General features: G+C 43.7%; 1 protein-coding gene across 8 annotated transcripts; it reads right to left on the minus strand.

Annotated features, from left to right (window-relative positions):
• Nucleotides 1–23,124: 23,124 nt before the first annotated feature.
• CSNK1G1 (casein kinase 1 gamma 1) lies at nt 23,125–195,193 on the minus strand. Of its 8 annotated transcripts, none has more exons than XM_073618971.1 (14): nt 194,728–195,193; nt 109,036–109,439; nt 89,775–89,815; nt 79,098–79,167; nt 78,831–78,982; nt 77,615–77,849; nt 60,096–60,181; nt 53,880–53,964; nt 51,338–51,486; nt 49,605–49,712; nt 42,553–42,663; nt 40,403–40,509; nt 37,321–37,344; nt 23,125–25,307 (listed from the first exon to the last, which is right to left on the minus strand). In XM_073618971.1, the coding sequence occupies exons 2-14, from the start codon at nt 109,214–109,216 to the stop codon at nt 25,250–25,252; spliced, it is 1,407 nt and encodes a 468-aa protein (XP_073475072.1). In that variant the 5' UTR covers nt 109,217–109,439; nt 194,728–195,193; the 3' UTR covers nt 23,125–25,249. The 8 variants fall into 8 exon arrangements, with proteins under 8 accessions (XP_073475072.1, XP_073475070.1, XP_073475071.1 ...); XM_073618969.1 differs by having other exon boundaries at nt 89,775–89,810; nt 109,031–109,439; nt 194,728–195,177; XM_073618970.1 differs by having other exon boundaries at nt 51,338–51,483; nt 89,775–89,810; nt 109,031–109,439; nt 194,728–195,176.
• Nucleotides 195,194–288,358: the final 93,165 nt, after the last annotated feature.

Raw genomic sequence — 288,358 nt, forward strand, 5'->3', positions numbered from 1 at the left:
GAATACGGGAGATTGTTGTCACATGTACCACACAGCCAGTACTTGCCAGATATTCCTGCAGCTCCTTTATTGTTGCTGTAGGCCTCTTGGCAGCCTCCCTGACCAGTTTTCTTCTCGTCTTTTCATCAATTTTGGAGAGACGTCCAGTTCTGGGTAATGTCACTGTTGTGCCATATTTTCTCCACTTGATGATGACTGTCTTCACTGTGTTCCATGGTATATCTAATGCCTTGGAAATTCTTTTGTACCCTTCTCCTGACTGATACATTTTAACAATCCCTCTGATGCTTTGGAAGCTCTCTGTGGACCATGGCTTTTGCTGTAGGATGCAACTAACAAAATGTCAGGAAAGACAGCTGAACTTTATTTGGGGTTATTCAGAGGCACTTTAAATGATGGCAGGTGTGTACTGACTCCTATTAAACATGAGTTTGAATGTGCTTGCTTAATTCTAAACACAACTTCATTCCCAGTTAAAAGAGGGTGTGCACACTTATGTAACCACATTATTTTCGTTTTTTTAATTTTTACCCTCTTCCCCCCCCCCCCCCCCAAAAAAAAAAAAAGATTTCAGTTTGTTTTTCAATTGAGTTGAACAGGTTATAGCTCACATTAAAAGGTGGAAAAAGTTCTGAAATTATTTGTCTAATTTTTTTTTAGACTACAGAAACCTGACATTTTAACAGGAGCGTGTAGACTTTTTATATCCACTGTACAAATATATCCCAATATCAGTGAAACATATTTCAAGCTGCATACAGCTGTTTCAGGCTTGTTAGTAATCATCAGTGCAGTGTATGGAAGCCATGACTTTCATGGAGTAGGTCTTGGAACCCAACCAGACCTTCAAAATGCGCCACGACTTAGTGACATCATTCGGGTCGTCGATGCGTTCCAGTCTTCGCTTTAAACTCTTACCTCTTACCATCCAGCCCGCCAGAACAGCCTCTGCAAGTGGCGAACTGCTACAGTGCGGGTTTATGAAGCCCCTATACCTGCTGACATCCCTCAGATTTCTCTTTCCTATGACATGCTTGTTTTTAACTAATTTCATGTGAGTTTTCTAGTTTAAGCTCTTATTAAATTATCTTACAGTCTACACTCAGAGACGCCTGTGTTTTCCTCTTCTCTAGACAGTCTCATTATGTATCTTGCGCACTGAATATATTGATACAGTGGGATTGATTTATTAAAACTGGAAAGCGCAAAATCAGGTGGAGATGTGCATAGAAACCAAACAGCTTCCAGGTTTTTTTTTTTTTTTTTTCCCAAACCTTAATAGAACAAGCTGAAGGTAGAAGCTAATTGGCTACCGTGCACAGCCAGACCAGATGTTGCACTCTGCCATTTTAGTAAATCAACCCCATTGTGTTTTAGCCATGTGTAGTGCGAGTGTAATACTTGCACACTGTATGTTTTTAAATGATTCTGTTGGGAACATCTGGCGGTTTTCTTTTTTCTGCCTGTAACCCCTCTGCATGTTAATCTAGATTTCCATACATTTAGAGACAGGAAAAAAAAAAAACAACAACACTGGCAGCATGTTCAGGAGCAGCAATGTCTAGACATGTTTACAAGGGTCAAGCGTTTTGTTTGATGCCAGGAGGAAAGGTGTCTAGGAAAAACAGGCAAAGGCCCTGTGTGCACAATAGCTTCTTGATACACAAGAAGCTCACCTCCATCCTTAGAGATATCCATGCTAAAATTCTTAAAGTGGAACTTTAGTCAGAAAATTAAAGGATAAGTGCACCTTTGGGAACATGTAACATGTTCCCAGTGCTGCCACTCTCCCCGTGGCAGCAGTACAGGTAGAAGGTTCCTGTACGAGCTGTCACTTTTTAAATCAGCGTGGCCATGTGGGCTCTGCCCACACAGCGAATTATTCACTTCACACAGCTGTGTGTATGTGAATGAACTAGTCCAGACATACTATGTGCACCACTCAGGCAAGAAATTAGTTGCTCGCCCCTGCTCACCACTGTCAATTTGCAGATAAAGTAAAAGAGGTGACTACACACAACAGAATTGAAGCCTTTAAAATTCTTTAATTTGTCACCGTGCCAGACAAAAGATAGGAACACTATTAACGCGTTTCACACAGACAATTCATGCTTAATTAAAACCATGCCAATGAACTACAAGCCCGACATCCTTTGCGGTTGTCAGCTTGTAGTTCTCAATGAACTACCACAGCGCTGTGGAGTGCCTTGATAGTTCATTGATTTCTTCCTGTCAGTGTATCTGCCTGCCCATACAGAATGTATGGGTAATACTGACAGATTTGAATGAGACCTGCATGGCACCAGTGAGCTGCTGATCGCTGGTGCAATGCTTTACAGGTTTCAAAAGAAAAAAAATAAATGCACATTTATTTTGCTGGCAAAAAAAAACTTGCATTTATTATTTTTTTCTAAAAGGTGAACTTATCCTTCAAGTCCCGATAGATCACTTCAGGCTGGCCCCTTTTGCAGGTATAGCTATATAAACACGTTTACAAATAATTGCCTATACTGTTTAACCACTTGCCTACTGGGCACTTTCATCCCCTTCCTGCCTAGGCTTGCCCACTTTTAAGTACTCTCACATTCTGAATGACAATTGTACAGTCATGCAGCACTGTACCCAGATGTTTAGCATTGTTTTCACACAAATAAAGCTTTCTTTTGGTGGTATTGAATCACCACTGGGTTTTTTTTATTTTTTTGCTAAACAAAAAAAACCAACATTTTTGAAAAAAAACCCCCAAAATTTTTCAGTTTGTTAAAAAATTTTGCAAACAGGTAATTTTTCCTTCACGGATGTGTGCTGATGAGTCAGCACTGATAGGCGACACCGATTGGCAGCACGGATAAACAAAACACTGATAATCAGTGCCAATGTCCCCCTTTAACACAAGCCGTTATTGGCTTGAGTTTAAATCTGTGACCAGCCGTCATTGGACACAGCTGATCACGTGGTAAAGGATTACAGGGGACGTGCAGGTAGTGCGATCACATGAAGACGTCAATAGCCGCCCTCCCTGCAAAGTAAGCCCATCATTTGGCTATAGCTCAGGCAGGAAGGGGTTAAAATTCAGTAATGCACTGTCTCACTTTGCTCATCTGATCTTTATTTTCAGCACTGTACCTAAAATCAGAGCCACTAGAGGCAGATCAGCTCACAGTTTTAAGATTTACTGTTGCTGAAGGGGGAAGAAAGCAACAGGAAGGACACAAACTTTCTAGAGGGAACACAGATTAGGGAGGAATAAAAGAAAAGCAGAAGAGGCGACAGGACAAACTCTGCTGCCAGGGAGACACAAAAGAATTAAACTTACAAGAAATGTGACTTATTTTATTGCCCTGATTCTCTCTCCTTTCACCCTCGTGGGCAGCCTGTAAACTTCAGCATTGTAAAGCTTCTGTCAGTGTTTCTCTCTATCTGATCTATCAGAACCAAGACATACAATGAAGGCTGGAAACACACACATTTTAATTAAAGAAAGTAACATATAGTTTTTGAGACCAAGGAGATGGGGAGAGTTTCCAATAAAAGGAAATGACTGCTCTGGGCTTCAACAAAATGGCAGCCTCAAGCAAAAAAGAAACATGAGCAATGCTGGGGCACATATTAATTTTGGTAGCATAGTTATTACTGTGAGGTGCTTTGGTAAAGAAAATTATTATCAGTTATGGTTAAAGTTCCGCTTTAAGGTCTGGAATGGTTGAACTATAACAGTCACTCAAATTCTGTACCTCCTCTCTGGTCCGTGTGGGTACTGCGGTTTGGCCGAACCTTACAGGAACCTTCTTCACCCCTACCCTTCCAATCTTCTGTCCCCTCTTTAGATGCTTCTGTTTTTCTGTTCCTTTCTTCTATCACTTTGCTAGACTCTCAATAATTATGTCCTAAGTCACCCTATTCCTCCCTCTCAAACAGGGGCAATTATTCTTTCTTGTCCATTGCTCAATACATCTTTTACGTATTATCAATAGATCAGTTGGAATTATGCCTTTGTGTTCTTGCCAGGCTATTTCTGGGTGCCAGGTTTTCAGCCTCTTGCATGGCCAGCAGGGGATGACATCATGCGTATGGGAGTCAGACGCTCCAGCAAAGCCGGGGGGGGGGGGGGTTTGGGGGTGTAACAACGAGCAGCAACGTGTACATTCATGAATAGAATGTCAGCTGGGAAAGGGGTCTTATTGCAGAAGAGACATAGCATGTTTCATCTGCAGTAAAGAGCTGCCTGGTTGCAATTAGAAACAGTTTAATGGTTTATTTCTCCTTTAAGTGCTTGTTCACACTACCCACATTGCAGTAAAACACCATGCACATTGACTTTAAATGGCAACCATCGAACTCTTCCAGAATGCACTTGCTATACAAACAATGCAGTACAACCTTAGGCCTCTTTCACACGAGGGATCCGTATGTCCGTTTTTCATCCTTCCGTTTTCGGATGAAAAACGGACATACATTCATCCCTATGGAGCGTCGGCTGTCAGCGGTGACATGTCCGCTGACATCCGACCCGCTCCGATCCGAAAAGTGTAACGGAGGAAAAACCTACTTTTCCCTCCGTTTTCGGATCGGATCGGATGACGACGGACACTACGGACCGTCATCATCCGATCCCCCCATAGGGGAGAGCGGCGCTCTGACAGGTCCGTCGCTGCACAGCGTGCAGCGATGCACCTGTCATCTTCCTGCTCAGCGGGGATCGGCGGAGTGATCCCCGCTGAACAAGCGGATGTTCACGGGGCGGATCATCACTGATCTGCCCCGTGTGAAAGAGGCCTTAACGTGAAACTGCACACAAAATGTGACATTTTGCTATGTTATAGCATACTTTAAAAAATGTTAATTGTGCCTAAACAGTATCCTGAAAAAAACATGAGTTATTACCCAATAACTCCTTTGCTAGAAATCCTCTAGGATGGTAACATGGGAGGCTCCACCTACACAAAACACAAACACAGATTCAAAGTTCCCATGCAGATCCAGCCCCTCCCTATTACAAAGGTATACAAACAGGCCTGCACAGCAAAAAGAAGTATATTAGGGAGGAAACACTACCTTCTTGGTTTCCCAAGTCATCCATCAGGATGGTCTCAAAAAAGACCATTAACGCATGTATAACACTAATGAGTGTTCAAATCACCTTAGTGAAACGCCTCAAAAACCCTGTGAGATTTTTTTTTTTTTTTAAATAGATGACTAAAAAGATCACTTCTGATGCTGTCACCACCACACCCTAAATGCACTGCAAATGCCATAGGGGCATTTACAGCTTGCTTGTGGCGAGTTTCAATAGCCACAGCTTGCTTGTGGCGAGTTGCCAAGCTTCAATGCTTGAACTCTCCAGGCAGCGTTATTTCTGCCACAAGGCAATGCTAACACTGCAGTGTGTAAACCTCCACCCGCTCCCTATTTTAGCTTTGATAGGCAGATGGGAAGTGGCAAAAACACAACCAACTGCCTATTTTCACCTATGTGAAAAGAACCCTTATTGCATTAGTGCAGACAGATGGAAGAACCACCTCCTGTAAATGATGGAGGAGGAATGAAGATGGAGGAAGCTTATGAAAGGATCATGGGGGTCCGTCTTCAAAATTGCACAAAATTGTCTCGAGATAAGGTTAAGAAAGGTTCTTGTACAGAGAACTCCTGTAGCTCACATGCCTAATTGGCATGATGACTACCATAAAAGCTAATTTTAAAACTTTAATGATCTGTCCATTAGGGGTTCAAAAGGTGGCTCCATGGGAGTGGAGAAAACTAAAATGTCCCAGGGTAGAATACATATATCTTAGACAGTGCTGTGAAGAATCATGTGCCAAGTGGGTGAGACAATAGGGACTGCTCCAGCTCTACTTACAATCCAGCTGCATAGACCCACTAGCGATACAGATAGAAAACTTTATCAGCCCCGTTCTGTAAAAAAAAATTCAAGATTGCTGGTATTGTATGCCAATCTACTATGATCAATGATGCTCTGCACTAGTATAAGTTTTTAGACAGATGACACTAGTAACTCCTTTCCTACTTTGAGCAGGGTGTTGGCTACATAGCAAGCTACATTCAGACTCCATGATGCCATATCTATGTAACTTGGTGTGTAGGACATAGTCCTGGAGTTGGTGGTCTTTTTAGATAGGTATGAAATACAGGGGTTTCTCCAATAGCAGCTTGAGTATGGAAATCATGCTCTTTTCAGCCAATACATTGCTAATAACCACTTGAAGACCAGGTCTTTTCTGGCACTTTTTGTTTACAAGATTAACCACTTAAGGACTGAGCCTCTTTTTGAGATGTGGTGTTTACAAGTTGAAAAAAATTATACATTTTTTTTTTCTAACACCCTAGAGAATAAAATGGAGGTAGTTGCAATACTTTCTGTCACACCATATTTGCGCAGCGGTCTTACAAGCGCACTTTTTTTTAATTAAAAAATAAGACAGCAGTAAAGTTAACCCAATTTTTTTAATTGTGAAAGATAATGTTACGCCGAGTAAATTGATACCCAACATGTCACGCTTCAAAATTGCACCCGCTCGTGGAATGGCCACAAACTTTTACCCTTAATCTCCATAGGCGACTTTTAAAAAATTCTACAGGTTGCATGTTTTAAGTTACAGAAGAGGTCTAGGGCTAGAATTCTTGCTCTCGTTCTACCGATTGCGGCGATACCTCACATGTGTGGTTTGAACACCGTTTTCATATGCTGGCGCTACTTACCCATGCGTTTACTTCTACAGACGAGCTCGGCGGGACGGGGCGAGTTTCAAAAAAAAAAAAAAAAAAAAAATAATATGTTCTTATTTATTTTACCTTTTATTTTTACACTGTTTGACACTTTTTTTTTTTAACTTTTATTCCTATTACAAGGAATGTAAACATCCCTTGTAATAAAAAAAAAAAAAAAGCATGACAGGACCCCTTAATTATGAGATCTGGGGTCAAAAAGACCTCAGATCTCATATTTACACTTAAATGCAATAAAAAAAAATTGTTATTTAAAAGTTTTTTTTTAAAAATGGCCCATTAAGAGCTGTGGGCGGAAGTGACATTTTGACATCGCTTCCGCCCTGCATTGTTATGGAGACGGGTGGGGGCCCATCTTCCCCTCACTTGTCTCCATACCCAGCCAGGGTGAAGATCCGATCGCCTCCGCCGCTGCCGACAGATCCGGTAAGCAGCGAAGGGCACCGGAGCGCGGCAGGAGGGGGGGGGCCTCTCTCCCGCCGCCGATAAAAGTGTTCTTGCTGTGAATCCGCCGCTGAGACCACTCTTATCAGAAACCGGACCGGCGGGGTTATGGCAGCTAGCTGCTGCCATAACAACGATATCCCCTGTCAAAGTAAGGACGTACATCGGCGTGCGGCGGTCCGAAAGTGGTTAAGTAATTTTCTAGCCTAAAAATGCAATTTTTTATGTCACACTGTATTTGCATAGCAGTTTTTCAAACACAATTTTGTTGGCAAAAAATACACTTGAAGAACCACTTTATCCATATGGAGTACCCAATAGGGACTACGACAGGATAATGCTGCCAGCTCCGAAACCCTGCGGGCCGAGGTAATAGCCACCAAGAATGCCACCTTCTGGGACAACGTAGGCAAAGGAATCTCTCGAATATTCCTGAATGGAGGTTTCTGGCGAACCGATAGTACAAAGTTTAAATCCCATGGCGGCAAGAGACCGTACAGGTGGAGCCACGTGCCAAACTCCTTGAATGAAGGTACGAACTAAAAAGAGTGAGTGGCTAGGGGTCGCTGAAAGAAGACTGCTAAGGCAGACACCTGGCCCTTGATGGTACTCAAGGCCAACTTCTGCTCAACACCCCGTTGAAGAAAAGCTAAGATCTGAGCCACAGAAAAGGGTTGAGGATAAACGCCAATCAACTCACACCAAGAAACGTACGCTTTCCACGTACGATGGTATATCTTACTAGAAGTAAGGATCACTGATCCCGACAGACCTCTACCTCTCAGTACCTGGCTTTCAGTGGCTAGGCCATTAAAAACAGTTAGTGTAAAGCAGGATGGAAGCTCACCTCTCGGTACAACTGGTCCTTTTTTAGAGGTAGCTTCCAAGGGTCGTTTACGGCCACCAGAATGACCAGAAGACTTTCGCCCTCGGTCCTTCGCAGGCACCACAGAAGAGGAAGATGTTGGTCCCGCAGTGACACTAGGACGACTGCAGCGTCTACCAGAGGAACCCGTGAGATTGCCATGAGCCTCAGTTACTTCCTGCTGAACTGAACCTGCTGAAGGGGCTGACGTTTGAGAAGAAAAACTACTAACCTGGTCAGCATTCACTCCAGAGTCAGACCCAGGTAAACCAATTTCCTGGACGGGGCTAATGGGGACCTTGGGTAGTTCGGATGTCACCTTAACCTTTACAGGAATTATACCCGCACAAGGACACACAGGGCCCCCCCAAAGTGGACAAACTCTGTCCCCCTTCTTTGGTACCCCCAAAAGGTTCAATTCATGGACCCCTTCATGCTCACGAAGTAGGTCCATGAAAACGGGAAACCAGCAACGATGCCCCCCCCCCACCCCAGCAATGGGTGAGGGCAGACCTTCATGTTGAAGGAGTCTTGTCAGTGGATCCAGAGAAGCTTGCTCTAGGCTCACCAGACCAAGATTGTTTGGAACTTCCCAGGGAAGACTTGAGAGATCAGTTTCCCTTGTCTGCAGTGGGAGCCCAAAATAAATTTCTTGTGGGCTGAGAAGAAAGGCCCCTGTCCGCGACGAGGCTCCCCCCCCCCCCGTGACCCCCTTAACGAGGTCATCCAGGGTAGCCCCAAACAGGTAGTCAAAGGCAGATCAATGGAGAGCTTTCTTAGAGGCTTGGTCTGCCAACCAATTCTTAAGCCACAGCACACATCTAATCACCACTGCTGAAACAGAATGCTCTGACAGCACAGGAGCTGTATCCAAGGCTGCATCACACATACTGCAGCCCATGGACCAACTGGTCCCCTAAATCAACATAAGCAGCGGGAACCTTCTCACTACCCAGACCCTGGCGCACAAGCTTGGCCCATTCAGTTAAGGTCTGCGACACCAGGGCCGGGGCAAAGACTGGACGCATTGCCAAACCAGCCATAGTAAACATGCTGCATACCACAGCCTCTGCTTTCCTGTCAGCTGGGTCCTTAAAGGACGGGGATTCCTCTACTGGGATCATGGTTGCTTTATTCAACCTGGAAAAAGGAGGGTCCACCACTGGTGGGGTAGTCCACTTTAAAAGTGATTCCTAAAAAGGGGTAGCATACTGAAAAATGTTTGGGGGACCACAAAGGGTGACTTTGGGTGTTTCCATTCCTTATTAGGTAAACCTATTAAAAGAAGGCGGATAAAGAAACACCTTTGGTGTTTCTTAGGTGAGGTGACTTATGCGTACCAAAAGACAGCCACATCCGTGGCCCTGTCAGCCGCATCCTCCAGCTTTAGAGTCTCCCGAACCACAGTAATAAGTGCGTCCACCAGTGCTTTTTCACTCGCTGCCAAGACCAGAGGACTCATCCTCACTATCAGATGCATCAGGACGCGAGATATAAAAACCCCCTGGAAGGGCCACATCAGGCTCAGAATTAGATGAGACAGACAGAGCAGGGGAAGGCAAGGGACGCTTCCTCCTGGGTCTTTGCCCACACGCTACTTCCACCAGGGATACGAATGACTCAAGGACCGTCGTCAGCGCAACGATGGGAAGCTGGGGTTCCGGGGACCTGCCACCTCCATGAGGGGGATCAGTGGTGAGATGTGACCCTGAGGCTCCATAGGAAAGAAGACTCTGTAGTACAAAGGAACTTAGGCACCACTAAGGGACCCCCCAATGCCAAGGGTACTTACCAGCAGAGAGGGAGATACACAAAGACCCCCAAAGACTCACCCTACCAGCGGAGGAGCGCCGCAATTCAGACTGCACACTACCTCATACTGCACACACAGCAAGGCATGCGCCTAGGGGTCTCCGCTGCACTGGAACCCCCCCCATACCGCCAGGGCAGGAGACACCACCCAGAAGAGGAATGGCGGGGGAGACCCACAGGGGTCCCTGCTGCCTGCCTTGGGACTCCCACCAATCCATGGGGGGGAGGGGGAAGACCAGCTTAACCAAGGGACTTTAGGATGGGAGGAGGGATCCTGCAAGCAGGTCCAACCATCCCTGGAGGGTACCCGCGTGCACTCCAAACCGCACAAAAGGAGGAGAGGAGGGACTGTACTTACTGATCCATGGTGCGGGTGACCCTCCAGACAGAACTCCTCGTCACCAAAGTGGGGGGCTGTCGGCCAAGGGATCGATGAGACTCTGACCAGAGCCCGTTCGTGTGCAACCCTGCGAGACGTTTAACTCGCGGGCCAGCCTCTGTCCATTGAGGCCATGTCGTGGCCGACCTAGCGCATAGCTGCGATCTGCACGCGTGCGCTGGCTGGACTGGGGAGACCACTGGATCTAGATTATCCAGCCAGTCACCCAGCCCAGCCCAGCAGTTGATTGTAGATCTTCCAGAAGAAAATGCATGGAAGAAAAGACAAAGCAAAATTTGCTAGGACCAAAAAATCCCAGCAAGGAGCTAGGTCCTTACTCCTAACTAGACAGAAATAAACTGAATACCTAGAGCAGGGAGGGGGTTATATACTGACTGAGAACAGCCCATGGGCATAGCCAGGTGTTTTTTGTTCTGCCTAGTCCTACTCCTGCGGAGGTGATATAACCCAATGGTCAATGTGTCCGTCGATGAATGAAAGAGAAATAAAATCTCCCATGGCTTCCTTCATTGCCTCCGTTTGCTGTTCTTTACAAGGCAAATTTACAGCAAAATTTTTTTTATGTAAGATTTGCCTTCAACTCCAGTTTGAGTTTGTAGCCCAACTCGATTACCTGTAGAAAAAAAAAGATGTTTGTACATTTATCTGCCTCCTGGGGAAAGAACCTCTTTAACTTCCCCTCATTCATGGGATCTGCATCACTGGGTGTTAAATTGTATACTACATAAGAAACTTCTGGATGTATTCCACAGAATTAACAAGGGTTCCTACACCATTAGAATGGGGGCAGGAAGCTGGCATTTGTAGCATTAATGACATTAAGCAGATAGACCTGTTTAAGGTCCACCTGCAAACCCCACGCCAGTTTCTATTTCAGAGTAAAATAGAAACTAGCACAAGATCTGCTTCAAATGAGGGTATTGAGGAATTTATTAAAAAGTATGATTTCAAAATGGAAAATGCAGGAGATTCTGGCCAGGTTGGATCTGGTGTACAGGATGTGAGCTGTCAGACAGCTCATATAGCACTCTGCTATGACTTCCATCCTCGCTCCTGCACTTGGGGAGGGGAGAGCAGAAACAGACCGAGAAGCAATTGCTTCAAATTGAGAAAGGGGCTTGTGTACCTTTTATTAATTTGGATCTGCATCTGCTTTTTCCTAAGCTTGCATCATTCTGTTAATTATCCATTATCTCCAGCCCAAGATTCCTGGTGACATATTTGCAATGCCAGGCTAGAAGGTAACGTTGCTGGCTCCTGAGCTTTTCTCAGATGTGTCTTTAAAACTGACCCATATCTACAAAAGATAGGTCAGTCCTCTTGGAAAGAGTTGCATGAAACATTGGGCATTTAATTTTAAATCTGCTTCCTCACTCAGAGAAAGTTGCTTTTTAAAAGCCTGTACATAGAGAGGGAGGGAATTTTGACTTGCCTGTAAATTCCGTATCTTGGAGAACAAGACAGGATATGTAGTCATAGACCATGTGTAATGTGTCACTACCTACTGGTGATTAAACACTGAAAAAAGCTTTGCAGGAAACAGCCCTAAGGCACATTCACATATAAGCCCCCCCGCTCCATGGGATTCCAGTTTTGTCATGAGCAATAAGGACAGAGGGGAGAGGAGTGAGACCTGTGTTCAATACTACACATTTTACAATAAACTTCCTTAATCTTAAAAGGAGGAACTTCTGGCTGGCCTGTTAAAAAAAAAAAATACAAATACTGTAGCTGCTGACTTTTAATAAAGAGATACTTACCAGTCCATGAGTCATATTGTCTCTACAAGAGCAGATCCTTCGCTGAGCTTTGAATCCCTAGCATCGCCATCGTGGCTATGGGAGCCAGCTGTGACTTCCTGAGGTCTCAAAGCCAGCTCCTCATTGCACATGTGCAAAATCACGAGACTGGTCCTGCAGCCTCCTGGCATGTAGGCTGCAGGCCAAGCTGACAGAACTCTCACTTAGGCAAGAATGGCAGAAGTGAAGGTACCAATCATGGAAATAAAAAAACACCAATTTTGCTAGAGGAGGTCGGAGGTCTCTCTTGTAAGTGAAGGTTCACTTTAATTTTACAGGACAGGACTTGTAATCAGACCACGGCATTCTAAGCAATTAACTGAGGGGTAGACAACAGCTTGAAGCACCTTGCGACCAAAGCACACATCCGTAGAGGCCGGAAGATCAAGTTGGTAAAACTTAGAAGGTATAAAGGAGGGAGGGTAGTGACCTTGCAAATCTGTCAAAGGATGCTTGATGCTGAAAAGCCCAAGAAACTCTGATCGATCTGGCAGAGAGGATGCCAACAGGGAGGAATAAACCATTTCCTTGACAGCACAAGCCCTGGAAAAGATCTGTTAAAGCCACTTAGCAATAATGAAAGCGCAAGCAGGATTTCCTTTTTTGGGACCTTCGGGTAAAACAAAGAGGGACTTTGGGTCTATCTAGATGCAACATGCCTCAAAAAAACCTAACTGCTTTGACTACATCCAGACAGTGGAGTGAAGTCTCCTTGGTGTGCTTTGGGGGCAGGACAGAGGAGAGGGAGGATAATAATGTTCTAATTGAGAAGGGAAAGACCACATGGGGTAATAGGAGTGTCTGGGGTTTGGGTCCACCTTGTCTCAGTGCAAGGGAAAGAGTTTTTACAAAAAAAAAAAAAAAACCCAACTCTAAGACACACTTGACAAAAGTAATGGCCATCTTACTGGTGAGATCCCCCAAAGGAATATCCTAAAATAGGTTTAAAGGGATGTAATTGAAGACCTAAAAGATTCAGGTCCCAGGGAGACACAGGAGGCCGGGGGATTAACATGAGCAAATCCCTCTTCCCAAGAAAGTTTAAAGCCAAAGGTTTCTGTAATAGAATGGATTTTGCAGAAACCTGTCCCTTTATAGTACTAACAGCTTGATGCTGGTCCAGGCCAGACTGGAGGAAGGCTAGGATGAGAGGGATAAAATATTCCTTCACCTTCCAGCTGCAATAATAGTTTAAATGAGAAGAAGTTTCTTACCTCGATTAAAATGGGGATTACAGTCAGAAATGCCTCTGTCTGTCTTTTAGGACCTGGGTTTCAACAACCATACCAGTAAAGCCAGAGACTGAGAAGCAAGATATAAAAAAAAGGCCATGTAATAGGAGGTCTGGGCTGTTTGCAAGAAGCCAAGGCTTATTCACCAGGGAGTCTGTACCAGGTTCTCCTGGGCCAAATTGTGGCAGAGGATCACCAAAATCTATTATTCCACTATCTTGCAAAGTAGTTGAGGAATACATACAAGGTGTGTCTAAAAAGTCTGCTGAATGGTCCAATATCTCAATGGCAGAATGGGCCAGGTGTGCGCACATGGCTAGCCAGAGACATGTTGAGAAAAGCCACCTAGTGTGGAGTACACATGACCATCAGGGTAAACCCACTGCAGGCAGCCAAACTTAGTCAGTGTGAGAGATAGGGTCACACTGCAATAGAGCAATGAATGAACATCAAGTTCTGTTACAAATTGGGGAAAACTGCAACGGACACACATGAAACATTGATGCAAGCGTACGGGGACAGAAGCGGTGTGAAGAAAAAGGGGTTTACGGCTGGTTCAAATGCTTTCAGGATGAGAAGGAAACGACTGATGAGCCACGTTTGGGATCGTCCACGAAGGTCTGTTCCCAGTTTGTGCCGCACAGACAGAAAGCAAAACGGATGTAAACCTCTGGAGTTGGCACAGGACTGGACAGTGGATGTTGCTGCATAATAAAACACGCCTGCTCACTGTGCAATTCAAGTGCGCAAATTTTTGGCTCAGTGCAGCATACTTTCTCGATCATCCACCATCCTACCCTGATCTGGCACCTGTGGACATCTGTTTCCCCGCCTGAAGAGCGCCATGAAAGGTGCATATATTGCAGATGCGGTGTCAATTCATGAATGTGCGACAGCAGTTCTGCAATTGATTCCTAAAATACCTTTGCTGACAGCTTCCAGAAGCTTTATGAACGTTGCCAAAAGTGTGTTGTAAAAGATGGCAATTATTTTGAAGGCCAATTAAAAGGTAGTTTGTTTTCTGATACCTTTCAAAGTTTTTCAACACACCTCGTACAGCAGTCTACACATAGACCAAGGAATCACCAGGGCATCCACCACGAGAGCCAGGGGATTCCTGGACCTGGTGACAAACCTATCTAGATTTTTTTTTTTTGCCTGGAGGCCACGATATCTACACCTTACGATCACCCATTTCTAACAGAGAATCACGAAGATCTGCAGATGAAAGAGCTCACTCCTGAGTCTAGGAGGGAATCAGGCTTGCTTATTTTTTCAGGGCTGCCTGATATCTGGTACCCACTTAAGGGTTTATGTATGCCACAGCTAATGCATTTGTCTGTCTGCATCTTGAATGAATGATCTGAATCTGAGAGCCGTAATTTTGACTCTTAGATGAAGTTGATGGGGAGCATTGACTAATGTGGGGAACAGGTTCCCTATACAGTCTGGAAATTGTACACCCTGACCTGCCAGTCAGACCTGCATCAGTTATCACCTTCAAGGGAGAGGATAGGAATAATTTCCCAGATTCGAATGCGAAGTTGGAAAACCACCATGCCAGGGAGACATTTGTCTGGTTAGATGGCTGTAGTGGGCGATCCAGAAAAAGGATCGGCTTGGGCCACATTGTGAGAATGTTGTTCTGTAAGGGTCTCATTGGTATCAGTGGGAGGAATAGCACCCCATCATTGGTATCAGTGGAAGGAATAGTGTCCCAAAATTGGTGTCAGTAGGAGAAATAGTGTCCCATCATTTCCATCAGTGGGAGGGATAGTGACGCATTGTTGGTGCTATTGGGTGAAATAGATCCCCATCATTGGGGTCAATTTAAGGAATAGTGCCCCATCGTTGGTGCTACTGGGAGAAATAGCGTCCTGTTGCTGATGTCAGCAGCAGGCATTATGCCCCACTGTGGGTGTCAATGGGAGGAAAAATGCCCCAAGAGCCAGATAAAGGCAAACAAAGGGCTGCATCCAGCCCCCAGGCCACAGTTTGAAGACCAGTGCTATAGGACATCAACACAAGGGTCCTCAAAGACAAGATCACGTTCTCCATTTATTTGCCCAGTCCAATTAGTGAGCGTTTGACAAAGGGACCTAGCTGAAACAACCGGTTGTAATGCAGGACCAGCAAGAACAAAAGGTTGCCTTCAGTAGGGTTTCTAAGAGTCTATCAACAGAATCATTGAAGGAAGGAACATCCTCAACAAAAATAGTGAGATGTTTGTTGAGAAAAATATAACAGGATCCACTACCAGGACAGACCAATTTTTCATACATTTCTTTTCCATAGAACAGAACGTCGGAAACGGTTTTAGAGGAAGGCATACCTTTTCAGGATCTGATCAATCCTCATGCAAAGCACATTGAATTAGCACATGCAAGGGGAAAATCATTTTAGCCTTTGCTAGCCGTTTTGTCCCATTAGAGCTTGTTGAGGTTGAGATTCTGGTTCTGCTCAGCAAAGGCTAGTACATGCTGCATAAATAAGCACGTCCACAGCAGAAAGCATATATTGTGACAATTTAGCTTGTGTCTCATAACAGGTCTGCAGTATCCTCCTTTTGTGGGCACCTCACCTTCCTCAAGATCATCTTCAAATTTAGAAGGTTTAGGCTCATACTCTCGAATAGAATCAGAAGAGAAATTTTGAGTCCTGGAGATCAAAGTTTTTTTATTGAGAAGGGCAGAGTTTTCCGAAGAAATCAAACATAGTCGCAGGGAATTCAAACAAAAGGGATGCATCGCTCAGGACAGTGGAGCCTTCGTATAAAGCTGGATATTGCAATCCAGTTGCCAAGCTGTGGTGTCCTCCCATCCACCAAGACATTAGTCAACAGAAAAAAAACGGCTGGCAACTCCATAAACCTCAGATATTTTTTTTTTTTTGCCATACCAGAGAGTACAAAGACAGTAGCATTGTACTCACTGCTATGGCAAAATAAAAATATCTGAGGTTTATGGAGTTGCCAGCAGTTTTTTTAATGTTGACTATATAGTCGCAGGGAAATCTGTCTTAGTCAGATAGGTCATCTATTGGGGACCTGAGAAGGAGATTTTTTTTTTTCTCTGGTTTTCCTCCTTTAAAACCTAGGTGCATCTTATGGAGCGAAAAATACAGTAACATGATTCATGAAATTTGAGCTGGGCACATATCTGTAGTGTTTTTTTTTTTTTTTTTTTTTAATCTCTCTTTAAAGCACCAAGTCCCATAGCTTTGCCCTGCTCTGTTTGTTATCAGCCTGATAACTTTTGACAAGCTCTCCCAGAAGAGAGATAGAAGTGTGTGTCGAGGAGGTTGCTATAAATAGATTAGCAGACTGCTAAACTACAGATGAATAAGGAAGTGAAAAATCCAACAGGACATGTACTTTCTAAACAGTATATAAAGCTGAAGACAGCAGATATACATGTAAAACTTACGTAGGGAGATGTGTTTTATCTCTGTGTATCATCTGAAGCTGTTCACTTCACTGGGTATATGTGAGGGCTGACATCCACTTAGTATAGACTTTGACCAAGCAGGATAACACTCAGTAAAACCCTACATATAAAAACAGGACCTGGTCATAATACAGGGAAACCCTGTCTGAAGCTCGGTTCACACCTATGCAGTTTGCCTGTTGTAGTTTCTGCAGTTTTTTTTTTGCACACGTAAATTTCATTTTGCAGTTTTTAATGCTTTTTTTGGCCAATTTGTTGAGCAGATTAAAAAACACAAATCGCAGTAAAATCACAGCAAAAACCACACTACATGCTTTTCTGCAGATCATCATTAAAGTATATTTATCCCCCAAAAAATTAAAATAAATAAAAGCACTGATTTGTGTTTAAAAAAAGTCCCTGACCCTTTCTAAAAACACAGTGGCTGAAAAGCATAGATGGGAACGTGTCCCATAAGAAGCCATGTTAAATGAACTGTAGTGAGTTTATGCAAAAAGCACCAAAAAAAATGAATAGGTGTAAACTAGGACTTACCCTATCCACATTGCAGGTTCCTGGAGGGAACCAAACAACAGCCATGATGGTAGGCATACGCCTAAAGGAGTCTTCAGGGTCTGGGTGCCAAAAGGAATGGACTATACCCTGTAGCCAACTACACGTGTTGCACCGGGTACAAATATAAGCGCTGAACACAGGTTTCAGTGCCCAATGCAAACATTACAGATCAGGCCCCACAGCCGAAAGGTCTAGGTACACTTCTTAAGATGTACATAAAGAATAACTAATCCAAAAATTGCTAGTGAGCTCCGAGGCAATAAGTAGTTGGATCTTAATAGCAGTTCCAGCTGTTGTGAAGGAGAAAACAATGGAGGTGGAGTTATGAGTGTGCAATATGGGGGGGGGGCTGAGGGTGTTCTCAGAAAAACCTTTTGCCAGCGTCAAATCACCTCAAGGACCCAGCCTATAAGCCATGGTTTATGACTAAAAGTTCTGTGTAATGCACAGTTAGGATACACATTTTCTGATTCATTTCACTCTTTAATAGGTTCTTAATGGATTGATGTCCTGAAAAAGACCTGAAGCTTGGTATATTCCAACCCTCTGTAAAGGCCAAACATGTACTGTTTGAGCAGTAGCTACCTCCTGGATCTGTGCAGCGACATGTATGGCCTTCAAAAGCTCCTAAGTTGAACATACATTAAAAGAGAAATCCACCTTTTAGAACAGGTTACACCGATATTTAGGATGTAACATATTACAAATCCACTGGTCCCTGCACACTCCCAAATCTCCTATCCTTGCTCTCTGTTACAATCTGAAAAGAACACGACTGTACAGTGTACACCAAGACAGCTAACACACAGGGTCTGGAAGAGCCCTGCATTGCACCCACAATCTGCTGGACATGGATGCAATGCTTTCCAGCAGGGTGGATTTGATTTAAATTATTGGTAAAAAGGCTTGATTTAAATCATAATTTTTAAAGAGCAATTGTCATCTCTGTCCCGCAGCAGCTCCTCTGACCCAATGTTGATTTACCGACAGTCCCATTCAATTTAATGGGACGGCTGGTGATACAGCAGTACACAAAAGGTGAGGGACATGACGGCAGCAGGTGAGTGGATGCCCGCTAACATGTGCTGCTGTGTTGGATCTGAAATGACAGGTGCTCTTTAAATTTAAGGACTTATTCATGCTGGTAGTTACAATCTTTAATGTTTGCAAACAAAATGAAGGTTTCCAATTTAGAATAATAAGCGGTCAGGTTAGTAAAACAGCAAGATCAGAACCGATTCAATCATAGTGTTTGTAGTTTACATAGATTTGCAAAACAATGGGATAAAGGAATATTCCTGAACTTTGTTTTATCTCATGGTTACTGTGAAATTGTGTGAATACATCAATGCAGTGCATGTTATCTTATCTTGCAGAACTCGGATTCATTGAATGAGTTTACCAAAAAATGTAAAAATTGCAGCATATACAGCCTCGTGCTACATAACCAAGCTTAATTTCATGCTAAATAAACTAAATAATTAATGTATCTTAACCACTTACGAACCGCCCGCCGAGAGATCACTTATCGGTGGCGGGAGAGGGCACTCCCTCTGCGATCTGGTGCCCTCTGCCGCTTACCGGAGCCGTCGGCAGCGGCGATCGCTTCCTGTCAGTAGCTGGGTATGGAGACGAGTGAGGGGAAGATGGCCACCCGTCTCCATACAACTGCTGGGCGGAAGCAACGTCAAAAAAAGACACTTCTGCCCACAGCTCTTAAAGGGCCATTTTTTTAAAATGATTTTTTTAAATGACAATTTTTTTTTTTTTTTTATTGCATTTTAGTCTAAATATGAGATCTGAGGTCTTTTTGACCCCAGATCTCATATTTAAGAGGTCCTGTCATGCTTTTTTCTATTACAAGGGATGTTAACATTCCTTGTAATAGGAATAAAAGTGAAATTTTTTTTTAAACAGTGTAAAAAAAAAAAAATAATAAAAAAAAAAATTTAAACACGCCCCGTCCCGACGAGCTTGCATGCAGAACCGAACGCATACTTGAGTAGAGCCCGCATATGAAAACGGTGTTCAAACCACACTTGTGAGGTATCCCCGTGATCGGTAATAATTCTAGTCCTAGACCTCCTCTAACTTAAAACATGCAACCTGTAGAATTTTTTAAACGTCACCTATGGAGATTAAGGGTAAAAGTTTGTCGCCATTCCACGAGTGGGCGCAATTTTGAAGAGTGACATGTTGGGTATCAATTTACTCGGCGTAATATTATCTTTCACAATATAAAAAAAATTGGGCTAACTTTACTGTTGTCTTATTTAATTAAAAAAGGTGTATTTTTTCCAAAAAAAAGTGCGCTTGTAAGACTGCTGCGCAAATACGGTGTGACAGAAAGTATTGCAACTACCGCCATTTTATTCTCTAGGGTGTTAGAAAAAAAATTTATAATGTTTGGGGGTTCTAAGTGATTTTCTAGCAAAAAAACCTGTTTTTAACTTGTAAACAAATCTCAGAAAGAGGCTCGGTCCTTAAGTGGTTGAATAGCCTGTTTTCCAGGCTTCCAATAAAAATTATTAATACACATTTTTTTTTTATCTGAAAAAAAAAAAAAAATGGTGAACATCCTTTAAGATGGTTTGATGTCAGCATCAAGGCTGGGTTCACACATACGTGATTCCAGACATGTGATTCGCACAGCACTACTGTGCACATCACATACAATGTCTGTGCGATGCAAATACAGCCAGTTTGTATGGCTGAAATCGCTTTGCATTCACACCAAAATGGTGCAAGACCCTTTTTTTTGGTTCACACTGGAATCAGATCGCATGGGTGTTTACACCCATGCGATCCCATTCAATATAGAAAACACGAGAGTCGCACTGTAAAATCAACAAAAAATTAGTAAAATAGGTGAATCACATACAATAGTGAAACATGAGAATCATATATAATGAATAAGGCTAAATCGCATATACAAAATAAGCTGGATATTGTGAAATAGTCTTGTGAAAAGCTGTATATTACTAATGTAATGCTAGTGAATAGTCTCTGTGAATGGTGGCACCTAATAATAACCACCCATGCTGAAAACGGAACAACAAAGTCCACAAAAGACGATAGAGAGGAGACATTGCTGGAGCTGGCAGTAGAGGAGATTTTAGCAGACCAGTATTGATGTCGAGTACGAGTTACAGCTGTTCTTGCTTGCTATGCTCCTCTGTGGTGGGGGATCATGGCCTTCTGGTAAGGAGATACCCCTTCTTTCTTTCAGTGGTGGATCACTATTTTTCACAGAGTGGATCAAGATCGTCTTTTGTGGACTTTGTTATTCCGTTTTCAGCACGGGTGGTTATTATTAGGTGCCACCATTCGCAGAGACTATTCACTAGCATTACATTAGTAATATACAGCTTTTCAGAAGACTATTTCACAATATCCAGCTTATTTTGTATATGCGATTTAGCCTTATTCATTATATATGATTCTCATGTTTCACTATTGTATGTGATTCACATATTTCACAAATTTTTTGTTGATTTTACAGCACGACTCTCGTGTTTTCTATATTTTAATGATTTATGGGTGTCATATAATTAAGAGTTGCTGCTTTTCACTTATATTATTTGTTTGGGTTTATCCCCCAATTTCAAATTGATATATGATTATTTATTTCACATGACTTAGCGTGTTTTTTTTTCCCCAATTTTCTATCCCATTCAACAGTTCGCCACTGCGTTCTGTTAGGCGATTTGGGGGTGTCATTAACTTTCTATTGACACCTGCAGCGGTCCGCAGAAGAAGTCTGAACTGCCTGCGAGTGAGATGCGATGCGGGAACCCGCACAGGGACCGCACTGATTCCCACATCGCATGTGTGTGAACCCAGCCTGACAGTGGGTTCTTTAACTTTGTTTCAGAGTGATTAGAGTAGGGTTTATCTATCCCTTCCCATTCTGAATCAGAATTAGGAGGTGACTAGAGACTGATTTACCACTCCCATAACTTAATGACTTTCAAATACAGCTGCAGCTCTTTGGTCTTTGAAGGCAGTTTTAAGTACTCCAATACAGATTTGCAAAAGTGAAAAGGCATCTTGGTCCCAAGACTCCCCACACGTTCATGGATGCATTTCTGCAATAATATTTTTTTTTTCAAATAACTGGATAACTTAACAGAACAAACTACACATTTTCTCTTACACGGTAGGTTCAGGCTTTTCTGGTGCTTTGACCTGAAAGATACAAATTGTGGTAACAGGCTATAGCACTTACAGGTTGTCTAAAGTGTACAGCTTCTGCCACCATGAGGGATACACAATCAGTGCAATAAAAAAAAAAAAGTCCCAGGCTAAGCATACAGCCCTGGCATTCTCATACAACAGCAAATAAGGGTGCATGCAGTAAAGAAAACCAGCATCTTACCACCGAGGGACTGAGGTCAGGCTCTACAGAAACAGTTCACTTGACTGGGTCCTCCAACATGCCAATTGTCCTGGAAGGGAACTAGCACAGAACAGAAGTGCTTTAATAGGAGTTTCCCTGTCTGCAGCTGATTGGTTAATTGAAGCAATGGGATGCAGGTGTACCCTCATTGCCAAAGTCCACCTGCTACCTTCCAGGTACACCTTAGTCCTTCCTTTGCCATGTAAGGGCAAATACTGGCTCTCTCTCCACACAACACTGTTTGTGTTATAGACCAGAAGGACAGTGCCTTGCATCACTTCTGATTGGCAAGCTTCAGAAACCTGCTACAACATACCTTGCAGGCACCAGTAATGAACAAGAGGAAAAGAGGGAACAAAAATTGACATCAGCACCTGCCTTTAATCAAAAAGCACTTGCTCAGCAGAGAATACCTCCGGCATATCTACCCCCATATAGAACAGGTAAGAAATTCACAGAACACTTAAGTAAGGGCTGGACATGGGGTTGGAGACATAAGAAGGGTTGTAGCCCAGGGTGACCAAAACCAAAGAACCAACCTAGATCCTCCGACGCCTACAGGCTGTAGGATCCAACATGTTGACTAGCTGATGTAGAGGGAGAGGGATCCCCAAGCAGCTCCTTTAAATCCAAGGGGACAAAAAAAAAAAAAAAAAAAAAGGGGCCGCACAAGTGTGTCTGCAGGTGATACGGGAAAGAAAGGAACTGGAGTTGCAGGGGAGTCTTTAACCTGTCTGTGCTTGTGGTTCAGGTAGGTGAGTGGAGACTACAAGGTGACCGCCCTAGAGGAGGACTTAGAAATATACCTGTTGTCTGGAACGGTTTATAAAAAATAGCAGTGCACTTCCTGGTGTGAGTGTGCCTACAGTCTCAGAGCTGTATATCTGCAGTGTGAGATCTAAGGTGATCTGAAGCAAGATCTGGTGATGTCACTGTGCTGCTTACCATTTTCCCCTGATGGAGGCTCTGAGATGAGGAAACAAAACGCTGCCTCTAGTCATGATAGCCACCTCCACACAAAGACAAAGTGCAGAACAAGGCATGAAGTCAAGTAATGGGGCAAGATCAGCTGCAGTAACATAACCAACACTGCTGACTACTGTAGTCAGTACTGGGACTAGTCCTTTGCTCTGTCTTCCTTCTTTTAGGCCAGTGGTTCTCAACTCCTGTCCTCAGGACCCACTAAGAGGCCAGGTTTGCAAGATAACTGAAACACATCACAGGTGATATAATTTGCTGCTCAGTGATTGCAGTATTCTAGTCTGCATCTTCCCAAGGTAATATCTGGCCTGTTAGTGGGCCCTGAAGACAGGAGTTGAGAACCACTGTTTTAGGCAGAGCTTCCGGAACCTAACACTTTTAGGCACAAAAAGTATAAAATATGTGCTAAAGTCTAAAAAGCCATTGCAAATAGGTTCATTCACAATGTGTGTTGAATTGCATTTTATTATCAATTTGCTCTTCCATGTGGCAACAGGTTTATTCAGTGTGGCTTCCAATGTTTCTTTCTGCAGCACTGTTATACAGAACCCCCACAAAGTTTTGCTGAAGAATGAAATCACTTACCCATTCATACATTTACAGTAACCTTATATAGCTCTACCTGAAACATTACACAGACAAACATTTATTAAAGTTCTTAAAAGAAACACAAAACTGGTTTAAAAAAAATCCCCTTATAGCTACAGTGCAATGCAATACTCTAAATTAAATATACCTTTAAAACAAAATACAAAAAAGTGATCTTTGTACATTGCAGATACGTGGGAATTTTCCTGAGGGGGTGATCCATCCATGTAGAAGAGTAGGAAATAGAGGAGGAATTACATGAGTCCTAGGTTTACCTCCAAAAAAGCAAGTGAAGCATCTTATGAGGCATATCCATGTGGCAATTGATTTTCAGTGTCTGGAAGTTCAAATTGAAGAGTAAAACAAAAAGGCACTGGGAGCAGTAGGGAAACCTCTTCATTACACCACTTTTGGGTATCCCAGTCTCATCAGTGCATCAGGAGTTTTCACATCTGGCAATCAAAGGCTCACAAATGATCAGAAAAGCTGCAGTACAGACTATATGATGCTATATCATCAGTATTCCCTCATCATATGGAGAAAGAAAAGATAAGCCATCGTGGCTGGTTCTAAGTACATGGTTAGAAATGTGATGGAGAAATTAGACTGGTTGATCTCTAAATGAGATCAAAGTCATTCATAGAATTATGGCAAGTTAAAATTAGGAGTGGTTGGCTGATGGCCATCTCATTATATTAGCCATATTAGTGCATTTTTATGTATGCCCATTTTTTTATTTTATGACACAAAGGAAAACAGACATCTGAATGAGCAAAACAAAAAAACTGGAGAAAAAACAAAAAAAAACAAAAGACAAAAAAACAAAATTACATTAAAAAAACCCACACAATTGAACCAGCTCTGACAGCGTACAATGATTAAATATATAAAAGATAATGAATTCACAGTTTCTGCAGCCAAACTCAGTGTATGCTATAAAACGGGTACAACTGTTACCCTCCACAGTATTTGGAAAACAAATCAAAGTACTGTTTTGTAGGAAAAGTACTGTCTGCCAATACCAAGCTAAATTAAACAGATGCGAGGATTTAGATGGTTTCTATGAAAAGTAAAACATTGCAAGATGATCTACAGTAAGAATTCAAGCATAGAGAGGTATTCCCATATTCATTAATCCATTTATCGATTTCTTTTCACCTGAAAGCAGCAACACTAAATACTCATCCTCAGTTTATCAGCTATGATCTGCTGTTTACATAAAGCTAAGCAGGGAGACAAGGCTTCATCATCCTAAAACCTGAGCCCAAGCCTCGCTCTGAGGTGAACGTGCAGCAGAGCAAGAGAATGTACATGTCTTATAAAAAGGTATATTTAGTTTAAAGCCAGTAGTGCAACACAGACTCTGTGAGGCATTTACCCATGCAGGAAGCGGCCTGTCTACTGTGGAATGCTTTCAATTGTCTATACTTTATTTCTAAGAGGGAAAAAAAAAAAATATAGAAAAAGTATTTAAAAAACAAAAAAAAACAAAAAAACGCCTTTAGTCTGTTTGGGGTGGGGTGTTCTTAAAATATAAAGTAGTCAAGTTTCTGTTCCCTCCAGTCCTAAGTAACAAGGTGGGGGGTAAAAGAGGGAGCTGAGATGCAACCCCCAACCATGGCTATAAAGGAGGAGGAAGGAACTTTGCTGAATTCAAGCAATAAGGGAGTGCAGTAACTGATGCATTTAATACAAATGAACATAACGGGATGGTCCCTGGCAGTCCCTAATTTGAGCCTCGGACATGCCCCTTCTTTTAGGGTTCTCAGCTCTATGGGATCAGCATTATTGCACCTTGTCTCAGGAACCATTTGTGGGGCGGCCTTCCATTATAGCCGATGACATTCGTCTTTTCCGGTGTTTGTTTTCCCTCAAGTTTTACACCAAGTAGAAACTACATCCTTCCCCAATGCCCTGAAGTCACTGACACAGCGACACTGTAGATGCCGTTCTCACAATTTCCTCCCCAAAGGATTATGGGATTTCACTTGTGGTGTCTCTGCGAGTGGTTCTTTCTTTTCCTTTTAAAGAAACAGCAGCACCTATTAAGAAAAGAGACAGTATCTGTCAGTGACTGAAATAGGTCTTAAATAAACCTTCATACAAATTTTAAATGAGCTACAGTTACTAATTTGAAACAGCCTCCATCCACAACAATGAAAGTGGAAAATCTATTTGTGCTCCCATGATGCAGACTGGTGGGACAGACTTTATTTAAACACCCTGAAATTCAGCTGTACCAACAGCACTGTCAAGAAGATCTGATTCCACTACCATTTGGAAAGATGCTTGGTTTGTTTATTTCAGGTAGTTATACAGCGCCGTCAATTTACGGAGCACTTTACATATACATTGTAAAAAAAATAAAAAACTTGAAAGTTAACGGAAAGACATATCATTTTGAAGATTAGCAGCATTTTGAAAAGTCGAGCTGCTCCAAGTTGTGGTAGGCTAGGATGTTCAACTGTAGGGGGGTTGAAACAGGGAGATTCCCACAAATCAGCAGCACAAGGAGTGCGTTTCTGTCTAAAATGTAAAAAAAAAAACAATGCAGCACAGGTATTTCAGCTATGCAGAGGACTAATTATTTTTACAAAAGAATCAACAGGTATTTAACAGAAACAACATTATAAACAGAAACCACTTTCCTGCCAAAGGGGAAGATAATTTGTGGGTTTATAGGACAACCTTACTATACCACAAGACAACACAAGTTGGAACCAAATGCATCATGGAGGTTAAAGACACTGGAAAAATGAGGGGCAAGAAAAAGATCAGCATGTTGCATGCAGACAATACATGGCGAGAAAGTGAAAAAGTGCACAACAAATTAGGTAGACATAGTAGAATTTTGGTGAAAGCATATAACCTCAGGAGATGTGGTGTTCAACCATTAAGGAACAATTCTGACATAAGATTAAAGTCTAGTCTACCTCAGACTTTGAGCACACAGCGTAAATAACCTAGACAAGTCTACTCTGTGGGGGTTATTTACTAATGCTCGAGCGTGCAAAATCTGATGCATCTCTGCAGAGAAACCAATCAGCTTCCAGGTTTTATTGCCAAAGCTTAATTGAACACGCTGAAGTTAGAAGCTGATTGGCTACCATGCACAGCTGCACCAGATTCTAAACGTACCAGTTTTAGTAAATCATCCCCAATATGTAATTTATATACTTGGCGTTTCCTGGCACAAAGATTCAATTTAGAGTTGCAGATCAATGACCTGAGTTGAAAGGCATCATTCACTCCATGTAAAATGGATTGAGAACTGCCTGATTATTTCATTGACTGTCTATAAAGCTATATGGTGGCAGCCTTAGAAGAACAATGCAAGCATAAGATGCATACCCTTCCCTCTAATTTTTCTCCTGAAAAACGACAAGCGCATTTAAATATGAACTTCAGATGTAAAGTGGATTTCGACAACCAGTTCTTGGCGCTGCGAGTTCTCAGTTTGGAACTGGTAGCTTTTAGAAAGTATACTTCAGATGCCTAATGAGGTAAATATAGTCTCTGAGGCAGTATGTTTGGTTAGTGTTAAAGTTAGGGTTTAAGGGGTATTCTAATGTTAAGTGAAAAGGTAACACGTAATATTAGACACCCATAGGGTAATTGTAAATGAAAAAGTTAAGATTTAGGTTAAGATTAAGCTGGACTAAAATGTCAAGCAGTGCTGTCAGCCCTACCAGAGTTCTCCCCTGCTTGATCACAGAACATCCCCTATCACTTATCTTTGTGTGCAAAGCAATGCAGCTGCCATAACTCTGAAGAGCCTACACACACCATGTGTAGAGAAAGTAGTCTTGGGAGATGTAATTCTAGGACATGTGCCTACATCAATAGTAATGAATCAAGGGCACCCTGCTGACCTTTCCTGCTAGCACCAGCTTTTAGAAGCCCGATTACTACATTAATAGCAATTTCTTGCTACAGGAATAAGGTGAGAGAGAAAATGTTGGGATATACTCTAGAGGGGGAAAGGGGAGGATGGTGGATAAGTCTAGGCCTTGCCTATACAAATCCTTTAGGTATTCAGATCACAGTCACATTAAGGATAAGGACAACACCATAAACCCAATGCAATGTAACACCAAAGTTGGAAATTTGACAAGTCTCTTTCCCTTCGAAACAATGGATATGTATTAGAGACCTAGAAAGAGGGCTATAGTGTGCAGCGGCTTTCAGCCAGAATAATTTGCACACTAAGCTCTCACAAGTTTGGGTGTAACCTGTACACCAAATGCTACAGCATACAGATGTTAGCAAGATTACTACTCATACCTTTTTTCAGTTCACCATTTATGCTTTCATTTTCATAAAATGTCCGACACAAGGGAAAACTCTGGAGTGCTGTAAGGTCAAATAGGTCCTGGGAAATGCTATATAGCAGTGATGGCGAACCTTGGCACCCCAGATGTTTTGAAACTACATTTCCCATGATGCTCATTGCACTCTGCAGTTTAGTTGAGCATCATGGGAAAGTTCGTTACAAAATATCTGGGATGCCAAGGTTTGCCATCACTGCTATATAGAATAGGGCAGGGCATGAGGAGGGGGATTTCCAGGCATGCTAGAAGGAGACCAGATAGGATTTTTGTCTTACCCGTAAAACCCTTTACTTATATTAAAGCTCCCATGATAAAGTATTCTGGCATCATGGATTATGCAGCTGCCTTCAGGAGACTGAACACTGGCAAACAAAGCTGTAAAAAGGCACCCCTGTAACTCTCCTACCAAGTATTTGGGAGCTGGTTGCAGTAAGGTGTTTAGCTTAAAGCGTCGGTTAACCCCCCCCCCCTCCCAAAAATAATTGATCTTGTTTCTTGAAAGCATTTTTTACCGCACAGTACTTGTGCGGTGTCATTTGGCCCCCTATAACACCTGGTTGAACTTGCAAGTTTCTCCCCTCCCCTATGTAAACTGACTACTGTGTATCATAGCTGCTGAGCCTGACACCATGGTCAGTTTATGTGCCTCTGTCATCGGCAGCCTGCCATCTGCAGGTCTCTTCTCTGCCTGTGTCCTCCTCCCCCCTCTTCCTGTTATCTTTGTGTGTGAGCCGCTCCTCCCCTTCTATCACTGTTCCGAGCAGTGCACACATTACTGCTCCCAATCACTGCCAGCCCCTATGCTAGGATTATATGTATATACTATACTATGGCATTTTTCTAAAATTCTTCTTAATACCGTTTTTTCTTATCCCTGATCAGTCTTGTGACTGCCTGGCACTGTCTTTCTCCACTGTATGCATTACAGAGGGAGGTCATGTGACCACCTGGCAGACGTCAGCGCTCAGCCCCTCCCTCTGGAATACATACAGCGGAGAAAGACAGCGCCGGGCGGTCACATGATCGCTAATCGGGAATAAGAAAAACTGTATTTAGAAAAGAAGAATTTTAGAAAATGGCATATATTATATACACATTATATAATCCTAGCAGAGGGGCTGGCAGGGGCTGTGTGCACTGCCTTAACCACTTTAATGCAGGAGAGGCATTAAAGTGAAACTTTAGTCAGAAAATGAAGTCCCGATAGATCATCTCTGACTGGCCTCTTGGTAAAGATATGCATGTAAAACATTAAAAATAACTGCTTACTCTGTTTAAAATACAGTACTGCACTGTCTCACCCCGCTCTGCACATGCTCAGTCTCTCTATTTTCAGCACTGCCTAAAAATCTGAGTCATTGATCAATTGATAGCCTAAAGATATACTGTTGCTGAAGGGTGAAGAAAGCAAGAAAAATTACACAGACTGTGCTGAGGGAACACAAATTAGGGAGGGAGAAAAGAAAAGCAGGAGAGGCGACAGGACAAACTCTGCTGCCAGGGAGACACAAAGGCGTTAAACGTATAAGGATAGTGTCTCATCTTCCCAACATTCTCTTTCTTCCTTCCTCCCTTGGCAACCTGTGAACTTCAGCATGCCAAGACATACAATCAAGGCTGGAAATGTACATATTTTAATTAAAAAGAAAGTGACATCGTTTGAGACCAAGGAGGAGGAGAGTTCTCAATAAAATCTGACTGCTCTCAGCTTCAACAAAATGGCAGCTTTCAGCAGAAGAAACAGGAGCAATGCTGTAGTCAGTTTAAAACGCACTAATTTTGGTAGGAAAATTATGTAGAACACATGTTCTTTTGTTAAAGAACATTAATTGTTATCAAACTGTTATGGGCAACGTTCTGCTTTAGGGTTTAAAAACAAGCAATCAATAATTGGAGTGGGTTATAAGAAACAGAATGGAGGGACTCCCAAGAAAATGATTTTACTGTATGAACTATTGTGGAACCAAGGGACATCAAAAGGCAGTCCAACTGAGAAACAACAAAGGAACAGATAGTGCCTTACAGGGCTGCAAGAACCATAGGACCAAAGCCAGCATTTACGGAGGCCTGGGTAAAACGTAACAAACATGTGAACCAAAAGACTAAGTGGCAAACCTGAGAAACAAACCTGATGCTAAAAGGCTCAGGAAGCACTAACGGGTCTAATACATGCACCTTGACCAGAAAAAGAAGGAACTTGGAGGTCACCATCATAAATAGATTAGTTGTCAAATCCACCTAGCAATAGTGGAACATAAATGCGGCTGACCCCTGCGGGGTTCTTCAGGAACTTAGAAATAGTGGGTCGGACTATTGAAAAAAGGCTGTAGCTGACCAATAAAATTGTACGTGTACACTTTTAAATTGATCTTGAGATGTTTTATAAGGGTGCACCTTTTGTTGTAGCTGCTGGGAGGTTTTTTGAGATATACTAACCAGTTTATTTAGGTGCAGCTTTTTCTATTTTATAATCAAATGCGAATAGGGCATAGCACAACTAAAACAATAGAGGAAATGATCCTTGTGATGATTAGGTGCAGGATATGAAGATGGCAAGACAATGTTCTGTTCAAGGTAGAAACCACCGTGGGAAGGAAAGAGGCTCTAAGCCTCAAGACAACCTAGTTTCTGTGCAGAAGAAAGGGTTTTTTAGAGGTAAATAAGAATAGCTATTAAAGGTAGACAGGGAATATGAAATGCTTCTAAGGGGGATCTCTGAAAGATCAACATGACTAGGCTGAGATCCCACAGAGCTGCAGGGGAATGTAAAGGAAGAACAATGTAAGCAACAACCTGTATGAAGGCCTTCACTTAGAAGTGACAGGAAAGTGGTCTCTGAAAAAGAACGACTAAGAGTTGACCCTTGATAATCAAAGTCAAATGCTGACCCAGACCAGACTGGGGAAGAGACAGGATTTATCACACAGTATACTTCCTGAGATTTAAGTTCCTTTTCTTACACCAAGCAAAGTACACCTTCCAAGTGCGATGATAGACCTTGCGAGAAGTCTTTACAGCTTTTAATATTGTAGCGAAGATCGAATCTGATAGATCCCTGTTAAGACCTGGGCTTCAACAGCAAAGCCATTAAAGCCAGGGACTGAAAAGCAGCATAATATAGTGCCTTGAAAAAGTATTCATACCCCTTGACATTTTCCAAAATTTTGTCATGTTACAACCAAAACCGTAAATTTATTTTATTGGCATTTTATGTGATAGATCAACACAAAGTGGCACATAATTGTGAAGTGGAAGGAACACAATAAATGTTTAACAATTTTTTTTACAAAAAATAAATATGTGAAAAGCGTGGCATGCATTAGTATTCAGCCTGGAGTAAATACTTTGTAGAAGCACCTTTCACTGCAATTACAGCTGCAACTCTTTTTGGGTATGTCTCTACCAGCTTTGCACATCTAGAGAGTGAAATTGCCCATTCTTCTTTGAAAAATAGCTCAAGCTCTGTCAGATTGGAGGGGAAGCGTCTGAACAGCAATTTTCAAGTCTTGCCACAAATTCTCAATTGGATTTAGGTCTGGACTTTGACTGGGCCATTCTGACACATGAATATGCTTTGATCTGAACCAGGGGTAGGCAACCTGGGGCACTCCAGCTGTTGTGGAACTACATTTCCCATGAGACATTGCAAGGCTGGCAGTTACAATTACTCCCAGAGGCATGATGGGACTTGTAGTTTTGCAACAGCTGGAGGGCCCTAGGTTGCCTACCCCTGATCTAAACCATTCTATTGTAGCTCTGGCTGTATGTTTAGGGTTGTTGTACAGCTGGAAAGCGAACCTCCGCCCCAGTCTCAAGTCTTTTGCAGACTAACCGGTTTTCTTCTAAGTGTGCCCTGTATTTGGCTCCATCCATTTTCCCATCAACTCTGACCAGTTTCCCTGTCCCTGCTGAACAAAAGCATCCCCAAAAATGATGCTGCCACCAACATGTTTCACGGTGGGGAGGGTGTGTTCAGGGTGATGCGCAGTATTCTTTTTCCACCACACATAGCATTTTGCTTTTAGGCCAAAAATATCAATATTGGTCTCATCTGACCAGAGTACCTTCTTCCACCTGTTGGCGGTGTCCCCCACATGTCTTCTCGCAAACTGAAAATGCGACTTCCATAAAGGCCAGATTTGTGGAGTGCATGAATAGTTGTCCCATGGACAGATTGTCCCAGAGTTACCTCCAGCTCCTCCAGAGTTACCATGGGCCTCTTGGCTGCTTCTCTGATTAATGCTCTCCTTGCTTGGCCTATCAGGTGGACGACCATGTCTGGGTAGGTTTGCAGTTGTGCCATACTCTTTCCATTTTTAGATGGATTGAACAGTGCTCTGTGAGATGTTCAAAGCTTGGGATATTTTTTATAACCTAACCCTGCTTTAAACGTCACAGCTTTATTCCTGGCCAGTCTGGTGTAATCCTTGGCCTTCATGATGCTCTTTGTCCACTAAGGTTCTCTAACAAACCTCAGAGGGCTTCACAGAACAGCTGTATTTATACCAATATTAAATTGCACAGATTGACTATTAATTAGGTGACTTCTGAAGGTAATTGGTACCACTAGATTTTTAGTTAAGGGTATCAGAGTTAAAGGGGACTGAATGCAAATGCACGCCACACTTTTCAGATATTTGTAAAAAATATTTTGAAAACCATAATTTTCCTTCCACTATACAATTATGTGCCACTGTGTTGGTCTATCACATAAAATCCCAATAAAATACATTTATGTTTTTGGTTGTAGCAAGACGAAAATGGAAATTTTCAAGGTGAATGAATACTTTTTCACACTGTAGATCTGACTCTGGGACACAAGATCTCGACGATCCAGGAACATATACCATGTCTGAGATCCATGTACTCCTGGGCCAATTCATCTGCTGGAGTTTTTGCTTTCTTTTTCTGGAACAAAAGGGTACTCTTCAGGCAAACAACCTGGCTCAGGATTGAACACACAAGTGCTCCAAAGAAATAAATATAAAACTATATTAAACTATATAAACTAAAAACTATATTAAACTATGAGCCTGGGACAAGAATTCATTTTGTGACCTATTGTGCAAGGTTTCTTCAAGGATGCCATTTGCTGGGACCCAACTGAAGAAGCTGTGTCCCATAACTTGACATGAAGCCCTGGTGTCAAAGATTTGGTCATAATGGTTGTGGTTTTAGCCTAGCTCTAGAGGATCTCCCCCTTTTACCCCTCAACATCTTCCTGTTACTTTATCCTTTTTCCCAATCTGTAATTAGAATGTATCAATTTGTAAACAACCCCAACCCTTGTTTTAAAATCTAGCATTTTCATTAGAATCAGGGAACCTTTAAAAACAGCACATTCTACATAGCCTTAGCATAACAGGTTGAGTTAGCCACAGGGTGCTGTACAGGTCTGTGTGCTTAAGTGGGTGCCTAGGGCAGCATTACAGGCTGGCCACACATCTTCCTCCTTGTGGGGTCCAGGTACGGTCCCAGGGCAAAGCTGAGGAGTAGCCAATCTGGAATCTGCAAAAGTGAGCTGAAGAAACATTGTTAGAATAGCCAATAAGAAAACTATGCAAAAAGGGAAAAAGGTTTGCCCTTACAAGGCACGGAGAAGACATTGGTTCTTCTAAGGACACTAGCAAAAAACAGAGTGGGTGTAGATTCTACAGGGCTGTCCTTACAACCTTGTTTGCCAGTGTCCAGTCTCCTGAAAGCAGCTGCATAACCCATGGCTATATAATACTTCATAGTGGGCCTGTAATATATGATTAAAGTGGTATTAAACCTAAAACAAATAATGTAATATATTACAACTTACTAATCCTTAGATGCAGTGGCTGCATTAGTTTTCTTTTTAAGGCTTTTTTCCCTTTGTTTTGACTTGGTGATCTTGCCAGTAACGCACCCCCTGTATCAACGTGCCTCCCACACTGGATGAAGGGGCACAGCATGCCGCAGCACTGTTCATCTGACGGGAGTGTTGGTGTATTTAAATATGCTAGTACATCACATCTAACAAATTGAAGCCAAACTCTACCTCATATTGCAGTTACAACTTTTTTTTTGTTTTTTTACTTTTGTGATAAGGTTTTACATAAAAAAAGCAGAATATTGTAAACACCCTTTGACAGTGGTAAATAGTTTGTCTCAACACTCTTAACTGATAAATTTGCAGGAAAGCTTGTTTTGAAAAACAGATTTACTAGCTCGATCACACCAGTAGAAAAATAAAGGAAAGAAAGACTAAAAAAGAAAACTAATGCAGCCATCACATCCAAGAACTGGTAAGCTGCAATATAATAAAAGGTTTGCCTTTATGTTTATTACCACTCTGAATAAAATTATAATGCAACACATAAGCTGCTTTTATAGGTTCTGACTTTCCCACAGGTTTGCTGACAGACTTCGAACGTCTGCTAATTTGCATATTAGTAGCCATTAAAAATGCTGATTTTATAGGTCTGAACAGCTGTTGACTTATAAATCACTAGTGTCCTGAATTTTTTTTTTTTTTTTTTTTTTAATCTAGGGTACAGAACCCCTGCTGCATCTGAATGTCACTGCATATAAATTGCATTTAACTAGTGGGTGCAGTGCTGTCAACTACATAGTGTATTACATGCTTTATGTCAGAAGGTCAGGGTATTTCTCATTCCACAGCAACACAGAATATACAGGGCTTAGGAACACACAGTAGTGTTCCTAAGTCCTCATTAGGTCTCATGCACACAGGTGTTAAAACACACGTCCAGTTGCGTTTGAAGCCAATTTCTAAATGCATCTGGAAGATCATTTTTTTTTTTTTTTTTTATAGCTCAATGGACACCTGAACGTTCAGCAGTCGACATTTAGCAAGTGCTTATATAAATGGAGATATGCATGTCCTGGGGCCGGTTAGTCTGGCTTTATGCAGTTAAACGTTGCCTAAAAGCAGCTAAATGTGTGTATATGCATTTTGAGGTCATTTCTAAATGCACCTGGAAGCATTAAAGGATGAAAGCACACCTTGAATTTCAGCAGCATCTACATGCATTCAGTCTAGCATCATTTACATAAAGAAATAGGTGCATCCCAGGACCATTGGCCTGGTTTTATTCAGATAAACATGTGTAAAGAAATGTACATATAAAACATTCTGAGAACTAAAAAGTGTGTTTATACTTCCCAGATCGATTTCACCTGCCTTTTAAAAACAAATCACAGGCAGACCGTGTTAATGGGGAAGAATAAAAGAAAGAAAAAAACTGCGCTAAGGTATGCACCTGGATGACGTAATTCTATTACGAAATGCGTAGGGGATGACGCGCTGACGTCACCTCCAGTCATTGCTCTTACTTCCAGCAGGACGGGTCTGTCCGAGTGTGTTCGGCCGACACAACGGACTTTTGGCTGGTTTTTGAAGCAACTTCTGTAAGTGTGTTTTTTTCTTATCGAATAAACTTAGAAGGTTTTACACGATCTGAGTTTTCCAATTTTGTGTTACATGCTATGCATTCCATCTGAGCCGATCTGTTTATTGTGACGATCCGAGGTTCCAGCGGCAGACCAGCACGGGGGATATACTCTTAATTACAGCTGACATGCCTCTCATGATACTCTGTAATGGGGATCACGTCTGTCTGGTAAGGAGTAACCCCTTCTATACCGGTGGTGGATCACATTTTTACGCTACACAGTAGCTGAAGACCGTCTCATGCGGACTTTACTGCTTGTTCTTCCGTTTTGCATGGGTAGATGATATCTGCTATTAGTGATTATAGAGACTTTACTGTTTGATTTTGTTTATCACCTATATCCAGTCTGGTCATTATAGATCACCTAATTAGTGACCACAGAGACTTTATATTATTTATTTTACATTTAATTTTCACTATTTGATTCTGTGTATCACACAAATCCAGTCTGGTCATTATAGATCACATAATTTGTGTTGTGATTATTAATTTATTTAGTTTTTATATCCATGTTTATTTATTAGCGCGATTCATGTGTTTTTATACGTGTTAATGGGGAGTCATTGCATTAACTTTGGAACATATAAATGTACACTGCAACAAGGCAGTGTTTAAGAGAAAAAAAAAAGTGTAAAAGCTATTGTCAGAAACCACAATCAAATTTAATTAAAAAAATTGGACTAATAAGAAATTGCAGGTCATCTGCTCACAATCATCCAGAATCAGTCCCTGCAGAAATTACTTTTACCTCCACCAGACCATAAACAATAGATTCAAGTGCAAGTTCACCTATACAAAAAAAAAAAAAAAAAAAAAAAAAAAACACAGTAGGGTGAATTTGAAATACTCCTGGCTTTCTTTGCTATCCTTGCAGCACTGACAGGACAAGCAAGACAGATTCCGATTGGTCAGCACAGTCACGTGAATGGCGCTGACCAATTAGAATGTCAGTCAGTACACGCTGGTAAATACGGAAAGGACATTAGGCCGCATGGATTTCAAACCCCCAGACTGGTGAAGCATTGTTCTGGTGCCTGACAGAGCAGGATCACAGTACTACAGTACAGCGGGGGCCAGGGGGGATGGGGAGGGGGTCAAGTGTAAGGTCACCTTACAGATTTTCTGTAAAAGGTGAACTTACACATTAAAGAATTAGTGCACCTTCATAAAAAAATAAATGCCTGTTTTTGCAGGAGCCTGCATTGCACGCACGATCAGATGCCAAGCTCTTGCAGACACTGCCTACATCTTTCTGCCCTTATCTGTGTATAGGCTCTCTGTTCTGTCATACTTTGAATGCCAATTACTCAGTCATGCAACACTCTACCCAAATAAAATATTTATCATTTTTTGAGACAAATAGAGCTTTCCGTTGATGACATTTAATCACCAATAGGGTTGGGGCTTTTTTTACATATAAATAAAAAAAAAAAATGAAAGACAAACAAAATGCATATTTTTCTCAGTTTCTGTTATAAAGTTTTGCAAATAATCTTTCTTCATAAATTTAGGCCAAAATGTATTCTGCTACATTTCCTTGGTAAAGAATAACCCAAATCAGTGTATATTATTTACTGTGTGTGAAAGTTAGAGTCTATAATCTATGGGATATAGATTTGAAAATTGATCAATCCTGATGTACTGATAGCCTCATTTCTTGAGGCCCTAAAATGCCAGGCCAAATGGGGCCCTCAAAATACAATATCTGCAGTGGGAAACTCATTTATCCGTGCTGTATAGGGTGGATGGAGAAATCTGTCCAGCTCAGAGGCTGAACAAGAAACAAAATTATCAGTGTATGCCTAGCTTAAGACTAATAATGTAAATAACAGAATGCATTGTAAAGCATCCTACCAGACCCAAGAACCATCCCAAACTGCCGCTTGAGGTTTTTATATTATTTTAAGAACTCTATTCTAAGAATTCTACTTTGACATATGATAATAGTATTCATAACTGATTTCTACAACCAATACTATTCATTAAAGCAACAATATATTGAATCCCGGCATGTCAAGTCCATAGACTTGTAAATGCCTTTTAAGCCAATACAAGTACATTTGGTTGGGATTGTTTTTATATACCAAATATGCAGAGATCATTGAAAATCTGCTTTTGTAACACCATCAATCTACAAACAGCTTCCAGGTTTCGTTTTACTAATTATTGCTTAGCTGACTTTATAAGACATCGAACAATTACATAAACTTAACTAAAAGGGTATTTTCCCTAATTAGAAGGGGGACCTCTCCCTGGTATGCATTCCGCAGAGAGAGACTCACCACAAGTTGAGCATTTTCACGCAGCTACAGAATGTTAAAAGACAGAGAGAGAAAGAGAGAAGAATTAATACACCCAAGAGACACTAGGGAGAGGATGGGGGTGCAGCCATGCAGACAACATGCCTTGCAGGTCACAGGAAAGGAGAGTACAATAAGGTCAGGAGAGGTTGCGACTGTCCAGACACTTAAAAAAACAAAAAAAAAAAAACAACTCATTTCACAGACAGAAGGAAAATTATCTTCAATATTTTATTTTTTTTTCCAAATAAAAAGGGACTGCTATATAAACCAAATTCATTCATACATACATCCTCAAGTCTAAGTATGGCAGATTGTTGGGAATGCTTTCCTGGGACCTGAATCATTGTTTATTATGTGGTATTTCAAGGCCTTTTACAATGTGGGCTCATATTAGTGTAACAGTAAAAGGAAATATAGCATCCATAAGTGAGGCCAGGCAAATAAAACAAGGTCCCCAATGTTTCCCTCAGCAAACGCCAATCACTGCCCCTATTCTGCTGCAATATCATACTGGTAAGCACAATGCAGGGCTCTCTGAGTGGAAACAGGCAGTGGTGAGTGGACGCAGTTGACTGATCTAGTGCTCATTGAGCTCTGTTCTTGTTTTAGCTCTAAAATATTAAGTTGGCAGGGCTGGCAAGAATAAGCTAGCTAGAACTAAACCTACTGTTATGCTTGCTTTTAACCCATGAAGACGGGTCAAGTGTCCAATTAAATATTGTCTATAGCCTAACATTTACATATTAGGTCTTGGACCTGATGTTCCTCAATACCCTTAAATGTATAAAGTGGTTGTAAACCCTTACATATACCCAAGGTAGTGACTGGCCGCAGGTGATGGAGATTAGATAAGTTGTACATATTTATATGCAGCACTTTTTCTACAGCTGGTCAAAATGAAGAATGTATAAAATTTGTCTGAGCTTTCAGAAAGCAGGGGTCAGAGAGCTGACGTTACACTCACAGTGAGAAGAGCTGAGAGCTGATTGGAGGGAAGGGTGTACACAATCCCTCTTCACACAGCGCACAGGAACAGAAACAGAACAGACCGGACCACAGGCTCCTGTTGCCCTTTTACATCTTGGTACCAGGCAGACTTGTCAGAAATGACTCCTGCTGATAGCAGAAGAATGAGGCAACAGAGAGAAATCACACTTATGCCTAGTACACATTACTCATTTTCAACCATTCAACCAAGAGGGCTGAATGGGAAAAAAGAAAAAAGAAAAAAAAAAAAAAAAAAAAAAGTGAAGAGCTTGGGAGGAGCCAAATATCCAATGTTAAAACACAATAGCTCAGTGGGGGGGGGAGAAATCACTGTACTGGCAGATTCAACTACTACATATGACATGACACATCAAGTCTATAAATGTATGGATGAATGGTAAATTGGTCAACAAACCAATGATCCCATATAAGACATGATGTATGAGTGTAACATGGAACAAGCAGTATAAAATGTGAATAAACTTTTTGAGATGATCCTTTGTTGTCTAGTACCATGTGTTCATACTTTGACCTAACATGTAAGTAGGGGGATGGATATACTCCTTCCTCTCAATGCCTTTTGCTCTGTTTCTTTTGTCTATCTTCCCCATTAATGGGGTTCTACATGAGATCACAATGGGTTTTTTTTTTTGTTTTTTTTTTTTTTTACAGATAAGTCATATCCATCTGCTCCTGATGAGGTGGTACAATCCCCAAAATGTGTCAAGTCTATTATGATGCACATATTTCCTCATACACGATGTGGTTTACTCTATGTCTATTCTTGCCTTGTATAATTTTTCACATGGAGCGATTCATGACATTTTATACTGTTTTTTTTCCATGTTTTTACACTCCTACATCAATGTTCTACATTGGGTCATTGGTTTGTTGACCAATTTACCATTCATACATACAGGTATATATTTGATGTGTCACGTCATATAGACTGGTTAAATAAACTTGTTTTTTGACCGAACATTGTTTTCCTTTCATGTGCCTCATGCAAAGTCGCAAACTCCTCAGTGCAATTGATAGAGATGGAGGCACCTACACCCAGGGATATATTTTGTTAAAATTTCATGTCAGAGGTTTACAACCACTTTAATTTTACTAACATGAGACACATGCTGTCTTCTGCTAAATTTTCTGTAGGTACAAGCTTTTTGTTGTTATCCCAAAGATCAATGGCAGCAGACATTCAAAAAGTTTTTCCATAAAACTGTCACAGTTTGAAGAGCTCAGCCTTATAACTCTGAAGCCAATACCAGATACAATCTAGAAGAGTAATTACAAATATTCTCAGCAGATCCTTGATTCTGTGGGAACACAGAAGCGCCCCAACCATAGTAATTAGCTTGAAAGAAGCAGAACATTATTGCATTGTCTATGTAGGAGACCAGTAATCTGTCAATTTCCTATCACTAATATAAGTACTATTGCATTGGCACTAGCTACAGCATAGGAGAGACATGCTATGTCCCTATCCTAGGTAGGATGTATCCAGAGTTCAATAACAGGGGAAAAAAAAAAAAAAAAAAGTCCATTGGTGCCAAGAGTGGACTTTTCTTTAACTGCGCCTTTGCCAAATGATACAGAATAAATACAACCAAAAGCAGCACATCAATTTATAGGTTTTTAAAATTTTGAAGTTAAAACAGGATAGATATACTGGAAAGAGTTAAACCTCTTCCATCCTCCACACACACCAGGGACTAATAGTGTTGGCATTATAATACAACCTGGTCAGTGTATGAAGTATAAAATCTGTACAGGCCTGAAAATACCACCCAACTATAAAGATGGCAAGCTTTGTTTTACAAGGGATGACATGATTCAGTATGGCAAGGACAGCTGTGTAATCTGCATCCTTTAGAAAATTGAGCGACCGCATGCAAAAGCGGCTGCAATAAGGATGTGGCTGTATACATTAGGAGTGATTAAAAAAAAAAAAAAAAATAGTAAGAGCACATGGTGCCAAACAGAAAGGAAGATGAGGCACGTAGGTAAAGGTACCAATGGAGACACGTGCAAGCGTAGCAGACTATGTAGTAATAAACTAGATGGCACATACTTAGCTTCCTCCACAACCTCCACCTCGGCCTGCGCTGTGATCGGTGCGTTGGAGTGACCTCCTGTTTGGTCATCAGCATTCAGCTGCCCATTTGTTGAACTCATAACCTGTGTCACAAATTAACAGAACAAAAGTGCAGGTGACTCAGATAGTTAAAGTAAGTGGCCATGCATATAATTTTGCATCCTAAAGCTCTTATTACTAGCAGCATATACACTATAGGCCCTTTACAGTAAGGTTTACAATCTTGCAGAAATAAATCATCTCAATGCAATAAATAAGATACAGGACTACTTACAGTGAACCTAGAGGTGTGCTGATGCAGGCCAAACCTATAGGTTCACATTAATAGTGGCCCCTTAAGCAGCACATACCCCTCTTCTGGTTGTCTGCTGGAATGAAAGAAATGCTCAATACTTCTGGGTGTTTGAAAGCAAGTGAATTAGCACTATCACATGGAGAGAGTCCTCAAGTCCCGCGTGAGCTGCAACAACTTGGAGCTTACAGAGGGCTTTAGCGCTCCACTCCAAGTTATAAGAGGAGCATAGGTAGGTAGTGAAGGTAGGTAATTGCACCTGGAGTGGCCGACATAGTGAACCTGTTGATCATCCCAGCACGGGCAAAGCACAGGTTCACTTTAAGTTCAGACTGGCGCACACACACGTAAAAATTCATATTTAGTAAAGATTCGATTTTTGTGCTTGCGTTTATTAAACCTTTAAATATTTCAGGAATCTTAAACTATTTGATTAAATTAGCTTCATCTCAATAAGTAAACTTGGTACATGGTAGAGCGATTTCAGCTGCATCCAGCTAATACTACATTAATTTACTATCCTGAAAACAGTGTTTAGTAAAATAGTCCATCTTAATATTACCTAAAATTTATTAACTTTCATTTTCCCCTCCAGCAACAAGTATTAAAGCATATGTAAACCCACACCTTTTAAAACAACCCATTCAGTTAAAAATAGAAATGAAAGGCAAAAACATGTGTATAGATAAAAAAAAAAAAAAAAAAAAAAAAAACACAAAAAACAAACACACACAATAAAACCCTCCCACGCCACACACACTTTTTTGTTATAAGTAATCCCTCTGTTCTCAGCTGCATAAGAATCTCAAAGCTAAGGGAGAACTGGCAGTACACTGGTCTTCCCAGTGAAGAGCTGTGCAGGGGGGGGGGGGGGGCGCATGTCAAGACAAGTCTAATCATTGGAGGAGAGCAGGCTGAGTTTTCAGCACAGCTAGAAAACTGAGCTCTCATGTCTAGTATGGTCAGTTTTTAGTAGGAAAACAGATGGACTGGCATGAACACATTGAATTCCACACAAAGGAATCAATACAAAGAGAACAGGATAATTTCTTATACAAGTACATGGTACAGCAGGAGCATATGAGGAATATTAAATGTTGGGTTTACATATGCTTTAAAACCTATTCTGACATATTTTTGCCAACATACAGCATTTCTGTTGCCCTAGCTTTGAGCAACAGAACTGCTCACCTGATCTTCAAACATTGATCAAATCTATTGATCCCAGGGCAACAAAAATAATAAATTGGAATGTTAGCTTAAACCTAACTACTGTTAAAACGGTCTCCTTCACCCTCCTAAACACATGCTTACTAACCTGTGTAAGAAAGAATAGTAGAACATAAAAATACTATTTTCAGCTCACTCCAGTCCAGTCATGTGACCACCGGTGTCAGCCCACTGTGGGAGGACAGAGCGCTCGGACAATGGCAAGTAAAGCCTAGAGCATTGACATCACCCATATAGCACAATGACACATCCGTTGTCATTGCTAGCCCATCTCCTCAGAAGCCATGCAGGATCACATGACTGGATCGGAATAATATATATATTTATATATATATTTTTATAAATGTCTAACACAGGTTAGTTAGCACAGGTGTTAAGAAGGGGGGGGTCGGACAGTTTTAAGAGTGGTTAAGGTTAAGCTGGAGTTCCACTTCAAATTCAGTCAGGTAAATGGAATTGGTTAAAGACAGCAGAAAGATTTAAAAGTAAAATTGATTGCGTATAACTGAAACGAGGACATATGCAAAACAGATTACAAGAATTAAATGCAGTGTAACAGGTTATCATCAAGTAGCTGAAAAAGAAACCCAACATGCTCTAATACCTGCACGGATCCCCCAAGCCGGTCTGATGCCAGATGAGGTGCCAGGTAAGCGGGATGAGCCTGTCGACTGGCTTGTAACTCCCAAGCTCCTCGGCGGTCTGGGGCGCCCGTCTGCGCAGAGGCGTTAGGAAGCATGCGATTGCAAGGTGTAGAGGACAGGGGTGTTTGGGGAGAAGGAGGTCAGCCAGGCCAAAGCAATGGAAACAGATTACTGTGTTAGTGAAGGTGAGTAGAAAGCCAAGCTATGACTGCGTGCTGCAAGCAGAACAAAATACTCAAGGCCCTCTTTTTGCTGGAAAAAAAGCAGGGTGTACATTGTGCTTTTACTCCAGAAAGAGAGGGCTAATAAAGCAGTGCAAGCAAGTTATAACACACTAAAGAAAAGAACCCTTCATATTATGCATTCATTTCACAATTCTCCAAAGCATCAGTCCAAATGGAATACTACTTTGTTATAAATATAAGTGAAAAGCAAAAAAACCCGGCAAAAACTTTAAGTGTGGAGTCCATTCAGGGGAAGGTAATCTTTGCATTAGAATTGCCTCACTTTTTTTTTGTCTTAAACATGTAAAAAAACCAAAAAAAACACATGTTCACACAACCTAGAGATAGATTTGAGTCTGAGGTTGTAATCTTAAAAACATAGCTAAAAAGGCAAAACTTTTTTTTGAGCTTTGAATAGAGCGGATGTCCTAACACCAGACAAGTTTAAATGGCCATCTATGCTACCTGTTCGGCTAAGTATGTGCGTTTTGCTGTGTATTTTCAATTATGCAGAAACGCACTACAGTGCATTTACCATGGTTTCCTAAGCGTCATATACACATCTGATTTTTTTAACCAGTGCATTTTTTGGAAAGGGTCAGGAACTTTTTTTTTTGCCCACAGGTTACATTTTTGGTTCAATAGATTTAAATCAGAAATGCACCAGAAATGCATCAAAAACACACTGCTTGCATTTATGCATTTCCACTGCATTTTTGTAGGTTTCTCCAGCATAACAAACACCTCCCAAAAACACAAAATGCATCAAAAAAGCATTAAAATCACACCAATAATGCGTGTGAAAAAAAAATGCAAATTTCCCCAGGATGACATAACCGCAACCGGCATAGGTGTGAACCTAGCCTTAGGGAAATTCACCATCTTTTTATATTGCCCAGTTTACCATTTTCAACAAGCGTTGGGAAAAAAAAAAAAAAAAAAAAAAAAAATTCAATTTTGGGTTGTCACCATAAAAGGATAGGGAGGTTATCTTCTGATCGGGACACTCGCTCTAGCGATTCTGGTTCACAACCGGGAATTCCCTCACTTCCGGTTTGACATCCAACATTCTGTTTTGGCTATGGGACAGGAAGTACCGTAAAGGAAAATCTCCCCAATAGGACATGGATGTCAAAGAAAAAAAAAAAAAAAAAAGTCAAGTGTTCTAACCACCCTTTGTTGAAAGAAAAACTAGTTAAAAAAAACAAAACAAAAAAAAAAAAAAACCACACGACTCAACTATGGGCTGCCTTGGTCCTGGCAGAAAGGAGGAGGTGGTGCAGGGTGTACAAATGTCTCATTGGTCACACAATTTAAGGTCACCGCCTACTAACAAGCTGAATATTAGTTACCATAGTCATGACAAATGGTACAAGAATCTGCAATATTAATGGTACAAAAGCCCAACCCCACATATTCTCCTGGCATGATCATTCCTTTGTTGACAGCGGGTATCTTACAGTGCAGCAGTTTTCCTTTGTCTCGCAAAATTCTGAAAAATGCACCACATTTTAAAGTAAAAAAAAAATCTTACAAAGAGTATTACAAGTGCTTGTTACCACACACAGATTTTATAAGGCGTTACATTTTTTTCTCCCTTGCACATAAAAGTTAACCTCTGAAAATGGGCTGTATTCATGTAGTGGCTGAGTCAGAGAGACAAATCTGTCAGTTATGGTCAGCATAAGGAGGATTAACATGAGCAGGTATCTTACCACTTTATTACACGGTTATGCCGCGTACACACGAGTGGACTTGCCAACGGGCTAAACTCCGTTGGCATTTCCGACGGAAAGATTTAGAACATGTTCTATATCCGAGTCTGTCAGAAATGCTGGCAGAAAAAGTCCGATGGGGCATACACACGGTCAGAATGTCCGACCAAAAGCTCCCATCTGACTTTTTCTGTGGGGAAGTCCAGCCGCGTGTACGCGGCATTAGACAAACCTTAACTGCCTACACGCTTCCCGTAAGAAAACAGAAACGAACACCCCTAAACACTATGCAGCTTTACAAATCGTTTTATTCAGACCATTGAACAATTGGGGCAATTTAAAATTTTAGAGCTGTCATTGTAACACGAGTAGATGGAAAAACTCCCAAGGAGGATTTCCTCTCCCTTCCTGTTCCAGTGTTAATTTTGACATCAAAATTTCGATTTTTAGTCATAGTCTTGACTAAAATGCCATTTTAGTTTTAGTCATATTTTAGTAATTTGAATTTTAGTCGACTAAAATATCCAGTACATTTCAGTCGACTAAAATCGAATGAGTTTAAATTGTAATGCATTATTTTAACCACTTGCCGACCGGCTCCTGTACATATACGTCGGCACTTTAAAGATGGATTTCTTGGTAACGGCAGCATCCGCAGCCACAACCGAGGTATCCATCTCTTCAGGAGTCGGTCGTGTTTACGATAATAGTGGTCTCTGCGGCGGATTCACAGCGAGATCACCGTTATCGTCGGCGTGAGAGGTGCCGCCCTCCGCCGCTTACCGGAGGCATCGGCAGCAGCGGAGGCAATCAGGACCTGTCCGTGGCCGGGTATGGAGACGAGTGAGGGGAAGAAGGCCCCCACCCTTCTCCATACCATAGCAGGGTGGAAGCGACATTATAACGTCACTTCTGCCCATACGTCTTAAAAGGGCCATTTTTTTCAAAGTCAATTTTTCAAATGACAAAATGGGATAATGGACAAAATGGGCTAATGGAAAGAAACACAAAACACAGAACACAGTAGAGGGCCAGGAATTCTACACATCCAGGAATGGGTCTCATGTGAAGATTCTGTGGAGACTGTACCTTTGAACAGAACAAGGTGAGGACTGACTTCTTACCAGGGAGGCAAGTATTAAGAGGCCAAACTGGCAGGCAACATTTTTTTATTTTTACTATTTTTGGGGCATTTTTTTTTTTTTTTTTTTACTGTTTAGACTAGGTCCAGTTCACATCATAGAAATGCAGTTCCAGATTCTTTTCTGCGTGCACGTTATTGATGCAGTCCAGTTCAATTTTTCCCCCCTTTTCTTAAACTTAAGGACATGTGTGTTCCAGTGCGTTTTTGATGCTTTTTGCAACGTTTCAGTACAGTCGAAATGCAGCATATTCTACTTTTTTTTTTCTGGAACGCACTGGAACTGCAAGCACTGGTGTGAACTATGCCATTAAAGACCATATAACCTACTTTCCATGCGTTTTTGATGCAGAAAAAAATGCACAGGACTGCATGTGGTGTGAACTGGTCCTTAAAGTGGTTGTAAACCCTTTTAAAAAAAATCCCAAAAAAACCTGCAAGACAAAGGCATAATGAGCTAGTATGCAGAGCATACTAGCTCATTATGAATTACTTACCTGCGATCAAAGACCCTGCATGGTCCTCATTGACCGCTCCGGCGTCCGTTATCTCCCAGGGGGGGTTACTTCCGGGTATCGCAACTCTGGTGCTGTGATTGGCCGGAGCCGCGATGAGGTCACTCCCACGCATGCGCGCAGGAGCCTAAACCATGCAAAGCATAGTGTCTCCATTGCAGTCTCCATCCTGGACACCAGCGGCGCTTGACCACCAGCTTGAGACAGAGGGCTATCACATAACCCCCCCCCCCTAAATATTTTAATACTAGTATCTATACTGGCTATATGCTCCTATGACGTTTTTAGCAACATCCGCAAGTTATTATATTTGACAGTTGTTGTTCAACTTTTTCAAGTGCAATAAACCAACTTTTTACTTAGCCAATGGTTTAAAAGTATTTATGACTTTTACCCATAGAGCCCTGCTCTGTTGTCTTTCATTACACCATGCACATTAGAAAAATCAACATGAAAGCGGAGTTCCACCCAAAAATAGAACTTACATTTTGAGGGAAGGTGACCCCCTAACATGCCACATTTGGCATGTCATTTTTTTGGGGGGGTTCCAGCTCCCACTTCCTCCTGGGGCACAGCAGCGCCGGAAGTTCACCTCTCCGCAATCATCTGGGACACGTCACAGGTCCCAGATGATTGTCCGGCCAATCACAACGCTCACGCATGCGCAGTGCATGCCTGGCTGTGAAGCCACAGCTGGGCGCCCACAGTGACGACCATGCCGGCGCCGCAGAGAGGAGGGGGAGACGAGCGGGGCTTCGTTCCCCCCGCATGGCTGGACCCTGGGACAGGTAAGTGTCCAATTATTAAAAGTTCAGCAGCTGCAGTATTTGTAGCTGCTGACTTTTATTTATTTTTTTAAGCAGAACTCCGCTTGAAGTCTGAAGTCCTAATACGCATATTTGTTCAAAACGTGATAATATGAACTGGTATTTTGGAAGGAGGAGTCACCAGTCAGAGGCCCAAAGTGAACTTAGTACAGGTTGTCAAAAAATGTTTAACCTAAAAAGAAAACATTTGCCTTATTGGATCAGTACAATATGTAAACTGGTGAGACAGAAGATGAAAGCATGGTGTGAAATTTACAGCAACAGAATGACTATGGTATCATGTTTAGGGCAAATGTCAACAGCTATGCAGTGTTCTGCTTGCAGCATTTTGGTTCTATTTTTAAACAAGTATCTTCCACAGGGAAGAAGGATAAAACCATGTTAAAATGCAAAATCACATAGCAAAAAAAAAAAAAAACACATCACTTTGTGAATGAGTCATTCACATGAGATCTTACAGTATCTCACTAAAGTGAGTACACACCTCACATTTTTGTAAACATTTTATTATATCTTTTCATGTGACAACACTGAAGAAATGACACTTTGCTTCAATGTAAAGTAGTGAGTGTACAGCTTGTATAACAGTGTAAATTTGCCGTCCCCTCAAAATAACACAACACACAGCCATTAATGTTTAAACCACTGGCAACAAAAGTGAGCACACTCCTGAGTGAAAATGTCCAAATTGGGCCCAATTAGCCATTTTCCCTCCCCGGTGTCAAGTGACTCAGTGTTACAAGGTCTCAGGTGTTAATGAGGAGCAGGTGTGTTAATTTTGGCATGATCGCTCTCACTCCATCATACTGGTCACTGGCAGTTCAACATGGCACCTCATGGCAAACTCCTCTGAGGATCTGAAAAAAAAAAGAATTGTTGCTCTACATAAAGATGGCCTAGGCTATAAGAATATTGACCAAGACCCTGAAACTGAACTGCAGCACAGTGGCCAAGACCATACAGCGGTTTAACAGGACACTCAGTTTAACAGTTTCACTCAGAACAGGCCTCACCATGGTCGACCAAAAAAGTTGAGTGCATGTGTTTAGCGCCATATTCAGAGGTTGTCTTTGGGAAATAGACATACAAGTGCTGCCAGCATTGCTGCAGAGGTTGAAGGGGTTGTGGGTCAGCCTGTCAGTGGTCAGACCATACGCCGCACATTGCATGAAATTCATCTGCATGTCTGTCATCCCAGAAGGAAGCCTCTTCTAAAGATTCTGCTCAAGAAAGCCCACAAACAGTTTGCTGAAGACAAGCAGACTAAGGACATGGATTACTGGAATCATGTTCTGTGGTCTGATGAGACCAAGAAACTTATTTGGTTCAGATGTTGTTAAGCATGTGTGGCGACAACCAGGTGAGGAGTACAAAGACAAGTGTGTCTTACCTACAGTCAAGCATGGTAGTGGGAGAGTTATGGTCTGGGGCTACATGAGTACTGCCGGCACTGGGGAGCTACAGTTCACTGAGGAATAACAACATGTACTGTGACATACTGAAGCAAACCGACCGCAAACACACCTCCAAGACGACCACTGCCTTGCTAAAGAAGCTGAGGGTAAAGGTGATGGACGGCCAAGCATATCTCCAGACCTAAACCCTATTGAGCATCCTCAAAACAGGAGGTGGAGGAGCACAAGGTCTCTAACATCCACCAGCTCCGTGATGCCCTGGAGGAGTGGAAGAGGACTCCAGGGTCAACCTGTGAAGCTCTGGTGAACTCCATGCCTAAGAGGGTTAAGGTAGTGCTGGAAAATAAATGGTGGCCACACAAAATATTGACACTTTGGGCCCAATTTGGACATTTTCACTGGACAGCAAATTTACACTGTTATACATTGTAATTACATTGTAGTAAGGTGCAATTTCTTCAGTGCTGTCACATGAAAAGATGAAAAGAATTAAAAAAATATTGACAAAAATGTGGAGGGGTGTACAGTACTCACTTTTGTGAGATACTGTATTTGCAGATATGTACTCTGTACAATTCAATGGCAGGCACCGCCGCATGTAACCACTTAACTAAATGATTAAATGGAAACCTCAACCCTGGCACAGCCAGTGTATCCCCAAGGGTTGGCATTTCTGGGGTGTATTGGCCACACGCCAACTGACCACAGGTCATCGCCCAGTCTGTGTGCAGCCATAGCAGAGACTGTTGCTGCGTCCAGAGGAGATGTTCAGCTGCCTCTGAACGTTGCAATCTGCACACAAAACCCCATGTGAATGTAGCCTAACTAATCAAGCTTTGTTAAATTAAACCTCAAAGAAAAACATTACATTCAGTTAAAGAAAAAAAAAAAAAAAAAAACGCAGGATGTATTGCCTTTGGACTAAACCCAGTACAATATTACCTCTGGACTGATTCTTTGGTGCTTATGAAATAATTTAAAGGATATCACTGAACAATAAATACTTTCTCAAATTTTTAGAATACAGCTTCAATATTATTTGCTACTCCAGAACAATTATCTAAGACAGTTTTAATTTGGTAATTTATAAAAGCAGCAGCACGTTGAACCAGCTCTAAGTAGGATGTATAAATTACACAAACTTAATCTAGCGCTTTGACAGAAAAGAAACTGACCTGGTTTCTGAGTGGTTGAGTTTGTGATGGCCGCTCCCGGTGGACATGACTGTCCCTGGTTATCGCAGAAGTTCCAGAATCAACATGGACGGATCCCACAGGGGTAGGCTGAAAGAAGAAAAAAAAAAAGGAAGGCTTCTACTGTGATTACATGAAGCAGTCTGTGTGGGCAGACATTTGCAAAGACATAAGAAGCTAATCAGCAAAAACTACAGTTAGATTACATACATGTTAAAGTACATCAGGAACTAAATGCTAGGATTAAGTATTTACAGCCAGGAAGCTGCCATCATAGCCCATTTTTGATTGGCATTTGCCATGGGGCTGCACACGTAATCAGTTAGGACACCAGCCATTTGATGGATCAAAAGCTCAGTTGAGAGAAAAAGCAAATGCGACAGTTATTCACAACATGCCTTGAATAACAGCTGCCCAAAACGGTTACAAAGAGGAGGTCCAGCTCCCCCACACCAAAAAATTAAGACTCAGCAGCTACAAATACGTTAGCTGCTGACTTAATATTAGAAAGCTTATCTGTCCAGGGATCCCGCCGAATTTACGATTGGCTCTTGGGTGCTGCCGCCGCCATACGGGAAACCGACAGTGAAGACTTTTGGCTTTACAGCCGGTTTCCTACTGTGCATGTGCGAAGTGCGCTGTGATTTCTAACTGGCCCAGCAGTGGAGGAAGGCTGAACTTCCTGCGGCAAGGTCTCCTGGAAGTTGGGACAGGTTTAACCACTTCAATACAGGGCACTCCCCCCCCCCCCCCGGCCAATTTTCAGCGCTGACGCACTTTGAATGACAATTGCACGGTCATGCGACACTACCCATATGAAATCTTTATCTTTTTTCCCCCCCACAAATAGAGCTTTCTTTTGGTGGTATTTTTTGAACACCACTGGCTTTTTTATTATTTGCGATACAAAAAAAAAAAAAAAAACGAAAATTTTGAGATAAAAAAAATAAATAAAAAAAAAATAAAAAAAAACACGTTTCTTTGTTATAAAATTTTGTAGATAAAGTACGTTTTCTCCATCACTGAAGGGCACTGATGAGGAGGCACCAATGTGCTGCATTGATGGGCACTGATAGGTGGCACTGATGAGCGGCAATTATAGATGGCACTGATTGGCATTACTGACGGGCACTGATTGGCATATGTGGGTACAGGTGGGCACTGATTGGCATTACTGGTGGGGCACTGATGGGTCTGCACTGATAATCAATGCACTGATTATCAGTGCAGACCCCCAGTCAGGAGAGCCGCTGATCGGCTCGCATCTATCGCGCCTTGTCAGCGCGAATGGAGGAAAGCCGATAAACGGTACTTCATGGTTACCAAGTGATCAGCTGTGATTGGACACAGCTGATCACGTGGTAAAGGGCCTACGTCATAGGCTCTCTACCTAGATTGGAGTGCGCACGAGCAGCTTATCCTGCTGGACTTCATATGAAGCCCAGTCAGGATAACTGATCCCCACTGTGGCCATCATTCTCCTATAGGCCGGGTGGGATGTGGTTAAAAACAGGTACCCGCTCCCCCTCCCCCCAAAAGGTGCCAAATGTGGCACCAGGAGGGGGGGGGAGAAGAGAAGCAAACAAACAGAGCTTCCCCTTTTTGGTACAGCTCTGCTTTAGATCAATGGGTTTCGTTCGGTTCAGCTCTGGGACACAAACACACAAACACATTTTGTACAAATTAAACATTTGAGTTTTTAAAAAGCTACTCACAATTGGCCTGCCAACCCAATCATATACATAGTCAAAAGTGTATCCTTTTCGTTCAAAGAGTTCAGAGAACAGCGTTCTGAGATAGTCATAGTCCGGCTTCTCAAAGAAATCCAAACGCCTTACATATCTCAGGTAAGTTGCCATTTCTTCTGGAAAAAACAAATGCAAATGAAAGATGTTTCATTACAGTTTCTATATCACATACAATAGGCATCACACTCGCTATATGATATTCTTGATAAACTGGTCACATACTGTTATCTGATTACAATCTTCTACAGATCAACAAATGAATCTGTAATTGAAGGGGTTGTCTAATTGGAAATAAAATGAATGGATGGTATTAGGTAGCCATGTCTAAAGACTAGTACAATCTGTTCGTTTTTTTTTTTTTTTTTTTTTCGTTCAACTCAGCGGGTTGAACAATGAAAAAAAAAAAAAAAAAAAAAAGAACTGAAGAGCTTGGCAGGGTGGATTTGATTTAAATCAAGTCTGGATTTAAATCACTAGTAAAAAGAGTCGATTTTAATCATAATTTTTAAAGAGCAACTGTCATCTGTCCTGCAGCGGCTCCTCCTCTGACCCCCTGTTGACTCACCGACAGTCCCATTCACTTTAACGGGACGACTGGTGACGCGGCAGTGGCACAACAAGGTGAGGGCGTTGGCGGCAGCAGGTGAGTGGATGCCCGCTAAAAGGCACTGCCATGGTGTGTCTGAAATGACAGGTGCTCTTCAAATGTAAGGACTTATTCTTTCTGGTAGTTAGAATTTTTAATAGTTGCAAACAAAATGAAGGTTTCCTATATAGAATAATGTTTGTAAAACAGCGATATCAAAACCAATTCAATCATACAGTTTGTACGGTACATAGATTTGCAAAACAAAGGGATAAAGGAAGCTTCCTGAATTTTTTTTTTATGTCATGGTTACAGCGAAATTGTGTGAATGCATCAATGCAGTGCAAGTTATCTCAGCTTGGATTCATTGAATGAGTTAACCAAAAATGTAAATATTGCAGAATATACAGCCTTATGCTACATAACCAAGTGCCATTTCAGAATAAAAAACTAAATTCTTGAAGCATCTTAAATAGATATTTATCCAAAGGCATTTTATTAAAATAAAATTTGACCAAAAATAAAATCTGATTTAAATTTAAAAAAATTTAGATTTTTAGTGTATCAAAGTGATGGGTAAGTGAAAAGTTATCACTTAACCAACACTTTGATACACTATGAAGATTGGCAATCTGTGGTCTGGGGGCGTTGTGTGTGCGCCTTGCCCCGATACGGCTCTAGATTACCTCAGCTCCCAGGACAGACAACACTTCTGGCCCTGGTCCCACATTCATTATACACCATCGCATTTCATTCTATGCAAGAACCCAAGACTGGCAAAGTTTGCCTTTTCCTGTTGTGTTCAGTGCCATACTAGATTAGATGTTATTCTTTATATTCTAGCATCTGCCCCTGAGGAGTATTTATCACAAAACACATCAGGCATTTAGGATGCAGTTATATGCCTGTTAATAGGAATTAATCCAGACCTACCATCCACAATTAATCATGCCTACATAATCAATATAAATTTTATATAATATTGCTATGTGCCGTGCAGATGACATATGTAAATATATATATATATGAATGCATTTACCAAACTATTTTTAGACATTATAATGTGCTTCTAAACCAAAATGTGTATATATCTATGTATCCTTGATGTCCATGCCATGAGTGCATATGCATATATAGGTTTAATATTCTTTTTACTTGTTTTGTACTATTATGTATTACTACATCTATTTATGCCAACAAACATGTCGACTCACTGTCGCACCTCCACAAGTCAATAGCCTCATTTAAAGTCCCAAATGTCCTTCTTTATTTACCTGAACTAGGGATGGAGCATCTATTATATGCTTCATTTAAAGCCCCAACCCCCCCCCCCCCCCCCCATCATTTATGAACAATTAAACAAACTGTTCATGATTTTCACAGACTCAAGAACAAAAGTAAATTTACCAAGCAGGGCAGTGAAACTAAAATGTCAGGATAAAAGTTAAAGAATAGGAGCCCTACATCAAGTTTTTAAGCAAAAGTTTAAGCTCAACGGTAGTGTACCTTTAAATATACTTACTAGCGCTGTTTTTGCCACTGTGTGGTCCATATATTCCATGAATTCCTGATGTGCTCTGTATACTACACAAGGAATTCCTAAGGAATTGCTATATTTGAATATTAAAAGCAAACTTGAAATAGCTAACCAACTTATCTTTCAATATTCATAAAGTTTCTGCAGACTTCAGACAGATTGGAATCCATTCTTCAGCTTGGCCGAGGTTAATGGGGTGAATTACATGACAAATTCCATAGCCAACAGATCTGGAATTCTGCTAGAACTGGGCTGATTTAACAACTCAGCAAAATGGTGTGTGAAGCCAAGCTCTCTACAATTATTAAAACCTAACCTAGGAGACAACATTAGTAAACCACGTAGGTTGCACTATTAAAAGTTTTACACGGAAGAACGGTCCTTACCTGGGAAATTCTCACAAAGAACTTCTACAGGAGTGTTGCGTTTTGTATCTCCAATCTTCTGATAGCGTTCCTTAAGGGTATCCGCCTGTATAGTTGACAATACATGGGATAACATGACAGAATTCCATTTATAAGGAACTAAAAGCAACATGAAAGCCACACAACAATATTGTTATTGAGCTTAATTATTCTTATATTATATAAAAGGAAAACGCTGAAGAATGTAACCATGTAAAGGGCAAGAACAAGGCTTACAAGACTAGCTATCTTCCGGCCTAGTAAAAGAACACATTACTACACAATTACTTTACCTGTTTACCTCTATTTTTTTCAAACTACCATATCACGGGGCAGCGGTGTGGTGTAGTGGTTAGCACTTTCGCAGCAAAAGGGTCACTGGTTCAAATCCCAACCACGACACTGCCTGCCTGGAGTTTGCATGTTCTCCCTGTGCCTGCGTAGGTTTCCTCCGGGTACTCCGGTTTTCTCCTACACACCAAAGACATGCTGGTAGGTTTATTGGCTCCTGTCTAAATTGGCCCTAGTATGTATGAATATGAGTTAGGGACCTCAGATTGTAAGCTCCTTGAGGGTAGGGACTTATGTGATTGTACAATGTATATGAAAAAAAGGGTTGTGCAAATTGACGGCGCTATACAAGTATCGGAAATTAGGGCTGTCCAGATACCACTTTAAGACTGAGTACAAGTACCGATACTTTTTTCCAAGTACTCGCCGATACCGATACTTTTTTTTAATGTCATGTGACAGTGGCACATGTGTCAGTAGTTTGTTTTTACAACTTTATTTTTTACAATTATTTTTTTTAAATAATTTTTTACAATTTATTTTGTTATGTGTTTTTTACAATGCGTTCTTTTTATAAAGAGGGGGGGGGGGGGAGTGGACAGTGTTTTACATTTTATTATTTTTTACAATTAATTTCTTTTTATCATTTATTGCAATTCTTTTTTTTTATTATTAGCCCTGTTGGGGGGCTTTGGTAAGATATCAGGGGTCTTAATAGAGCCCTGACATCTCCCCTTTGAGACAGGGAAAGGGACTGAGGACACATGTTTCCCAGTCCCCTTCTCAGCAGCCTCAGCTGCACTGAAAATGAATGGAGAGGAGACAGAGGCTCCTCTCCATTCATAAACGGAGACATCGTAATCACAGGTTACGATGTTTCAGTTATGTGAATAGACAGAGTTGGTTATCGCTGACTGTTGATTCGCAAAAGGAAGGAGCCAGGTTTACTGGCTCCCATCTCCGCTCTCCATCCTGAGAGATCGAGGACAACCGAGGGGGGCACGGAGGACAACCGAGGGGGGCACGGAGGACAACCGAGGGGGGCACGGAGGACAACCGAGGGGGGCACGGAGGACAACCGAGGGGGGCACGGAGGACAACCGAGGGGGGCACGGAGGACAACCGAGGGGGGCACGGAGGACAACCGAGGGGGGCACGGAGGACAACCGAGGGGGGCACGGAGGACAACCGAGGGGGACACGGAGGACAACCGAGGGGGACACGGAGGACAACCGAGGGGGACACGGAGGACAACCGAGGGGGACACGGAGGACAACCGAGGGGGACACGGAGGACAACCGAGGGGGACACGGAGGACAACCGAGGGGGACACGGAGGACAACCGAGGGGGACACGGAGGACAACCGAGGGGGACAGAAAGGAGGAGGGGGACAGAAAGGAGGAGGGGGACAGAAAGGAGGAGGGGGACAGAAAGGAGGAGGGGGACAGAAAGGAGGAGAAGGGAGGGGGACAGCAGCAGAACAGAGAGGAACTGAAGGAGGATACAGGGACAGTCAGCGGTGATCGGTGCAGCTTTGGGGGCAGTTACAAGCACTGATCACCGCTGTGTAGGATTTCACTATAGCAGCTGGAAGGGGGAAGGGGGGGGGGGGGGGGGAGAGTGGAGAAACGGCTGTCAGGCTTTATTGAAATTTATAGAGGGTGATCGGTGCTTGTAACTCCCCCTCCGCACCGATCACCCTGACTGTCCAGGTATCGGGTGAAGCATCGGAGCATTTGCCCGAATACTCGGGCAAATGCTCGGTACCGATGCTAGTATCGGGACAACCCTACCGGAAATGAACAAAAAAAAAAAAAATGACAATAAATCTAACAATACCTTTCTACAGTCTGCTCTCTAGCCCTGCTTACGAGCATAAGGTTATAGAACCATCATTTAACAAGATATCAATATAAATGGACATATAACTAAACAACCATAGACTGGACAATAAATGCAAGCTATGCAACAGATTTGAGCTCTGTGGTGATAAGGTCCTGCAGGCAGAAAGCAACAAGAGGCAATATTTTGAAAAATAAATGTGAAACTGATTTCTCCGTTATCTATGGAGAAAGACAACCATATGATCACAGTACAAGTGTCACACGCATCTGAAACCCAAGTCAGGAAGAACACTGGGGTTGACTTACTAAAACTAAAGAGTGCAAAATATGGTGCAGCTCTGCACAGAAACCAATCAGCTTTCAGGCTGGGTTCACACTGGTACAACAGACACTCCGACATTGGGAGCGCATGACCTGTATAAAATCAACGGTTCCCTATGAGAGCAGTCTTAACTGGTCCGACTTGAGGATGATGATGGATAATGAAGAAGTCTCCCCCCTCCAAGACCATACAAGACCCTTTGGTCTGCTATGGATTTTAAGGGGAAACCCAGAGGCGGCTCTCTAATTAGGCGAAATAGGCGGTGGCCTAAGGCCTCGCAGTCATAGGGGCCTCGCACAGCTGGCTAGTTTACCTAGTTAGAGAGCCGCCTCGTTCAGCAGCAGAGATCTCCGTCTTGAGTCCCCTCGCTCTGCTACAGGGAGATATAACAGGCTGTGGGTGAGATGTGTGTGATCGCAGCTCACATACATCTCCGGATCACAGACAGGGAGAGCCGCTCAGTGAGCCTGTTCTGACAGATCTCCCCCCTCCCCCTGCTGCCCGCACAGCCAGACAGAAGAGGAGAGAGAGAGCTTCTGCTCCTCCTCCTCCCGCCCTCTCCTCCTGTGTCTGCCCCGCCCACTCTCCTTGGCAGTGTTCTCTGTTCTGCCTCAGAGAAGGGGATGTGTGGGCGGGAAGATTCAAGCTGGAGCCCAGGAAAAGGACAAGGGGAGTCTGATCCATCCATCCATCCATCCAGTCCCTCCTGCCTCCCAGTGAGTACACTGATGTAGGGGATGCTCTTCCTTCCCTTCTTTCCCCATCCCCCTCTCTTTCTTTCTTTCTTTCCTTCTTTCTTTCTTTCCCCATCCCCCCCTCTTTCTTTCTTTCCTTCTTTCTTTCCCCATCCCCCCCTCTTTCTTTCCTTCTTTCTTTCCCCATCCCCCTCTCTTTCTTTCTTTCCTTCTTTCTTTCCCCATCCCCCTCTCTTTCTTTCTTTCCTTCTTTCTTTCCCCATCCCCCTCTCTTTCTTTCCTTCTTTCTTTCCCCATCCCCCTCTCTTTCTTTCTTTCCTTCTTTCTTTCCCCATCCCCCTCTCTTTCTTTCTTTCCTTCTTTCTTTCCCCATCCCCCTCTCTTTCTTTCTTTCCTTCTTTCTTTCCCCATCCCCCTCTTTCTTTCTTTCCTTCTTTCTTTCCCCATCCCCCTCTCTTTCTTTCTTTCCTTCTTTCTTTCCCCATCCCCCTCTCTTTCTTTCTTTCCTTCTTTCTTTCCCCATCCCCCTCTCTTTCTTTCCTTCTTTCTTTCCCCATCCCCCTCTCTTTCTTTCTTTCCTTCTTTCTTTCCCCATCCCCCTCTCTTTCTTTCTTTCCTTCTTTCTTTCCTTCTTTCTTTCCCCATCCCCCTCTCTTTCTTTCCTTCTTTCTTTCCCCATCCCCCTCTTTCTTTCTTTCCCCATCCCCCTCTCTTTCTTTCTTTCCTTCTTTCTTTCCCCATCCCCCTCTCTTTCTTTCTTTCCTTCCTTCCTTCTTTCTTTCTCCATCCCCCTTTATTTCTCTCTTTGTGACAGCCTACCAGAATAGGTAGGATCCGTGAGAGCAGCTTCCCTGTGCAGCTCTGCTTGAGGAAAATATATCTTTATTATGCCCACTTACCTACCCCCTGTACTTTCCACTCCCCTATACTGTACACTCCTAATACAGTTCATAATACAGTGGGGCCTCATGTCTAAGTTTTGCCTAAGGCCTCACAAAGTCTAGAGCCGCCTCTGGGGAAACCACACACCAAGAAACGGTGTGGGGTCCCCCCCAAAATCCATGCAAGACCCTTATCCAAGCACGCAGCCCGGCAGGTCAAGAAAGGGGGTGAGGACGCCCCCCCTTCCCAAAGCCCCTAGTCCCCATGTTGATGGGGACAAGGGCCTCTTCCCCACAACCCTGGCCGGTGGTTGTCGGGGTCTACAGAGGGCTTATCAGAATCTGGAAGCCGCTGTTTAAAAAGGGGGCCCCGGATCCTGGCCCCCCACCCTATGTGAACAAGTATGGGGTAACATTGTACCCCTATTCATTCACCTAAAAAAATAAATAAATAATAAATAAAAAAAGTGTCAAAAATAAAAACAGCACACAGGCTTTTGACAAATTTATTAAAGCAGCTCCAGCTTCTGCTCCACTGACATATTCTTCCCGTTGCCAGTTCTCTCTGCTGATGTCTTCTCCCTCTTTGGGTTCTCTCAATGCTCTTTCCCACTGTAATGCTAGGGCCGCCATGTGCCATTACTTTTATAGTCATGGAGCGTGGCCATCGGGTGACATCATCCGAAGGCCTCGTCCTCTTGTAATGTCACCATCTGGGGCATGATGGGGAAGAAACATTACAAGAGGGGGGGGCGTTGGATGATGTCAGTGGATGGCCACACCCCATGGCTATATAAGTAATGGCACATGGCAGCCCTAGCATTACAGCGGGAGAGAGCGTTGAAAGAACCAAGAGAGGGAGAAGACGTTAGTAGAGAGAGGAGAACCGGCAGAGGGAGAAGACTTCAACAGAGACGAGAACATCAGAAGGAGACGAGTCGCCAGAGCTGCCTTATTAAATTAAATTACTTTGTCAAAAACCTGTGTGCAGTTTTATATATATTTATTTATTAATTAGGTGAATGGGTAGGGGGTACGATGTACCCCCTACTCATTCACATAGGGTGGGGGGCCAGGATCTGGGGATCTCCTTGTTAAAGGGGCTTCCAGATTGCGATAAGGCCCCCCCCAGCCGCAGACCCAGACAAACACCGGCCAGGGATGTTGGGAAGAGGCCCTAGCCGCAGACCCCGACAACCACCGGTTAGGGATGTTGGGAAGAGGCCCTGGCCGCAGACCCTGACAACTACCGGCCAGGGATGTTGGGAAGAGGCCCTGGCCCCCATCATCATGGGGACAATGTGCTTTGGGGTGGGGAGCGCACCCACCCACCTATGTTGAGGGAATGTGGCCTGCTATGGATCAGTAAAAGGGGGGGCGCTCCCTTGTCCCCACCCCCTTTCCTGACCTGCCGGGCTGCGTGCTCCGATAGGGGTCTAGCATTGATTTTGGGGGGTTCCCCAAGCCTTTTGGCATGGGGGTTCCCCTTAAAATCTAGACCAGACTGAAGGGTCTGGTATGGTCTTGGAGGGGTGATCCTTTTTTTTTTATTTAATTTGGCGGGGAGTTTCCCCTAATGATTTATACTAGGCACAAAGGGTCTGGTATTGTCAGGATCAAAGTCGTATCCACAGTCGTATGACCGTCATGTCCTACCACTGTGAACCTTATAGTCAAAGCTTAAATGAACAAACTGAAATTAGAAGCTTTTTGACGACCATGAACAGCTGTACCAAACTTTGCACTCTCCAGCTTTAGTAAATCAGCCCCAATGTGTCAGATACCACTGAGACACAGCTTTCACACAAACAAAAACTCCTCTTCTGGGGTTCCCTGCCAGTGATTTTAGTTTCTCTTCTGAAAGTGCCCCTATAGCAAGCTGCTTTCTATGGGAGCACATCTGCAGGCTCACTCCCACACAGGAGGCTCGTTTCCGCACCCTCCTCACAGGATTTGACAGCAGGAGCAGCCAATTGGTCCGGCGAGGGGATGAACACAGACTGGCACAGCGCTGGATCGAGAAAGATGGAGAAAAGAAAAGATGGAGTTACCATCTTTCACCTAGTGAAAGATGGTAACTTTGTTTTCCACAAATAGAGACTGTACAATCTACAACTGTAGATCTAGGAAGTATTCTCAAACTGGAGGGAAAAAAAATGCTTACCTTAAGGCCTTGCCATGGAAGGCTCCCTCGCAAAAAATACATGAACATGTGTCCCAAGGCTTCCAAGTCATCTCTCCGACTTTGCTCTTAAAGAAAAGAAAAAGGAAAAAAAAAAAAAAGGCAGCCAAGCCCTTTAAGCAATCATATGAAATCGTGATTATATCAGCATATCATTTTAGCATACTTTAATTTGGTGGAATGCTTAAAATATGAATAGTTTTTTTTTTTAACACACAAATATATACTTACCTGCTCTGTGCAGTGGTTTTGCACAGAGCAGCCCGATCCTCTTTTCAGGTCCCCCACCGGTGCTCCTTACTCCTCCCCCTGGACCAGTGCCCCTAATAGCAAGCTAACTGCTATGGGGGCACCAGTGTGTGCTCGCTCCCAAAGTATTCAGAAGAGACAGAGCCACGGCTCAGCCCCAACCCCCCCGTGCTCTTCTCACTGGCTGTGAATGAATGCAGTGGAAGCCAATGGCTCCCACAGTTGTGTCTCAGCCAAGGAGAGGATAGAATGACCCGGGACAGCCGAGGCTTCTATGCACATTGCTGGATCAAGAGGGGGCTAAGGTGAGTATAAGCAGCAATAGCCCCTACAACTAAATACAATATACAATAAAGAATGAAAACTGCTTCATTTAAAGCACAAAACAGTCACAAAAACACTGAACATGAACGTTCCAATTCAAGTAACTCACAAAAAAAACCACTAAAAGAAAAGTTAAAGCTAAACTCTAGGGAGGAGAGAAAAAAAAATAAAAAAAATTAAAAAAAAAAATCACACGTGCATAAGTATTCACAGCCTTTTCTATGATACTCAAAATTAGGCTCAGCTGCCTCCCGTTTCCACTTATCATCCTTGAGATGATTCTACAACTTGACTGGAGTTCACCTGTGGTAAATTCAGTTGAATGGACAGGATTTGGAAAGGCAGACACTTGTCTATATAAGGTCCCACAGTTTACAGTGCATGTCAGAGCATAAACTAAGCCATGAAGTCCAAGGAATGGTCTGTAGACCTCCGAGACAGGATTGTATTGAGGCACAGATCTGGGGAAGCGTACAAAAACATAGCTGCAGCATTGAAAGTCCCAATAAGCACAGTGGCCTCCATTTGTAAATGAAAGTAGTTTGGAACCACCAGGACTCTTCCTAGAGTGGGCCACCTGGCCAAACTGAGCGACTGGGGGAGAAGGGTTTTAGCAAGTGAGGTGACCAAGAAACGCTCCAGCATTTCTCCGTGGAGAGGGGAGCCTTCCAGAAGAACCACTATCTATGCAGCACTCGGGTCTGTATTGTAGAGAGGCCAGACGGAAGCCACTCCTCCGTAAAAGGCACATGACAGTCTACCTGGAGTTTGCCAAAAGGCACCTGAATGACTCTCAGACCATGAGAAACAAAATTCTCAGAGCTGATACAACAAAGATTGAACTCTTTGGCCTGAATGACAAGCATCATGTCTTGTGAAAACTAGGTACCACCCACCTTGGCAAATACTAGCCCTACAGTGAAGCATGGTAGTGGCATCATGCTGTGGGGATTTTTTTCATCAGCAGGAACTAGGACACTAGTCAGGATTGAGGGAAAGATGAATGAAGCAATGTACAGACATCCTTGATGAAAACCTGCTTCAGAGCGTTCAGGACATCATACTGGGGTGAAGGTTTAGCTTCCAACAGGACAATGACCCTAAGCACACAGCCAAGATAACAAAGGAGTAGCTACGGGACAAATCTGTGAATGTCCTGGAGTGGGCCAGCCAGAGCCCAGATTTTAACCCGATTGGCTATGCACCAATGCTCTCCATCCAACCTGATGAAGCTTAAGAGGTCCTGCAAAGAAGGATGGGAGAAACTGCCCAAAAATAGGTGTGCCAAGATTGTATCATCATACTCAAAAAGACTTAAGGCTGCAATTCATGTCAAAGGTGCTCCAACAAAGTATTGAGCAAAGGCTGTGATTACTTATATACACGTTTTTTTATTTTTAATACATTTGCAAAGATTGCAAACTTCTTTCACATTGTCTTAATGAGGTATGGTTTGTAGACTTGAGTAAAATAATGAATTTAATCCATTTGGGAATAAGGCTGTAACATAAAATGTGGAAAAAGTGAAGCACTGTGAATACTTCCTAGATGCACTGTATACACACACACACACACACACACACCTGCAATGCAAGGGTAAAATGCAGGTTTTTGTCTTTGGTATAAGAAAAAAAAAAAAAAAAAAAAAAAAAAAAACGCACAAGTCCTTTGCTCCCTCTGCAGCCGGTGATTACCTCTTCTCTCCAATGTTCTGGGTCCAATGCTAGTTCTCAGCATAATAGCTTACAATGCAAGACCACTGGTCCAGCATTGTAGCCTATAACATCAGAACTGTGACTGCTGGATAGAGCACCTTAAAGAAATGGTTTTGGGTGACTGGTCACTTGGAAGGAAGCTTGCAGGAGCGAGGAATGAGGCAAGTAAAAATCTTTCCTGGTTCCCTGTGCAAAAATGAGCATTTATACACCTACAGATTGAGTTGAGCCCCACTGTATTTTTTTTCTTTTCCCTGGAGTTCAGCTTTAAAAATGTACAGAAGCTTCAGCTATATATATCTTCAGCTCTATTAGGAAAATTCAGTAATGCCTTACCATGCATTCTAACAATGTCCTGCTACTAAATGTTCCCAACCAGTACAGTAAGCATCTTATGCCATCACAGAGGTTGTTTTTTTTTAGTGTAAATACACACACACGCAAAATACTTAACATATGGATGTGGTTAGGTTACAACTAGAAATTCATCACATTTTACAAATTCCCCTTTAACATTTTCTCTACGAGAATACTAAAAAGGAAAAAAAATAAAAAATAAATAAAAAGTGAAAAACCCTTTTAAAAGAGCCATTAGCAAAGTTTAACTGGGTCTAAAAAAAAAAAAAAAAAAGTCTACAAGCATTTAACATAGAAAATGTGGATGCAAGACTAAAGCAGGTTACAATAACGATATAACATTTTACACCGTAGTTGCCATAGAAATCATACGATTATACTCTTTGTTATAGAGATTGTCAAAGCAGCAAGCAACAGGAGGATAATAAGACGTTTAATGATACCAACTCTGGAACTGACAGCCAATCACACCTCCATACAGCAAACTATAGCATTTAAATGCATATTCTTGCTGTGGGTTACCAAAGACATACATTATGTATCACAAGCTTAGTACAAGGCATGACATAAAATAAAAGGACTCATCCAAGACTATAGGATTAGTAGCTTCTGCCACATTCAGCTTAGTCATTACAGGATCATTATTCTGTGAAGGTGAAGCAAACACCTCTGCATAATAGACTTTTTAAACCTTTTTTCCCCCAAATAGAGATTAGTTCAAGACAGCCCTACCAACAGACTACTTTTCACGTGCATGAAGTGGTGAACTTCGTTGTCATCAGTTATTGCTAACTGATGTTCCTGCCGGAGGCATGCTGCTGGCCATGCTTTATGCCAAGTTTCACCAATTTCATTTGTCTTTTAAAAACATAAAAACCTACCACCAATACATTTTGATCATTACATGGCAATAAAAAAATAAATAAATAAAAAACACGTTTTAGCAAATCGCATGTGTCAACCGGGAGATCTGCTGATCCTGCCAGTGAAAATCACCCTTATGCAGATTCTGGCGATGGGGTGACAATGCTGCCATACTGCTCCTGAATGCACAGCAGCGTAGTCACCCTGATGTAGCTTGTGCCTCTTAGCACCATAGTGAGATGAGAAAACCTTGTGGGGGAAATGGGTAACAGAATAAGTACTGCTCCACAAGCCAGTAGCTTGTAAATCAGCAGAAAGACAGAACTGCCTCTGCTGCTAAAACCTCCCCATTAACAGTTGGATCTGCAAAAAAAAAAAAGGGGGGGGGGTGCATGGCACACACATGCACACTATTTTCTTTTTTTTTATAATTTATGGAGCTCATGCATCAAATAGTAACTTGGATTATGGTACCTGTTTAGACTGTAATAAAGTAGCCTTTAGATGGACTTTATGCCTCCTCAGCAAAATAAACAGGAAAAACCTGCATCTAGAAATCCTCACAATCACATATTATAAACTGCTTCAAGTAAACCCCAAAACTGAGATTTGAACTTTTCCATCAACTGTCTACAGCAGTAGTCTCCAAACTGCAGCCCTGGGGCTGGATGTGGCCCTTTGAGTGCCTTCATCTGGTCCTTTGAGACATAATTCCTTCCGCTGACACCGCCAATGGGGCACAATTCCTTCCATTGACACCAACTATTTCTCCCTCTAATACAAAAGATGAGGCATAGTCTACTCCCACTGGACACTAGTCCAGCTCCCCTAAAGTCTCAAGATAGTAAACTGCTCCCTTTCCTTAGAAAGTTTGGAGATCCCTGGACTACAGCATTATCCCAGATATTTGGAAATAATAATGAAGTTATTCTTGCCCCGGTGACCATTGTGAGACCCAAAATTTTACAGTTACTGGAACAGGAGGCAAGGGAAAACCAAGAGAACCAAAAGGGAATTTCCCCGAAACTTTTGAGAGATTTCTTATCACATATGTGTGCCTCAAAATTTCCCCAAAGGAATAAAAGGCACCTGAGAATTTTAAACCACTTTCTACTTAAACTTTCTCCAATAAAAAAAAATTGGATAATTGCTAAAGCTAACATCAGCTTCAGACTCATCCAAAAGGTTTCTGGAGAGAAGGAAAAAAAATTAAATTAAGTCTTATAGCCACAATGTGTAAAGATCAATTTAAGCCAGTGGGTTAACAACCACTTAACTACTGGGCCATAGCCGAATGACAGCTACAGCACGGCTCGCTAACTCTGGGAGGGCGTACATTAACGGGACACGCACAGGGGAGTATCCATCACGCGGATCGCGGTAAATTGCTGCTGACAGTGGCCATTTACCACGTAATCGCTCCATCAAATGACGGAGCGAGCACTTATAAACAAACCGGCTTCATGTCCGGTTCCTCTCTCCCCTCTCTGTACCGATCGGTACAGTGTGAGCGGAGGGGAGAGATCGGGTGCAGCAGCGCTGTGGGCTGGATGTGTAGTAGAAAAAAAAATGACATGTTCAAAAGACACATTATGCCTCATAGATTATACGTTGGGGTGTTATCTTTCCAAAATGAGGTCATTTTTGGGGCGTTTCCATTGTCCTGGTGCTGCAGGGCGTTCAAAAGTGTAAGAGGTAGTCAAGAAATTGTATGTGTAATTTATGCTCCTAGAATGCTTAATGGAGCTCCCTCAATGTTGGGCCAGGCTGTGTAAAAGTCTCACACACGTGGTATCGCCGTACTCAGGAGGAGTAGCAGAATGTGGATTGGGGTGTAATTTGTGACATGCATATGTTGTGCGTGAGAAATAACCTGCTAATATGAAAATTTTGTGGGAAAAAAAAAAATCTTGATTTTCCAAAGAATTGTGGGAAAAAAATTACAACTTCAAATAAACTCGCCAAGCCTCTTACTAAATACCTTGGAATGTCTACTTTCCAAAAAGGGGTCATTTGATATTTGTACTTTCTTGGCTTGTTAGGGTCTCAAGAACTGAGATGAGAGGCAGTCAGTACTTCAGGTGTGATCAATTTTCAGAGATTGGCACCATAGCTTGTGGAGTCTATAACTTTCACAAAGACCAAATAATATACACAGATTTGGGTTATTTTTACCAAAGATATGTAGCAGTATAAATTTTGGCCAAAATTTACCACCAAAAGAAAGCTCTATTTGTGTAAAAAAAAAAAAAAAAAAAGACACAAATTTCATAAGGGTACAGTGTTGCATAACTGAGTAATTGTCATTCAAAATGTGAGAGCACCAAAAGCTGAAAATTGGTCTGGTTAGGAAGGTGGTTTAAGTGCCCAGTGGGTAAGTGGTTAACTTATTCTGTGTCCCTAATAAAAACACACACACCCCCCCTCCAAAAAAAAAAATTAAAACTGCAAAATATGTTCTTAAATAAAAAATTCCTAGCTTTGTTCTGAAAAGCTTAAAGGCCATGTTCACCTTTTCATGAAGAATTTCACTTTTCATAATAATTTATCGGCATATAACACGCACCGGCATATAACACGCACGCCGAGTTTAGGAGGAAATTTTAAGGAAAAAAAAAAAAAAAACTTACATTCAAATGCCCATAAATGCAGCCTTATCAGTGTCCATCTGCATGCTTGTCCAGATACATAGGATGAAACAAAAAATTCTTTACCACCGCTCCAGGCTATTCAGGCTCAAGTCTCCTGTCCTCCACTGTGTGAAAAGGTGAGAGCTCCAGGTGCTGGCAATTGCTGATGCAATTGTATGCGTGCAGGAAAAGATCCTGACAGCCGCACTCAGGAATACAAATGGAATCTTCTTTATTCAAAAATGTGGCATAAAATTAGTACATGACACAGCTGAAGCAGTACAGGTTTAGCCGCCAATGCGTTTCACGCTCTCACAGAGCTCTTACTCAGTACTGAGCGACTTGTCAGTGACACTGCAGTTTGAAAATGGCGGCGCCGGCGCCGAGATACACAGAGCCGGCTCCTTGACTCTTCTCAGCTCCTCTCGTAGTCCCGCCCAGACTGGGCCTGACTGAGCGGAGCAGAGCGCCGCCCATATACATACATAGCCGAGTGTACTCGGCTAAGTTCGGCTAGCTCCGCTCACAGTCACGCCCAGTCCCTGTGTTATGTCAATTATAGGGCAGGACTGGGCGTGACTGTGAGCGGAGCTAGCCGAGTACACTCGGCTATCTATGTATATCGGCGGCCGGCTCGCTCCGATCACAAAAAGGGGGGGGGAAATCGGCGTATAACACACACCCATGATTTTCCCCTGATTTTAAGGGGAAAAACGTGCGTGTTATACGCCAATAAATATGGTATTTATTTTCTGCCCAAGCCATGCCAATGTGCTTATCTCTCACTTATTTACTCTAAGTCAGCCTCCAGTTTGCACCCCTCTAAATCAAAAATGTTAAAAAACGCAATCGGAGACCTGACTTCCTGTAACATGTGACAGGCAAGGACCTGTCTAATTTGATCAGTGGCAGCCCGTCCATTAGGGGCACACGGACGCCACTCACCCATCCATGCCTCCGGCCCCCAAATCTACATGCAGGGTGTTGGACAGATAGATCCAAAGAGAATCCCCCCCCCCCCCCCCCCCCCAAGCATGATTAGAGCCTAAGGCTTTTATAGGCTTCAAAAAAAAAAAAAAAATGGATGGGCTCAGGGTGCAGAACTCTGCACCCTGAGCCCACCCAGTTGTGCGACATTGGCCATTGTCACACTGATTCTCCTCCCAGCCAATCAGCTGGTTGCTGGTGTTCCCCACCTAAATGTCCGTCTACTGCGCCGAGCCGCCCCCCCCAAATTATTGAGCACCAGCCACCACTGCATTTGATACAAATGATATGGGTTGTTCAGGCAGGTCCTCCTACTCCATAGCTTTCGTAAAGCTAAAGGAAATTGTACAGAGATTATACAATGAGACTGCATAGCGTATGGGCAGCTTTAAAGAAATATGTGGGAGGGAGTGGATAGAGACAGACATTTAGCTGTCATTGTTCTTGTGTAAACACAAAAATTTCACTTGCAGGCCCCATTCACCTCTAGGGTTGTGGGAGTTCACTTTTACGGTGCGTTTTTTCCCAGTGACATGCATAGGGCAGCCCACGGATTTCATAAGGCTGCCTTACACATGGTCAAGTAGCTCATTGGGCATTTTTGTGTGTTGCGCTTTGCCTGTTCATCACACGTTTTTCCATGTTTGTTGCATTTTTTCAAGCGAAAAGCAAGCGTTTTCTTGTGCATTTGGGGTGCAGTTAATTATTGGCACTGAAAGCGTGAATAGTTAATTTCAAGTGTAAAAAAGTGGCCATACACTAAACAATCTGATATTTTTTTGCATTAGCTCATTTAGATTTATCAAAAAGAAAAAAAGAAAGTCACACCTATCTATCCAATCACGCTAGATCCAATCAGGCAGGCCCTTGCACTACATAGTTGAGGGTAGATCTAAAGAAGATTGTACAAACTGTATAATGTACAGCGAGTTTTACAGACTTCCAGAGACACACTTCTCATGTTTTCAATACTACGGCTCATGACACGCTGCCAAATGAACAGGCTGTGTAAAGCCCATTACATGCAGGCTGAATGTCGGGTGGCATCAGCCAATTCATAAGAAACTAGCCGACATTCAGCCTGTGTGTACTGCTGCTGGTCTGACAGAAGCTGGCTAGCATCTGACGAAGGAGCATGACCAAGAAACTTCTGCCGATTGGCTCCCGATCAGTGCTCAGCCATTGGCTGACTGGAGTGTTCTGGTGGGGGGTTAGGGGTGGGGGTGGCGCCCCACGGTCAGAACACAATAGAACAGCAGGGGAAGGGGAAAATTGCTTTACTATCTTTGGATTGTTAGTACAGTGGCTCGGACTGGAGCCATCAGATTTTTTTTCCATTCAGCCCACTGGGTTGAATGAAAAAAGCTAGCAGTGTATTAAGCTTAACCACTAGCCTACCGCCCACCGTCATATGATGGCGGGACGGTAAGCCTCTTGTTCTGGGCGGACGTCATATGATGTGAGCCCGTTTAAACAGGGCATGCGTGCGATCGTGAGCGCGCAGCCCTGTACTGTCGGTGGCGGCGTGTCACTGAGACACCGCTCGTCACCGACAGGGGTGAACAGCCATTGGGCATGGCTGTTTACCTCGTGATCGGCCATGATGAAGTCACGGCCAATCGCTAATGGTACATCCCCGCATTGCACGGCACATGCGCGCGATCGTTTGTTCCCGGGAACACTGCTCTTCACCGACGATAGTACACAGCCATTGGCCAGGGCTGTGTACCATGTGATCGGCTGTGATCCATTCACAGCCGATCACTAACTGTAAACAAAGAGCTGTCACTAGCTGTTACTAGCCCTTCTCTCCTCACACACCGTTTCCAGTGTGAGGAGAGAAGAGCCAGGAGCAGTGAGTTACAGATCTATGTATTGTAGTGTCTGCACCAACACCACACCTGTCCCATCGCCCCCCCCAATTGTCATCTGTCACCCAACAGTCACCCCATAAAAAGTGCACCTGTCACATAGAGACTGCCATCAGTGACCTGCGCTGTCACCCGTCACCCACCAGTGACCGTGCCCTGTCACCCATCAGTGACCATCAGCAGTGCACCCGTCGCCCATCAGTGACCGTCGCCTGTCAACAATCTGTGACTATCACCTGTCACCGTCCGTGGCCTGTCACCCATCAGTGACCGTGCCCTCTCACCCGTCACCCATCAGTGACCGTGCCCTGTCACCCATCAGTGACCGTGCCCTGTCACCCATCAGTGACCGTGCCCTGTCACCCATCAGTGACCGTGCCCTGTCACCCGTCACCCATCAGTGACCGTGCCCTGTCACCCATCAGTGACCGTCGCCTGTCAATTATCTGTGACCATCGCCCATCACACCATCAACTCTCAGTGAACGTCACCTTCCACCCATCACACAGCCCATCAGTGACCGTCACCTGTCACCCGTCGCACAGCTACCCGCCACACAGTCATGTCCAAAAGAGGATATACTAGTGAGGAGGCGTTCCAGATCCTCTCTGACTGATGAGAGCACCGGGGAATTCTCATCAGAGTCCAATTCTGATTCCGAATCAAATTCGGCATTTGAACCGATCAAGAGTAGCAATGATTCGGATGAAGAATGGGTCCTTCCTAAAAGGGCACGACACTCTGGAAACCAGGAAGCCGCCAGCAACCAGGATTATATTCCCAGGCATAGTACCAGCTCTGCCGCCAGAAATAGGCCCCAGGAAGAAAGTACCAGTGCTGCCGCCAGCAATAGGCCCCAGGAACAAAGGCCCAGTACCAGTGCTGCCACCAGAGATAGGCCCCGCGCACAAATGCCCAGTACCAGTGCTGCCACATAACACCTGAGTACCAGCACAGGAAATTCAACTCCCCCAACTACTGGAGTGTCACGTCCCCCAAGAGCCAGGGCCACTACATACATGCCAGATGGTCTTGCCAACCCAACATGGCTGCCTTCCAACTCGGGATCACCAAATATTCCCCCTTTCACAGCACAGCCAGGTGTGCAGGCCAACACCCAAAATTTTACAGAGATCAATTTTTTTCACCTGTTTTTGCCCGACACTTTGCTGCAGTTCATTGTGGACCAGACAAATTTGTATGCCCAGCAGTATATTGCCAGCAACCCCCAATCATCTTATGCCCGTCCGTTTGAGTGGAGAGATTTGAATTTGGAGGAGGAGTTCAAATTGTTTTTGGGCCTCACCCTAAATATGGGGCTTACAAAAAAAAATGAAGGACATACCTATTGGTCCACCCACCCCATCCACCATATGCCCATGTATTCTGCCGCAATGTCCAGGTCCCGATATGAGAGGATTATGAGATTCTTTCATTTTAACGACAACACCCAGTGCCCTCCCCGCAATCATCCAAATTCCGATAAGCTATACAAGATTCGCCCACTGATAAATTTATTTTCCCAACTATTTGCAGAACTCTATGTCCCCGAGAAGAATATGTGTGGATGAGTCCCTGGTACAATTTTCAGGCCGGCTAGGAATAAAACAATATATTCCCAGCAAAAAGGCCAAACATGGAGTCAAATTTTACAAGCTGTGTGAGAGAGCCACGGGATATCTATATGCGTTCCGCATATGAGGGAAGAGATTCCCAGCTCCAGCCCCCTGAGTGCCCGGCCTACATGGGCACAACTGGAAAAATCGTATGGGACCTGGCTTACCCACTTCTGAAAAAACACTATCATATATACCTGGACAACATTTATACCAGCCTGCCCCTTTTCAGACACCTATATATCGAAAAAACCCTGGCCTGCGGGACCTCAAGAAAAAATAGGAAGGGCTTCCCACAATCCATAGTGAACAAAAAGCTGCAAAGGGGGGAAAGAGCAACACTGAGATGTAATGAAGTGCTGGCCTTGAGGTGGAAGGATAACAGGAACGTGCACATGATGTCCACCATTCATGATGACACTACAGTTGTAATTCAGCGAAGAAGAGGTCCCATTGAAAAACCGACATGTGTCCAAGACTATAATCTCTACATAGGGGGGGTGGATTTCAATGACCAAATGATTCAGCCCTATTTGTCAATAAGTAGGTCCCGATTCTGGTACAAGAAGGTAGCAATTTATCTAATCCATTTGGCCATTTACAATTCCTACATAATCTACACAAAATCCACAGAAAGCCCCGCCCCTTCTTAAAATTCATAGAAGTAGTAGTCACGTCCCTCATCTATCAACAAAGACCCCTCCCAGAAGGACTTCGTTCTGATGCTGTTAGCCGACTTCATGAACGCCACTTCCCGTACAACATTCCACCATCGGAAGCAGGCCGAAGACGGCAAAAAAGATGGCGCGTGTGCAGCAGAAGAGGTTTTCGAAAAGATACGAGCTTCCATTGTCCCCAGTGTCCCTCCCAACCTGGCCTTTGCATTGGTGAAGGCTTCGAACTGTATCATACATCCCTAAGTTATTAGCCCATATTTTCCCCATTTTCGCTGATCATTTTCCATGCTTCCCCAAATAACCATGCCACTGCCTTCAATGTGAACTGACCCTGGCCTGCTTTTTGACTATGCCTCTGCCTACCGTTTGGACTGCTTCCACATGAACTGACCCTGGCCTGTTTTGACTATGCCTCTGCCCACCGTTTGGACTGCTTGCTCGTGAACTGACCCTGGCCTGTTTTGTGACTATGCTTCTGCCTACCGCTTGGACTGCTTGCACATTAACTGACCCTGGCCTGTTTTATGGACTATGCTTTTGTCTACCGCTTGGACTGATCTGTTGCCCTGCTACTATAGTACACAGGGGTCTTACATATGTGAGGGGCTCCAGAATAGTTTTTCCGGATGGAGATAACAATTTTTTTTGTTTTCTCCCGGTTTTGTAATTTCCGGATTAGGGTCTTGGGTACAGAGGCTTCATAGATATTTGGGTGGGTCGAAGCCTCTACCCCTGTGCACAGGTCTTACCCAATTGCGGCCCTCAGCCTTCTGCTGACTTACTGCCATCATGGCTTTGCCTGCCGCATGAACAGACCACACCTCTGCCTGCTACCTGGACTATGCAAATAATTCACTGTAGCAAGAGGCAGTATGTTTATGAAGGGCTGGAGAGCGGTACAATAATGAGTGTCTGCAGGTAACAGTGTACCAGGACCAATATTATGGCTGTGCTAGCTGTCTCTGCCTGGACAATTCCTATGGACTGTGCTGTGCCGACTATAGACAATATTCCTGCCTGCTGCCTGGATAGTTAATATTGCTGTCGCTAAGCACATCCCTGACTGCTGCCTGGACCAGTGCTCTCTTCTGTGGACACTACTAAAAGCACAGGTAATACTTTTTTTTTATCCTTTCCGCAATAGAATTTATTTTGGATTGTAATTCTTGGTATGTACATGCTATGTGTTAGAAATATGAAGGGCCTTCAAAAATGATAGGTTGCCAGGAAATTATCTATGTAATGTATGCTCCTAGAACGCCTGATGGTGCTACTTGGATGTTGGGCCTCTGTATGCAGCCAAGCTGTGTAAAAGTCTCACACATGTGGTATCCCCATACTCAGGAGGAGTAGCAGAATGTATTTCGGGGTGTCATTTTTGCTATGTGTTGGAAATATCTTATAAATGGACAACTTTGTGTAAAAAAAAAAAAAAAATGCGTTTTTATTTTTCCACATTTTCCAAAAACTTCTGGAAAAAAAATAACCGTTCAAAAGACTCATTATGCCTCATAGATTATACATTGGGGTGTTTGCTTTCCAAAATGGGGTCATTTTGTGGGAAATTCCTTTGTCCTGGTGCTCCAGGGCCTTCAAAAGTGTAATAGGTGGTTGAGACATGAGATGTGCAATTTACGCTCGTAGATCGCCTGATGGTGCGACTTCAATGTTGGGCCTTTGTATGTGGCCAGGCTGTGTAAACGTCCCACACATGCGGTATCCCCATGGGGGTATTTGTACTTTTCTGACTTGTTAGTACCTCAAGAAATGAGATTCACCTGATGTACTGAAGGCCTGATCAGATGTTTTCAATTTTCAGTGATTGGCACCATAGTTTGTAGACTCTAACTTTCACAAAGACCAAATAATATACACTAATTTGGGTTATTTTTACCAAAGATATATAGCAGTATAAATTTTGGACAAAATTTATGAAGAAAAATTACTAATTTGCTAAATTTTATGACAAAAACAAAGAAAAAGACAATTTTTCACAAAATTTACGGTCTTTTTTTTATTTATAGCACAAAAAATAAAAAACCCATTAGTGATTAAATACCAAATTTCATTTGGGTACAGTGTTGCATGACTGAGTAATGGTCATTCAAAGTGTGAGAGCACCGAAAGCTGAAAATTGGTCTGGGCAGGAAGGGGGTTTAAGTGCCCTGTATTGAGGTGGTTAAAGTGGAGGTAAACCCATCGACTTTAGAGAAAAAAAAAAAAAAGTGAACTTAGCCTGTGACATTTTCATATTTGAGGAAGATAACCACTAGAGGGAGCATTTACCAACACAGACATCATAATCTGTAACAAACACCTTACATTTTTAGAGTGGCTGCCTTTAAGGATGTGCAAAGTACAGTTCATTTGTTCTTATATGAAGAACATACACGCCACAAACTACAACGAGCCCACCCTGAAGAAGCTTACAATCTAATGTGTATGCAACAAATGAAAACTATAAACACTAGGAACAAGGTTGGATGAACAGAGAGCAGGAATGTAAACCATGTAAATACAAATTCTATTAACTTAGATAGTAAGGTCTAATGAGCAGAGCTCCGATTCCTATTGTATTAAATTGACTGTACTGTCTGCCCTTATGATGTAAAGCACTGTTGGCACTATATAGAAAAAAAAAAAAAAAAAAGGATAAAAGTCCTTAGAATATAAACTCAAGATCAAAGTGCCACAAAGTTACAGTATTAACCATCAAGTCTGGTGATGGATTTCACTACACACTTATATATGCTCTTGCGTGAGCAAAAATATCTGCAAGATCACAACAGAAAAACAATCCTTCCCTTTTTGAGTTCAGTCTTTTACCGATCTGGTCTAGTGGTAGTGAACGGTACTCTAATCACAGATTTGTAGAAGTGGTAAAAAGGGATTTCTGGTACATTAGAAGGTTTCAAATCACCTGTCATCACTTCCTAAATTAACCTACCAGACACTATATTTACAGCTCCTTTACACACGAGATGCACAATAAATTCTCCGTTATTAGGCCCCTTTCACATGGGACGAATCTGGTTTTTCTGAGCAGCCGGATGATAGGTCTGTGTCCACACCACTTATGCAGAGCAGACACGGACACAGCCCACTCTAGCTGGTGTAAATGGACCAGCTGTCCATTTACACCAGACTACCCTCCAGTCTGACCAGTCGGGGAACGGATTCTCTTAGTTTTTTTTTTTTTCCGGAGCAGATCGGAGGAAGCCAGGTGCAAACAGACACAAGTTCTTTTACAGCTGACTGCCCAGAGAGGAGAATGGGGGATCAGATCGGGTCCACCTGTCAATATTTCAGATTGGGCCCATTTCAAACAAGAGGTCCAAAGAAGAGCTAAAAACTTACCTTTACTTCAATGGTCCCCATCCCTCACCACATCTTCTCCTGGGGTAACTGACCATCTTCATTCGCCACCACAGGACATCACTCCTGTGCATGCAATGCAATCTGAGCTTCCTATGTACAGTTCCATTTACATGCTGGAGAAGACATCAGGCAGGTGTATTTTGTGAGAGTGTCTCTTCTGCAATAACGAGCTTGTCTGTTGGCGGTTTGCAACTGTGAAATGTCAGTTTCGCTTCAAGTGTACAGGCTGGCCATTTGTTTTGACAAGAAGTGTGTGTGTGTGTGTGTGTGTGTGTGTGTGTGTGTGTGTGTGTGTGTGGGGGGGGGGGTATGATGTATGGTTTTAGTGCATTGCATTTAGATTTTACTGACAGTACACAGTTACGTTTCATTAAAGTCTCCACAGTATAGAGTGTTGTACTTGGTGACCTCCAGTGCCATTCGATGTGCTGCGGAAAAAAAACACACCATGTCTGCAGTTTTCCACACCTAACATTTCATACCAGCATTGTGCTGTGAGTGGGGTACATAGAAAACCAAGGTTTTGGGTGTGCTTTTGCGTTGATCAAGAGCAGAAAAGAGCCAGACACAACAGTGTAAAAAGCCCCTTAAGGTGTTTAAAATGTTGTATTATAAAAAACTAGGGGTCAGTCTTGTTCAGGGTGCAGATTGTTATTAAAGCAGAAGCTCTTTGATATTTGCCAACAATTAACGGGGTGCTTATGATACCAGCGACTGAAAGTTCTACATAAACTGGCACAGAAAGGTTTGATTGCTGTGTGTACGCACGCATTTTTTATTTTTTTATTTTTTTAGGTATAAGCTCAATGTTTGTGACGTTATGTAATAAGTTAAAACAAACTGATTTCAACTTATTGCATAACACGATAAACATTGAGCTTCTAGTATTCATGTTTGAATGCTTTTTAGTGCATATGGCAGTATTGAACTTAATTATTCTTGTGTATTCATGGGTGTATTTTAAATGATAGAGACAGAATATCAACCAAAAATCCAGAAAAAAAAAAACCTAAAACAAAAGCTATAAATTAGGTTGCAGTTCAGTGTGTAAAATAAGCATTTGATCCAAGAAAACCATGACTTAGTACTTGGTGGAGAAACTCTTGTTGGCAAGCACAGAGGCAAGACTTTCTTGTAGTTGGTGACCAGGTTTGCATACATCTCAGGAGGGATTTTGGTTCACTCTTCTGTACAGATCATCTCTAAATATTTAAGGTTTCTTGGCTGTCTTAGGAACTCGAAGTTTCAGCTCCCTTCATAAATTGTCTATTGGATTAAGGTCTGGAGACTGACTAGGCCACTTCATGACCTTAATGTGCTTCTTCTTGAGCCACTCCTTTGTGCCTTAACGGTATGTGTTGGGTCATGGTCATGCTGGAAGAACCATCTTCAGTGTTCAGGCTGAGGGAAGAAGGTTCTCATCCAAGTTTTTACATTATATGGCCCATCCATTGGCCCCTCAATGCGGCAAAGTTGGTCTGTACCTTTAGCAGAGAAACAGCCCCAAAGCCCCTCTGTGCTTGACTTAGTGATGGTGTTCTTAGGGGCACAGTCAGCATTTTTCTTCCTCCAAACACGGTGAGTCGAGTTAATGCCAAAGAGCTCAATTTTGGTCTCATCTGACCATAACACTTTCTCCCAATCCTTCTCTAAATCATTTAGATGTTCATTGGCATAACTGTACATGTGCCTTCTTGAGGAGGGGGACTCGCCATGCCAATCAACTTAGGTACAATAAGCCGGTCAGATTTTACATGGGATTCTTGCTAGCGGCTATTATAGCCGCTAACAATTATAGTGTTCTCCTGGTGGTGACGACACAGTTTGACTTTGTAAGTCTTTGTGTTTAATAACCCTGGTTTAAGAGAATCCAAAGAACTCAACCAGTCTCTGTAATTTTGCAAGCTTAAAAGAATACAAAACATACACAGCTTTAAAAATACAAAAGTGCTCTCTACAATTAGGATACTATACCCTGTAGTACTTGCTTAAAAAAAAAAAAAAAAAAAAAAAGCAATAATTTTTTTAAAAATCTATTTTTTTCCTTATCCACCCAAACTTTCTCTATTTGTGGGTGGCACTGTAGCTGGGCAGTAGCAAAGCACAGCTGCCACCCCTTGTGCGGTTCATGTAATCAGCTCCTGTGCTCTAAGCTGTGAACTGCTAGACAAAATAACTCTAATATTCTGCATAGCTCCATCCTGTTCTTTTGCCAGGAAGAGCCAGCCATTGGGTTTTTACCATCAGCATCATAGATGGGAGCACCATATTTGTTTAGAGCCCCATGCCTGCACAGTGTACTTTCTCTACTGTCACTGTGGTCAAGTTCAGCAATTGCTGGGGCTTTCTGGCTGCATAGTCATTTTCTTTACAAAAGGTGAAAAACAAGAGACCAAGTACAACAGCCAGGAAACTATCACTTTCAGGGGAGAAAGTCAGCAGTGGCAGATTTACAGTTTCTCTTATTAGAAAATGTAAAACGTTTCCCTGATATTTCCGGTCTCACAGGTATAAACTAATGAAGTATTTCACAAAAACACAAACACATTAAAAACCAAAGAGAGGCATGCTATTACTTCAGACTAACCATAAAGTAATTCGCTACAATATTTTAGTAACTGTTATTATAGTGATGAATGCAAATATAAATAGTAATTCACCGAGTATCCAAGCAAATAGGTATAAAAGAATTTATTCAAAAAAGGAAGAAAAAAAAAAAAAAAAATTATAATTTTGGAAGCTTTACCTCAAAAAAGTCACTCCACAGATACAAGGACTGACAACTAATTTGCGTGCAATTAAATCAATTCATATAGAAGAAAAAGAAACCAACCTTTTCCCAGGTGGGTGTTTATGGACATATATCTGGCTGTTCCAGTCAGGCTCTTGTGTTCCCGATAAGGTATGTGCTTTTTGGTTTCTGGGTCTATGTACTCCTTAGCCAGTCCAAAGTCAATGATGTGGATAATATGCTCCTTCTTATTCCCTTGACGACCAATAAGAAAGTTCTCTGGTTTTACATCTCTGTAAATGAGGTTCTTGGAGTGAACATATTCCATTCTGGTTATCTAGATATAGAGAAATACTGTCAAAAGGGATCCCTTTTATAGTCTGTAAAACCCTTCAGTGCTAGAGGACAACTACAAATTTCAGGTGATTGTGACCACATGTAAACTAAAAAGAGTGAACCTGAAAGTTCATTGTTTTTAGAAAGACAAGACAACAAAATAATTCTCCTACATTGAGCAACCTCAGGTACAGTGCTCTCTAATGACATACATGTGAATTATTACCGGAAAAGATACTATGACAGATGGTGCCAACTTAAGACAAGTACACGGTCCGTGTGTATAGCAGCTGAGCATGCTGGGAAACCAGCAGCCGACTGGCTCCCAATCAGTGCTCTCAGCCAATGGTCAAGAGCACTGGCCGGAGTCTTCTGTTTTGGGGGGGGGGGGGGGGGGTGTTGTCCCCCTGTCAGATCTCAACAGCTCAGTGGGAGAGATCGCTGTAGTAACATTGGATTATTAGTACATCGGCTCCAACCAAAGCTGCCAGTTTTTCTTTTTTTTTCGCGCTTACCATGCTTTAAAGCAGCCCATACAGGGAACTAATTTCTTTCCTGCAACCACGGACTGCCTGAATCTCTCAACTGAGCCACTGTATAAATCAGAATGTGTGTGTGTGTGTGTGTGTGTGTGTGTGTGTGTGTGTGTGTGTGTGTGTGTGTGTGTGTGTGTGGGGGGGGGGGGGGGGGGGGGGGGGGGGGGGCAGTGGAAGCCATCCCCGCCGGGACAGTGGCATTACTACTAGCTATAATTGCATACAAAATCCAGCAGACTGGACCGATCAACTTAATACATTCAGCCTGCCCATACATGGCCCAAATCTCAGCTAGTTCCTGGTCTTACAAATGACAATGGGAGATCACAATTGTGTTTGGAAAAAAAAAACAAACAAAATATTCAGATAAAAACCATTTTAGCCGAGTAAAGGGGAGGGACGAAAAAAAAAAAAAATATATATATATATATATATATATATCTTACCAGCTGAATGGCTATCATTAGCACAGTCTTTAAAGTGAATGTCCGATCACAAAGGTCAAACAAGTCCTCCAAACTTGGACCTAGGAGCTCGAGTACCATGGCATTGTACTTTCCACATGGGCCAAAGTAGAAGACCTGAGGAAGGCCATCCGCTGTAATGACACAATATAGTAAGCACTGTAATAACAGGACATCAGAATCTCAATCTGCTATATATCTGCCAGCCTAACTTCACAAGCTTAGAAATATGCACATTTAATCTTATACCTGAACTTCCAAGTTGCTTGTAAAATCTATATTCCAGATGAAGTTGGGGTGCACGAGATTTGATTGGTTCCTGAAAAAAAAAAAAAAAAAAAAAATTATATTACTAGACTTTCAACTTTTATTTTAAATGGTCGGGGGGGGGGGAAAACACACACAGAAACCACACACTGATTTAGGATTTTCTTTTAATAATTCTGCAAATAAATTATACCTGTACAGCCCTAAAAGAAACCGACAATTTGTCATTTCCATGTAATTTTCATTTATTCCAAGGTTTAAGAGATTTAATATTTCCTAGATGGTAGCAAATAAGGTACCGATCTTTTGTTTCATGATGAAAGGTAAAAAAAAAAGTATTTTGGAGTCCCTTACTGTTCAAGTAATTTTTTGCTGAATGATACGCTAATGCTCCAACATCTAGCTGTTAATAAAGCTGGCCTTCCACCATACGAATTTCATACGGTTCCTTGTGAACTGGGCAAAATTCAGTCAGTGGGTGGCCCTGTCACCACCCATATCTAGTAGTCCAGCTTAATGCAAGCTTGCTAGCACCATCATAACTGCAAACCGTACGGAAGCACACAAGGCATAAGAGTAAAAAATTAATCTGTAGGAAATGGGGGCTACTATTAGAGATCACTTCAAGGAGACATCAGGGGATCTGACCCCTGCAACTCTAAGCCTGGGTTTATATAATGTGTGGCCGCGGTTCTCAGCATGGGGTCTGGTACTTTCCCAGTTTACCGGTTCAGGTGCAAATCCAAATGACTGAATTTGCACCTGAACTGGACAGTGTTAATTTTGTCGACTAAAACACTTTAGTCGACTAAATAAATACTATTTTAGTCGACTAAAACAATTGAGAGGACTAAAATACAACTAAGACGGCATTTTAGTAGAGCTGGGCGATTTTCGAAAAAAAAAAAAAAAAAAAAAATATTCGAATCGAGTTTTTTTTTTTGGACACCGCACCGGTCCTGAGGAGCTGCAGGCAGGAGTTTTTAGGCGAGGCCCCGGCTTCGGCCCAGTCCGCGGCGTCATGTTGTCATGCCAGTGTGACGCTGGATGGGATCCTGGCCGCTGGGCTCACCCTGCAGTTCCCCTTAAGTGACCTTTTCTCAGCAGTCCCACACTGCACTCCATTTTTGGTTCATATCCCATTAGGATCTACATGGGTAAATACATAGCAAGCTCTTGATTTATTCTTAAATTCCTCCATAACAAGCATTACTAATATTTCTTTACTGCTACTGATTTCAGGAATCTCATCTCCTCTTCCCTATTCTTACTATATGGACACCCTATTTTTTCATTCTGTTCACCTTGTTGATATGCTCCACAATATACTTCTATACTGTGGTGATGGGTCTACTCTATATGACATTTCTTTTTATTTATACCAATATGGTAACAAGCTACTTACTTTATTGTATACAATACAGAAATCCCATCCACAGTTACATTAAGCTTTTTCCATACACACTTTTTGGGGGACTGCGTGTGTGCTCCTGATCCATGCTTGGGTCCTTTCCTCAGCTCCCGTGCTGGACATAATTATCTGGTTGACCTCCAGCAGGTGGTATCGCATGGCCTAGTATCAGTTCTTAGGTGAGTACTTTCAGTTATGGCCGTTTATTTGTTCATCATCTTTAATCCCTCTACCCCTCCAGTCTTTGGTTATATCAAACTATAATGGAATTTTTTTTATCCCTTTTTTAGTATATGGATGTACTTGCTCCTGATGAGTGGAGAGAAGTCCACGAAACGTTGAGCTTATTTTGATGCATCCATCTCATATTTATGATTCTAGATGGTTTTTATTGCTCTACCACCCTGATATAATGTTATGCCTACTCCATTTGGGGGGACTGTGATGTATAATATTTACTTTCTGTGTCATGTTGACTATTCTCAATATGTATGTTGATACTTTGTATTTTATATGCCAATGTGCTATTATGCGTTTATATGGGCTGATCCATGCCCTATCTTTGGTCTAATAAAGAATACAATTTTTTACATATGTATATGGTTTTGTCTGGCTCTACCCCACGCACCTCATCTAAAGTCCCCCCCTCCCCCCTCTTTTTTGCAAAAGCAACCAGGGATGGAGGCGCAATATTCCCCGTTGCGTCTCATTTAAAGTCCCAAATATTCACTTTTTTTAGTCCGCGGCGTCCGGCCTCGCGGACAAGGGCGAAGCCGCAGCCTCGCCTAAAAACTCCTGCCCGCAGCTCCTCAGGCCCAGCGCGGTCCTGAGGAGCCGCGCCGGTCCTGAAGGTTTACCTTCCAACAAGACAATGACCCTAAGCACACAGGTAAAATAACGAAGGAGTAGCTTCACAACTCCTCCGTGACTGTTTTTATTTTTTAAAATTTTTTTCACCAGGACTGGAGCTGACACTGCGCCGGTCCTGGTGAATTAAAAAAAAAAAAAAAAAAAATTGGACTTGCTGAAATTTTGAATCGATTTGACCTCTCAACTCGAGTCAAATCGATTTTTTTTTCCCAGCCCTACATTTCAGTCAAAAGACTTAGGCCTCTTTCACATGGGAGGGATCCATTATGATCTGCCCCATGAACATCCGCTTGCTCAGCGGGGATCGCACCGCCGATCCCCGCTGAGCAGGCAGATGACAGGTCTGTCTCTGCACACGGTGCAGCGACGGACCTGTCAGAGCGCCGCTTTCCCCTATGGGAGATCGGATGATGACGGACCGCAGAGTCCGTCGTCACCCGATCCGATCACGGAGGGACAAGTAGGTTTTTCCTCCGTTACACTTTTTCGGATCGGAGCGGGTCGGATGTCAGCGGACAAGTCACCACTGACATCCGACGCTCCATAGAGGTCTATGGAGGGTCCGTTCAGGTCCGCCTAAAAAACTGACAGGCGGACCTGAATGGAACGTTCGTGTGAAAGAGGCCTAAAACTACTGTAAATTGAAATTTGACTTCAAAATTAACACTGGTCTGTAGTGCATGTTCATACCTCAATACCTTAAATATGAGATTTTTCACTCCAGCAGTATATAATGAGTTTGGAAATTGTAGAGAAATGTTAACTAATGCATTACAATTTACAGTGGGGACGGAAAGTATTCAGACCCCCTTAAATTTTTCATTCTTTGTTATATTGCAGCCATTAGCTAAAATCATTTAAGTTCATTTTTTTTCCTCATTAATGTACACACCGCACCCCATATTGACAGAAAACACAGAATTGTTGACATTTTTGCAGATTAACCACTTGAGCCCCGGACCATTATGCTGCCTAAGGACCAGAGGTCTTTTTCCAATTTGGCACTGCGTCGCTTTAACTGTTAATTGCGCGGTCATGCAATGCTGTACCCAAACGAAATTTGCGTCCTTTTCTTCCCACAAATAGAGCTTTCTTTTGATGGTATTTGATCACCTCTGCAGTTTTTATTTTTTGCGCTATAAACGGAAAAAGACCGAAAATTTTGAAAAAAAATGATATTTTCTACTTTTTGTTATAAAAAAAATCCAATAAACTAAATTTTAGTCATACATTTAGGCCAAAATGTATTCGGCCACACGTCTTTGGTAAAAAAAAAAAATGTCAATAAGCATATATTTATTGGTTTGCGCAAAAGTTATAGCGTCTACAAACTAGGGTACATTTTCTGTAATTTACACAGCTTTTAGTTTATGACTGCCTATGTCATTTCTTGAGGTGCTAAAATGGCAGGGCAGTACAAAACCCCCCCAAATGACCCCATTTTGGAAAGTAGACACCCCAAGGAAATTGCTGAGAGGCATGTTGAACTCATTGAATATTTATTTTTTTTGTCCCAAGTGATTGAATAATGACAAAAAAAAAAAAAAAAAAAATATTTACAAAAAGTTGTCACTAAATGATATATTGCTCACACAGGCCATGGGCCTATGTGGAATTGGACCCCAAAATACATTCAGCTGCTTCTCCTGAGTACGGGGATACCACATGTGTGAGACTTTTTGGGAGCTTAGCCGCGTACGGGGCCCCGAAAACCAAGCACCGCCTTCAGGATTTCTAAGGGTGTAAATTTTTGATTTCACTCTTCACTGCCTATCACAGTTTCGGAGGCCATGGAATGCCCAGGTGGCACAAAACCCCCCCAAATGACCCCATTTTGGAAAGTAGACACCCCAAGCTATTTGCTGAGAGGCATGGTGAGTATTTTGCAGCTCTCATTTGTTTTTGAAAATGAAGAAAGACAAGAAAAAACATTTTTTTTTTTCTTTTTTCAATTTTCAAAACTTTGTGACAAAAAGTGAGGTCTGCAAAATACTCACTATACCTCTCAGCAAATAGCTTTGGGTGTCTACTTTCCAAAATGGGGTCATTTGGGGGGGTTTTGTGCCACCTGGGCTTTCCATGGCCTCCGAAACTGTGATAGGCAGTGAAGAGTGAAATCAAAAATTCACGCCCTTAGAAAGCCTGAAGGCGGTGCTTGGTTTTCGGGGTCCCGTACGCGGCTAGGCTCCCAAAAAGTCTCACACATGTGGTATCCCCGTACTCAGGAGAAGCAGCAGAATGTATTTTGGGGTGTAATTTCATATTCCCATGGCATGTTTGAGCAATATATCATTTAGTGACAACTTTGTGCAAAAAAAAAAAAAAAAAAAAAAAAAAATTTGTCTCTTTCCCGCAACTTGTGTCGCAATATAAAATATACCATGGACTCGACATGCCTCTCAGCAAGTAGCTTGGGGTGTCTACTTTCCAAAATGGGGTAATTTGGGGGGGTTTTGAACTGTCCTGGCATTTTATGCACAACATTTAGAAGCTTATGTCACACATCACCAACTCTTCTAACCACTTGAAGACAAAGCCCTTTCTGACACTCATTGTTTACATGAAAAAGTTATTTTTTTTTGCAAAAAAATTACTTTGAACCCCCAAACATTATATATTTTTTTAAAGCAAATGCCCTACAGATTAAAATGGTGGGTGTTTCATTTTTTTTTTCACACAGTATTTGCGCAGCGATTTTTCAAACGCATTTTTTGGGGAAAAAAACACACTTTTTTAAATTTTAATGCACTAAAACACACTATATTGCCCAAATGTTTGATAAAATAAAAAAGATGATCTTAGGCTGAGTACATGGATACCAAACATGACATGCTTTAAAATTGCGCACAAACGTGCAGTAGCAACAAAATAAATACATTTTTAAAAGCCTTTAAAAGCCTTTACAGGTTACCACTTTAGATTTACAGAGGAGGTCTACTGCAAAAATTACTGCCCTCGATCTGACCTTTGCGGCGATACCTCACATGCATGGTGCAATTGCTGTTTACGTTTGACGACAGACCGCCGCTTGCGTTCGCCTTAGCGCGAGAGCAGGGGGCGACAGGGGTGCTTTTTTTTTTTTCTTTATTATTTTTTTGCTTTTTTTTATTTAAAATCTTATTTTTAAACTGTTCCTTTCATTTTTTTTTTTTTAATCATTTTTATTGTTATCTCGGGGAATGTAAATATCCCCTATGATAGCAATAGGTAGTGACAGGTACTCTTTTTTTGAAAAAATTGGGGTCTATTAGACCCTAGATCTCTCCTCTGCCCTCAAAGCATCTGATGACACCAAGATCGGTGTGATAAAATGCTTCCCCAATTTCCCAATGGCGCTATTTACATCCGGCGAAATCCAAGTCATAAAATGCTCGTAGCTTCCGGTTTCTTAGGCCATAGAGATGTTTGGAGCCACTCTGGTCTCTGATCAGCTCTATGGTCAGCTGGCTGAATCACCGGCTGCATTCTCAGGTTCCCTGTTGAGACAGGAGAGCCAGAGAAAAACACGGAAGACGGTGGGGGGGGGCATTCCCTCCCACGGCTTGTAAAAGCAGTCTAGAGGCTAATTAGCCACTAAGTTTGCTTTTACATGAAAGCCGACCGCTGGCTGAAAAGAATGATACCAAGATGATACCTAAACCTGCAGGCATCATTCTGGTATAACCATTCAAAGTCGTGAATGGCGTACCTGAAGACAAAAAAATGGTTAACAATAAAGCACAGTAAACAGTAATGTATAAAAAAATTGCATACCTGAAAAGCAAACATGATAAAACATAATAAAAATAAAACATTGCAGAATAGAATACAGTAAAAAAGAGCAGAACAAGAGAGAGAGAGAATAGAGAGAGAGAGAACAATAAAATGACAACTATTTTTTTTTATTTTATATATATTTTTTTTTTTTTTTTTTTTTTTACACTTTTTTTGTAACTAACTTTTATAACGGCAACCGGTTCCAGGTTCGGGTCTCTCAAAATGCGATGGCATCTTGGGAGACCCTGTGAAAGTGTGCCTAGTCTGTGCAATGCTGTACCCTACGCTAATACTCAACTAATGAATGGTAGCGTTCAAAACATTCACCAATGCAAAGACCAGGATTGTCAGGACAGGAGGGACAATAATAGAGGGTGTCACGCCTATATTCGCGCTTGCTGCAGACACGACATCTTTTTTGGGGGTTCGTTGGGTAGGGGTACTCGGGAGGACATAAAGAAAATGCCTCTCATGCAGCCGACTGCATTTGGTTGGGGATGTGAATGGGGGAAGTACGGACGCTGCAGAAGCGGTGGGTTCCCAATTAGGATTGGCGAATGCAGTAGGAAGGGCACTATGGGCACGACGGTCCTGTGTTTGTCTTCTTGGTGGCAGCGGGACACTACTTGTGCTTGCCACCTCACCAGCTTGAACTGCACTTATGGGACTCGCCACGTCACCAAGTGTTACTGCAGTGCTGGTTTGACTACGACCAGGGTGTACTAGGCCGCTGGCGCTTGCCAGTTCAATAAAAAGCTACCAAAAAAACTGTTAGCGATCGCAGGGATCAGGCCTGACTCTGCGAATGCTGCAGTTATGCGTTAAGTGTTTTGTAAGTGACAGTGATCGATCGATACTGCACTTGGGTGGGCTGGGCCGGGCGGAGGGGCAAAATGCAGGTGCTAGCAGGTATCTGGGCTGATCCCACTAACACTGCGTTTTTGGGAACCCTAAACTGCTGGGGACGCTAGTATAGATCTGATCGGATCAGATATTGATCCGATCAGATACTATACCACTAAGGGAGCTGTACGGTGCGTGCGTGCGTGTTAGCGCTACTGGCGCTAACCTGACGCTGCCTGGGGCTGGTGCTTGCCAGTTCACCAAAATGCTACCAAAAAAACTGTTAGCGATCGCAGGGATCAGGCCTGACTCTGCGAACGCTGCAGTTATGCGTTTAGTGTTTTGTAAGTGACAGTGATCGATCGATACTGCACTTGGGCTGGGCCGGGCGGAGGGGCAAAACGCAGGTGCTAGCAGGTATCTGGGCTGATCCCGCTAACACTGTGTTTTTGGGAACCCTAAACTGCTGGGGACGCTAGTATAGATCTGATCGGATCAGATATTGATCCGATCAGATACTATACCACTAAGGGTGGCGTATGCTGCGTGCGTGGGTGTTAGCGGTACTGGCGCTAATCTGACGCTGCCTGGGGCGACGCATATCACCGCCGGGCGATCAGGCGGCTAAACCTTTATTCGGTAATAAACGGCGGGTGCCCTGACACTATAAAAAATAAACAAACTAACCAGCGTCACCCGTAACAGTTATACGGTGATCAGTGGTGAAAGGGTTAACTAGGGGGCCATCAAGGGGTTAAAACATTTATTCGGTAGTATATGGGGGTCCCTGTCGCTATAAAACGCTGCCGGCGAACCTAAATATTTAGGTCCCTAACTAGCGTCACCAGCGACACTAATACAGCGATCAGAAAAATGATCGCTTAGCGACACTGGTGACAGGGGGTGATCAAGGGGTTAAAACTTTATTAGGGGGGGTTATCCTAGACCTACAGGGGGGTAATACTAACTGTCCCAACACTGTAACTGTCACAAACTGACACCAATGCAGTAATCAGAAAAAAAAAAAAAAGAAGAAAAAAAAAAAAACTGCTAGTGTCAGTTTGTGACGGGGGGGGGGGGGGGGGGGGGGGGGGGGGAGGATCGGGGTGGTTTGTGTGCCTGGCATGTTCTACTGTGTGTGTGTAGTGTTGTGCACTCACATACCTGTCTTCTCTCCTCGGGCCGGTACGGAAATTACCGAGCCGAGGAGAGATGACATAATTTCCTTTGCTGCTGTTTAGCATACAGCAGCAAAGGAATGATGTGATTGGCCGGCGGCGATCGCGAGGGGGGGGGCCACGAACGGATGGCCTCCCCCTCATCTCCGATCGCCGTGGGACAAAAGACGACCGCCTCGGGCACCGGGGGGGGGGTCCGATCGGACCCCCCACCCGCGGAAGGCAAATCACGTATATGTACGCGATTTTGCCTGTCCGTGCCACCTTGCCGACGTAAATCGGCGTGAGGCGGTCGTCAAGTGGTTAAAAAAGAAAAAGTGAAATATCCCATGGTCCTAAGTATTCAGACCCTTTGCTGTGACTCTCATATTTAACTCAGGTGCTGTCCATTTCTTCTGATCATCCTTGAGATGGTTCTACACCTTCATTTTAGTACAGCTGTGTTTGATTATACTGATTGGACTTGATTAGGAAAGCCACACACACACCTGTCTATACAAGACCTTACAGTTTACAGTGCATGTCAGAGCAAATGAGAATCATGAGGTCAAAGGAACTGCCTGAAGAGCTCAGAGACAGAATTGTGGCAAGGCACAGATCTGGCCAAGGTTACAAAAAAATTTCTGCAGCACTTAAGGTTCCTAAGAGCACTGTGGCCTCCATAATCCTTAAATGGAAGACGTTTGTGACGACCAGAACCCTTCCTACAGCTGGCTGAATTGAGCTATCGGGGGAGAAGAGCATTGGTGAGAGAGATGCAGTCAGGAGATGGGAGAAAGTTGTAGAAAGTCGACCATCACTGTAGCCCTCCACCAGTTGGGGCTTTACGGCAGAGTGGCCCGACGGAAGCCTCTCCTCAGTGCAAGACACATGAAAGCCCACATGGAGTTTGCTTAAAAAAAAAAAAACAAAAAAAAACAAAAAACAAACACCTGAAGGACTCCAAGATGGTGACAAATATGATTCTCTGGTCTGATGAGACCAAGATCTTTTTGGCCTTAATTCTAAGCGGTATGTGTGGAGAAAACCAGGCACTGCTCATCGCTTGTCCAAAACAGACCCAACAGTGAAGCATGGTGGTGGCAGCATCATGCTGTGGGGGTGTTTTTAAAGCTGCAGGGACAGGATGACTGGTTGTAATCGAGGGGAAGATGAATGCAGCCAAGTACAGGGATATCCTGGACGAAAACCTTCTCCAGAGTGCTCAGGACCTCAGACTGGGCCGAAGGCTTACCTTCCAACAAGACAATGACCCTAAGCACACAGCTAAAATAAAGAAGGAGTGGCTTCACAACAACTCTGTGACTGTTCTTGAATGGCCCAGCCAGAGACCTGACTTAAACCCAATTGAGCATCTCTGGAGAGACCTAAAAATGCCTGTCCACCAACGTTTACTATCCAACCTGACAGAACTGGAGAGGATCTGCAAGGAGAAATGGCAGAGGATCCCCAAATCCAGGTGTGAAAAACTTGTTGCATCTTTCCCCAAAAGACTCATGGCTGTATTAGATCAAAAGGGAGCTTCTACTAAATACTGAGCAAATGGTCTGAATACTTAGGACCATATGATATTTCAGTTTCTTTTTTAATAAATCTGCAAAAATGTCAACAATTCTGTGTTTTTCTGTCAATATGGGGTGCTGTGTGTACATTAATAAGGAAAAAAAAATGAACTTAAATGATTTTAGCAAATGGCTGCAATATAACAAACAGTGAAAAATTTAAGGGTGTCTGAATACTTTTCGTCCCCATTGTAATTACACCCATTCGATTTTAGATGACTAAAATGAGTTTGTCGACCAAAATGTACTGGAGATTTAGTCGACTAAAACAAAACTGCAGAAAACTAAAATGGGACAAACTAAAATGCCATTTTAGTCTCAAGACTAAAACTAAATTGAACTTTGCTGCCAAAATTAACACTGGAACCGGACCTAAAACACGCACAGGACCCTTTTGGAATGCGCCCGCCCCAGACCTGTGTGAACGGGCTCCTTTGCAAGCCGGGCACACTCATGTCATGCAAATTGGATGCAGGGAAACTCATCCAGTTCACACATATGTGAACCCGGCTTAAAGCGTCATGCTCAAAGTGAAACTAGCACAGAACAGAAGCACTTTTTCAGAGCTGCCCATAAACACAATCTATGCTAGAGACACTTTGGTGCCATTCACAATGGTGGACTCTTTTCAGGGTATTCACTGCAGGATGCCAAGCAGCGTCAGCAATAGCAGGATAGAGGGTTTTCCTTCCCACATCACAAGAAATTAAAATTTTCCTGGAAACATTTTCAAGTATACAATTTGTGTCACAAGCTTAACACCTGCCTAATACACATTTCCGCGTTACATTTTGGAACCTAGCACTATTTTTTTGTACATATACAGAAATTATGTATAAAATAAACCTAAAGACAAATAAACAAATGTTGTACTCCATTTCTCTATTTCCAAGGAACCTAGGAACTCTGACATCTTGAACCCGGAAATGAGCTAGTTTATACACAAAGCAGGAAAGGGAAGCCAGCAAAAGTTGGTCAGGAAGCCATAGACAAAAACGGTAATCCTGTAAGAAACCCAACATGGTTGATAGATACTCACCAGTTTAATAGCCACATATTCATTGGTGTAAAGATTCTTACCTGTAGCAGGGATGAAAAAATAAAAAATAAAAAATTAAATCCTGCAAAAAAGGTTACAACTAATATAGATCTACGCAAAGGCAGCACCTACAACAATTAAAACAGTTCCTTAGACATTTAACCACTTACAGGCAATTACCTAAAATTTGCAGTGCACAGAATTCAGCATGCTGCTGAAGAGGCAATTGCTAATGGGAGATTTAACTAAGATAATAATTTGCCCTAATTTACACAGGTGAAAAAAAAGTGTTTATCTGTACCAAAAAAAATATATTTCATATTTATATATTTTTACACATGAGTAACATTTAAAAAATTTAGAACATATTTGTGACAAACCCAACCAGGGGCAGGGGCTTTTGGAGGAGGCTGCCTACTGACTATGCGCCCTGGCTTTTGAGGGGGCTTTATTCTTGGGAGGTGTGCGCCTGGGGGACCCTTTGAATGGTCTTGCTTCGGATGCGGGATTGTCTCCCCGAAACACAGACTCTGAGAATCTAGGCCCGGAATACAGATTTGGGTCCTTTGCACCCAAACCAGCTCAAAGCAACCTGAAACTGGGGTCACCTGCTATAGTCTGTTTATTAAGGTAGTATGCGTTTGTTAAATAGGTCTCTCTCATTGTGTGCCTCCTAGGTGTGCATTCCCATTGTTAATTGAGTACTGTTTCTATCGGTCTGCTCATCTCTTGGAGATATAATTAATATTGTGACCACTTTACCTGGTTATCGAATCATTGCAGGATGTTATGCGTTTATGCTTATGATAATGTATAATGTACTTTGTGTATCCAGGGTTGTGAGCTGGGTGCCAAACAGTCTGTGCATCTAAGTTTGTTTAAGTGACTAGTTGTCAATTAGTTCATGTTAATTAACAGATTAGCGACCACCCACCATAGATATATTGCGGCAGGGTGGACGATATCCACCTGATCAAGTACCTTGTATGTGATCTGACACTTCCGGGTCTGGGGCATGCCGCCGGAGACCCACCCCTGCTGCGATTGTACACAGCAGGAGCCAATCAGCAGGTCCGGTGGACGCAAGGTGGATTTGATTCAAGTCACTAGTAAAAAGGCTTGATTTTAAATAATTTTTAAAGAGCAACTGTCATCTGTCCTGCAGCGGCTCCTCCTATGACCCGCTGTCAACTCAGTGTCAGTCCCTTTAATGGGACAGCTGGTGATGCGGCAGTGATACAAGGTGAGGGACGTGGCGGCAGCAGGTGAGCGGATGGCGCTGTCATGATGGATCTGAAATGACAGGTGCGCTTTAAACGTAAGGACTCATTCTTGCTGGTAGTTAGAATCTAATATTTGATTTAAACAAAATTAAGGTTTCCTATTTAGAATAAGCTATCAGGTTAGTAAAACAGCAATATCAGAACCGATTCAATCATACAATTTGTAATGTACATAGATTTGCAAAACAATGGGATAAAGGAATGTTCCTGAACTTTGTTTTATCTCATGGTTACTGTGATATTGTATGTATGCATCAATGCAGTGCATGTTATCTCATTCCACTCAGTGAGTTTACCAAACATGTAAATATTGCAGAATATACAGACTCATGCTACATATAACTAAGATCCATTTCATGCTATATAAACTAAATTAATGCATCTTGAATAGAAAACTATCTTTAGATAGATTTTTATTCCAAAAGCATTTTATTTAAAAAAAATTTCAAAAAAATTTGAAAAAAAAAAAAAAAAAAAAAAAAAAAAAGGGGGATATAAGAAAAAAAATCAAACAAAATCATCAATTTTTATGCATCCTGGGTGGACGCAATGTCCGCCGGGACCGACTGATCGTTCAAGAGAAAAGCAGAACGGCAGTCTGTCTACGTAAACAAGGCAGATCACCGTTCTGAAAGACGGAAATGTGCTGATCCTGTGTTCCTGCTAAGAGGCAAAACACGGATCTATACATTCCGCAAGTCAAAGCGCCACCCACACAGTTACTAATCACTCCCAGGAACACATTTAACCCTTTGATCGCCTCTGTTAACCCCTTCCCTGCCAGTGTCATTAGCACAGTAACAGTGTATATTTTGTAGCACTGACCACTGTATTGGTTTCACTGGTCCCCAAATAGTGTCAGGTGTGCGATTTATCCGCCGCAATATCGCAATCCCGCTATAAGTCGCTGATTGCCACCATTACCAATATAAAAAATAATAACATCATAGTTTGCAGATGCTGTAACTTGTGTGCGCAAACCAATCAATATACACTTTAGGATTTTTTTTTATTACCAAAAACATGAAGCAGAATACATATTGGCTTAAATTGATGAAGAATTTGATTTACTTTTTTTTATTGGGAATGTTTTATAGCAGTAAGTAAAAAATATTGTTTAACCACTTCAGCCCCGGAAGGATTTACCCCCTTCCTGACCAGAGCACTTTTTACAATTCGGCACTGCGTCGCTTTAACTGCTAATTGCGCGGTCATGCAATGCTCTACCCAAACGAAATTTGCGTCCTTTTCTTCCCACAAATAGAGCTTTCTTTTGATGGTATTTGATCACCTCTGCCGTTTTTATTTTTTGCGCTATCAACGGAAAAAGACTGAAAATTTTGAAAAAAAATGATATTTTCTACTTTTTGTTATAAAAAAAATCCAATAAACTAAATTTTAGTCATACATTTAGGCCAAAATGTATTCGGCCACATGTCTTTGGTAAAAAAAATGTCAATAAGCGTATATTTATTGGTTTGCGCAAAAGTTATAGCGTCTACAAACTAGGGTACATTTTCTGGAATTTACACAGCTTTTAGTTTATGACTGCCTATGTCATTTCTTGAGGTGCTAAAATGGCAGGGCAGTACAAACCCCCCCCAAATGACCCCATTTTGGAAAGTAGACACCCCAAGGAAATTGCTGAGAGGCATGTTGAGCCCATTGAATATTTATTTTTTTTGTCCCAAGTGATTGAATAATGACAAAAAAAAAAATTTACAAAAAGTTGTCACTAAATGATATATTGCTCACATAGGCCATGGGCTATGTGGAATTGCACCCCAAAATACATTCAGCTGCTTCTCCTGAGTATGGGGATACCACATGTGTGGCACTTTTTGGGAGCCTAGCCGCGTACGGGGCCCCGAAAACCAATCACCGCCTTCAGGATTTCTAAGGGCATACATTTTTGATTTCACTCCTCACTACCTATCACAGTTTTGAAGGCCATAAAATGCCAAGATGGCACAACCCCCCCCCAAATGACCCCATTTTGGAAAGTAGACACCCCAAGCTATTTGCTGAGAGGTATGGTGAGTATTTTGCAGCTCTCATTTGTTTTTGAAAATGAAGAAAGACCAGAAAAAAAAATTTTTTTTTTCTTTTTTCAATTTTCAAAACCTTGTGACAAAAAAGTGAGGTCTGCAAAATACTCACTATACCTCTCAGCAAATAGCTTGGGGTGTCTACTTTCCAAAATTGGGTCATTTGGGGGGGGGGTTTGTGCCACCTGGGCATTCCATGGCCTCCGAGACTGTGATAGGCAGTGAAGAGTGAAATCAAAAATTTACGGCCTTAGAAAGCCTGAAGGCGGTTCTTGGTTTTCGGGGTCCCGTACGCGGCTAGGCTCCCAAAAAGTCTCACACATGTGGTATCCCCGTACTCAGGAGAAGCAACAGAATTTATTTTGGGGTGTAATTTCACAAATCCCCATGGCATGTTTGAGCAATATAACATTTAGTGACAACTTTGTGCAAAAAAAAAAAAAAAAAATTTGTCTCTTTCCCGCAACTTGTGTCGCAATATAAAATATTCCATGGACTCGACATGCCTCTCAGCAAATAGCTTGGGGTGTCTACTTTCCAAAATGGGGTCATTTGGGGGGGTTTGAACTGTCCTGGCATTTTATGCACAACATTTAGAAGCTTACGTCACACATCACCCACTCTTCTAACCACTTGAAGACAAAGCCCTTTCTGACACTTTTTGATTACATGAAAAAATTATTTTTTTTTGCAAGAAAATTACTTTGAACCCCCAAACATTATATATTATTTTAAAGCAAATGCCCTACAGATTAAAATGGTGGGCGTTTCATTTTTTTTTTTTTCACACAGTAATTGCGCAGCGATTTTTCAAACGCATTTTTTGTGGAAAAAACACACTTTTTTAAATTTTAATGCACTAAAACACACTATATTGCCCAAATGTTTGATGAAATAAAAAAGATGATCTTAGGCCGAGTACATGGATACCAAACATGACATGCTTTAAAATTGCGCACAAACGTGCAGTGGCAACAAAATTAATACATTTTTAAAAGCCTTTAAAAGCCTTTACAGGTTACCACTTTAGATTTACAGAGGAGGTCTACTGCTAAAATTACTGCCCTCGATCTGACCTTCGCGGTGATACCTCACATGCATGGTGCAATTGCTGTTTACATTTGACGCCAGACCGACGCTTGCGTTCGCCTTAGCGCGAGAGCAGGGGGGACAGGGGTGCTTTTTTTTTTTTTTTTTTTTTTTTATTATTTTTTTGCTTTTTTATCTTATTTTTAAACTGTTCCTTTCATATTTTTTTTTAAATCATTTTTATTGTTATCTCAGGGAATGTAAATATCCCCTATGATAGCAATAGGTAGTGACAGGTACTCTTTTTTGAAAAAATTGGGGTCTATTAGACCCTAGATTTCTCCTCTGCCCTCAAAGCATCTGACCACACCAAGATCGGTGTGATAAAATGCTTTCCCAATTTCCCAACGGCGCTGTTTACATCCGGCGAAATCTAAGTCCTAAAATGCTCGTAGCTTCCGGTTTCTTAGGCCATAGAGATGTTTGGAGCCACTCTGGTCTCTGATCAGCTCTATGGTCAGCTGGCTGAATCACCGGCTGCATTCTCAGGTTCCCTGTTGAGACAGGAGAGCCAGAGAAAAACACGGAAGACGGTGGGGGGGCATTCCCTCCCACTGCTTGTAAAAGCAGTCTAGAGGCTAATTAGCCGCTAGGATTGCTTTTACATGAAAGCCGACCGCTGGCTGAAAAGAATGATACCAAGATGATACCTAAACCTGCAGGCATCATTCTGGTATAACCACTCAAAGTCGTGAATGGCGTACCTGAAGACAAAAAAATGGTTAACAATAAAGCACAGTAAACGGTAAAGTATAAAAAATTGCATACCTGAAAAGCAAACATGATAAAACATAATAACAATAAAACATTGCAGAATAGAATACAGTAAAAAAGAGCAGAACACCAGAGAGAGAATAGAGAGAGAGAACAATAAAACGACAACTATTTTTTTTTATTTTTGCTTGTGTTTTTTTTTTTTGTAACTGTAACTTTTATAACTGTAACCGGTTCCAGGTTCGGGTCTCTCAAAATGCGATGGCATCTTGGGAGACCCTGTGAAAGTGTGTCCTAGTCTGTGCAATGCTGTACCCTACGCTAATACTCAACTAGTGAATGGTAGCGTTCAAAACATTCACCAATGCAAAGACCAGGATTATCAGGACAGGAGGGACAATAATAGCGGGTGTCACGTCTATATCCGCGCTTGCTGCAGACACATCTTTTTTGGGGGGGTTCGTTGGGTAGGGGTACTCGGGAGGACATATAAATGCCTCTCATGCAGCCGACTGCATTTGGTTGGGGATGTGAATGGGGGAAATACGGGCGCTGCAGAAGTGGTGGGTTCCCAATTAGGATTGGCGAATGCAGCAGGAAGGGCATTATGGGCACGACGGGCCTGTGTTTGTCTTTTTGATGGCAGCGCGACACTACTTGTGCTTGCCACCTCACCAGCTTGAACTGCACTTATGGGACTCGCCACGTCACCAAGTGTTACTGCAGTGCTGGTATGACTACGACCGGGGTGTACTAGGCCGCTGGCGCTTGCCAGTTCACCTAAACGCTACAAAAATAAGTGACAGTGATCGATCGATACTGCACTTGGGTGGGCTGGGCTGGGCCGGGCGGAGGGGCAAAACGCAGGTGCTAGCAGGTATCTGGGCTGATCCCACTAACACTGCGTTTTTGGGAACCCTAAACTGCTGGGGACGCTAGTATAGATCTGATCGGATCAGATATTGATCCGATCAGATACTATACCACTAAGGGAGGTGTACGGTGCGTGCGTGGGTGTTAGTGGTACTGGCGCTAATCTGACGCTGCTTGGGGCTGGTGCTTGCCAGTTCACCAAAATGCTACCAAAAAAACTGTTAGCGATCGCAGGGATCAGGCCTGACTCTGCGAACGCTGCAGTTATGCGTTTAGTGTTTTGTAAGTGTCAGTGATCGATCGATACTGCACTTGGGTGGGCTGGGCAGGGCCGGGCGGAGGGGCAAAACGCAGGTGCTAGCAGGTATCTGGGCTGATCCCGCTAACACTGCGTTTTTGGGAACCCTAAACTGCTGGGGACGCTAGTATAGATCTGATCGGATCAGATATTGATGCGTTCAGATACTATACCACTAAGGGAGGCGTATGCTGCGTGCGTGGGTGTTCGCGGTACTGGCGCTAATCTGACGCTGCCTGGGGCGACGCATATCACCGCCGGGCGATCAGGGGGCTAAACCTTTATTCGGTAATAAACGGCGGGTGCCCTGACACTAAAAAAAAATAAACAAACTAACCAGCGTCACCCGTAACAGTTATACGGTGATCAGTGGTGAAAGGGTTAACTAGGGGGCAATCAAGGGGTTAAAACATTTATTAGGTAGTATATGGGGGTCCCTGTCGCTATAAAACGCTGACAGCGAACCTAAATATTTACGTTCCTAACTAGCGTCACCAGCGACACTAATACAGCGATCAGAAAAATTATCGCTTAGCGACACTGGTGACAGGGGGTGATCAAGGGGTTAAAACTTTATTAGGGGGGGTTAGGGGGGTACCCTAGACCTACAGGGGGCTAATACTCACTGTCCTACCACTGCTAACTGTCGCAAATTGACACTATGCAGTAATCAGGAAAAAAACAAAACAAAACAAAAAAACCTGCTTGGTGTCAGTTTGTGACGGGGGGGAGGGGTGATTGGGGAGGATCGGGGGGCGATCGGGGGGGGATCGGGGGTGTTTAGTGTGCCTGGCATGTTCTACTGTGTTGTGTGTGTGTGTTGGTGCACTTACATGTCTTCTCTCCTCGGTGCTGGAACGGAAACTGGCCAGCCGAGGACAGATGACATCACATCCTCTGCCTCTGTGTACTATACAGAGGCAGGGGATGTTTCTCATTGTCTGGGAGCGATCGCGAGGGGGGGGCCACGATCGGATGGCCTCCCCCTCGTCTCTCAACTCTCCCAGCCAAACGCCGACCCCTGATGGCACCGGGGGGGGGTCCGATCGGACCCCCCGCCCGCGGGAAGGCAATCACGTACCAGGTACGTGATTTTGCCTGCCCGTGCCGCTCTGCTCACGTATATATGCGTGAGGCGGTCGGCAAGTGGTTAAAAATTGTCAGTCTTAGTTTATAGCGCAAAAAATAAAAGAATGCAGAGGTGATCAATTACCACCAAAAGAAAGCTCAGTTTGCGGGGAAAAAAACAGCATTTTACCTTGCACATGATTGGATGATAAAATCAGCAGAGCTTCCCCTAATTTCAGATCTACTCCTCAGATTTACAGCGATTGTACTTCCAAGTGCACTTGTAGTGCAAAGTGGATTTGATTTTAGTAAATAACCCCTATATCCAAATAAAATTTTGTGTTTTTTTTTTTTTTTTTTTTTTTTTTAATTTGCAAAAAGACAAAAATCACATGTACAAGTATTCACAGACTTTACTCAATACTTTGTTGAAGCACCTTTGGCACCAAAATTACAGCCTCAAGTCTTTTTAAGAGTAATGCTACAAAGCTTGGCACATCTGTTTTTGGGCAGTTTCTCCCATTCTTGTTTGCAGGACCTCTCCAGCTCCATCAGATTGGATGGGGAGCGTAGGTGCACAGCCATTTTCAGATCTCTCCAGAGATGATCGATCGAGTTCATATCTGGGATCTGGCTAGGGCACAAGAACATTCACAGTACGAGTTGTCCCGTAGCCACTCCTTTGTTATCTTGGCTGTGTGCTTAGGGCAGTAGTCCTGTTGAAAGAAGAACCTTCGCCCCAGAGCGCTCTGAAGCAGGTTTTCATCAAGGATGTTTCTGTACATTGCTGCATTGAACGTTCCCTTGACCCTGCCTGGTCTCCCAGTTCCTGCCGCTGAAAAACATCCACCCAGCATGATGCTGCCACCACCATGCTTCACTATAGGGATCACTGTAGGGATGGTATTTGCCAGGTGATGAGCGGTGCCTGGTTTTGATCAGATAGGACGCTTGCCATTCAGGCCAAAGAATTTAATCTTTGTTTCTCATGGTCCGAGAGTCCTTCAGGTGCCTTTTGGCACACTCCAGTTGGGCTGTCATGTCTTACTGAGGAGTGGCTGCCATCTGGCCACTCTACCATACAGGCCTAATTGGTGGAGTGCTGCAGAGATGGTTGTTCTTCCAGGAGGTTTCTCCCCTCTCCACAGAGAAATATTGGAGCTCTGTCAGTGTGACCATTGGGTTCTTGGTCACCTCCCTGACTAAGGCCCTTCTCCTCCGATGGCCCAGTTTGGCCAGGCGGCCCACTCTAGGAAGAGTCCTGGTGGTTCCAAACTTCTTCCATTTATGGATGTGCTCATTGGGACCTTCAATACTGCAGAAATGTTTCTGTACCCATCCCCAGATCTGTGCCTCAATACAATCCTGTCTGAGGTCTACCTGTGGGACCTTATATTGACAGGTGTGTGCCTTTCCAAATCACGTCCAATCAACTTAATTCTCTACGGGTGGACTCCAATCAAGTTGTAGAAACATTGAGGATGATTAATGGAAACAGGATGCATCTGAGCTCAATTTCGAGTTTCGTGGCAAAGGCTGCAAGTACTTATGTACATGTGATTTTTTATTTTTAAAAAATTTGCAAAGATTTCAAACCAACTTCTTTCACATTGGCATTATGGCGTATTGTTTGTAAAATTTTTAGGAAAATAAGTCACTAAATCCATTTTGGAATAAGGCTGTAACATAACAAAATGTGGAAAAAGTGAAGCGCTGTGAATACTTTCCAGATGAACTGTATTCCGAGTGAATTTACAATAAAGAGTTCTACTTCTAGTTTGCACCATAGCTAGTGTTGTCTAGTATCTTGAGTGCAATAGTCGGCTTTATCATCTAGTTCCTGGGTGCAGACTGGAGGAAGCTGTATCTTGACGGAGGCACCCAAGTAGGGTGCTGGACGGTTCTGTCACAATATATCTCTCACACACACACACACACAGACACACTAGAAATGCACGATTAATCGTAATTAGTCCTCCCTGCAGTCATGGCCATCCCCATCACAGACCTCCCTGCAGTCATGCTGCCCCCCCCCCCATATCAGTCCTCCCTGCAGTCATGCACCCCCTCCAATCACAGTCCTCCCTGCAGTTACATACCTCCCTTTCCCCCTCCCATCAGTCCTTCCTGCACAGTGCCCATTTTAATCTCTGGTTCTCCTGTAGCTTATGTCTATTCTCTCACGCTTCAGCAGGAGGTTAGCCCTGTCGCGGACTGCGTTATAGTTAGCAGCCTGTGCGTCCTGTGTGTATTCAATCATTTCTCCCGAGCGACCACCAATGTCAGTCTATTAGCAAGGCAGGGAGCAGGACGGCTGCAGATCATGACAGAGAGCGAGAGACTTCATAACAACAAGCGGGTAATCGCCCACTTGTTGATATAAGTTTGGCAGCTCTCGGTCTGCAGCCGTCCCACCCCCGCCTTGCCAATATGCTGACATCAGCGGCTGCTCAGCAGAAATTACAGCATACACACAGGTTGCTAACTATACCACAGTCCGTGACAGGGCTCACCTCCTGCTTTGATGGCCACCCGCTTGACAACAGGCCACGGAACAGTACCGGTCCGCAGATTGACCACCCCTGCTTTAGATCAAAGGAATGAATTTCGGTCTGTAAATGAGGGAAGTTTAACCACTTAAAGACTAAGCCTTTTTCAGACACTTGTTGGTTTCAAGATAAAAAAATATATATTTTTTGCTAGAAAATTACTTAGAACCAAACATTAGATTTTTAGCAGAGACCCTAGAGAATAAAATGGTTGTTGCAATATTTTATGTCACACTGTATTTGAGCAGCGGTCTTTCAAATGCAATTTTTTGGAAAGAAATACACTTTAATGAATTAAAAAATTTAAAAAAAATAGTAAAGTTAATCCAATTGTTTTGTATAATGTGAAAGATGTTACGCTGCAAGAATCGTAAAATTATAAGCAAAAACAAAAAAAAAAAAAAAAAATTGTGATTCTCATTTTGGCCAGAATCGTGCAGCTCTGGCACACAGTAGATCACATCTGCCCAGTACATGCCTATTTCTTCATACCTTCATCAGCCCTGTCTGAGTTCTCCTGCTAGAGAACACCCCCCCCTCTTTTCAGGTCCATAACAAAGGTGTTCTGTAGACCAGGAGAACACTCATGCAGGATTGACAATACTGCTTAGGATTTTATTGCAGCAGCATTTCCAGCTCACTACAGGAAGAAGAGCTTGAGGACGCATCCTAACTTGGGAACTACAGAAGCATTAGAACACATATTGTACGTCCCAACTATGGAAGCCTAAACAGTAACTTTGGGATAGAAAGAAAAAAAAAAAAAAAAAAAAAAAAAAAAAAAAAAGAAAGAAATCAGCTAAATAAGTAATTTTAAAGGCTGTTATTAAAAAAAACAAAAACAAAAAACAAACACAACTTGTTATACTTGCCTGCTTTGTGCAATAGTATTGCACAGGGCTGCACCAATCCTCTTCTGCTGGGGGCCCCCCGGTGGCACTTCTGGCCCCTCCTCCCCGCTGAGTTCCCCCCATAGCAAGCCATTTGCTATGGGGGCACTCATGCGTGCTTACTTCAGAGTCGGCTCTGTGTCAATAAGATAAGGCTCAGCCCCACCCTTACTCCTCACTGACTGATTGACAGCAGAATAACAAGGCTCCCACAGCTGTGTTTAAGCCAACGAGGAGAGACTGAGAGCCTCTGCTCTTGCGCACATCGCTGGATCAAAATCTAGCTATGTACTGTAGATGGGGGTTTGATGCAGATCCACACATGGCAACCACCCGCACAGAAAAATGCACTGGATGCGTGCAGCTGAAAAAGCGATACAGCAACTTGTCACTCTTATGTCCCCCTTCACTGTAACAGGCACTGAAAAATAGTTGGGAAGCAGTAATGCCCTTGGTCATGTGACTAGGCTCAGGCCCTGCGATTGGCTGCTAGACCAGAGAACTGTCACAAGGGAGCTGGTCAAATTTATTAAGTTCATTAGCATTTTGTTTTGGGGTGTTTTTTTTTTATTGAGAAGGTAGGTGCTCATTGTCTGTACCTTTAATTTTCTTTGTCAATTGTGATTGGAGTGTACCTTTAACTGCTTGCTGCCCAGCATGCAAACATCAACATCCTGGGTAGCAAGTGGTTATATCAGGATCATGACTCCAAGTAAAAGGCACACCCTGTGCTCACACGCAAACATGGGTCCAGCACACATGTAACAGATTGCGCCACATATGAGCCATCTAGCACCATAGCTCATGTTTAAGTTTAAGGCCTCTGGTAAACGAACATTCAGAGGCAGTTGGATGCTTTTTTTCAACTGCCCCTGAACTCATCCAATGTTATCTTATGTGTACATGTACAGAGGTTTGTTTAATGTCGTTTTTAGGCAGTTGCGTTTATAGGCTTTTCTTTGAATGCAAAAAAATTAGTTCAGACGCCGACGTTTCTGACGCCAAAGGTGGTTAAACGCGGTAACTCGCGTTTAGCCTCATTTCGTTTACAGGCATTTTTCATTTTTGGCTAATTTTGAAAAAAAAATAAATAAAAAAAATTCAAACTAATCTAAACGCAAATGCGGCATGTGAACGCGGCAAAACAGACATTTTAAATGTGGGTACCTCATTCCGTGTACATTAAGCCTAACTGATAACCTTTTAAAGGATGAAAGGGTCGCCTTTGGACAATTTCAGGTAAAGTAGTTTGTCATTTCACAGACTTGTGCAATTTTAAATCTTAAAATGTTTATTTACTACAGACATACAGTGCCTTGAAAAAAAGTATTCCTTACCTCTTGAAGTTTTCCACATTTTGTCATGTTACAACCAAAAACGTAAATGTATTTTATTGGGATTTTATGTGACAGACCAACACAAAGTGGCACATAATTGTGAAGTGGAAGAAAAATGATAAATGGTTTTCAACATTTTTTACAAATAAATATGAAATGTGTGGCATGCATTTGTATTCAGCCCCCCGAGTCAGTACTTTGTAGAACAACCTTTCGCTGCAATTACAGCTGCAAGTCTTTTTTGGGTATGTCTCTACCAGCTTTGCACATCTAGAGAGTGAAATTTTTGCCTATTCTTTGCAAAATAGCTCAATCTCTGTCAGAATGGATGGAGAGCGTCCGTGAACAGCAATTTTCAAGTCTTGCCACAGATTCTCAATTGGATTTAGGTCTGGACTTTGACTGGGCAATTCTAAACACATGAATATGCTTTGATCTAAACTATTCCATTGTAGCTTTGGATGTACATTATCTCACAAACGTGAGTACACCCCTCACATTTTTGTAAATGTATTATCTTTTCATGTAACAACACTGAAGAAATTACACTTTGCTACAATGTAAAGTAGTGAATGTACAGCTTGTATAACAGTGTAAATTTGCTGTCCCTTCAAAATAACAGTGAAAACGTCACAGTGAAAATGTCCAAATTGGGCCCCAAGTGTCAATATTGTGTGGCCACCATTATTTTCCAGCACTGCCTTAAGCCTCTTGGACAAAAAGAGTTCACCAGAGCTTCACAGGTTGCCACTGGAGTCCTCTTCCACTCCTCCATGATGGCATCACAGAGCTGGTGGATGTTAGAGAACTTGCGCTCCTCCACCTTCCGTTTGAGGATGCCTCACAGATGCTCAATAGGGTTTAGGTCTGGAGACATGCTTGGCCAGTCCATCACCTTGACCCCAGCTTCTTTAGCAAGGCAGTGGTCATCTTGGAGGCGTGTTTGGGTCGGTATGTTGGAATACTGCCTGCGGCCCAGTCTCAGAGGGGAGATCATGTTCTGCTTCAGCATATCACAGTACATGTTGGCATTCATGGTTCTCAATGAGCTGTAGCTCCCCAGTGCCGGACAGAACTCATGCAGCCCCAAAACCATGACACTGCCACCACCATGCTTGACTGTAGGCAAGACACTGGTCTTTGTACTTCTCACCTGGTTGTCGCCACGCACGATTGACACCATCTGAACCAAATAAGTTCATCTTGGTCTCAAACTACAGGACATGGTTCCAGTAATCCATGTCCTTAGCCTGCAAACAGTTTGCTAAAGACAGACTTTCTGGTGCATCATCTTTAGAAGAGGCTTTCTTCTGGGACAACAGCCATGCAGACGAATTTGATGCAGTGTGTGGCGTATGGTCTGAGCACTGACAGGCTGACCCCCAACCCCTTCAACCTCTGCAGCAATGCTGGCAGCACTCAAACGTATTTCCCAAAGACAACCCCTGGATATGACTCTAAGCATGTGCACACAACTTCCTTGGTCGACCATAGCGAGGCCTGTTCTGAGTGGAACCTGTCCTGTTAAATCGCTGTATGGTCTTAGCCATCGTGCTGCAGCTCAGTTTCAGGGTCTAGGCAATCTTCTTATAGCCTACGCCATCTTTATGTAGAGCAACAATTTTTTATCAGATCCTCAGAGAGTTCTTTGCCATGAGGTGCCATGTTGAACTTCCAGCGACCAGTGTGAGGGCACCAAATTTAACACACCTGCTCCCCATTCACACCTGAGACCTTGTAACACTAACGAGTCACATGACACCGGAGAGGGAAAATAGCAAATTGGCCCAATATGCACATTTTCACTTAGGGACATACTCACTTTTGTTGCCAGCGGTTTAGACATTAATGTGTAATAGTTTGTTGCGTTATTTTGAGGGGACAGCACATTTACACTGTTATACACTCACTACTTTACATTGAAGCAAAGTGTCATTCCTTCAGTGTTGTCACATGAAAAGATATATAAAAAAAAAAAAATTTACAAAAATGTGAGGGGTGTATTCACTTTTGTGAGATACCGTATGTTTAGATTCGTTGTCCTACTGGAAGGTGAACCTCTGCTCCCGTCTCAAGTCTTTTGCAGACTAACAGGTTCTTCTAAGATTGCACTGTATTTGTCTCCATCCATCTTCCCATTAACTCTGACCAGCTTCCCTGTGCCTGCTGAAGAAAAGCATCCCCACAACATGATGCTGCCACCACGTTTTACGGTGGGGATGGTGTGTTCAGGATGATGTGCAGTTTTCTACCACACATAGCGTTTTGCTTTTAGGCCAAAAAGTTCAATTTGGTCTCATCTGACCAGAACACCTTCTTCTACATGTTTGCTGTGTCCCCCACATGGCTTCTTGCAACCTGGACTTCTTATGGCTCTTTTCAACAATGGCTTTCTTCTTGGCACTCTTCAATAAAGGCCAGATTTGTGGTGTGCACGACTAATAGTTGTCCTATGGACAGATTCTCCCACCTGAGCTGTGGATCTCTGCAGCTTCTCCAGAGTTACCATGGGCCTCTTGGCTGCTTCTCTGATTAATGCTCTCCTTGCCTGGCCTGTCAGTTTAGGTGGACGGCCATGTCTTTGTAGGTTTGCAGTTGTGCCATACTCTTTCCATTTTCAGATGATGGATCGAATAGTGCTCCGTGAGCTGTTCAAAGCTTGGGATATTTTTATAACCTAACCCTGCTTTTAAACCACTCCACAACTTTATTTTCCTGACTTGTCTGGTGTGTTCCTTGGGCTTCAGGATGTGGTTTGTTGACAAATGTTCTCCAACAAACCTGAGGACGTCACAGAACAGCTGTATTTATACTGAGATTAAAATTACACACAGGTGGATTATTTACTAATTAGGCGACAATGGACGGCAATTGGTTCCACTAGATTTTAGTTAGAGGTATCAGAATAAAAGGGGGCTAAATACAAATGCATGCCACACTTTCGATATAATTTATAGAAATAATTTGAAAGCCATTTATCATTTTCCTTAAACTTCCCAATTATGTGCCACTGTGTTGGTCTATCACATAAAATCCCAATAAAATACATTTAAGTCTTTGGCTGTAACATGACAAAATGTGAAAAATTGCAAGGGGTATGAATATTTTTTCAAGGCACTGTACAGACACTATATTACCAAAAGCATTGGGACGCCTACCTTTACATGCACATGAAGTTTAATGGCATCCCAGTCTTAGTTCATAGGGTTCAACATTGAGTTGGCCCACACGTTGAAGCTAGAACGGCTTCAACTCTTCTGGGAAGGCTGTGCACAATATTTAGGAGTGTGTCTATGGGAATGTTTGACCATACTTCCAGAAGCGCATTTGTGAGGTCAGGCACTGATGTGGATGAGAAGGCCTGGCTTGCAGTCTCTGCTCTAAATCATCCCAAAGGTGTTCTATCGGGTTGGAGGTCAGTCAAGTTCCTTCACCCAAAACTTGCTCACCAATGTCTTTATGGACCCAGTTTGTGTACTGGTGCGCAGTCATGTTGGAACAGGAAGGGGCCATCCCCAAACTGCTCCCACAAAGTTGGGAGCATGAAATTGTCCAAAACGTCTAAGTATGCTGACACCTTAAGTGCCCCCTTCACTGGAACGAAGGGGCCAAGCCAAACCCCGGAAAAACAACTTCACACCATAATCCCCCTTCCACCAAATGATTTGGACCAGTGCACAAAGCAAAGTACATAAAGACATGGATGAGGGAGTTTGGAGTAGAGGAACTTAACTGGCCTGCACAGAGTCCTGACCTCAACCCAATAAAAATTGCAACAGCCACCATTTTATTCTCCAGGACCATTGCTTTTATAAAAAATATAATGTTCGTGGCTAACAAAACACTGCAGATTTTAACGTGAACAAAAAAAAAAAAAAAAAAAAAAGGCCCCAGTGGACAAGCATTTAAAGCTGCTCAATTTTGACTGGATACCTTTGACGCTGCCTCTGGATATAAATGCATGGGTTGATGTTCTAACTAGCAAGATTGCTGTAAACAGAATCTGCTGATAATCAGCCAATTTGTGAAGAGCAAACTTCTGCACTGCATAACAGTGATCAAGCTGGAATCCTGCTCTACCATCAGCAAGGATAATGTGTTGAAATCTGGGCTTGTTCCTTAAGCGCTAGAATAAATATTTGATGGCTGTCAACATCCAAATTCAATACTAGTCCTGGGTGACTAACCTGTTCAGCACTACACTAACTCAGAATGATGAAGGTAGCCTAACATTACAACATTAAAAAAAAAAAAAAAAAAAAAAACTGTTTAGGGCAAAAATAATAATTTTGCAAAACAATTTAATGCTGCCCTTTGCATAGTTGTACAGAAAAACATAGGGAGATGGTGTGATAGAAGCTCCAGATTTATTAAATGTACAGCAATTGCATTTAGGTCTGAAGAGAGGGATCTATTTTGAAAAATCTGTTTGTGTCTCATCTCTGGTAAGCAGCCTCACCGGAATGATTTTTAGCCAATTCATGCAGTAAGCTTGCAAAGTGTCTGTAAAGGGTTTTTCCCTTGCTTATTGCTCCTTTAGCTACGAGCATGTTATACTGGGTATGCCCTGAAAGGAAAAAGCACATCACTATATGTTCATTTATTAGGTGTAATCACTCATGCGCACTGTGTCAAGAAGGGCGGCTTCACACCTGGTGCTTGTATGTGGAGTGGCCTACGCAGGACAGTTTCTGCATATGCATTACTGTACTGCAGATGTTTGGGGCATGCAGTTGTACTTAATGTGCATGAGAGCTAAATACACAGAAAGCATTACTTACATGGGTCAAAATTACTATGGAACATTTACTGCATGCTTCGTAAACTTTTTCCTAGTTACTAGGATTTGCAGAAGCTGATCAGCGTTGGTCACTTTTTAATCACATGGATCCCAAAAAATTGGATAACAGCTTAATATTTAGGAAATATGAATGAGAGAAGTGGGTTTCGTTTTTGCTGTAAGAATAAATGTCACTGTGAACAGATATATATTGTACAGCTGCTGTGAAAAGTGGAGAAAGAACAGAATATGCCAGTGCAAAGTCCCACTGTTGCAGGCTTCTAAGCTTTTGGGAGATTGCCCTAGGTGTATACGAATGTACGTATTTTTTTAATCACATTTGCAGCCTTTCAAAATCCAGATAACCTGTTATTCAGAGGCAGAAGTAAAAATAAATAAAATTTAGAGCGACTGTAAAGACTCACCCTGTAAAACCGTCCAGTTTAAAAGAAAAAGGCAAAAAAATTGTGTGTGTAATATATATATATATATATATATATATATATATATATATATATATATATATATATATATATATATATATATATATATACACACACATACATACACATACATACACACACACACACACACACACTACCTTGCAAAAGTATTCACCCCCTTGGCATTTTTCGTGTTTTGTTGCCTCACAGCCTGGAATGGATTGTTTGAGGATTTGGTTTCATCTAAATTTACAGAACATGCCCACAACTTTGAAGATTTTTTTTTTTTTTTATTGTGAAGCAAACAAATAGGACAAAATAACAGAAAAGGTCAATGTGCATAACTATTCAACCCCCCTAAGGTCAATACTTTGCAGAGCCACCTTTTGCGGCTATCACACCACTGGGATTTTTGCCCATTTCACCTTGCAAAACTACTCCAGCTCCTTCAAGTTGGATGGTTTGTGCTTGTGATCAGCCATCTTTAAGTCTGACCACAGATTTTCTATTGGATTGAGGTCTGGGCTTTGACTAGGCCATTCCAACACATTTACAGGTTTCCCCTTAAACCACTCAAGTGTTGCTTTATAGCAGTGTGTTTGGGGTCATTGTGGTGCTGGAAGGTGAACCTTCCGTCCTAGCCTCAAATCACACACAGTTGTACAGGTTTTGCTCAAGACTATCCCTGTATTTAGAACCATCCATCTTTCCCTCAACTCTGACCAGTTTCCCAGTCCCGACTGCTGAAAAACATCCCCACAGCATGATGCTGCCACCACCATGCTTCACTGTGGGGATTGTGTTCTTTGGGTGATGTGATGGGTTTGCGCCAGACATAGCGTTTTCTTCGATGGCCAAAAAGTTAAATTTTAGTCTCATCAGACCAGAGCACCTTCCTCCATACATTTTGGGAGTCTCCCACATGCCTTTTGCAAACTCAAAACGTGCCATTTTGGTTTTTGGCTTTCTTCTGGCCACTTTGCCATACAGCCCAACTCTATGGAGCATACAGCTTATTGTAGTCTTATGTACAGACTCTCCAGTCTCTGCTGTGGAACTCTGCAGCTCCTCCAGGGTTACCTTAGATCTCTGTGCTGCCTCTCTGATTAATGCCCTCCTTGCCCGGTCCATGAGTTTTGGTGTGTGGCCATCTCTTGGCAGGTTTGCTGTTGTGCCATGTACTTTACATTTGGTTATAATAGATTTGATGGTGCTCCTGGGGATCAAAGATTTTTTTTTTTTTTTTTTTTTTTTTTTTTTTTTTATAACCTAACCCTGACTTGTACTTCTCAACAACATTGTCCCTTACTTGTTTAGAGTGTCCCTTGGTCTTCATGGCAGTGTTTGGTTAGTGGTGCCTCTTGCTTAGGTTTTGCAGCCTCTGGGGCCCTTTCAAAAAGGTGTGTATATGTAATGACAGATCATGTGACATTTAGATTGCACAAAGGTGGACATCATTTCACTAATTGTGTGACTTCTGAAGGTAATTGGTTGCACCAGAGCTTTTTATGGGCTTCAGGAGGTGAATACAGATGCACATAACAATTATCAGTTTTTTTATTTATGAAAAATAGTTTTACGTATATATTTTTCTAACTTTACTTCACCAATGTAAACTGTTGTGTTCTCATCCATCACATATAATTCAGATTTAAAAAAAAAACAAGGGGATGAATACTTTTGCAAGGCAATATATGTGAACTCTCTTGCCTAATGTGGTCAGTTTTTAATAGGAGGACAGAGGGTCTCTGCCAGGAACACCAGGGATTTCACACAAAGGAAGTTGGAAAAAAAAATAAAGGAGGACAGCATACTTTTCATACAGGTACATGGTATAGCAAGCACAGATCAGGAATTTCAAATGCTGGGGTAAAATACTTTAACCTTACCTAACCGTAGCTCCCCAAAGTTTCCACAGCCAATCTTCTTTCCCACCCTAAAGTTGGGTCCCACCATAAGGACCCCTGAGGAGGTGGTCGAGCTGGATGGCCGGGAGCTATGGCCGGTCCGCACTGGCAAAGCTTTGGCTGCTCGTGGCCTGTCATCCTTCTCCCTGTTGCTATGGTCCATGTTCCTATACCATAAGAGCCAGGCCTAGGGATCCCAGCAGATGCTAAGGGATTCCCAATCAACAAACCCACAAATACAAGGGGGCCTTAATAATATCCAGCCGAGTATCCTCAGGGGCCAAAACGACGGATCACATCACCGCACAGTGCTGACAAGGTACCATTTCACCACCAATTGGCAAGTCCATGATAAAGTTTTCCCATGGTATCCTACAGAAAGGTTCCTAAAGCAGAGAAAGAAAGGAAAAAAAAAAAAAAAAGGTCAGGAGAGTTAAATTCACAAAAACACCACCACAGCAGAGAATGGTAGGTGAGAAGTGGAACATAAGTTACATTCTGTACAAGTGGCTTGTAGAAAAGCAATGGGGCAATTTAGTTAAGTAGAGCAGTGTTTCTCAACTCCAGTCCTCAAGGCACCCCAACAGGTCATGTTTTCAGGCTCTCCATTAATTTGCACAGGTGATTTTATCAGTTTCACTGCCTTAGTAATTACCACAACTGTTTCATCTGAGGGATATCCTGAAAACATGACCTGTTGGGGCGCCTTGAGGACTGGAGTTGAGAAACACTGAAGTAGAGGCTGTTCCCTTTGCCAAGTTAAGGTGGTTCTAAAGGACACCCCTAATACTAACAAGTCCATCTCGATCCAGCAATGTTGAATAAGAGACTCAACTGTCCGGGGCTTTCCCTTATCATTGGCTGAGACAGCAGTGGGTGCCATTGACTCCAGCTGCTGTTAAAGCGAGTGAGCCAATCAGGAGAGAGAGGGGCAGGTCGGACCACGGCTCCATGTCTGAATGGATACACAGAGCAGCAGCTTGGCAAGCTGCTTGCCATGGGGGCAGGAGGGAGGGGCCAGAAGAACCAGCGAGGGACCCAAGAAGAGGAAGATCTGGGCTGCTTTGTGTAAAACCACTGCACAGAGCAGGCAAGTATGAAATTTTTTTTTGCTTAAAATAACAAAGACTTTAGTATGACTAAGGTTAGTGTATAAGGGGACGCTGTGTTCACATTTGGAGCCACACCCTAATTTTTTTTTTTTTTTTTCTTTACCATTCCTTCTTTATACCTACCCAGGCCCCCAAAGTGGGTCCAATCCCAGAGTGGATTTTTTCATTTTAAAATTTCTCTCAAATAGAAATGGGTATTCATAGCTTCACTTTATTTACCAACAGCTTTGGGATTGATTCACTAAGGCTGCAGACACTTCAGCGTTTTGAATCGTGGGCAGATTTGCCTGTGATTTCAAAGCGCTGATGTGTGAATGACAAATCACAGGACTCGCATTTGAGATGCCATTCATTTGAATGATCCCTCAAACCGCAGTGCAGGCATGCCGCGATTGTCAGCCGATAAATCGCGATGCAATCATGGCAATACGCATCGCGGGAAGCAGGTTAACCCAGAAAAGTTCAGGCACTACTTTTGGGAGACAGGCTTCACGCGATATGTCGCCGCGACTGCCGCGCAATTAATCATGCGACAATCGCGTCAGACCAGCACCACTAATTGAGGCCTCATTAAAATGAATAGCATCTCAAATGGGAGTCCCGCAATTTGCCATCAGCGCTTTCAAATCGCAGGCAGATTCGGGGCAAATCTTCCCATGAGTCAAAACAAGCAGAAACTTTTAAAATTCATTAGCAATGTGTTTAATGCAAAACAACTGACTTCATAGGAAAACGGGTTTAAGAAAAAAAAAAAAAAAAAAAAATTACTGTTTATGCTTAAACTCTACATAAAATTTGAATATATCCATCTCATCAGTACTCAATGCCTCATCACACCACGATTGTTTTATAAAGGCATCAGCATTCAAAAAGGATCAAGGACACATTTTTCAAACATAATGGCAAAAAAAAAAAAAAAAAAAAAAAAAGGGATGGGGGGAAAAGGAAGATGTTGTTACCGTAGTTACCCCAGTTAATCAAGAGACCATTGACTGAAGACAGAAGATGAAAGTATAACATTTTATCACAACAATGGAGAGGATCACTTGCAAGGTAAGTCTTCCATAATGTGCCAATATGAAATGCATGCCAGCACATTATGGCAAACAGTTCCTCGGGGCTCAACATTTTTAATATTGCTTTGATGGTTTACGTCTGCTTTAAGCACTAGTAATAAATTCTGCCTTCCTTGTGCTGGCATTCCTATGCCTTATGCATTATTTAAATAAATGTCAGATGTTATACAGTAGCCTGGAGCCAGTTAAACAACTTTAGAGACTAGGTTAGGCTGTCTTTATAAAACGTCAAGTGTAGACAAACAATGAGATCTATAAAGTAGTCATACATTACTTTGGTTAAAAGTGGAGTTACATAGTTCATTTTCAAAGTGAGAAGCGGCAAAAAAAAAAAAAAAAAAAAAAAAAAAAAAGTATATATAGTGGTCCTTTATTACCAGAAACCCCAACATCACCCACTTCAATAAAGGTACTAACACTTTGTTCCGGGTACTCTCACTGCCGTGCTAACTACACTCACATGGCATTCAAACACTGAAGACGGTCTGTACAATCAGATTTACCTAAACTATGTATTGAAAGATGTTAATTCACATTTGTCAATGAGAGTTATGGTGAAGGACAGTCAGTCATTCAGCACCCAATTAGATCTTAAGTGACACTAAACTCTTGTTTGAAAATAAATAAATAATTTAAAAAGTAGTGTGTATTCTTAAAGAGAGTCCCGCGAAAAAAAAAAAAAAATGTTAAAAGTCAGCAGCTACAAATACTGCAGCTGCTGACTTTTAAAATAAGAACACTTACCTGTCTCAGGGTCCAGCGATGTCGGCACCCGAGACCGAATCGTCCCTTGGGTGCTGCCGCCGCCATTCTCTGTAAGGGAATCAGGAAGTGAAGCACTGCGACTTCACTTCCCGGTTCCCTACTGCACATGCGCGAGTCGCGCTGCGCTTCCTAACTGGTCCCCGCTATCTCCTGGGACCCGTGTGTGTCCCAGCAGACAGTGCGGGGGGACAGGAAGAGGCATAGACTCCCGTGGGAGTCTATGCCGGAAGTGGGTGCAAATATCTGTCTTAGACAGGTATCTGCACCCCCCTCCCCCCTGAAAGGTGCCAAATGTGACACCGGAAGGGGGGGTAGGTTCAGAAAAGCGGAGGTTCAATTTTTGTGTGAACCTCCGCTTTAACGCAAAAAGTGCATTCTAATGCTTTCAGCCTCCTCCAAATTCCTTACCCATTTATTTTTACTCTAAAGTTCAAATTCCTTATTTTTGCTGCTGTAATCCGACTACCTGTTAGGGGAGCATTTATTCTCTATGGTCTCACTGTATGTAGAAAAAAAGCCTCCCTCTCTTGCTCACTCCCAGGAAGGTCTAAAAACTCTGGACTTTGGAGGAGAACCCGATCGGACCTCCCATTCTACTTTATGAAGCAGCAGACGTAAATTGACTTGTGTCGGTTTACACCCCCCTACATCCAATCCGATCCTGCAACAAAAGGGGAAGGGAATTAGTTTCCCTTTCATCTACTAAACTGGATCAGTTGGGTGTCAAAGAGGAATTCCAGGCTATTACCAAGCAAGCTTAAATGTGCTCCCACCTTCTAAATCCTATACAAACAACTCTGTGGAAGGAAGATGCTTATACTTACCCATCCTCAGGGCGCTCCAGTCCGGTCAACTTTAGGGCACCCATTGTCGGCTGTCCCTCCCCTGAAGATGCTGCTGGGAGCCGATCACGTGACTGGACTGGAGCACCCTGAGAATAGGCAAGTATAAGCATCTTCCTTCTACATGGTAGTTAGTATAGGGATGAAGAAGAGGGGTGGAAACAGTTTTAAGTTTTATAGCCTGGAATTATAATTTAAAATTGAAATATATTTTACACATATACCATATTTATCGGCGTATAACACGCACTTTTTTCCCCTTAAAATCAGGGGAAAGTCGTGGGTGCGTGTTATACGCCGATCCCCGCTATCGCTATGTGAATGTCGGCGATCGCTTCAAATATGGCGCCGTGGACTTCGGAAGGACTCGGCGGTGCTGAACGAGCGCCGCCGAAATCACAGAGCCGAGATACACATAGTCGGGTGTATTCGGCTCTTTCCGGCGCCGCTCACTGTCACGCCCAGTCCCGCCATTGGACCCGTGTTATGTCCATCATAGGGCGGGACTGGGCGGGACTGTGAGCGGCGCCGGAAAGAGCCGAGAACCCTCGGCTATGTGTATCTCGGCGGCGTTCGTTCACTTCCGCCGGCGCCGAGTCTCTCCGAACTCCGCGGCGCCATATTTAAAACTACTTCTATGTGTATGGCTGCGGCGGCAGCGGCAGGAGGCATGGACACTAGGCTGCACTGTGGACAAGGCTGCACTGTGGACAAGGCTGCACTGTGGACAAGGCTGCACTGTGGACAAGGCTGCACTGTGGACAAGGCTGCACTGTGGACAAGGCTGCACTGTGGACAAGGCTGCACTGTGGACAAGGCTGCACTGTGGACAAGGCTGCACTGTGGACAAGGCTGCACTGGGGGCAAAGCTGCACTGACAAGGCTGCACTGGGGGCAAAGCTGCACTGACAAGGCTGCACTGGGGGCAAAGCTGCACTGACAAGGCTGCACTGGGGGCAAAGCTGCACTGACAAGGCTGCACTGGGGCAAAGCTGCACTGACAAGGCTGCACTGACACTGAAAAGGCTGCAGATGAACACTGATGAGGCTGCATTGATGGGCATTTTAATGTAAGTTTCTTTTCCTTAAACTTCCCTCCTAAAAGTTTTTTTCCTTAAAATTCTCTCCTAAACTTGGGGTGCGTGTTATACGCCGGCGCGTGTTATACGCCGATAAATACGGTAATTAAAAAAAGAAAAAAAAAAAAAAAAAAAAAGAAAAAAACACGCACACAGAAAAAGACTGTATGTTCACTTTAGAATACACTATTCTACAGCGAATAGCTGAAATCACTTAGTAACATAATACCATCTCCGTGCTTTTAAGTGTCTCATCAGAAATACCAAGTCCCAAGTGTTGCAAATGAGCGAAAACCAATTTCATTTGTAGCTGGTCTCCAAGACCTATATTCACTAAATAGTGGTGGACACTGGATTGTTACAGCAAAGAACTATGCAGTTAGCATTTGACATCTAAAAGGGATTAATGGCCATACATTTAAAAAAATCAAAAAAAGTCAGAAAATGTTGTGTATTTGTCATTGACTACCGGGCTAAAAAAAAAAAAAATAAATAAAATAGACTAGCTTAATAGGAATACCAATTTGTCTATTCCAAACCTGTAGCCTGTGACCGTGAACTTAAACACAGGAAGACGGGGTTCACTTTACAAGTCATTTCATCCCCAGAGGATGTGAGAAGCAGCTGCACAATGTTTGGAACGCACACAGACAACCAGCCAAGTGTTTCAGCATTATTTCAGACCTAAAAACAACTTCCACTTAGATATTTATTTATAAAATTTACAACCAGTTGTTGTTTCAAATATTTTCTTCCATCCTGTGTTAAAATGAAACTGGCATTTTTTTTTATGGATTTCTCTACACGTGACCGTGCTCAACTTCAAGAGCACTATTCTGTTCTATTGTTGCTGTTCAAATCTCTAGGCTTGGTTGGCTGAAAGCGCCTGGGCATCAGCGGTAAAGTGCCGCTATTTTTAGCAGCATTTTAGCGGCGCTATTCGGCCGCTAGCGGGGTTTGGCAGCACTGCCCATTGATTTCAAGCACTGCAAAGAAGCTGCTTGCAGGACTTTTTGTAACGCCCTGCCAGCGCAGCGCCCCAGTATGAAAGTACTCAAGCTTTCACACTGGGATTGCAGCTGAGGCTTATTTCAGGCACTATTTTTAGCACTAAAGCACCTGAAAAACACCTGCAGTGTAAAAGGGGTCTTAAAGCTGTGTTATGTTTTTGGCCCCAATAAACTTTAAAGCGGAGCTCCACCCAAAAGGGGAAGCCCCGCTTGTCTGCCTCCTCCGCTGTCACATTTGGTGGGGGAGGGGGTGACGGGTACCTGGTTTTGACAGGTACCTGCTCCGACTTCCAGCTGAGTTTGCCGCAGCAAAGTGAGCCAGAAGTTCGGCCCCATACTGCTTCCCCCTGCAGCCAGCTCATTCACAGAGTGCAGCACGATTCACACATGCACAGTAGGAAACTGTAGGAAGCTGCAAGGCTTCACTGCTGGTTTCCCTTAGCCGAAATGGCAGCGTCAGCACCCGAGAGCCAATTAAAGAATCGGCAAAGGTGAGGACACCAGTAGATGCCTGGACAGGTAAGTGCCCTAATAGTAAAAGTCAGCAGCTACAGTGTTTGTAGCTGCTGACTTAAATTTTTGGAGGGGGAGAGATCTCTGCTTTAAAGATGAATTCCAGATATGGATATATTATCCATAGTTAAGCCTCATGTACACTGATGCTCCTAAATGTAAGTTTAGGAGCTTTTGATGTTTTTTGCCAAAGCCCATGAACCCAACTAAAAAAAAAAAAAAAAAAAAAAAAAAAAGACTGTGTCCATGTACAGAGTTAGAGTTAAACATCCCTCCCCTGAACACAGAAGAATTGTGTTCAGTAGAGTAACGTTTTGGGTAAAAAAGAACAAACGCGGCAAAAAAGTAACGTGCCTAAACGCTTGCCGCATTTAAAGCTTAGGTGTTTAGTCATTTCAATAGCAAGTACTCTGGCCAATGAAATAACCTCCACTGTACATACTGTAACCTGGATGATGTCCTGGAAGCAGGAAATCACTGAAAAAGACATTTCTAATCCAGGGATCTCTACTTGCTTGTGAGTCCTGTGCAGAGCAGCTGCCTTGTTGCATTCTCAGAGGCTGGCTGCTTGGGAGGGGCCACCATTCAAAGAATGCTTTGCATTTTCTGATCAATGCAAAGAATTCTCCGATTGGATGAGGTGGAAAGTGCAAAGTCACATCCAATCAGAAACATTTCTTTTATAACTATCTGTGTGTATTATTTTTTTGCAAAAAGGTGAAAACAAGTTTGGTAAAAACCAATACTTAGGCTGGCCAGACATACAATTTTCTCACTCAATTTCCCCTAGATTTACCTTCAGCTATATAGTGCAAGCGTCTGCCTGATTGCATACAATTTGAAAATGTTTAGGGTTGACCTCATATTACATAAAATGAGAAAAAAAAAGTATTTGATCCCGGGCTGAATTTGTACGTTTGTTCATTTCTTTGTCACTGTGCAGTCTAGAATGATAAATGGTGGGTTTATTTTAACAGTGAGAGACAGAACACAAAAAAAAAAAAAAAAAAGAAGATTTGTCATACTTACCTGTAAAATCCTTTTCTTTGAGTACATCATGGGACACAGAGTTAGGCTAATATTCATTACCTGCTGGTTATACTTCATCGCCAGGTAAATGGACACTGGTAGACCAAAGGTCTTTAGACAGTAAGCGAGACCCTAAATAACCCCACCCATACAGGAAGTTACTTCAGTTTTGTAGCAAGCAACTGAAGCACAGGGGAAGCAAGCAAGTTGCCCCCTGCATAAAGGTTCGGATCAGTGAATGGGAGGCTAAAGGCCTTTGGAAGAACACCGATAGGGCCAAAACTTGACCTCCAATTGTACTCAAAGCCAATTTGATTTCCACAGCTGACCGTAGAAGAGAGAATTCTTCCAATCACGTATTTCCGAGGATGCCATTTTTTGGCTTCACACCAAGCAATATAAAAATTTTTCCAGACCTTACGATAGATCTTCTTAGTGAGCTTTTCTAGCATTCACTAGGGTAGACACCACTGGTCCCGAGATACCACTGTCCTTTAACAACCTGGCTTCAATAGCCATGCCGTCAAATTTAGAGACTGTAAATTGGGGTGGAATATAGGACCTTGAGACAGTAGATCGGGGCAGCGTGGAAGCATCCATGGCCGTCTGTTGTCGAGTCTCACAATCTCTGGGAACCAGGGCCTTCTGGGCCAGGCTGGTGCCACCAGAATGACTGGAACTCCCTCTCTCCGAATCTTGCACAAAAAACGTGGAGGGAAAGGGATTGGAGGGAAAGCGTAAACCAGGGAGTACTGGCTCTATGGAACTATCAGAGCATCTGCTCTGATTGCCAGAGGATCTCTTGTTTGGGACAAAAACTGCTGTAGCTTGTTGTTGAACCAAGAGGCCAGTAGGTCGATCTCTGGCCACCCCCAACGTTGGCAAATTTCCTGGAACACCCCTGGGTTTAGGGACCATTCCTCCGTGCAGATCTGCTGGCAGCTGAGATAATCTGCCTTCCAGTTCTCTACTCCTAGGATATGGACTGCCGATAGAAATCGGCACATGTCCCTCTGCCCAGGCTAGTATGCGGTTCACCTCCTTCAGAGCTGAACGACTGGTACGGCCTTCGTAGTTTATATAGGCCACTGCAGTGGCATTGTCAGACTGAACCCTGATAGGGTAGTCCTGAAGCTCCACTGTCCAGGACCGTAGGGCCAGTCTTACTGCCCGTAATTCCAGGATGCTGATGGGCAGGGTCCGTTCTGTCCTTGACCAATTCCCCTGAGCTGTGAGCCCTTCTAGGGTCGCTCCCCAGCCTGAGAGACTGGCATCTGTAGTCAGTACTCTCCAAGTTACCGTTACCGGGAGAAAGGATTTTCCCTTTCGCTGGTTCTGACCCTGCAACCGCCAGTTTAGACTTAAGCGTGCCCGAGGAGATAAGCAAATTGGATAATCCAGGGCTTGTCCACTCCTGTTCCAAGCCAACAAGATGTCTTGTTGTAGAGGCCTGAAATGGAACTGGGCATAGAGCTCGAAGGAGGATACCATCCTCCCTAGGAGACTCATACAGTGCCTGAGGGTTGTCTAGTGCCCCTTATCTGACGCACCTGATTCTTAAGGGCACAGACCCCTGTGGGTGGCAAGAATACTTTTGCTTGGACCGTATCTAGGATCAGACGTAAATACTTAAGGCTGCTTTCACTCCAGTGTGCAAGCCTGAGTGCTTTTCACACTGGAGTGGGGCGCTGGCAGGATACCAAAAAAAGTCCTGCAAGCCACATCTTTGCAGCGGTGTATACACTGCTCCTAAAGCACCCCCGCCCATTTAAATCAATGGGCAGCGTCGCCGAACCGCCGGCAAAGCAGCGCATTGTGAGTGGTTTTAACCCGTTTTCGGCCTCTAGTGGGAGTTAAGACTTTTTGGCATCCTGCCAGCTCCCCACTCCAGTGTGAAAGCACTCAGGCTTTCACACTGGAGTGAGAGGAAAGGCTCTTAACAGGCGCCGAAAACCTCCGCAAAAGCTACGGTAAAGCGCCACTAAAAATAGTGGCGCTTTTCTGCCGACGCCCCAGTGTGAAAGTGGCCTTAGATTTTGAGCTGGTCTCAAGGTTGACTTTTCAGTATGATCCAGCCTAAGCTTTCCAAATACCGCACTGTGCAGGTTATGCTCTGTTCTAGAGCCTGTAGTGAGTGATCTCTGAGCAGGTGGTCATCCAGATACCCGAGCAGGAGGATCCCTTGGGCCCTTAAAAGACCCAGTATTGGTGCTAGGACCGTTGTGAGCTGCAGCAAGCCCAAAGGGTAGAGCCACAAACTGAAAAGGACGTTCCTCTACTGCAAATCACAGGAACCTCCGATGAGGCTGAAAGATAGTGAAGTGTAAATATGCGTCCTTTATATCGGTGGGGGCTAGAAAGTCTCCCATCTGGAATGAGGCTACTACTGAGCGGACAGACTCCATCCGAAAGGACTGGATCAGTAGATACTGGTTCAGGGATCTTTGGTCCAAAATGGGCCTGTGTCCCCCTTTGGTGTTTGAACCATAAACAGGTTTGAGCAAAAGCCCGTGCCTTTTTCGGATACAGGAACCTCTACAATCACTCCTTGATACACTAAATGATGTAGTGCCTGAAACAACAAGTCTCTTTTTGGAGGATGGGAGGGAACGCTGGTCTTTAAAACCTCTGGAGGGGAAACCCCCCGCAACTCCAGCTTGTAACAGCGGGATATAGTTGAGGTGACCCACTCGTCGTGAATTATTGTTCTCCAAATGTCCGCAAAGTGCAGCAGCCTTCCCCTCCAACGATAGAGTGGGGGGCATCTCCTCAAAAGGAGGGCTTGGTGCTGGGTTTAGAAGAATTTTGGACCCAGGGCTTTTTCTGGCCCTGGAGCTTGCCCCTGGCTCTAACGCCCTGTTGGCGTCGGAACGGCCTTGGCGCTGAGACATTTGAGGAAGAAGTCCCTAAAGTTTTAAAAGAGGGACGCCTGGTGCTTTTCTTCACAGGAAGTACAGAACTCTTCCCTCCGGAAATATTTTGGATATATTTGTCCAAATGATCACCAAATAAACATGCCAATAACTTCTTACAAGGAAGCTCGGCTGACCAGTTCTTAAGCCACAAAAGTCTGCGCATATCTACAGACAAGAGAGCCAAATGAGAAACCTGTTATATTGAATCCTTTAAAGGCGTCAACAGCAAAACACAGCGCTCGAGGAATATCTGCCTTATTTTCAGGCAAATCATCCTCCTGGTTAAGCCTGTCAGGCCGTCTGATGTGATCCTTTACGGACTGGCAGATAACAATTGCTTCAACAGCTGGCTAAAAAGCTGAACTGGCCAAAGAAAAGGAAGCTTTTAAAGAGGTTGTAAACCCTTACAATCCACTTTTTGCTACAGGTAAGCCTTATTATAAACCTACACGGTTTAGGAGATATCCCCTGTATCTGAATGTGCCGACCTCATTGGGCATGCGCAATGTCATCGCAGCTCCGGAAAATCAAAGCGCCGGAGCCGCGATACCCGGAAGTAACTCCGGGGAGAAATATCGCCGGCCGGTGCCGCAGTGGGGGTTCGATCTCAGGTGAGAATTACGTAATGAGATAGTATACTATGCATATTAGCTCATTATGCCTTTGTCTTACAGGTCTTTTCTTCTTCATGTGGGTTTACAACCACTTTAATAACGATTCCAGTTTCTTGTCAACAGGGTCCTTCAGGCCCTGTGCATTATCCAGTGGACAAGTTAAGTTCTTGTTTAAGGAAGAGACTGCTGCATCTATGGCTGACATGCTCCACTTCCTAGTGAACTTTTCATCCATGGGATATAAAAGGGAGAACCTCTTAGGAGGAACAAAAATCCTGTCAGGGTGTTCCCAATCAGCATACACCGCTTGTTTCAACAGAGGGTGTAAGGGGAAAGCCTGTGTGGCCTGAAGAGGCCTCAGGGATCCCAAAAAGAGGACCAGGGGGGCTCAGTAACCTCTGCAAGAGGCAACTTAAAAGGCAGAACAAACCATTTTGGTAAGAGTCAGGATCAAAAGCCTCTGATTGAGAGGCAGATACGAACTGGATATCTTCTTGTCCAGATTGCTTAGAAGCAGACTCATCTGCCAGGCCATCCACTGAATCCTGAGCTTTTAGCTCTTCCCCCATCCTCAACCCATTCCTGCTCCAGACTAGGAGGCTCCAGGGATGGGGGTCTATCACGCTTCTTGCCGCCCTGCGGGATGGAGGCAATCATGCCAGCAATCCTGTGCTCTAACCCAGCTAGGGCTGAGGACAGTTCATCCTTAGTGATAAAGGGTGAAGCAGCAGCATTGACTGTAGGTACAATCCCAGATAGGCGCAGTGGCTCAGATTGCCGGAAGCCTCTGGTCCTTCAGGGGAACACCACTAGGGATACGACTAGGTTCATCAGGAACTAATGATGACATAGGTGTGCCCTTCGCTGTAGTGTTAGCCCCACTCCTCTTTTTTGAAGACATTTACTAGCCACAAAAAGAGCACCTGGGTATAGTATTAAAACACCTCAGAAGAGAGACCCTTTAATAGGGCTCACCAAGTCCCTATGCAACAATCCTGCTAAGCACCTTTAGCCCGCCAAACACCTGGTGACTCACGTGGCCCGGGTAAGGAGAAAATGAACCTGCAAACGCCTGGTTCAGAGCCCGCTCTGTGTCCCACAGCTGCTTTCTGGAAGCACCGCATGCTTGGCATACACAGCTTAAATAAGCTGGCTGTGCACCGGAACGTTCCATGGCTGTACTCGCGTCTAACATGAATCTTTGTGTACCCAGAAAAAGGCTATGGTGCCTGTGCGGTAAAGTAGGGTGCGCCATGGCCGCCAAACAAACTGCTTAGCTCAGCGGCGCTCTAGCGAATGCACGTGCGTCATGGCGAACCACGGTGCTCCATCATACAGGTAAAAAAACAGCCAGACAAGAGAAAAAAAAAAAAAAAGGTACACTTTGCAAACACCCACAGCTAGCCCAAAACTCCCCCGTATGGTCACCGCACACAGGTGTCCAGCCTCTAGCTAGCTTGACTGATTGTAACAATCACTGGGACACCCCACAATAAATAAGGGGGTTCACTTACCCATCCAGGTGCAGGGCAGCTAACTAAGAGCCCAAACTTCACCCATCACGGTGGGTTCCTGTCACTTAAGGACCTTCAAGGACTGGGTAACCTTTTCATGTTTAGGGTCCACTCCCTTGGACCTGTACAGCACTCTGCAGGAATGCCTTAGCGCTGTAGTGTCCAGGATTCCACTTTGCAGGGTCCAGCGCCCGCAGGCAAAACCTCACAGGATCGTGGGTCTTCTTTGCGAGGCTCGGGTATCATTTATCTAAGCATATAAAACCTGTGTCAAATGGATCCGATCGGTCAATCCCTTAATTCATTTAAGAACCGTTTGTGGGACTTGTGACCTGGAGCTCAGAGAGCTCAAACAAACAACCATGCCATCCACCTTGCAGACACTGGAAAAAAACTGAAGTAACTTCCTGTATGGGAGGGGTTATACAGGGGATCACTTCCTGTCTAAAGACCTTTGGTCTACCAGTGTCCATTTACCTGCAAATGAACTATAACCCAGCAGGTAATGAATATTAGCAGAACTGTGTCCCATGATGTATGAAAAAGAAAATATCCATAAAAACGCATTTCAAAAAAAGTTATAAAATTGATTTGCATTTTAAATGAGTGAAATAAGTATATGACTCCTTCGCAAAACATGACTAGAACTTGGTGGTAAAACCCGTGTTGGCAATCACTGAGGTCAGACATTTCTTGTAGTTGGCCACCAGGTTTGCACACATCTCAGGAGGGATTTTGTCCCACTCCCCTTTGTCATTAAGGTTTTGAGGCTGACGTTTGGCACCTCGAACCTTCAGCTCCCTCTACATATTTTCTATGGGATTAAGGGCTGGAGACTGGCTAGGCCACTCCAGGACCTTAACCACTTCAGCCCCGGAAGGATTTACCCCCTTCCTGACCAGTGTTTTTTTTGCGATTCGGCACTGCATCGCTTTAACTGACAAGTGCGCGGTCGTGCGACGTGGCTCCCAAACCAAATTGACATCCTTTTTTCCCCACAAATAGAGCTTTCTTTTGGTGGCATTTGATCACCTCTGCGATTTTTATTTTTTGCGCTATAAACATAAGAGCGACAATTTTGAAAAAAACCCCGCATTTTTTACATTTTGCAATAATAAATATCCCTCAAAAATATATAAAAAAAAAGTTTCCTCAGTTTAGGCCGAAATATTCTTCTACATATTTTTGGTAAAAAAAAAAAAAAAAAAATCACAATAAGCTTTTGATTGGTTTGCGCAAAAGTTATAGCGTTTATAAAATAGGGGATAGTTTTATGGCATTTTTATTAATTTTTTTTTTTTACTTGTAATGACGGCGATCAGCGATTTTTATTGTGACTGCGACATTATGGCGGACATGTCGGACATTTTTTACACATTTTTGGGACCATTGTCATTTATAAAGCAATCAGTGCTATAATAATGTACTGATTCCTGTGTAAATGACACTGGCAGTGAAGGGGTTAACCACTAGGGGGCGGGGAGGGGGTTAAGTCAGTACTAGGGATGTGTTCTAACTGTAGGGGGGATGGGCTGTGTGTGACACGTCACTGATCTCTGCTCCCGGTGACAGGGAGCAGAGTTCAGCGACACTGTCACTAGGCAGAACGAGGAGATGCTGTTTAAATTAGCATCTCCGCGTTCGTCCTCTCCGTGAGGCGATCGCGGGTATCCCCGCGGCGATCGAGTCTGCGGGACCCGCGACCCGACTCACGGAGCTCGCGCATGCACGGCGGCAAATTCAAAGTAACGTACGGGTACGTTACTTTGCGCAGCCATACCATTCTGCCGACATATCTACAGGAGGCGGTCGGTAAGTGGTTAATGTGCTTCTTCTTGAGCCACTCTTTTGTTGCCTTGTCCTTGTGTTTTGGGTCATTGTCATGCTGGAATACACATTCATGACCAATTTCCAATGCCCTGGCTGAGGGAAGGAGGTTCTCACCCAAGATTTAAAAAAAAAAGTACATGGCACCATTCATTGTCCCTTTGATGCGGTGAAGCTGCATTGTCCCCTTAGCAAAAAAAAACACCCAAAAGCATAATCTTACCACCCCCATGTATGATGGTGGGGATGGTGTTCTTGGAATGATAGGCAGCATTCCTCCTCCTCCAAACATGGCGATTTGATGCCAAAGAGCTTGAGTTTTGTTCACACCTGACCACAACACAGTTCTCCTCTGAATCATTCAGATGTTCAGTAGCAAACTTCAGATGGGCCTGTACATGTGCTTTCTTGAGCAGGGGGACCTTGCAGGCACTGCAGGATTTCAGTCTTTCATGGCATAGTGCATTACCAGTTTTCTTGGCGACCATGGTCCCAGCTGCCTTGAGATCATTGACAAGATTCTCTCGTGTAATTCTGGGCTGATTGCTAACCATTCTCATGATCATTCAAACGCCACAAGGTGAGATCTTGCATAGAGCCCAAGACTGAGGAAGATTGACAGTTATTTTGTTACTTCCATTTGCGAATAATCCCACCAACTGTTGTCACCCTCTCACCAAGCTGCTTGTAGCCCATTCCAGCCTTGTGTATGTCTACTGTAATCTTGTCCCTGACATCCTTGGACAGCAGCTTTTTGGTCTTGGCCATGGTGGAGAGATTGGAATCTGATTGATTGCTTCTATGGACAGGCGTCATTTATACAGGCAACAAGCTGAGATTAGGAGCACTCTTAGGCCCCTGTCACACAAAGTCAGTTTTTGGACGAACTCTGCTTGCTCAGCGGGGATCACTCCATTGACCCCCATGGAGCCTGACGGATGACAGGTCTGTTTCTGCTCACTGTGCTATGGGGGAATCGGATAAAAAACAGATGCGTCTGTCCGTTTTCATCCGACAGACGGATGCAAAATAAGGTTTCCATCAGTTTGAATTTAGCGGACCGGAGTGGATGTCAGTGGACATGTCACCGCCGACATCTGTCACTCAACAGAACTGTATGTAGCGTCCGTTCAGGTCCATCTAAAAAACTGACGGACGCCGTATAGGGCCATAAAGGGAGTGCTCCTAATCTCAGCTTGTTACCTGTATAGAAGACACCTGGGGGGCCCAGAAATCTTTTGATAGGGGATCAAAGACTTATTTCACTCATTAAAATGCAAATTTAGAACTTTTTTTAAATTAGTTTTGCTAGATATTATTGTTATTCTGTCACTCACTGTTAAAATAAACCTACCATTAAAATTATAGACTGATCATTTGTCAGTGGGCAAAACGTACAAAATCAGCAGGGGGTCAAATACTCCCACTGTAGTTTTTGGTGAATCTAAAAAAGGAAGAAAATTGTATAATAAGTATGACTAGCCAACAAGACTTGTATCAATTGGCACCAAAAAAAAAAAAATAGCTGAAAAAGGTAAGCTGTAACAACCTGTTAGCTCAGAAAATAAATTTTAGACACAAGTGAAAACTGACACACAAACCGCATCCACGCTACAAACTATCGCTCGCCTTAAAGGCATACGATTACTGCCTGACCTGGTCCAAAAAATATGAGGCACGATTACAAAATGGTGGAAAAAATAAAAAACAAGCAAAAGCCATCTGAACCATTTTTTTCCCCCCTTTTGAACATTGGTGCCATTAGTATTAGAATTTTCAAAGCTATGTCTATACAAAAAAAGTATAGCATTAATATAAAGGGGAAGAAAAAAAAAGTGAGCGAGACTGAAATGTAGAGGAATTCTTCCAGAAGCTGTTAAATAATAGACCTAAATTATAGTGGGTACCCCCCTTTTCTGTAAGCCTTTAACTGTAGATTTTAGTAAGTGTACTGTAGAGGCCTTTGCCGCCTTGGTAAACAGGCTGCTGTACACAGCAAACAGATTTGTGTTGATTCTGCTGTTTAGAGGAGAAAGGTGTGTGAGCATTCAGCTTTCACTTTCATAAGCTTTCTGCAATCAAGCCGGAATCTCTTTATCCCTCCCATTCATGTTGCTATAAATATCCACTGCATCTTACCCCTGCAGGCTGCTCACTGATTCCACAGATCAAAGCAATTATTAACCTGGGTGGTGGTTTCCCAGATCTGTTTCCTTGATGGCTGTCCCAGCCCTGCAACCTAGCAGCCGCCATCATTCAATGATCAGACTTCAAAAACAAACCCACACACTTTCACGGTACCTCTTTTTTTTGCAGCCATATAAGGATTTATTCTGAAATTACCAAAGGCTGCGAGAAAAACATAAACAAGTACATTTAAAAAAAAAAACCCTTCATTTAAAATGCAGATCTAAAGTAACAAGATGCAATAAAATGACACGTTGCTTTAAAAAGCCCAGGTTAGCTATGGAAGATATTGTCAATAACAGAAAAAGATAATAAACCAACCACACTTGACACATTATCTCTGAAATAGGCACATACTAATGTCATTGAATTTTGACTTGTTTTAGAATGGACTTCAGGATTTTACAAGTAGATGTTGAAAGCTCCATCAGGGTGGATTTGATTTAAATGCCAATAAAAAGGCTGGATTTAAATCCAAATTTTTAAAGAGCAACTGTCATCTGTCCCGCAGCGGCTCTTCCTGACCCGCTGTCGAATCACCGACAGTCCCATTCACTTTACTGAAACAGCTGGTGATGCGGCAGTGACACAAGGTGAGGGACATGGGGACAGCAGGTGAGTGGATGCCCGCTAACAGGCACTGCCATGATGGATCTGAAATGACAGGTGCTCTTTAACTGTAAGGACTTCTTGCTGGTAGTTAGAATCTTTAATATTAATACAGTGCATGTTCTCAGCTTGCAGAGCTTGGATTCATCAAATGAGTTTACCAAAAATGAAAATAAGATATTGCAGAATATACAGCCCCATACTACATAACTAAGCTCCATTTCATGCAGAATAAAACTAAATTATTAATGTATCTTAAACAAACAACAACTATCTTTAGATTTTTACGCTAAAAAGGTATTTTATTAAAATAAAATTTGATGTAAAAAAAAAAAACAAAAACAAAAACAAAAAAATCAAGGGTTAAATAAAAAAGACTCAGTTTTTATCCGCCCTGACTTCAATACAAGCAACAGATACACTCATGCTCATCAGCAAGCCACAGAGGAAGCATGGCCACTGGGAGACATGGCCGATAAACTGTTTTTTCTGTCTCCTTCTGCAAACACTGGCTGGGCATTTTACCAATGGGACGTCTTTCATACACATGAAACCTGTATTTCTTCATTTTGATTTTCAAGCTACATATTGACTTTGAGCAGTTCGGGTAAGGTCCATGTCTCTTCCTTATATCTATCTAACATGATTAGTGCTCCATAATTAGATATTAAATTTACTACTTTGTAATTTCTCTGCATATCCAATATATGCCAATTTTTTCAGTCATCATGTTTTTGTATTAACAAAAATCAACATTAGCATTCATTCCAATCTTTTTGTTGTCTATAGCATTTAAAACGTCACACCGGAATAGCCTGAGGAAGCTCTGCTGAGCGAAACATGTTGAATAATAGTGTCTGTTATTATGCCTTTGTATAGAACTGATTTTTGATATGGATGAAATACTGTTCTCATGTTTATCTTTGTAATAAAATTCATTTTTTTATATATTGAACAAGTGAGCCTTTTAGTCTCCTTACCCAACACCTTAAAAGTCCTGAGGTTTGTGACCTTTCCCCCCTTCTTTTGAATCTCTATGCCATGACATACATTATAAAAGTATGCAAGCTGTAGTGGACTTCAATCCTACAATGGACTGGGCATAGGACACCATGCCTAGCCGTACCACCCACCAATTAACACTAGTCTGGGTTCTAATATTCTAACACTTACCATTCTGGGAATAGATTGCCCATTCACACTAGTCCATTACGTTCCTGTGCATTTCATTAACATTAGTTGTTCTGCACATTAAAGCGGTATTAAACCCAAAAGCAAAACGTATTGCAGCTTACCAATTCTTAGATGTGATGGCTGCATTAGTTTATCTTTAGGCTTCCTTTCCTTTATTTTCACCTGGTGATCTGACCAGTAAGTCTGTTTTCTAGCAGAAAACACTCCCCTGCAGCTGGATGTAAAGAAAGGGGTGTTTACAATGATCGGATTTTATTAATTCATGTAAAAGCTTTATCCCAAAAGAAAAGAAAAAAAAAAACAGTTTCCACTGTTTGTGTAGCTGCAGTGCAAGCTGGAGTTTGGCGTCAATTTGTTAGATCATCTAAATCCGCTAGTACTTCTAACACACACCCCCCCCAAACTGACAATGCTGCTGTCCAAATGTGCCCCCTGTGCTCCATTCAGTGAGGGCACTCTAAAACAGGAGGTGTGTTAGTGGTCTTATCACCAGGTGAGAACAGAAGGGAAACCTTCAATCACCTTTGGGTCCAGTCATCGGCATCCTGACTAAGCGAAACCGGCTGTCTAAGTAAACTCATGCAGTTTAAAATAGAAATAAAAAGGCAAAAAAAAAAAAAAAAGTGCGTGCGTGTGTGTGTGTAAAATAAACACCCACTATACACTTTTCTCCTTTAGAGCCCTTTCACACTGCCAGCGTGGAGGCGTCGGCGCTTAGCCATTGTTTTGCGTTGCATTTCAGGCGCTAGTGGGGTGCTTTTAAACTCGGGCTGCCCATTGATTTCAATGGGCAGGGGCGCTTTAGGAGCGGCGTATACACCGCTCCTAAAGCGTCTCAAAGAAGCTGCTTGCAGGACTTTGACGTCCTGCCAGCGCAGCGCCCCAGTATGAAAGCACCCGGGCATATGCAAACTGGGTAGGGTGATACCGATACTAGTATCGGCACCGATACCGAGCATTTGCTCAAGTACTTGTACTCGGGCAAATGCTCCCGATGCTTCCATCGATACCTGTACAGTCAGCGGTGATCGGTGCGTGGGGGAGTTACAAGCTTCTCCCCCCGCGGCTTTCAGCTGCTTTAGTGACATACAGCGGTGATCGATGCTTGTAACTCCCCCACACGCGATCACCGCTGACTGTCACCTCATTCTCCATGCCCCCTCCGTTCCTCTGTCCCCCTTCGTTCCACCGCCCCACTCTCCTTCTCTGTCCCCCTCCGTTCCGCTGTCCCCCTCTGTTGTGCTGTCCCATTCCGCTGTGTGAATGGACAGAGTCAGCTAACTCTGTCCAATCACATAACTGAAACATTGTAATCTCCTGTGATTACGATGTCTCAGTTTTATGAATGGAGAGGAGCCGCTGTCTTCTCTCCATTCATTCTCAGTGCAGCTGAGGCTGCAGAGAAAGGGACTGGGGACTCTATCTCAAGGTCTGTTAAGACCCCTGATATCTCACCAAAGCCCCCCAACAGGGCTGATAAAAAAAAAAAAAAAAAAACATATTGCAATAAAGAATAAAAAAAAATTATTGTAAAAAATAAATGTAAAAAACAAAAAAAACAAAAACAAACAAACAAACAACACACACACACACAGACACCGTTCACCCCCTCCCCACTAAAAAAAAAAAAAAAAAAAAAAACCCACCACACACACAGTCGCGTGACATTAAAAAAAAAAAAAAAAAGTATCGGTAATAGGTATCAGCGAGTACTTGGAAAAAAAAAAAAAAAAAAAAAGTATCTGTACTTGTACTCGGTCCTAAAAAAGTGCTATCGGGACAACCCTAAAACTGGGTTAGCAGATGACTTTTTTTTTTTTGGCGCTAAAGCTCCTGAAAAACGCCTCCAGTGTGAAAGGGGCCTTAGGAGTAATAGCATACCCCCGTTCTCAGCTGCACAGGGAGCTCAGAAACCTGGGGGATGAAAGACAGCAGTACACTGATCTTTCCAGTGAAAGGTTATGCAGGGGGAGGGGTTTGTCTGCACCAGTCTGAACAGTGGAAGAGCACATACCGACTTCCCAACACAGCTAGAGAACTGACCATGCTGTGTGACCAGTTTATAATAAGAAAGCAGAGGGACTGGCATTTTACACACACAACAAAAAAAAGCAATACAAAGAGAACGGGGAACTTTTTCATACAAGTACATGGTACGGCAGGCAAATATCAGGAATATGAAATATTAGGGTTACATATTATTAAATTTCAAAAACAGGTCTAAAATAGTCATTTGTACCGATTAGTTTGATTGCACGCTGAGGAATTTTTGTATTGTGCCTTTTTCATATTGGGATCAACCTGTAATGTCAACAGAATAAGATTACTATCTACATGTTTGGGACATGCTCACTGGTCTCTAAAGTTATTGTTAATCCCTCACAAATGAGAATAGAATTTATTTATATATAGAATTTTTTGTAGGAGCATATACATGGTCACATTTTCCAACGAAAAAAAAAAAAAAAATCTGACTTACACAGCGTATGTATATTATATACACACACACACACTATCTATCTATAGATCTATATATATCTACATATATACATACATATACACACACACACACACACACATACATACATACATACATATACACATACTCTTGTCTGTATTTCAGTAGTCTCAATCTGCTTTCCAGAGATGTTAACTGGGTTTTTTCAACTCTAATCACACGGTGGAAAGCAATAAAAGAAAAAATTCAGTGTTGGCTCATTTAAATAACCAGGCAATATTAGACGCAAGTAAAAAAAAAAAAAAAAAAAGTAAGGGCTTAGAGGAACATCTAGTAAGCTCACACCTAACAGCTCAAATTAACATGAAACCACATGGTCAAACACACACATCCTGGAGTTCTTGAAAATCCTGTTTTAAATTTGCGTAATCACCAGAACCCCCTCCGCCCCGACAAAAAAAAAAAGGAACCTGCAAAATAAACTAAAGCCCGACTTTTGAAAAGCTTCTAAAGGGCAAGGTAGCTGAACAAAAAAATGGAATTTTAAAATTACCAAGCCATGACCTACGATGATGTGCAAGTATAGGGACGGAAAGGCTCAACCAGTAACCAACAATTATATATTTAAGAAAAAAAAAGGGGGGGGGGGGAATTGTCAAAAGTACATTCATTGTAATCTTTTTCTTCTGCAAAGGGGACACTGGATGCCATGTTAAAAGCACATCTCTCGAGTGGAGCAGACATGCATTGTTAGAGCTCCACACCGCTGAGGAGAGAAGAGAAGGACAAAGCGGAGCCTGCAGGCTCAAAAGGTATCCATTTGAACCTTTTTGCCCCAGGGAACAAACTGTGAAAGTTTGGGCAGGAAATATGGTACTGGGAGGAAACCGTGGCAGAAATAAAAATCACCTCACAAAGAGCTCACAGGCACTCACTGCAGCTGAAGCAGCTCCAGTCACCTCACAAGATACAGCACCAGGGCGCTCTCACAGACAGAAAATGTCACAGCAAGACTCTCCATTTGAGTCAGATACAGAACAAATTCTCTCACAAACTTCTCCACAAGCCTCCTCAGTATCCCCAGTAATATTATTACAATTTGAAAAGATGCTTCATAAGGCTTTAAAACAAATCTCAGACCAAATAACAAAAAGCCTAACCAAAGAAATAAGAGAGCTGGGAAACCGCACCGCAGCCTTAGAAATAAAAATGGATGAAATTGAAATTACAACCCAAGAAAATATAACAGAATTGGAACAATTAAAAAAAGAGAATTTAATACTTCAAACTAAGCTCGAAGATTACGAAAATAGAGCCAGACGTTCAAACTTGCGCATAAGGGGAATACCTGAAACTGTGACAGACCTGCAATCTACTATTACTGCTCTATTACAAGAACTAAAGCCAGATATCCCTATTGAACGTTTCGAACTGGACAGAGTACACAGAGCCCTCACAGCCAAAAAGAAAGATGGACCCCCACGTGATATAATCACAAAATTTCATTATTACAGAACGAAAGAACAAATACTAATTGCTGCAAGAGAAAAAAAGGAACTTAATTTTCAAGGACACAATTATCAAATTTTTGCTGACCTATCCCAACTTACTGTTACTAAAAGACGATCCATGAAACCCCAACTAATGGAACTGCAACGCCACAACATTATGTATCAATGGGGCTTCCCCTTTTCAGTCAGATTTAACTACCAAGGTACAATTTACAGAAGCAGATCAGCAGATGAACTACAACAAACCCTTTTAAAATTAAATCTGACAGAACCCACAAGCAGCAACACTCCCACACGTAGAAGAATGGCGTCATTTTCACCTTCAGGCAGCACCCAGAAAATTTCAGAACAAAATGGGAATCATCATTCTCACAAAAGAGGCCGTTATGCCACATCATCCATGGACCAAGAAGATTCAATGGACTGACATCCTAATTCCTGATATCTCTTCATTTATTATACTAAGAGATGGTTCTCTATAAAAAACCTATATTTATAACTGAATGTAACTGCATTCTGATAGTCACACACTGTGTGGGATCATGTTACATTCCAGTTATATTTCTTATTACTTCTGATTCATATAGCCTTAGAATATATAAGTGAAATAAGGAAATTCTTGTTCAGTTATATATTATCAGGTAATAACAATAGATTTATTACTTTTTAGGACAAATATGTTCAATAATCCAGAAGTAATGGAAGCTTTTTCTTTCTTTTCTTAAAACAAATATATTATTACCTAACTAGTTCCTAGAATTATGTTTTTGTTTATTCTAATCTGAAGCAATACAACCTCAATTTTATGAGTTAACATATCTAAACAGTTACATATGAATAAAATATGTAATTGTTTACTCTAAAAGGGTTAAAATCCCCAAATAATTCAAACTATCTTCATCAATACCAAAGTTATTAACAGTACCTTTCTAACTAAATTATTTAGCCTAGGGCAAGACCAACCATATACAACCACCCTGGAATAAATAATTTCAACAAAAACTATATTCTGCACTCCAATTAAGGAAACATCATTTTGATGTCTTTTGACATAGCACTTCTCTCCTGTAAGCGGAAGATCCGTGTACCCCCATTAGCCCTCCTCATTCTCCCAACCATATTATGTGGGAGTGTGACGAAGGCACTTATTCCCCTGAGAGAGATATTTATTCTCTTTCACGGGTAAATTGTGATTACTTGCAAAAAATAATTTATACAATGTATCATCTAATCTCATATGTTTTTTGTTTACTCTTTACTCCAGAATTCACTGGTTTCTTTTCTATCTATTCATCTCTTCAGTCCACACAGGTTGATCTGCGCAGTCAGCTCTGCATAACAAAAAGTAAGTCAAAACTATTTGATCTATTGCCATGGCACCACTGAATATACTTTCCCTGAATGTTCAGGGAATAAATGTCCCTCAGAAAAGGACCAAAGCCTTCCGTACTTTCCATAACAAGAAGGCTCACATAGTATGCCTCCAAGAAACACACTTCACCAAAGATTCTACTCCAAAATATATTTCTCCTTTTTATCATCAAATTTACACGGCTTCTGCCTGTACCAAGCAAAGGGGAACTCTAATTGCATTTCACCGATCCACACCATTCACCTTATCATCAGAAATTAAAGACCCAGAAGGTAGATACCTGATACTCATGGGTTATATAATGGATACAGCAATCACAGTGATTTCCTACTACGCTCCTAACAAACAACCTACACCATTCCTCTCGCATATATTACAAGTGATTAATACACACAAAATAGGAACAGTGATAATGTGTGGGGATTCAAACCAGGTCCTCCTCCCATTTCTAGATAAATCACCTTTTACACCATCCAAAATAACCTCTAGATTACCTTTTTCTCAACTTCTTTCCAAATACAATCTGGTAGATTCATGGAGAGAAAGTAACCCAATGAAAAAGAAATTCACTTATTTCTCGCACCCTCATCAAACCTTCACCAGAATAGATCATATTTTTCTAACAATAGGAATGATACCAGAAATTATTGCATCAGATATAATTCAGATTCCGTGGTCTGACCATAATGCAGTATACACTACTATAGCCTCAGCCATACCAAAAGCGCATGACCCAACGTGGTACTTACCGGACATAATGCTCAAACACCCACTACATCAGAAGGCCATTGAACAAGCTTTAAAGGAATACATATCAATTAATAATACAACAGACATCTCCCCAATAACACTGTGGGAAGCTCATAAGCCTGTCTTGCGTGGTACAATACAAAGACAAATGGCACTATTTAAACGGGAACGCAAAAATCTAGCAAAAAAACTAGAACTCAATTTTAATGCAGCCTACATATCATTTCAAGATAATCCATCCCAGAGTACAAAATCTCATCTGGAAAAATCTAGATTGGAATACGATCTATTTCTCACTGAGTCAGTTGATAAATCCCTCAAACGCTCCAAACACAATTTCTACATGAATACAAACAAACCAGGTACATATTTGGCTCGGGCATTAAATTCAACTAACAAATCTTTCAAACCAATACGTTTGAAATCATCAAAAAATGTTTACACTTGTAATCCAGTTAAAATAGTCCATAAATTTCACTCACATCTCGCAACTTTATACAAGACAAACAATGAATTTAATCCTACAGAGGCTGAATCCTTCTTCTCAAAAATAACCTTACCTGAGTTATCTCAGAATCAAAAAAGCTGTTTGGATGAGCCTATAACTATAGATGAAGTTGCTAACGCCATAAAAGACCTAAAACTTAACAAAAGACCAGGCCCAGACGGCTACTCGGCTTTATACTATAAAACATTCTCAGAAATACTCTCTCCCATTCTCACTGAAACTTTTAACAAACTTCTAGATGGACATTCTTTTCGGCAAGAAACACTAATGGCAATTGTTTGTATGATCCCAAAACCCCTTTCTGATGATACTTCCTGTGTGAATTATCGGCCTATCTCTCTGTTAAACCTCGATATTAAATTATTAGCAAAAATAATAGCAAAACGCCTCAATAGCATTATAGGAAAATTAATACATAGAGATCAAGTAGGCTTCATGCCAAATAGACAGGCAGGCGATAATATACGCAGGGCAGTGTTATTGGCACATATTGCTAAAAAACGGAAAATCCCTTTATGTTTTCTATCTCTCGATATTAAGAGGGCATTTGACACAGTATCCTGGCAATATATGCAATATTCATTACAAAAATGGGGTTTTGGACCCCACTTTTTAACATGGATCAAAGCATTATATAATAAACCCAAAGCCTATATAAAATATGCTGGATACAAATCTGAAGCCTTTAATATCGAAAGAGGTACCCGACAGGGTTGCCCATTATCTCCCTTATTATTTGCCCTTATACTCGAACCCATGGCCCAATACATCAGAACAAACCAAACTATAACTGGCATTGAAGTAGGAGGTATTACACACAAATTATGTATATTTGCAGATGATATATTACTTTTTCTATCATCACCACAGGTCTCTGGTCCTAACTTAATACCAGCTCTTGATGGATTTGCAGCCCTATCCGGCCTTATGATTAATCCTAAGAAATGCCTAGTGCTTAATATTTCACTCACAAACATGGAATTGATCCCGGCTAGGGCTGCACTCCCATTCACATGGGCAGAAAAATCAATCCCATATCTTGGAATTCATTTAACAGCATCTCATTCTGACTTATTCTCAACCAATTATCCTCCTGTATTAAGACAGATCACAAATCTAATAAAACAATGGTCGCAACTTCCTTTATCCTGGATAGGGAAGATTAATGCAATCAAAATGACTATTCTACCCAAATTACTTTATCTATTCAGAGTCCTCCCTATTCCAATTCCTTCCTATTTTTTGAGAATAGTACAAAAAAGAGCAACTTTGTTTATATGGGGCTCTTCTAAACCACGTATACCTATACACACACTACATCTTCCCAAAAATAAAGGAGGCCTGGGATACCCTAACTTTACTAACTACTACAGAGCAGCACATTTGGCCAGTCTGTCCAAATACCATGCAAAACAGGAAATCCCATTATGGGTATTTATAGAGGCTTCAGAAAATGACCCTCTATTAATATCAAATTTATTATGGCTTGATCCTAAAGACCGCTTTAAAATTCATAATCCCATAACTAAACACTTCTTATCTCTCTGGGATAAACTAAAAACCAAATATCAGTTACAATCTCCACACAATCCTCTCCTTTCTTTTATCAGAAATCCGGCCTTTTATCCGGCATGGATCTACCCAAATTCTTTTAAAGCTTGGACAACATCAGGCATTCAGACACTAAATGACTTCATAGCATCTAAATCATTCCTTTCATTCCCATCGCTTAGAGAAAAATATGATCTACCAAACTCTGAGATATTTAGATATCTCCAAATCAAAAATTTCTATACACCATTCCTAAAGGGGGATACACCATTATCCCAATTATCCATTTTTGAATCAATCTGTACAAAAGATCCATTTGCTAAAGGTACAATTTCATCACTTTATAATCAATTATATGGAGTAGCAAATCTTAATAGACCCTCTTACGTTCAGAGTTGGGAGGAGGACCTGGGACGAACTTTAGAAGACACGGACTGGTCTAACATATGGCTCACATGTAAGTCATCTTCACCCAACATCCTAGCACTGGAGACAAATTATAAAGTCCTAACTCGCTGGTACCTTGTACCCGCTAGAGTGGCAAAATATTCACCTAATACCTCAGCTCTTTGTTTTCGAGGATGCCCAGAAATAGGCACATATTTACACATATGGTGGACGTGCCCAGTAATCCAAACCTTCTGGAAGGAAGTCTTCGTGATTGCATCTAAAATATTTAAAAAAATAATACAACCAGATCCATATTTAACTTTACTTAATCTAAAACCGGAATGGTTAACACTCTCTCAATTCAAACTTATGATCCAACTAATAACGGCTGCAAAACAAACAGTGGCCAAGGCATGGAAATCTCCTACATTGGTACTAGCAGAAACAATTCACAGAATGAATAATACAATGTCCCATGCTAAGATGGTAGCCATCGATCAAAATCAAATTCCAAAATTTGAAAAACTTTGGCATCCTTGGATAAAACGACAGTTCCTGTCAAACTTCAATGACTCTGTCCTGTTGCCATGGTAACAGATTAAATGACTTACAGTGACACCCATTCTAAGGCTTCAAAGAGAACTAAAAAGAATAATAAACTGACGAGCGGGACAACCTTGTGGACCATACCTCTACCTTTCAACCCTTTTTCTTCTTTCTCTTTCCTTTTCTCCACCTTACGATTAAAGCTCATTATCAGAATTTATTTGACCTATATACACTCTACTTGTAAAAAATATGTATAGTAGGTATAAATCATTTATATACCTACAAAAGTAACTAAGGAAATGATATATATCTTTAATTTAGGTTTACGTGAACCCAATGTTTAATATTTGAAATTTCATGATATTTACCTATATAAACCCTACTGTAAAACAATGAGCTTACTTTATAGATCCTTGTAAACTTACTTTATGTATCTTTATAACATTGTATACTCAATAAACTTCTTTTGACAAGGAAAAAAAAAAAAAAAAAAAAAAAGCACATCTCTCACCAAAATTCTGTACAATGTAGGGAAGGCCTTCAAATAGGAGTAAATGCCCATGCATGACTTTTACCCATAGGTAAGCCTACAGTGAGGCTTAACTATAGGTACAGGCGGTCCCCCTAGTTACAAACATCCGACTTACAAACGACTCCTACTTACAAACTGAGGGAGACAACAGGAAGTGAGAGGAAATCTACCCCTAGGAAGGGAAAAGAGCCAATATGGGGAAAAGGTACCTCCACTCATGCTTTATCACCAAGGCTTGTTTCCACAACAACCCAAAATTTTCAAAATCCAATTGTCATTGGTACAGTAAGTGAGGTGAAATCTTCTGAGCAGGGGCACAGACAGCAAAACAAACATTACAGGGGTGTTATACCTTCCCTATGCTACCCAAAAAGCTTAAAAATTGTTTTTTTGGCTGGAGCTACACTTAAAAAAAACGTACCTGTTCCGACTTACAAACAAATTCAACTTAAGAACAAACCTACAGACCCCATCTTGTTTGTAACCAGGGGACCGCCTGTACTGTAAATATCTCCTGAACGTGTACCATTTAGGATATATTGACTTTTGAGGCAGCCAGTAACGTCATTGAGGCAGCCAGGTACGGTATGTCATTCCTTCAGAGTCCTGTGCCGCGAACGAAGGTTCCTGTATGCATGTGCGGGAGGGACGTCATCATGGTCAGTGCATCGCTGGAGGGCTTCGTTTTAGGGCAAGTTTTACATAATGTGCTAGTATACCATGCATACTAGCACATCATGGCTTTGCCTTGCAGCATTTCAAAAACAAATAGCAGTTTACTACGGCTTTAAAATGGGAGGCAAAAAAAAAAAATATATATAGTATATTTACCCCAACTACTTTTCCATTTAAATCTGCAATGATGTAATTTTCATTAACATTCTATGCAATATGGAAACCTGTCTTTTCCTGCTTGTGTGATTTGCTCACCGATTTTCTCCAGAAGTCAGTACTATAAACACAAATTTAAACAAAAATTCTAAATTTTTGTTGATACTTCCTAAAGATTTCTTCCGAAGGAATGCAGACCCTGCAACTTTTCTCATCAGAACACTGAAAGTGGACCAGCTGATTGCAATGCATCAGTCCCTCCAATTCAGAATCAATCTGCACAGGACATCAAACAGCTATTTCTTCAATGCCAAAATAGGTAGGAATCTAACAAAAAGTTTGAAAGGAGGAAGGTAAAGCTTTTATTCACCTACCCATCCTCCTTTCACAGAGCGCTTTTCAACGCAAGAACTGATAGTACAGCATTTATCAATGTAGCAGGGGAGCAGTTGCCACAAATTATAGCAGCGGCGTTATTTGGGGGCAGAGGAATTAAGATTTCAAGGTACAGAGCAGCCACTATTTTATAGCTAAATGGGCACAATTTTCTTGAGCAAGCTCTAAGTACTCTTTAAATGTGAACTCCAAGCAAACACAATATTACAGCTATGTATTATTTAAAAACCTTTATTAATAAAACAAAAAACAAAAAAAAAAAAGTGTGTCACCAACTAAATGTTACTTGGCATCAAGACTCCTGAAACCCTCTTTACAGTAGAACTGATGCTAGGGGAAGGAGGGAAAACACTATGAAACAAACACAGGTGTGGTGCATGCAATTACGACAGCAAGGAGCGTGCTGAGATAAGAGGGCAGAGAGATGAGCTCATCAATCTGTCATTGCACCTTTGACCAATCTAAAGCTGAGAGCAATGAGAACACCCTCCATATTACTCAAATACAGCAGATAGAAGACAGGTCACAAACTTTTGTTACAGAGTCTATGTATCTGAACTATGTATTTTATTTATTTGCTTGGACTTCAGCTTTAAAGAGGAACTGCAGTCCGCTCACATAATTAGTAATAAAAACATCTTTGCCATTCTGAAGCTTCCCTCCAACCACTTTGCATATTTTATATATACACTGCTATTCTGTACTTGCCAACTATGTTGCAGAAATCTCCCTCCACGGAGTCTGGCTGCATCCATTTTAACTGTGGGCAGCTGAAGCTACTGTTTGTACACTTCCTGGATTTACACAGACGCAAACCTCCAGCTCTGCAGCTCTAATTGGCCCTCTTATTACTCATCCCCCCCCCCTCCCTTCCTGGCAAACTCTCAGGAGAGTGAGAGAGCTGTTCATGACATCATCAGCCTAAGCTTTTTACCAGACAAGAAACAGGAAGTGGGCTGTATAAGGTATTTACTGGCAGAAAAAAAAAAAAACACAAGTGTTTTACTATCCAAAGTTAAAACAAGGGCAGAATCGACAGTTCAGCATTACCGATCTTGGCTCCCCGGGGGCAACTGCCCCTCCCCTCCCTCCCTTCTCTTTCTTTCCCCTTCCTATTTTTCTCTTTCAATAAAAAAAAAAAAAGACACAAAAAAAGTGATGGGCACAGATGTTTAGGTTTACCCCATATTAAACTTCAGCGAGTGGTACGAGTCAGACTGAATGGCAACCTTCACTCACATGCAACTGTTTTGTTTAGTTTTTATACTTGATGTTTTCATTACAGTCTATATGCAACGCGAAGTTGTCTTTATGTTTGTATCTGTGTCATATCTTTAAATAAAAAAAAATATACTTTAGCTGCTGACTTAATATACAGATACTTACTAGCCCATAGATCCAGCACTGTCTTCAACTGGGCCAGTTGTTTGCTGGTCTTCGTGTCCCCAGCACCGCCATCCTGACTGGGGAAAGCAGACTGACTTCCCGATGCTTCACAGCCAGCTACATACTGCACATGTTTGAGACATACTGCGCTTTGTGAATGAATGGACCACAGTCTGCTAGGACAGGGGATGTGTCCAAGGAGGTTGCAGGCAAGGGGAAATGGGGAGTGGGTACCTTTGAGAAACCCTGCTCCCTGAAGAAAAAAAAAAGAAAAGTGAAGTTCCACTTTAAATATTTAGCAAATAAGAGATTTCAAAATCCCATGCGAGGCCCTGGACATAAAATGAACTCTAGAGCTCTAGTGCCTAACCTACAGATACTGCGCAGACCTTGGAGCCCCAGGAGACAGTTTTGTTGATTACTCAAACCAGAGAAAGAAAAGTATTACTCAGCGTAGCTTCTAGTAATCCTTTTGCACCAACTTGTTTATTTTTTCCTGTTCTGCCTCTTCTCTGATTAATTTTTTACTAGGATTCCAAACTATTCCACAGAGCAAAAATATCAAATGTGGCACAAGTAATTTTTAAGGGGGTGCTGGGACATAAATGTGGAACGACAGACTTGAAAAAGGTACTGTAATAGCAGTGATCTCTAAGGCGGGCCATACACTGTTCGAATCTCAGCTGGTTCAGCAGGAACTGGCCGAGATTTAAACCAACAATGTACAGGCTGAATATACCAAGTTGATCAACTTAGCTACAACTAGCTGGCTGGATTTGCTTGCGATTATCGCAAGCGGCTGATATACCTATCACTGTTAATGAGAAGACAACTGCTCGGCAGGAGGGATTCCCGTCGCTGTCTGTGTTGATGGGGGAATCGTGTGAATTTCTTTCATGCAACCAAATTTTCACCATCAATGGCTTGCCTTACAATTTCATGTCATGCATATCCTATCTATGGCTGTCTCTGGAAGCAAGTCCCTATTCTCAAACTACCACAGCATGCTTGAAATTACATAGCGCCTTTGGTCAGTAAAAGGACTAGTGCCCCATCATTGATATCATGTTGGAGTAATAATGCCCCATCACTAGTGTTAATGGCAGGAATGATGACCCACTCTTGGTGTCAGTGGGAAGAATACTGCCTCAAGGGCTGGATAAAGGCTAGCAAAGGGGAGCATTTGGCCTGCAGGCTGTAGTTTGGAGATCCCTGTTCTAGAGGGTATTTTACTACAAGCAGCCAGCCAATCTCCTGCATTGTAATCCCAATGAAGACGATTTTTATTTAACCGGCTCAATATGTGAAACATCCAAAAGCATAAACAACTATGCTCACCTAAGGCAACACAGCATAAAAGCAATTTGGTTTATGGAGCTCTGTCAAACTAAGCACTCAGTAGACTTATTTTAAATAATTTATAGCGGTCTGAAACTGACCAGATACCAAAATTGCTGATAGCGCAGTTAAAGCAAAAAATGTTCATAAAGATCCTTAGCACGCAGTCAAGCAAATAGTTTGCTTTGTGACACATATGAATGTATTTCAGCGTATGATTATACCCTGCAGTAAACTGGAATGCTTTAATCACGGAAGCACTGCATTTTAAGTTCAGTGAGTTTTTCAATATAACGCAAAGAATTGGGCAAAAAGTCAATGCCTATTTTGTCTCTTTATGTCAGCTGGCCACACAGATGATAGGAAATAGGTGATGTTAGTTTGTGGTCTAACATTAATGCATTGTTCCATAAATTTTAGAAGTGGCAAAACCAGCTGAATCCAGTTTAACACAGGTATATTTTTGTAAAACCTGCTCTGTTGCAAAATCTGGATTATTGTTGCCCAGGACTGATCACCTTCTTTACTGCCTACCACGCAGGAAAACTAGGAAAAGCTTAGACGAGTGGGTGTCAAGTAATTATCTTACCCGCATGAATTCAGGGGAGGAGAAAATGTGACGGGAGCAGAAATCTCAGCATGAACTAGCTGCCTGGAACAAAGCACCCCCACCCTTCAAAAAGCAAAGCAGAAAGCGAGAAAGGCAGCAGCAGGACGACGGGAGGAGGGGGCAATGTGTACAGTTGACAGAATCAATAGGACCATTTTAACATGCCAGCCCCTGCCCATTCCTCATTAATATTACATGACAGTATAACATGACAGGAAGCATAATATATTGTAACCACTTCAGATCCAAGGACCTCTCCTCTAAAAATAACACATTTCTACGGTGATGCAAATAAAGTGTCTGCAAACGCATTTGCCATTGTGAATACATGCCCAGTTATTAAAAAACACAAATACGTATAACTTCTGCCCCTAGTAGCAAAGAAGTTTTATTCATTTTCTAACCAGCATTTGTTTTATTATGGCACAGTGGTACAACATTTTAAATTTGTGCTTTCCCTAGGAGTCTGGGTATTGCAGAACTGCCGTCTGTCTATTCAGACACAGCCAGCCAACCATGGCCTCAGATTGCTGTGGTTGTGAATAGGGACCCAAGGCCAATGGTATCTGTAAGGAGCCCAATCACTTGAAGATTTTCAGTGCAAGAGATAAAAATACTTCAACCAAGCTGTCAGGAGGCATCTTACGTGCAGCTTCTTTCACCGACAATATTAGCAGCAATTGCCGGCTGTCAAAATGACAGCGGTTACTGCTTGAATTTCACAGCAGAATGGTTATCAAAAAGCAGCAGTTTCTGTATGAAAAGACACCTACAAACAGCCTGCAAGTGTCACTGAGTAAATACAAGGTAACAATGTACTGTTATATTCTATTTATTACAGATGCTTATATAGCACTGTGTGTATATATATATATATATATATATATATATATATATATATATATATATATATATATATATAGTGCATTTACAAAAGTCCCTGCCCTCATAGAGCTTACAATCCATGGTCCCTAAACTCACATTCATATACATACTAGGGCCAACTTAGATGGGAGCCAATTAACCTACAAGTAGGTCTTTGGAGTGTGGGTTTACAATTTCATTTGTATATGTACATCAAAAGGTGCGACCTGTAATCTGCATATGACATCACTTAATGTGTCATTCAAACAGGCACTGGGGCCCATACAGTGTGAATAGGGCATTTATGCATCTATACGGACATAACCGCACATTCTAAATTTGACAGACATGCAGGATTGGGTGAGCAGACCTGAATGCAGTGTGCAATTGAGCAGTTCATCTGCCCATGCATGCCTTGACAAATTAGAATGAGCAATTGTGTCTGTATAGACACTGGGTCCTCAGAGGCTGCCTGCAAGCAGCTCCAGACGCATAAACAGCCAAATCGCACTGCACAGGCCACAGCGCATGTGTGAATGAGGCCTAAAAGAGAAAAAAACCTTCATGTTAAAAAAAAAAAAAAAAAAAAAAAAAAAACTTTCAATAAAATGCATTTCTATTTAACCAAAATCAGCCCTCAACTCCCTTCTCCTTAACCTAAAGAATCATTTGTTTCCCACACCATTAATATTTAAATTTTATTTTGATCAATATTGTTACTTTTTTTTTTATTTATTTTTTTTTAGTGTTGCATAACAAGCAAATGTGCAAAATAAAAAATTTGCATACAACAGTGCCATGCTTTGTACCAGATTTACCACTTTGGTGCCATTTTAAACATAATTCTAAAATTACATATTATACTTATTACTAAACCTAATCAGTAAATAGGAGCATTCCACAGGACTTGGCAACAGAGATATTATAAAAGTGTGTTTTATTTAGGTCAACATATTGTTGGGGGGGCTGCCTTTCTCAAGACCAGAGAAATATCGACCTGAATAAACTGCACTTTTGAACATCATCTCTGTTGCCAAGTCCCATGGAGTGCACCAATTTATGTATTAGGGTGTGTATACTTTATATGGACTGCACCATCCAACTTTTTTTACCCCTTCTTTAACCACTTGCCACCCGCCATATAGCCGAACGACGGTGGCAAAGTGGTTGCGATATCACGACCGGATGTCATAAGACGTGATCAGGATAACAGGCCCCAGGGGGCGCGCATTGCGGCGATCGTTGTTGCGGCGTGTCAGTCAATCTAGGTAAAGAGTCTAACGGAGACTCTTTGCCACGCGACTAGCCATGTCCAATCACGGCTGATCACAATGTAAACAGGTAGAGTTGGTTATCCACTTTTCCTCACGCGCGTCTGACAGACTCGAGAGCCGATCAGCTGCTCCTGGGGGGGGGGGGGGGGGTCTGTGCTGATTGTTTACCAGAGCAGCCCCCCACGCGATTGTCAGCCCAGGACCACCAGGGATGGCCACCACTGATGACCACCAGGTATAGCATTTCTGGTGGCCATGGGTGGCAATGTGTGCCCACACAATGCCAATGTGTGCCCACCAGCAATACCTGCCAGCGCCTGAGTAGCAGCGATACCCAGTGCCACCTATCACTGCCCATCCGTGCCAGGTGCCCACAAGTACCCATCAGTGCAGGCTTTCAGTGCCCAGTTCCACCTATCAGTGCTCATCAATGTTGCCTATGAGTGCCCATCATAAGTACCCATCAGTGCAGCCTTTCAGTGCTGCATATCAGTGTCACCTATGAGTGCCCACCAGTGCTGCATATCAGTGTCACCTATGAGTGCCCACCAGTGCTGCATATCAGTGTCACCTATGAGTGCCCACCAGTGCTGCATATCAGTGCCGGTACCTCAAATGTGCCAACTCATCAGTGCCAACCAGTGAAGGAGAAAATTTACTTATTTACAAAATTTTATAACAGAAACGAAGAAAAAAACTTTTCTAAATGTGCGGTCTTTTATTTGTTTAGCAATAAAAAACCCAGAGGTGATCAAATATCACCAAAATAAAGCTCTATTTGTGGGAACAAAATGATAAAAATTAATTTAAAATTAAATTGGGTACAGTGTAGCATGACCGCGCAATTGTCATTTAAACAGCGACAGCGCTGAAAGCTGAAAATTGGATTGGGCAGGAAGAGGGAGGGGGGGGGGGGGGGGGGAGTGCACTGTATGGAAGTGGTTAAAACTGACTAGTCAAAACAGAAAAAAAATACTTAGTTCTAAAGGCAGAAGGTGTTTATCTCAATACATTATATGCATTAAGATAAAAAAAACTGTGTGTGCAGCAACCCCCCCAATCGAGCGATGTTGCACAAGAGACTAGGCTGTCGGGGACTCTCCTTGCTGATTGGCTGAGACCCACAGCAAGTACAAATGAGGAGAGAGAGGGGCAGGGCTGAGTCGCGGCTCAGTGCCTGAATGGACACACAGAGCTGAGGCTTGGCTCGGGTGCCCCCATAGCAAGCTGCTTGCTGTGGGGCACTCAGGGGGAGGGAGGGGCCAGGAGCACAGGCGATGGACCAGAGAAGAGGACGACCTGGGCTGCTCTGTGCAAAACTACTGCACAGAGCTGGCAAGTATAACAGGTTTGTTTAAAAAAAAAAATAAATAATATATAGATATAAAAAAATAAAGTAAAAAATAACCCACCCACACCGTAGCGCGAGGGGAAAGAAAAAAAAAGCCGATCACCGGCGGCTGTGAGAAGGACATCAGTCCTGATCGTGGAGAGTCTCTGTGCCACCTCTGATGCTGATCTTCCCTGCAGAGTCTCTAAAGTGATTTTTTTTTCTCTTTTTTTCCCCTCTTCAAGGGTCCCCCACCGACACTTCTGACTCCTCCTACCTTCAGAGTGCCCCAATAGCAAACTGCAAAATATAGTATAGGAGTGCCTCTACCGAAAGGTAAAAAAAAAAAAAAAAAAAAAACACTCACTTTCTGCCCAGGACTACATGTTCCATGAGGCATTGCTCCTCACACATTCACAAGTTCTCAGGCACTTACTGAAATGTATGGATGGTGTACTGAGCTGTATGTGTGCTGCACTGTATTTCCTAGACAAACAAAGATTTGGGGGGGGGCACACCCTAAAAAAATGCATTAGAGATGGTGCAGCCATAAGACCATACAGACAACAACAAAAAAAAAATACATGATTACAGCGCACACATACAAAAATGACATTTAACTCCGGCAAGGCTATTTAAATACACCTGAGTATATTCAGAAAGTGCTAAGCCCACTACTACGTCAAAGTAGCCCATTATCAGTGGGTCCTACACTATTCAGAGAAGCAGGATCTTCCATTCTATGAACCATGGGAGAAATGCTCGGGTGTGTTTAAACAGCCTTGCAGGAGTTAAATGTCATTTTTGTATGTGCACGCTGTAATTTTTTTTTCTGTCTGTATGGTCTTATGGCTGCACCATCTTTAATGCATTTTTTAGGTTGTGCCCCCCAAATCTTTGTTTGACTACTGTATGGATTCTGACCAAATCCCTTTGGGCTGGAGCACCCCACTCCCCCATCATTGCTTCTTATTAGTGTCCACCTGTGTTATAGGGAGGAGTCCTTTTAGTTCTCCCATGGTTCAGAGAAGCAGGATCTTCCATTCTATGGCTAGTGTAGGACCCACTGATAATGAGGTACTTTGATGTAGTAGTGGGCTTAGCACTATATGGCCATATGGTATAATTAAATCCCCATATTTTGTGAATATGCTCAGGTGATTTTAGCAGCATCAGGAAAATGAGGACTAACGGCGCATGTGACACCCTAATGAAAATTATAGATTACTAGCAAAGCAAGCGGGTAAGAAGATATTCAACATGCACAAATAGCATAACTTGAAATTGTCCAGTTAAAGGAAAATGCTCAGAATGGGAACATAACCGCTTTATGTACAGTAGATTAAAGGTCCACTTGATGTAGAGGTCTCATCAATCCCCAGTAGAGAATCTGGATCGGGCAGTCGACAACATACACAGTAAAGCAGTTGCTTCAGACTGCAGTCTCCATTTACTTGCCTGTTAATCTCCTGTGTCCAATGCACAAGGTAAAAGGGCGGTGCTAAAAAACACAACATTCATAATCTTTTTTTTTTGCCTTCAACCATTTCTATTTACACATCAGTAAACTCAACAGAAAAACCAGAAGGAAAGGCAACACTTGCCAAAAAGTTTCAACGAATGCATGTTAAATAACATGCAGATATTTATTTTGCTAATTTTTCAATGCCAGGTTATACAGGTCAATTTCAAATGATGTTCATGATGGAACATCACTGGTGGCAAAAAGGGATAGAGCCAGTACAAAATGCCTTTAACCGTAATTACTGGCCAGATAATATCTGACAGGAAGATCCATTTGAAGCAGATCACCCGAGAGCCAAATTCTTCTTCTTATTATTATTATAATACAGGATTTATATAGCGCCGACAGTTTACGCAGCGCTTTACAACATTAGGGGAGACAGTACAAGTACAATACAATTCAATACAGGAGGAATCAGAGGGCCCTGCTCATTAGAGCTTACAATCTAGGAGGGAGGGTCAAGTTATACAAAAGGGTAATAGCTGTGGGGGATGAGCTAATGGAGAAAATAGTGCAGTTGTTAGATGGATGCAGGATAGGCTTCTCTGAAGAGGAAAGTTTTCAGGGATCGCCTAAAAGTGGATACATTTGGAGATAGTCTGACAGATTGGGGTAGGGAATTCCAGAGGATGGGCGAGGCTCGGGAGAAGTCCTGGAGGCGGATATGGGAGGAGGTGATGAGGGAGCTAGAGAGCAGGAGGTCTTGGAAGGAGCGGAGATGGCGATTAGGTTGGTATTTTGAGACTAGGTTAGTGATGTAGCTGGGGGCAGAGTTGTGGATGGCTTTGTAACTTATTGTTAGTATTTTGAATTCAATTCATTGGGCGAGTGGTAGCCAATGGAGGGATTGGCAGAGAGGGGTAGCAGACACTGAGCGGTTTGTAAGGTGGATGAGTCTGGCAGCAGCATTCATGATGGACTGAAGGGGGATAGCCTGTTTAACCGGTTCAATACAGGGCATTTTCACCCCCTTCCTTCCCAGGCCAATTTTTAGTTTTCAGCGCTGTCACACTTTACACGACAATTGCGCGGTCGTGCTACGTTGTACCCAAAAAAATTGATGTCCTTTTTTCCCCACAAATAGAGCTTTCTTTTGATGGTATTTGATCACCTCTGCGGTTTTTATTTTTTGCGCTATAAACAAAAGAAGAGCGACAATTTTGAAAAAAAACACAATATTTTTTACTTTTTGCTATAATAAATATCCCAATCTTTTTTTAAAACAACAAATTTTTTCCTCAGTTTCGGCCGATACGTATTCTTCTACATATTTTTGGAAAAAAAAAAAAAAAAAAAAAAAAAAAAAAAAAAAAAAAATCGCAATAAGCGTATATTGATTGGTTTGCGCAAAAGTTATAGCGCCTACAAAATACGGGATAGATTTGTGGCATTTTTTTAAAAGAAATTTATTTTTTTTTTTTAGCGGTGATCACGATTTTTTTTCGTGACTGCGACATTATGGCGGACACATCGGACACTTTTGACACATTTTTGGGACCATTCACATAGCGATCAATGCTATAAAATTGCATTGATTACTGTGTAAATGTGACAGGCAGTGAAGGGGTTAACCACTAGGGGGACACAAGGGGTTAAATAGGTTTCCTAAGGGAGTGTTTCTAACTGTAGGGGGCGGGGACGTACAAGGGGAGGAGACCAATCAGTGTTCCACTGTACTAGGAACACAGATGGCTCTCCTCACAACTGACAGGACGTGGATCTGTGTGTTTACACACACAGATCCACGGTCCGGCCCGGTTAACGGGCAATCGCGGGTGCCCGGCGGACATCGGGTCCCGAGTAACGCGGCGGACGCGCGCGCGCGCGCCCACCCCCTAGACGGCCGGGAATCCCAGGCAGTCATATGACGTCCACCCAGGATGGGAGATCCCATCTGTGGACGTCATATGTCTATGGCTGGGTAGGGAAGTGGTTAAAATTAAGCCAATGAGGAGTGAGTTGCAGTAGTCAAGGCGAGAGATAACCAGGGAGTGAATCAGGAGCTTTGTGGTTTCATTGGTTAGAAAGGGACGTAGTTTAGAGATGTTGCAGAGGTTGAGGCGGCAAGCTTTGGAAAGTGATTGGATGTGGGGCTGAAAGGAGAGTTCAGAATCCAGGATAACACCTAGCACCCTGACATGTGGGGACGGGTGGATGGTTTTGCCATTGCTCTTGACAGAGAAGTCAGGGGAAGAGGCATGTGGGGGAGGAAATATTATAAGCTCGGTTTTGGACAAGTTGAGTTTGAGGAAGTGGTGTGACATCCATACAGATATGTCGGTTAGTAAGTTAGTGATGCGCGAGGAGACTGATGGAGTGAGTTGAGGGGTGGAGAAATAGATTTGTGTGTCATCAGCATAGAAATTATATTGAAAGCTGTGAGAGGCTATCAGCTGACCCAGGGAAGAGGTGTAGATTGAAAATAAAAGAGGTCCAAGAACAGAACCTTGGGGGACCCCAACAGAGAAGGGAAGAGGAGTGGAGGAAGTAGAATTGTAAGTGACATTGAAGGTGCGTTGGGATAGGTAGGATGAGAGCCACTGAAGAGCACAGTCACGGAGACCGAGGGAGTAAAGTTTTTTGAGGAGGAGGGGGTGGTCAACCATGTCAAAGGCAGCTGAAAGATCCAGAAGTAGGAGTACAGAATAGTGTCCGTTGGTTTTTGCAGTTAGTAGGTCATTTGTGAGTTTTAAAAGAGCAGTTTCTCTGGAGTGTTGTGGGCAAAATCCAGATTGAAGGGGATCAAGAAGGTTGTTTTTAATGAGGTGGTCACTCAGTTGGTTGTAAACCAGGCGTTCAAGGAGTTTAGAGGAAAAGGGGAGCAAGGAGATAGGGGGTAGGTTGTTAAGATTGGTAGGGACCAAGGACGGCTTTTTGAGTATGGGGGTGACCACTGCATGTTTTAGAGCATCGGGGAAGATGCCAGAGCTGAGGGAGAGATTGAGGATGTGGATTAGAGAGTGTAGGATGAGGTCAGAGGGTGACCGTAGCATTTGAGAGGGAATAGGGTCCAGGGGACAGGTGGTTAAGTGGGCGATAGAAAGGAGTTTAGCAACTTCATCTGTAGTAGCAGATTTGAATAGGGGGAGTGTCAGTTGTACCTGTCGACATGGGGTCTTAGCTGGGGGAGATACCTGTAGAATGGAGATGATCACGGATTGTATCAATCTTGTTTTTGAAGTGATTAGCGATTTCCTGGGCAGTGAGTAAGTCAGTGGGTGGAGGCGGTGGAGGACAAAGTAGAGAGTTGAAGGTAGAGAAGAGTTTACGGGGATTGGATGAGAAGGTGTTAATAAGAGTTGTAAAATAGGTTTGCTTGGCAGTGTGGAGGAAAGAATAGTATTTTTGGAGGGCAGATTTGTATTGGTTGAAGTCTTTGAGAGACTTTGTCTTTTGCCACAGATGCTCAAGAGCGCGACTACGTTTTTTGAGAATTTTAGTGTCATCTGTTTGCCAGGGTTGTAGGGGTCGAGGCCTGATTCTGCGTGTAGTGAGGGGAGCGAGCTTGTCCAGGGTGAAGGACAGATTTATTGTAGATGGACGTGGCTTGGTTGGGGCAGGACAGGGGAGAGATTTTGTCATAGAGGTGGTCAGTAGCAGAATAGAGGAGTTGAAGTTGCGAAAGTTTCTACGGGTGATGGTTAGGCGATTGGAGGGAAAGGTGGTGGAAGACAGGGGGAGAGAGAAACTAATAAGGTGGTGGTCGGAGAGAGGAAAAGGATTGTTTGAGAAGTTGCATGGAGTGCATAGGTAGGAGAATACAAGGTCAAGGGTGTTGCCATCAGAGTGAGTAGAAGCCTGTACCCATTGCTTCAGGTCAAATGAAGAGGTTAGACTAAGAAGTTTAGAAGTAGCAGGAGTGTTTGTATTAGCAGGGATGTTGAAATCACTGAGAAGGATTGTGGGAATATCCAAAGAGAGAAAGTAGGGTAGCCAGGCAGAAAACTCATCAAGGAAAGTTGATAATGGTCCAGGGGGCCGGTAGATCACAGCAATTCTTAGGGAAGTAGGAGAGAACAGACGTATACAGTGGGCTTCGAATGATGAGAGGGAAAAAGAGGGAGGAGGGTGAATAACCTGGAAGGTGCTCTGGGGGGATAGAAGGAATCCCACTCCACCTCCCTTGTGTCCATTAGGCCTAGGGGAGTGAGTCCAGTGAAGGCCACCCTGGGAGAGGGAAGCAGGAGAAGGGGTGTCATATTCGTGGAGCCAGGTTTCGGTGAGAGCAAGTAGATTAAAGGAATTAGTGACAAAGAGGTCATGAACAGCAGTGAGTTTGTTGCAGACAGAGCGGGCGTTCCAGAGGGTGCAGGAGAGAGGGAGGCTGGTGTTGGGAAGAAGAGGAATGGAGACTAAATTGTGTAGATTGCGACTACTGCCAGAGGGTGTACGGTGATGGTGATGGGTGTGTTGGGCACAGTTAAATAAGGGAGGCCCAGGGTTTGGGGAAATATCTCCAGCGATTAGGAGAAGCAGAAGAGTGAGGGAGGTAATATGAGAATATGATTTGTATGAGGGGACATGCTTCAGTATCCTGGGGGGTATGTTAGCAAGTGGGCTTAGAGTTAGAAAGAGGTGATGAGTGCAGTAATAGGGGGAGGGGAGAAGTGAGGGTGATATGTACAGCTTGTGTGGTGGAGCAGAGGGATGTAGAAAAGAGAGCTTGAGGAGAGAGGCTGCAATTGTGAAGAGGAGGAGGAGAGGTAAAGAGTGCATGTTTCAGAGAAGGTGAGAAATATAAAAATGAGATCACCTGCAGTCTGTTATAGTTTGCTTTAAGCAAATCGCTGAAGTGCAAGAGCAGAAGTGCCACTTATTTAAAGAACCCCACTTCTTTGGAAGAACCCCCTGTATGTTCCCCCATAAAGAAAGCCTTGTTATATACTGTGTTGGGTGTGGATGGAATCTGGCAATTAATCAATTAGGAGGGCATATTAGGAACACAGCTAGCAGGGCATAATTTTCACACCACAATCAAACTGCAAGGACACTAAAAAGCCAAAATTGTAAAAACAAGGGAACCCATAATTTAGGTAAGACTTAATGGCTAAATAAACAGTGAAATAATGTGAGCATGGCTACAGATGTAGTTTGAGACAGCGGTGACAAACAGCTTTACCAAAAATGTATATAAGCGGTCAGTCAATTTTCAGTCTGCAGGACATAGGAATATAAACACAGATTACCTGTGAAGAGAGAAGATCTTATAGCACTGCGCGTTTATATACGCTAAAATACTTGAATATATACTATAAGCTACATTGTTTTACATGCTCTATGAACACAGCACATGATGCACAAGGAATCCCCATCTGGCAGCAAATTATACAAGAGAGGTTCTGCAACTGCCAGCCAAGCAACAAGATGTCAATTGTCTATTCTCATGTAAATCTAGGGAATATAATAATAGATAGACACAGGGTCCAAATCACAACCATTATTAAATCTATTTGCAAAATGCTCATATGTTCCAAAAATCTAATTAAAAACGAAAACAAAAAATGAGATCTTATTCTTGTTATACACATTTGGCAGGTCTTTTTTTTTTTTGGAGGGCGGGGGGGGGGGGGGGGGGGGGGTTAGGGTCAGGGGGGTAAAGCGGGGTACCTAGTTTTCACAACTGTAAATATGCTGTTCCTTCACATTAACATACACAGCCATTAAATGTCTAAACCACTGGCAACAAAAATGAGTACATTCCCAAGTACAAAAAAAAAAAAGAAAAGTCCAAATTGGGCCAAAAGGGTCAATATTTTGTATGGCCACAATTTTCCAGCATTGCCTTAACCCTCTTCGGCATGGAGTTCACCAGAGCTTCACAGGTTGCCACTGGAGTCCTCTTCCACTCCTCCATGACATCACGGAGCTGGTGTATGTTCTGTTTGAGGATGCCCCACAGAGGCTCAATAGGGTTTAGGTTTGGAGATCTGCTTGGCCAGTCCATAACCTTTGCGCTCAGCTTCTTTAGCAAGGCAGTGGTCATCTTGGAGGTGTGTTTGGGGTCGTTATGTTGGCATACTGCCCTGCAGCCCAGTCTCCGAAGGGAGGGGATCATGCTCTGCTTTAGTATGTCACAGTACGTGTTGCCATTCATTGTTCCCTCAATGAACTGTAGCTCCCCAGTGCTGGCAGCACTCATGCAGCCCCAGACCATAACACTCCCACCACCATGTTTGACTGTAGGCAAGACACAGTTGTCTGTGTGCGCCTCACCTGGTTGCCGCCAAACACGCTTGACGCCATCTGAACCAAATAAACTGATCTTAGTCTCCACAGACCACAGGACATGGTTCCAGTAATCCATGTCCTTAGTCTGCGTGTCTTCAGCAAACTGCAGGCTCTCTTGTACATCATCTTTAGAAGAGGGTTCCTTCTGGGATCACAGCCATGCATACCAATTTGATGCAGTGTGCAGGTGAATGGTCTGAGCACTGACAGGCTGCCCCCCCCCCCTTTAACCTCTGCAGCAATGCTGGCAGCACTCAGCCATTTATTATCAAATATGTTTACTCTTTAAATCATAATGACAAGAGAAACTACCCAAATGACCCTGATCAAATGTTTACATACCCTGGTGATTTTTGCCTGACAACATGCACACAAGTTGTCACAAAGGGGTTTGAATGGCTATTAAAAAACTAACAATCCTCACCTGTGATCTGTTTGCTTGTAATTAGTGTGTGTATAAAAAGTCAATGAGTTTCAGAACCTTGCATCTTTCATCCAGTGCTACACTGACGTTTCTGAATTATGAGTCATGGGGAAAGCAAAAAAGATTTGTCAAAGTATCTGCAGGAAAAGGTAGTTGAACTGTTTAAAAACAGGAAAGGGATAGAAAAAAAAAAAAAAAAAAGATATCCAAGGAATTGAGAATGCCAATCAGCAGTGTTCAAACTAATCAAGAAATAGAAAATTAGGGGTTCTGTTGAAACCAAACCACGGTCAGATAGACCAACTAAATTTCAGCCACACTGCCAGGAAAATAGTTTGGGATGCAAAGAAAAACCCACAAATAACTTTAGGTGAAATACAGGACTCTCTGAAAACCAAGGATGAGCTCCCGGTGTTCGCACAGCCCACGTGCATAACCGGCAATGAAGTTGGCACTGCGCTGATCACAGACAGCGAGACATTTCCCGATGCGCAGCTGCAGAGATTGGGAAATGCCTCACTGCCTGTGATTAGCGAGCGCAGACTTCCTGGCGGGCTCTCCTGTGCGAACAAGCCAGAGCATATCCTTACTGAAAACATGTGGTGTGGCCGTTTCAACATGCACAATAAGGAGGCACTTGAAGAAAGATGGGCTACATGGTCAAGTCGCCAGAAGAAAGCCATTACTATGCAAATGTCACAAAGTATCTTGCTTACAATACACCAAACAGCACAGAGACAAGCCTCAAACCTTCTGGCACAAAGTCATTTGGAGTGACGAGACCAAAATTGAGCTTTTTGGCCACAACCATAAACATTACATTTGAAGAGGAGTCAACAAGGCCTATGAGGAAAGGTACATCATTCCTACTGTGAAACATGGAGGTGGATCGCTGATTTTGGGGATGTGTGAGCTACAAAAAGGCACAGGAAATTTGGTCAAAATTGTTGGCAAAATGAATGCAGTATGTTTTTAAAAATACTGGAGGAACACTTGCATTCATCAGCCAGGAGGCTTTGCATGGGACGTATTTGGACATTCCAACATGACGATGATCCAAAACACAAGGCCAAGTCTACCTGTCATTGGCTACAGCAGAATAAAGTGAAGGTACTGGAATGGCCATCTTAGTCTCCTGACCTCAATATCATGAGGAGATCTCAAACGTGCAGTTCATGCAAGGCAACCCAATAATTTACAGGAACTGGAGGCTTTTTGTCAAGAGGAATGGGCAGCTTTTCCATCTGAAAAGATAAAGAGCCTCATCCACAAATACCACAAAAGACTTCAAGCTGTCATTGATGTTAAAGGGGGCAATACACGGTATGAAGAACTGGGGTATGTAAACTTTTGATCAGGGTCATTTGGGTAGTTTCTCTTGTCATTATGATTTAAAAAAGAGTAAACACAGTTGATTGATAATCAATGGCTTCAGCCAAACACTAACCATGAGTGAAAGAAAAGTTTGTGTTATCATTCATATTCTCTGAAAAATAGCCAAGAAACCATAAATTCTGCCAGGGTATGTAAACTTATGAGCACAACTGTGTGTGTATATATGTGTGTGTGTGTGTGTGTGTGTGTGTGTGTGTGTGTGTGTGTGTGTGTGTGTGTGTGTGTGTGTGTATATATATATATATATATATATATATATATATATATATATATATATATATATATATATATATATATATATATATATATATATATATATATATATATATATATATATATATAATATTTTTTTTTTTTCTCTCATCCCCTTAAAAGTAAAAAGAGTAGTGTATTTACTGTAAATACACATTTTGAGCCATTAATAAAACATTTATCTGAAACCAGTTTTCAAAATGACTCACATTTGTATGTTCTTGTTAGGATACAATCTGATTGCTTTATTTCCTCCACAGTTTTGTATGATTTCTAGAGGTCACCTGTATGTCAAGAAAGTAAATAGCAACTCTGGTGTGATCAGCCAAGTTAGGCCTTACTCACAGGCATACTGATGTGGCAAGGTCCATCTTCACCCATGTATGATGCAGTGGCTGGGTTCTGATCTGTGCATCAGTCCCACAAGGTTGTACACATTACACTTGGATACCTGTGCAGCCGCCCACTTGTCATTAATTTGAATATGCTGCCTGTACGCATCTGCATGAAATACTGATGCGTCCCGCGAGGGTGAAGGCGGCGAGGCGTTTTGAAGCTAGATGGTTAAAGCATGATGGGGATTCAGAGATACTAGTCATCAGGTCTGCTTCACTTGTGATTAACAGCAGGCACTGGATGGATCTACAGCCAAAAAAAAGAGCCTGCCATAGGCTACAGAATCTGCCCACCACTTGCTGTCAAACACAAGGACAGAGAGAGTGGACTATATATGGGAACTAGTTCCTCAGCTTCCCCCATCAAGTTCCGCCTAATGTCAACGTCACTGGTTGTTGGGAGCCTATTGGCTGTAAAGCCAATAGGGTCCTTGACAACCAGTGACAGGTGGGGAAATGAAGGGGTAGCAGTGGCAAACATACAGCTCTGGTACAGGGCATATAGAGACAGGCACTAAGCCTGTCTCTGTATGCCAAATTGGCATTAATTACCTACGGTTTCTTTATCCTAGAGCTGGAAACTGTGCAGCCATAACGCCAATATGAAGAACTATGTGAAACTGCTAAACGAGTCATGGTAAAGCTAACGAAACTAGCACCTGGCATTTATAAATCTTGTACAGACCAATTTGAAATGGACCATATGACCAGAAGAGAGTGTCATAAGTACATTGCCGAATTCCCCCTCTACAGTTTTATTCAGATCACTGTTTGAAAACTACACAAAGCCAGAGGCAGGGTTGTTTTTTTATATTTATAAAATGTTTATGGAACTATTAAATAGTTATATCCGTTTTATAATCTATAAATTAACAATCTAATCTATCAATCTAATCAATAACATAAGAAAAATATATTTAACATCAGGGTGGATTCGATTTAAATGAAGTCGATTTAAATCACTAGTAAAAAGGCTTGATTTAAATCATAATTTTTTTAAATAGCAACTGTCATCTGTCCCGCATCAGCTCCCCCTCTGACCCACTGACAGTCCCATTCACTTTAATGGGATGGCTGGTGATACGGCAGTGACAGCAGGTGAGTGGATGCCCGCTAACCGGCACTGCCATGATGGACCTGAAATTACAGGCGCTCTTTAAATGGAAGAACTTATTCTTAATGGTAGTTAAAATCTTTAATATTTGCATACAAAATGAAGGTTTCCCATTTAGAATAAGCGGTCAGGTTAGTAAAACAGCAATATCAGAACCGATTCAGTTTGTAGTGTATATAGATTTGCAAAACAATGGGATAAAGGAATATTCCTGAACTTTGGTTTATCTCATGTTACTGTGAAACTGGGTGAATGCATCAATGCAGTGCATGTTCTCAGCTTGGATTCATTGAATGAGTTTACCAAAAATATAAATATTGCAGAATAAAAAACAAAGTAAAATAAGGAAAAAAATGTAAAAAAATTTTAACACGCCCTGTCCCGCCAAGCTCACTGCAGAAGCGAACGCATACGTGAGCAGCGCCCGCACATGAAAACGGTGTTCAAACCACACATGAGGTATCACCACAATAGTTATAGCGAGAGCAATAATTCTAGCCCTAGATATCCTCTAACTCAAAAACATGCAACCTGTAGAATTTTTTTTTTAAACATCGCCTATGGAGATTTAAGGGTAAAAGTTTGTCGCCATTCCACGAGCGGGTGCAATTTTGAAGCGTGACATGTTGGGTATCAATTTACTTGACGTAACATTATCTTTAATAATACATATAAAAATTGGGTTAACTTTACTGTTGTCTTATTTTTTAGTTAAAAAAAAAAAGTGTATCCCCCCAACCCCCCCCCCCCCCCCCCCAAGACCGCTGCGCAAATACGATGTGACAAAGTATTGCAATGACTGCCATTTTATTCTCTAGGAGAGATAGATATAGAGAGATAGATAGAGAGATCTATCTCTCTCTCTTCCACAATTCACACTGCGATCATTGTATTGACAACCGCAGCAGTTTGCAGAGGGCAGTGTGAACTGCCTGCGGGAGAGATGCGATGCTGAAACCGGCGCTGGAATCAAGCTGGTTCCCGCATCACTACAGTGAGAACCCAGCCTGAAACCCCAATTTCTAAAGATGAAGTAGCAAAAGCCATTGCTGCCACACCAGTTGGCAAGAGCCCTGGCCCGGATGGCTTTACTCCCAAATTGTATAAATTTTTCGCTTCCCTTCTCACTCCTTTAACCAAAGTTTTCAATTCCTTACCGGGGGGTTCAGTGTTCGTATCACTAACACTTGAAGCCCACATCTTCCTTATCCCAAAGCCAGACAAAGACCCAACCTTGTGTGCGAATTATAAGCCTATATGCCTGATAGGAGTGGACTTAAAATTTTTCGCAAGGTGTAAGCCAATAGACTGCAGCCATTATTGCCCCGTATAATTCACCTGGATCAGGTGGGTTTTGTGAGTGGACAGGAAGCAAGGGATAATACTCTAAAAAACCCTTCTCATCAATTATGCCTCTTAACAGTCAATGTTGAGAAGACATTCAATTAAGTTGATTGGAAATTCCTCAGTTTGTCCCTGCAGCAGATAGGACTGGGCCCAAACAGGATGTCCAGGATAATGTCCCTCTACTCCTCTCTGCTAGGATACACAAACGGTTCCTAAACTACAGTGTTGTCTATTCATAATGGGACGTGACAGGGTTGCCCTTTGTCCCCTCTTTTCTACTTCCTTACTATGGAATACTTGGCTATCACCTTGCAAAACAACCCTATCACAGGTCTAACGGTAGGCCCTATTCACACTAAACTTGCTCTTTTTTTGCAGACGTTCTGCTTCTGTTCATGACACAACTTGTTCCTGCCCCCAATACTACAGGTTTTCAAGAAATTCAGGGTAATAACTTTAACGTGAACTACAGTAAATTAGAATTTCTCAATATTTCGTTACCAAAGACAGTACTGCAACAACTTTTGACTACATTTCCTTTTAAGACTGGCACCTCTTCTATTCGGTATCTAGGAATCCACAAACTGACAAATGCATCCCAGTTCTTTCCTGGAAACTTCACTCCCCTGCTCCTTAGGACCCAGATAGATATCATACGCACCCACAAGGCTTTAATGGCTAGGTAAAGTGAATACTTTGAAATGGGCAGAGAAACCAAGAAAGAATATCCATTTTCAAACAAACAATCCCCATCTCCATACCTACCTCGTATTTCAGGAAGCTCAATCAAAGGTTTTCCTTCATTCAATTCATCTGGAAGGCAGCCCGTCCAAGAATTCGCTATGAAACGCTATCCCTTCTGAAAGTTAGAAGAGGGGCTGGGGACCCGGTCACCTCTATATATCATAAGGCCGCAGTCTTTATGCGTATCCTGGACTGGTTTCATCATTACTCATCCAATCTTTGGGTTCAAGTGGAAAGTCACTTGAGCCCCAATAGACCTCTGTGTCCTACCTTGGACCCCTTCCACCCATTGTAGGGGCCAGTTGCTCCCTTGCAACCTCATCCACCAGACGATTCAGATTTGGGACCGACTGATATACTCCAGGTCCATATCCAATCTGTTGGGGCGTATGACCCCTTTTTTTGGAACCCCGGCCTTCCTACCGGGTATGCATGGGGCACGGTTTGGACACTGGCGAAAGGAAGAACACATGCGACTCGCCCAGGTTCTTCTTGTGGACCAGTCTAATCACAGATACCCCACATCCGGATCATCCTCCCACCACCAAATACAGTGGTTTAGGAGAAAGCAAGTAATATCTTACTTTCGTACTTTTCCCACTTTACCAGACATACAAGCTGAACAGTCGGGACTTGAACATATGCTTCTGCCGGCCGACCCACCAACACATGTGGTCTCCCAACTTTACTCTTTATTGCTCAATGCTTTGTCTTCTGACCTCTCACCATACACGCAGACATGGGAATCAGAACCGAGTCACTCTATCTCCTATGTATTGGCAAAAGTGCTTCATGCTGACACACAAACTATCTTTAGACATGAAGACTCAAGAAAACTGTACAGGTGCCCTTCGACTAAAAAACTTTTTCAACCAGTCATTACCAGACACCAGTTGGCCATGTGGAGCATGGTACCTCTGCATACTAGACGTATGGTGGTACTGCCCTCCTATAAAGAAATGCTGGCAAACTATCTTTGACTTGTACTGCAAGCTGATGGCGACATCTATTTAACCCTCACCTGAGTTATCCCCTTTTGGCTATGCTCCCTGGACCTCTCAAATCTGTTAAGATGCAACACTTTCTGGCCGCAACCAGGTTAGTGTTTACCCAACACTGAAGATCTGCTTTCCCTTGGGGATCGGGCTACTGAAGTGGACTTATCAGGGACCTGGCGCGTCTGTTGGTTCAGGAAAGTGACAAAGATTAACAGTTCTCCCTCACCTGGACTTCATGGTTCATGTTCCGCTATTCCACAGAGTTCACCTCATGGGCTGCAGGGGCCCCATAGGCCACTACCTCATAGCCTGGATGGAGTGCATCTTGTACCCAACCATCCTGTCTTTTTTATATTCTTTCCTCCTCTTTATATACGCACCTTTAAAACGCTCTTAGAGCAACCGTACGCAACAGTTCCCACCTCACTTTGATCATATGTGATCCCAGCAGCATAACTTTTTCTAAGAAAATAGCTTTTCAGTGAATATCACAATGTCTTAATTATTTATGTTTCTATGTTCTCCACGATGTTGATAGCGGTGCAATATACCTTTATACTTGCCCTATTTATCTATGTTTTCTATGGTTACGATTTATATATTCCAGAGAATATCCGACTTACTGAAACTTTAATTCTCCATATGTTATTGTATATTACAATACACTTCTCTTATTTTGTGATTATGGTTTTGAGCATTGCTTATCCTCTCAATAAAATAAGATTTAACAGAAAAAAAAGTTTTTTTTTTTTTTTTTTAAACTAACTGATTTTTATCCACCCTGTTTAAAATAAACCCAAGTAAAGATTGCCTTTAAGCCCTGTTTCACACTGGAGCATTTTGACATGTCAAATCGGCGTCAATGGCACCGTCCTAATAGGTGCGTCGCCACATCTGCGACGCTGCACAGATTTCAAAAAGTATTTCTGTAGTTTTACTTTTTGTGATTTTGGGCTGCGATTGACATCTGTGCAGAAACCTACACAGATGTTTCTAAAAACACGGTCAAAATCTTGACTGACATGAACCCGCACAGCTTCATTCTCGCAACTCAGTGTGAACCTGGGCTAAAGCGGTAGTAAACTGATAATAAAATTATAAGAATTAACAAGCCGGAAAGGACGTCTCTCCCGCACAAGTGCACGGGGAGTCGCGGTTTATGGCATGGCTATGCCTTCAGAGGACATGTGCCAGTGATGTAACTAAAAGTAAAGATCTCTTAAAGGGTGCACGTTTAGGAGATAGTTACAGTACCTACAGTGAGGGGAAAAAAAGTATTTGACCCCCTGCTGATTTTTTACGTTTGCCCACTGACAAGAAAAAAAAAAAAAAAAAAAAAAAGAGAAGAAGATCAGTCTATAATTTTTACAGTCGGTTTATTATAACAGTGAGAGACAGAACAAAAAAAAAAAAAATCCAGAAATACACATTTCAAAAATGTTATAAATTGATTTGCATTTTAATGAGTGAAATAGGTATTTGATCCCCTATCAATCAGCAAGATTTCTGGCTCCCCGGGGTCTTTCTAAAGAAGCTTAAAGGGACTGCTCCTAATCTCAGCTTCTTACCTGTATAAAAGCACCTGTCCACAGAAGCAATCAGATTCCAATCTCTCCACCATGGCCAACACCAAAGAGCTGTCCAAGGATGTCAGGGACAAGATTGTAGACCTACACAAGGCTGGAATGGGCTAAATCAGCTTGGTAAGAGTTGGTGCGATTATTCGCAAATGGAACAAAATAAATGTCAATGTCCCTTGGTCTGGGGCTCCATGCAAGATCTCACCTCATGGAGTTTCAATGATCATGAGAACGTGAGGAATCAGCCCAGAACTACACGGGAGAATCTTGTCAATGACCTCAAGACAGCTGGGACCATAGTCACCAAGAAAACAATTGGTAACACACTACAACGTGAAAGACTGAAATCCTGCAGCATCTGTGAGACCCCCCTGCTTAAAAAAGCACATGCACAGGCCCATCTGAAGTTTGCTAATGAACATCTGAATGATTCAAGTGGAGAACTGGGTGAAAGTGTTGTGGTCAGACGAGACCAAAATCAAGCTCTTTGGCATCAACTCAACTCACTGTGTTTGGAGGAAGAGGAATGCTGCCTATGACCCCAAGAACAACATCCCCACCATCAAACATGGAGGTGGAAATATTATGGTTTGGGGGTGTTTTTCTGCTAAGGGGACAGGACAACTTCACCGCATCAAAGGGACGATGGATGGGGCCAAATCAAATCTTGGGTGAGAAGCTCCTTCCCTCAGTCGGGGCATTGAAAATGGGTCGTGGACGGGTATTCCAGCATGACAATGACCCAAAACACCTGACAAGGGAGTCGCTCAAAAAGAAGCACATTAAAGGTCCTGGAGTGGCCTAGGTGGTCTCCAGACCTAAATCCCATAGAAATATGTGGAGGGAGCTGAAGGTTCGAGTTACCAAACGTCAACCTCAAAACCTTAATGACTTGGAGAAGATCTGCAAAGAGGAGTGGGATAACATCCTTCCTGAGATGTGTGCAAACCTGGTGGCCAACCACAAGAAACATCTGACCTCTGCGATTGCGAAGGGTTTTGCCACCAAGTCATGTTTATCGAAGGGGTCAAATACTTATTTCACTCATTAAAATGCAAATCAATTTATAACTTTTTTGAAATGCATTTTTTTTTGGATATTTTGGTTGTTATTCTATCTCTCACTGTTATAATGAACCTACCATTAAAATTATAGACTGATCGTTTGTCGGTGGGCAAACGTACAAAATCCGCAGGGGGATCAAATACTTTTTTCCCCTCACTATACGTAAAAAAAAAAAAAAAAACACACAACACACCACACATGAGCGCTTAACTCCCACTTTAACTGTATTTTAGGGCGGAAACAACTAATCTATTATGAAATTAATCGATTACGGAAATAGTAAATCGGGCAGTAAAATAACGGGGTTTAAAAAAAATAAAAATAAAAAAATTAGCCCTTTAGGGTACAAAAAGCAAATAATAGCTACTGTAAATATTACTTTCACTGTTCCACAACAAAAAAAAGAAACCCCTTACAGTAGCGATTGTTTTCCCTTTTTTGTACCCTTATTATGTTACTAAACATGTTAGGCCAGGATCACATCTATGTGTTTTTTGGTGCTTTTTGCAGAAACCCACTACAGTTTATTTAACACGGTTTCTAATTGGACAAGTTAACATCTATGCTTTTTTTCAGCTGCTGCATATTTGGAAAGGATCAAGGACTTTTTTCAAAACACAAAAATGTGCTTTTTTGGTTCAATTGACTTCAACGGAGAAGCTGAAGAAAAGCATGCAATGCGTTTTTTGCCGCAATTTGTATTTAATCTGCCAAATTGGCCAAAAAATAAAATAAAAATAAGCAAAAAACGCAAGTCGCAGCAAAATCATGTGCGCAAAAATCAAAACGCACAGCAATAAAACACTGCAGAAAGAGATCAAATCAAAAGAAAACCGCATAGGTGTGTACCAAACATTATGCTGGCCACACAGATCAATTTTCAGACAAGAATATTCATATGAAAAATCTTTACATTCGCTGAACGAAATAATTTTGTTTGAAAATGTCACTTGCTTTTAACATTCTGTTTTAAAATTAATGTAATTTCTGAACGAAAACCACATACAGTGTCTAAAAATTCCTTTGACCAAGAAGTTCTCTATTATTTCCCATCAGTGGAGTTGAAAACGAAGGTCGATTTGACTCCACTAACGATTAGAAAATTGAATGAACGAACATTCTTAAAATTACATTTTTATTTAAAGGAAGACATATAACGTATTACAGTTCCGTTTCGAAATCTGCAAAAAAGTACTTTTTTTTTTTCCTTAAAAAAAAAAAAAAAGAAGAAGGAGAAGGATCTCTGACTCTAATGCCATTTACCAGATTCAACCTCTAAAAGTATATACTGTATATCTCTTCTGTCTCTCATTCTCAGAGTGGATTAGAGATTTTGCTCACTAACTATATAGTTGGTTATTTATAATTTACCACTGCATAAAGATATTTAAGAATAAATTGCCTTTTATTAAACTTTACATATTAACTAAATTATACACCACTTTTAAGGTTATTAACCGATCAAAATAATAAAATCGGCCAACTAATCAATGAAAATAATCGTTAGTTGCAGCCCTACTGTATTTGCAGCTTCTGGGATCTGCTCAGTACAGTTTTGTCATGATGACCAACATTTCCAATGACTTTTTTTCCTCTGTTCACGACTAGCCAATAAATAGCATTTTAGGAAGCTAAGAAATACATAAAATTCTATTGATACTAAAAAGTGTATATATCTCATTATACACACACACACACACATACACAAACTACACACGCTGTGTAAGTCAGTAGCCGTTTTCTGACATTTTTCAAATTCTGACTATAGTATATGTAGGAATATGTCGGAATTTCTGCCCGCAAAAGACTGATGAGTTTTGTTTTTGTTTAGTTGGAAAACGCGACCGTGTGTATGCTCCATCGGACTTTTGCTGGCCGAATTCCAGTCAGCAAAAAATTAAGGAGCATGTTCTTAATTTTTCGGTTGGAAAAAGTTCCTATCCGAAAATGCGATCGTCTGTGGCACATCTGTGGCAATTGTGGCACATTTGTGGCAATTCTGACGCGCAAAATCCCTACGCATGCTCGGAAACAATTCGACGCATGCTCGGAAGCATTGAACTTCATTTTCTCGGCTCGTCGTAGTGTTGTACGTCACCGCGTTCTTGACGGTCGTAATATCAGCAAACTTTTCCGTGACCGTGTGCATGCAAGGCAAACTTGAGCGGAATCCCATCGGAAAAGCCATCATATCTTTTTCCGACGAGAAATCCGCTTGTGTGTACGCGGCATTACAGAAGATTTTCTTGTTAGTCCTTCCATACCATAGAATGTTGCAAATTATTATAGGTCCATTTTCAAGCTGATATTTATTTCTAGTGCAGAGGACAAATGCACAAAACAAAAGCAGACTAATCAGTCTATACCAGTGATGGCAAACCTTGGCACCCCAGATGTTTTGGAACTACATTTCCCATGATGCTCAACTACACTGCAGCGTGCCAGAACATCATGGGAAACTTAGTTCCAAAACATCTGGGGTGCCAAGGTTCGCCATCACTGGTCTATACCACCACTATACTACCGCATGGTAAACCTGAATCTGTCTTTAGCCACTTAAGGACCAGCCTCGTTTTGTATTTTAGGCGTTTACATGTTTAAAACAGTTTTTTTGCAAGAAAATATTACTTAGAACCCCCAAACATTATAATTGTCTTTTTTTTTTTTCCTAACACCCTAGAGAATAAAATGGCGGTCATTGCAATACTTTTATTTGCACCGTATTTGCGCAGCGGTCTTATAAGCGCACTTTTTTTGGAAAACATTCACTTTTTTAAATAAAAAAAAATAAGACCACAGTAAAGTTAGCCCAAATTTTTTTTATATTATGAAATATAATGTTAATGGCGTCAAACTTTTACCCTTAAAAATCTCCATAAAGAATTCAACAGGTTGCATGTTTTGCGTTACAGAGGAGGTCTAGGGCTAGAATTATTGCTCTCGCTCTACCGGTCACGGCGACACCTCACATGTGTTTGACCACAGTTTTCATATGCGGGCGCTACTTACGTATGCGTTCGCTTCTGCGCGCAAGCTCGTTGGGATAGGGCGCTTTAAAAAAAAAAAAAAAAAAAAAAAAAAAAAAAAAAAACTTTTTTTTATTTTATTTATTTTTTTCACTGTTTTAAAAAAAAAAAAAAAAAAAATTGGATCACTTTTATTCCTATTACAAGGAATGTAAACATCCCTTGTAATAGAAAAAAGCATGACAGGTCCTCTTAAATATGAGATCTGGGGTCAAAAAGTCCTCAGATCTCATATTTAGACTTAAATGCAAAAAAAAAAAAAAAAAAAAAAAAAAAAAAAAAAAAAAAAAAGAAGGAGGAGTCGTTTGAAAAAAATGACACAAAAAAAAAAAATTGTGCCTTTAAGACCAATGTGCGGAGCTGACGTAATGACGTCGCTTCTGCCGTCCTATGGTATGGAGACGGGCAGGGGCCATCTTAGCCTCACTCGTCTCCATACCTAAGAAGTGAGAGGACCCGATGGCCTCCCCCGCTACCAACGGCTCCGGTAAGCGGGGGAGAGTGGTGAGAGGGGAAGTGGCACCTCTCCCGCCGCCAATAACGGTGATCTCGCAGTGAACCCGCCGCATAGATCACCTTTATCGTGTACAGAACCGCCGGCCCCAAAGATGGATACCTCGGTTGTGGCAGCAGTCACTGCCGTTACCGAGATATCCATCTTCAAAGTAATGATGTGTATATACAGTGGCCGGGCGGTAAGTGGTTAGGCAGACATTTGTAATGGTTAATGCAGGTTGTTGAGCCTTATCAGTAAGTAGAGGAAAGAAAAAAAAAAAAAAACGTAAATCTACACTTTGCCTCATGAAACCCAATAAGAATAAATACATGTTCATAAAGTAGCTTGCAGCCCAGTATCCATTGTGTAGGGGCTCTACCTTGTATAAACAACATTTTCAAACTCAGCAGAGCTACAGTGCAAAGTTGTTGCTATCCAATACTTCAAGTGTGTCAACCTGTCCTTCACGGTGTGCGGTGGTTCCTCCTGTCAGATATGTCAATACTGTGTCCAGATTACAAAGATGAGTATTAGGCTACCTGATTCACAGAGAGCTGCATGCTAAACTAAGAGGAAAAAAAAAAAAGCAAAATAGAGGTTTTTGAGTTTGTTTTTTTAAAACAATTTTCTGAGAGTGTATTTCAGGTTTTTTACATGTGTATTTAAGCTTTAGGCATTGTTTAAGCCAATGGAAAGCATTAAAAAGGAAGGATAACAGTTTAGGCTGGCTATACACAGTGCGAATTTAGGAAAAAAATTTGCACAACTCCCCTATCAACACAGACAACGTTGACACAGGAATCAATAATGGTCTTATCCAGCGGGGCGGATGCTAGCGATAATCGCTAGAGAATCTGGCAGGCTGGTTGTACCCAAGTTAATTGATCAACTTGGTACATTCAGCCCGCCCATTAATGGTTCAAATCTCGGTCGGTTCCTGCTGAACCGCTTACATTTAAAAAAAAAAACTGATTCACATATCAGACTGAGACACAGGAATTGGGAGAATTGCCAGGCTGAAAGGACCTTATCAGGAATGACTCTTCTACCCCTTGGAACAAAGCAAGCCCTTAGAAGCCGCATCCACATGTTTGTTGCAAATCTGATGCTACGGCTAGCTGTTTGACCATCCTTTAAATTAATAAAGGGTTTTTTTTGTGATTTAAAAACAAACATGTCATACTTCGCAATGGTTTGCACAGATCAGCCCTGATCCTCTTTTTTGGTCCTCCTGCCTGCGTCCCTGGCTTATCCCCTCCGCTGAGTGTCCCCATAGCAAGCCGCTTGCTATGGGGGCACTCGTACATGCGGAATCCTAAGACATGCTCTGTTCTGTGTGCCTATCACCCCCTTGTCACTCACCCTGATTGACAGAGTAAGCCAAAGGCTCCTACTGATGTATCTGAGCCAATGAGGAGCAAGAGCTCCTCATTGGCTCAGATACACAAACCTGCCTTCACAACCACTTTAACCACTTGCTTACAGGGCACTTAAACCCCCCTCCTATCCAGACCAATTTTCAGCGCTGACGCACTTTGAATGACAATTGCGCAATCATACAACACTGTACCCAAATGAAATTTTTATCATTTTTTCCCCACAAATAGAGCTTTCTTTTGGTGGTATTTGATCACCTCTTAAATTTTTTTTTTTTAACAAAAAAAAAAAACCACAAAGACCAAATTTTTTTTTTTTTTTATATTTTGTTATAAAATTTTAAAAAGGGTAATTTTTCTCCTTCATTGATGTACGCTGATTAGGCGGCACTGATGGGCACTGATGGGTGGCAATATTGGGCACTGATTTGGTACATTGATAGGAAACACTGTTAGGTGGCACTGATAGGTGGCACTCTGTCAGGTGGCACTGACAGGGGGTACTTGTGGCCCAATTGAGGCATTATTGCCTCCTCCTCTTCAGGACCGATGTCCCTTGCTGGTGATCGGCTTTTTTTTCTCCTCGCACTGTCAGCGCGAGGAGAAAAAAAAAAAAAAAAAAAAATCACAGAGCTTTTGTTTTGATCATGTGATTAGTTGTCATTGGCTGGCAGCTGATCACATGGTAAGGGCCAGGACCAGCCCCTTACTTGGATCGGTGATCACCCGAGTCTCAGTGACTCTGATCACAGCTCCCTCCGCAGGGGAGGCAGTCATATGACGGCCTCCCGGGAATTCAGGTCCGCGCTGTAGCCGTCATTTGGCTATAGCGCGGATATCAAGTGGTTAAAAGCAGAACTCCGCTCTCTCAATCAATACCGACTGACTATTTTTAATCACTATGCTGCCAGCATTAAATAAGTAGATATGAAAGTATATTTATGGGTTTTACTGTTTTTCTTTTTTTTTTTTTTTTTTTTAACATGTACCATTTCTTCAGTTGCTTCCTGGTTGCCAGGCCTAAGAAAAATGATGTTATGCATCCCTGGAGTCTTTAGGAGGAGGCGTTTTCTCAGCTAAGCACACCCCCCTCCTTGCAGGCCTAGCCTAATGGCAGATGGATTACAGTAAGTAAATGCTACATGAATCATCTGTCCTTATTTAAAATGGTCACAGCCAGAAAGGCTAGGGGGGTGTTTTTCAAAGTGATCTCTCAACCAAATAAAGCATAGAAACATGGATGGATGGATGGATGGATGGATGGATGGATGGATGAGTTTGCTTAGAATGCATTAAAGCGGAGGTTCACACAAAAATTGAACCTCCGCTTTTCCGAACCCTCCCCCCCCTCCGGTGTCACATTTGGCACCTTTCAGGGGGGAGGGGGCGCAGATACCTGTTTAAGACAGGTATTTGCACCCACTTCTGAGCATAAACTCCCACGGGATTCTACGCCTCTTCCCGTCCCCCCATGCTGTCTGCTGGGACACACGGGTCCCCAGAGACAGCAGGGACCATTCGAATTGCGCAGCGCGACTCACGCATGCGCAGTAGGGAACCGGAAAGTGAAGCTGCAAAGCGGCAGCATCCGAGGATCGAGGGACGGTTCGGTCTCAGGTGCCGACATCGCTGGACCCTGGGACAGGTAAGTGTCCTCATTTTAAAAGTCAGCAGCTGCAGTATTTGTAGCTGCTGACATTAAAAAAAAAAAAAAAAAAAAATTTGCGGGACTTCCGCTTTAAGATAAAAAACCTTCTGCCTTTACAACTCCTTTAGTGCTAGTTCACACCAGATGCAGTTCCGTGAGCTTTTTTTTCTGCACTAAAAATGCATGCAGTGTTTTCCATGTATTCCAATGGCTCTAGTTCACACCAATGCAGTCAGTTGACACTGTACTGGAACCCAGCAAATTGTATCAAACACGCACTGGAACTGCATGTGGTGTGAACTGTAAGCAAAAACGGATCCGTATAGTGCATTTTTGTGGTGTGAACTGGCCCTAAAAATGCATGCACAATGTTTTACCATGTAATACAATAGCTCTAATTCACACCCGTGCAGTCAGTTTCCGGTGTGGCAACTGACTGCATTGGTGTGAACTAGAGCCATTGGAATACATGGAAAACACTCTGCATGCATTTTTAGTGCAGAAAAAAAGTGCACAGGACTGCATCTGGTGTGAACTGGCCCTTAAAGTGGCAATCAAATCCCCCATTAGGATCTGTGTTCAACAATTACAAACTGGTGCTAAACGGACTTTTAAAAAACTTGCTTAAAGCTCTGCAAATGCTTTGTCAAAGCTTGCTGTTGAAACTGCTCTTAGGCTACTTTCACACTGGGGCCGCATTAGCTTTTAACCCCCGCTAGCGGCTGAGGAAAGGGTTAAAACCGCCCATGTTGCGGCGCTTCGGAAGTGCTGCCCCTGCATTCCAATGGGCAGGGGCGGTATGGGAGCATTGCATACAGCGCTCCAAAACCGCCCCAAAGATGCTGCTTGTGGGACTTTTTGGAACGTCCCGCAAGTGCACCGCCCCAGTGTGAAAGCACTCAGGCTTTCACACTGGGATGGCATGGGAGGTGGTTTGAAGACGCTTTACGGTTGCTAATTTTAGTGCTAAAATGCCTGAAAAACACCTTTAGTGTGAAAGTAGCCTTATACAAGCTTTAGCCCACGGGGAGCTGGCCTTTTTCAAACCAAGCCAGCTTTCTACATCCATCTCTGCCCATTGGCCACTAGTGCTGGCACAGCTATACAGATATAATTTTACAATAAAAGAAAGAACCAGTATAAAATGTAAGGAAGAGAGAACCCATATTTTAAAATACAAAATATTCAGTTTGATCTCACACTTTCCTAGAATAGTTGTGGAACATAAAACAATAGTAGATCCTGCAATATACAGTTAATTTAGCATGCAGGGAAACCAGTGGTTAAAATCAACATCATTCCTTTAATGACTCAAACTTTTATCACACCTTCCATCATAGCAAATGACAGACAATAGGATGGACCAGTAAAGTATTTTAAAAACTAATTTCCAATAAAAAGTCAACCTCTTTCCAAATAAGATTATGTAACCTGTGACTCATCTACTAGAAAAAACAGACAGTTCCTAAGAATATCTTGCAAATGCTTGATGGTAGCTTACAAAAACAAAAAATCGTCATGACCAGGTGTACTTGCAATCAAAGTATATATCTAGACTTGAGGGAAAATATTATATTGCAGCTAACCCGTCTTTAGATGTGGTGACTGCATCTGTTCTTTCACACTTTTACTCCACTGCCTTTACCTAGTGATTCATTGCCAGAACTGTTTTTTGTAAGTTAACCCCTTTACAACCACCTAACACATGGGTGCTGGAGCAAAGGGTGGGCTTTAAGCCCTGCACACTGTACATATGTTTCTGTAAACACTGCACGTTCCCAGCACATAGACCAAGCTGCGAAAGACAGCTATTGGTTCCCACTAATCATAAATAGTGGACTGGCTCCTGATCATGTGATCACTGACAGCCAATCACGGTGGTCATGTGATCAGCAGGTTCCTCCCGTCCCTGACATTCAAAAATTTTTGAAGAGATCCTCGCAGGGGTGGGAATGGGTTAAAATACCTCTATATACCTATATATTTTCTAAGACCCTGGGGAATAAGATATTGGTAAATCCAATTAATGCAATGGTACAGTTAGAGGTGATTTTTGCCCTCATAAAAATTATAACAAAAAGGCACATTTAGAAAGGTTTAGTAATGGCACTGCAAAAGGTGGGTTTTGTCACATTTCCAAAATCACGGGAAAAAAAAAATCCCATCTAATGTAGTTGTATGTAAAAATGCAAGAATACAGAGCTGGCATTTATACATCAATCTTGACATTAGCATCCTGCCAACCCCATGCACACCACTACACAAACTGGGACAGTGAAAGAAACTGGAGTTCGTCAATGAACTGCTTCACCTGCAAAAAGGTCACTCAAGATTGTGTTCAGCTACATAAAAAGTAGCTGGACAGAATTCGGTTTTCTGGCAGCTACAGATAGTAAAGGTTTGTTGCTTTAAAAAAACAAAAAACAAAACAAACACAGTATACTTACCCGCTCTGTGCAGTGGTTTTGCACAGAGCAGCCCAGATTACAGGCTGCGCTGTGTCAATGGATGCACGAAGCCCAGCTCAGGAGACAGCCCACAGATGTTCTACCATAGGCAGTGGTTTCTTATTGCGGCACACAGAAGAGGAGTCAAGAGCACCAGTGGGGCAAGGTTCATGGCCACTTTTGTGAAAAACCATTGCGCAGAGCAGGTAAAAATAGACCACGTTTATTATTTTAAGTTAAAAAAGTACGAATTACAAATTTCAAATTATTAGTGGGGTTAAGTCAATGCTTGTTTTTGAAATTGGGAAGGAGAGGATAGAAATTTTTTATTGAATGAATTTCAAACAATGTGTGGCTTTCATTTGGGAAACATTTGTCAAGTCATCAAATATACAGACAATGGTTAGACGAATATTTGTAAAAAAAAAAAAAAAAATCTACTAGTGTATGGCCACCCATAGTTACCTGAGGAAAAAATAGATGGGTTTATAACCATTTCCTACAGAGATGTTTATGGCAGCCTGCTGGTGCCTACTAACCTGGGGACTGTTAGCTAGAATGGGCAGATATCTTCTTAAATCTAGATGTTTAAATAAATCTAAATGTTTTGAGCCTCTACACTTGCTGATTGAAATACATCTTTGGCTCCTAACTGACTTATCACCTGAATTCTACATGAATTTGTATACTCCCAAAATAGGAGTTATAGTTTTTGCTGACCATGCTTGTTCTTTCACATTAGGAGTTAATGGTCTTGCTTTACAATGAGTACATGGGTGTGAGCAGTGACAGAAGGAAACAAAGAAGTCCCCTTTGTCACGAACTTCTGTTCTCAAATGTATTCTACAGTTTCAACTTCTGTAAAGTTCTATAAGCTCTAAGCAGGGAGTTCTGCTATTGCATGCATAGTCCTTTTACTCCCCCCATCATAGAAAACTTTTTCAACAATTGCTTAGTTCAAAAAACGTAATTTAACAGCAAGCAATGGGTTAACCGTTAACTGAAAAAGTGCAGTTTTAAAAAGGGAATCGTCTGCATGCTTAGCTTAGTGTACAATAAGGGGAAAACTGCAATCAAGCAGGTAAGTGTGTATTATTGCAAAAGAGACACACGCAGCAGGTCTCTTCTGCAATAAAGTGCTGTCTGATTTTTTTTTTTTTTTTTTTTATTAACCACAATTATAAAAGATATCCAATAAAATCAACATTTCTTCATAAATTTTGGCCAAAATGTATTCTGCTACATGTTTTTGGTAAAAAAAAAAAAAAAAAAAAAAAATCCCAAAAAGTGTATGTTACAAGCGGTACCTGGGTTACAAACAAGATAGGGCCAGTAGGTTTGTTCTTCGACCCCTTTCATACTGAGGCGCTACAGCACTAAAAAATAGCGCCTGTAAAGCGCCGCTTCTGTCTCTCCAGTGTGAAAGCCCGAGGGCTTTCACACTGGAGCGGTGCGCTTGCAGTGCGTTAAAAAAACTCCTGCAAGCAGCATCTTTGTAGCGGTGAAGGAGCGGTGTATACACCACTCCTGCCCATTGAAATGAATAGGTAGCACGGCTATACTGCCGGCATAGCACTGCTCCAGCAGCGCTTTGCGGTGGTTTTAACCCTCTCGGTCGCCAGCGTGGGGTAAAAGCACCCCGCTAGCGGATGAAAATTGCTGCAAAATTGACCGTAAATAGCCGCTAAAAATAGCAGCGCTTTACCGCCAACACACCCACGTCCCCAGTGTGAAAGGGGCCTTTAAGCTTTTTGGATAGCATAGGGAAGGGTTATCATCACACCTGTAACATTTGTTTTGTTGTCTGTGCCCCTGTTTAGAAGATTTCACCTCACTTTGTCCCAATGACAAACAATTGGATTTTGAAAATAAGCCTTGGTGATAAAGCATCAGTGGAGGTACCTTTTTTCCCCATAACAACTCTTACAGGAGTGAATTTCCCTTCCTAGGGGTAGATTTCCTCTCACTTCCTGTTTACCCTCAGTTTGTAAATAGGAGTAATTTTTAAGTCAGATGTTTGTAACTAGGGGACCACCTGTAATTGGTTTGTGTAAAAAAAAAAAAAAAAAAAAAATAAAAAAAAAAAGTTATAGGTCTACAAATTATGAGAAAAAAAAAATAAATAAATAAATAAATTATGAGAGAGCCCTTTTACACCGGGCCACCCGTAGCGTCGGCGGTAAAAAGCCGCTATTGTTAGCTGCATTTTACCGTCGGATTAGCGGTGCATTTCGGCCTCTAGCAGCGGCGTTTACCCCCCCCCGCTAGCGGCCAAGGGTTAAAACCGCCCGCAATAGCGGCGTTTTGCCGGCGGTATCCCAGCGTGCCCCATTGATTTTACTGGGGAGCAGCGGTGGAGGAGCGGTAAACACACCGCTCCTTCACCGCTCCAAAGAAGCTGCTGGCAGGACTTTTTTTCCCGTCCTGCCAGCGGAGCGCTCCGGTGTGAAAGGCCTTGGGCTTTCACACTGGAGACAATGCTGCAGCTGTTTGAGGGCGGATTGCAGGCGCTATTTTTAAACGCTATAGCGCCTGCAAAACGCCCTCGGTGTGAAAGGGGTCTTAAGGGGCCATTTCTGAACATTAAGGGCACTTCACACTGAGGTGTTTTACTGGCGCATTTGCGCTAAAAATAAATAGTGTATGAAAAGCGCCTGTAAACTGCATCTTCTGCAGCCCCAGTGTGAAAGCCCAAGTGCTTTCACACTGGGGCGGTGCACTTGCAGGACAGAAAAAAAAAAAAGTCCTGCAAGCAGCATCTTTGGGGCGGTGCAGGAGCGCTGTATTTAGCGATCCTAAACCACCCCTGCCATTGAAGTCAATGGGCAGCTTTTTAACCAGCTAAAATGACGGTAAAGCAACGACAATGCCTGTAATTTTAGCGGCGCTTTATCACTAATGCGGCCAGCGCCTCAGTGTGAAGCTGCCCTTACCGCCGTTTTAGTGGCACTATTAACCCCCGCTAGCGGGCGAAAAAGAGTTAAAAGTGCCCACAAAGCGCTGCTGCCGAAGTGCTTTGGAATAAATACAGCACTCCCGCACCACCCTAAAGATGCTGCTTGCAGGACATTTTTTCCTGTCCTGTAAGCGTGCCGCACCAGTGTGAAAGCACTCAAGCAGTTTACAGGTGCTTTTCAGGCGCCATTTTCAGCACAAATGCACCTGTAAAACAACTCTGTGTGAAAGTGGCCTTAGCAAGGTCTTCATAATGATATCAATTACCCTAAGGCTCCATGTACACGGGACGCTGAGGCAATGTCCTCTGAGCGTTTATTTTTTTTTTTTTTACACCGGCATTTAAAAAACGCCTGTTTAGCCGCGTTTGCATCTAGAAGCGTTTAGTTAAGATATCATAAGACCCTCCCCAAGCTCAAAAAACAGTATTATTTAACTATTTCAGCCATTTTGTGAGACCAGAGTGAGTAGCAGCAGCTGAGAGAGCAAGCAGTGTACTTGTATTTAGCGTGTCACCTGCCACAAGCTGCGGATTGTCCACCTGCCACAAGCTGCTTGTTCAAATCTAACATATGGGTCAAATTCCAATTACACTTTGGACAACAGCAATGCTAGTGGTGTATTGTATCATGGGCTCATTAGGGTATATAAATGGTCTATGAATCATTGCAAGCAATTACAATTTTTTAAAATATTTAATGGTTTTTCATCATTTGCCATCATTTTTAGATTAATAATGAAAAAAAAAAAAAAATAGGGCAACGCGTCTAAACACCGGTACCGCGTTTAGCGTCTGAAATGTGGAAATCTTCGGCGTCTGAACCCATTTTTTTGCTTTCAAAGAAACGCTGTTAAACGTAACTGCCTAAAAACAGCAATAAACGAGACTGTGTACATGGTCACATAGGATAACATTGAAGGAGTTCAGGGGTAGTTGAGAAAAAAAAAAAAAAAAAAAAAAAAAAAAAAAAAGCATCCAACTTCCTCAGAACATACGTTTAGCAGCGTCCGGTGTACATGGGGCCTAAGACATAAGAAGCAGACACCTTGTTCTACAGCTCAAGGAACCTTTTAGACCTGGGATGATAACATGACAGAAGATGATTGGCTGCTATAAAAAAACTCCTATTGAGTATGTAATATCCAGGGAGTCTCAAAGAGTTACATAAAGCAAGAGTGTGCCATGTAACTGAATAAATGAGGGCTGGTTATCGCAATTTCAAATCAGGGCATTTTGTTCAACTTTTTTTGCGTTTGGTCTAATTTTAAGTACTTTTTTTGTATGAATTTTCCAAATAGAAAGGGTACGTACATCCAATGAATGCACACAAGAGTTTTTCATGCAGCTTTACTCATCTTTACAGCAGAAAGATTTGTCAAAATTTACAGTGAACACAACCTACCTGGTCATTACTTTAGTTTTTGATACAGGCATCACTATAGTGCATTAGCCCACCTCACTGCCTTTTGTCTGCAATCTGCTGAACCCAGAACCCACCTGCTGGTGATACAGAACACCCAATGCCCCATACTCCCAGCATGTTTCATATAAAAACCATAAGTCCAAAAGTTTTTTTAAAGCCTCCATTTATAGACAAGCTTGTATTGGAAGTTAAAATGGTACGGTCCATGAAGCATAGAGAAAAGGCATTACACAGTCTGAATGCACTGATAAACGGCTGCAGCTGATTGGTGGCAGCCACTGATCAACAGAACATTTTCCATCATGTCCCTTTGACAGAAGTTCCTTCTGTTGAACAAGGGAGCCCACACACAAATCGAAACTGGATCACTTCTATAAATGAAAAATGATAAATGGTGGATGATTGAAAGGTGCACTTTAAATTTTAGTTTACACCCCTGCCATTTCACTGGCAGGTGCCAATGAAATACCTAGGTACCACCCAGGTACACAGAACATTCCTTTGCTTATAGCAGATCAATGGAGAAGCCATGCAGATTAAGTAAAGCAAGTACACGCTGCTGAGAAGGGATAAGTTAAAGTAAACTTGATGCTTTGCAATGCATGGAGCAAGCACAGCTTTTTGTTCAATTGATTGTATTAGAATCGAACAAAGCTTTCACTTGTTCTCTAGATGAAAAATGCAGATATGAGAACAATTTTATTAGAATTTTATTCTAAATGGTGCAAACTTCACACATGTTGAGTGTGGTTGCAGATGCCAATAAAGCTGCTGCACTTTAGATGTCCACCAACGATGCAACATCATCAAGCTACCTCGTTGCCAACATCTTTGTTTGGCTTTCTTCCATATTCAGCATCTTTGAACATCTCGTTTGGGTGGCCTGCGCCACAAAAAAAACTAACCGAGGCAGCAAGGAATGTGCAACCTAATGTACATATAGGAGAAACATTGCTGGCAGACAGAAGAGAAGCTTTTAATGCAGAAGAGACTTTTATGCAAAAGAGCCTATGAGCCAGCAATGTTTCATTGTAAAGCCAGAGGCTCTGTTCACACTAACACAACTTTGGATCCAACTTGTGAGTCCCCAAGTCGCATGACATGTGAAATCAAATGTTAGTCAATGAGAGCTATGTTAATTAGCACTACTGAAATCGTTCTGACCAGGGAGGATTTGATTTAAAGCACTAGAAAAAAAAACATGGTGAGGGACGTGGCCGCAGCAGGTGAGTGGATGCCTGCTAACAGGCGCTGCCATGATGGATCTGAAATGACAGGTGCTCTTTAAAATGTAAGGACTTTTTTCTTGTTGGTAGTTAGAATCTTTAATACTTGCAAACAAAATTAAGGTTTCCCATTTAGAATACTAAGCTGTCAGGTTAGTAAAACAGCGATATCAGAAATGATTCAATCATAGAGTTTGTAGTGTACATAGATTTGCGTAGTATACATAGATTTGCAAAACAATGGGATACAGGCATATTCCTGAACTTTGTTTTATCTCATGGCTACTGTGAAATTGTGTGAATTCAACAATACAGTGCATGTTATCTCATCTTAGATTCACTGAATGAGTTTACCAAAAATTTAAATATTGCAGAATATACAGCCTCATGCTACATAACTAAAGCTCTAGGTCATGCTAAATAAAACTAAAATTATTAGTGCATCTTAAATAGAAAAATACCTTTTGATAGATTTTTACTCCAAAAGCATTTTATTAAAATAAATTTGATTAAAAAAAAAAAAAATCATCATTGATTTATATCCACCCTGGCTCTGACTTTAGAAAAAAAGGTTCCTGTACTACTTCAAGGCAACTTCTATCAGACCTGTGCCTCAAAGTAGTACTCAAGTCGCCAGGAAGTCTCACCGCAGGTGGCACGCAGTAGTGTGAACCGAGCCTTAAATGGCACAGCTTTCAGAAAAGTAAGCAAGCAAACAAGGTAATGGATAAAGACCCACCAATGTTTCACTCAAATGTCAAACTCAAGTACATTGTAACACATGGACCACAACTTGTAATTATATGTAAATAAATCACAATTAGAGCAAAAATAAATAAAATATTAAATTTTCAAGGGGATTGCAGAGAAAAAGTTGCCACTGAAACACTAACCTTTTGGCTATTGCTAACAATCTCTGTGTCAACCCCAAAAGAGCCATTCAAGCTGTGCTTACTGGGTGTAATAAACCAATAAGAATCCCACATACATACAACTTGTGCTGTAATGCTATGGAGCCAAGAAACATAAGGACCTATACTCCAACAACAAGCACATTAAAAAGGTCCCTTTCACGGGGAGCAGATTTCATTCTGACCAGCAGAGGGTCAGCTCAAAGTTCCCCTGCCGATTGGTGGGGGGGGGGGGGTCCTAATTTTTGTTTCGGCTACCTTTCAGGCCGATATTCTGTAGATTTAAAGTTTTTATTTTTACTGTCCTTTTATCATTTTTTTTATCACTTTTATGCAAACATCCTTTGTGACAGTAATAAGCAGTGGCAGGTACTATTTATGGAGGGATCTGGGGTCTATAAGATCCCAAACCCCTCCCCTGCACTTAAAAGTATTAAAAAAAAAAACGGATATTCAAGGCTTTGGATATCTTTTTATATCAGTTTCATCTTTATAAAGTTCCATTACCTTGTTTCACAGGTCTGTTGACAGTTCTTTTCTGCTCCCCATGGCTCAGTATCTAGCCTGCCCAGTGCATCCACGGGAGAACTAACAAACTGACCATTTACACAGAAACTAATTGCAATTTAAAAAGCCACAGATGTGGGAAATGAACCTTTAATTGCTATATTAACCACTTACGGACCGCCCGCCATCGTTTTACGTCACTACTTTGAAAAGGAATACCGTTATGTTAGCAGCTAGCTACCATAACCTCGGTAGTCTCTTCTTAAGTGGGCCGTCCGCTTCAAGATAAAAGTGGTCTCTGCGGCGGATTCGCCGCGAGATCACTTTCATCGGTGGTGGGAAAGGCCCCTCCTCGGGGGAAGATGGCCCCCACCCGTCTCCATATCATTGCAGGGCGGAAGCGACATCAAAACGGGGGGGGGGGCGTCGTGTCATGCTTTTTTTCTATTACAAGGAATGTAAACATCCCTTGTAATAGGAATAAAAGTGATACAATTTTACATTTTTTTTTTTTTTAAGGAACAGTGTAAAATAGGGTAAAATAAATAAGAAAAAAAAATCATTTTAAAACACACCCCGTGCCACCGAGCTCGCATGCAGAAGCGAACGCATACATGAGCAGCGCCGGCATACGAAAATGGTGTTCAAACCACACGTGAGGTATCGGGGCGCGATTGTTGGAGCGAGACCAATAATTCTAGCCCTAGACCTCCTCTGTAACCCAAAACTTGCAACCTGAAGAATTTTTTAAACGTCGCCTATGGAGATTTTTAAGGGTAAAAGTTTGTCGCCATTCCACGAGCGGATGCAACTTTGAAGCGTGACATGTTGGGTATCAATTTACTCGGCATTACATTATCTTTCACAACATAAAAAAATTGGGCTAACTTTACTGTTGTCTTATTTTTTTTTTTTATTCAAAAAAGTGATTTTTTTTTTTTTAAAGTGCGGTTGTAAGGCCACTGGGCAAATACGGTGTGATAATAAAGCATTGCAACAACTGCCATTTTATTCACTAGGGTGTTAAAAAAAAAAAAAAAAATATGTTGGGGGGGGGGGGTTCTAAGTAATTTCCTAGCAAAAAAAAAAAAAAAAAAAAAACCTGTTTTCAAACTTGTAAACACCAAATCTCAGAAAGAGGCTCGGTCCTTTAGCCCCGGTTCACACAGGGGCGGCACGACTTGCAGGTCGCCTCACCGAGGTGACCTGCACACGACTGCCACGGCGACTTGCAAAACGACTTTTGTATAGAAGTCTATGCAAGTCGCCCCCAAAGTAGTACAGGAACCTTTTCCTAAGTCGGAGCGACTTGCGTCGCTCCTATTAGAACGGTTCCATTGTACAGAACGGGAGGCGACTTGTCAGGCGGCACTAAGTGGTTAACATTTGTGTGTCACTGTGTGTCTGTACCAAAGCCAAACATTTCAGGGCATGTAAACTTTTGATCAGGGCCATTTGGGTGATTTCTGTAAAGATAAAAAAAAAAAAAAAAAAAAAAAAAAAAAAAAAAAAAAAGGAAAAAAGAAAGAAGGAGCTAAACAAGTATGTGACAATAAAAGGTTTCACATGATCACTAGCTTTAAATATAATACATTTTTTGCCATGATCAGTATCAATGCCAAAATTTCACGATTTCTACAAGGGTATGCAAACTTTTGAGCACAACTGTACATCCCTCAGACAAAGTAAGGACAGGCTCGGTTTCCTTTCACCAACTCTTTATGTCTGCCTAACAAATGTGTGGTGGCAAAAGGATGGGCACAACTACCACACATATGCATAGCTAAGGGCGATGTTTATGTGATGAGAGTGCGAACACCCAGCACGAAGGCCGAGCTACTAAAGACCGGTAGCTAGCAGGACCAGCTTCCGATCATGTGACCACTATGGCAGTGGTCACATGATCTTTACCAACACCCCAGTTATTCAGAACCAATTATAGAGATGCTGGGGTGGGCGAGAAGGGGTTAGCATAGAATGCCAATGCGCAGATTATAGATTTTTTTTTTTCAACCCTCTGTTAGGACAGAATACTTTCACAACTGATAAGATCTGCCAGCACCATACCGACATGGTTCATTATGATAAAATAACTCCACAACCCACTTATAAATATTGCATACAAAAAGGGAGAACCATGTAGCATTTTACAATTCTTGAGTTTTCAGAAAAGAGCAAATATCTAAGCATGTCATCACAAACTGACTGCAAAAGTGAAAATATACTTTAAGCCAGGAATCTTCAAACTACGGCCCTCCAGCTGTTCTGGAACTACACATCCCATGAGGCATTGTAAAACTGAAAATTCACAGACATGACTAGGCATGATGGGAATTGTAGTTCCTGAACAGCTGGAGGGCCGTAGTTTGAAGAACCCTGCTTTAAGCTGTCAACACGAAAACCATAATCGTTTTTTCAAATCCTTTTAACCAAAATAATAAAAATATGTCAGAGTAACACCAAAATCCTACCATAAAACCACGCATATGTTCTGAGAACGACAAAATAAAGCAGAGTGAAAGCGACGATGGACTTAACAAATCAAGGTTCAAAGATAGTGATGTTGCGAAGATAATCAAGAAAAAGATCTAAACTACAAAATACAACAGGGCTGGGCACTACAGGCAGGTCCATAAACATTTATTTTTTGCATATACCAGCGACGCACTTGTAAATGCACAATGTAAGCCCATCAGTCATTTCCTTTCAGAGTTCATTAGGTAACACAGGAAGTACACCCCTACCACAGGAACCTAAATAAAGGAAATATCACTGCCAAAGCACTGTGCATCATAAACCAGTACCATTTATCCCTATCCCCCCCACCCTTTTAGAAAATATAGTTTTCACTTTTTTTTTATATTTTGTTACATCTCAGGGCTGCTCATCCCCTCTAGCTTCAACCATTTGTCTACATTCACTCACTCTAGCATTATTTGTCAGGCCTGGTTCTCTCAATGACACAGTGGAACACACCTGTCTATACTCACATGACAGGTTGATAATGCAGGAGATCAACTGGGAGACAAGGACACAAGATACCTATGCAAGGACCTTCTTGGCATGATAAAGTCAGCCATACACTATGCAAATATTGGCGATTCCAGATGAGCCAGCTAAAATTTGCTCCATGGTTGATACTGTTAAGACCCATGACCCCCCCAATACTTCAACTGATAAATTAAAGGAACGGGACAAATTGATGGGCAAACCACAGCTATGTCCAATCAGATGAAGCCGTTGTTCAGGTATTCTAACTGCCGCTAGTGCCAGCTGTCAGAACACAAAAGGCACAGAAGGAGATTTCTTGATCTGTGCTATTTGCATGTGTGGAGGAATCCGTTTGCTTTTCTTTTGTTCAGCCCGCTAGCTGAAGAAGAAATAAAATAATAAAAAAAAAATTTTAAAAGGCCAAAATGGCTAACTAAGCAGTCAACTGGAGGGGAAAAAAGAAAAAAATAAATACAAAAAAAAAAAAAACCCCACACACCAGGACTTCACTTCCACGTGGGAGTCCAGGCCGAGATACGGAGCTCTGCAGGAGCGGCACGGGTATGCCGTTCCTTCAAGGTGCACCCGCCGGTGACATCACCAGCTTCTACATAAGTAAATATCTTCTAAATGTTGCAAGTTTAGGAGATATTTAGGCGACCTGCACACGACTGCCGCGGCGACTTGCAAGACGACTTCTGTATAGAAGTCTATGCAAGTCGCCCCCAAAGTAGTACAGGAACCTTTCTTCTAAGTCGGAGCGACGATTAGAATGGTTCCATTGTACAGAACGGGAGGCGACTTGTCAGGCGGCTAGGTCGCCTGACAAGTCGCCCCCGTGTGAACCGGCTCTTACAGTTCCTACAAGTAAGTCTTGTTATAGGCAAAAGATAAAAAGAACAACTTTACTACTACTTTAACTAAGGATGATGTTAGATGATTCTGATACTACAAATTGCCAGTCGTAGAAATCACTTAAATTTAGAGATGCACCGAAATATATTGGCCGAAAATGGTGTTTGGTATTTTGCAGATAGAGAAAAAAGTGCAGAAAACGCACACGATTTTACCGTGCTTGTGGTGTTTTTCATAGCTCATGTGACTCCAAAAAACACATAAGACTCAACACGGGTGCATTAGTGATACGTTCTTGCTGCATTTTCAATGCCTTTCAATGTGGAGGCTGCCCAAAATGACCAAAATGCAGCAAACAAGATTTATAACACCACAATGAAAGCGCAACGGATCAGTGCGAAGACATACATAGATTTTAAAAAGGTATGCATTTTTCTTGAGCTTTTTTCTTTTGTTAAAGCTGCCAATAATGGCCAACAATAAAATGTATATTTATTTAAATTCATATGAAAAAAAAAAAAAAAAAAAAAAAAAAAAACGCATGTATGTGTTTAACTGTCGTTTTTGGCACCAAAATTTCCATTCGGTGCACCTCTACTTAAAGGGGCTGTCTGTCCCAGTGGAATCGCTCTCTCCATAGACAGATATCGCTCGGTCACTGGTCTGAATACTGCTGAAACTTGATCGCAAATGATGGGAGTGACATCTCACTGCCTCAGCTACAAAGGGAGCAATTCCATAGGGATACGCAGGCAGCCTTCTAGTAATCCAGCTGCTGGCAATGTCGACAAATCTCCTGTGGCAAGACTGCCAAGCATCAGCCTAAATATTTTAGTGAAAGCTCCAGGTTTTAAAAGATTAAAACATTTTTTCAAACAAAGTAACATGTTAAAGTGGTTGTAAAGTCAGAAGGTTTTTTACCCTAATGCATTCTATTGCATTAAGATAAAAAGCCTTCTGTGTGCAGCAGCCCGCCCTCGATACTTACCTGAGCCCCATCTCGGTCCAGCGATGTCAACGAGTGAATCAGCCGTCCGGGACTCTCTCTTTGCGATTGGCTGAGACGCTCAGTTAGCCAATCAGCAGGAAGAGGGGGGGGGGGGGGTCAACCTACAGCTCCATGTCTGAAAGGACACAGGCAGCTGCAGCTCGGCTGTCCCCATAGCAAGCTGCTTGCTGTGGGGGAACCCGACAGGAGGGAGGGGCCAAAAGCTCCAGCTAGTGACCCGAGAAGAGGAGGATCGGGGCTGCTCTGTGCAAAGCCACTACACAGAGCAGGCAAGTATAATGCATTTGTTATTTTAATAGAGAAAAAAAAAAAAAAAAAAACACGCGCACACACACACACACACACACACACACACACACACACACACACACACACGAGACTTTACAATCACTTTAAAGATTAAAAGCTTTGTGTGATATTGGTTTATCATTGAAATTTTGGTAAAGGCAAGAGAAGACAAGTACCCCCATTGATTCAAATGCTAATGCCCATGACACCATCTGTATGGAGTTTGCATGTTCTTCCCTGTGCTTACGTGGGTTAAGACCCCTTTCACGCGATCGGCCCGTCCATTTTTAAAGGTGGATCTGAGCGGGCCACCCATTGACTTGCATGGGCGGGCGGATGTCAGCGGAGATGTGTCCCCTGACACCCGCCTGCCATCCGATCTGACAAGATCTGCTCAAAACAGACAGATGGCGATAGGTTCGCCATCTGTCCAGCGGATGGGATCAGATGAAAACAGACATGTTGTCCGTTTTCATCAGATCTTCTTTTAGAGAACAGCAGGGCACTGACAGGTCCGTCCCTGCACAGTGAGCAGAGACGGACCTGTCATCCGCCTGCTCAGCGGGGATCAATGGAGCGATCTCCTGCTGAGCTAGCAGAGTCTGCTGAGCGGATCCGTCCCATGTGAAAGGGCCCTTACTCCGAATGCCCCGATTTCCTCCCACACTTCAAAAAAGGCATGCCAGTAAGTTGTCTGTCCAAACTGGCCCTAGTATACTTCTGCCGGGTTAGCCCCCCACCCATATCAAAATTTTTGAAAAAAATCTTATGCAGTTTGTTAGATCAACCATTGTTTGCGTTAGATCTCACACAGAAGAAGCAATATTAACAGTTATTTGCTGGAGGGGGGCTAACCCAACATCAGCCCCCCCCCCCCCCCCCCAATCAAAAAAAAGTGACCAAATAGTTAGCTATTTTGGAAACCATTTGTTAGATCAAGTTGTTTTAAACGTTAGATCTCACATAATTTCAGAGATATTCCACATAAAAATAGAGATATTAGGTGGTACATAAAGACAGGTTGTCCCCCACACCCCATGCAATTTTCTGGCCAAAAATCATTCAGGCTAATATATATTCGTTAGATTCGATAAGACCAAATGGTTTTAATGTTAGATCTCACATAATTTCAGAAATATTCAACATAAAAATAGAGATATTAGGCGGTGGTACATAAGGATGAGATTAGATCTCACATAATTAGAGATTTATTAAGTGATTAATATGAGGGGGGGCTGGCCCCCTCTTATCAAATTTTCTGGCCAAAAATCACCCCGGGTTATTGATATTCGTTAGATCTGGTAAGATCAAGTGGTTTTAATGTTTGACAAGTGTGTCCAAGTCCAGTGAAGCCTGAAGCACAGGAGCCAACACGGTGCCCATCTACGGTAGCTGGCTCCAAAACCAATGAGGCGAAGAGACAGCAGCAGAAGTCCAAACCCTTGCAGAGGGCCCCCCGTTGTTGCTTCCAAGCAACCCAGTGTCCCATTTCCTTTGACACGTGCTGCCCGGTGTCGGAGAGTCATTGCACACCAGACTCCCAGAACTTAGCGTAGACTTAAGCCCAATCAGAATCTCCGCAAGAGAGGAGCTTGGATACAAACCACCGAACAGGCCAGGGCCACCACTTTCTCCATGCTCCCTGACAAGCTGGTGGGACCTTCTCCTGTTCCCATCCAAGTAAAGGGAGTATACACCAAGGCCCTTCTGGATACTGGAGCTTAAGTGACCCTTCTCTACAGAGACTTCTATGACAAACACCTGTCATTGCAGAAGTTGGAAGAGCTGGAGATATGGGGCATTGTGACTCAGAACTTCCCCTATGATGGCTATCTACCGATCAAGCTGACCTTTGATAACTCTGTGGCTGGGAAAGCGGAGCCTTTTGGACACTCTGGCAGTGGTCTGTCCTTCGCCCACCAGGGGCCAGTAAGAGTTCAATCAACAAATGGCAGAGATGAAGAGGGCAGGTATCATCCGAGAGTCCCAGAGTCTATACGCTTCCCTAATAGTGGTGGTACGGAAGAAGAATGGGTCACTGAGGCTGTGTATTGACTACCGGACGCTGAAACGAAAGACCCATTCCCGACCAATATAACACCCCAAGGAGAGAAGATGCCTTGCAGAGCCTGTCAGGAGTGAAGTGGTTCAACATGCGCGATTTGAAGAGTGGGCATTACCAAATCCCCATGTACCCTGAGGATCGGGAGAAGACCATTTTCATTAGCCCGGAGGGGATCTTTGAATTTGACCGTACGCATCAAAGCCTGTCTGGTACCCCAGCCAACATCCACAGGCTAATGGAGAAGACCATGGGGGGAATTAAACTGATCGATATGTGGGTGTACTTAGACGACATCCTAATTTTCAGCAAGACACTGGAAGAGCATCTGGAGAAGGTCCTGAAGGGAATACATGATGAGGGGGTTGAAGCAGTCTCTGGAAAAGTGCCAATTTTATCAACCCTCTGTCAACTACCTTGGCCACATTGTGTCTGTTGACGAAGTGGCCACCGACCACCAGAAGCTGGAAGCTGTGACCTCCTGGCTGAGGCCTACCAACGTGACTGAGCTTAGGGCCCAGAAAACTCAGAGAGTCCATTCAGGAACAATGGACTCGGAAGTGTGAAAAAGTTTTAGGCAACTGAAGTGAAGCCTAACAACCGTTCCAGTCCTGGCCTATGCAGATCCAACTAAGCCATATGAGCTACACTTTGATGCCAGTCGAGATATAGGTGGGGTGCTATATTAAGAGCATGATGGCCATCTACAGCCTGTTGGCTACGTGAGTCGGAACTTGGCCCCTGCCGAGAAGAACTACCTCATGCACAAACTTGAGTTCCTGGTTTTGAAGTGGGCGGTGGTGGATAAGCTGAGAGATTTCCTGTACGGAGCGGAGTTCGTGATCAAGAAAGACAACCATCCTCTCACCTACATCTTAACTACCACTAAGTTGGACGCCACGGGTCACAGATTGTTGGCTGCTCTGTCAGGGTTTAATTTAAGTCTCAAGTATTGACAGGGGTCGAGAAATAAGACGTGGATGCTTTGTCAAGAAGGCCCCATTGTTCCAGAGACCCTCCAGAAGAGTGGGCCCAGCTGACACCTGGAAGGGTACAAGCCTTATGTCAAGGAGCAGAACATCAAGCTGCAGGAAGATCCAGGGCTGGAGACGTTGGAGTGTCAGCTGCTGGTGTCACCAGATGTTATTGCAATGTCGCCAAAGTCGAGGATAAAGGTCTGCCCAAGCTGTCAAAGAAAGACCTGCGGAGGGACCAGTTGGAGGATCCTCCCTGTAGCTTGGCATTGAAGGCCTTGGAGAGCCAATGCCCTGACTTGCTCCTCACTGAATCCCCAAAGGAAACCCATCTGCTGCACCAAGAGTGGGATCCGTTTCAGGTGCACCAAGGGTTGTTCTACCGAAGGGGTCCCTCTGACAATTCTGAAGAAAAATGGCAGCTAGTCCTACCTGAAAAACATAGGGAGACAGTATTAACTGCCCTACACGACAACCATGGCCACCTAGGGCCCAAGAGGACTTTTCACCTGGTGAGGGACCAGTTCTACCGGCCCTGCATGCTGGCTGAAGTTGAGGACTATTGCCACTTCTGCATTAGATGTATTCAAAGACTTTGCCTCACCAAGCTGCCCCAATAGGCCATCTTCAGAGTCAGGGACCCATGGAGCTGGTCTGCATTGACATTCTGTGCTTGGAGTCTGATCTGAGCAGGCAAGGAAATATCCTGGTAGTGACTGACCATTTTACTCGGTATGCCCAGTTATTTTCCACGAGTGACCAACAAGCATGCACGATGGCCAGGATCTTCGTGGAGAAATTCTTTGTGCACTATGGTCTGTCCCAAAGCATCCACTCTGATCAAGGGAGAGATTTTTGAGAGTAGTCTCATCAAGAGACTTTTAGACCTGTTGGGCATCAGGAAGTCTAAAACCACCCTGTATCATCCTCAAGGAGATCCTCAACCAGAGAGATTCAACTGAACCCTCCTGGATATGCTCGGAACTCTAAAAATTCAGAACAAAAGCAGCACTGGAGCAAGCATATAGTGGCTATTGGGCATGCATATAACAGCACTGCCAATGATGCCACAGGTTACTCTCCCTATAGCTTGATGTTCAGACGGTAGGCCCGGCTGCCAGAAGACTTGGTCTTCAGCACATCCCTCGACAATACCTCAGCAACTTCCCACATGTGGATCGCTTCCAGAGACGTCTGAAGACCGCCTATGATAAGGCTCAAGCTGCCTCATATGCCCGAGGACAGAGAAACAAAATAAACTTTGACCTCAGGGTACGAGCGCAGGACCTACAGCCGGATGACAAAATACACAAGTTGGCTGACCGCTGGAAGTCGCAGCACTATGTTTGCAAGCATCTACCAGGACCCCCAGTATATCAAATCCGGCCAGAGGGAAGCACAGGCCCGCTGAAGACTTGACATTGCAATCATCTGTTGCCTCTGTCAGAAGCAGTTCATGTGCCACCACAGCCAGAGTTACAGTCCACAACCACAACCTCTCAAAGATCCCGGCCAGTGACTAAATCTCAGCCTGTACCCCTTGCTGAAGATGAAAACAGCGAGGATGAACAGAAAGATTGTCTGTGGCCGTAACGAATGCCAGGGCCTGCCACACCCCTCCCCCCTTTCTTCTCCTCCCAAGGTGACTCTCAGCCCAGAGGCTCCTGAGTTTGTACCTCAAAGTCCACCTTTTGAAGAGTTGGAAGACCCTCAATCTTCCCTGCTGACATCAGACCCCGAAGACTTTCCATTCCACTAATGAAGAGGAAGCTGAAATGCAGGAAGAAAAGACCAGTGTGCCTGTAACCCCAGAACCTAAAGAACAGTGAGAGCGAAGGGTAATTCACCCGCCCAAAAGACTAACATATGATACTTTGGGTGAAAACTCTGAAGAGATCGTTCTCATTGCAAAAAGGACTCTTGAAGCAACTGACCCTTCCACCCTGGCACATCTAGCTGGGCCATTCCAGTTAAGGTGGCCTGTAGGCAGGACAACCTCCCCTCTTATGCTAACTGGTGGGATGTTCCTCTGCAAGGGTTTTATGCAGATGTAAATTGTATGGTTTCCTGTGCACACTAACCTGTTTTTTTTTCCGTGTGTATATCAAAAGCATGTAACAGGTCATAAACTCTTTACCTCCTTTGGCGGACCAAATGTTCTTTGGTGGGGGGAGTGTGTAGCGGGGGCTGCTGTCACCCGTGGTCCCGCACCTCCCGTCAGCAACCGCCGGACTGAATAGACACTGACACAAGCATTCACTGTGGGAGAGCATGCCCGTCAGTCCCTATGGGGATTTCTCCCCCTCCCTCTCCTCTTCCTTGCGTGATGAGCGTCGCTCACTCACAGGCATCCGCCCGCTCTGCTCTCTTCTCTGTGTCCCTATTGGCAGGGAGAGGGAGCCAATCAACTAGCAGCAGAGGACCATGGACTTGAAGTCTCATCACAAAAGGCCCCATTGATTGCTACAGAACTACCAAGCCCAGCCTGCTTTACTAGAAGGGGGCTAGCTAAAGACCTAAAGTGGAGCTCCACCCTAAAGTGGAACTTCCGCTCATCGGATTCCTACCCCAACTCCGATGCCACAATTGGCACCTTTCGGGGGGAAGGGGGTGCAGATACCTGTATAATACAGGTATTTGCACCCACTTCTGGGATTAGCTAGCCGCAGATGCCCACCCCCGTTGTGTTCTGGGAAACACACAGTTCCCAGAACACAACGGGGAGCAGCAAGACTCGCACATGCGCAGTAGGGAACCGGGCAGTGAAGCCGCAATGCTTCACTTCCTGATTCTCTGACAGGGGATGGCGGCGGGGGCAGCAAAGAACCAAGCCATTGCTCATCATCTGCTGCCGACATTGCAGGCACCCTGGACAGGTAAGTGTCCATTTATTAAAAGTCAGCAGCTGCAGTATTTGTAGCTGCTGGCTTTTAATATTTTTAAGGTGGACCTCCTCTTTAAGCTTGTTGGTCTGAGGAGAGATCACCATGAGGCAGGGAGGTGAAGACTGTTCCAGAGACCATCCATCAGTTGAAGATGGATGTACCTTCTGTACCACCTAATATATTTTTATGTGGAATATCTCTGAAATTATTTAAGATCTAACGTTAAAACCACTTGATCTTACCAGATCTAATGAATATCTATTAGCCTGAATGATTTTTGGCCAGAAAATTTGATAAGGGGGGCCAACCCGTCCTTATGTACCACCTAATATCTCTATTCCTATGTGGAATATCTCTGAAATTATGTGAGATCTAGCGTTAAAAAAGAAATTGATAAGGGGGGGGGGGCAGCCCCCCCATTAAATCACTTAATAAGTCTCTAATTATGTGAGATCTAACATTAAAACCATTTGATTTTACCGGATCTAACAAACAGCTTCCAAAATAGCTATTTAGTCAATTTTTTGATAAGGGCGGGATGACGACTTGTTAGCCCCCCCCAAATAACTGTTAATACTGCTTCTTCTGTGTGAGATCTAACGCAAACAACGGTTGATCTAGCAAACTGCATGATTTTCTCAAAAATTTTGATATGGGGGGCTAACCCGGCAGAGGTCCCTAGTATCTGCACATATATGTATGCCAGATATAGGGACCTAAGGATTGTAAGCAATCTTGATGACAGGTATCAGGTGAATGTACAATACTGCATATGTAAAGTGCTTCATAAATTGTCAGCACTATATAAAATACCTGTAATAAATAAACATGGGTTAGGGACCTTAGATAAGCTCCTTGACGGCAGGGACTGATGTGAATGTACAATACACGCAAAACAGTGTGTATATTTTCAACACTACATAAATACTGTTAATAAGTACATAGTGTCATACTTTATCTAAGGCCTAGAAGGGGAGGTGGGGACATGCCTGGACAAGACTAGGGAAGTTGGTGTCTGCTCTATACACCCATCTATAGGACGAGACAATGGTCTACATACATAAATTTGCTAAAGCCAGGTACACACTGTCAGTTTCGGTCAGAGTCGCTGTACTAACCATGTGATTGGGGGGGGGGGGGGCATCATAGTAGCCGCCGCCACAGCCAGAACACTCTGGTCGGGAGTCGATCAGCTGCTGGTTTTCCAGCATGCACAGCCGGCTTCTGTCAGACAGACCGACATATACATAGGCCGATTGTTGGCTTTTAAAAAGAAAAAAAAAAAAAAACGGCCATTGTCTGCCAACACAATTCAGGATGTATTGTCAAAGCTTAATTGAACAAGCTGAAACTAGAAGCCAATTGGCTACCATGCAAAGCTGCACCAGATTGAGTGCTCCAGATTTAGTAAATTTCCCCCATCCTGTTAAAAACAAAGCCTTAGGCCCCTTTCACATGGCCTGTCCGATCTGCTTGTCAGTTTTTCAGGCAAACCTGATCAGACCCTCCAGTCTCTTCTATGGAGCAGCAGATGACAAAGGACACATGTCCGCTGACACCCGCCGCCATCCAATTCGATCCTGTCTGCCCTAAACAGATGGATGGTGGTCCTATTCACCTTCCACCTGGCGGTTCAAGGGCATTATTGGATTGCCCCATAGAGAAGAGCAGGACTGTGTCCATGTCCGCTCTGCCTAGTGAAGTGGACATTGACCTGTCATTCGCCTGCTCAGCGGAGGCGCCTGTGTGAAAGGGGTCTTAGACATTTTCAAAATATATATTTGATATGCTCATACAAGTAAAGCAGGCACGACAAATTGAACCTTGCCTATAATTAGCATCCCAAGTCAGGGCCCACCTCTTTCCTACCCTGGCTGTTTTCCCCACCTCCAACTTCCCCTATCCCGCAACATCACTCCCTCAGTGTCATTACTTGACAATGGATCTGAGGCATGTTCGGACATGAACCCAAATTGGCTTGAGCTATCCCACTGGGAAGCTGGCAAAGCCGAGAGCCAATCATAGGCGGCAGAGGCATTCCCCGCCCACGCATGCGTACATGCGGATGGGGGCTGGGAATGCCTTTGCCACCTATGATTGGCGGCCAGCTTTGACAGATTCTTGGCAGAATAGCTCCCACAGGTTCCAGCTCAAATCCGGAAAAAAAAAAAAAACCCTCAGTTCATTCCAATTACAGTACTATATAGCTTTCCCTTACCTCCCCCTCCCCCTCTACTCTTCTTAAAATTGGAACTAAAACTTAAAAAAAAATAAATAAAATAAAATGCGAACAGGCAGGCTCTTTATTGCAGAAGAAACATGCAATGTCTCTTCCACAATAAAGTACACTTACCTGCCTGTTCGCAATCCTCTGTAGAATGTACACTGAACTGTGCATATGCAGCCCAATTTACATTTTGGCACAGTGCATGTGTGCCAGAATGACAGCATGTTGGTACATGCACAAGGGTGACATCATCCTGCACTGGCCAAAGACCAGAACCCAGAAGAAGCTGGGGAGAAGATACTGGCAAGAGACCTCGAGTTCACAGAAACAGGTGTATTTGTGCCTTTAGTTCAGCTTTAAGCCTCCTTTACAAAGGGCATACATAACTGTATGCGCATGGAGAGCCGTTTACCTGCATGGGGATGCACTAGTGTCCCATACAACCCCATGCAAGCAGTTATAATGCTGTCAATTGGGCTGCTGATCCCAAACGCAACATCCATGTGAGTGCACAGTTCTGAATGCATCCATGATTTGTTCCGGCAATGTTTCTCCATAGATTTCACATTAGGAGCAGTGGCTGCGTCCATGCAGCTGCTGCATCCCAATTGACAGAAATGGGACACCTGTGCATTCCCGTGCGGGTAAGCACAACACATATGAATCTGTGCCCTGTGTTAACAAGGCCTTAAAGGAGAAGTATGGCCAAAACAGTTTTGCTATACTTCTCCTGTAGGTCACAGGAATGCAGTTCATTCTGTACTCCTGTGACCTGTTTTCAGCCGTCAACTGACATCACTCAGCCGGTCCAGGCTCAGGAAAGATCCTGACAATATGGTCAGGGATCCACCCATATGCCTGGACTGGCACCTGGCTCAGCCTCTCAGTGATCTGCTGAGAGCCTGAGCAAGCTCCTCCTCTCCCCTACAGTGAGAGCTGGAGGAGAGAGAGCTGCTGACTGACAGTCAGTCACAACTCTGCTCAGAGCAGTGGGGAGAACTGAGAGATAACCTGTGTTTGATCTGTGAATACTCACTGCAGAGCCGGCGGAGGACTGATACTGCATAAACCTAGGGGAGTATTTTTTTTGCAAGTCCACATTTCTCTTTTAATGCTACACTGCTGCCATATATGCTTCAATTTTATTACCCAATCGATGTGTGATTCAATCCAGACGAAAGAATAGATATAACGTTCATTACGATCAAAGTAGATCCTACAAGAGTTGATCAGCCACATCCACCAGCAGCACAGCGATACTTTGTTCATAGATATGCCTGTATTCCCACTGATCTGATTGTGAGGTCACATGATAAGATAAGAGATCTAAAGTACCAATCGAAATTCACTTCCATGTGTGCATCCTATCAACAGAGCAGGCTGATAAATACAGATCGATCGGAGAAGAAATGAATCGATTCTATGGCTACCACCAGAAGGAGCAGACAACCCAGTGAGTCTGTAGGATGGAGATAGAACAGATACCCGGACAATAAGGGCTCTTTCTCACGGGGCAGATCAGCGATGATCCGCCCCGTGAACATCCGCTGGCTCAGCGGGGATCGCTCCGCCGATCCCCGCTGAGCAGGAAGATGACAGGTGCATCGCTGCACACTGTGCAGCGACGGACCTGTCAGAGCGCCGCTCTCCCCTATAGGGGGATCGGATGACGACGGACCGTAGTCACCCGATCCGATAACGGATGGAAAAGTAGGTTTTTCCTCCGTTACACTTTTCGGATCGGAGCGGGGTCGGATGTCAGCGGACATGTCACCGCTGACATCCGACGCTCCATAGGGATGAATGTATGTCCGTTTTTCATCCGAAAACGGAAGGATGAAAAACGGACATACGGATCGTCCATGTGAAAGAGGCCTAAGGGCTCATTTACACCACAATCTCTGCATGCGTGTTTGCACACGGTTTCATTAGTTTCCAGTGCCAGCTCACATTGGAACACCACCTTCTGATTTTGACAACCTATTCATTTGAAAAGGGCTGCCAAATGCATAGAACCACGCAAAAAGTAGCACAAGAACCACATTTGCAATTAAACCAAACTGCAGTACCATGCAGTTTGGTGGCTGCAAATGGGCTGCGTTTGGAATGCCATTAAAGTGGAGTTCCACCCATTTAAAAGTCAGCAGCTACAAAAAGTGTAGCTGCTGACATTTAATAACCAGGCATTCACCTGTCCCTCGCTCCACGGCGCCGGTATTCTAACTGTGGGCGCCCGGCTGTGGCTTCACAGCTGGGCGCGCACTGTGCATGCGCGAGCCGCGCTGTGAAGGGCCGGGCATCCTTCTGGGACGTGTCCCAGAAAATTACAGGGAGGTAGGAGAGGTGACCTTACTTCCGGCGTGGCGGCGCCAGGAGAGGAAGTGGGAACCTGTCAAAACTGGGTACCTGCTCCCTGCCTACTGGGAATGAGCCCCCCCCCCCCACATGGGGGGGGGGCGCCGCCTGCTGGGAATGAGCCCCCCCCCACGGGGACGCCGCCTGCTGGGAATGAGCCCCCCCCCCACGGGGACGCCGCCTGCTGGGAATGAGCCCCCCCCCACGGGGACGCCGGGAATGAGCCCCCCCCCACGGGGACGCCGGGAATGAGCCCCCCCCCACGGGGACGCCGGGAATGAGCCCCCCCCCACGGGGACGCCGGGAATGAGCCCCCCCCCACGGGGACGCCGGGAATGAGCCCCCCCACGGGGACGCCGGGAATGAGCCCCCCCACAGGGACGCCGGGAATGAGCCCCCCCACAGGGACGCCGGGAATGAGCCCCCCCACAGGGAGGGGGACGCCGGGAATGAGCCCCCCCACAGGGAGGGGGACGCCGGGAATGAGCCCCCCCACAGGGAGGGGGACGCCGGGAATGAGCCCCCCCACAGGGAGGGGGACGCCGGGAATGAGCCCCCCCACAGGGAGGGGGACGCCGGGAATGAGCCCCCCCACAGGGAGGGGGACGCCGGGAATGAGCCCCCCCACAGGGAGGGGGACGCCGGGAATGAGCCCCCCCACAGGGAGGGGGACGCCGCCTCATGGGAATGAGCCCCCCCACAGGGAGGGGGACGCCGCCTCATGGGAATGAGCCCCCCCACAGGGAGGGGGACGCCGCCTCATGGGAATGAGCCCCCCCACAGGGAGGGGGACGCCGCCTCATGGGAATGAGCCCCCCCACAGGGAGGGGGACGCCGCCTCATGGGAATGAGCCCCCCCACAGGGAGGGGGACGCCGCCTCATGGGAATGAGCCCCCCCACAGGGAGGGGGACGCCGCCTCATGGGAATGAGCCCCCCACAGGAGGGACACTGCCTGCTGTGATAAGTGAGGAGGGAGCCATGTCCCCGGATAGGCTGAGCCCTCATACCTGTCCTCGGTGTCAGTAGCACACACTGGGATGGGGAGTGTCTCCGGTCGGACAATAGCGCTGCCTCCGCCTCCTTCTCCTCCCGGCTCTCATAGAGCCCCAGCCGGACGCGCTGTGCACCGATAACAGCCGGAAGCCTCTCTTCGTCACGGACAACCAATCCCCGTCAGTGTGGGAAATCTGAGCCGGCGCTCCCCCTACACAGGGCGGTGGCGTATTACCGACATCCAGCCGGCCTGCTATCCTCTCCGTACCCGGGATCCCCTTTCCAGTTCCGGCACCCGAGTAAATATCAGCCGAAACCCCCGCTGTTTCCGGCTACTCGCTCCGCCCCCGGTATCCCGGTTCCCTTCCTCACACTGCGGACCGGAAACCCCACTGCCAGCTCCGCCCTGCGCTCCCGCACAACAAGGGAAGGGGCGGCGTCCCGGGTGGGTTACGCACATGCCGTCATGCCCTATAAATGGGCACATTTGCAGGAAGACATCCCGAAACCTGGCATGCGTTTTTTAGGTTGACAGTTGGGATCTTCTCTTTCGCGGTCAGAGATGTTTTGTTAGCGTTTTTTCAAGCCTCAGCTTCAAATACGTGAAACGGTTGGAAGGGTCCAAGGAGCAACGCCTTGTCCAGTTTTTTTACAAAGGGTTTGCCAGCATCAAAAATGGCGCCTTGAACGGTAACAAAGTCACTGCGCACACCCGGGTTTCAGCACTTCTTCCATAGCGACGGCTTGTAATGTTGCTAGGCGGAAGTAGAAAACAAATCAGTCTGATAGAGCCACAACGCCTCTAGTGGTTATTCAGTAATAGTGCACCAACCATAATGATTGCAAGCTAGGGTTAGTGCCCCCTCAAACAGAAGATACACGTTGCCTGCCCAAAATATCATTCGTCAAAGTCATTTGTAAATTGAGAGAGTTTTCTTAAAGTCAAACTTTACCCATTTGTGCTATAAATCACCTTCAGCATTGCTCCTGTTTCTTCTTGCTGGAGGCTGACATTTTTATGAAGCCCAAAACCGCTGAACAGTAGTAAATCATAAAGCGGAGCTAAACCCATGAATTTAACTGTTTCAAAAAAACAGTTAAATTCCTGCAATGTTGCAATTGCTAACTGTCACATTTGCTTGTGTCCTCAACCAAACTGTGAAATGGCCGGTGTCATAACTGATCACATGTGCAGCACCATGGCAGTTGCAGATCAAACAGATGCAGCTTCATTGGCCGTAAAGGATAGGAGAGTTTAATTCCACTTTAAGGCTGTCAGCAGATCGGCCTGTACAAACTCAGCAGTGCCTAAAAATAGAGAGCAACTGAGCATGTGCAGAGCAGGGTGAGAGAGTGTATTACTTGATTTTAAACAATATAGGCACTTACCTCTAATGTTTTTCATAGCTATACCTGCAAAAGGGGCCAGCCTGAAGTGATTTAGCAAGACTTCATTTTCTGACTAAAGTTCCACTTTCAAATTTACTCCCCCAGTTTTGCTACAATGCAATAACCAACTACTACACATGCAGTATGGCACATGTGCACAAGATAAAGCACTGGCATCATCAGTGGTCCAGCACAGAATACAGGTGACTTAGCCAGTCGGGGATGATGTCTTCCCATCCGGAGGGCGGACAGACCACAGGCACTGTAGAAAACCTAAAATAAAGTGGCAAATCACTACTATAAAGTTTATTGCTTTTCAAATTAAGCTTATAGTCAGTTTTATACAAGTCAATAAGAATGCAAAATCAACTCAAAGTAGCTTAGTAGTAAAGAGTAAACAAACTCCTAAAGCAAATAAAGGCAAATTAAAACAACTCAAATCATATCAGAAACAGCTGAAGGAACACTGTAATTGATATCATTACTATGCTTTACCTTTATTTATTTATACATTTTTTGTTAATTTCTAAAGGCAAATCCAACTTTATTTAAAAAGAAAAAAAATCTACCGCCATGCACTTTTTAAAATAAAAAAAAGCAGCTTTTGCTGCAATACCCATCTTCTCCCTGGAGCTGTTTTCCTTCAGACTATCTAATCTGTGGTCAGGCGCTGTTTCTTTCCCTCCAGCTTGAGTGATGCCCAGTGTCATTTAACCCTCTTCCTTTGAGCCTAGGGCATTATGGGCATACCCTGGAAGGGGGGTACATCACCAAGTAGTCCTGGGCTCACAGGAGCTTACTGCAATTTGTAGCATGTTCTCTCTCTCTCCCAGCTTGTAGTCTCAGGCAGCATTCACACTTGCATTTATGGGCAGCCTACAAATAATTGCAGGAGACTCAGCAGGCTTTATGCGAACACTTGCCTGCAACAGTTGGCATGTAATTGGCCATCCATTGGCCATTAATTACCTGTGGTCGATCACCCAGGATGCAAACCCCCCAAATCTCCCACGGGAATTCATAGTCTGCCCCAAAATGCAAGTGAAAATGGGGCCTTGTTCTCTAGGAGAAGAAAATAGAAAATACCATAATTTTCCTTTCCTGATGCCAATCAATGGCATTGGCAGCATAGCCAGGGCCTCACAGGTGCCCCCTGGGAAGGCTACATTGCAGGTGCCTTCCAGTGAAATCTCACCCGTGTCATACTGCTCCTGTTGTGATTTGTTATTTTATAACAAACCACTGGATCTCTTACAACTAATGGGAGAGATTGGCCCTGTACAAAACCTGACACAGTTTATTATTCTATACCAAACAATGCCAGGTTTTCCTATAATGTGTGGGCAAGATTGGCCCAGGGTACCATAGAAGATCCAGAGCAGTTTGCTACAGTGCAATAACCAACTACTACACATGCAGTACGGCACATGTGCACAAGATAAAGCACTGGCATCATCAGTGGTCCAGCACAGAATACGGGTGATTTAGCCAGTCAGGGATGATGTCTTCCCATCCGGAGGGCGGACAGACCACAGGCACTGTAGAAAACCTAAAATAAAGTGGCAAATCTCTACTATAAAGTTTATTGCTTTTCAAATTAAGCTTATAGTCAGTTTTATTGGGGGGGGGGGTCCACTTTAAGAGCTCATGTGCATGGGTTTTTTATTCTTTGCTTCTTATACAAGTCAATAAGAATACAAAATCAACTCAAAGTAGCTTAGTAGTAAACAAACTCCTAAAGCAAATAAAGGCAAATTAAAACAACTCAAATCATATCAGAAACAGCTGAAGGAACACTGTAATTGATATCATTACTATGCTTTACCTGGTAATTTTATTTATTCATACATTTTTTGTTAATTTCTAAAGGCAAATCCAACTTTATTTTAAAAAAAAAATCCACCATGGGTTTTTTATTCTTTGCTTCTTATACAAGTCAATAAGAATGCAAAATCAACTCAAAGTAGCTTAGTAGTAAACAAACTCCTTAAGCAAATAAAGGCAAATTAAAACAACTCAAATCATATCAGAAACAGCTGAAGGAACACTGTAATTGATATCATTACTATGCTTTACCTGGTAATTTTATTTATTTATACATTCTTTTGTTAATTTCTAAAGGCAAATCCAATTTTATTAAAAAAAAAAATCTACCACCATGCACTTTTTAAAATAAAAAAGCAGCTTTTGCTGCAATACCCATCTTCTCCCTGGAGCTGTTTTCCTTCAGACTATCTAATCTGTGGTCAGGCGCTGTCTCTTTCCCTTCCAGCTTGAGTAATGCCCAGTGTCATTTAATCCTCTCCCTTTGAGCCTAGGGCATTATGGGCATACCCTGGAAGGGGGGTACATGACCAAGTAGTCCTGGGCTCACAGGAGCATACTGCAATTTGTAGCATGTTCTCTCTCTCTCTCTCTCTCCCAGCTTGTAGTCTCAGGCAGCATTCACACTTGCATTTATGGGCAGCCTACAAATAATTGCAGGAGACTCAGCAGGCTTTATGCGAACAGTTGCCTGTAACAGTTGGCATGTAATTGGCCATCAATTGGCCATTAATTACCTGTGGCCGATCACCAAGGATGCAAACCCCCCAAATCTCCCACAGGAATTCATAGTCTGCCCCAAAATGCAAGTGAAAATGGGGCCTTGTTCTCTAGGAGAAGAAAATGGAAAATACCATAATTTACCTTTCCTGATGCCAATCCATGGCATTGGCAGCATACATGTGATATAGCTCCGCCCCTATATCCACTCACAGGACCTGTTTAAATCTATAAACGTCTGACTGACACCAACTTCTCCCATTCTACGTAAAAATAACAAGATCAAAGCAAGCTGATGATGTTGTTCAAGACGCAGCGGCCAGCTTCCCGGCATGCTCCTTAGCAACCAGCTATATACAGTGTTTTTAAAGGGAAAAAAAACACAATACACAATCTGCTGCAGGAAAAAAAAATCTCCAACCCTTTCCAAAAATGCACCGGCTGAAAAAATGTATAGATGTGAACTTGTACCATAGGAAACCATGTTAAATGGACTGTAGTGCATTTCTGCAAAAAGGGCATAGGTGTGAACGTAGAGTTATACTATAAAAGTCTGACTGAGAGCAACCTCCCCCATTCTCCTTTTTGTCCTCAAGATATACACCCACAAGACCATGATAAAACAGAATAGAACAAAATTAAAAATAAAGGAATAGAATAGAAAATATTCTATTCTTTTATTTCTTATTGTATTATTTTCTACTCTATTACAGTATATTCTATTTTTTTATTTTCCATTTTATTCTTCTCCGTTTTATTATATTCTATTCCTTTATTTTCTATTCTGTTTTATTCTATTCTATATAAATTTGATTATTTTATTTTCTTGTTCAATGTTTATTAAAGCTTTACAGAGATTACAATAATAAAGTGAACTTTATAAAGTATATAGTAGGATCACTTAAGTTATGCTATGAAGTACAAATGACAAGGTAAACATATAGTCAACATATGTAACCAAGGTGAGCAAATCCAGAGGCTAAACTTGAGGTATGTGTCAGGGATGGGCTCGGCCCTTCCTTCTCTGAGCTGGCCGCTCATCTGTCGGCTAATTGCCAGCTCCTATCTCTCTACAGTGACTCACCTGTTGATGATATCCTGCTCGTCAGTCCTGCCTACTTAAGCCATCCAGCCCAGATGATCTCTGCCTTCGTCTTGGTCACATCTCTAGAGAGCTCTCCTGTGTTCCTGTTGAAGACTTGTTTGGCTGACATTCCTCCTGGCTCCAGATCCTGCTTGCTGTTCTACTACGCTCATCTCTGGCTCCCTGACGTTTTGGTATGTCTGACTATCCATTGCAGTTCCTGAACTCTGGCTATGTTTTGACTACGTTTGCTCTGTTTACCTTTTTTTATTATTATTAAACAAGTGAGATTTAACTGTACTTCTGTCTCAGTCTGATTCATGGTTTCTGACAGTATGGAACATTGTCAAACTTCCCCTGGCACCCCATCTGGGAGCAATCTGTGCTGAGGGGGGAGACTAAACGTCCAACTAATTAGGTACTTATTCAAAAGAGGTGTTAGAAAGTGGAACAATAGTTTCCGGAGTATATACACACATTATAACGTAGCAGTACGAGTGAAGCAGATAGAATATGTTAATTGATATAATTCAGCAGGTATCATGGGGGTCTAGTGGCCAGTCAAGAAATAAATCAAGAGGGGGGAGAGAGAGAGGAAGGGGGTGGGTTGGTGGTGGGGTTGCCGGCTCAGAGGGTAGGTTAAAAGAAGCAAGTCGCTTCGGTTATGGGAGCAATAACGTCTCATCAAAACCAGGAGGTAGGAAGTGGGCCACCCAAGGGTTCCAGAGCTTCTCAAATTTCGGGATTTTGTCCAGCAATGTCGCCTGTATCTTAGCATGGATCATAGCCTGGGTGATTCTGTGCTGCGCTGCTAGTATGATCAATGTGGGCGTTTTCCAAGCTTTCGCTATGTATGGTCTGTTTGGCAGCAGTAGTGACATATAGCAATAGTTTGAATTGGCGATGAGTCAAGGACATGGGTTTGTTTTTCAGGAGAGTCAGTGTTGGTTCAGGTGGTAGGGTAGTGGCAAATAGTGCTTTCACGATTGAGAAAATCTCTGACCAGAAGGTTTGTGCTACAGGACAGTCCCACCATATGTGGAGGTGTGTACCTGTCTCGTTACAACCGCGGAAGCAGTGCGGCAGATATTGTGGAAGGAATTTGTGTATCCTGGAGGGGACCAGGTACCAATTCGCGAGCACCTTATAATTGGTTTCTAGGGCAGCGATGTTTGGGGATGAAGATTTAGTTGCCTGCCAGATAAATGACCAATCAGCTTGGTCAAACATGCGGTTGAGGTCTCTTTCCCACCTACTTACACATTGCGGAGGTTTCGCTGTTTCTGGGGTAATTAGGAAGGTATAAAGCTCAGAGATTAGCCCTCGTCTGTGAGGGTCGGACTTACATGCCCTTTCAAATGATGTAAAATCTGAGTCTGAGGGATCAGAGGGGTTAGGAGGTGTGAGAAAATGTTTGACCTGTAAAAATCGAAAGAGTTCAGAGGAGGGAATGTCATGGGATTTGCAAGGAGTCTGGAAGGTTTTAAAGGCGGTGGACGTAAAGAATTGATGGGCTCTGATCAGGCCAGCTCTCGAACAAGCCGGGAATGAGGGTGGGGAGGACCAGACTGGATAGAAAGATGGGTTACGGAGGAAAGAGAGTAGGGGATTATGAGGGGACTGGAGGCCATATCAGGTCTTCAGTCTATCCCAGATTGTGAGGCTATGTTTTGTAACTGGGTTGGTGATGGATCTATGTAGGGCAGGGGCCAGGCAAAGGAGATTGGCTGTGGAGAGGGGATCGCAGTCTACTGATTCTATGGCTACCCACAGTGGGGTTTCCGTAGTGGCATTATATTTTGGAAGTGGGACCAGTTGTGCAGCTTAATAGTACTTCTGAAAGTTTGGAACACCTAGGCTGCCTCTAATAGTGTAGGTTTAGGGTCTCTGCTTGTTCCAGATAAAGGAGGATGTGCGGTGCTGCAAAATTCAGAGGTAGTGCGAAGGTACTGTGATAGGGAGGACTCTGAATAGATAGAGGAGTTTTGGGAGGATAGACATTTTCATGACAGTGCTACGTCCTATCCAGGACAGTGGTAGTGGTGCCCATTTGGACATTTGGAGCCATAACCAAAGCTGAAGAGGCTAGGGACTGGAGAGGGTTGAAGGTCTGAGGTTGGCTACCTACCCCTGGTGGGGAGAGGGGGGGTAGGCTTGGGTTGGAGAGGGGAGAGTGGATCACAGTGGAGGGGGGAGGAAGGGGTGGAAGGGGTGGAGGGGAAGTAAGGGCTAGATAGGGTCCGTAAAGATCTGGATGTGGATTAATGGTGTGGAGATGTCCAGTGGTAGGTCAGTAAGAGGACTACCAAGGACAAAGGCTGGTCTGTGGGATGCCCTGTGTGGGTATACGTGGTGTCTCCATGGCGGCTGGTATCTGTACCTCTCCTCTCCTGCTATCCGGACCTTGGATCCAGGTGGAAGTTTGGATGTCCCAGACTGCAGGAAGCGTCCCGCTGCTTGCCATAAATGTCACGGAACGTCCCTCACTCCGCTTGAGTGCTTCCGTCAGTATACCACTTCCTTGTAGTCTGGATACAGATATCAGATATTCCAAATGCTCCCAAGCACAAAACAAGGTGACACTTGTTTCACTGCTAACATGGACTGTTTTTATTAGAACCAGAATACAGTCTTATATACAGTAGAAGAGGAGGTTCCCCCCTCCTGCTCATATTACTCTAACAATACACCTGTAACCTAATTAACCTAATTAACATGAGCTAGTTTACTAAATCATTTACCCAGACCAGATGACTCAGAGACATGACCTGTAGGACTTGTAATCACCGAGCTTCACACAGTAGTATAAACACAATAGCAGGAGCTAATTACAATTAACAATACAAACAACAATCTCCCCCCTCCTCAGCCTAGTCATCAACAAACTATAGTAGGAGTAGACTGTTCGTCTCCTAGCCAGTCCTGGAGGCCAATGTGATCAGCTCACACAATTAACATGTTGAGTTCAGAATCAAACAAACCAATAATAGTCTCTACATACATCCTGGGAGATATTGTGGACAAATATTACTGTCCCATTTTAAGTAGTCCAAGATATATTTTCTCACTCACCCTGTGCCAGGATAGCAATGGGTGACTTAGACATAAGAGGTGTATGGGGAGCTGAAACAAGGACATCCCCTACTTTCCAAGGGATTCTGAGTTCCACGGGCCCTCCCGTCACATCTCTCCCCTTTCGGCACAAGACTAACACAGGAGGAGACCCCAGACTCCGAAGTTGGGTTGACTCCGAAGTTAGTCAGTAGTTCCAGTCCTCTAATGCCTGTACCCACACAGTACCCCAAATAAATTGTTCCAAACAAAGCATTACTCACCCAGCCAACCTCTGCCTCTCTCAGAGAACATATCTGCCGCTGGGGAGAGGCCTGGACTGGCCCTTCTCCCTGGAGTCCTTTCTGCCGCTGGAGAGAAGACAGGGTGACTGGGCTCACTCCGTCATGCTGTTGGGGATCTGGGCCGACTGCCCAGCATCCCTGGGGTATACAGGTAGAGACTGAAGTCCCATCCACCTTCACAGGAAATCAATCCTCTGTTAGTTGAGGGCAGAGTCCAGCAGTACTCGGCCCTGTTGCCAGCCCCTCTGCAGGAAACCCCACACCATCTGCTCCGGCTAACTGTTGGGGAGGGAGGCCGACTGCCCCGCCTCCCTGGAACTCTGTAGTTGTTGCCGGTGCTGGGCAGAGGTTGGTAGCACTCTGCCCAGTTGCCAGTGCTTCAACTGGGGAAGTTCCTTGTAACTCCACAGATACTACTGTTGGTGCTGGACAGAGCACATTGAAGTTTGGCCCCAATACCAGCTCTTCTGCTGGAGGCTCATCAGAATGTTCTTCCTCAGCAGAAAAGTCTATCAAATCCCCTGTCTCTGCAACTGGTGTCTGGGGATAGAGATTCACCATCTCCTGTCCATGGAGCTCAGAAGATGCTATCAGTGCTGGGCAGAGGTTAGCAGAGCTCTGCCCTGTTGTCAGCACTTCAGCTTTGGGGATGGCAATCTCCAGATTTTCCACTGCCAATTCTCTGGCATGCTGCTGGACAGGCACATTCCTCCATCCAAGATCATCCCATGCAGAAACAGGATCATCAAGGTCAGTCAGCACTTGTTGCATCCGCCATAAGACCTCCGCCTCCCTAGCTGTGGGGGCAGGTTAGCAAGGCACACTATTACTCTGCCACATTGCCGACTCTTCAGCCAGGATTTCAGAGTTGTCAACTGGTAATTCCTGATAGTCCCAGACAAAGGGAGCCCAGCCCTGGCACTGAACAATGTCTAGCAGCCGTCTGTAGGCGATCTCCAGCTCCCATTCCTGAATGGCCAGAAACTCTATATCTTCCAGTGCCCAGTGCACTTCTGAGATGTTCAGTAGCCCTTCTCTGAAATCCATTATTTCGTCCAACCACCACTCCAAATCACTCCCAAAGTTAGGGTCCCCTGTCAGCTTCACATACAACAGTCCCAAGCCGCCTTAGCTTAAGCCTTCCGTTGGGCTGTCATCCGCTATCCAGGGACATGCTTGGGATACATGCCACCGGAGGGCTCTGTAGCTCTCATCCAGCTTCATCTCTGCCCAGACCAGCCTGCTTAATTCAGCTGTCTTCTCCTTGTGAGGTTTTTCTCCCAAAAACCGCACCCGCAATCCATACTGCGACCAGTACCTTTCTTGGATGGAGGAGAGAACTTTTCCCTGGTGTCGCTGCTCATGGGCCAGCGCTTCTTTCCAGAGTTCGCAGCGAATAGAATCACACCATCCCAGCAGGACCTGCTCTGATACAGGTCCTCTGTGCTGTATCTGCATCTCTCGCAACCTCCTTCTGAATTCCTCCTCCATGGCGGCTGGTATCTGTACCTCTCCTCTCCTGCTATCCGGACCTTGGATCCAGGTGGAAGTTTGGATGTCCCAGACTGTTGGAAGTGTCCCGCTGCTTGCCGCCAATGTCATGGAACGTCCCTCACTCCGCTTGAGTGCTTCTGTCAGTATACCACTTCCTTGTAGTCTGGATACAGATATCAGATATTCCAAATGCTCCCAAGCACAAAACAAGGTGACACTTGTTTCACTGCTAACATGGACTGTTTTTATTAGAACCAGAATACAGTCTTATATACAGTAGAAGAGGAGGTTCCCCCCTCCTGCTCATATTACTCTAACAATACACCTGTAACCTAATTAACATGAGCTAGTTTACTAAATCATTTACCCAGACCAGATGACTCAGAGACATGACCTGTAGGACACAGACTTGTGGTCACCGAGCTTCACACAGTAGTATAAACACAATAGCAGGAGCTAATTACAATTAACAATACAAACAACAATCTCCCCCCTCCTCAGCCTAGTCATCAACAAACTATAGTAGGAGTAGACTGTTCGTCTCCTAGCCAGTCCTGGAGGCCAATGTGATCAGTTCACACAATTAACATGTTGAGTTCAGAATCAAACCAATAATAGTCTCTACATACTTCCTGGGAGATATTGTGGACAAATATTACTGTCCCATTTTAAGTAGTCCAAGATATATTTTCTCACTCACCCTGTGCCAGGATAGCACAGGGTGACTTAGACATAAAAGGTGTATGGGGAGCTGAAACAAGGGCATCCCCTACTTTCCAAGGGATTCTGAGTTCCATGGGCCCTCCCGTCACACGTGGACTTGGGGGGAGCAATGAACAATCTCCAGGATTCTTACAGCCAATATAATAGGATAAACTGATATGATAAAAGGCGGAGCCCAGCAATGACATGTTGCAACCCAAGTGCAGGTAAGGGATCCCCTGGAACAAAGTTTAAAAATGGGTCAACAGTAGAGTGGAAGGATTTCGGCAGGGTCAACCTGAAAGAATTACATGAGCAACAACTAATAACAAATAGCAACAAATGCAGTATGGATAATACTGTATGGGCCAGGGGACTAGCAGTCCTTATGTCGGTCCAGGCAGTATGTAGCGTAGTAGAATAAGGTAGTAACATGTAACTGCCGGAACAATCAATAACCTGCATGCAGTATAACTTTATTGAGCCGTGATGCTAGGGGCCTGAGTGTGTGGCATCGTGTGCATAGCTGCACATGGTTACTCAGGCTATGTAGAGTGTGAATCAAGGACATTTGAAGATATGTGTAAGAAGAAAAAACTTTTGGGGGGGATAGGCAGGTAGTAGGGAGGAGGAGAAGAGAAGGGAAAGTTGGGGGAGGAGAGCGGCATAGGAAATTTAGGTACACATCTCAGTTAAGAAGCAAGGCAAAATAGACATATGTCCATGGGTGTTGCAATTTAGGCCTAAGGTGTCAAAGAATATTTACGACAGGGTGGAAGTCTCAGAAGGATTCTTCAGGAGGGCAATGGAGGTGGCACCATTTAGGCGTGAAGAGGAGGTCAGTCCATGGAGTCTTCAGGAGCAGGAGAGATGTAACGACCCCATTTATGGATGCTTGAGGACGTTATCGGTTCAGGTGGGGACTGGAGCTTCCTTGGAGAATGAGAAGCAGATCTGTGGCGAGATCCTATGACAGCGGGGTCTTGAGGTGCCAGGCGTAGATCTTGGAGCATAAGTTGAAGGTCTTTGGCAGACTTACATTGGTAGGGTGACCCTTTTTGGGAAAAGCGGACGGAGAAGGGAAACCCCCATCGGTAGGCAATTCAGTGTTGTTGAAGGACCTGAAGTTGGGGTTTCATGGATTTGCGTTTTGCCAGAGTCATCTGGGAGAGGTCATGGAAAATCTGGTAGCGGTGGTTTTGGAACACCAGCGCTTCTTTGTGCCGGGACGCAGTCATCAATTGTTCCTTGGTGCGGAAGTAGTGTAGTTTCCCGACTATGTCGCAAGGGGGGGCCTTCGTCAGGACGCGGTGCCAGAGTGCGATGGATCCTACAAGTTCCTGAAATAGTGCAGTGATCGTGGACTGTAGGTCAGTGATCCTCTCGGGAATGACCCGTATACACAGATTAGAGCGCCTGGCCCTATTCTCAAAGTCCTAGAGTCGGGACTGAGGAGAGAGGTTTTCCTCATGTAAAGCTTCTAGTTCCTTGGAGTGGTTGTGGGTGAGGATATCAACTTCATCTGCTCTCTGTTCAAGAGTGGACGTGCGGTGCCCCAGGTCTCTAATCTCACATGTCAGTTTCTCAGTTATGTTGTCAGAGGTGTGTTTTAGGGCTTAGGTGAGGAGCTCTATCTGCTTCAGCAGGTCAGAGTATGTGGAATCAAATCGGAGGGCTAATGAAGTTGTCCCCAGGTCAGTATCTGACTCACCCTCCTGTGACATCCCTAGCCTTGTGGGTTTGATGGCGTGCGGCGTCCGTGGTGTTCCTGGATGGGAGGAGGGGGTCGGCGCCATAGTGGAGGAGGCCTTGAGGAGCACTTCCTTGATTTTGCCCTGTATCTGTTTTTAGGACCGCTGTACATCATCACGGTCGGATCCCGGGTGGGAGTGGAGGTGTTTGTGATCCAGTTGCGGGGCAGGTTGCGCGGCTAGCAGGCTGTGTGATCTCCGGAGCCGCAGAGTGTTAGACGGACATGTCTCAACGGGACGACTCCGCGCATGCGCTCCTCGATTATTTTATTTTTTATTCTATTCTATCCTATTTTATTATTTTCTATTCTATTCTATTTATTTATTCTATTCTATTTCATTCTATTCCTTTGCATTCTATTCTGTTTTATTCTATTCAATTCTTTTGTTTTATTCTATTCTATTCTTTTCTGTTTTATTCTATTAATTTCTATTCCATAAAGCAAGTAGGAATCATCATCTTATTCCACTTTTATATCTTACTTTATTTTTTGCCATATATTTCCATTTCAAATTTATTTTCGAATTTGGATAATTTGTTTCGTTATCATTTATTTTGGATTCGTTAAAATTCGTTACTATTGTGATTCCGAAATTTGGATACATCTGAGTCTTTGAATAATAAAAATTTCGTCCAAATTTCGTAACTATATGAATCACACATGAATCACAGCATGCATTAACGATGAGACTGGAAAAGAAGCGGTTTAACCGTAAGCTGCGTAGGGGGTTTTTCACTGTCAGGGCGGTAAGTATGTGGAACTTTCTTCCACAATCGGTGGTGTCGACAGGAAGTATGGATAGTTTTAAAAGACTCTTGGACATGCATCTTAACAGTTGAACAGGTTGAACTGGATGACTGTTGTCTTTATTCAACCTTACCAACTATGTAACAGGAAAAATCCATACCAGACCCTTATCCAAGCACACAGCCTGGCAGGTCAGGAAAGGGGGTGGGGTTGAGTGAGCCCCCTCCCTCCTGAACCATACCAGGCCGCATTCCCTCAACATGGGGGGTGGGTGCTTTGGGGCAGGGTGGTCCTGCGCACCCCACCCCAAAGCACCTTGTCCCCATGTTGATGAGGACAAGGGCCTCTTGCCGAAAACCCTGGCCGTTGGTTGTCGGGGTCTGCAGGTTGGGGGGCTTATCTGAATCTGGAAGCCTCCTTTACCAAAGGGGCACTCAGATCCCAGCCGCCCACCCGATGTGAATGAGCATGGGGTACATTGTACCCCTACCCATTCAGCTGAAAAAAAAGTGTCAAAAATAAAACACAGTACACAGGTTTTTAAAGTAATTTATTAAGGCAGCTCCGTCATCTCTTCCAAACTCTTCTCCCCTCTCCGGGTCTTCTCCACTCTCCTCTGATGTCTTCTAGCCCTCTCCTGTTCTTCTCCCTCTGCCTTCGCCACTGTCCGGGTCTTCTCCGCTATCTTCTCACTCTCTTGCTGGGACTTCTCCACTGTGTTCTCCCTCTGTTCTTCTTCCGATGTTAACTCAACGCTCTCTCCCGCTCTAATGCCGGGTGCGCAGTGTGCCACTACTTATATTGGCATGGGGTGGGGCACCGGGTGATGTCATCCGGAGACCCTGCCTCTTATGACGTCACCGACGGGGCATGATGGGGCAGTAATGTCATAAGGGGCGGGCCTCCAGTGACCCCCGCCCCCTGTCAATATAAGTGGAGAGAAGACACTGCAGGAATTGGCGGCAGAAGAGTGTACACTATGGAGTCTTTCTTTATATTTTTTGGGCAATATCTCAATTGATCCTTGGTGGCCGATGCTCGAGTATTTCTGGCTAACTGGTGTTTATACAAGCTCCTTCCCTAACTAGCGGTGGATTAACATCTTCCCTTAAAGGCCCTGGCTGGGTATTTAGCAGCAGGCTCCCTAAAGCTTGCCTTCTGGTAACTGCACAATCTATGTGGTGGAGGTGCACTGTGCTCAAGAGGTGTCATTTTTTAGCACTCACTTTATGTGCTATTTTTGGACTGTTTTTTTCACTACTTGTGTTATCCATACACAATTATTGATTTGGACATATTCATTTTTATTTATTTTTAATCTATTTTGGTCACGTTTTGTTAGCACTGCTACTTTTGATTATTTTATCTGTTTCTGTGTGTATCTCATGGTTCTAGCAGCTCCTTTTGTACACATTATTTATATATGTTCTTTAACGCGGTATTTTTCTATTTTTTCACTGCCAATATAAGTAGTGGCACACCGCACACCCAGCATTAGAGTGGGAGAGAGCGTAGAGTCAACATCGGAAGAAGAACAGAGGGAGAATACAGCGGAGAAGACCCAGCAAAAGAGCGAGAAGATAGCGGAGAAGACAGCAGACAGAGGGAGAAGAACCGGAGAGGGCTAGAAGACATCAGCGGAGAGCGGAGAAGAATTGGAGAGGGGAGAAGAACTGGCAGAAGACATCAGCCGAGGAGGCAGAAGATTCGGAGAGGGGAGAAGAAATCGGAAGAGATGACAGAGCTGCCTTAATAAATGACTTTGAAAACCCGTGTAATGTGTTTTATTTTTGACATTTTTTTTAGGTGAATGGGTAGGGGTACAATGTACCCCATACTCATTCACATAGGGTGGGGGGGGCCAGGATCTGGGTCCCCCTTGGTAAAGGGGGCTTCCAGATTCCGATAACCAACCAACGGCCAGGGTTGTCGGGAAGAGGCCCTTGTCCTCATCAACATGGGGGCAAGGTGCTTTGGGGTGGGGGGGCGCAGAGCCCCCCTGCTCCAAAGCACCCACCCCTCCATGTTGAGAACATGCGGCATGGTACGATTCAGGAGGGGGGGCGCTCGCTCATTCCCACCCCCTTTCCTGACCTGCCAGGCTGTGTGCTCGGATAAGGGTAAAGTATGGATTTTGGGGGGGACCCTTCCGAAGTTTCCCACGTTTTACATACTCCCTAAAGTCCACAAAAATACTACAAACCCCCCCAGGAAGGCTAATTATCTCGGGAATTGGCTCAATTAGTGACAACGCAAGCAAATTAGTAGACAAATTTCTAAGACCATATGTAACATCATTACCATCCTATGTAAGAGACACCGTCCACCTCTTGCAGATAACTGATGAACTTAACATCCCCGATTATGCCCTTCTAGTCACAATAGACGTAGAAACATTATACAGCTCTATCCCACATGAAAAAGGTCTAGCAGCTGTTAAACATGTCCTGCAATACAATCCTGCGGCGGATCCTGTGTATAATGAATTTATTCTGTCGCTGCTGGAGTATGTCCTTGGACACAATGTTTTTACATTCAATGGCTCCCACTACCTCCAGGTGCAGGGGGTTGCGATGGGGACATGTTGTGCCCCATCGTATGCCAACCTGTACCTGGGGGAGTGGGAGAGCATGTTTTTAGCTGATGAGCATCTGGCCATCTACACGGATCACATCCTAGGATGGTATCGTTACATCGATGACATCTTAATTATCTGGGATGGGTCCCGGGACATGCTCCAGCAGTGCCTCCTAAGAATTAATAAAAACAATTTTAATTCAAACTTTACCATGTCATACGATAATAATCACATTACTTTTCTAGACGTGGAAATCTATAGGGGGAAAGAAGGCAAACTATGTAGCAAACTATACAGAAAGGCCACAGCAGGAAACACTATACTCCACGCTACAAGCTTCCATCCACAACCCCTTATTGACTCGATCCCTTACTCTCAATATTTAAGAATAAAATGAAATTGTACTGATGAGGAAGCCTTTATAAAAGAAGCGGCTAACCTACGCGATAGACTCCTTATAAGGCTATTCACATGCCTCTCTAAAAAGATCTTACAAGCAAGTCTTGATGAAATCTAGAAAGGACCTTCTACATACTACTAAATTACGAGACAATACCAACAAGCTAAGGATCATCACTAGATTTAGCCAACAACAACTTCAAGTCAAAAAAATTATCGAAAAATATTGGCACATGCTAACATTAGATCCTTCTCTGGGACAATTTGTCCCAGAAAAACCTCTCTTCGCTTTCAGAAGAGCCACTTCCATTCAGGACAAGATTGTTATTAGTGAGTTTAAGAATGAGTCAATCAGAGGGCACTGTAAATAGAAAGGCACATTTATGTGCGGTACATGTAATTATTGTACATATATGCTTACGCAAAAAAAAAAAAAACACTCTCCCCAATGGAAAAATCTTTTATCCAAAACATTTTGCGAACTGCAGGACCCATGGAGTTGTCTACATGCTACAATGCAGTTGCAGCTGCTTCTATATTGGGAAGACTAAAGTAGAATTCTGGAGGAGGGCTTATAGACATATCCGCAGTATGCAGGTATGTAATCCCGACCTCCCTCTCGGACGCCATGTATCATTGGTCCATGGCGGTATCTTCCCCAATATTAAATTTCTGATCCTGGATCGAATACATCCCAATCCTGAGGGGGATTGGAATAAAACCCTCCTCCAGATGGAATTAAGATGGATTTACCAGCTGAATGCAACAATGCCCCCAGGCCTAAATGAGGACATATGCTGCAAACCATTCCTTGGAGGAAGGGAAAATAAACCTTTATATCGGGTGTCTTCTCTCACTTACACCATCCTGATGGGCTCCCTGAATCTTTGGTTAGGTATAGGTATTCTCATAACCCCTTTGCTCGATAAATATCTCTACTTAGATGATATAGATACTTATACAGGTACCAATGCATATATAATGTTTATCCGTAGATGGGTTTATCAGGATGACTAATCCTTTGCTTTTCTTTTCTTAGATTTATCTAAAGTGTTAACATCATATTGGCCTTCTATCTCCCCTGTCACTGATACTTTGTAGTGACGGTGCAGGTACCAGTGTATGGATATTTATATTTGTAAATGGACTCACTATTATAATCAATGTTTTTCACCACAATGGCCTTACATCTTCATTGTTATAAACTGTATGCAATCATCTGTTCGTTATCTTGGGATATCCTCATTATAACATCCACATTATCATATTATGTCACCTGTATTTTTCTTTGCTGATGTATCTTAACCATCTATACTAACTGCTATCTGTGGGGCTTCCTCTTTTTCATGTTATCTGGGCACAGTTTTCCTGTTTAATTATACTTCAATGTCCGGTTCTATTACCTATCCAAGTGTTAATGTTAACCTATACATTTAGTTGTACTGCATCTTTACTTTGTTTGCTTTTTCCTCTAGGGATTTCTCCCTCTATGCCTTCCCAGTGCTCCGGCCGACCATTAGAATTGGCCGGCACACACAGCTGCCTGGTTATCTAACCATAGGTGGCGCTTTGGAGGCTCATGGATGATTAACATCACCGCCCACGGCCTCCATCTTGCCACTCTGGCGAACATGGTGGGCTGAGTGTGCGGGACGCGGCTCCGACGTGCAGACGTTCGCGCATGCACGGTGGGGGCCACACCACGCACACCTGGCTCAGGGGGCTATCCTAGGATTTCCCGGCAGTTCTCTCTCCCCAATGTCAGCTGTTTGCAATTAGTTGCGCCAGCTGACTGGGGATTAGCTGCCACATATATACAACCAGTGCACTTCCACACCCAGCACTCTGCTACTGGATGTTGGGACGTGCGGCTGGGTTTTGTCATCCTCCTTACAATCAAGGTAAAACATCATTCACTACTATACTTTATAATGCTGCCACCACATATAAATCATTGGATGGAACTAGATTCTCTTAAAAACACTTTTTTGCTTCCTTTTCATTCTGGGATTAATTCTTATTGATTTATACTGATAAAGGAGCATACTTTATGTCCTTTGAAGCTACTATCAAAGCACACTTTTGTGTGACCTATTCATTTATTTACTTTTGTAGTTGTTGGCTCTCCACTCTCCTTGACTGTTAGCTCTACCAGCATTTTTCCAACACTAGTAGGTATATCTATTTAATTGTTACACATATTGCTGGACAGCAGATATTTCAAGTCTGACATATCCTTCATATTTCATTGTTTTTTTTTTGGAGTTACAACTTAGTACATTTTCTTCACTTCTTAGGGATTTCCACATATGGCCTCAGTATATTCTTCTGGCCGTCTGCTGCCTGGGAATGTAGGGAGATTTTCACCCCCTGGAAGTCTATCAAGTCTGTTTCCCAGACTCCTCTGATGCCCCTTTGCCTTGAGAGAGCACCCCCCACCGGCAAAATCATTTTGTGCTGTTTGTTGTCTGCACTTTTTAATGTTGCTATAATGGAACATTGGAAACTATCTCACCACTAAACTTTAGTTAAGTGAATTACCATAAAAGTTAAGCATTTATTTATGTATGTTATGATAGTAATAGTTTTTTCATTACAACCTATTGATTTAATGTTTTAATTATGCTTTAGGTGAATTCCTCCTTCCTCTGCACCCCTGAAGAAGGATTACATTGTACCCCGAAACACGTTGGGTGTAAGGAGGTCTCCTGATAAAAAATCCCTTGTTCATGGTGATAGTAATGAATTTTATTGTGATTAATCAATGTTTCATTTCATTTTTATCATGTTTAATTATTAATAAAAATTGTTGTTATTATATTACCTTTGTATATGCTTATTAGAATGTTTTTAGTTGCCCAAAAAGTCCATTTAGGGGAACCCCTTTTTCTTCATGTTCATTGAAGTCGGACGCATGTCGAACTTCAAGTCGCAGGGCAAAGTCGGATCCAAAGTGGTACGACTGTGGTGTCGTACCAGTGTGAACCCAGCCTCAAACCTCATCATCATGGGCAAGACCAAAGAGCTGTCAAAGGACATTAGAGACAAGATTGTAGACCTGCACAAGGCTGGAATGGGCTGCAAGACCATCAGCAAGAAGCTTGGTGAAAAGGAGATAACTGTTGGAGCCATTATTCGCAAATGGAAGAAATACAAAATAACCATGAATCTCCCTTGGTCTGGAGCTCCATGCAAGTTTTGGCCTCATGGGGTAAGGATGATAATGAGAAAAGTGAGGCATCAGCCAAGAACCACACGGGAGGAGCTTATGAATGATCTCAAGGCAGTTGGGAACACTGAAATCCTGCAGCACCTGCAAGGTCCCCCTCCTCAAGAAATCACGTGTACAGATCCATCTGAAGTTTGCCAATGAACATCTAAATGATTCAAAGAAGGATTAGGAGAAAGTGCTGTGACCAGATTAGAGCTGCACGATTCTGGCTAAAATGAGAATCATGATTTTTTTTCCTTAGAAGATAGATCACGATTCTCTCATGATTCTCGTGGCGTAACATCATCTTTCACATTAAAAAAAAAAATTGGCTAACTTTTACTGTTTTGTTTTTTTTTTTTTTAATTCATTGAAGTGTATCTTTTCCAAAAAAATTGCATTTGAAAGACCGCTGGGCAAATACAGTGTGACATAAAATATAGCAGCAATTGCCATTTTATTCCCTAGGGTCTCTGCTAATATATATATAATATAATGTTTGGGGGTTCCAAATAATTTTCTAGCAAAAAATATTGATTTTAACTTAAACTGGATGTAAACCCAATGTCATCCTTTCTAAACTACTGCCATAGGGGTTATCTATAAGGATATACATGCCTCCTGCATGTAACTTTACCTGTCAAAAGTCTCCCCTCTGTCTGTTATTAGACCAGAAAAACTGCATATTCTGTGGGTGGGTCTGTTGTCTGGAGCTCGGTGAAATAGGCATCTGCATGAATCATTTAAGCCAAGATAGCTAAAAAAAGGAAAGAAAATCCTGGACTGCTTTAACTTTTGACTATTCCTCTTTGTAGTGTAGGGAAGCAAACTATCCACTTTTCATTTGTTTAGTTCAATTTAGTTTATTTTTTTTTTTGTTTTTTTTATGTCATAATGTAGAATATAAGATTTCCTATCATTTGAGCCCAGTCTTGCTGTGAGTGACAGCCTAAGGCTCGGTTCACACAGGGGCAACACGATTTCAGCGCGACTTTGTACGGCGACTTCAACGTGGCTTCAACGCGACTTCAGCGCGACTTTAAGCAAATTACAACGCGACTTCAAGTCGCCTCCAGGACAGGCGACTTTGGCTGTGGCCAATCACAGGATAATCAGCTCTCTGGGAGGGAGGGGTTTGCCTGGGCAAACTAAATTTTTTCCCTGCAAAGTCGACTGTAGAGAGAGATCCGACTTGGAGGCAACTTCCATTGATTTCTATGGTACAGGTCGCCTACCAAGTCGAATCCAAGTAGTACAGGGAGTACGCTCTGAAGTCGGAGCGACTTCAGTAGTGTCTATTAAGACGCTCCCATTCACTGTAATGTGAATCTCTTTCTGGGGCGACTTGGAGCGACTTGAGGGCTTACAAGTCGGATCCCAAGTCGTCCCAGTGTGAACCGAGCCTAAGACACAGGCATTATTTTTTAATTCCCTCCCCCACTCCTTTCTTCAGCAGCTCTGCAAGGATTGGCTGTTCCACACCTCAGCATGATTTGGCATGCTGAAGTCATGTGGTTACTTTCCTGTCTTTTCACTAGATGTTAGAGATCATAGCAGAAGTTCAGCAAAAGTTCAGTGTAAGAAATACAAAGGAGAAAATACATATTGACAAGGGGAGTGTAGAGGTGGGCGGGGAGTCTACTGACATCACGACTCCACCCACCGAGCATGCAGTTTTTCTGGTCTCATAACAGACAGAGGGGAGACATTTGACAGGTAAAGATACATGCAGGAGGCATGTATATCCTTATAGATAACCTCTATGGCAGTAGTTTAGAAAGGATGACATTGGGTTTACATCCACTTTAAGGATTTAGAGAAGAGGGGACCAAAATCCCTCCTGAGATGTGTGCAAACCTGGTAACCAACTACAAGAAACGTCTTACCTCTGTGCTTGAACAAGAGAAACAAGGGTTTCTTCCCCAAGTACCAAGTCATGTTTTGGTTGGGGATCAAATACTTATTTTACTCACTGAACTGCAACTCAATTTATAACATTTGTATTATGTGTTTTTTCTGGATTTTTGGTTGATATTCTGACTCTATCATTTAAAATACACCTATGATAAAAATTATAGACCCTTCATTTCTTTGTAAGCGGTCAAACCTACAAAATCTGCAGGGGATTCCCCACTGTACCTGCTCTAAGCAGTGGTTTTGCACAGAGTAGCCAGGATCCTCCTCTTCTTGGGTCCCCCAGTGGTGCTCCAGGCCCCTCTCTCCTGCCAAGTGCACCCACAGCAAGTAGCTTGCTGTGGGGGCACCCGAGCAGGCGTGCTCCAGAGCCGCTGCTCTGCATGTCCATTTACACACAGAGCCACAGATCAGACCCCCTCGCTCTCCTCATTGGCTTACTGGCTGTGATTGACAGCAGCGGGAGCCAATGGTGAACTAAACAAATGAAAAGTGGATAGTTTGCTTCCTCTACACTACAAAGAGGAATAGTCAAAAGTTAAAGCAGTCCAGGATTTTCTCTTTTTTTAGCTATCTTGGCTTAAATGATTTATGCAAATGCCTATTTCTGTGGTACTTGTGAATCAGTAATTTACTGTTGCAGCCAAAGCTACTTACAGGAAGTGGCGTCCTTTTCCAGGGGGTGTTCTTGTGACTTCCCTCTGTGTGCTAAAAAAAAAAACTGGCCAAGGTGTAGAGGCCGGCAGGTAACATCACATTCTCTGCCCCAGCCAATCAGAGGAAGCCTTGTATTCATTGAATAAAATACAATTGCCTGACTCAAGTGACACCCTTTGTTAAGCACACAGAGGGAAGTTGCAGGAGCACCCACCATGGAAGATAAATGTGCTCCCTGTATGTAGCATTGGCTACAAAACTAAATTACTGATTCACCACTGGGGCCACACAGAGGTGGCTTCTACAAAAATTGTTTAAGCCAAGCTGGCCTGAAATAAGTCTGTGAAATAATCAAATCCCTGGAGTTCTTCTTTAAAATTGGCTATTAAAAGACCTATTTATTTAGCTATGCTCTGCAACGTTTCCAAATACTGTATAAACTTTCTAAATATACTGTAGCCACAGAAGTGTACAGTATAACATACAAAAACCACATTGATCAACTAGAATCCATGTGCGGAGCAGTGGCGTCCCTAGGTGGGTGCGGGCCACACCCGGGTGACACCCGCCAAAGGGGTGACACCTGTGGGCAGCGGCACTGCTAACACCGCACCCCTACACTGATCTGCATCTCTTGCCAGCTGTCTCACAGTGGTGCGGACTGAAACCACCTCCTCCTCCTCACTGTTTACTACACAGGAGGAGGTATGTTTGTTGTAATGTAGATGGACAGAGGAGGGGGACAGTGACCAGGAAGGAGGGCAGGTTAAAAAAAGATGAAGGAGTGATGGGGGGGGGTGGTTAACAGGACATGTGCTGGGGGGGCACTATGGGAGGGGAGAGGAAGGTCCTATGCTTGAAGTGGGGGTTGGATTTGAAATCCAACCCCCCACAAGAGCACAAGCCCTCTGCCCTCACATAGCGCCCCCCAGCACATATCCATACCCCCAGCTCCTTACTAGCACAAGTGGAGAGGGGGTCTGCACTGGAGGGGGGAATATACTGATGGAGGGGGGTCTATACTGATGGAAGGGGAGGTCTGCACTGAGGGGAGGGGGGTCTGTATTGATGGAAGGGGGTCTATATACTGAGGGGGTCTATACTGACGGGGTGGTCTGCATTGATGGAGGGGAGTCTGTACTGAGCAGTGGGTCTGCACTAATGGAGGGGGTCTGCACTGATGGAAGGGGGTCTAAACTGATGGGGAGAGGGGTCTATACTGATGGGGAGAGGGGTCTGAACTGATGAGAGGGGGGTCTGTACTGCTGGAGAGCAGTCTATACTGATGGAGAAGGGTCTACACTGAGGGAGGGTGTCTATACTGATGGAAAGGGGTGTGCCTGAGGGAGGGGGGTCTATACTGATGGAGGGGGTCTGAACTGAGGGAGGGGGTCTGTACTGATGGAGGGGGTCTGTACTGATGGAGGGGGTCTGTACTGATGGAGGGGGTCTGTACTGAGGGAGAGGGGTCTGTACTGAGGGAGAGGTCTGTATTGCGGGAGGGGGGTCTGCACTGAGGGAGGGGGTCTTTACTGAAGGAGAGGGGTCTGTACTTAGTGTGGGATCTATACTGAGGGGGGTCTGCACTGATGGAGGGGTGCCTGTACTGAGGAAGGGGGGTCTGTACTTAGTGAGGTGGTCTGTACTGAGGGAGGGGTCTATACTGAGGGGGTTCTGCGCTAATGGAGGGGGGTCTGTACTGAGGGAGGGGTTTGTTCTGATGGAGGAGGGTCTGTACTGACGAGGAGGGTCTGTACTGAGGGAGGGGGGTCTGTACTGATGGAGGAGGTCTATACTGATGGAGGGGGGTCCCGACTGAGGGAGAGGGTTCTATACTGAGGAAGGGGGGTCTGCAATTATGGGGTGGTATGCACTGATGGAGGGGGGTCTGTACTAAGCAGGGGGTCTGCACTGATGGAGGGGGGTCTATACTGATGGAGTGGGGTTCATACTGATGGAGGGGGTCTATACTAATGGAGAGGGGTCTATACTAAAGGGGAGGTCTGCACGAAGGGAGGAGATCTATACTGATGGAAGGGGGTCTGCCAAAGGGAGGGGGTCTATACAGATGGAGGGGGTCTATACTGAGGGAGGGGGGTCTGTACTGAGGGAGGGGGGCCTGTACTGAGGGAGGGGGGTCTGTACTGAGGGAGGGGGGCCTGTACTGAGGGAGGCAGGTATATACTGATGGAGGGGGGTCTGCAATGAGGGGAGAGGGGGTCTGTATTGATGGAGTGGGGGTCTTTACTAAGGGGGGGTCTATACTGGAGAGGGGTCTGTATTGAGGGAGAGGAGTCTATACTGTGGGAGGGGGGTCTGTACTTAATGGGGGGATCTGTACTGAGGGAGGGGTCTATTCTTAGTGGGGGGGTCTGCACTGATGGAGGGGTGTCTGTACTGAGGGAGGGGGTCTGTACTTTGTGAGGGGCGTCTTTACTTAGTGAGGGGTCTATACTGAGTGGGGGTTCTACACTGATGGAGGGGGGTCTGTACTGAGGGAGGGGGTTCTATACTGCAGGAGGGGAATCTGTATTTAGTGGGGGGTCTATACTGAGGGAGGGGGGTCTATGCTTGGTGAAGGGGTGTCTGTACTGAGGGAGGGGGGTCTGTACTGAGGGGGGACTACAGTTGGTGGAGATGGGGGAGCGACACCATGTTTTTCCGCACCGGGTGAGACCAACCCTAGTGACGCCACTGGTGTGGAGATGTCAAAAGTCCCACCAAATAAAAAGAAGAAAGGGCTTGGTACATTGGCTATAGCGAGACCTCTTCAATTCTCAGAGTGGGTGCAGGGAAGGAACCTATGCCCATAAAACCTCTGAGCATAGTAATCACAAATGTAAAAAAGTCAAACATACCCAAGCCTGCCTGGATCCGTGCACATCCAACAAATTTTCTTTATCATACATCATGGGACACAGAGTTAGGCTATTATTCATTACTTACTGGGTTATAAGCCATCTCTAGGTGAATGGACCATGGTAGACCAAAGTTTTAGACAGGAAGTCCAACCCTATATAACCCCTCCCATACAGGAAGTACTTCATTTTTTTTTTACCAGTGTCTACAAGGTGGATGGGCACGTTTGTTTGAGTTCTCTTGAGCTCCAGGTCTTTAGTCCCAAGACAGTTCTTAAATGAATCAAGGGATTGACCGATCTGATCCATTTGAAAAAAGGCTTATTATGCTTAAATAGATGGTACCCAAGCCTCGTAAAGAAGACACAAAGGTCCTGCAAGGTTTTGCCTGCAACGCGACCTTCGGGCGCTGGACCCTGCGTAGTGGAATACTGGACACCACAGAGCTAAGGCATTCCTGCAGGGTGCTGTACAGGTCCAGGCTCTTAGTCTCGAAGGTTTCCCTGCGGCTAGAATGAGTAAGTGAAACTCCCTTATTTACTTATTGTGGGTTGCCCCATTTGTGTAACAATCTGTCAAACTAGCAAAAGGCTGGACACCTGTGTAGCAGTGACCGCAGGGGGTGAGTTTGGACTAAGCTGCTGGTGTTTTGGGTAAGAGCACCTTTGTTGTTGTCTTGGCTGCTTTCTTGTGGATTGTCTGCGCATGAAAATTCGCCATTGCGCATAATGGTTCGCCATAGTGCACGCGAGTTCATGGCTGTGCTGGAGGCCATGGCGCTCGCGGCTTTGCTATAGCACACGCAAGTTCATGGCTGTTCTGGTGGCCATGGCACACGTGGCTTCACCACACAGAACACTGTGCGCACACAGGGCCGCGCATGCGCTGTAGCTCTATGGATGGCGCACAAAGATTCGCTTTGTGCACGTACACAGCTGCGCACATCCACTGTGCATGCGCATGGGACACAGAGCAGGCTCAGAAATATTCACTTTTAGCAGTTCATTCCTCCTTACCCGGGTCACGTGAGTCACCAGGTGTTGGTTGGCAGGCTAAGGTGCTTAGCAGGATTGATGCATAGTGGCTTGGTGAGCTCTATTAAAGGGTCGCCCTTCTGGGGTGGTGTGAATACTAAACCCAGGTACTCCCTTTTTGTGGCTTTCAATGTCTTCAAAAAAGAGGGGCAGGACTAACACTACAGGGAAGGGCATATCTGTAATTGAGAAAATGTAATTGAAACTTGTTAAGAAAAGAGCCCATTGCGCCCTTTTGGGAGAGAGGCCTTTAGCCTCAGACAAGAATGTGAGATTCTTATGGTCAGTAAGAATGAGAACCGGCACAGAGGAACCTTTGAGGAGATGTCTCCATCCTTTCAGGGCTAAAATGATTGCCAACAGCTCTCTGTCACCAATCTCGTAATTGCACTCAGCAGGTGACAATTTCTTGGAAAAGTAGCCACAAGGATGCATAGCAATCTTGGAGGTAGGACGTTGAAACAGAAGGGCACCAACACCAGTCTCAGAAGCATCAACTCAAGGATAAAAGGTAACGTAGGATCAGGATGTGTCAACACAGGAGCAGAAACAAAGGCAGCCTTGAGACTTTCGAAGGCCTTAATGGACTCCGGAGACCAACTCTGTGGGTTACCGTTCTTTCTGGTCATATCGGTCAGGGGCTTGACTAGAGACAAGAAGTTACGAATAAACTTCCGATAATAGTTGGCAAAACCCAGGAAACGCTGCAAAGGACGTAACCCCACAGGTCAATGCCACTGTAGGACTGCTGAAAGTTTCTCTGGGTCCATCGAAAAACCAGCAGTGGAAATGACATAGTCCGGGAATTTAACCTGTTCCCGATGGAACTCACACGTCTCCAGTTTACAATAGAGACTGCTCTCTCTGAATTTCTGAAGCACATGACAGACATCTGTGTAGTGGCTCTCCAGGGACTTGGAAAATATGAGGATATCATCGAGATAAACCACCACACATAACTGCAACAAATCTCAGAGGACATTGTTAATAAATTCCTGGAAAACTGCCGGGGCGTTACAAAGGCCAAAAGTCATTACAAGATACTCATAATGGCCTGTTCTGGTATTAAACGCAGTTTTCCACTTGTTGCCCTCCTTAATCCTCACGTGATTCTAAGCCCCTCTCAGATCAAGCTTAGTGAAAACTGTTGCTCTCTTGAGGCAGTCAAATAACTCTGTAATCAATGGAATCGGGTAGGCAGCCGCATTCTTAATTGTGAAACAATTGAGACCCCTATAATCAATACAAGGTCTCAGTTCACCACTCCTCTTCTTCACAAAGAAGAAACCAGCACCAGCAGGAGATGAGGATTTGCGGATGAAATCCCAAGAAAGTGCGTCTACAACATACTTTTTCATGGCTTTATCCTCCAAGACCAACAAAAGGTAAACCCGGCCACGAGGGGGAGAGCACTCCTTAAAAGAAAGTCTTTCTCTGAGTCTGGAGTCAATGAGGATGGCAAACGAGATCAAGCTCTCCAGCTCAGTGGGTATATCTCAGGCTGCTATCTTATCCTTGATGGAATCTGAGAGACAATGAGAAAAAGCAGCCACGAGGGCCTCATTGTTCAAAGCAACCTCTGCTGCCAGAGTACGGAACTCAATGGCGTAGTCTGCAACAGTTCTCGTACTCTGTTTGATGGACATGAGGCACTTGGCAGCAGAAGTGGAGCGTGCAGGAATGTCAAATACCCTTTTAAAGGAGGCCACAAACTCAGGGTAACTCAAAACTATGCGTCTCCCATAGAGGGTTAGCCCAGGCCAAGGCTCTCTCAGAAAGCAAAGGTATCACAAACCCTACTTTGCTTCTGTCCATGGGAAATGCCTGGGGCAGCATCTCAAAGTATATCTCAACTTGGTTGAGAAACCCTCTGCATTGAACTGGATCGCCCCCAAATCGCTGGGGAAGCGGGGCGGAACCAGACATACCTCTTAATGAGGTAATACTCAAGGCGGGTGCCTGCACAGAGACTGGCTCAGCAGCAGGGACGGCCTGCAACTCAGGTTGTACCGGAGCAGCCACAGTGGGGGATTCCAGGTGAGCCGTGTGACTTGGGAGCATTTGTAATGCCATGGCAAACTGATCCATGCAGTGATCTTGCTCATCTAATCTGGAATAAATATTACCAACAAGTGGATTGACTGTATCTTCTGAATTCATGGCCTTCGCCTACTGTCAGAAACCATTAACCAGACCGAGACAGAAGTACAGTAAAATCACACTTGTTTATTAATAAAAAAAAAAGTAAATAGAATAAGCGTAGTCAAAGCATAGCCAGAGTCCAGTAACCAGATCGGGTAATCAGCCAAGCCAGAGTTCAGTAACCAGATCGGGTAATCAGCCAGGCCAGAAGTCAGGGATCCAAGCAGAGGAACAGCAAGCAGGATAAGGAGCCAGAAGGGATGTCAGCAAAGCCAGTCTTTAAACAGGAATGCAGGGGATGTTTTTTTCTGATGTGACAAAGGCAGGAATTAAGTGAGCTGGAGATCTTTAAGTAGGCAGGACTGACGAGCAGATCCACAACAGCTGGTTAACTGTGGAGAGAGATGAGAGCTGGCAATTAGCCGACAGCTGAGCGGCTAGCTCAGAGAAGGAAGGGCTGAGCCAGCCCTGACACTCAGTCACAGAGGCTTTTGATCCAGACTCTTACCAAGATGGTTGTTTCTTCCTCTAAGTAACCTCCTGCTGAGGTTTCTGAGCCTCCCTGGTCCTCTTTGGGGTCCCTGAAGCCTCTTTAGGCTGCACAGGCTCTCCCCTTGCACCCACTGCTGGAACAGGTGGTGTAGGCTGATTGGGAACATCCTGAAAGGATTTTCGTTCCTCCTAAGAGGTTTTCCGTTTTATATCCCATTAATAAAAAGTTTGTTAACAAATGGAGCATGCCAGCCATAGATGCAGCAGTCTCTTCCTTAAACAAGAACTTAACTTGTCCGATGGATAACACACAGGGCTTGAAGGACCCTTTTGACAAGAAACTGGAGTTGTTATTAAGGGCTTCCTTTTCTTTGGCCAGTTCAGCTATTCAGTGAGCTGTCGCAGCAATTGGATTCTGCCAGTCCTTAAAGGATCAGGTCAGACGGCCTGACAGGCCTAACCAGGAGGATGGTAGAAGAGAGAAGGGCCGGCAACTCCATGTCTATATCAAATGTAATAAGTTTTATTGGCACATGTTAAAAATACAAAAGCAGATGCGTTTCGGGACACCACCTTGATCACGTGATCAAGGCAGTGTGCTGAAACGCATCTGCTTTTGTATTTTTAACATGTGCCTATAAAACTATTTACATTTGATATGGACATGGAGTTGCCAACCCTTCTCTCTACTATTGTCTAAGTGTTGTTCGGACAACACAGCAGCCAGAGCATCCTATCGTGGACTTCACTTTACATCCAGGAGGCTTCCTTTGTGAGAGCTCTGCAATCCCTTGTCTAACCAGGAGGATGATCCTACTGAAAGTAGAACAGATATACCTCGAGCACTGTGTTTTGCTGTAGATGCCTTGAAGGGTTCCATTCAGCCAGTGTCTCGTTTGGCTCTCCTGTCTGTACACATGCGCAGACTTCTGTGGCTTAAGAACTGGTCAGCCGAGCTTCCCTGTAATAGGTTGTTGGCAGGTTCCCCTTTCATGGGGAATGCTTGTTTGGTGATGATTTAAACAAATATATCCAAAAGATTTCCGGAGGGAAGAGCTCTCTACTTCCTGTGAAGAGAAGGACTAGGCGTCCCTTCTTTAAAACCTCAGGGACCGCTTCCTCAGGTGTCTTAGTGCCAAGGTAGTTCCACTTCCAACAGGGTGCTAGAGCTTGACGCAAGCCGCATGGCCAGGGCCAGAAGAAACCCTGGGTCCAAAATGCTTCTAAACCGGGCACCAATCCCTCCTTTTGAGGGGACACCCCCGCTCTACTGAGTGGGGGAAAGGCTGGTTCACTTCGCAGACATTTGGAGAACAGTGGTTCAGGACGAGTGGGTCACCTAGACAGTATCCTGCAGTTACAAGCTGGAATTTTGGGGGGTTTCCTCCTCAGAGGTTTCTAAGATCCAGCGTTCCTTCGGATCCTCCAAAAAGAGAATTATTGTTTCAGGCACTAGATTATTTAGCGCATCAGGGAGTGATTATACAGGTTCCTGTATCCGAAAGGGACACTGGGTTTTATTCTAACTTGTTCACGGTTCAAAAACCAAACGGGGACACAAGGCCCATTTAGGATCTAAGATACCTGAACCAGTATCTATTAATTAAGTCCTTTCTGATGGAGTCAGTCCACTCGGTAGTAGCCTCGCTCTAGATGGGAGACTTTCTAGCCTCCATCGATATCAAGGACACTTATTTACACGTACCTATATTTTAACCTCATCAGAGGTTCCTGCAAATTGCAGTAGAGGAAAGTAATTTCCAGTTTGTGGCACTGCCCTTCTGGCTTGCCACAGCACCCCGGGTGTGTTTACAAAGGTCCTAGCACCAGTATTGGGTCTTTTAAGGGCCCAGGGAATATTGGTGCTCTGATACTTGGACGACCTCCTGCTCAGAGATCACTCACTACAGGCCCTAGAACAGAGCATAGCCTGCACAGTGCTGTATTTAGAAAACCTGGGCTAGGTCAATAATACCGAAAAGTCAGCCTTGAGACCAGCTCAGAGTCTGAAGTATTTTTAGGTCTGATCCTAGATACAGTCTAGGCAAGGGTATTTTTGCTACCCGTAAAGATCTGTGCCCTCCATTCGGCTCTGTACGAGTCTTCTGGGAAGGATGGTGTCCTCCTTCGAGGCAGTTCCCTACACCCAATTCCATTCCAGGCCTATACAATAAGACATCTTGTCAAGCCCTGGATTATCCCATGTCCTTATCTCCTCGGGTGCACTTAAGCCTAAGCTGGTGGTTGCAGGATCAGAACCTGTGAAAGTGAAGATCCTTCCTTCCGTTGTCTTGGAGAGTACTGACCACAGACGCCAGTCTTTCAGGCTGGGGAGAGACCCTAGAGGGGCTCACAGCTCAGGGGAGATGGTCAAGGGCAGAGCAGGGTATGCCTATCAACATTCTGGAGTTGTAGGCGGTACGTCTGGCCCTACGGTCCTGGACGGTGGAGCTTCAGGACTGCCCTATCAGGGTTCAGTCCGACAATACCACTGTGGTGGCCTATATCAACCACCAGGACGGTACCAGGACCTGTTCAGCTCAGGAGGAGGTGAACTACATATTAGCCTGGGCAGAGGGACATGTGCCAGTTCTATCGGCGGTCCATATCCCGGGGGGTAGAGAACTAGAGTATCTTAGCAGCCAGCAGATCTGCCCCGGGGGAATGTTCCCTACACTCAAACGTGTTTGGGAAATTTGCCAGCGATGGGGATGGCCAGATGTCGATCTGTTGGCATCCAGGTTTAACAACAAGCTACATCAGTTTGTGTCTCAAACAAAGGGATCCCCTGGCAATCGGAGCAGAAGCTCTGGTAGTTCCATGGAGCCAGTTCTCCCTGGTTTATGCTTTCCCTCTTCTTTCACATTTGTTGCACAGGTTTCAGAGAGAGGGAGTTCCAGTCATCCTGGTGGCACCAGCCTGGCCCAGAAGGCCCTGGTTCCCGGAGATTGTGAGATTGGCAATAGACAAGCCATGGATGCTTCCACGCCGCCCTGATCTACTGTCTCAAGGTCCTATATCACACCCCAATTTACAGTCTCTAAATTTGATGGCATGGCTATTGAAGCCAGGGTTCTGAAGGATTGTGGCATCTCGGGACCGATGATGTCTACCCTGGTGAATGCTAGGAAAGCGGACACTAGGAAGATCTATCATAAGGTCTGGAAGACTTATATTGCTTGGTGTGAAGTCAGAAAATGGCATCCTTGGAAATAACGTGATTGGGAGAATTCTCTCTTTTCTACAGTTGTCTATGGAAATCAGATTGGCTTTGAGTACAATCAGAGGTCAGATTTTGGCCCTGTCGGTATTCTTCGAAAGGCCTTTAGCCTCCCATTCACTGGTCCGAACCTTTATGCAGGAAGCAACTCATTTGCTGCCCCCATTAGGTCACATATGTGCCCTTGGGACTTAAATTTGGTGCTGTCTGTGTTACAGAACAGCCTTTTGAGCCTATCATTGAAATTCCATTAGTCTTGCTGTGATGCAAGCTAGCTTTCCAGATGGCCATCACCTTGGCTAGAAGGTTGTCAGGAATTGGCGGGCCTTTCATGTAGGGAACCATACCTAATCCTTCACCATGACAGGGTGGTGTTGTGTCCTATTCCATCCTTCTTGCCAAAGGTGGTGTCGTCCTTACATTTAAATCAGGAAATCATTTTGCCTTCTTTTTTCTCTCAGCCTTGTTCGGCAAAAGAGAGATGACTGCATTCCTTGGACGTAGTATGGGCAGTCAGAGTTTATTTGTCTAGATCTGCGGAGATCCGAGGATCAAACTCCTTTTTTGTTTTACCAGAAGGACCCAAGAAGGGGCAGGCAGCTTCTAAAGCTTCCATTGCCAATTGGGTCCCCCAGTTTGTCATTCAGGCCTATAGTCTGAAGTATAAGGCTCCTCCCTTCAGGGTGAGAGCACATTCTATCAGGGGTGTAGGAACTTCCTGGGCTTTTCACCATCAGGTATCTGTGGCTCAGAATTGTAAGTCTGCTACCTGGTCTTTAGTGCATAGGTTCACAAGATTTTATCAGGTGAATATTAGAGCAGCTGAGGATTTGGCTTTGGCCGTAGTGTACTACAGGCTACTGTATGGCTATTTTGATGAGATTTTTGGCAGGGTGTCTCCTCAAGGCTATTGCTCTGGGATGTCCCAGTAAGTAATGAATAATAGCCTAACTCTGTGTCCCGTGATGTATGATAAAGAAAATAGGATTTTTTTGTCATACTTACCTGTAAAATTCTTTTATGTAAGTACATCACGGGACACAGAGGTACTTCCTGTATGGGAGGGGTTATATAGGTGTGGACTTCCTGTCTAAGACTTTGGTCTACCAGTGTCCATTCACCTAGAGATGGCGTATAACCCAGTAAGTAATGAACTATAGCCTAACTCTGTGTCCCGTGGTGTACTCAAAGAAAAGGATTTTACAGGTAAGTATAAAGAAAAAATTATTTTTTTCTTTATATATATATATATATATATATATATATTATAGAAAGAGGGTAGTATGGAAAAAAGAAAGCAAGAGAAGAAAAAAAAAAAAAGAAAAAAATGGAGGGGTGGGATGGGGAGGGAAAAGGAGGTCACAACTGGGGGAGTCAGAAAGACAGGAATCAGTACCATGACCCAATACAGAGCTGGTAAAAAAGAACCATGTGTGTCACACATATTGCTCAGAGAAACGGAAGAGATTCCAGTAGAACCACCTTATCTTATGTTCCTCTGCCTTGTCTCTAAGGGCAGAGGTCAGGTCTTCAATTGTTCAATATCATTGACCCTTGCGAGCCATTGTGCAACCATTGGGGCGGTTTCCTGTTTCCACATGCTAGGGATACAAGCTCATGCTGCATTTAATAGGTGCTTAAGTAAAGATTTATGGTCCTGCAAAGAAATGTCAGTAAATTTGTGGATCAGCTGAAATACAGGTTGCCAGAATGTGTGCATTTTAGGGCACTCACAAAAAATATGTAAGAGAGTGCCCTCAGACGATCCACATCTCTAGCAGCGATCATTCTGTTGAGGGAATAATTGGGCAAGGACTGAAGGAGTCCTGAACCAACAAGCTTCTCTTGTGTAAGTGGTCTCCTGGTATCTGCTACACAAGGAAGATTTGTGCGCAAAAAAGAGTATACGCTCCTTTTGAGGGTCAGAAAATGCTACCTGTAAATCTCTCCCATTTAGCAAGGAAGGAGGGATAGGACTGAGCATGAAGTTCCAAAACATACTTATAAGAGGCGGAAAGGGATCTTTGAATTGGGCCCTCTCAAACATAGCCCATCAAATAAATGCAATTTCTGAGGAAAAAGTACATGTTTGGGCAGAGAGTACAAGAAATGAGATAACCGAAGAGCTCTCCAAAGATCCAGAGAAGGGTTAGAGGAGCTAGGGAGCAAAGCGCCCATTGCAAGCCAGCCATTGGAACGCAAGAAATGAGATAACTGAAGAGCTCTCCAAAAGATCCAGAGAAGGGTTAGAGGAGCTAGGGAGCAAAGCGCCCATTGCAAGCCAGCCACTGGAACGCAAGAAATGAGAGGCATGCAGTAAGACTTAAGGTGACAAGGAATGTAAGTGCAAGTCAGTAAGTCCAGGTAAGAACCCTGGATGGCCTATTATTGGCGTCAGGGGGGAGGGGAAACTCTACAAAGAAGCCATTTTGAAAAATCTGTCCATTTTGCCCAGCACCAGGCCTATTAAGGGATGGGTTGCAAGGATGTGATATATATTGTTTACCTCTGCTCTTGTGCTGTTCTCCTCATCACTGTCTGACATGGCTGTATCCTGTTTGTGACGCCAAGTGTAGTGTGACGGTCACAGCCAAATAATGAGACCAGTGGTGATGTGCAATCTCTACTTTACTTAACAGTGAACTTCAACATAAATTGTACCGGAAATCGTGCGAAACTGGGTATACAGTCCAGAACATTAATATGAACCGTAAAGGAAGAGGATATAACTATTACACTGCCGTTCAACTAATGTCCACAAGGTGGCAGCAGCGTGTTCTGAGTCCAATCTACAGATAGAAATGAAAACATAAGAATCTCACGTGTCCCAAAATAGTAATCGTTCGTTCCACAGACTGTGAGCTGAGTGGACCTCCTGCTGACACAAACTTCACACTGGCACTGCTTTATACTTGCTTTGGTCAGGGGGTTCTGGTGGCTGGAGATAGGGCCAGCTCACTTCATGGACAGCTTCCACCAATGGACTGTAACAGAGTCCCCTCCAGTGACTGGGGCTTGGAAAGATACTGCATGCTCTTGTGCTCACTGCTGGTTACCCGCACACCAGACTTAACAGGGGAGGACCCAGCACCTGGGAACAGCTCACTTGCCCAGTCACTGCTGTCCCATCAGGCAGGATCTCTCTGAGCACAGGAAACTGGGTGGAGCTGACTTTTATATCCCCTGGGCGTGTCCAGGAGCTCAGAGGATTGTGGGGAGTTGCGTTAAAAGGACCTGCACCAGAATCTGGACAAAAGGGCATCCCACTACACTCCACCACCCTGCTTGAACTTGCGATTCCAGGCAAGTTTACCGACCAGACAAAGTCCTCCTGTGCAAAATGTTCAGGTGGTTTCCCAAAGTTGTGTCTCTGAGAGCATCTCAAGGGTTGAGGTTCAGGCTCCTCTTCAGGAGCAGGCAAAGGTACATCTTCACTTTCAGGCATCTTAGTGGACAATGGGTCAGAGGGCTCCACAGCAGGAGTAGGAATCTGAGCTGGGCAATCATTGGGCTGCCTGGCATTGTCTGTATCTGTAATCTCTCCTTGGAGATTTGGAGGCAGCAGTGAAGGGACAGGGAGTAGCCACCACTGATTCTCTGCTGGGACTGCTATGGGTGGCTCGGAAACCTGTTCCTCCGGCTCTCTAGATAAGCTTTCAGGCACCTCTACGTAATTTCTAATAGGTTTGAGGAGCCGGCGGTGTAGCCTCCTCGGCCTATCTTGTGTATTTTCCTTCTGGACGTCATAGACTGGCACTCCTGGAATTGGTTCCTCTCATGGAGTTTGTAACTTGCCCTGCTGATGTGCACCTTTGCGCCTGATCAAGACCCTGTCTCCTGGCTTCAGGTCATAGACCTCCATTCCTGACTCTTCTTGTTTCACCCAAGTTCGCTCCTTTACAAACTGTTGGACTTCTGACAGGCGTCGCCTCCACTCTCGAATCCAGGTTGCTGGAGTATACTCCAGATCTTCAGTGGGGACAACACCCCATAGATCTGTGGGTCCCCCAAGAGTACGGCCAAACATCACATTGTAAGGAGAACGAGCTGTCGCTGAGTGCACAGTATGATTATTAAATAATGATGAGTACTAATGCGCAAACCACAAATCGCAGACCAATATTCAGAGCAAAACGATAAAGCTGCCACCATAAGAGTGTTCCCACACCAAAACGGAGATCAATCAAAAATAATTAAAGCGGCGCTCAATCTAAAAATTAAATTATTAAGAGTGTACAACAGCCAAGTAAAAATGGAATTTCAAAACAGGAAATCCAATAAATACTAATGTCAAAAAATCATTAATCTTCCATCACACTAGGTAACTCAAGACCAAGATGAATCAAAGTTACTACAATAAATGGCACAATAATGTAGATGAATAAATATATCATGAACCAAGCTGATATAGAAAAGACCCATAATAAGTGAATAAATACATAATAAATTACTGTAAATTGTGCAACATATAAAGTTCACAAAAATAATATGCAACACTTCACACATGTGAAAAATAAAAAAATATATAATAAAAAACACTAATGCCCCGTACACACGGTCGGATTTTCCGATGGAAAATGTCCGATCGGAACGTGTTGTCGGACATTCCGACCGTGTGTGGGCTCCATCGGACATTTTCCATCGGATTTTCCGACACAAAGTTTGAGAGCAGGCTATAAAATTTTCCGACAACAAAATCCGATCGCGTCAATTCCGACCGTGTGTGGCCAGTTCCGAAGCATAAAGTGCCACGCATGCTCAGAAGAAATTCCGAGATGGAACAGCTCGGTCTGGTAAAATTAGCGTTCGCAATGGATACAGCACTTTCGTCACGTAGGTGATGTCTGCCGTGGGGATCACCGTCTTCACAAATTCCAGCAATTGATCCAGCGCTGCCTTCCTCTTTGGTTCTTATACTCCGGGTGGTTTATCTCCCACAGACAAGGCAGCTCCCTGAACATATCAATGAAGATTGGCATAAAGTCCTGATCTTTCAAGATATCCATTTTCACTGCAAGACACAACACAAGACAAACCCTAATGTCAGCCTAAAGTCTTCTAAACTTGTGCAAATACAGGCCTCAATCTAGAAGCACAGTGGGGAAGAGCACATGGCGGAGTCAGAGCAGGTGTCTGATATTTACATCAACGAGGAGAAGGAGGAGGAGGAGGAAAGCCCGGAGGCAGAAACGTCCCGATCCAGAAAGAGACGATTTAAGGCATCAAATATGTCCTTTGGGGAGATGTTGGAGATGGTCGACATAATGAAGAGGGCCGACTATGATGGAAAGTATGGACCTTACCCCAATGTCCGAAAGGCCAAGATCATGGCGAAAGTGGTCAAAAGTCTGCACCGGAATTTCGAGGTACGTCGATCGAAAGATCAGCTCAGGAAGCGGTGGTCAGACCTAAAATTAAGAGAACACGAGCAGTACAGAAAAATCCGGAGAGTGCTGCAAAAAAGTAAGTAGTTGTCCTGTGTTCCTAGTCTTTTTGTCTTTATTACGTTCGTGCTGCTCCATGTGCTTTTCTTATTAACTGTTAATCCAGTTTAAAATGTCAACTTTCATGTTCATGGGCACATTATTCGTCCGTATCAAACATTTTTCTTTCGGCCTATAAAACACCATTGTTTGGGCCATATGCATTTGCCAACATTTTTTAGGGCCTACTTGTCTGAAAATAATTTGGTTGTGTAGATGTGTTTGTTAATAGAATGAAATTCAAACTAGATTCTGTGTAAGGAGAGGACACTCAGCAGCTGTTTAGACATCTGGATGCTGGAGCACTAGTGTGGGACACAAGAACACCCTTTTTCTTAGGGGGTCCCACACAGGTGCTCCAGTGTATACTATAGGGGTGTCTCCATCTGTGAAGCTTGTACAAAACAGGTAAGTATTGAAGCTTGACAAAGGACACTAAAAATTCTACATCTTGGAACTCTCCCAAAACAGACAATTGTACCCCACTTCCAAGCAATGTTTCATATTTATAGTTCTGCCATCAAATATCTGTGTGCTAAGTATACCATTTTTTTTTTATTACATAGGGGAGAAAAGACTCGGAGGACATCCCTTATCCGAGGAGACCAGAGACCCCCACCTCTGGAAGAAGGGGAAATCCCCCAAAGACAAGAAGAGCAGGAGGAGGAAGACGTGGTGGAAATTGGCACCACAACAGGTGAGTGTCTGCGACCACAGGCTCAGGTAAGAGATGGATGCCTGCATATTTATAATACATTTTTTTGGGGGTTTCTATCTTTTTAGGTGATCGTGATGTTGTGGATCTAGGGCATTTCACCTCGGAAAGTGCACAGATCCTGATCATGGGGTGTAATAGGGACTTGGAAAACATCAAGAAAAGCATCAATGATGTTCTTCAAAAAAATAAGAACATCATTGATGTTTTGGGGAGAGTTTAAAACCCCTCCAAAGCCCTTTCTTTTATGGTGTGCTACAATTTTTACATTTTTTGTCTAATTGGAGAAAAGCCAAATTTTGAGGATGCACACAGTGTGTCAGCATGTGCTATCTGCCATCACGGGAGATCAATGGACGCGTTTGGGGGGTGCAACCCCTTCCTCAATAATAAAGTAGCTGTGAGGAAGGGGTTGCTCTCCCAAAACACGTCCCTTGATCCCCCGTGATGGCAACTAGCAAATGTTGACATTCGGCTATTTGTGTGCATCTTCAAAATTTGGCTTTTCCGGGGGTGACTTCACCCCATCTGAACGCAATATCAAACACAGTTCCTAAATACTCATGTCTGATATTGCCTTCAAGTTCTACCAAATGTGAACTTTGTAAGTTCAAGATTTGTGTCTTTCTTGTTGGTTTTAAACATGCCTGTTTTATCTTAAATGGACATTTCTACTTTTTCTAATGTGACCCCAAAAATTGTTATACAACAAACATGTTGGTTTGTTTTAAAAAACCTTTTCTAAATGCACATGTGATTGTGCTGGTATTAAAAAGATTGTTAATCAAGAATGTGTGGATTATTGTCTCAACGCTACAACACTTTTGTTGCGCTCTAATTGGTGTTTTCAGTGACAATGGGGGTTATATCCTAAGGGCAAATCCACTTTGCACTCCAAGTGCAGTTTCAAGTGCACTTGTAGTGCAAAGTGTCTTTGCCTTTAGTAAATAACACCCAACAATGCTTTGTATAAGGTTACACAATCACGCCATTTTCAGGACTCTACACATTTCTGTCAGGGTCAGCTAAAACAAACACAAGCAGTAAATGTCACCAAAGATTTGCTTAATGTTTTTTTTTTTAATTTGATAAAGGTTTCACACATTGTTTGGCATATTGATAGTCCCCCTACCCGCAAAGAATACAAGGTATCTTAGCCGGACATCACGGGCACTCAGGGAGGGCAAGCCAGGACGGCCACTTTCAAGTGCCGTCAGGGTTGTTTCATTTTGAATTCCGGCCTCAGGCCCAACTGAGCCAGCATAGTTGGCAGAATGTTGCCGTAAAAAGTTGTGTAGAACACAGCACGCCAGGATAATATGATTCAGTTTGTACTCCGCCATGTGTATGGGTGTAAGAAATAGGCGGAACCGGCTGGCCATGATTCCAAACGTGTTTTCCACCACTCTTCTGGCTCTGGCCAGCCGGTAATTAAAAACCCTCTGGTCCGGGGTGAGGGTCCTCATAGGGAATGGCCACATAAGATGGTCCCCCAGCGCAAAGGCTTCATCCGCAATGAAGACGAATGGGAGTCCTTCCACATTGTCTTCTGGAGGTGGCAAGTCCAAGCTGCCATTCTGGAGACACCTGTAGAACTCCGTCTGGGCGATGACTCCACCATCGGACATCCGGCCATTCTTCCCTACGTCCACATACAGGAACTCATAAGTAGCCGACACCACCGCCAACATCACAATACTATTGAACCCCTTATAATCATAATAGTACGACCCCGAGTTTGGTGGTGGGATGATGTGGACGTGTTTCCCATCAATTGCCCCTCCGCACTGGGGAAAGTCCCACCACTAGGCAAAGTGGGAGGCCACAGTCTGCCATTCCTGTGGCGTGGAAGGAAACTTGAGGAAAACAAAAAAAATTAGACTTTTTGCACATAAACATGGAAAGCAGATTAGACACAAATATTCTTGGCAAACATCAAGATAACATTTATTTATGGGAATTTTTAAACACCAAAGTATAAGGTACACCTATCATATTCCCCATCCCCCCCCCCATGGGCCATTTCTAACATTATAGGGGGGGGAGCTCTTGGACAGGTAACCCTCTCCACTTCATTGAGAGATGAATGCCTAAATAATGTGTATTACTTTGAACAGCCCCTCCTTAGTTACACTATTGGCAGCCCACTGGACAGGTAAGAAGTGTCATAATACAAAGATATAAATACACACTGTACACATTTGAGCACATTTGGACATTCTGCTATTACCTAGCAAGATAATAATAGTATACAAAAACTTTAAACCGTACCATTTGATAGTATACAGGCAGGCCCTTGCAATTCATGCTTTGGGGAATTCATCCATAATTCTGACCACAAAAGAGATGGGTATAGTGTGTATGGGTTTGGCAAAGTCAGCAGATAGATGATTGAGGATAGATAGAGAATTGTTATCAGCTGACTTAGCAGTTGGGGGGAGGGAGGGTTCAAAATGATTTGGGGACGCCCCAAAAAAAAGCCTCTGGCAGTCTGCCTGAATTTAAAGCACAAATCACATTTAAAAACATTTTAGGGGGTGTTTGGGGTAAAGCACTACTATGGAGCTGATAAAATGCATTGTTAAGTGACTATGAGGTGAATATAGGACCAGGAGACCATGCTGGGGAGGTAAGTGAAGGCAAATATGTATGAAGGACAAAAAAAATAATTACATAAAAATCCAGCATGCATGAGGACAAAGGGGACATTCACAGTATATTACAATCATGGTAATTAGGGAATGAGGAAAGAAATACAATATATTATCAAACATTAAATACAATAAAATGTGATATTAAAGGATAAAAATCTTACCTTAATATACTCCTTCTGCAGGACCTGAATGATGGCAGAACAGGTCTCTGGGATAATGATCCCCAGAGCCTGGGGGGAGATGCCTGTCGAGAACTTCAAGTCCTGCAGGCTTCTCCCCGTCGCCAAGTACCGCAGGGTGGCGACGAGCCTCTGCTCCGGAGTGATGGCTCGCCTCATGCAGGTATCCTGCCTACTAATATAAGGGGTCAGCAAAGCCAACAAACGGTGAAATACGGGGTCCGTCATCCTGAGAAAGTTCCTGAAATCATCAGGATTATTCTCACGGATCTCACGGAGCAAAGGCATATGAGAGAACTGGTCACGCCGAAGCAACCAATTCTTGGTCCATTAACTCCTCCCCACCCTGTTCATGGACTGGACTTGTGTCAAAGTCAGGACCCCAACACCAAGCCCCCGCACAGCACGAACTCTACGAGGAGTACGTATACGCAACATGGCTAGAAAATGGTCGGCTGCTCAGAACGAAGTAACAGAACGCACTGAAGAACAGCAAGGCCTGTGAAGAACGACCTGAAAAACAGTAACGAACGAACAAGAACACAATGACAAAGTCACGCGGAGCTTGCTTGCACGCACAGTAGAGCACATACAAACCCACAAGCACAAACTGAACAGCAGAAAACGATCTGAAAACCACGAGTCTGAAAAAGCGCAAATCGTCTCACACCAAACTTTTACTAACACGAGATTAGCAAAAGGAGCCCAAAGGGTGCCGCGCTTGGTTCTGAACTGGCCTTTTCTAGTCTCATCGTACATGGTTTACGTGACCGTGTTCTTGGCGATCGGAAATTCCGACAACTTTGTGCGACCGTGTGTACGCAAAACAAGTATGAGCCAACATCCGTCGGAAAAAATCCTAGGATTTTGTTGTCGGAATGTCCAATCAATGTCCAACCGTGTGTACGGGGCATAAGTGTGTAAAAATAGTGGAAAATCAGGTGTCACACAAATAAGTCCCATAGAAAATACAATCCAGATTGTGACGATAAAATAAAGTGAAAATAAAGTGTCACAAAATATCAGGTCCCAGAAACAATCCAGATTGGTGACAAATTAGATTGGGTGAGAAATAGGTTCATCCAAGAAACCCAGTGTCAGCACTCAATCATAAGTGTAGTGAATCCAGGTGTAGTTCCCCCAGCCTCTCACCTCAGGACTGAATGATAACAGCCTGGAAGATAAATGATAGTGATCCCCTCTAATCCACGATCTCCTTAATGGTATGTATGTTGTTAAAAGGGGTTTCCTGTCTGTATCCTCCACGCTCAGAATGCCACAGTTTAACAGTGTGAATCATGTAAGAAAGGGAGGACGCACTCCATAGTGAAGTAGTTTAAAATCAGCACATTTAATAAATAAATCCACTTACATAGTAATTGATACAGGCAAGCATAGCAAGAATAACATCTGATATTAGCTCAGCTGTTTCCCGACCCCGGCCGTCGGGAAACAGCTGATTCACAGTTAAACTGTGGCATTCTGAGAGTAGACACCTGGATTCACTACACTTATGATTGAGTGCTGACACTGGGTATCTTGGATGAACCTATTTCTCACCCAATCTAATTTGTCACCAATCAGGATTGTATTGTCTCTGGGACCTGATATTTTGTGACACTTTATTTTCACTTTATTTTATCGTCACAATCTGGATTGTATTTTCTATGGGACTTATTTGTGTGACACCTGATTTTTCACTATTTTTACACGCTTAGTGTTTTTTATTATATATTTTTTATTTTTCACATGTGTGAAGTGTTGCATATTATTTTGTGAACTTTATATATGTTGCACAATTTACAGTAATTTATTATGTATTTATTCACTTATTATGAGTCTTTTCTATATCAGCTAGGTTCATGATATATTTATTCATCTACATTATTGTGTCATTTATTTCAGTTAGGCACTTTATTTATTTGATGATTTTTTTTTGGATTACTCATATTTATCTGGAATTTTTTTCCTACTCACCCTCTGTGAGGCCCCATTAATTGTTTGTTTTTGGGAGTAATTTGTCTACCTTGGATCCATTTATTGTAGTAAGTTTGATTCGTCTTGGTCTTGAGTTACCCAATGTGATGGAAGATTAATGATTTTTTGACATTAGTATTTATTGGATTTCCTGTTTTGAAATTTCATTTTTACTTGGCTGTTGTACACTCTTAATAATTTAATTTTTAGATTGAGCGCCACTTTAGTTACAGTATGATTATACTTCCAAACCACTTCGGCCAAGTAATGGGTCCATTTGGTTCGTTTCTCACAGGCCAGCCCTCTCAACAGTTGTATCAGGGTACGATTAAACCTCTCGCAGGCTCCGTTACCCTGTGGGTGATATGGGGTCGTATGCGTCTTCTTGACACCTAAGGAGCGACACCACGCCTGGAAGAATTCACTTTCAAAGCAGGGCCCTTGATCTGAATGTATCTTCTGAGGGCAACCATAAGGGAGACAGAAGTGCTTCCACACTGCTTGAGCTGCAGTCTTTGCAGTCTGGTCACGAGTTGGTACAGCTACTGCAAACTTGGTAAAGTGGTCCACCATGACAAGGACATGGCGATGTCCATCTTCCGACATGTCGAGGGTGAGGAAGTCAACTGTCAATACTTCCAATGGGGCAGACGTGTTCCAAGTTATGGGAGGCACCTGGACCTCAGCCCCCTTGGTCACAGAGCATACCGCACATTGCCGACATATCTGATAAATCAACTGGAACAGCCCCACACACATGGCTTGCCTTTTGAACCAGGCGAATGTCTTGTGGACACCCCAATATCCTCCTTCCACATGGATCCTTTCTGCCACTGGTCGAGCTATGGCCCGGGACAGTAGAACTTGCCAGGTTACCGAAAAGTCATGGGGGAACATTATTCTGCGATACAATATGCCATTTCTCAAGAGGAGGCGTGACCATTTGTTCAGCAGTTTTTGTGTTTCTGGTAGCAGTTGTGATCTTTCACTTCTACTGGGCCAGCACCGTAACTGCATTGCCTCTATGACTGGGGCAATCACAGGGTCATCCTTCTGCATTTCTACCCAGTTACAATCTTCCAATACCTGGATGAGGTCCACCCGTGGTCTACTCTTAGGTCTAGCCTCCATTAAGGGTGGGATTTCTTCGTCTTTGGCCTCTTCATCCGCATCTCGCTGTGGTTGGGCTGAAGGGTACCGTGATAGGGCATCAGCCATGTGGTTCCCCTTTCCTGGGTGGTAATGCAGGGAAAAGTCAAACTTTGCCAGATGTGCTGCCATCTTTGTTCCAGAGCGCCAAATTTGGATGTCTGGAGATGTACTAAGGGGTTATTGTCCGTCCAGACTTCGAACTTAGACCCTGTGAGATACTCGGTGAGACGTTCTGTGATGGCCCACACCAGCGCTAACAGTTCCATCTTGAAGGAGCTGTAGTTTGCAGGATTTCTCTCGGTTGGATGAAGGCTGCGGCTGGCATAAGCAATAACCCGTTCCTTACCATCTTGCATTTGTGAGAGCACGGCCCCAAGGCCCTGGTTACTGGCATCAGTTTGTAACTGAAAGGGAAGGGAGAGATCAGCAAAGGCCAACACAGGGGCTAACACCAACCGTTGCTTTGAGAAGTCAAATGCCTCTTGCTGTTCCAGACCCCATTCTACCCTCTTGTGACCTCCTTTCTGGTCTACTCCATGTAGTAACTTCTGGATTGGAGCAGCAAGATAGGCGTAGTGCTTGATGAAGTGTCAATAGTGCCCCGCTAACCCTAGGAAGGCTCTAACCTCAGTCACGGTTGATGGTGCCTTCCATTCTTGTATTACCTTGATTTTCTCTGGGTTGGGGAGCACACTGATAAGGGCAGGGACATGATTTAGAGTTCTCACTTAATCTAATGCCTACGTGTAAAATCTGTTAAATGTAACCTTTGGCTGCTGAACTCGATTGAAGCTGCTTTTGTTGCCTTGTATCTGTATTGCCATGGTGTTGGAGCTTGTGCTTGTAGCCCAGGTGACTCCTGTTGTGGTTGACCCTTGCCCTGTGTGGGGGTGGTGCTGATGCTATTGTTTGTATAATCGCCTATAAAAGGCTTTTGAAACTAATAAAGCAGGTCAGTTCAGTACGGGTCCTTTATGCTCGGAACTGATGCACGGATTTCTGACTCTGTGTTTTAATTCCTATACTGCAAATAATCTGACACAGCAATATAAATTGTAGAGCAGTTCCATAGAAGCTGCACCTAACATTTTGGCGCCCGAACAGGGACTCACCGATGATACTACAAGAGGTGGACGAACGCGGCTGACGGAACAAAAAGGAATAGGCATTCCGGGAACCACAGATCAAAAACCTGCGCAGGTAAGAAAAAGCTTTATTTTTCTTATATTCTGTGCTCCCCTGATTTGTGCCTATCCGTTCTGTCAGTTATGGTTCTCCTGGTTTTAAAACAACAGCCTCTGTAGTGGTGAGTCTAGAATTACTGCATATTTTAGTTTATATTGCTGGAATTATTTGTTGTCTGTCTGTCTTGTTGAGCAAGTGAATGAGCCTTGTCAAGGTTGGTATGAGTTAGAAGGGGATTGCCGAACTAAGCAACGGAATGCGCCCTTACCTCACATAAGTGAACTTGGGGGGTCTGACGCTTATGCTTAACCTCACATCTAACTCATAAACCATAGACGGGTTGAAAGTATAAGCCCTGTCTGCTCCATAAAGCAGGGATAAGAGTGTATGAGAGGGATCCCAGATACGGGGGGGAATAAGGTCTCCACAAAGTCCGGAGATCTAGTCGGATACCTGGCCACTTAAAGGAATGCTTGTATATGTTGTAGCCGCATTCTTGTATATGTTGTAGCCGCATTCTGGTTTGTTATTGGGCTAGCATATAAAGTAATTATTTGTTATTGGGCTAGCATATAAAGTAATTTGGTTTCAGAAATCTCATCTAGGAGAGGTTTTTAGTATTCTGGCACCCTAGGAGGAAGGCAACGAGGAACTAGTGTAACTTGGTTAAGTGTTTTATATTGTACACTAAGCATCCCACACGCTACCTAGGCAAGACTGTCAGAATGGGCCAGCAGAATACAAAACCCTGTCAGGGAATTGTGGCGCATTATACGGTGCCACAGATAATTAAAAACATCTGTGGGAAAGATGAAGCGCGGGACTTAAAGGATGTCCTTCGTAAATTTAAGGTGAAAGGAGCAGCAGGCTTAGACCCGGATGTATGGAGTGAAATAAAAAGGGACAGACAAGGAGAGGTGTTAGAGAAGCAATGGATGCGTCAGGTTCAATGCTTAATTAAGGTCTCAAATAGAGCGAAAGAAGAGGGGTGGAAATATAATCCAGATTGTGATGGTTGGGATATGAAAGATAGAAGAACAAAAAATGTCGAGGCTCCGGTTGACCCCAGCTCAGCCATCCCACCCCCATATACTGACGTAGAACGCAAACCACACAAGATATATCCTGTACTTGAGGGGAGAGGATGGGTTTGTCAGGTTTGTGGAGCACAAAACCCAGAATGGGCAGTAGAATGTGTGCATTGTGGGGCACAAAAACCTCATCCAGAAACTGTAGCTCCCGTACGCACTGATACACGCATTGTTCAGGTAAACAATCCAGACTTTGGAGCAGCCCATCCAAATGCCCCGCCTACTGTCACTCGTAGAATGCAAATAAGGACTTGGGCACCATGGTCGGCAGACACCCTTATGGCATTAATACAGAGCGCCCCAGACCCGGTGGCAAAGTCAGCTGCTTTCTGTAGATTTGTGACACAGTTAATGAATACACATGAAGCAACCTGGCAGGATGGGGAGGATCTATGCAGACACAAAATGACTCTGACCCTGTTTAACCAGTTTATGACAGAAATAGGTCCACACAGACCTGCAGGACAAGTTGATGGGGATGGCAACCTGGAGGCAGGACATGTCAGACATAGACTCAAGGGCCCCTTTTATTGCTAGATTAGAAGCTTTTTGTCAAGCAAAACAACAGGAGAAGGGGTCCATATCACCCATGAAGCAAATGCCAGGACAGACTGTATCGGAATTTTACTTATCTATGGAAAGTATGATGGCAGATGAGGGATTGGACTTGGCCCTGCCAGTCACAATCCGAGCCTTCAATAGACAATTTATGGAGGGTTTAATTCCACAGATAAGTGAGAGACTGAAAGCCTGCACACCAGAGTGGAGGGCAACTAGAGATAGAGGGACGTTGTTACAAAAAGCGCAAGGCATAGAGGCGGACTTAGCAGAAACCAAAGGGTGGAAATCTCATGCTATCAACGCACTCGGGGGTTCCCAAGAGCAAGGTAGAGGTTCCTTTCGCAAACCCCTTACCTGTTACTACTGTGACAAGATTGGTCACATCAGACGCAACTGTAGGAAAAGAATAAAGGATGAAAGAGAGGAAGGTGTTGATTCTCCAGTTGAACAGAGAAGGAACCAGCCCAGGGACAACAAAAATAGTCATATCAGGCAGCAGGGAGATGGCCCACGAGCATGACTCGCCCCGATTTTGGAAAGATCAAAAACAAAAATGCTTAAGACTACTATAACGGTTGGTAATAAGAAAATTTCTTGTTTAATTGACACGGGAGCTTCACGCTCGCTACTTTCTGATTCTGAAATACTCCCTGAGCAAGAATCACCTGACACTTTTTTGATAACTGGATATGATGGCATTTTAGCCGATGCCCCACTCACAAAACCTCTGAAAGTTAAAGTAGGAAACCACATGTTCCTTTCACGCTTTCTGGTATCCAGAGGAGCCCCCACTAATTTGCTAGGAGCTGACATTTTGCAGAAAATAGGAACTAACATTACCTATCACCCAGATGGCACTGTCACCTTAGCTATAGGGGATAATCAAGAACACATGGAGATGTGTAACCTGATACAATATCTGGAGGAGGAATCGGAACTGTCCGGTCCATCTCCTCCGGATTTGGATCAGATCTTGTCATCCCTTCCGGAAGAACTATGGGAGAAACATCCAGCAGATGTTGGACTTTTGCCCATACCTCCGGTTACCCTAGAGCTGATTCCAGGAGCAGTGCTTCCCCAACAAAAACAGTATCCACTCAGTGCACCCCAAGAGGCGGCTATAGAAATGCAAGTCCAATCCTTATTAAAAAGTGGAGCTCTAAAAGAGGTAAAATCACCGGCGAATACTCCTTTGTACCCAGTTAAAAAGAAAACAGTAGCCGGTAGTCCAGTTAAGTACAGAATGGTTCAAGACCTCAGAGCGGTCAATAAACTACTAGCCCCGATGACGCCTTTAGTACCCAATCCACATACGTTACTGTCACAAATACCTTCGACCAGCATGTATTTTACAGTTATAGATTTAGCGAACGCTTTCTTTTCTGTCCCACTTGCTGAAGAATGGTTTGCATTTTCCCTCAAAAATCGGCAACTAACCTGGACACGCCTACCTCAGGGTATGGCACATTCACCTACCTTGTATTCACAAGCATTGCAAACGGTGTTGGGAGAATGGGTACCACCAGATTCCTGTGTATTGTTACAATATGTGGATGATTTATTGTTATGCTGCCCTGACAAGGAAACTTGTTTGGCCACCACCCTTAATTTGTTGCGATTTTTGGCAGAAAAAGGTTGCAAGGTTAATAAGAAAAAGTTGCAAGTGTGTCAGGAATAAGTTATCTTTTTGGGACATTGTATATCACAGGGTACGAGACATCTCACTGAGGAGAGGGTTCAAGTGATAAAGGGAATGTTACCCCCACGGAATTTCAAACAATTGCGTATGTTTTTAGGTATTGTGTCATATTGTAGACAATGGATACCACATGCTAGTGCTTTGATGCAGCCATTATACGATTGTTTGAAAATTGTACCGTATGTGCTTACAGAAGTAGCGTATGAGTCGTTTGTCACTTTGAAAAAGCTATTAATTTCTGCCCCGGCTATTGGTATTCCAGATTACACTAAGAAATTTAATCTATATGTTGCCGAGATCACTGGACACGCCACAGGTGTTTTGACACAGGCACATGGAAAACAAAGACCAGTCGCTTACTTTTCAGCAGCACTAGATCCAGTGTCCAGAGGTTCACCATCCTGTGTACGGGCGGTAGCTGCAGTGTCAATCATCATTGATAAATCATCAGAGATTGTCCTAGACAATCCAGTTGTAGTACACACCACACATGACATACATGCAATCTTGTCTCAAGTTCAGCCCAAACACATTTCAATGGCCAGACAACTGAGGTTACAGTGTACTTTACTCTTACCTCCAAATGTCACTTTTCAGCGCTGTACAACTTTAAATTTGGCCACCTTTTTGCCTCTTCAGTCACCAGATTTGGCAAGGGGGAATAATAGTGCTAATAAAGAAGGAGATGAGGAAACTGACAACCTTCTGTTTAAAGAGATAGATCAGCACGATTGTTTTCAGCTCATGGAACAGGAGACAATGGGATTCCCACATGTTACAGATACACCGATTTTAAATGCTGAGCACACTTTGTACATAGATGGCAGTAGGTTTGCTGATGACAAGGGTAAATATCACACAGGGTATGCTGTAGTAACTGATACACAGGTGATTGAAGCACAGCCCTTACCAGCCCACATGTCAGCACAGGAAGCAGAATTAAAAGCTTTAGAACAAGCCCTAGAATACTTAAAAGGACGAGAAGGGAATATTTACACTGACTCTGCCTACGCTTATGGTGTAGCGCACGATTATGGCCACATATGGAGGGCTAGAGGTTATCTGACAGCAGCAGGTACACCTGTAAAACATGGAGAAGGGATTAAGAGAGTCCTGAACAATCTTCAAAAGGTTAAACGAGTGGCCATTATGAAGATAGCGGCACACACGAGAGCAAAAACAATTGAGGCAAAAGGAAATGCATTTGCAGATTTGACTGCAAAACAGGCAGCTCTAGGGGAAGGAAGCCCTGAGACCTTAGCAGCGGTAGAGGTGAGTATCCCAGAACCAACATGGCAGCAGCTGAGTAAATTACAGGAGCAAGCAGGGGAGAGCGAGAAAGATAAGTGGGTCAGGATGGGAGCAGCACCAGACCTTGACAATGTATGGAGGGAAGGAGGCAAAATATGCCTACCTGCCTCTCTGTACCCAGCAATGACAGCAGCAGTTCACCTACCCACACGTCAGTTCCAATTCCATGTATAGGATTGTGAACCAAGGATGGCTCGCCCCTGGATTCAGTAGTACTGCGAGAAACTACTGTGCAGCCTGCCAAATCTGTCTCCTGAATAGGGATGAGCTTCGAGTTCGAGTCGAACTCATGTTCTACTCGAACATTGGCTGTTCGCAAGTTCGCCGAACAGCGAACAATTTGGGGTGTTCGCGGCAAATTCGAATGCCGCGGAACACCCTTTAAAAGTCTATGGGAGAAATCAAAAGTGCTAATTTTAAAGGCTTATATGCAAGTTATTGTCATAAAAAGTGTTTGGGGACCCGGGTCCTGCCCCAGGGGACATGGATCAATGCAAAAAAAAGTTTTAAAAACGGACGTTTTTTCAGGAGCAGTGATTTTATTAATGCTTAAAGTCAAACAATAAAAGTGTAATATCCCTTTAAATTTCGTACCTGGGGGGTGTCTATAGTATGCCTGTAAAGGGGCGCATGTTTCCTGTGTTTAGAACAGTCTGACAGCAAAATGACATTTGGAAGGAAAAAACTCATTTAAAACTACCGCGGCTATTGCATTGCCGACAATACACATAGAAGTTCATTGATAAAAACGGCATGGGAATTCCCCACAGGGCAACCCCGAACCAAAATAAAAATAAAAAAATGATGTGGGGGTCCCCCTAAATTCCATACAAGGCCCTTCAGGTCTGGTATGGATATTAAGGGGAACCCCAGCCAAAATTTTTAAAAAAAATTGACGTGGGGTTCCCCCTAAATTCCATACCAGACCCTTCAGGTCTGGTATGGATTTTAAGGGGAACCCCGCGCCAAAAAAAAAAAAAAAAAAAACGGCATGGGGTCCCCCTAAAAATCCATACCAGACCCTTATCCGAGCACGCAACCTGGCAGGCCGCAGGAAAAGAGGGGGGGACGAGAGTGCGGCCCCCCCCCCTCCTGAACCGTACCAGGCCACATGCCCTCAACATTGGGAGGGTGCTTTGGGGTAGCCCCCCAAAACACCTTGTCCCCATGTTGATGAGGACAAGGGCCTCATCCTCACAACCGTGGCCGGTGGTTGTGGGGGTCTGCGGGCGGGGGGCTTATCGGAATCTGGAAGCCCCCTTTAACAAGGGGACCCCCAGATCCCGGCCCCCCCCCTGTGTGAAATGGTAAGGGGGTACTTACCCCTACCATTTCACTAAAAAACTGTCAAAAATGACAAGAGACAGTTTTTGACAATTCCTTTATTTAAATGCTTCTTCTTTCTTCCTTCATCTTCTTCTGGTTCTTCCTCCGGCGTTCTCGTCCAGCATCTTCTCCGCGGCGTCTTCTATCTTCTTCTCCTCGGGCCGCTCCGCACCCATGGCATGAGGGGGGAGCTCCTCCTCCTCCTCCTCCTCCTCCTCCTCCTCCCCCCCCCCCCCCCCCTCCTCCCTCCTTCCTTCTCCTTCCTTCTTCTTCCTTCCTCCTTCCTTCCTTCTTCTTCCTTCTTCCTTCTTCTTCTTCTTCCTTCTTCTCTTCTTCCTTCTTCTTCCTTCTTCTTCCTTCTTCTTCCTTCTTCTTCTTCTTCCTTCTTTTCTTCTTCCTTCTTCTTCCTCCTTCTTCTTCCTTCTTCTTCCTTCTTCTTCCTTCTTCTTCCTTCTTCTTCCTTCTTCCTTCTTCTTCTTCCTTCTTCCTTCTTCTCTTCTTCCTGTCTTCTCCGGGCCGCTCCGCAGCCATGCTGTGGCATGGAGGGAGGCTCCCGCTGTGTGACGGCGTCTCTTCGTCTGACGGTTCTTAAATAACGGGGGGCGGGGCCATCCGGTGACCCCGCCCCCCTCTGACGCACGGTGACTTGAGGGACTTCCCTGTGACGTCACGGGGAATGCCACAGGGAAGTCCCGTCATGTCACCGTGCGTCAGAGGGGGGCGGGGTCACCGGGTGGCCCCGCCCCCCGTTATTTAAGAACCGTCAGACGAAGAGACGCCGTCACACAGCGGGAGCCTCCCTCCATGCCACAGCATGGCTGCGGAGCGGCCCGGAGAAGACAGGAAGAAGAGAAGAAGGAAGAAGAAGAAGAAGATGAAGAAGAAGATGAAGAAGAGAAGAAGATGAAGAGAAGAGCGGGAGCCTCCCCTCATGCCATGGGTGCGGAGCGGCCCGAGGAGAAGAAGATAGAAGATGCCGCGGAGAAGATGCTGGACGAGAACGCCGGAGGAAGAACCAGAAGAGCCAGAAGAACCAGAAGAAGAAGAAGATGAAGGAAGAAAGAAGAAAGAAGAAGCATTTAAATAAAGGAATTGTCAAAAACTGTCTCTTGTCATTTTTAACATTTTTGACAGTTTTTTAGTGAAATGGTAGGGGTAAGTACCCCCTTACCATTTCACACAGGGGGGGGGGCGGGATCTGTGGGTCCCCTTGTTAAAGGGGGCTTCCAGATTCCGATAAGCCCCCCGCCCGCAGACCCCCACAACCACCGGCCAGGGTTGTGGGGATGGGGCCCTTGTCTTCATCAACATGGGGACAAGGTGTTTTGGGGGGCTACCCCAAAGCACCCTCCCAATGTTGAGGGCATGTGGCCTGGTACGGTTCAGGAGGGGGGGGGGCCGCACTCTCGTCCCCCCCTCTTTTCCTGCGGCCTGCCAGGTTGCGTGCTCGGATAAGGGTCTGGTATGGATTTTTAGGGGGACCCCATGCCGTTTTTTTTTTTTTTTTTTTGGCGCGGGGTTCCCCTTAAAATCCATTTAGGGGGAACCCCACGTCAATTTTTTTTTTAAATTTTGGCTGGGGTTCCCCTTAATATCCATACCAGACCTGAAGGGCCTTGTATGGAATTTAGGGGGACTCCCACATCATTTTTTTTTTTAAATTTTGGTTCGGGGTTCCCCTTTGGGGAATTCCCATGCCGTTTTTATCAATGAACTTCTATGTGTATTGTCGGCAATGCAATAGCCGCGGTAGTTTTAAATGTGTTTTTTCCTTCAAAATGTCATTTTGCTGTCAGACTGTTCTAAACACAGGAAACATGCGCCCCTTTACAGGCATACTATAGACACCCCCCAGGTATGAAATTTAAAGGGATATTACACTTTTATTGTTTGACTTTAAGCATTATTAAAATCACTGCTCCTGAAAAAACGGCCGTTTTTAAAACTTTTTTTTGCATTGATTCATGTCCCCTGGGGGAGGACCCGGGTCCCCAAACACTTTTTATGACAATAACTTGCATATTAGCCTTTAAAATTAGCACTTTTGATTATTCATGTTCGTGTCCCATAGACTTTAACGGCGTTCGCGTGTTCGAACAAATTTTTTTCCTGTTTGCATGTTCTGGTGCGAACCGAACAGGGGGGTGTTCGGCTCATCCCTACTCCTGAATAACCCAGGACAGAGAGTAAAAACCCCACGGAAACACCAGGTCCGGGCCCAATACCCCTTCCAGAGATTGCAAATTGACTACATACAAATGCCTAAGAGCGGCCCCTTTGAATTTGTCCTTGTGTGTATCGATTTATTCTCAGGTTGGCCTGAAAGCTATCCAGTAAAATCAGCTACAGCTAAAGCCACAGCTAAGAAACTGATCACTGAGTTAATACCTAGGTTTGGTCTTCCTGAAACCATAGAATCAGATAGGGGGACACACTTTACAGGAGAAATCATGCAGAATGTGATGACCATGTTAGGGGTTCAACAAAGTTTCCACACCCCTTACCACCCACAGAGTTCAGGATCAGTGGAAAGAGTAAATGGGACAATAAAGTTAAAAATACAAAAAGCCATGCAAGAGTTAAACAAGCCATGGCCAGAATGCCTGCCTTTGGCTTTGTTCTCCATAAGATACACTCCAACAGGGAAAACAGGATTATCCCCATATGAAATACTTTTTGGGAATGCACCTAGATTAGGTCTATACTTTCCACAGAGTATGCAATTGCAATGTGATAGTTTGACTGCATATGTGATACAATTACAACAACTTCTAACTAAGATCCACAAAAGTGTGTATTCTTCTCTTCCAGACCCTAATTCTGTAACAGGTACACATACTCTGCTACCAGGGGATTATGTATATGTAAAAAGACACACCAGAAAGTCATTGGAACCCAGGTTTGAAGGTCCTTATCAAGTACTTCTGACCACAGCCACTTCAGTAAAGCTGGAAGGAAAACCAACCTGGATACACGCATCGCACTGCAAGAAACAACCTGAGAAAACTCCATCATGAAAATGCTGTTTCTCTATAGTTTGTTTGCACTTATCACCTTACAAATATGTGCCTGGACTCCTGGTATCAATGTACTTGAAGTAGAGGAAACAATGACTTTCGAATGGAGCATAAATGACCCTAAAGTGGCAAATGTATCAGGATATGAGATAAATAAGGATTACACTGTGGGTAATTATACTGTTGAAGGACATAGGCAACCGTTTCATGTAGATGTAGGTATAGCATGGATACAGGCAGACCCCCTCTCAGAAGTAACTGTAACTTTCCAGTGGAACGATAATATGGGTTTCGCCTTTAACAATAGTAAGAACCATAGGTGTCATAAAATATCCCTTTCACAGACATGGAAACAAGCCCGGGAACGGGTAGTGGGACAAATGTACCAAATATTAACAGTCATGGCAGAAGGAGGGAATATAACCGAAGGGATGTTTACTCTGACAAATATTACCGTTAATCAATCTAGTACTTTTCTCTGTGCCTCTTGGTGGAGGGAAGAAAGAGTTGATGGGTGGTACTGGTATGCACAGTCCTATGGGTTTCACATACAAATGGAGGAAGAAGTAACGCCAACAATTGAATCTTCCATATTAACACCCGTACCAAACACTTGCATAAATGTATCAACATCACAACAGAAAACAAAAATAAAATTCAATATCACCTTTCCCCCGATACCGGAGTGTAGGTATAAACGAGAATGGTACGACACACTATTGGGACTGACAGGTACAGGGATGGGAATTTTAAACTCGGTCGAGATAGAAGAAATGAACAACAGATGGAAGCATGCAGGGGGACACATAGCTGACAGCTTGACTATCACAAGCAAATGGTTACCCACCACTTTTGAAACCCAACTGCAAGAAATACCCCTATTACAATTTTTGGGAGGGTTAATAAATCACACGATAGGAGCAGAGCTCCAGCTGTGGAATCAAAGTCAACAGTTTGTAAATTTCACACAGTGCTCTTTTAACCTCTTATCCTATCATATACAAATAAATAGGGCCAGGACTGAACTACAGTTGGGAAATTATCATACCTGGATGAAATATTTTAAGGGTTTAACTGACGATGGTGTATGGTTCCAAGTAAAAGGGGATAAGATAGAATGTGAGGAGAAATGGTGTGTAGGAAGGTTCGAAGCATACCGGGTAGCAGATGTAATGGAAATGTGTAAAATAGTGGTCATGCCACTAGTAATTAAAGACGAGTTTTGGTATCCAGAAATATATGGGAAATATGTAGATAAAGGAAACAGAACCCATGATTTAAATCTATGTGAAGGAACTAATAAGGGAATGGTATGTGGCAGAAGTTCCCCAGTATATGAACCTTGCTTGTTAAAATACCAAACTAGCATATGCAAAATGCAAAGAACACCGGTAAATGTGAACAATAGATTCATAGAAATAGGACCCCAGCATATTTGTATCATTACTAATGACAACCGCACCATGTTAGCATTAAATAAATCGGCGCCGTTTGCGGGATGTATAAAAAAGATTAAAATATTACAATGGGGTAACGACACCTATCTTTTTGAACCAGACGCCGATAAGATATTCTCTTCAGTCTATGAGGTACATAATCTCACTGACACTACACCCTTTATAATTTCTTTAGACCCACTAAAACAGGTTTTGGAACAATCAGAGTTGTTAAGACAACACATAGAAACACTAGAACATACCCTACAGAATAACCTCGTATCCGCAATAATTGACAAAGGTAGACTAGTGCATCTTTCCTCACAGATACAACAGGATACTGCACCACATTGGTGGGATATATTCAGTGGAATGTCTTCTACAGCAACCAATACCTTTCACTGGTTGTTAAGTCCAATGGTAATTATTATTCTAATATTAATATCACTTACAATCACAAATATATGTGTATACAGGAAAATAAATAGGAAAATTAGGAGAATAGATAGGGCATACTGATAAATGTGTATTGACATCACCCTACTCCTACAAAACTCCTCTTCTTGAATTTTAAGATGTTGGTAATACCTAGGGGGATGGGTTCTACCCCTCTGACAACTCGCGGTCAGGGAAAGGACTCTTGGGAAAAACTGACTAGAACTTATTCATGAGGACCCAGGGGGAAGGAGAGGATGATGTCAAAGGGGGAAATTGATAAGGGCAGGGACATGATTTAGAGTTCTCACTTAATCTAATGCCTACGTGTAAAATCTGTTAAATGTAACCTTTGGCTGCTGAACTCGATTGAAGCTGCTTTTGTTGCCTTGTATCTGTATTGCCATGGTGTTGGAGCTTGTGCTTGTAGCCCAGGTGACTCCTGTTGTGGTTGACCCTTGCCCTGTGTGGGGGTGGTGCTGATGCTATTGTTTGTATAATCGCCTATAAAAGGCTTTTGAAACTAATAAAGCAGGTCAGTTCAGTACGGGTCCTTTATGCTCGGAACTGATGCACGGATTTCTGACTCTGTGTTTTAATTCCTATACTGCAAATAATCTGACACAGCAATATAAATTGTAGAGCAGTTCCATAGAAGCTGCACCTAACAACACCCTATTTTGAAATGACATGCCCCAAATATTCAATCTCACTTTTGAACAGGTGGCATTTTTTTGGCTTAAGCTTCAGCCCATACTGATGTAGCCGGGCTAGAACAGCATTGAGGTGGGCGAGGTGTTCCTCGAAGATGGCAGAGAACACCACAATATCATCAAGATAAATCAAGATGCTATCCAGGTTCATATCCCCAAGACAATGCTCCATTGTTCTCTGGAAGGTAGCAGGTGCATTGTTCAGTCCGAAAGGCATTCTCTTGAACTGCCATAGTCCCATAGGGGTGATGAAAGCAGTTTTTGGTCGATCGGCTTTGGCCACAGGGATCTGCCAATACTCACTGACGAGATCAAGCATGGAAAAGAACTTGGCTTTCCCTAGAGCTGTTAGGGACTCTTCAATCCGTGGCAGGGGATAGGTGTCTCCTGTAGTGACAGCATTCAACCGTCTATAATCTACACAGAAGCGGAGGGTGCCATCCTTTTTCCACACTAATACAATGGGAGCTGACCATGGGCTCTTGCTGTCTTCAATTACGCCTTGTTGCATCATCTGTTCCAACATCTGCTTGACTTCCTGATAAAGGTGAGGGGGTATGCTTCTGTAGCGATCCCGGATGGGTGGATTTCCTCCTGTTGAGATCTCATGTTCAATTCCATTGCTACAGCCCAGGTCAAAATCCCCCTGGGAAAATGCCTCTGACCACTTATCCACCAGTTGCCTTACTGCTGCTATCTGGGTGGGTGTGAGTTCCTCAGTGGACAGCTGTAGAAGTTGAAGTATCTGTTCTCCTACCCATGCTGGGTCTGCTCCTGCTAAACATTTGGCAGCATTCACTTTAGCTACATAACGTCGTCCGTGAAATTTCTGTAGCTCCGTGTGGTCCACTTTGGGAGAAATCACACCTGAAATCAGGGCCAGTTCCGCCACTGGTATCCCTGGGGGCAAGGGAAGTGGGATCGTCTTACTGTTCTGCATCCTAACTAGCACGGTGCCTTGACGAACTACTGTGAGAGTTCTAGCAACAAACGAGGCCATATCTGTGGGTAAGGGTTCCACTAGCACTGGAGCGCCCTGCAGTCTATGGCATGATCCAACATTCATGGGAAGTACAAGTTCTTTGCAAGGAGGTATTACAATCTCTGTCCCAAAAGGAACCCTCACGACACCAGCCTTTTCATTAATGTTTGCGATACTTGCGTCAGAGCCCTTTAGTGCTGCCAAGGTAAGGAGCAGCTTTCTAACTTCTTTAGGTGGTCCCAGGTGTGTAGAACACCGTTTTAACAGCTTAGGCCTCAGCCCCTGGATGATATTCATGCCCAATATCACCTGCCGGTCGACCTTTTCCGGATGCTCGTGTAACCACAACACCTTTTTGGCCAAGGTCCTGTCCCCACAGTTCTACTTTCATCCAGGTAATCCTGACCACTTCTATAGGAAGTTCATTGGCAGCTGTCAATGAGATCCAAGGGGTATCCTGACTCATTTTCTCCTTTGGGAAGTATCGCTGGAACAAGGGTTCTGGTAGAATGGTGACTTGGGACCCAGTGTCGAAAAGACATTCGACCTCTTGGCCATTGAAGTACCCGTGTACCACAGGGCAATCGACCACCACGCTCTCCGTGTGTGACGGGGGAGTCGTTTTGCTGGGCCGCCCTACTGCTTGACTCCTAGCGGAGGGGCGCTCTGAGTTTAATGGCTCCCTCGGTATTCGATCAGGACAGTCCCTCAAGCGATGTCCCTTTTGTCGATAGCCCCAACATGGAGAGGGTGACCTCTCCCGTCTTGGTCGTCTGCGGGGCGGTGATCGGTTTCTCCATGAAGGGGTGTGTTCCCTTGGCCCCCTTGGATTGTCTCGCTCACGTCTCAGCGTTGTAAGTTCTGTCTGGAGCTGGGCCATTCCTTCTGTCAGCTTGTGAATGGCCACCTCCCACGGAGCTGTTTGTCCAGTTTGTGGCGGTTTACATGGTTTATCACCTGTGCTGGCCACGAGGACGTCCGTACTGGCACGTCTGGGTTCTGAATATAGGATAGCTGCTTCCAGAATTTCATGGAATTTTAAGTTTGGGTTACTTCTGTCCTTCTCTTGTAACTTTTCCCTGACTTTGTCAGACAGAAGTCCATCAACAAACTGATCCTTCACCAACCATCTGTATCACTCCAGCCAGCACGTCCTGCTTGCCTCCTCTCCTTGTGGCGGATCTCGGCTGCTTTATCCTGCAGTCCCAGGGCATACTGCAGAATGGATTCTCCCACTCTCTGCCTTCTACTGATAAAGCGAGCTCTAAGATCCCCTAATGAAACCATCTGGGTGTACACTGCTTCCAAGCGGCTGATTATCTTGTCTAGGGAGTCCTGGTCCTCTGCTGGAAGGTGTAGGATCAACTTCCTTGCTTCCCCTTCAAGGGCATTAATGGCCAGGTCTGCCTGCTGTGCAGGTGGGACCCCATATGACCGGATCAAGCCCCGCAACCTCCTAATCCAATCATCTAAGTCCTGATCTGGTCCTGTGTACTTAGGCAGCTGTTGTGGTAGCAATCATGCCTGCAGTAGAGAAGCTATGGCAGACTGTTTAACTCCCTCAGTGCCGCTGCGGACTGGCTCTGCCCTTGTGCTGTTCTCCTCATCACTGTCTGACATGGCTGTATCCTGTTCGTGACACCAAGTGTAGTGTGACGGTCACAGCCAAATATATAATCAGACCAGTGGTGATGTGCAATCTCTACTTTAACAGTGAACTTCAACATAAATTGTACCGGAAATCGTGCGAAACTGGGTATACAGTCCAGAACATTAATATGAACCGTAAAGGAAGAGGATATAACTATTACACTGCCGTTCAACTAATGTCCACAAGGTGGCAGCAGCATGTTCTGAGTCCAATCTACAGATAGAAATGAAAACTTAAGAATCTCACGTGTCCCAAAATAGTAATCGTTCGTTCCACAGACTGAGTTGAGTGGACCTCCTGCTGACACAAACTTCACGCTGGCACTGCTTTCTACTTGCTTTGGTCAGGGGGTTCTGGTGGCTGGAGATAGGGCCAACTCACTTCATGGACAGCTTCCACCCATGGACTGTAACAGAGTCCTCTCCAGTGACTGGGGCTTGGAAAGATACTGCATGCTCTTGTGCTCACTGCTGGTGGCCCGCACACCAGACTTAACAGGGGAGGACCCAGCACCTGGGAACAGCTCACTTGCCCAGTCACTGCTGTCCCATCAGGCAGGATCTCTCTGAGCACAGGAAACTGGGTGGAGCTGACTTTTATATCCCCTGGGCTGTGAACAGGAGCTCAGAGGATTGTGGGGAGTTGAGTTAAAGGGACCTGTTCAATTGTCTGGAATCTGGACAAAAGGGCATCCCACTACAATATATATTGTTTACCTGCCCATGGTCGTCTAGCGAGCCGTGCACCCACTGCATTCAGTTCCAATGTGACCCAAAGTTTGTGCCTACACCAGTCCACCACTCTGGCTATTTGAACTGCTGTGTAGTATAACGCTGGGTCAGGAAAACCCAAACTGCCTTTTAGTTTGGGCCTAAGTAACAGATTTCTACTGAGGCGAGGGTGCTTACCATGCCAAACAAACTTATTAAAATCTGATCGCACAGTGAAAGAATACACGAGGCGGCTTGACTGGTAGGGCCTGTAGTAGGTATAACAACCTGGACATAACATTTATTTACAGTACGTTTTAACGGCCAAACAATGACAAGACAAGGGAGTCCCATTTCTTGAGGTCAGCAGATAAATCAGTCAGGAGAGGTTGGAAGTTCAGAGAGTATTTTGGTCTCTAAATATTGTATAGATCGTGTGGCTCATTTAAAAGGGAAATATGGACGTAAGTTTTCTACAACAGAGGCAGAAAGGGATACGTTCAAAGCCTCCGACTTTTGGAGGTAGACCTTGAAGGATAGCGAGCCATACCATTTCAACTCCAACAGTAAGGAGGGTAGAGAAGTAAGGGGGTTCATAAAATAAAACAAGAGGTTGTTGACATAAGCTGCTACTTTATGGTGATAATCACCAGTGTATACATCCCAAGTGGAACTGTTGTGTCTGACATGTTGAAGAAATGGTTTGAATATGAGGACGAAGACTAAGGGTGACTATAGGCAACCCTGTCTAGCGGCATTGGATAGTATAAATGGGCCTGAGTCAAACCCATTTACGCGTACAGTACCGGAGGGGTTAGAATATAATGCGGAGACCCAAGATAATATCGAAGTCGGCATTCCCAATTGCTTCAAAGTTTCTTTGAGAAAATTCCATTCCACACTATCAAATGCTTTTTCAGCATCGGTAGATAAGAGTAGAAGGGGGGGGGGTCTGGGATCTCTGTACCTTGTCAATTATATTGATGGTCCGAATGGTGTTGTCCCGGGCCTCTCGTGTTTGAATAAATCCCACCTGGTCAAAGAATATAATGCATGGTAACAGAGAGGCCATTCTCATAGCAATGATTTTGGTAAAGAGTTTCTCGTTGCAGTTCAGGCGTGAAATAGATCTGTAGCTGGCACAAAGTGATGGATCTTTACCGGGTTTAGAAGTGACCGAGGGGCGTGTCCGGACGTCGAGGTGGGTGGACGTGCTGCAGAGGAGCTCCACCGAGTCCTCTCTAATCCAAAGCCATCCGGAGCCTATACTCCCTAAAACCTTCCCCCAGCTATACCTCACGATTGCCGGGTGCTAGCTACATCACTTTTGGGGCAAATTGCTCTGTCCACCCGGCGGATTAGCTGAATTTCAGGCCGCCCCTGCATTAGACGCTGGCCGCCGTCTTGCGGCCTACAAAACAGCCGGAATCCCCGGACTTGCGTACCACGATCGGCGGTACGGGGGGCGACCGATCGGCCCATATTCAGGACCGCTGCCTCCGGAGCTGACCGCACTGACCAGGCACACAGGATCCCAGAGCAGCAACCGCGGATATAGGCCTCAGGCACCCGCGGCCTACAGCGGATCTGAGGCCTGTGAGGCCTACACGACTACCGGACCTTGGGGCCGTAATCGGAGGCACAGGAGACTCCCAGCACACCATCCTGTACGGTGGACACCCCTCCACTGCCCCAGAGACTAAGGTACAGGCCCTTCTTTTTAATTTTTTACTTTATTGTTTGGGAACATTCAGCCCCGGCCGCCATCTTGCGGCCTAACAGTGAAGCCGGGCCCACACTGTAAGGTGACGAGTCGCACCTGGACTGTGCTCTCCTTCCAGTGCATTTGAGCACACAGCACTTAGAATCACCATCCGCACTGGCAGGGGGACATTACTGCTTTCTCGGGCCTGCCCTTCCCCCCCAGACCCTCTTTATTTTTGTGGAGGAGGGGGCTTCGATAGAAGGCAATCGACCATGGATGGCTGAAGTCACACTCCTCTGAGACCCGTGCCATCCCGACAGCCACAGGCTATCCCCGCAATACGGCACACCTGCATTTTACATGGCGGCAGCTAGCTCACACTCCTCGGAACCTGCTGACCCTCAACAAGGCACCATACAAAGGTATCTACTTAGAACAGCGCCGACTGATCCCCGAACACCTAAAGACAAGATGGCGCCTGGCCGCAACCCAGGGAAGACCAAGCCACCCACCGCCACTCCCGCAACAGCTTGCATGACTCTAGACGCAAATGAGAAACTCCAAGAATCCAGAGAAGAGACATCAGCCTCCTCTACAATGGCAGTCACATCGCAAGACACAGACACCGGGGAACTACAGACAACCCCCCACCCCCTGACAGGAGTGCCTATTAGAACGGAAACGACAGCCCTATTGTCTACTTTCAGAACTCATTTCGAATCATGGGCAAGTAAGATGGAGGATTCCCTACAAGTAGAGCTGAACGCGCTGAGACAAAAAGTTACAGCTAATGAGGAAGCGGTACCGGTCTTAAATACTGCTCAGGATGACCATGAGGCACGTATAACAGCCCTTGAATCTGCATCTGCGACACATCTCTGTCGCCTACGCCACCAACAGCTTCGCATAGAAGACAGCGAAAATCGCAGTCGCAGAAACAATATTAGACTGCAAGGTCTACCTGAGGCAACATCAGGAGCAGAACTGAAACCCACTGTCATATCCATCCTCAATAAAGTGCTGGGAAGAGAGGCAACATCACCAATTGAATTGGACCATGTTCACAGGGTGGGAGGGCCGGGGAGAGCCCGAGAAGGTCGCCCCCGTGATGTCCTCTGTAGGGTCCACGATTATACCTTGAAAGAGGAGATCATGCGGAAAGCATGGAACGTGGGCCCAATGGACTTCTTTGGAGCCTCTATCCAATTATACCCAGACTTGTCTCGCAATACGCTATACATGCGTCGAGTAGTACGCCCTCTACTAGATCTTATACGACAAGCCGGTGCCTCCTATACATGGGGCCACCCCTTCAGCATCAAGGTGACGCGGGGAGATAGCAGGTTCACGCTCTCCGACCCAGATCAGCTGCCTGACTTTTTCCTCTTTCTTGAGCAAGAGCCGGTAGACGTCTTGAACTGGCTAGACCCTCCAGTCGACGGATCAAGACAGTTGGGCCTTGGCCCACTTCCACAGCGTCGCAGACGACCTAGGTCTAGGTCAGTCTCTTCTGGCCCAGGGATGAGACGACCTACCTCTCCAGAAGATTAATTCAGAAGTTACATGAGCTCCCTGGAACACTTGGTAAATGATGAAGTGACAGCGGGGATCGGACCTTTTAGCTCTTTCCCTGCTCTTTGCCAATTTATTATATGGCTGGGGTTCGGGAGAGAACATAGCCTAAGGTCACCTAAGGACTTTCACTATGAAGGGAGTCAGGTACTGCTACAACACAACAAAGATTTTATATAAAATGTTTTGCTATATGTCAGATTGTTCCCTCTCAGCCCCTCCCTCTGTGGCGTGCGGTGGGGGGTGGGTGGGCCTCTCCGGAGGGAGGTTTGGCCATCGGCCTTAATCAACCCCCCATTTCGGGAGAATGTGAGGTTGAGAAGCGCCACGCATGATGCGATTGGATGCCTCCTCGGGTGGGTCCCCCGCTCCCCCCCTGTACCCCTATGCGCGTACAGTTGTGACTGATTTATTTACAAGAGGGAACCAATGTAATTGCAATTTATTTGTTATATGATCCCAGGTTAACTACTTATACCCATTGTTGATATTTAGTTGATTGTTCTCACCTGTTCTCGTTCAGCTGCCTTATGCTTCACATATGTTTTGCATGATTAATGTGCCACATATACTATATACATGCCTGATTCGCTGTCGGGATCACGGCTCAGGTTCACCCATTTCGACCCCCCCCCACAGTAGGACAGGCACTGTTTGTGCCTAAAGCGTGATATATCACGCAGTGTTTTGCGCCAGCAAACATTAGATTTCTAGACACATTTTTTAGGTGTCCTCTCATTTACACCTTACTTTTTCTATTATCCTCATACTCTCCTTTCTTCCCTCTCCTTTTCCTTTCTCTTCTTTTTCTCCCACTTTCATATTCCACCTCTTCTCCTCACCCTACCCCGAACTGTTCTACGTACTTATCTTATATGTCTTATTGTTCTCCCCCCTACACGGCCTCTAGCACCCCGACATGGCTCACACGGTAACCTCACGCCCCCAATTGAAATTTTGTTCTTACAACGTCAACAGGCTGAACATTGCTTCGAAACGTGGGCAAATACTATATCAGATGCACAAGACGAGTCAACGTGCTTTTGTTGCAGAGACCCACTTCCATTCTGAATCCACCCCTTCCTGCTCCAGTAGATATTTTAAAAGATGGATCCACAGTACCAATCCAACACAAAAATCTAAAGGAGTATCTATTGCGTTTCATAAAACACTCCCTATTGAATTGCTTGATCATATGGCAGACCCCCAGGGCAGGTACGTTTTTGTGAAAATCTCTCTATGGGGGACCAAATTTACAATAGCTAATTTATACTTACCTAACACGCACCAAGTCCCATCAGCCTTACAATATTTTAAGATCTTATCGGGTTTCGCAGAGGGTAAGCTCATACTCGGGGGGGACTTTAATATTCCACTGGACCCACTTTTAAATTCATCGACATCCCGTTCCTCTATATCCTTCCCTAAAATACGGGCCCTAAAAAGTGCCATTTACAATATGCATCTTGTAGACATATGGCGGATATTGTACCCAGAATCACGAAACTACACACATTTTTCCAACGTGCACCGATCGTACAGCCGTTTAGACTATTTTTTGGTCGACCACGGCTGTTTAGATTGGTCCCCAAATTGTGAAATAGACCCTATGGTTTAGTCCGACCATTCCCCTGTATTCCTGACACTCACAGTCCCCTCTACTCCAATAAAAGAATGGACATGGCGGTTGAATGATTCACTTCTGGCTGAGCCAGGTTTCGATACTCGGATAGCGGAGACTATTTCAAACTTTTTTACAGACCACGCCTCTGATGACACTGCACTACCCATTAAATGGGAGGCATTAAAGGCGGTCTTACGGGGTAGTTTTATCCAAATGGGTGCCCGCATGAAGAAAGAACGCTCGGCTGCGATAGCCACGGCTGTAAACAAACTCAGGACACTAGAGACTACCCACAAACGCTCCCCGACTTTGGAGGGGCTTGCGGAGGTTTCTTCCGCTCGCTCCCAACTTAGGGAATTATATGAGGCTTCAGCCCGTACATTTGCGAACAAATTAGCCTTTCACCAATACAAATTCCGGGATAAATGTGGTAGATCACTAGCTCGCACCCTACATACCAAACAACCTAACACCTTTATACCCCAAATACGGGACAGCTCTGGGAAAACTGTCTCGTCACCCTCTGAGATGGGACAGGCTTTCCAGGACTTTTACCAATCCCTCTATAACATACTTGTAACAAGCCCCACTTAAGCCCCACTGAAGCCCCCTATACTAGAGCGGATGCGCAAGCCTCATATAGCGCACAAAACGCATTACCTACTCTAGATGACGAAACGATAGAGGACCCGGAAGCTCCGATATCGGAAGATGAGGTTGCCCGCGCTATTGCATCTACCCCATCTGGTAAAAGTCCGGGCCCTGATGGCTTCACCCCGAAATTTTATAAACAATTTGCTCCCCTTCTCACTCCCTTCTTAACACAAGTATTTAATCTCTGAGCGATCGGTATTCCCACCGCAAACTCTAGAGGCACATATCACTCTCATCTCAAAACCAGACAAAGACCTGACTATATGTGCTAATTACCGACCCATTTCGCTGATAGGGGTTGATCTGAAAGTGTATGCGAAGGTGCTGGCTAATAGACTACAACCGTTACTACCCCGATTAATACATCTAGATCAAGTGGGCTTCGTGAGTGGACGAGAGGCACGAGATAACACCCTGAAAACACTTCATTGCAGATTATGCTTGAGCCCACAATGTCCCATTGTGCCTTCTCACGGTGGACGCGGAAAAGGCCTTCGACCGTGTTGATTGGCAATTTTTGCGTCTATCACTACAACAGCTGGGTCTAGGCCAAAACATGCTTTCAAGAATAATGTCCCTCTATACTTCCCCCTCTGCCAGGATTAGGCTAAATGGATCCTTAGCTCCAAAATTTACTATTCGCAATGGAACCCGGCAGGGGTGCCCTTTGTCCCCCATTCTCTATGTTCTTGTTATGGAACACCTAGCCATCGCCCTCAGAAACAACCCGGATGTTCACGGTGTTAATATAGGCCCCATATATACTAAACTTGCCCTATTTGCAGATGACTTGCTCATATTTGTGACCCAACCACAAGTCTCATTACCCTCCATTATGCAGGAGTTCCAGAGATATGGAGATGTTAGTAACTTCAAAGTTAATCATAGTAAGTCAGAAATACTCAACATTTCACTCCCAGAAGCAACTCTTCAACAACTCGTGTCTTCCTTCCCTTTTAAGACAAACTCCACATCTATTCGTTATTTAGGAATTCATATCCCAACAGACACTTCCCAATTATTTACCAGCAACTTCACCCCTCTACTTCTTAGAACACAAGCGGATCTGACCACATACGCATCTAGACAGCTCTCTTGGTTGGGTAGAGTGAATGTTTTAAAGATGGATGTCCTCCCTCGATTCCTTTACCTTTTCCAAACTTTACCTATTCACATCCCCACCCCGTTTTTCAAAAAGCTTCGCCAGATTTTTTCTAAATTTATATGGCAAGGAAACCGCCCTAGGATAAAATATGACAGAATGACTGTTCCGAAGGCCCGTGGGGGGGCGGGGGTCTCAGGTGCCTCTTTCTACCACAAGGCAGCGGTACTCACACGTATTGTGGATTGGTTTCACCACCCCTCCTCCAAGCTCTGGGTTCAATTGGAAAAACATCTCAATGAGGCTGATCTTTGCACCCTGCCGTGGACACCTACGGCTCGGCGTAGAGATGGTACCCTCTCTACTGCCCTTACCCGTCAGACTCTTCAGATATGGGACCGACTGCTATTAACGAGTAAATTATCCAAACCCCGGGGCCCGATGACTCCTCTTTTTGGGACTCCGGCTTTCCCCCCGGCGGAGGTTGAAGAGAGATTTGGACCCTGGAATAGGGATAGTCATAGACGTTTGGCACAGGTACTACGCGCTGACCCATCTTTGAGACCAGACATACCTCCCCAGATGAGTGCGGGGCCTCCAACCATGTGGTTACAAAGGAGTCAATTAATATCATACATACATACTTTCTCCCCCATCTCAGAAATCCTAGATGACCCGACAGACTTTGATGAGTTGCTCTTACAGCCAGATCCCCCAACACATGTAGTATCACTGTTATACTCCCTTCTGTTAAAAGTAGCTACCCCTGACCTTCCAATATACACACAGAAATGGGAAACAGATCTACAGCACTCCATCTCCCCAGCTGACTGGCAAAAAAGCTTTATTTTAACACATAGGATCTCCTTGGCAACTAAGAATCAAGAAAATGGGTTTAAGCTATTAACGAGATGGTACAGATGCTCGGTGACTATCCAACGATTTAATCCCTCTATCTCAGGTACTTGTTGGAGATGCCTGTCCTCTAGCGGGACAATGCTCCACATATGGTGGGCATGCCCTCCAATTCGGAAATACTGGCAGAAGGTTTTTGATCTATACAACAGGCTGATGGCGACCTCAATTAAGCCCACACCAGAGATAGCCCTACTATCTATGCTCCCGGGCCCACTCAAGCTGATTAAAAAAGACATACTGCGCCACTTTTTGGCCACGGTTAGGACAGTGATCCCCAGACATTGGAGAACAGTAGATGTGCCTTCCTTGGGGGATTGGGCTGTCGAGGTGGATCAGATAAGAGATCTGGAGCGTCTGCTGGTGCAGGAAGCAGGGAAAGAGGAACAGTTCTCCATTACTTGGACCTCATGGTCGATGTTTCGATACTCTGATGACTTCCTCATATGGATCAGAGATGCCCCATCTTTGCCCACCGATTAGCCATGTTGGGGTGCTCCCCACTTTTGTTGTCATCCCCTATCTTTCCATATGCTCTCTCTCATACTCCTTTCTCTGTTTTTTTTTTTTCTTTATGTACTGAACCAGTCACTCAAATATATTTTAAAAAAAATTATACTTCCAGAATTGCCCAACAACTTGAATATCTATAATAAACGATTGAATGATCTCTACAGCGTTCCAGCTAGAAAAGGTGGAATTTCCTGTTAACGTCAACACGCAAAATTATAAAGGTGGTTATAGGTTGATTCCCCCAAACATGTTATTTTACTAGTACATTACAAGCCTATATATCTAATGCGATAATACAGTATGTTACTGGAAGCTGTATACCAAGACATATAACTCCATGCATTTATAATAAAAGATACCTTTATTGTTTTGTATATAATGTATACAATATTATACGTTACAGTACCTTATTTTTCTGTTATATCTTTATATTGAAATAAACTAAGATTGAAAAGAAGTGACCGAAATGCTAGCATGCAATATGTCGGGTGGTATGTCCTTGCCCTCTGTAATGGCATTGAAGGCCTTGGTGAAGTGAGGAACGAGTATCATCTGGTTTTATAATAGGCCACAGGGAAACCATCCAGGCCAGGGGACATTCCTGGTTGAGTAGCTGCTATGGCAGCAGCAAATTCTTCTACTGAGGTAGGTTGGGATAAGGATTCTCGATCCTCATCGGTAAGCTTAGGAAGATTTGCTTCCTGAATGTATTGCGTCACATCAGAAAGTGTTGTCGAGCTAGGGGAGGGTGAAGATTTTAGGGTTAAATTATAGAGCGTAGAGTAGAAGTTTCTAAATGCTTTAGCTAGGTCTGGAGTGGCGTGAATTTTCAAGCCTAAGAAGGAAGATAAAGTGGATAAGAGTGTACGAGATGGTTTGTTCCGTAAGGTGTCGACCAGAAAGCGGTTGCATTTGTCTCCAAACTCAGAAAGATTGGTGGACCTTCAACAAGACATGTTTCGCTTTGTAGAGGGAGTGTTCATGGGTAGATTCTCATACCTTCAATAGGTCTGCTTCAATAGTACAATCCGTCCCATTTTTGTGTTTATTTTCCAGAACATGAAGCTGTGCCAGGAGGTTAGACAGTGTTTTTACCCATTTCTGCTTGGCTAAGTATCCGTGTTTGATTAATATCCCCCTTACGAAACATTTATGGGCAGACCATACAGAGAGCGGGTTGCCAACTGAATCCACATTATTAGTGAAGAACGTAGAAAGTTCCTGGAGAACATCTACAGCTATAGTAGGGTCCTTCAAAAGGGCCTCATTTATTCGCCAAGTAGGTGTTTTAGGTTGGGATTTATGTATTAATAATTCCAGGAGAATCAGTGCATTGCCTGATAGAGCAATGTGACCAATATCTGCTTTAGAGACTAGGGGAATGTTTGAATGTTTAAGCCAGAAAAAAAACGATCCTGGAATAAGATCCATGCATTAGGGAAAAGAAGGTGAAATCTCTCTCCTGTGGGCAGGGCCGTCTTAATAGGGTCATGGGCCCCTGGGCAAAGTAATGCTCTGGGGCCCCTACAATAGAGACAGCACAGGTAAACAGACATCAAGTAGGTAGGAGGCAGACAAGCGGAGCTTCTCCTTTTGGGTGGAGCTACGCTTTAACTACACAAACAATCATTTTGTACAGCAAAGAAACAGTGGGAAAAAATGGATTTTTAAAACAGCTTACCTGTAAAATCCTTTTCTTGGAGTACATCACGGGACACAGAGCACAATAATAATGACTATTTGGGTTATATGCTACCTTTAGGTGATTGAACACTGGCAACCAATAGTAAGAAGGTTCCTCACATATAACCCCCTCCCACACGGGAAGTACCTTAGTTTTGTAGCAAGCAATGAAGATTCCAGGAAAGATGGGAGGGACCTCTGTGTCCAGTGATGTACTCCAAGAAAAGGATTTTACAGGTAAGCTGTTTTAAAAATCCATCTTTCTTTATCGTACATCACGGGACACAGAGCACCATACTAATGACTATCTGGGATGTCCTAAAGCAATGCATTTGAGGGGAGGGAACACAATATTCCTAGCCCTCATCCAGGCCCAGGGTTTATAAAGCTTCTTGCAGCACGCTGCGGCCAAAAACTCCCTTTGAGATCTAACATCCCCATGGTAAAACCTGGTGAACGTATGAACCGAAGACCAAGCGGCCGCTTTGCAAACCTGAGCCACAGATACCCGTTGGCGCACTGCCCATGATGCACTAACTCCTCTAGTTGAATGAGCTTTCAGATACCGAGGTGGAACCTTGTGTTTCAACCCATAAGCCTGGATAATGACCTGGTGAATCCACCTAGAGATAGTTGAACTAGTTGCTGCCTGTCCCTTTTTAGGACCCTCTGGCAGGACAAAAAGGGAGTCAGTTTTCCGAAAAGGAGCTGACATCCTTAAGTAAACCTTGATCGCTCTCACCACATCCAGTGAGTGAAGCGACCTTTCTTCCCTAGACTTAGGGTTTGGAAAAAAGGAAGGTAAAATGATATCCTGATTCAAATGAAAATTGGAAACCACTTTAGGTAAAAAATCCGAATGGGGGCTCATGACCACCTTGTCCTGATGTAAAAATAAAAAAGGTTCTTCACAAGAAAGGGCGGCCAACTCTGACGCCCTTCTAGTCGAGGTTATGGCCACCAAAAAGACCAATTTTCATAGTCAATAGGATAAAAGGAATATGCTTAGTAGGTTCAAAAGGTTAACTCTATAGAGCTGATAGCACCAATTTCAGGTCCCAGGGGCATAAGGGTGGCTTAACCGGTGGCCTTAAGTGCATTACCCCCTTCATGAAGGTTCGCACTAAAGAATGAGATGCAATTGGTCTCTGGAAAAAAAACAATAAGGCTGAAATTTGTCCTTTAATGGACCCCAAAGACAGGTTTAAATCAATTCCCGTTTGAAGAAAGGCAAGGACCCTCCCAATCGTATATTTGCGAGGGTGCCATCTTCTCCTCTCGCACCAGGAAATGTATGACTTCCAGACCCTATGGTAAATACTTCTAGAAACTGGTTTCCTAGTAGGCATGTGCATTCGTTTTCGTCCGAATGCATTTTCGTCCGAATTTCAGGTATTTTCGTTATCATTTTAACAAACGATAACGAAAGTGCAGAATCCGAAAAACGAAAGATCCGACATAAACAAATGCTTTATTTTTGTTTTCGTTGCTACAACACTTCAATATAGATAGGAGATTCGACATGATGATGACAATAACAATCTGTTACCATCAAACCTGTGGTCGAATGTGCCTAACCTTAACTCTATTAGTCCAAGATTATTCTACATACAGAGAAAAGATTCGACATAGACAGAAAAGATTCGATGTAGGGGAGAAAAGATAAATAAAAAAAAAAATGATGATAATGAATGTTATTGACTGATTGTAACCAAAGAGGAGGAGCAGTAAAATAGCTAGAACTAAGTACACACATACTTTGGCTTATGGTGTCTGTTGAAAGTTATAAGAAGATTCGACGGAGCAGGTAAACTATATGGCGTCGTACAGTTTAGCTGCTCCGTCGAATCTTCTTTGAACATTCGACAGACACCATAAGCCTTCAATGACAGATTCAACCTTAATTTGGATTTTCGGACAAATGCAATTTTTAACGATAAACGAAATAAATAAAAACGAATTTCGGGAGTAACTAAATAAATTTATTTTTCGGATGAAAACGAAATTCCGAAACGAAATATTTCAGTGTGCACATGTCTATTTCCTAGCATTTATCAGAGTAGACAAGACTGAACCTCTAATGCCACGGTCTTTCAGTACCCTGGTCTCAATAGCCATGCCATCAAATTTAGCGACCGTAAAGAAGGATGGAATATGGAACCTTGGCATAACAGGTCTGGACGGTATGGGAGGCACAATGGGTCCCCCACTGCCATCCTCACAATCTCTGTGTACCAGGACCTCCTGGGCCAACCTGGGGCCACCAGGATCACTGGTTTCTGTTCTTCCTGTATCCTGCATAGCAGGTTCGGCAGAATCCGGATCGGAGGAAAAGCATAGATTAGGGAATACTGATCCCCGGGAACCACCAATGCATCCGTCCCGACAGCAAGTGGATCCTTGGTCCTGGATACAAACCTGTCCAGCTTGGCATTGAATCCAGATGCCAGAAGATCCACATCTGGGATCCCCCAGTGCTGGCAGATTTGAATAAAAACTTCGGGATGAAGGGACCACTCCCCGGTAACAATTGCTGGCAACTTAGGTAGTCTGCCCGCCAATTGTCCACACCCGGAATAAAGACCACTGAAAGAAACGGCACATGCTTCTCTGCCCAAGTTAATATATGATTTACCTCCTTTTGGGGCGCCTGGCTCCGGGTGCGTCCTTGGTGGTTGATGTATGCCACCACCGTGGAGTTGTCGGACTGGACTCGGACAGGAAGACCCCGCAATCTGGATGTCCAGAATAGGAGAGTCAAGCGAGCTGCCCGAATTTCCAGCAGATTGATGGGCAAGGTCTTTTCCGCTTGGAACCATATTCCCTGGATAGATGCCTCTTCCAGGACTGCCCCCCAGCCAAGACGACTGGCGTTCGTAGTTACTACCTTCCAGGTTACAGGCGGAGAGGATTTTCCGCCCCTCAAGTTGCTGGTTTTCAACCACCAAGGGAGGTCCCGTTGTACCTGTGGGGATAGACATGGGAGGATCCAAGGCTTGAACAGTCTTGTCCCAGGCCTCCAAAATATTTTTTTGGAACAACCTGGAGTGAAACTTCGCATTGGGAACTGCGCTGAAAGATGACATCATCTTGCCCAGCAACCTCATGCACAGTCGAATCGAAGGCCTCTCTAATCCTTTGACTTTTTGGACCAGCTCCACTATGGAGTTGACCTTTAAGGGAGGTAAAAATACCTTTTCTTGAGTGGTGTCCAGGATCAGGCCCAGATATATCAAGACCTGAGCCGGACGGAGGGCCGATTTGTCTACATTCAGAATGCAGCCTAGGAACCTTATAAAACGAACCGTTGTAATGTTTTCGACTAGGATGGAGAAAGATTGGTCCCTTAACAGAAGATCGTCCAGATATCCTATCACTGAGATCTTTTGGGACCTTAGGAATGCCAATACCGGGGCCAGAATCTTTGTGAAGACCCGAGGGGCCGTGGCTAGACTGAATGGCAATGCCACAAATTGGAAATGACACCCCTCTACTGCAAAATGCAGAAATCTTTGATGTGGACCGAAGATCGATACATGCAGGTACGTGTCCTTGATGTCTATGGATGCTAAGTAATCCCCTTTTCTCTGGGATGCGATTACCAAACAGACCGATCCCACACGGAAGGACGTTTAGAAAGCAGTTGAGGGACTTGAGGTCCAGAATGGGCCTTACCTCCCCGTTCGGCTTCGGCACTGTGAAAAGGTTCGAGTAAAACCCCTTGAATCTTTCTTTGTGCGGAACCTTGACAATTACCCCTTGCTTTTCCAGATGCTCTAAAGCCAGGAACAGGCATTTCTTTTTCTCTGGATCTGACGGAATCCTGGATACCAGAAACCGAGTTGGGAGAAGTTCCCGGAACTCTATTTTGTAACCTTGTGTTATAGTGGAAATGACCCACCTGTCTTGAACCAGTTTCCCCCAAGCATCTGAAAACAGCCAAAGTCTGCCCCCCACCCGTAAGAGTGGGGGCGCCCCTTCACAAGGTAGACTTGGAATTGGACTTGGCTGGCTTTTGGGTCCAGGGTCTTTTTTGACCCTGAGGTTTTTTAAAACTAGGCGGCTGAGGCCGTTGATACCGCTTGGGAGAAGAAGCACTTGGCCCTCGAGTGTTGGGAATCTCAAAGGAAGGCTGCTTATTCTGTCTTTTAACAGGAAGCAAGGAGCTCTTTCCTCCTGAGATTTTTTGGATAGATTTATACAGATCCTCTCCAAATAGGCGCTCTCTATGAAAAGGAAAAGCCGTGAGCAGCCTTTTGCATGGCGTCTCGGCGGACCAGTTCTTTAACCACAAGACTCTGCGCATATGAATTGAAAGTAGTGCAAAACGAGACATCTGCTGGATCGAGTCCTTTAATGAGTCTACAGCAAAACATAAAGCGCAAGGAAGTTCCGACAATTCGTCGGAAGATTCCTCTTGAAAAGGTAGGTTCCTAACCAACCTCTTAAAACGGTCCTTCGGGGACTGGCAAATACCGATAGCCGCAACTGCCGCCTGTACTGCTGACCCAGCCACCGCAAAGGAAGCCTTTAGTAAGGATTGCAGTTTTTTACCTGCCGGATCCTTAAACACCTGGGCATTATCCACTGGACGGGTTAGGCTTTTATTCACTGAAGAAATGGCAGCATTAACCAAAGGTGTATCCCACTTCTTCCTGAATTTTTCCTCCATAGGATATAAAAAGGAAAACCTTTTCAGAGGCAAGTATATCCTGTCCGGGTGGTCCCAGTCAGCGTAAATCACCTGCTCCAATAATGGATGCAAAGGGAACGTCCGGGAACCTTGCTGAGGTCGCAAGGATCCTAAAGTAGAACAGGAGGGTCCAGGCCCCTGCACCGGGGATAACTTAAACCCAGCTCTTACTATTTCAGCTAGAGACTGGATAAACAATTTTTGGGACTGGAAGGCCGAAATTGGTTCCTCAGGACCTGAATCCTCCGCCGAGGACTCTTCAGCCTCTCCTTCCTCTTTATCCTATACGGCCACTTCGTCCAAATCCTCTGCCCACTCTGGATCCAGATCACATGGACCCATCTGGCTAAGAGAGTCCTGGTGCTCAAGTGACTCTCCACTGGGGCCAGGCTCAGGAGAGGGAGATGTATGACGCTTCTTCCCTCCCTGCATTACTGTGGCAATCATACCCACTATTTTGCCCTCAAGGCCAGCTAGGGCTAATGCTAAGTCATCCTTAGTAACATAAGCCGAGGCAGGAACATTGGTAGTGGCCACTACGCCTGACAAATGCAATGGCTCAGCCAGGCCAGATGCTGCAGGTCCTTCAGGGGAGACTGAGGCTGCAGCAACCTGAGGTTAATCTCCTGTTTTTGAAGGAGGCACTTTAACCCCTGGACTTGCCCTGCTCCCCGTACCTCATCTTCTGGAAGACATTGCTTACAAGAGTTGAGGAATAAAAGTACTCCCTCTGAGCTATATGGCTGAAATCCAGCGTATAGCAGCTATCACAGCCTTATACAAAGACCCTTTAAACTTGTTGCAACTGTCCAACTCATGTGCCCCAGACCTCTGTGTCCCAACCGCGCGCTCCAGGAGTCCTGGCTCTTATGAGCCCATTAACTGATGCCGACAACCGGCATCGCTGTGCATACGCGCGCCCCCACGTGACCCACGGTATGCATGCCCGGAAACCCCCCGCGGTGCATGCGCACGCCCACGACACATGCGACACACAGGCATGTGTACCTGCATAAGTGCACACTGCTGGGTGTCTTCTGTAACCTCAGACACAGTGGGACACAAAGCACATGCAAATTTAGGACCTAAAAACATGATATAGAGAGAACAACAACTGTTTTTTAGGCATCCCAGAGGGAGTACTCACCAGTCCACGCTGCAGGGCCTGAGACATGCCCAATCTTCCCCCATCACGGCGGGTAGCGCCTCTGAGGACCTTCAAGAACCTGGTCCCCCTTTATTTGGGGTCCACACCCTTGGACCTGTAAGGCACCCTTCTGGTTCCCTTGGCCAAGTAATAGACCAGGAATGCCATTAACAAGGGTCCAGCGCCATAAAGGACACATTACAGGCAAAACCTTGTTCTTGAACCGAGGCTCGGGTACCATCCACTTTAGCTTTCTTGCCATCCAAATGGATGCGATTATAACATCCTCACTGGGACATCATTGAAGAATTTGAAGAGCTTCAACAGCCATGACCATCACCTTCAAGACACTGGCAAAAAACTAAGGTACTTCCCGTATAAGAGAGATTATATGGGTGGAACCTTCTTACTATTGGTTGCCAGTGTCCAATCACCTAAAGGTAGCATATAACCCAGATAGTTTCATTATTATGGTACTCTGTCCCATGATGTACGATAAAGAAATACTACATACATAAAGTAACAAAGCTGTCCTGTGCATATATTATATCTGCTAGAATGATGCTCAGGACAGTTGTAACAAGTATAGACACGGCTGCCAATAAAAATCATGAGGCACCATCCAGCCTGATAGGGCCTCAGATACCCCCAACACTGTTACCCACTCTACATCTTATATACTGTACATCTTTTATACATCTAGCACTCCCAACCCCCCCCCCACGCACACACACGATATCCCCCCCAGCACTCTGACCCCTCTACACCCTAGATATCCCCCCCAGCACTCAGACCCCTCTACACCCCAGATATCCACGCAGCACTTTGACCCCTCTACACCCTAGATATCCCCCCAGCACTTAGACCCCTCTACACCCCAGATATCCCCCCCAACACTCTGATCCCTCTACTTCACCAGATATCCCCCATCACTCAGATCCCTCTACACCCTAGATATCCCCCAGCACTCTGATCCCTCTCTGCACCCTAGATATTCCCCCCAGCACTGTTACCATATACCATAAGATACCCCTTGTATTGTGACCCCACTACATCCCTGATACTCCCTATACTGTGGCCTCTCTACATCCCTGATACCTCTAGCACTATACCCCAAGCATTGCTACCCCCTATACACCCCAGATCCCCTCTCAGCATTGTTTTCCCCCATACACTCTTGATATCCCCCAGCTCCATTATTCCATCCATGTTGTACCCCCTTTTCCAGTGGAGATACAGTGCATGTGAACTTTTGGCTATGTGCCCACCTCCAGCACTGTGACAAGAACTCACCTATACCAATCAAGTCATGCAGGCAGAAGGAGGGGCGGAGGAGGGAGCATCCCTCCGGGCATTCCAAGCCCTTCAGTGCAAACAGTGCTGGACAGCTGGGCTCACCATGACACCATCCACAATGCCACTTCCGCTGTGAAGGAATGTGATGTAGATAATAATAATAGTAATCTGAAAATGTCTATTTTCTTATGTGCATACATATTTTTCTCCTTACTCATTATATAAGTATACAGGTTTGCTCTGTTCCTATATTTTCTCAAGATGGCGGGTACCCCCTGCATCCCACACATCAGAAGAACGCGGAACTGAAGATAAAACCAAAGACAGCCAAACCTCGTTATGAACATTCTCCATTTTCTTTTTCTATCTTAACCAATGAGATGTACCTATTAGACTAACACAGCAATGACGTATTTGTGTGTATAAAACATTAACACCGCCTTGAATAAATTAGAAGTGTAACAAGTAACGGAGCTGAGCGTGTCTCAGAGTGTTTACTTTTATATGCATGCATATCAACACTTTCAAAATTAGAGACAGCAGCAGATAACCTTGGGCTCGATTGGAGCTCTTAATCATTTCCATAACAGATGGTGCCGAAACCCGGGACCTCAGGCTACAGTCGAAGCTATACCGCGACAAGCATTCGGGCGTTAACTGATTGATGAGAGTGGGGTTTGCGCAGCCCTAACAGTACCGGTGAGTTTGATTTATATTCTTACCACTGTACGACTCTCTTATCTTTCGGTTGATGGCTGGATTCTGTCGGTATGCTGAGACTGTCTTAGAGGCAGGTATTTCCTCGCCTGAGGTTGTTTTAACGAACCTGCTGATGGGTTTCTGCTGACTGTATTTGTTCACTGTCTGCCATTCTTTGGGCTATGAAACTCAGCAGTCTAAGGGTGCTACATGTGTGAATGTGTGGTCTCTTTAATGAGATGGTTTCCCTTGTAGCAAACGTTTATAGACGGGTTACTAACGAACCTTTGAGGGTTATTTTAGCTGCTGGCTTTGCAGTCTAAAGTGCTACATGTGTGAATGTGTGGTCTCATCTCTAGATGAGCTATCGGTCTCTGGAATGAGATGGTTTCCCTTGTAGCAAACGTCTATAAAACGGGTTTATTTTTGCAGGGTGGTCTGCCCTTGTGGTTATCTTAGCCTGCTGAAATTTTGCAGTTCGAAGAGTGGCAGGTGTAATGTCCTGTCGTGATTGTATTTGTGATTTACTGTTTGCTACGTTGCTCCCTATTACCCCTGATGTGTTTGTTCTTGTTCTGAGATTAACCGTATATTAGTCTTATATGCCCCCACCGAAGGAATTTGTTGATAAGAACACTGAGAAAAAATATTAACCCCTTGGTTGAGAGAGAGAGAAAAGAAAGTGATATTGTAAAGAAGGAGAGAAGAAGATGTTGAAATAGTTAACAAAGTTGAAAGAAGTGGCGAAAGTTATGTTGCTGAAGAAACAGGGAGAAAAATCCTGTGTGATAAAGAAAATTGGATAAAGGAAGTTAAGAAAGATGGCGATTGTATTATGTATGTGTATCACAGAGCTGATGATATGTTGGAACTTGAAACAAAGGAGGGGAGGGACAGCACTGCCCTCCGTCTAACAACCACTCCTTTCTCACCACCCAAGCACAACCCACTGTGACAACTCAGCCCGGCGGCCATCTTAGTGCACCCATGCCTTCACTTTCTACCCAGTCCAGTGCACTTCCTGCCGGCGGCCATCTTGGTACACCCAGTAAGCTTAAACAGCCTGTACCCAGCCCTCCCTGTTTTAAACCAAGATGGTTCATACCACACACCTGTCTTCCCCAATACGGGAGCATCACATTCCCAGGCCGGATATGTTAATGATGAAGAAGCGTCTGAGTGGGAAGCCCAACAGCAGGCAGCAAGGCCACCCACTGATTTAACCCCCAATCCGGCTCCGGACTCACAGTTCCGAGAGGATCTCAAACACATGCTGGCAACTGTAAAGAACAGTGCCCCTTGCCAGCCCCTGCCCCAACAACAGTCTCGGTTACCAGAAGGGGCACCAGTGATGTATGTCGCTTTTACTCTATCACAAGCAGCGGCCTTAGTGACAAGTCTGCCTGACCCAGAGAAGCAGCCAATTCCCTTCTACCACAGGATAGTGCAGATACAAGAAACTTACTCAGCTGCCTGGAGAGACTTGATCAGCCTATGCCAAATCAAAGCAGGACATGTCTTTTGGCCAGTCATGCAGACGGCCTTCAATGATGCCAGCCTGACAAGTGCCACTTCCTACACCTCAGGCGTGGAGTTCTGTGCACAACTCCACGACTGGGCAAAGGAGAAATTGACGGATCAGAAGACCACAATCCAAGATATTACCCAAGATAAAGGGGAGTCTGTGAAGAAATATCATGCTAGACTCATAAAGGCACACACACACGTTATCAACTGCTTTTGTTTCAGGGCTCAGAGAGGATATCAGAAAAGGCCTGATGGTGGCCCGCCCTGAATACCATTCAATGAAAATGTCTGATTTATTGTTGGTGACCAGAGGTATAGAAAATCAAAAAGGTAAAAAACCAACGCCCCTCATGGTAACCCATGACGAAGATCCCGCCTACACTAGTCCACCACCACTGCCCAATACCAGGAAAAGGATCACCTGTTACAACTGTGGGAAACGGGGTCACTTCAGAAAAGAATGCAGAGCCCCAAGATGTCCCAGACGAAAAACCTACCACTTTCCTCATTGACAGGGGTGCAGCCAAAAGTGTGTTGAGGGCGGTGAACCTGCCTAATAGTTCTTTCCTTTCCACTATTGATGTTTCCTGCGTAGGAGTGGATGGGGTGCTCCGCTCCAGTCCATTTGCAGAGCCACTCCAAGTGGGGACATTTCCTGATTTGCTTGCCAGATTTGTGGTGTCCCCTACATGTCCCTTGAATCTACTAGGAGCTGATGTGTTGTCCGGACTACAGGCCTCAATCAGGACACGCCTGAAGGGGGGATGAAGTTACATACTCCCCTATCTTTAGAAGACTCATCTGCTTTATGTTCTCTGCCTCTCCTGATGACACTTAATGAAGCAAAAACTTCAAGTTCAATACTGCAGGAAGTACTTGACAGAATCCCTGCGTGCCTATGGTCCACAGGACCGGAAGACAACGGTCACTTAAAGGTGCCACCAGTTTCAGTCAAGCTAAAAGAGGGCGCTTCATTGCCCCGGAAACCACAATAACCCCAAGAAGAGAATCCTAAAAAGAGAACCAGGTACCTACTGTGGATGCCTTTGACTGCAAAATACCTCACAGAGGTGGACCTTACAAACGTTTTCTTCAGTGTCCACCCTCACCCCTCCTGCTGGTACCTTTTTGCATTCATCCACGGAAAGAAACGGAAACATACCTAAACAGTTGTGCCACAAGGGGTACAGAACTTTCCAAGCCAGTCTGCAAAAACTATGGCTATCATCCTTGACACATGACAAGAGGAACAGCCGGAAGTGATTCTCTTCCAACATGTTGATGACCTTCTCCTTTGTGCAGCTGACTTACCCCCTGTTGAAGTCACCTCAGAAAGCCTGTTGTGCTATCTTGCCAACCAGGGCTGCAGAGCCTCAAAGCCCAAATTGCAGTGGTGCTCAACACCTGTCACTTTCCTTGGACTAATTTCCTAGTGCAGAGTATGGATTACAGAAGCCTTCCTACTGATGCTCTGCAATCAGACCCCTTCCAGATGTCTCCTGAAGAAATATCTAAAGTTTGAAGCCTTTAAGTGCGCCACCCCCGGCGCTAGGGCTCCCAGACTACGACAAAACGCTCAAGCTCTTTGTATCCGAACGTCTGGGACATGCTGCAGGTGTACTCACCCAATCACACGGCATCAGCCTACGCCCCATAGGATATTATTCCTGTCGGCTGGATGCGGTAGCAAGAGGAGGCCTATTGTGTCTGCGAGCTGGATTTGCTACACAAGCCTTGCTTGACAAAACTTTGAACTTGGTCCTCGGACACTGCCTCGTTCTGCTTGCTCCCCATGACGTTGTTGCCATATTCAACCAAGATCCAGCCGAAACACTTGTCCACTACCAGACACTTGAGACTCCTGTGTTCCCTCCTACTGGACAGCATTACTCTATTAAGTTGTCAAACACTGAACCCTACCACCCTTCTTCCACTTCTCGAGGGGGGAAAGGAGGAGTAGAGTCTTGACTTGTCACCCCATGACCACACAGGACACGCGGTCACCACTGAAAACACTGTTCTACAAGCTGAAGCCTTACCACCGGTGATGTCTGCACAGGAGGCAGAGCTGTAAGCACTTACTACAGCACGTAAATGGGCAGAGGGAAAAAGAGCCAACATTCAAAGATATGCTTTCAGCATTGCCCATGATTATGGTGTTATCTAGGACAGAGGATTCCTGACGGCTGCAGGAACACCTGTGAAAACTTGATTGATGCCTTGCTTCTCACAACCCAAGTGACTATTATGAGTAAAAGCACACGACAAAATGAACTCAAAGGAAGCTTAAGGCAATCATCTAGCCAATTCAGCTGCCAACCAGACAGCTGGTGGTCCACGGGAAGTGGACAGCAGGGTGGTAGAAGAAGACCACCCCGTGCTTACCTTACAGACTTTCCCAGTGGACAGAGTTTATCTAAAAGAACTACAGGAAACAACAAGTGCGGATAAGAAGGAAAGCTGGAAACGGAGAGGAGCAACTCTCAGAAATGGATTATTCGAGTGCAACAAGAAGCCTTGTCTACCCAGGAGTATGTACCCAGCCGTGGTGCAATGGGCACATGGAGCTGCCCACTTGACAAAGACTTTTATGAACTCTCTTATCAACAAGTGTTGCACCAAGAGTTACTCCACTGACCAACAGCTTCTGCAGATCATGCATTATCTGCACCAAATGTAACCCAGGATGCACAGAAAAAAAACACAGAAGAAGCACCTGGCAAAAGCCCTATACCCCATTCCAGAGGATGCAAATTGATCATTCTCAAGTGCCAAGAAGTGGCAGATTCGAATACGCCCTAGTGGAAGTGGTCATGACTGCCAGGACCACAGCTAAGAAACTACTGAGTGAGATAGTATGTAGATTTGGGGTCCCAGAGGTGATATTGAGAGATCAGCGACCAGCCCTAACAACAACCCTTACTAAAGAGATTTGGGCAGCACTGGGGGTTCAGTTGGCACTACACATCCCATACCACCCTTAAAGTAGCGGGAAGGTAGAAAGGATGAATGGGACACTAAAAACAGGATGTTAAAGATGGCCCAAGAGACTAACATGAGTTGGCCAGACAGTTAGCCCATTGCCCTGTTCAGTGTCAGACACACCCCCAGGGGAAACATGCCCTATCCCCTTATGACATTTTGTTTGGTTCAGCTCCCAGACTTGGTTGTTACTTTCCACAACAGTTACAGTTACAGTCTGATGTGTTGACTAATTATGTAACCATTTTATCACGAGAATTAACCTGAATGCATGTCCAGGTGTTTTCTTCCATTCCAGATCCTGAATTAGATACAGGAACACACCAACTACTGTCTGGAGATCCTTGAGCCAAGTTATGATGGTCCATTCCAAGTTTTGCTGACCACAGCCACCTCAGTCAAGTTGGCCAGGAAAAACACCTGAATGCACGCTTATCACTGCAGGAGAGTGTTTTCGGGTGCTGCATATCCTTTTTCTGTTTGATCTAGGGGGGAGGGGCCCAGGAGGTGGCCATCACAAAAATGATAACATAATTACGTTTTAGTGTAACTCTTCAGGTACACATGTGACCACCTTTACCTTAGATTACTGTCCGTTACCTAGTCCGTTTGACCCTTCATAGTGATGCCATTGGTACAGTGATATCCCTGACGGTAAGGACATATATGTATGCCACACAGACAGTTACTGGGGACAGAGTTGTGGTTTCTGTGGGGGCCAGTGGGTTGGAACCCAGGGCCAGACTGGGCGACCACAGAGTGCATTAGACAAAAAAAAAAAAAAAGATGAAAATAGAAAGCCCCATATCCTAACCAAAGATACCCCTGATACATACACTGACCCAGCACACAGTCAGAGGAGGAAGCGAGCAGCTCTCTCCGGAAGCTTTGATCCTCATGTATACATACATGTCATAGGGGTTACAAGGGGGGTCCCTGATGAGTTTAAAGCCAGGGATCAGGTAAAAGCTGGTTTTGAGTCTTTGATCCCCATAACAACTGTCAGCAAGAATGTAGATTGGATTAACTACATGTCATGGTTATGCAATAGAGTTTGTCGATCAGCATACCTGTCTCCATGTGTTCATCTCTAGAGACCAGCTGACCCTCACCTGACTGCTTTTGTAACCTCTCCTCTAAGCATGGCCCCACCCCAGGCCCTATCAGGGAACCCTATATTAACCTGTGCACTGCAAGCCAGCAGTGCTGATCAACCATTGTGTGTTAGCCTCTGTGTGTACTTGCTGTGTTTCCTACATCTGATTCCTGTTACCGACTTTGGCCTGTTCCCGACCATCCCTGTTTGCCTGTGACCCTGATGTTCCAGCCAGCTCCCTCCTTCCTCTTCTCCTGTAGTCTACCGTGAGCGTGAGCTGTGAGACCCTGGGGGCCGCGACCTGGAGCCAGACTGCAGCGCAGTCCATCCTCACCACTAGAGGCTCTGGTGAACACCTGCTGGCTCTTAGACTCCGCGCCCTGGGGAATCTATGCTCTAGCTCCCAGTGGGATCTGTGTCAGTGATCCAGTAGACCTGCTTCCTGAACCTCCCAGGGTTCAATCCGCAGCAGTCACCCGTAGGGTCCACTACCTTGCAGTGCACTCCTGATCCCAACGGTGTGCATCTGTCACCCAGCCTCTAGGTGACCTGACACTACACATATTATAACCAACAGAGATTTGTAAATTACTCTAAAGATGCCCTCCAGGGAATTGCTGACCAGTTATCCCCCACTTCCTACATGACATTCCAGGACCTGATGGCCTTAGACATGGTGCTAACTGGGAAAAGGAGGCGTTTTGTAAAATCATAGGAAAAAACGGGAACCTGTTGTACATACATTCCTGATAATATTGGCCCAAATGGTAAGGTTACTTTAGCTATAAAGAAATTAGAAGATCTGTCACTGGAGTTGAAGAAGAACTCAGGTATCACAGACCCATGGAACCAATATTTTAGCTGGATGAGTGGGTGGCAGAAGGTGCTCGCCCAGATACGGGTAAGGGTATTAATAATCCTGGTTCTTTTAGCCCTGATTGTATATTGTATTCTACCTTTCATAAAAAGTTAATGAGCAAGGCTGTAGACAATAGCACACCTACATTTCTCCACCAAGAAAAAGAGGACCTCCTTATGATGGAAGATGACAAACCCTTCACTCCTCTACAGTCACTGCCTGTCCAAAATCTCACAATCCTATAGGGTTTTAGGGATAGATAGCGCCTGACTGTACCTCTCCAGCTGTATCGAGGAGGGAAGTGAACAGTTGCTGCCCAATTCTATATACAGCCTAAAAGAGTTGCTGAGGAGAAGGGCCAGGCCAAAGTGGGACCTTTAGTATTAGGGACAGAAAAGAGAAAATAGTCATTTTAGGGGGGATTGTGAAGGAATGTGATGTAGATAATAATAATAGTAATCTGAAAATGTCTATTTTCTTATGTGCATACATATTTTTCTCCTTACTCATTATATAAGTATACAGGTTTGCTCTGTTCCTATATTTTCTCAAGATGGCAGGTACCCCCTGCATCCCACACATCAGAAGAACGCGGAACTGAAGATAAAACCAAAGACAGCCAAACCTCGTTATGAACATTCTCCATTTTCTTTTTCTATCTTAACCAATGAGATGTACCTATTAGACTAACATAGCAATGACGTATTTGTGTGTATAAAACATTAACACCGCCTTGAATAAATTAGAAGTGTAACAAGTAACGGAGCTGAGCGTGTCTCAGAGTGTTTACTTTTATATGCATGCATATCAACACTTTCAAAATTAGAGACAGCAGCAGATAACCTTGGGCTCGATTGGAGCTCTTAATCATTTCCATAACACCGCAGGCAGCCTCTCAGTGCTGCCGACTCAGCAGCTCCCACTCCAGCTCCTACCCCGTGGCCTCCGAGTCTTGAGCATTCAAGCTGCATGGGGTGGGGTCAAAGTATCACTGGCACTTCGGCCCCGCTCCTCCCTGCTGGCTGTGAAATAATACGTATCTTTCTGCACAGCACGGCGCACCGCTGCCAGCCTGCCTCCCCTGTGTATACATCACTCTCAGTGCCATTATGGGGCCCCCAATTTCCGGGCAGCATGGGCTCAAGGGGCAGCTGCTTTGGGGAAAGTGCAGCTGGGGCCCCTGGGCAGTGCCCAGGGGTGCCCGCTCATTAAGACGGCCTTGCCTGTGGGTGGAATATCCTCCAGATATCTATCAGATGATGTGAGTGTAAAAGGCCCTTAAGATGAAGTCTGACTTTTCTGGGCAAAAGAGAGGAGCCCACTGAAGAGTCTATGTGAGCATCTAAGGTCAAGATAAAGTCCCCTCCAAGTATTAAGTTCCTTCCAAGAAAGAGTTGAGAAGCAAAATGAATGCTTCCAGAGCCAGAAGCTGATTATTATTAGGTAGGTAAATGTTTTCAAGGGTGAATGTGTGTGCGTCAATCTTTCCCTTAAGCATGAAAGTCTACAAGCTTTTGATGATTGGATTTGGGGCTGAAAGGACAGGTCAGAGTCTAGGATTACGCCTAGTACCCTGTTGTGAGGGTAGGGATTGATAGTTGCATTACTGACCTTGATGGGAAAAGTCACGGAGTGGGGCATATTATCAGTTTGGTTTGGTTTTAGAGAGATTTATTTTAAGGAAGTGGTGCGACAACCATACTGATATGTCAATTAGTAAATTGAGAGGAGACTGAAGGAGTGAGGTGACAGGTAGATTTGGGTGTCTGTTGACACCATAAAACAAGTAAAAATTTGCGCTGAACTGAAAAAAGCAAGCGGCCAGCAAAGTTTGTAGATAACAAACAAAAAGTCACATGCATAAAAATTATTGCGGCGCTGAAAAGTTCAAAATGAAATTGAAGAGTGGGAGGAATCCAAACACCAAATATATTGTGCAGATGTAGAAAGAGTCACTCGTCACCACGTGGTAATGTAGTCTGCTTACCAGAAGGTGTTAAGGATTAGGCATAGATGATAAATTCTCAATAGCATCCAGCAAATCCAGCCCACTGGAACCCCTCATCAGACCACAACATCCGTGGGATTTCCTTCACATATAAACATCTCCCAATGGTCACTTCAGAATTAGGCATTCAGGCATGTAGTCATCATATATCCAAGAAAGGAAAATGAAGGACCCATAGTGAAGCCCGTAATGATAGATAACAAAACTTTTATTGTAGTAACTTACAGTTGAAGTTAAAACAGCATGCATCAATGATAGGAACAAACGGCTGCAGGAATCAGCGTACGGATGTCAGCCTGCCTGACATGTTTCATCATAACAGATGTCTTCAGAGGCATGGCTACAGCTACAACCGCACGCTATATATATGCTATGGTTAGTGGGTGGATCAGAGGGGATATAATCAAACTCATCACTAACAGCTGGGTAGGATGTGTGTCTTGTGCAGCGCGCCCTGGTGCTAACAGGATAAACCTGGTTAGCAACTGATGATGCGACAGCGCACGGCCAATCAGAAAAAAGAGAGGATAGGAACAAAAAGAGGATGGCAACAGATGACTCAGTGCCACCTCATTGGTTAACCTATCTCTCAGTGAACAGAAAAATTGAAAAATGCCAGATAAGCATGAACAGGCGACGAGGAAGAACGCCGGCTGTGCGGTCCGGCTCAGGGACATGAAAAAGGCTAAAAATGTATTTTTGATTGATCAGACAAAAACCTGATATCATATAACTCAATATACACAATTAAAAAAATGGAAAAGAATTAACACCTGCACAGATAAGCTATGAGAATAATGCCTGTCATGCAGTATAGATCAAAGGCATAGAAAAAACCGCTAGACTTTGTATAACAAATCAGTGCCTGCATGGGAAAAAAACACTAACCTATGTATAACAAACCAGCGCCTCACATGCAACTAAGCAATAGACATTGTGAATGCGATTAATCGCACACAATTCAATAAAAATACATGCATGCAATATACATCAATACATGTGTTAAAATCAATACAGATGATTGTAAACATCATTCCCGCCGACCGAACGCACATATGCGTACTCGGCTTTCCGGGGTTATACCGGGATGATGCCCGCAGCTGCAGGCATCATCCCGGTACCGTTGTTTTCAGCGGGCGATCGGCTACCCGAGTATAACAACCGATGCGGCTAAAAGCCGCTCGGCTGTTATACCGGAGGAGCGGGAGGGGACATCCCCCCCCCTCCCGCCGCCTCCCGCCGCTGTTACCGGGCCTCCCGTGCGATCGGGAGACCCGGTGTCCGTTCGGCTGCCTTCGGCGGCTGGGGGCGGGCTGGAACGAAGCTGCGAGCGGCTTCGTTCCAGCCTTCTTGTTGTAAATGCGGAAGCGACGTCATGACGTCACTTCCCGTTTACTCGGCTGCCAATGGCGCCGAATTTAAAAAAGTACACAGTATTCAGAATCGCCGTTTTCGGCGATCTGAATACTTTGAAGTGTAAAGGAGGGATGGGGGGTCTTTTAGACCCCCCATCCCTCCATAAAGAGTACCTGTCACCACCTATTACTGTCACAAGGGATGTTTACATTGCTTGTGACAGCAATAAAAGTAAAAAAAAAAAAAAATTTAAACACAATTTATAAAGTACAAAAATAAATAAATTAAATAAAAAAAAAATTTTTTAAAGTGCCCCTGTCCCCGCGAGCTCGCGCAGCGAAGAAAACGCATATGGAAGTCGCGCCCGCATATGTAAACGGTGTTCAAACCACACATGTGAGGTATCGCCGCGATCGTCAGAGCGAGAGCAATAATTCTAGCCCTAGACCTCCTCTGTAGCTCAAACCTGGTAACCGTAAAAATTTTTTAAATCGTCGCCTATGGAAATTCAAAGGTACCGTAGTTCGTCGCCATTCCACGAGTGCGTGCAATTATAAAGGGTGACATGTTTGGTATCTATTTACTCTGCGTAACATCATCTTTCACATTATACAAAAAATTGGGGTAACTTTACTGTTTGGATTTTTTAAAATTCATGAAAGTGTCACTTTTCCAAAAATTTGCGTTTAAAACACCGCTGCACAAATACCGTGTGATAAAAAATATTGCAACAATCGCCATTTTATTCTCTAGATTCTCTGCTAAAAAAATATATATAATGTTTGGGGGTTCTAAGTCATTTTCTAGCAAAAAATACGGATTTTAACTTGTAAACACCAAATTTCAAAAATAGGCTTAGTCATGAAAGGGTTAAAAAATATTGTTTTAAAAAACTGACCTAGACCCAAGATTTGCAAATAAATAAAGGAGAAAAAACAAAAAATAAATAAATAAAAGTAATAAAAGGAGTGTATTGGTGCTAACTGTTATTAATGAAGCTATTAACATCCCACTCTACGTTTAACCCATATGGCGTATAGCATTTGAGGGTGTGTATCCATCGCGTTTCCAACCTCGAGATTTCTCTCTTGGTGTAACTACCTCTCCAATGGGGTGTGAAACGATCGATGGCGGTAATCAGAGTCCCTACTGGATTTCTGTTATGACATTCTAAATAGTGACGTTAGACCGTGTGCTTAGGAAAACCTTTTATGTTTTTTATATGTTCCTTTATTCGCACATTCATGGCTCTCATAGTGCGGCCTACATACTGTAGACCGCATGGACAAGTCAATAAGTACACAACATTTTTTGAGGTGCAGGTGATGAAAGTATCTATATCATAGACCTTTGTGGTGGAGTTAGATTTAAATTGACAAATTTTCCTATTTTTATCGCCATTTATGCGACACACTTTACATTTGTGACATGGGAAAAAAACCTTTTGAGTTCTTAAAAAAGGGGACCCTATTGGGGGCATCAAGAACATTAGGGGCAACCTGCAGCCTTAGGGGGGGTACTCCCCTATAGATAACTTGTGGGCGTTCAGGTAAGGATGGGCCCAACACTTTATCGTTTTTTAACATGGCCCAATGTTTTCTAAGAATTTTCTTTATATCGTAATGTTGTTGAGAGTAGGTGGTCACTAAAGAAAACTCATGAATATTATTATTCTTAGTGATTCTATCTGTGCCCTTTATCATATTGGCCCTATCCAAGCCGGCAACCTCATTTATGGTTTTGTCCAAGTCTGCACCAGAGTACCCCTTCTCCACAAATTAGGTTTTTAAGTCAGAGGCCTGCATCAAAAAGTCGTGTTTAAAGGTACAATTACGCCTTAGGCGAATAAACTGGCTTTTAGGAACCGCTTTTAACCAGGAGGGATGGTGACAACTCCCCTGACTAATATAGCCATTACGATCTGTCTCCTTGAAAAAAGTGGTGGTTGTAAATTTATTGTCACAGATCCGTATATTCAAATCCAAAAAATGGATAGCAACCTTGCTCATTTTGAATTGCAGAGAGATACCAAGGGTGTTCTGATTCAGCTCCTGCATGTAATTGGTCAATGATGTTTCATCTCCATCCCATAGGAGGAGGATGTCGTCTATATACCTGCCCCAGTACACCAATTCTGGCCGTCTGTCAGCATAGACGACATCCTCCTCCCACTTGGCCATGAACAGATTAGCCATACTGGGCGCAAATTTTGGGCCCATGGCTACACCTCTGTTTTGGAGGTAGCAGGAACCCCCAAACCAGAAGTAGTTATGCATCATGGCAAACCTTAGCAGGAGTAAGATGAACTCCCTCTGTGGGGGGGCCGGTTGGTCATCTCTACCAAGGAAGGTCTCAACTGCGTGCATACCATCTGAGTGGGATATGATGGTATACAAAGAGGACACATCGGCGGTAGCCATGATGTAACACCTTACACCCCTTTTTTTCCCGAAGGGTTCCCAAAAGAACAAGAGTGACGGCGAACCAAAAGAGGGTCCAGAGGGGGGAGGAGGCACAGAACGAAAAAGAAGGAGACTGTAAACGATATCGGGATTTTTAATCTCAGCAAGGCCACTTTAAGTGAAAATGAAAAATTTGTACTAAATCATGGGCTTAAATATGCACCTGATAAACCATTGAGTAAATTCAATGCTTTTATTGATGTACAGAAATATATCAGGAAGATGAGCATAAAAAAAGACACTTCCTGTCTCAACCCATTGCTAGATCCGAACATACTACTAATGGAATTAGATATTCTGCCCTTGCGAATGCCTCGTTATTCAACCCGCCGGGTTTTGTGCCACCATCTATTTCAGTTTTTAAAGATCTAGTCTTGAATGATCTGGAAAGATTGAAAATTCGGAGGGATCCAAACAATCAGAAATTTCAGGACGGGTTGAAAACCCTTAAAGATAGGAACAACATAATCGTTCGCCCTGCTGATAAGGGGGAGGGATTGTTGTCTTGGACTAGGTTACCTACATCTCAGAGAGGAGAATTCTTTCGGATACTGACACATACCTTCCCCTTCCTCATGATCCTACTGTCAGATATAAAAGGGAATTGCAGAAACTTATTGAAAAGGGGTTTAACGAACAACTGATTAACAAAAAAGAAAAAGCCTTTTTGGTCCCTATGGCTCCCAGGATTCCGGTAATTTACTTTTTACCAAAAATTCACAAAAGTTTAGTTAACCCACCTGGGAGGCCCATTATCAGCAGGCTAGATTCTGTCACTTCCCGTATTGGGAAATATATAGATGGATTTTTACAACCCCTGGTATCCCAGACCCCTTTTTTTTTTTTTTTTTTTGAGGGACTCTTCCCAGGTCTTACAGATACTGGATACCTTGGTGTGGAAGGAGGGTTACATCATGGCTACCGCCGATGTGTCCTCTTTGTATACCATCATATCCCACTCAGATGGTAGGCACGCAGTTGAGACCTTCCTTAGTAGAGATGACCAACCGGCCCCCCCACAGAGGGAGTTCATCTTACTCCTGCTAAGGTTTGCCATGATGCATAACTACTTCTGGTTTGGGGGTTCCTGCTACCTCCAAACCAGAGGTGTAGCCATGGGCGCAAAATTCGCGCCCAGTATGGCTAATCTGTTCATGGCCAAGTGGGAGGAGGATGTCGTCTATGCTGACAGACGGCCAGAATTGGTGTACTGGGGCAGGTGTATAGACGACATCCTCCTCCTATGGGATGGAGATGAAACATCATTGACCAAATTACATGCAGGAGCTGAATCAGAACACCCTTGGTATCTCTCTGCAATTCAAAATGAGCAAGGTTGCTATCCATTTTTTGGATTTGAATATACGGATCTGTGACAATAAATTTACAACCACCACTTTTTTCAAGGAGACAGATCGTAATGGCTATATTAGTCAGGGGAGTTGTCACCATCCCTCCTGGTTAAAAGTGGTTCCTAAAAGCCAGTTTATTCGCCTAAGGCGTAATTGTACCTTTAAACACGACTTTTTGATGCAGGCCTCTGACTTAAAAACCAAATTTGTGGAGAAGGGGTACTCTGGTGCAGACTTGGACAAAACCATAAATGAGGTTGCCGGCTTGGATAGGGCCAATATGATAAAGGGCACAGATAGAATCACTAAGAATAATAATATTCATGAGTTTTCTTTAGTGACCACCTACTCTCAACAACATTACGATATAAAGAAAATTCTTAGAAAACATTGGGCCGTGTTAAAAAACGATAAAGTGTTGGGCCCATCCTTACCTGAACGCCCACAAGTTATCTATAGGGGAGTACCCCCCCCTAAGGCTGCAGGTTGCCCCTAATGTTCTTGATGCCCCCAATAGGGTCCCTTTTTTTCAGAACTCAAAAGGTTTTTTCCCATGTCGCAAATGTAAAGTGTGTCGCATAAATGGCGATAAAAATAGGAAAATTTGTCAATTTAAATCTAACTCCACCACAAAGGTCTATGATATAGATACTTTCATCACTTGCACCTCAAAAAATGTTGTGTACTTATTGACTTGTCCATGCGGTCTACAGTATGTAGGCCGCACTGAGAGCCATGAATGTGCGAATAAAGGAACATATAAAAAACATAAAGAAAGGTTTTCCTAAGCACACGGTCTAACGTCACTATTTAGAATGTCATAACAGAAATCCAGTAGGGACTCTGGTTACCGCCATCGATTGTTTCACACCCCATTGGAGAGGTAGTTACACCAAGAGAGAAATCTCGAGATTGGAAACGCGATGGATACACACCCTCAAATGCTATACGCCATATGGGTTAAACGTAGAGTGGGATGTTAATAGCTTCATTAATAAAAGTTAGCACCAATACACTCCTTTATTCGTTTTATTTATTTATTTTTTGTTTTTTCTCCTTTATTTATTTGCAAATCTTGGCTCTAGGTCAGTTTTTTAAAACAATATTTTTTAATGATGTTTACAATCATCTGTATTGATTTTAACACATGTATTGATGTATATTGCATGCATGTATTTTTATTGAATTGTGTGCGATTAATCGCATTCACAATGTCTATTGCTTAGTTGCATGTGAGGCGCTGGTTTGTTATACATAGGTTAGTGTTTTTTTCCCATGCAGGCACTGATTTGTTATACAAAGTCTAGCGGTTTTTTCTATGCCTTTGATCTATACTGCATGACAGGCGTTAATCTCATAGCTTATCTGTGCGGGTGTTAATTCTTTTCCATTTTTTTTATTGTGTATATTGAGTTATATGATATCAGGTTTTTGTCTGATCAATCAAAAATAAATTTTTAGCCTTTTTCATGTCCCTGAGCCGGACCGCACAGCCGGCGTTCTTCCTCGTCGCCTGTTCATGCTTATCTGGCATTTTTCAATTTTTCTGTTCACTGAGAGATAGGTTAACCAATGAGGTGGCACTGAGTCATCTGTTGCCATCCTCTTTTTGTTCCTATCCTCTCTTTTTTCTGATTGGCCGTGCGCTGTCGCGTCATCAGTTGCTAACCAGGTTTATACTGTTAGCACCAAGGTGCACTGCACAAGACACACATCCTACCCAGCTGTTAGTGATGAGTTTGATTATATCCCTTCTGATCCACCCACTAACCATAGCATATATATAGCGTGCGGTTGTAGCTGTAGCCATGCCTCTGAAGACATCTGTTATGATGAAACATGTCAGGCAGGCTGACATCCGTACGCTGATTGCTGCAACCGTTTGTTCCTATCATTGATGCATGCTGTTTTAAGCTTCAACTGTAAGTTACTACAATAAAAGTTTTTTTATCTATCATTACGGGCTTTACTATGGGTCCTTCATTTTCTTTTCTTGGATATATGATGACTACATGCCTGAATGCCTAATTCTGAAGTGACCATTGGGAGATGTTTATATGTGAAGGAAATCCCACGGATGTTGTGGTCTGATGAGGGGTTCCAGTGGGCTGGATTTGCTGGATGCTATTGAGAATTTATCATCTATGCCTAATCCTTAACACCTTCTGGTAAGCAGACTATATTACCACGTGGTGACGAGTGACTCTTTCTACATCGGCACAATATATTTGTTGATTGGATTCCTCCCACTCTTCAATTTCATTTTGAACTTTTCAGCGCTGCAATAATTTTTATGTCTGTTGACACCAGCCACTTTATAGAGGGAAATCGATGGTCCGATCGAGTCCGCCTAGAAAACTGACAGTCGGACCCAATCAGTTCAACCGCATGAAAGGGGCCTACCGGGGCACAGACGGCAAAAAAAAAAAATTGCCTTTAGTATTTTTAAAGTACTTTAAGCTTTAATCTCTTTTTCAGTCAGGATCAGGGTTTTGGAAGTAGTTCAAGCTGTGGTTATACCCTAGATAACATCTTGCTTATTTTCTCAT

Source organism: Aquarana catesbeiana, linkage group LG03 (genome assembly GCF_042186555.1).
Source record: "Aquarana catesbeiana isolate 2022-GZ linkage group LG03, ASM4218655v1, whole genome shotgun sequence".
Lineage (NCBI taxonomy): Eukaryota > Metazoa > Chordata > Amphibia > Anura > Ranidae > Aquarana > Aquarana catesbeiana.

Excerpts from the sequence above, each read along its gene's own strand:
- CSNK1G1 (XM_073618971.1), bottom strand. The coding sequence starts at position 109,216 with ATGGACCATAGCAACAGGGAGAAGGATGACAGGCCACGAGCAGCCAAA. Across the intron at positions 51,487-53,879 it reads TCTTTGTGAGAATTTCCCAG|AAGAAATGGCAACTTACCTG; the intron begins GTAAGGACCGTT and ends TGTTTTTTCCAG. Across the intron at positions 49,713-51,337 it reads ATTGGGTTGGCAGGCCAATT|CCTACCCCTGTGGGATCCGT; the intron begins GTGAGTAGCTTT and ends TTCTTCTTTCAG.